At 43.3% G+C, this 243,793-nt stretch overlaps 4 protein-coding genes across 8 annotated transcripts; all 4 read left to right on the top strand.

Annotated features, from left to right (window-relative positions):
* The first annotated feature begins 489 nt into the window (after nucleotides 1-489).
* filip1b (filamin A interacting protein 1b) lies at nucleotides 490-31,936 on the top strand. 4 transcript variants are annotated; one of them, XM_076756089.1, is made up of 7 exons: nucleotides 490-817; nucleotides 16,383-16,656; nucleotides 18,967-19,143; nucleotides 19,572-19,750; nucleotides 26,183-28,961; nucleotides 29,830-29,887; nucleotides 31,384-31,936. In XM_076756089.1, exons 2-7 carry the CDS (start codon nucleotides 16,390-16,392, stop codon nucleotides 31,422-31,424), a joined length of 3,501 nt encoding a protein of 1,166 aa, XP_076612204.1. In that variant the 5' UTR covers nucleotides 490-817; nucleotides 16,383-16,389; the 3' UTR covers nucleotides 31,425-31,936. The 4 variants fall into 4 exon arrangements, with proteins under 4 accessions (XP_076612204.1, XP_076612202.1, XP_076612203.1 ...); XM_076756087.1 differs by lacking the exon at nucleotides 31,384-31,936 and having other exon boundaries at nucleotides 29,830-30,523; XM_076756088.1 differs by lacking the exons at nucleotides 490-817; nucleotides 31,384-31,936 and having other exon boundaries at nucleotides 16,269-16,656; nucleotides 29,830-30,523.
* Nucleotides 31,937-32,521: 585 nt separating this feature from the next.
* LOC143336149 (cell cycle control protein 50A-like) lies at nucleotides 32,522-38,283 on the top strand. Its single transcript, XM_076756092.1, has 7 exons — nucleotides 32,522-33,026; nucleotides 33,567-33,686; nucleotides 33,789-33,896; nucleotides 35,379-35,466; nucleotides 35,560-35,706; nucleotides 35,807-36,013; nucleotides 36,329-38,283. Exons 1-7 carry the CDS (start codon nucleotides 32,784-32,786, stop codon nucleotides 36,520-36,522), a joined length of 1,107 nt encoding a protein of 368 aa, XP_076612207.1. The 5' UTR covers nucleotides 32,522-32,783; the 3' UTR covers nucleotides 36,523-38,283.
* A 517-nt stretch (nucleotides 38,284-38,800) lies between these two features.
* On the top strand, nucleotides 38,801-41,339 carry cox7a2b (cytochrome c oxidase subunit 7A2b). Its single transcript, XM_076755570.1, has 4 exons — nucleotides 38,801-38,922; nucleotides 39,268-39,357; nucleotides 40,208-40,292; nucleotides 41,090-41,339. Exons 1-4 carry the CDS (start codon nucleotides 38,905-38,907, stop codon nucleotides 41,143-41,145), a joined length of 249 nt encoding a protein of 82 aa, XP_076611685.1. The 5' UTR covers nucleotides 38,801-38,904; the 3' UTR covers nucleotides 41,146-41,339.
* Nucleotides 41,340-43,324: 1,985 nt separating this feature from the next.
* On the top strand, nucleotides 43,325-162,830 carry col12a1b (collagen, type XII, alpha 1b). Of its 2 annotated transcripts, XM_076756291.1 has the most exons (78): nucleotides 43,325-43,399; nucleotides 44,286-44,397; nucleotides 47,894-48,010; nucleotides 50,383-50,526; nucleotides 51,956-52,015; nucleotides 52,852-53,115; nucleotides 54,049-54,213; nucleotides 55,412-55,585; nucleotides 56,133-56,423; nucleotides 56,648-57,250; nucleotides 59,698-59,976; nucleotides 60,065-60,340; nucleotides 63,399-63,671; nucleotides 72,100-72,369; nucleotides 74,898-75,164; nucleotides 76,549-76,741; nucleotides 77,501-77,625; nucleotides 80,300-80,449; nucleotides 81,100-81,219; nucleotides 81,632-81,796; nucleotides 82,231-82,377; nucleotides 83,479-83,621; nucleotides 85,403-85,532; nucleotides 87,437-87,582; nucleotides 89,528-89,657; nucleotides 91,246-91,382; nucleotides 94,051-94,180; nucleotides 96,234-96,373; nucleotides 97,978-98,110; nucleotides 98,236-98,253; nucleotides 99,741-99,880; nucleotides 103,956-104,085; nucleotides 104,336-104,475; nucleotides 104,946-105,075; nucleotides 105,175-105,314; nucleotides 105,429-105,558; nucleotides 105,653-105,792; nucleotides 107,509-107,638; nucleotides 108,365-108,504; nucleotides 110,047-110,176; nucleotides 110,958-111,097; nucleotides 111,268-111,397; nucleotides 113,142-113,281; nucleotides 113,899-114,028; nucleotides 114,572-114,711; nucleotides 115,380-115,509; nucleotides 118,750-118,892; nucleotides 122,560-122,689; nucleotides 123,776-123,918; nucleotides 125,062-125,191; nucleotides 126,458-126,577; nucleotides 126,701-126,853; nucleotides 127,497-127,613; nucleotides 129,973-130,125; nucleotides 130,916-130,990; nucleotides 132,105-132,244; nucleotides 132,908-133,031; nucleotides 133,114-133,257; nucleotides 133,383-133,547; nucleotides 133,632-133,670; nucleotides 133,763-133,901; nucleotides 135,949-136,091; nucleotides 137,099-137,208; nucleotides 143,706-143,864; nucleotides 145,312-145,389; nucleotides 148,881-148,967; nucleotides 150,258-150,311; nucleotides 150,694-150,789; nucleotides 151,880-151,933; nucleotides 153,944-153,997; nucleotides 154,100-154,153; nucleotides 154,580-154,651; nucleotides 154,735-154,770; nucleotides 155,499-155,565; nucleotides 155,708-155,893; nucleotides 156,558-156,626; nucleotides 158,768-158,938; nucleotides 161,906-162,830. In XM_076756291.1, exons 2-78 carry the CDS (start codon nucleotides 44,322-44,324, stop codon nucleotides 162,025-162,027), a joined length of 10,953 nt encoding a protein of 3,650 aa, XP_076612406.1. In that variant the 5' UTR covers nucleotides 43,325-43,399; nucleotides 44,286-44,321; the 3' UTR covers nucleotides 162,028-162,830. The 2 variants fall into 2 exon arrangements, with proteins under 2 accessions (XP_076612406.1, XP_076612407.1); XM_076756292.1 differs by lacking the exons at nucleotides 47,894-48,010; nucleotides 50,383-50,526; nucleotides 51,956-52,015; ... (10 more) ...; nucleotides 76,549-76,741; nucleotides 77,501-77,625 and having other exon boundaries at nucleotides 43,330-43,485.
* Nucleotides 162,831-243,793: the final 80,963 nt, after the last annotated feature.

Genomic DNA, 243,793 nt, shown 5'->3' with positions numbered 1-243,793 from the left:
TGTCTTGATCTCAAGTTCAGCGTTTCTAACCAGTGTCTGTTCGCAGAAACAACAGATTTAGAGGATCGTGCACTGTTGGATCAAACGGAAATTTGATTTCCAGTTTTCCATTTAAACAAATTTGATTCAATATTACAAATAAATTATCCTGAAATCCGAGCTGACGTGTCTGATGTGTTTGTCAACTTTGGAACCTCCATTCAGCCTTCAAGTGAAGCTTTAGAAAACAAAACAACCTGCTAAACCAAAGTAAACCTACAACACAGACCTCATCAAAGCCACACGAGGCGAGCCAAGCCGGGCCGAGCCAAGCCGGGCCGAGCCGAGCCCCTGGCTGTGAGCTGAGGGAGGAGTGGTCAGGCTGCTGGACTGGCTGATAGTTCAGCTGTTGGGGGTTTGTTAAAGCCTCAGTCAGTCAGTTCAGCTGCTAACACACACTGAGAGCACAGGTTAAATATAGAGCACACTCTCACTGCTGACCAGGAACAAACAGGCTGAAGACAGAGGCTGAACATCTCGTGGAGAAGACAAGAACCGGTTTTATCTGAGCTGAAAGAAAGAATCTGTGTCTCTCTCTCCTCAGTTCTAACTCTGTCGTCCTGAGAGCTCACAGACCAAACTTGGAGAGGACGAAGCTTCACGCACAGCTGCAGCAGAGAGGAGGAAGAAGAAGAAGAAGAAGAAGAGGAAACTAAAGAGGAGAAGAAGATTTTCAGAAATAATCTCTTGAACTCAGTGATGCTGTGAGTTCTGTCAACGAGGACCGGAGACGCTCTGGGACTGAACAGCTGGGACACCTTGGACGAGCTGACAGCAGGTAAGACAAAGTGTCGTCACCGACAGGTGTTTGTTAAACTGTGTCACATGTCTGATAATATGCAGCAAAAATTCTAAGAAATTCAATCAACAGAACATAGATGACAGTAAACACTCCTCACACTATTTATCATCTAAAAAATGAATGTTCTTTGACAAGAGTGGTACCGGTTATTTACTGGATTAAAAAGTAAAAATACTAAATATCGTCTGTTAGCAGCTTCTCAAATGTGAGGAATTAATTGTTTTTGTTTCAAAGTTTTGTTAATAAGACGTCAGTTTGCGCTTTGGTGACAAGTTTTGGTCATTATTCTCATTATGTAGGATTCACAGTATAAGTACTGATATGCCGAAAGATACTGTGTAATTATATGTTATAATACTGGATTATTACTGGTGTTTCATTCGCTGTGCAGCTAATGTTCACTGTGTTAAACACTGTTGGGCGGCCTGATTTGTGTTTTAAACGTCTTATTCTGCCGTATAAATGTGCTGGTATTTCTGTCTGGGATGCATAAAATCTAAGTACTTAATGATTCAGCTTGAGGTATATTTGTGTTAATGGTACTTCTTAAGATGCAGCTCCAGACCCTCAGGGGGCTCGAAGGCTTCAGGTTCAGCATGCGGCAATTAAGTAACCTGATTAATCACACATTTGTTTGGTTATACTCTCTGCAAAACTAGAATAAACACAATATTAAATAAAGCTGACACTGGCATTATTACATAAAGTCTAGTTTGAACTTTACTGTTTATTGACGGCTCGTCACAGCAAAAAAAATAAATCAATAAAACATCTTTATTCTTATTGTAGGGCTTTAAAATCTGCAATCAGCCCACGATACCCATTGACGCACTGAGACAGAAAAATGAGGAATAAAAGAGAGAAACTTGAGGGAGAGCAGCAGAGGACACAATAGATGCTTGATGGATAAACAGAGGAGACAGAAGCTGAAGTGTTTGGAGTGAAGACTGGGAGTTACTGGAACGAAGGTGCACCCAGTAAACCACGCCGAGTGTCTGCTCATTCTGACTCATGAATGGACACTCACACAGTCAGCCGGTGACTTATGACTCCCTTCATTCACAGCCCAGTAAACGCTCGTTACAGGAAGCCGTACATCAGGCATTAAGTTATTAGATCTTTTACCAGAGAGCTTCAGCCCGGCTGCTCTTAGCGATATGAAGACAGAGAGGAGATGACGCAGCAAGGTCACGCTGAAAAAAGACGAAAACAGCTCATTTAGGTTCAGGGAAACACTGAGGTTTGAGTTTAAATGACATCTTTGCTAACGGTTATGGGGCCGTCATCATCACGGTTGCAATTATAACCAGGTGGTTAAAGGACAAGTTCACAGTTTTGTCCAAAAACAATATTCCACAACATTAAAGGGTCCCTTCTTCATGTGTTTTCAGTGTCAGTGATGGAGGACAAAATCCAGGTTCAGTACGAAATCTCTTAGCACAGATTCTAAACGCTGATGTCTGCTGTGAGAGTCAAACCTGGGACATCTCAGCGTGAGGACAGTCCACTGTCCACACGCCGGGCTGATGTCCGTCTACCCTTTCAGCCGAATGTGGAAAATGTGTCCATTTGATCTACGTTAAATCCAAACAACAAACAGAGGGCTCTTTGGCTCGACCTCCTCCGTGTTATCATACCCAGCATGCTTTGCCCTGCCCAGATCTCGTGGGACCGTTCTCTCCATTAATAGCTTTTTTTTTCCACTGTTTTTCTTTGCGAGTTATTTTGAACCCTGTGTTTTTTTTTTCTGTGAGCAGCAGAAATCAGGACCTGAGGCAGAGACGTGGACTGGAGCATTTTTAATAGAATACTTTTTATTTGATAATGAAACATAAAAAAAAAACCGTCACCTGTGAGAGCCTCTTTGTTTGGCCGCTCTGTCTGTCAGCAAGATGCATCAAGCTGAAATTTATCAACAGGTTTCTGTAAAATATAGCGGACAGATGGGCTCCAGGCCAAAGGACCACTGATTAGGTTCTGGTGACGGTCCAGATCTGGGATTTGCACCAGTTGTTACAAATCCTTCAGGGACGTTGAGAGGGTCAGAATATCAGATTCACTTAAAATGTCGTGTGAACAGCGATGACGTGTTTGGGTGCACTGAATTGTTTGCATTTGCAATGCAGCACGGATGAATTATGAATCTCTAACCTTTAAATCAGCTTTACACCAACGTACTGTATCATGTCTGGATGGTGATGTTGGCTGTTTATCTGATCTGGACTGTAGTACTGCATGTAGAAAACCAAGATGAGTACAATCGGATATGTGAAAGTGTGTTAAATCTGAGTTTGATTTATATTTTGAGACACTTCATGCTCAGACCTGTACAGCACCTGTAGGCTGACGTTTAATAATGGCATCCATAATTAACCCAGAGAGTAAAGAGCTCGAACCAGGATGGAAAGGGCGAGTTGTTGGTCCATCGTGAGCCTCGAGCAGCTTCAGCGCTCCTTGACACAGATTCTGGAGTCTACTGGAGGAAGATATTCCCTCGTTATTGCTCAAAATCCCCCACTGGCTGAGATGTGGTGACTGTGAGGGCTGTAGCAAATGAACTTGGCCTCTCCTTCATCACCTCCTCCATCATTAAAACAGCTTTCTGTCAGCTGAAATCAGCTGCTTCAGTAACGAACAGTGTCGCTGTGTCTTCCTAAAGCCAGCTGATAAGACGGATACCATGAGCTCATTCTGCTAATTCAGCTCAGTGATGTGTGTGGGTGGTTTACGGGGGGGGGGGGGTCAACAGCGTCTGCGCTCTTGTTTGGTTTCATAACAGCGATTGCTGTTCCCATGACAGCATAACAGGGACCAGAGAGGAGCACGGCGCTTGTTTGGGTCCAGTTTAATGTTCCGCGGAGAGCTTATCAAACTGATAACATCATGATGGACGACGCTGGCAGGGATGTGACGTTGGGTTTAAAACTGCTCAGCTGCAGGTTCGCTCTGGCACGACCTCCCGCTAAGAGTGTAACAGGAGAGAACAGTGGGGGCTCAACATGCTTCTTTGATAAGTGCAACTATCATGTTTTCAAGTTAAAGGCCAGACATGCTGCACGCTCATCCAAGTTTTCAAGGCATCCACATTTAATGTTGCTCTTCCAGAGAAGCTCTGATCAAACTGCAGCAGTGTGACGTTTGCTAACTGCATCCTGTATCGAATACAAAGAGATTATTGATATTCTCACATAACTTCAGTGAATCAGCAAAGACAAGAGCAGGATAATCCATTCTATGTTTATTGAACTGGGCATTCATTCTTCGCACACTAGCTGTGAACATGCTCCACTAACATGCTGTGCCTGGACTGGTGTTTAACTCTTTCATGTACGACTCTGCCTTAATTCCTTAATTAGCACTGAAAAAGTGGGGATATGAAAAAAGTTTCTGCTATGTGAGTCAAGACACTTGTTTTAAGGCATAAGAGAGCCTGAATTTAGCAGATTCCTGTCAGGTTACAACTGATTTTTGTTCTAAATGTCAAATTTGTATAACCTGCTCAGTGATACGAGAGACTTCATGCATTATCTTGTGGGTTTCTCTGTCTTAATTGGCTACTGTGATGGTCTGTGGTGGTGATGGGAGCCTTCTCTGAGGTCACTTCTCGGATGGTCCGAGCTTATTCCTCTCTCATGAGTCATTTCTCAAGTCGGTGACAGGCTAAATCACTGGTGGGCTGACCACCAACCACTTGAGATTCATCAGCACTCGGGAGCTAAATGGCTTGTAAAAATGTGAAATGGCATGAAATGAGCAGTGGTCAAACCCTGCTTTTACTCTGGTGATATATCCTGCCCTCCCTCTCTCCCTCCTCACCCCCTCTCTTTACTCCCAGAGTTTATGAGGGAAGTGATTTCATGCTCATTCCATTTGAGAGGCATGTGAGACTTGGCTGCTGGTCGGCCGCATGCTGGGAGTGATGTCAGCTTTCTGGACTGGTCACTGCTGATTAGAGCTCTTGCACAAACCACTGGGAGGATAAAAACCTGCCGCGTCTCAGCCCACGAATTTCCCCCGATGACTGACGTGGTCCAGGAATGTATTGTAATTTGGATGGTTAAAGCAAGATGTTGCGTGGGACAATCCTTTCTGCTATAGATTTGCCTAAAGTAAGTGCCATGATGGGACAGGGTCTCTTAGCAAAGCAAATGGCTAACCATGAAATCACAACAGTTTCCCTAAAGAGAAACAAAGTTCTCCACTTAAGCAGAGCTCAACTCCATTAAAACCACTTACCAGTCCAGTGAAAATTAGCCTAAAATGCCCATCCAAGGCAGACTCAAAGTAAAGTGACAGCTATCCCCAGCAGAATCACTGAGTGCTGTTGGCACTGAGTAATAGAAGTTTGAACACACTTTTGTTTCCGCCTGGAAAAACATACATTTGTTTGCAAATAGATACTTACAGATGATCATATCTGGGACTTATTAGCTGGAAATCACAGCCTGAAGCCTTACCTAAGTCAAAGTTCAATAAAAACTGATAACACCACAGAAACTGAACATTTTCATGTTTTCTCTCGTGATATACTTATGAGTTCCCCAAAAAAGTTTTCACTGGATGATAAAAGTGATCACTCAGAATAACTCTGCATTGATCTGAAGGACCCTTCCCTCTGAGGGGATCCAAAAAATCACAGAATCGATTGCATTTGACTGGTCGGTGCTACAGATGTTTCCTGCCAACTGATTTACCCTTCACTGAAGTCTTTAGTAGCTTAATGAAGCAACCCTACTTAGGAAATCACTAAACTACTTAAACTAGCTAGTGAATTTAGGAAGGACTTTGCATTTAAACTTGGTAAAGGACTTAGGAGTAGCTGGAGCATCCCAATGCTGGACTGCCAACAAAAACTCCTTGGCAATGTTTAGCCATGAAAGAGCAGGTTTGAAAGTGACTTATTCTTCTCTCTTCAGCAGTTAAACCTTCACGCAGGATTTAGCACATGTATACAGCCCTCTGAAATAACCTGTCCGCATTAAGTCCGAACACCTGACCTGCTTTTCACGCTTGGTTTTACAGTAAACTGGGCTGCATGTATTTCTATTTCTGTCGCAGCCTTTTCACCATCCTGCTGCTCACTCATCTGTGGAGCCTTAAGACTCCCATATAAGGAGGCAGGTAATGAGGGCAGGGTCGCTGCAGTCACAGGCAGAGGTTATCTGCTGCATGAAACTGTAGGCTACAATAAACATACGGCTCATATAGTTTAAAAAAAGCTAGTTTATGCATATGCGCAAGAGAGGAAGTCGTTCTGAGCAGCTGCTGTGGTTTCACGTTGTGTCTCAGAGGAGTTGTTTGAATGTAGTGAGTGTAGAGACAATATGGGTGCATGCACGTTTGAGAAAGAGGATTTGACTGAACTCCTGAAGGATAGATGGGGAATAAGCAAAAAGAGCAGTTTGCAAAGATAAAGCTGTGTAAATGTTTGTTGCCAGAATTTAACCAAATCTGTCCAAAATAAGTCACAATCAATACACTCTGCAGCAATTTGGTCATTTTCTTGGCCATTGTTCACTTGTTGGCAAAAGTAGCTTCTGCATTTATAAGAACATTTTAGATGAGAGACGAAGCAACAAAATAATTTGTTAGTTTTGACCTCTAAAACATCACAAAGGCCTGATCTTCTGATCTGGTGCCACTGTTAAGAGGATGACATCATTAGTCTGTGCCTTCCAAAACCATTACAAATCACTGCTGAGACATAAATCTGTTTTATGATGTTAGATTTTGACAGGAACACAACTTGATTAGGTTTAGGCAAAGATCATGTTTTGGTTTTAAATGACTTCTTTGTTTAAGAGCCCGAACTTAGAAGTCAATGCCAAAGATACAATATGTGGCTCAGGAGCAGTGACATGTTTGTTTTTCATCTGCAAAATGTCCCGATCACAATCTGCTGCATGCCAAAATATCTGTTTTTTAACTCTAAATGTCAAATTTAGAATCAGCCTCAAATATCCATCATCGACTGGACTATAATGATTATTTTTGTGTGTTCTACACATGCAAAGTTCACGTTTTTAAATCGTTTTTGCAACTTCCAAGTGCCAGGTGCTAAAATAATGCTAAACAAATACAGCACAAACGCTAACAGAGGCAGTGTGTTCCAACCACTGGTTTCAAGTTTACATGTATGAGCTTTAAGAAGTGATTTCAAAGGTGGTTTTGATCATATCTGTGTGAGTATCTCTAAGGTCTGAGTCACCTTCACCTGTTTGTGGTGAACCTCTGATGAGCAATGCACCGCAGAAGCAAAACAAATCTTTCAAACAGGCATTCTCACGATGTTCCGTCTTAAATCTCAATATAGAAGCAGTTTGCATGACGTGGTCCCATCACGTGCCGTTCACTGACGAGCGCTGATAATAATTGTTCTATTTTGGATTTCGCTATGACGTGCTAAAGATGGTAATGTGAGCCTGTGGTGACATTCAAGCCCCAACTATGTCACTATTTCAAGCACGGGTGCTTGATAGACTGATATTAGTCGAGCACTGTACAGTACATTTCAGCCTGCAATGTCGAGTGGTTTTCCATGGATTCGTAACAGCCAGGACGACACGCCGGTGCGAGAGATTGGTCTGCACCCTGATTTACATGCAACCTGGTACAGAGTTTGCATTTTGTTGTCATATGATTTACCGTGCAGGTAAATGTGCGTATGGACTCGTGTCGTCTGAGGTATCAAAGTGCAGGAATGCCCTGTGATCAGTTTCACTGTGTTGTCTGAACTCGCCTCTAAACGGCTTGTGACCTCACCCTGACTCAAAGGCTGTCTTTGATTGGATAATTACTTGGATGGAGCAGGAGATGTAAGAAGGAGCCCTGTAATTTTTCTCTCTAAGTCAGTCTCTGCTGGCAGGTGAAACCCTTGTAAAGTCAAACCTGTCGACCCTTTAGCATTTTAGCCATGTTAGCAGTGGCAGGGTCAGTCCAACAACCATTGGTGGTACCCAGAGGATGAGTCCCTCTGACTTTGTTGACTGTAGATGTGTATGTAGTCTTGCTGCTTGATAGCCATGTAGCTTTGAAACTGCTAAAAAATGTAAAAGTCAAACAGTGTTTCTGAAGCCTTTAATCTTGTTAAAATATCAGATTTTTGTCATTAAGAACGAGATGAAATGACCTCCTTACTATGAGATAAGAACAATAATCATTAGTTGCTCTTTGTTCTAATCAGTTCTATCACAGTTTGGCTGCAGTTCCACCATCGGGTTCATTGAAGAGAACAGCGGCGGCACAAACGTTGAGAAACACAGGTGCAAACAATTACTCAGGTATGTACAGATGAGCACACTGACTGGACCGTGAGGACATTTCTTCCTTGTAAGGAAGAAGGACAAAAGCAGAGAAAAAACATTATGAAAAAAGACTTTTATCACCGGTTCTTGAGAGGAAGATGTAATCAGTAGGATTTCCTATGGCAGTGGCACCTTGAAGGCATCAGCGCTCATCTTGTAATACCTCAAAGTATGAGATTAGAAAGGAACGTATGTGTTTTGTCCATGTTGACCTGGACAAAACACGTACTTTTCTGAGTTTTCTTCTTAGTCAAACGTCAAGCAGACATCACAGATGACGAGATAATCAAGATGTCACCTTGAGATAACAGGAGTATAAAACAGCACAAAGCACGGGGCTGCTGAGGTCACATTTTCCAGTTAGGTATGAATGAGATCATCACAAAAGTTTTACACCCAGCTTGACTTGATTTATTTCATCATGTCAAGATGAAAAAGGGAGTGAACCTCACGAAGAACAATTGATCCAAATGTTTAACGTAGATCTGTCGGGAGGCCCTCAGCTTTGGAGCAATTCTTCACCTCTTAATGTTGGTGTTGATTTCTTCTGAATCCACTCAAACACCACAGCTGGTGATTTCACTGATTATTATAAATTAAACCAAAGAAAGTAACCGCAGAGTTAATGGCTCAAATACCCTTTTTTAAAAACTGACTTTGGAAACAGCAGTTAACAAAATAGTCTGAGCAACAAAAGTCAATTTAGCAGCTGTCCTGTGTGATGATTGGAGGGAAGCAGATTCTCCGTTTTGTCGCATTACTTCACTGTAAATGTAAAACGAGTTGAAGCTCGTCCTCCTGGTGTTTCTGTTGCTCTGGAAGCGAAGTGATGTTATCCTTGTTTCAGTCAAACTGGGAGCTTTTTCAGATTTTTGTTCGGGCTAATACCCATGCTGGTTTGGTCACACTGTGAACATTTCCCTCTTAGCTAATGAAATACCCCAAAAAATGAACGCAGTGACAGAATAACAGTGGAAGGAAAAGTAAAAATATCTTTCAGTTGTGGGCCTGGCCTTCCTCTGCCATTGTTGCTGCAGTCTGCTGTGTTGGCTGCAGTGGTCTGTGTGACTGTGGGGTCAGCAGGTCTATCCAGCTGGCTAACTACCCCCGCAGGCGCTCACGGAGCTTCTCACCTCCTAAACTGTTGGAGCACGTTTTTGATTCATCATCAATTTTTGTGAAACTTCGCCTCAGAAATTGTCACAAGTGAATTTAGTGATGAAGTACCATCTGAAAATTGTCCAAAAAATACATCAGTACTGAGCTTATACATCAGTACGTACTGCTAGAACAGGCGGTTTTGAATACAGCCCGTGTTTTATAGAAGTCCTGGCAGAGTGGCACTGGGTTTGTTTCCTGTCTTGCTCTGTGAATGTTGATTAAAGAAGATTTATTCAAGGGTAACTGCTTCACCCAAAGCCAAGAGTGACTGTAGAAGAATTCAGGATTACGTTTGCAACCCTCCAGTCTAAAACAAGAAAATCACTTCAGTCGAATTTCCCTTTTGTCAGTCCACTGAAAACTGTGACTGCTTCAATGGCGGTTTCACCCCTTCGTGAACCCAAACGGCTCAGCAGTCAAGCAGCTCTTCTTTTCAGAGAGACTGAGCATAACGTGCTGTAGCTAACAATCCCAGAGATGACTGCTGCCTGAAAGATTCATCAGAAAGCACCATTTTCATCCAGTGGCCGCAGTAGCTGTTACCTCCCAGATTCTCTCACCAGTCGCACTGTTTTACAAGCTCAGCTGGATAGAAATAAACCTCCAAACAGTCGGTGGCGTCCTGCCAGCAGAGCTCATACAGCAGACAAACCTCTGGCCGGCGGCTGGCGGAGGTTTCCCATTAAAACCATCTCTTGCTGTGTTTGAGTTGTGGTAGCTGTTCACATAACTGCTGCCCTGTTCAGCTGCACCTTTCAACAATACAGCAATGCCAAGTACTTCACATAAAAAAGGCAAAACATGGTTAAAAATCAATGGAATTTAAAAATAATAGATAAAATAGACAATCATGGATGAAAAGTGAGTTGCCATCAATGCAAAGAGGTTGAAACTGCAGTTTAAGTGTACAGAAAGTCTGACAATAAAACTGTAAGTGTTGAAATCTTACGAAAAGGATTTGAGGTGTGAGCGGCGAGGAGTGAGGCGTTTCGGTGTGGTTGCTATGTAACATGAGATTCGAGGGAATTTCCAGTGGTTGCTATGGTGATTCGGTGTGGTTGCAAAGTGGCTGGCGCTATTTAAGGTTTGTGAACGTATGCCGTGCGACCGACGTTCGGAGCATATCTGAGGCTTGGGTCAACATAAAACTGGTTGAAACATCAGGACAAAACAAAAACAGCTGCGTTCATCTGTTTGTAATTTTTCCAAGTCAAAGAAACAAGACTGTGAACATAAAAAACTTTCCAGGCCGGTTCAATCACTAAAATACCACCGAACAGTGTCCTCTTAACGGCCAAAGGCATAACGGCCGACTGCACTGTGCTCAAACAAATGCATAAATACAGTTAAGTACAAATACCCAGGCTATTATTGGAAATATTACGGGTATGACCAATGTAAAATTAGCTAACGGCTAAACTAGCTACATCTAAATATGGTTTTGGCTGGGGATACGTTATTCACCTGTTAAACACAGTCTTTTAACATCTTTAAACCTTTTTTTCTGCTGATGACTAGATCTTATCTTTGAACAAAACATATAAGAACGCACCGACCAGGCGCCGCATCAGGAGCACATATCCAAGAGGAAGCTACGAGCCGGGGAGGTTGGGTTGTGAAGTGCTTTGAGTGGTTGATAGATTAGAAAAGCACTATATACACGATATAAATGCAGTCCATTTATATCTGGACGTTGTGTTAGCAAACCACAGCCAACAAACCCGACACATTCGGCCTTTAAGGATGGAAATACACTGGAGTAGAGTGGGGAAAAACAGACTCAGGCGTTTCTCTGTGGATGCTGTGGTCTTCAAGATGGTTGCTAAGCTGACAGAATGTTTTATGTGAAATATACGAGGTTTTGTCATTAAGTTGTGTTTCGCCCTGCTGTCTCCTTTCATATTCTATAATGGGTAGCGTTTAGAAAATGCTTACAATGCTGTAAGCCACACTGTTAAAGAGGCATAAAATGCGTTTCATATAATTTTCTTCTCTTGCCTCTTCTAACTGTAAATCTAGCATATACAGTTTATCTGCTTTTGGGAGGTTAAGGATTTGTAAGGATTGCCCTTTGTTAATTTATCCTGGTGCAGTTTCATAAATGCATCATTATGCATCTCTTAAACTTGCAATTTTGTGGCAATAACAATGGTATGATTTTATTTAAGGGGGTCCACAAAAAGAAATGAATGCAGAGGTTTTTCTGGTGTGGTTCTCCTGCAGATCTGTTGTCTGAGGAAAAATAAGAACTCTGAACCAGTGAAGCATGAGGTCAGAGACATTTAGGAAATAATGAAATCTATGATTGAATCAATATAGTAGCTTCGAGACAGATCTAACAAACCATGATCCAAATCTGACAAATGTTTAACGGTGGATTAATGACAGGAGTGTGTTTGTTTTGGCGCTGCTGTAAAGTTATTCTCTGTCTGCTAATGGCCTCCTGCAGCACAGATGACTGACTGCATTACTTTCCCCCTCATGGTGAGTTACAATGACAGGCCAGACCTCTTTAAACCTCCTCGTGAGGCTGATTGCTCCCTTTTATAGTCATTTTTGAATCTACATGTCTAAATCATGTTGCACATGAAAAGCGCAAAGTTTGAAGAGCTGCATTGTTGAGAGGGTGAATGTGGACAGCTGCCAGCATCCGAGGCACAAAATTTAAAGCATAAAGTGCTATAATTTACTGTCCAGAGTTGTCTGGCGACATGAATGGTTAGAAGTCGTAAACATCTTACCATCTACCATCCATCTTATATGAAGTCCAATATGGTCGCGGCAGGGCGAGTTCACACCTGACAGCCAAAACATGTTTGATGGATTGTTGAGCCATGTAAAAAGGAATAGCCCTGTTTTCATCCAGCTAATTGTCACCAATGCTAACATGCTCTTGCAGTACAGTAAATTTGCTCTTAACCATCAGATTGTGAACAGAGCTGATGTGTAATGGTGCAGCTTGTGTTGTCATGAGGGGAGTAAAAAAGGAGAAAACAATAACTGACCACAGAGGCCAAACATGATCCACACCCTGCAGGACACGGGTCACGTATCGTCACAACAAGCTGAAACAAATACAAAGAAACATGACCCAGTGGATGCTTAGTTACTGTTGTTTTTGTCGCATGGATTGACCCAATGCGACCTCGGTTTAGCGCCTCTAGCATGATTAACAGTCAGCTCTTTATTTACAAGTGGTGTTGTGGAGGAGTGAGAGAGCTGCAGCTGTGAGGTAAAATGGAGGTTCAGGCATCCATGGGATTGCTGATGGATCATAAATTGATAGCTCCAGAGATTCCCCTTGTTGGACTCTGGACACAAGTGGGGAGACCCTAAAAATACCCCTTTTAAAATTTCCCCAAACAAACAGCTGCGTCTGCTGCACACGGTCCAGCTCATGGAGGCGAAGGACAGTGATACTTTAGTGGACAGTCAAATGGATGATTGACAGTTCTGTCTTTCACCGGCATTGACCTTTCCAAAACCAGATTAGCACGGACCACTCCTTGGGCCAATGTTGGTCTTATTGCGTCCAATGTTAAACTGGAAAAACTGAGCAGGTGCACACTAATGTACTTTAGCAAAGCTGTGCAGTTTAGTCACGCTAATGACACACAACTGTGTATGTTAGTTTGTTATGTTAGTGCTAGCAAAACATTGAACATACATTGCTGTTTGTTAGCATTATTGTTAGCATATTAGTATTATGCTGCATTCACATCATATCGGAGACCTACAGGCTGTAATTATGAGCTCTGAGGCTGCACATGGCAGTGCTTTGAGCGACCTGCTAGCGTCAGCATGCTAACATGTCACAATGTTAACATAATGATGATTAAAATGCAGGCCTAATGTTAGCATGCTAGTGTTCGCTAATTAGCACTGCACACAGAATACAGTCGAAGCTGGTGCAAGTGTCATTAGCTCTGCAGGTATTGGACAAATTGAATGTCCATGCCAAATTTAAGGACAATCAAACCAAAAGCTCTTCTCTTTAACTAGAAAATCAGTGGTTATTTCAGTCTGGACTTCAGTGGCATTTTCATTAAGAACTAGAGCGACTATTGCATAGCTCTTAGTGTTTCATATGAGCATGTTAGTACTGTAGCATATCTAAGTTTGTAAGCATGTTAAACAAAATACTAACAGTAATATGTTGACATAAGTGTGAATGTTACCACTCATATTAAAATGCTAACATGATGTCATTAATGGCAATAAGGCGTACATTTTGACATGTTGGTGGCGTTCATATCCATCCATGAAGTGTTGGACTGATAAAATGACAAACTTGCTGTTTCCACAGCCACTCTGCTGGTGGCTGAAAACTCATTAAGCGATGTTTCCTGAAGTTGATTAGAGAACATCGTATCTGAGTTTCCTGTAAGAACGAAATAACAAACAGAGCTATAATCCATTCAGTTCTAGTGTGAATTTAATATCATATTTAATGACTTTTCCTCCAGACGTGTGCTGCACAAAGACTTTTCATCAGGATGCATGTCCGATTTGGAGACACTTGTCAGTTGTGGGGTCAAATCTGTGACCTTCTCATTACTGGACAAGCTTTCTAACCAGTGAGAGCCTGCTGCCAACATACCTTCTCTACCACTTATCCACTGTAGGTCTCGTGTGTCGACCACAGCTGTCTGAGGTTTTATCCGGGCTGAAGCGTAGCCGAAATCAGAGAGACCAGTTTAGCCTCATCACGTCTCCATAAATATCTCCCCTTCGGGAGGACGAAAGATGCAATCTACAATTTATTTGGCGGGTTGTATTTTTGGGCTTTTTTTTACATTTGTTCCATAGGAGTTTGACATGTAGATGGAAAGCACTTTTTTTGAAGCCATCCTCCGCAAGATGCAGTGGTTACCAGCATCACAATGTAAACAAATCTTTTAAAGCCTCAAACTATATGTACGACTGCAGTGGGTCATTGCATGTTTACAGATCTTTTATCAAAGGCTTAGATAGTAAACTACATTATAATCATGAGTTGGTTGTGTCCGTGACCAAAAGTACAGTATACAGATATGGAAGCATTACACTCATGTGATTGTTTAACATCTTTTTCCGAAACCATGGACATTAAACTGCTGCAGCTTCCAATCTTCTGGTTTCAGATGTTGGAACCATTAGTGAGGTCCAATGCTGATGTTGGGTGATCAGGTCTGGCTCATGGTCGGCGTTCCAGTTCATCCCAAAGGTATTGGATGGGTTGAGGTCAGGGTCATGCCAGTCAAGCTCTCTTCAGTTCAGTGCACAGCATTGTCTAAAATATCATTGTATATTGTAACTTTAAGCAGCTCCAGATGAAAAGCACAACATACCCACACGCTTACAAGTAGGCAGATGTTTGAAATAACAAAAAGCTCCAAATTTAAGGAACTTTTTCTCAAGTACTTCCAAGACGTTATGCAAGTCTTTGCGTGTGAGGGCTGTTTTAACGACGGTCAAAGTCAAAGCGGAATCTATCATCAGTGCTTGACTGTTCTTCTTCATCACGGTGTAACGTTGATAAGGTCACTCTGTGAAATACTCTATGACTCAGAGTTCCTCTCTTGTGAAGGTAAACTGTTTACACAGATCAGTTTGCTTGTCTGGGACTTGACACAACACCGTGCTGCCATGTGGAGACTCGGTTCAATTGAGAGCTGCAAAACACTTTGGTGTAACACTTGGCAACCGGCAGGAAAACTTCGACACAAGCTGTAAACAAACCGTTTCTATTTACAGACCATATACTTACTGTTTAGTCACTTTTTCAGGTGCAGAATGAAGGTCCCCTTTTACAGATCACTTAACTCTTAGTAAGGTCATCTCTAAAACTTGTCATTAAGCTTGAATTGAATCTTCTGAACAGAAGATTTTCCTTAAGTAAAGGATCCAAACACATCCTGCACCACTGCTGTAATGTGTATCTGAGCGTATGTACAGTAAATTAGGTAATGTAGAGCCTCTCCTGCCGCTCACTTCATATAACATAGCTGTGATAGACTCCAGACACTCATCCAGATCTCCTCAAAAGGTTCTTCCTCTGATGCCCAAACCTCCAGCTGCTGCTTCAGGCTCGTCTTGGCTTTAGTTTGGCCCACCAGTTCAAGGTTACCAGTGACTCTTCCAGTTAACTGATCTGATCATCAAAAAGAAGAAGGCCTGTGTTTTCAACACGCAGGAGATTTTGGCATCTCCCCTGAAACAACTATTAATAACAAGCATCGGTAATGTGGTTGCTACCACTTCACTGCCAGGATTCTCTCTGGCTGAGTCACGGCCTGCTTTCATCCAGACCTGAAGCCTCGGTGAACTTTGGCCCCGTTCAGATTCGATAGCCTATAACCTGTTTCTTTACCAGGTCCCCAAAGCCAATATTAGCCTGCCCAGCTGTCAATTTCGTCATCATTTGTTTGTGTTCAAAAGGCATCTACAACTTAAATCTAGTGAAGTACTGCCAACCATCTGACTGACTGTGTTTATGGTTACTTCCACGGTGACTGACAGCAGATGACCTTAAAACAGACCATTTGGATATTTGATTTTTGTTTTATAACCATGGTGTGACATGAACACAAGAAACACAGAACTTTGATGTGTTCCAACTTTGCTGGTGAATTTTGTCTGTATGAAGGATGAAACCCGCTTTGCAGAAATCGAAACTCTGATAGCTGAGGTAATCCATCATAGTGAGCATTTCAACACCTTTATTTTCTAGTCAAAGCCATGCTATCATCACTTGCTAATGTGCTCTCATGATGGATTTAAGTACAAATTTGAGACTGGTCTGCCAAAAAAGCTTTGTATTAATGGGCAATGTTGCTGGAAAATCAGGCAGAAAAGAGAAAAGATAAACAGATATGGACGTTGTGGAAAGGATAATGAAGAATTTGGTTATAAATGTCAGGAGTGTTCAAAAACACACCACCAGTGAGTTTTCTGAAATGAGCTAACATCAGCGACTGCCTGGAAGGAAGATAAATAATCTAAATATGATCGTATGGAGGACATCTGCACTTCAAAACATCTGGTTTTCTAGGATCACTGTCATTTATTGGCAACCGTTTTGTTCCTCCTCACAGGTAAAAAATGCGATCCAGGAGCTGCACTATGGAGGGGCCAGATGACGGACACATCCAGCCCACTACAGGTTTCATCAAGCAGGAAGAGGAGAACACACCAGAGCTCACAAAGAGGAAGATGAAAGTCCAGCGAGAGGAGAAGGATGGGAAGACGGCGGTGTCTGGATCAGCTAAGAAACCTCAGAAACCTGCAGGGAGCAGGAAGGCAGCGCTGCCAGATCTGTCAAAGAAGGACCTGCTTCACCTGCTGGGAGTCATGGAAGGAGAAGTTCAGGTACAATTCAGATCCACTTCACAGGCATATTAATCACACCAAACCCATAATTCAAAACACGATTTGATGCAAAGCCACCTCTGCTCTACCAGATCTGCTGTTGTGTCAAATGATGGCATTGATGAATGAGGAGTATAAAGTATGGGTTGGTGGGAATCTTAACTCTCCAAAGCGAAGAAATTTCAGAAGCCGGTGAAGCAAATGTTGAGTCACTGAACTCGATCAATAACTCTGTCGATAAGCAGCTTCTTGCCGCTGGTCGTTCTTACTAATGACCAGCTTGCTCAGTTGCAGTTTCATTGCAGTGGGAGCAGGAGAATCGACGAGTTTTGCTCATGATTGACGTGATGAAGGATTACCCATTCAGCGGCTTGCCGACTGAAGATGAAGGAAGACTGAAAATGGTGGATTTACTGTAGTCAGTTATTGTCTTTTCCAGAAACATCCAGATAATCTTATTCCTGTTTTCCCCTAAAGCAGCGTGAAGCTGTTGTCAGCACCTGCAGCTTATAAAACCATGAATAAAGCTGAGTTTGTCATGAGTGCAGAGACGTTTATCAGAGTGTGATGAGTTACATTTTCAAAATAAGCTTTGCCGGTTTGGAAACAGCCCACCGGCTGCTGCCGGGTTCCAGTCTGATAATGATTTTCTAATGGAGGCACATTTATAAACTCCTCTCCAGAGAGGCAGGATGCTGCTGCCTCACCCTCTGTTTCCATCTGTTTGGGTGTGTTAAATATTTTCCATTAGCGATGAGACAGATGATTACTCAGCACGGAGCGACGTTTCACACAGGAAGAGCTGCTTTTGTTCTGCTTTATTTCAAATGACCACTTTCAAATACAAGAATTTTAAAAACTGTCTGTCATAATAAGGTCAATTTCATTTTTGTCCCTCAGCATGTGAAAACACTAAGAGCTTTTTTAAGGAAGACAAATAAATAAAACGTAAATTTAGCAACAGTTTAGCAATTTTTGAAAGAAGAAGAAAACCTTTGCTGCCACCAAGAGATGTTAAAGACCAAAACCAACAACCAAAAACCTTCCTCTGTGCCGTAGAGCTCCATACTGTAGTTTATTTTGACTCAGTCCCACCCACACCGTCCTGCTGCCACTCAAACTCACTGGAGCACCAAACGTGGATTAATCCACCGCTAAAAATAGTCCCCAAGAAATGCTTGATTTTGTTCCATTTGAGAAACATTTGATCAAAAACTATCGGCGACAAGAAATTAAACTATATAAAGTACTTGTGAGATGTTTTTAAGGATTTACAGGAGGTGCAGCTTTATGAGTAAAATGGTACCACTGCTGCTTCAGTCACATCGTCTCAGAGAACTGATGTCTCTCAGATAAGGTTTGTTGATGTTTGCTGTCTGTGTGCAGGTATGTGTGTCATGGCCTTGTTGTTTGAAAGCAGGCGGTGTGCAGAGCAGAATGAAGGAAACACCTCCCTCTGCTGGTGTAAAGCTGCCTTTTCGGGATCTGTCACAATTTGTCATGTGATGTCAGTGATGAGGTCATATTTTTGGTCCATGTTGGTGCAGAATCACATCCAGATGATGTTAGCAAAGCTGCCGCTGATGTTATTGTTGGTCAGCTGAAGTCTGAGCAGCACTGTGCCAATTTTCACAGTCAAACTCACATTTAGGATTAAAAAGAAACTGTAAATCATTTTAAATGCTCTTTGACTGTTTGTCTCTGGGAATTCAGAGTGATCCAGTGTACTGTGAGGGTGAAACGCTAATCTGCATCTTTGATATGGATGTTAAAATGTGTATATTTTAGATTGAAGCTGATGATTTTCTAAACTTCACTGTGTAAATGCTTTTCCAAAACAGTTAATATTTGCTTTTCAAGCCGGTTCTATTTTTTAAAATGATAACTGTTATTGCTTGTTAATTTCTTGGTTTGTGTTTTTGAAGATTTCCAAAACCCTTCATTCTTCTTATTATTATTAGTCAGCCTCCTTATCAGATCTGAAGTGGCCTCTTCATATAACTGAATATAATTTCAACCCTTTTAATACATGAATGTTGATAAATTATTTATAATATATCAAATAATTAATAATTAGACGAGAAACTAAACTTTATTTGAAAGTTGAAATAGTACCACCTCCAATGTTCAAAGGTTCAAATATTCAGATTATTCATCCATACAAACATTCTGATTAACCAACTCTGATCACCAAACTACAGGAAACAAATTCCCACAAAATAACCAAAGATGACAAAACAGTGAAATATGTGACATTGATTTTCCCCAATTAGTGTGTAAATGCAGCATTACTCCGCCGTGTCTCCTCAGGCCAGAGAGGACATCATCGGCATGCTGAAGTCGGACAAAACCAGACCGGAGACTCTGGAGGCTCACTACGGCTCCTCCGTCCCCACCAAACCCCTGCAGGCCCTGCAGAGAGACGGACTGCTGACGACCCTCAGCGGCGGCAGCCCTGAGGACGTGTACGAGAAACCCATGGCTGAGGTGAGAGAGGACAGGCTGAAGGGTTCCAGCTGGGATTAGACTGACTGAAAAAAAAAACTGATTTCAAAGGGTCTGGAGAGCAGGTACCAATACTGTCCAAACTTTTATTTTGGCGGTGCATTCACACCAGGGTTCATGCAAGTGAGGAGGGAAATCAGAGCCTAAAATCATGCTCTTTTGTGTGTTCAATGGCCGCAGATTCTACGTGAAAATACAATTTGCCATGCTCAGTGGAGTCTGCAGGGTGTGAACAGTGTGAACACATTTGAATAAAGCTCATAATGGTGTGGAGAGAGTCTCTCTGCTCATTGTTACACAAACACAATATCTGCATCACCGTAGCTAATACATGGTGATATTGTGCTGGCAGATGTGGTGTCAGAGTGTGAGTTGTTGTTAATAATGAGTTTTGACGTGTTTCCCCTCAGTTGGACCGTCTGGAGGACAAACAGAGGGAGACGTACAGACGCATGTTAGAGCAGCTGCTGCTGGCTGAGAAATGTCACCGCCGGACCGTCATGGAGCTGGACAACGAGAAACGCAAACACACCGACTTCATGAACAAGAGCGACGACTTCACCAACCTGCTGGAGCAGGAGAGGGAGAGGTGAGGCCCCGAGCGTGTGTGTGAGTGTGTGTTAGAGTGTGTTTACATGCACGCTGGGATCCCAGTTGTGATTCTTATTCTGGGTTTGATGATCAGGATTAGGACTGGATAGCATCTGAAACTGTTCAGTTATAGCATCAAAACTACACTGACTGGATTTTGATCTCTTAAAACGTGTTTTTCTACAAAACAAGGAGCAGAGAAGAAGAAAAAAGAAGCCAAGGTTCTCAAATTTTAAAGAATAAGGCTGGCCTTGTTCCATATTTTTTCTTTTTTGTCAGCAAATCTCATGAAAAGACGAAAACCAACAATGTTTCGGTCCATTTTTTCTGTACCTTCTGACTTCCTGTCTGTGGCTCTCAGCTCCCACTGGTTCCTACTAAAGATGTAAATGTTAAAAAACAGTTGACAAATGTATAAATTTTGTTTTTTTTAAAGGCTCAACAATTTGGTTGCTGTAGTTTTTATCAAACAACACTTTAAGTGCCAGATATCTTTCTCAGGAGTTGATGGAGACCAAAGCAGAACTAAAAAAGAGTGAATACTGGACCTGAAGTTGCTCTGTATCTGCTGAGCTGTTGGCTAACAAGTTAGCCATACCAACTGTACGAGGTGATAATGTGTCAGTGTTTCCAGCTTGTTTCTGCTGAGCAGGTTTAAGTATGAATGATACCTGGTTGAGGAGAGTTTAACTTTCTGACCACAGCACAGAGAGAGTGAACGTGATAAACAGACATTAAAAACCTCAAAACCAGCTGGAGGCGTCCACAGCGAAGGTGTACACCAGATGTTAATCTGAGTGAGGCTTAGACCAATCTGCCTGGTGGAAGAAAGTTCGGGCATCCTTTGCTGTATGTGATGAGGAAGAGGAAAATGAATTCCCGTTGAAAATCATTTTCAGATGCATGTTTATTTTCTGTGGTGGAAGGTATCAGATAAGACCCTCAGCATCAAGCTTGGATGATGGCTCTGATACGAAGCGTGACGATGCATCGTGCCTTATCAGACCGTCGAGTCCACGCAGCACAATGCACAGCCACCACTCACCTGAACCATTTGGTTTCATTTATTTTTTAATTTTATTTTTATATTTCCATCTATGGACAACTCATTGGCTCTTATTTATGTCAGTGTCCGTATCGTTCTGGGCCTGTGATCTTGTGTAAAACTAAAAAATGTGCTATTTAACTGAACCTTGGTTTACAAATACTTGGAATTCTTGGCCGTTCGGTCCTGCTTTTCTACGGGGGCTGTGAACGTGCTGTATGAAACCCCTCTCATGCTGTAATCAGAGCCGGTTTAAACAGTCCGGCCATCAGTCAGAGAATCTCTCACATCTGCTCTTCATGATTCATAAAACTTCAAATACCGGTGTGAACACCGCCTCACTGCACCTCATTCACCTTCACTGGATCTCATATCTCTGCACGGCTCCAACCGACATCCTTCTAATCTGCTTCTGTTATAGTCAGTGGAGGTTTGTTGACTGTGTTTGTCGACAGTCAGCCTGCTCTCTGCACCGATTCACAGTGCTCGAACGCAATTAAATACATTTACTCAGGTACTGTACTTAAGTACAAATTCAAAGTACTTGTACTTTACTTGAATATTTCCATTCTGTTTACATCTACTCCACTTAGAGGCAAATATTACCTAGAGGATCTACTTCTTTCACCAATGCTGATTGGTGGTTTGCATCTGAAAAGAAGTTTGTCCACTAATGTTTTGACCTCTCTGCAAGAAAATTGGAGTTTTGGAATCAGCTTGTCGCTGATCAGATGTACTTTGCATTTTAAATATCCGCGTACAGCTTGCCCTGGCTTCAGTGTGAGTCCAGCCCGGCTCTCGGCTCTTACCTCCCTCTGATAACACATTCCTCTTGGCTGCAGTCAGCGAGCAGATTCGCTGCAGGTGATATCACGAGTGAGTGAGTCGACCCCGAGCGCAGAGAGGGTGACGTCACTCCCAGCAGAGATCCTGCTGGACGATTAGATGTTCTGTTTGCATAACAGCCAGATACAACTCCACTTTTCATTCAGAAACCTGCTGCACAAAGTACCATCAGTATGTCACTCGAGTAATACCACTGCAATAAAATGTCACTTAAAGTGCTGAGCAGGTGGTTTTTAGATGCCTCAACGCTGACATGACGTGAACTGAAATGATAGCAGGCCATAAAACAAAACCTATACGCTGAAAGACCCTAAAATGCTCCAGAAAGGTGAGAGAAGCTGCCTTTTACAGTTAACTTTTTAACTTCTGTCTAATGTTTCTCTCTAATATATTTGCTGCTGAAAATTAGGAGCTATGAACTTAACTTTTAGGACACATGGTTGCAATGGAACACACAACAGTGTCATTGACTCAAATTTGTGAGCTTTTTCTTATGGGATGGTGACTTCTGAGTGCTGGGCCACCCTGAGGCCCCTGATCCCAGTCTGGCAGGGGTTTGTGTGGTTTGAGAAGTTACGATTTTAACCAGTAAACCATGTCTGTCCTCAGAAAAATGTAGGTTTGATTCTCTGTAATTTCACAGTGGTGGACAATTCTGATTCATGTCAAAAATGCAGCCTGAAACAAAAATCCCATTTTAACAGTCAACAACAAATGTTCCTCCGCGGTGTCAAAGCCTTCTTGTTGACTCGTCTCTTCTGAATGTTAATAAGGATGCTAATTATTGCGACTATAATTAGCTGCAGATCAGCATCTCCTGATGTCTGATGTGTTTACTGTGGGCTCAGCTCGGCTCAGTTTTATGAGCGTTTGGGGCTCTCTTCTCCCTCTCTGACAGCACTGAGGCTATGAATAGACCTGAGCAGAGAGAGGCTTTCTGCAGAGCCATCATCTGCCAGCGAGGGTATAATGACAAATACTCTGCATCCTGAGAGTGAGGGGGAGCCATGTGAGCTACATGTAAGAGGAATGAGGGAGGATTATCATGCATTTACCAGTTAAGGCTGCACTTTGCAAGGGTTTTTTATCAGAATCCACTCGTTGGTGTTCATCTAAAATGGAGTCTAAACCACAGAGGAGTTCGAAACACCTGCTAACTGACACATTATAATATCGTCCACTTTGTTTAAATTCTGGTCTTATCTCATGTAGCAGGACACCTTATTTGTTAAGATCGTTGTTGGAAGGATAAAACAACTAGAGGTTTTCATCATAGATGATCAAGTGCTAAATGAGATTTTCTCTGAAGGCTTGATGAGACAGAGCTGTGGCTGCATGATATCGAGACGCACACTTCCTTCTGCGTAGTGATACGGTTGGCAGGTGGAGTTCAGAGTTCAGTAGAAAGAAAATAGTTCCTTCATGAAACTGCTCACAACGAGGTCTGTGGATTTCAGCTCACAATTTCTGGAAAGAGACCTAGAGACGGCTTGTTTTCAAGTCTTGCGACTGGAAATTAATTAAAGATATCTTGTCGTAGGCTTTCATCCAGTTAAAGTTGAAATGTGTGTCGCAGAAGATCTCCAAAATTATAGGCAGCCAACGAAAGTGCAAGTATCGAAGCCACAAAACATATCCAATTAATGTAAAAGTGGTGTGACGCCGTGGTGATATGTATGTGTAACATGTTGTTGGAATAATGGAGAGCGTAGAAAGCCTCTGCATCTGTAAGCTCTTTGCACTGCTCATATTTGGCTCATTTAGGAGCCTCTGCAATGCAAACCACAGGCCTCCTCTGCAGTCTGAAGCTATGATCTCACACACATACAATTTAGCCGCTATGGAGAATTTATATCCATGCCTTTTCCCTTTGCACGAAACAGGGGGATTATAATGAGAAAGACTGTGCAAGTCTGGCATTGTCCTCTCCAAAACAAAACCTCTCGCCTTGCATTGTTGCCTTGTTTCTATGGAAACACTGCTGGCTGCAAGACGGACAGGAGACAATGAGGTCAAACTGGAGCAACGTCTTTGGAAAAGGATAAAAAAAGAAATGTTTGAACTTAGAAGTGGCTTCATGTGTTATGTCATACCTGGTGCCCAGCCGTCCCTGCTCCCCGGGGAGAAAGGGAGAGAAAAGGGGACCTTGCTGAAAGCCCCCCCCCCCCTCCCCGGTTTGAACCCCTCCTCCTCAGTGTCCAAACAAGGGCAGGGCCTCTTTGCCCATATATGGAGGGGTGGATGACATCACCGGCCAGTGGAGCGCTGCTGTTTAGCACAACATTCACCTTTTTCATTGTCCACTGATGACATGTTTGGAATGTGATGGCTAATTCCCCGCGGAGTCGGACCCCTCCTTCCTTCCCTCTCTTGACCCTGTGAGAGACTCAGCAGCAGCAGCTTTAAAAACACGCTCAGATATGGATCAACCTGCCCTGCATCCCAACTCGTTGGTAAGTTTAACAGAGTTTCAGGGGAGGATTTTTTTGACATCGGAAGAGCAGACTGAATTTTTTGGGTTTGTTCCTTCATTCAAACTTGCGGAACACTTGTTGTGCAGTGCCGGGACCTGTTTATGTATTCAAGTGTCTGATGGGACTCTGCATGGCCCACATGAAAGGGGGACTGCAGCAGACTGTCTCTCAGCCACACTCAGACTCCCGCTGAGATTAGTTAAACATCCACCAACAGGACTTTCACTCTGGCAGGTTGAATTTTCAGGACTTGGTTGGCAGCTCTGCAGAGCTTCTTACTATTGCTTCTTGTCAGTGGCTTGGTGTGTTGATGCAAGTTTAAGGCACAGTGGTAAGTTATCAGCAGCTGTATTTGCCTTTTGGAGGTGGCACAATTGCATACAAAGTCATAGGACAGACACGAGTGGATGCGATTAGAAGCAAACTCACCCAGGCTGATGCAAAGCGAAGCAAAGACGCATCTGCGTAAGGTGAAAATGTTCCAGCTCGAGCCAAAAGTTTGTGCTTCCTGAATGTACTTTATAACTTACAGAGATGGGAGGAAAAAGAAGAGATACAGGAGGGAAGTGAGAGTCCTGCTGCACCCAGGCACACTCCACACACATGGTTTGTTGCTAGCTAGCTTACAGCCAGGCTGTACAGTCAGTTCACCAGATGTTTGGCAAGTCAACATGTGGCGAAATTTGCTTGCACCTTAAAGGGTAACTAAGCACTCCCTGAAAATCTTGTTTTTGCTGACCTCTGGTGGTTTAACTTCTCACTGTGCTGCATTTTGTACAAGTGCACTCCAGGATCTCATGACATAAGTGTTGGGCATGGTTACAGGTGTTACAGAGCACAGTACAGTTCTGACCACACTGAACCACATAGGTGATGGTGGGTTTGGTCAGAGGTGAAACAGACTTATATTTTTAACCAGAGAGGGCAGCAAAATACTGCTTTTCAGCCTGGTGTTAAATTACTCTTTAAGAATAGAAGACAAAATGGCAAATCCAGTCCCCCATTCCTGTCTGATGTTTGCGTTGGTGTATGTTTTGTAACTTTTGTAACAAAACTGACAATCCAGTTGTTGACAGGGATTAGGCAAGCAAGGTGTTCGTAGGTGAGAAAGTGAAAGTTTCAACTTCTCTCTCAGGCTCTGTTTTTTCATTCCTTACACAACTACTGACATCACTTTTTTTTTTTGGAGAGACTGTGGCACTATCTAATCTTCATTTGTTCAGTTGAATAGGTTTTGTCCTTCTCTATGACTGCAACCTTTTTCCTTAAGACCTGGCTGGAGGAGACTTTGTACAAACTATTTTGTCTCCAGCATGCCCATTTGCAAACGGTGATATTGGTGGGCCAAAAGCCAGGATAGATATAGCAGTTTCAGTCCAATAAATGTATTTCTTACAAGCTGGAATAAACTCTGAAAAAACGTTGTGACCGTCATGGAACTCATGGATATCCATATAAATTAGATTCTATTAGGAGTATTATCAGCCCTTCAGGTGGTTGACTGTGACCAACTGGGTAGCAGATATGACTAAAGCCCACAAGCTCCCAACTCAACACACCTACATATTAATGGAGTTTCTGACCTGCGGCCATAATTCCTCCCTTTACTGAACTCTAGACAGGACAGGATAAGCTCTGTCAGAGAGAATTAGCAGTGATCAAGCCCTTATCTACCACTTTTTTTTATGTTCTTTGTTCCCTCGTTTATCCTGCTGCTGCCTTTTATTCTGCTTGCCTGCCTCCCAAACCAGGATCAGGCGGTTAATGCTCTCATTCTGAGTCTGCTGGGGCTTTTTCAGGGATGTGTATCGTGTTTTAATTTGGCTACAGCACACTGCATGTCATCAGCTTTGTCAGAAACAAAGCTTTGTCACATGAGGTTACAGGGGTGCTTGATAATAATTGCCTTTTCATTTTTGCATCCAATTATTCATGTTTGTTACCATATTTCTAAACATTTTGGTAAAAAATTAATTCATGATTTGTCATCTGTATTGAAACAATGTTCTTCTGAAAACATGGTTGTATTAATATCCACTCATTTGTATTTCCTGTTGTTTCTTAGACTCAAAAGGCTGCTGGAGCAGGAAAAGGCCTACCAGGCTCGTAAGGATAAGGACCACAGCAGGAGGTTGGAGAAGGTCAGAGCGGAGCTGGTTAAGCTCAAGTCTTTTGCCCTGATGTTGGTAGATGAGCGGCAGCTTCATATTGAGCAGATTGACCAACAAAGCCAGAAGGTCCAGGACCTGACCCAGAAACTGCAGGAGAAAGAGCAGCGTTTGGCGGCAGTCACAGACGCTGCCAAGCAGGACAACCAGAAGGTCCTCAAGCTGGAGGCTAAACTAGAGCATAGCATAGCCAAGTTTGCACAGGAACACGAGGAGATGACTGCCAAGCTGGCCAACGAAGAGTCCCAGAGCCGACAGCTTAGGCTAAAGATGGCCGGATTGGCACACAAGATTGAAGAGCTGGAGGAGAGCAACAAGTTGCTGCATAAATCAGAGGAGGACCTGCAGGAGCTAAGGGAGAAGATCAGCAAAGGGGAGTGCGGGGATTCGTCTCTCATGGCCGAGCTAGAGAACCTGCGGAAAAGAGTGCTGGAGATGGAGGGCAAAGATGAGGAGATAACCAAAACAGAGACTCAGTGCAGGGAGCTAAGGAAAAAGTTGCAGGGTGAGGAGAACCACAGCAAGGAGCTGAGGTTGGAGGTGGACAAACTACAGAAGAGAATGGTTGAACTAGAAAAACTGGAGGGAGCTTTCAATAGAAGCAAAACAGAGTGCTCTCAGCTTCATACAAACCTGGAAAAAGAGAAACGTGTTGTGAAGGATCTTGCCGGCGAGCTGGAGATCGTAAAAACACGGATGAAAGAACTCGAGTGCTCAGAGTCAAAGTTTGAAAAGGTAGAAAAGGTCCTCAAAGACGATCTTATGAAGCTGAAGTCCTTTACTGTTATACTGGTAGATGAACGGAAAAACATGGCGGAGAGACTTAAACAGGAAGAACAGAAAAGTGATGATTTAAGTAAGATGTTCAAAGCAGAGCAGGGCAAGGTTACGGAGGTCACGGAGAAGCTGATTGAGGAAAGCAAAAAACTTCTCAAATTCAAATCAGAAATGGAGGTCAAAGTGACGACCCTCATTCAAGAGAAAGATGAGTTAAAAACTAAACTTGCAAGTGAAGAGGAAAAGTGTAAGGATCTGAATACTAAGATAAGTGGTATGAAAATAAGATTCGATGGACTCGAGGAGAGAGAGAAGGAAATGCAGAGAAAGTGGGCCAACAAGGACAATGATAGAAATCCAGATGAAGACAACAAAGTGAAAGAGCTCACACTAGAAATTGAAAGACTTAAGAGCAGGCTCAAACAACTTGAGGTGGTAGAAGGGGACTTAATGAAAACAGAGGATGAGTATGATCTACTGGAGAAGAAATTCAGAACAGAGCAGGACAAAGCAAATACCCTTTCTACGATGCTGGAAGAAATGAAAAGTCAGATCGCAAGAAACAAAGCCATAGAGAAAGGCGAGGTCATGAGTCCAGAAGCTGAGCTTAGAATTCGCTGCAAGATGGAGGAGGCTAAAACCAGAGAGCTGCAGGTGGACGTCCAAGCCCTGAAGGAGAAAATCCATGAACTGATGAATAAGGAGGACCAGCTCTCCCAACTACAGGTGGATTATTCTGTCCTCCAACAGAGGTTCATGGAAGAGGAAGAGAAGAAGAAGAGCATGAGCCACGAAGTCACCAATCTTATCAAGGAGCTGGAAGCCACCAAGCGCTACAGTCGCGCCTTGAGGCCCAGTATGAATGGTAGGAGGATGGTCAACGTCCCAGTTACCTCCACAGCAGTGCAGACAGATGTGATGGGTAGCGAGCCTGCTGAGGATGAGACGACGGCAGGCTTTATCCGGAAATCAGTCCTTGAGGAAAACCATTTAATGAGCAACCTCAGACAACGTGGTCTTAAAAAACCAACAGTTCTTGAACGATACCCTCCAGCATCGGCAGAACTTGTGGCAGGAAAATCCAGTATACCCTGGATGAAAAAGAAGGAGGCCATCACACTCACTCAGACCACTCCCGAGAAGACCAATGGGGCATCCTTTCTCCATCCACCTGAGATGACCATGTCCCAAAAGCCAGGACAACCACTGCGCATCCGAGTGACCCCAGATCATGAGAACAGCACTGCCACCTTGGAGATCACCAGTCCTCGAGCTGAGGATTTCTTCTCCAGCACCACCATCATCCCCACTCTTGGCCTTCAGAAACCTCGCATCACAATCGTCCCTAAGCCCACAACTGTGACCTCAAAGAGCAAAGCCTGTGAACTGATGGGAGGTCTTGATCGAGCCAAATCTCCGGTCACGATAACCACCATCTCCAGGGCCAAGAGTCCAGACAAGTCCAATGGCTGCAACTCTGACAGCCTTAAGTCGCCGGTGTCCATCATCACAGTCAGCACCACTCCTGTAGCTGAAGCATGTGCTTCACCTGAACCTCACAACATTACAGCAGCCCGAACTGTGATCAAGGTGACCCCAGAGAAGCAACCTGGTCCATCACCTTACAGGACATACAATGGGAAAAGCAATATCATCACAACTGAGGACAACAAGATCCACATCCACCTGGGTCCACAGTTAAAGAAGCCCTCTGAGGGCTGCAGCAGTCCAGTGTTGACGCTTGGTCTGGGCTCAGAAAGCAGCAAGGAAATGCTAACAGGAACGGTGCTCCGCTCCCCACGGCAACCTTCAGTGGGGAAGACAACTCCGAGCAAAATGACAAGCAGCATAACAATCACACCCATCACCTCGGCATCCTCCAGGCCTACGCAGTCCGTGGTGAGAGCTTTGGATATCATTATGTTTAATGTCCTCCATCTATTGTTATTTCTAAATATGTTGAGACTCCACATGCAGGCATAGATGACATTTTGCCTGTTATCCACCAACAAAAATATCTGAACCGTGTCTGATCTTTTACGTTGCAGTTGCTTCTGAAATGTTTCAAAATGAAATCAGGTGGTGTGTGCTCCCTAGATAGCACTCTGTCCAGGTATAAATCAGTGAATTTACAAACATATGATCTCACCGGTATGAACTAACACTGGAATGATCTGACATGCATTAGATCCCACATCCCAGAGAGGCCCGTCTAAGGTTCTTGCATAGATGAACACAAATTTACCAACTGACAAATTCACTCCTTTTAACCAAACACAGACACCAAGTCACCAATTTGGATGTTTCACTTTTGCACTGTGAAAGTTAAATTTCCATGTAAGAAGCTTTCTAAACTCTCATAGTATTACCCAACCTGTTAGCAATTACTATCCAAGAGGGATATGTTACATGTTTCTCAATAACTTTAATCACAATGATGTTTCTTGGAATAAGTCATGCTTTGCCGACCAACATGTTCATATTTTCAACACTCTTCCTGTAACATATTTTATGAGAAGCTCATTGAAGTGTCTGAGTTAGGGGAGATGGACAGTGATCTGTAGCACCGTGATCCTGGAACAGGGCTAACCAAAAACCATGCTAACTGCAGAGCTCACCTCTTCTTTATTTGTAGTCCCTGCTTAAACATAACAGTGATATCTTCGAGACAGTTACATAAGAACAGTTAACAACAGATCAGCTCTGTGTGTTTGTGTTTCTGTGATCCGAATCCCTTCCTCATGGTGTTTTGTTGTTTATGTTCCAGCCCAGTTCGGATGTGCAGTCAGCTCGGAGCGCAGCCACACGGATCCCTGTGTCAAAAGGTATGAAACCGAGCAGCAAGGCGGTTCTGGGGGTGTCCACAGTGACGAGATTAGAGTCGCGGGCCGAGAGCCAGTCGATGAAAATTGAGCTGAGGAAATCCACAGTTTGCGGCTCTGCTTCCACAGCAGGAGGCAAGAGTTGAGGGTTAAATACGCCGCCACGGCAAAGACTCAGTGTGGACGTCTCATGATCGAGTTTCTCGCCGAATCTGCTGCCAAATATTAGTTACACATCAGTATACATGCACAAATGATGTGTGTGTGATGACCCCTCTTAAAGCAGCTTAGCTTCCCAAACATTGTTTTATTTTAATCAAACCTCCAGTTTGCATTTCTGTATGTTTTATGTTATTTCAGGGGCAGGTTTTAAAAGTTTCATGTGTTTTCTTAATTTCCACCGGTTTGTTTTTCATGAAGCATCTCTGCATGTCTCACAAAGCATTTTAGTGCATTTTGATTAACTTCATCTTGGTGATATTTGGCAGTAGCTCTAGACTACATTTTTCATAGCATGTGTTCATTTCACCACCGCTTTTGGAGGTTTCCAGTCACTGAAGCACTGTGAATTGTTTGTGACAGTATGAATTGTCATCATTTGTGACAGGCACCAAAATAAAAGCTATTTATCTCTGAACCAAGTATGGCATTGCTTTGTAGCTTTCATTTGTTCATGGTGAGTGTGAGCTTTGTGTGACTTACAAACGGGTAAGAATCAAGCAGGAAACCTCCATGTTATTAACCCATGAAAGAAGTCTTTTTACCTCTTACATGAAGATCTAACTTCTACCAATGACATGGAAATAAAGGAACATTGCTGTGTTCAAAACACTGCATGATCATGTCAAATCTTTGTGTTTGCAGTGCACATTTCCGTATCTCATAATCTGATCTTTTCAGCATTACACCGTGCGCTCAGTAAGCATCTAGCTCCCTCTTGTGGACAAGTACAAAAATACAAAATGACTCAGGGATCTCTTACTGTCAGGCAGAAACCGATACCACTTAGAAATCTGACAGCTCTGAACTTATAAATCAGATTAATACCACAGCGGTGGCCAAACACATCCTCTGATATTTGCCTCACTGCAATCTCTGATTTTACACAAATCAATAGAACACAATTATCTGCAGGCTATAGCGTTTTCTGAGAGGAAACTGGGGACAGAAACAAAAGGTTTCATCTCAACAAAATGCTGCCTTCATTAGCTTCTAATTATCTAAGAGCTGGGAGGATGGGACGCTGCGAAATACTGCTGATGTAAGGAAACAAGGGGTGACGGAGGGATATTAAACAATGCAGCGAGGACTGAGCGATGGTGTGGTAACAGAGTGTAGAGGAAGCATCCAGTAAACATGAAGAGAGTGTTTTTGTTTCAGCTGCAGCATGTTGGCCATCACCTGAGGCTGCTGCAGAGAGCTCTTGGGCTCTTGAGCTAAAATCAGACTGCAATGTGGCCTTCACGGACACACACATTAGTTGTAATCTTCCGCCACAGGTCTGCTGCTGAACACCACCTCAGTAAACAACCGATGCTGAGCTGAGATCTCTGATGAGAAGAAACCTGAAGGTGTCTGATGGCAGACTTCCCTCCCTCCAAAGACTCCTGGTTGAAACAGTGAAGTGCCTTTTCACCACTTCCCTTCACAGCTATGACAGCGTTCCTCTTACATCTTGTTGAACAAACAAGGCTGCAGGTTGAAATGAAGAGCTATATGCAGACAGTGTTATCTATGTGCTATGCAGTTTGGAGCACAGTCATAACCTGAAATGTTGTACGTTCACAGCAAAAGCTGTGGTTAGTTAGGGTGACCAGTGGGAGGAAATCAGTGGCATGTTGGTTTAAAGTGTATTTCATGGTATGATAAACATAAGGAGTTTTCAGGGGGGGTTTTTTGGTTAAAAAAGCCCAGGATGAAAACAGTTTTCTGACCACTGAGACTCTTTAATCACACAGATGTGATAATGCATAATGAATGACCTGTTGTTGTGGATGGAGGCAGGCACAGAATAGATGACTACATGTACTTTGAACGGTTCAACAGTGGATTATCTGATAAAAAATAAAATTCTATCAACATCGAAATTAAAGACTACTTCAGCAGTTTTTGTGTCTCATTATTTCATCCTGTTCATCTCATTGGAGACGTACAGTAAGATACTATGCACATTCTTCATCCCTCTAATTTCCAGTGTTCTTTGTGTAAATAAATTGTTGCCAAAGTTTTTTCTCTGCTTTGAAATTAATGCCTATCATGCTTATATAGTATGTAAAGTATAAAAAGTTTGCCCAAGATCTTAAATCTAATATACTCGTTACGCATCATTCCATGAAAAAAAACACATCAGATGTGTGACAATATATTTAGTTTAGTTACATGTGACCTATTTTATAAAATATCAGAAAGGTGTAGGTGTCCTCTAAATGCCCCACAAGTTACCTTTGATGATTTATTACATAATTCCGATGTTCTTGACAGCATTTTAAGGCAGCAGCAACCGCCACTGCGAACAAAACTTTTCCAGTTACCACCCGCCCTACTCTGATTGTGATTGGACTGATTGCTGTAGGAGTGTCAGGACCAGCCAATCCCACTGTAGTAAATTGTTGACGTCACCGCGCGTTACGTTCATATACGTTCTCCTTGTTTGTAAACTTCCTGGGGGAGCAGTTGTAGCTAGCTCTTCAGCTAGCCGCTTAGTCATTAAAATAATGGATTAATTCACAAAGCAACCAAAAACAAATGACAACATAATTGGGCAGTTTAAGACAAAAGTCGTCATATGTCAGCGCACCAGTGTGGCTTCAAGTCTGGTGTCTTTCCAAGTTCGTGACAGCGGGGAGCTAACAGTGTTTGGTGGCTAACGCTAATAATTTAGGAATTTCAAGCAGCAGTCATGATGGCCTCTAGCTACAACGCCAAAGATGAGGATGGACATATCACCGTGTCCGGGCCTGGTGGCGGGACTCTGCGGAGCAAGAAGCCCGAAAACACCGCGTTCAAACAGCAGAGACTGCCCGCCTGGCAGCCCATCCTCACCGCGGGCACTGTGCTCCCTGCCTTCTTCATCATCGGACTCATATTCATCCCCATCGGTATCGGCCTGTATGTAACGTCCAACAACATCAAGGAGTTTGAGGTAACGTAACTCTTCATGACATGCCAGAAGAGGGGCAGTATGACACCTGGATTAACCGTGTAATGATATTTTACATAAAGACATAGTGATACAACATAATGTAGTTACTGCCTGTGCAGCTGGCTTGAACACTCAGACCACCGAATTCCACCCAAAAAACGTTCAATTTAGTCTGACGTTTCATACCGGCAAATTTCCACAAAAATCAGCTTGCTTTTTCCATAATCTTCTTCCACGTACGTTACCAATATGTGAGGCATGTTGAGCTTTAATAGACGTCCACTGTGCATAAGAATCTATGGTTGGTCGACATTTCTGATTTTAATGAAAACGCTAAAATGGGCGATTTTTGAATGGAGTCTGGCGTGATGGTCTTTCACAGGACAGAACAGTTCGTGGGGATTTAAGGATATGATGAATAACTTGTTGTTTGCCGCACTGCCCGTTTATATTCTTATATATTGGCGTACTGGCTTAAAGCACATGTAGCTGCTGTTCTGACAAGTTCTGTATTGATAAAGGTTGCTTTCCTGCTTCCAGGTTGATTACACAGGTGTTGACATGTCCAGTCCCTGCTTCAACTGCTCCCAGAACTTCAGCTGGAACAGCACAAGGCCTTGCACCTGCACAATACCCTTCTACCTGGAGCAGCCATACGAAGTGAGAGAAATGTGTTACGTGCTTAAAACTTCAGGTGACTGTCCATAAATATTCCTGCAGCCAGTTTGAACAGTTTGTCTTTTATACATTTATCTTACACAGAGCAGCGTCTTCATGTATTACGGCCTCTCCAACTTCTACCAAAACCACCGCCGCTACGTCAAATCAAGAGATGACAGCCAGCTGAATGGAGACATGGAATCCCTCATGGTATGACTTACATCAACAAGACGTCTCCAGTAACACATGACAAAAGGCATTTTCACACTGCTGAAGCTGCACGGGGCAATGCTGCACGAGAACACGACATTTCAACTTCCAAAGCCATAAATCCAGAGATGGCTTATTAGTGACACTTCAGTGCACATAGAACCAGACTGTCAGTCTGATACTCCTCATTCAAAGGATGCCAAAGATCCAAAATTGGCCAAAGATCTGCTGTCAGTGAACTCTCTCTCTCTCTGGAGGAAACATTCACTCAGCACCATAGCCGCGGGAACGTCTTCTGAAACAAAACAAAACAAAAAAATCATCTTACCTGCATCACAGGGCTCCACACGCGGCCTTTCGCTCCATGTTGGCACTAATGAAGACTTTGATGAGGGCAGCAATATCCAGCCTGTCCAAAATATCTCCATGGTCTTTCATGAGAGGAAGGTTGGTGAGTCTTTTTTGGGTGATTGTGGTGTAACCACGCCTTAAGACGGTGCAGGGGAATCTCCTCTGACGTCTCCAGTCGTCTCCAGCTGGGCTCTGTCAAAGTGCAAGGGAAGTTTGAGGCAGTCTGCATTCCCTGTTTGTTCTTTGGTGGCTGCTTTGATAACCACGTTCTCCCTGAGAGCTGCTGTTTTCATTCCTCCTTGTTCGATTCTCCTCTTCAGCTCCTCTGTAACTAAATCTACGGCGTCGCTGCGAGTGCTGCGCTTCTAGCTCTGGCTCTGTTGTGTGCCTATAGTGGACTGCCGTTTTTGTCGCTCTTTGCTCAGCTGGTGTTTTCAGTCCCACTGTGGATACCCTGTTCAGCATTTCCTCCACCACTGTGTCATCATGAAGTGCTTCCATGTGCTTTCTTGCTTCTTGCTTATACAGACCTCCAGTCTTGGCTCCAGTCTCTCCCCTTACACTTTTGTCGTCTTTGAGCTGCTCCACAGTTTCAGTGATCACTTTGTGTGCATTACACACGCGCTTAATAGCTACTGTGCGTACGCACCATCTTGTTGGACATATGGCCAGTATATTAACCGCCTTGGCGCAGCCAAACGTCAACTCGAAAAGCTGATGTCAACAACATTAACGTTAGCATCAGCTGGGTCCTGGCTCCGGCGATCAAGGTGCTCAGTCCGCTCCCGATCCTCCTGGCGGAGGATGGCGGATTGTGCTGGTTGCAGTGGTTTTGCACTGGTTTATTAAGAATGCTGTCGTTTGTTCAGTTTCAATCTTCATCTGTTGGAAAGTTGCCGTCTTCTGTTGTAAGCACAAACCAAATTAGTGTAAAAGCTCAGTTTTTTCAGAGAGACTGATTTGAGAGTTTGTTGCAGCAGGAAAGAAAGTTGACTTCACTTCGACTCTCCCGTTCGTAGTGTGACCGTACACCTAAAGAAACAAGCCAACATACCATTACTTATTTGTGCAGAAACACGTCTGCCAGCATGCGGTGTCATTAGTCATTAGTCACCTTCTCCTCACTCACAGAGACCCAGTAAGGAGTGTGAGCCGTACGCGACTCATGACAACAAGCCAATCGCACCGTGTGGAGCCATCGCCAACAGCATGTTCAATGGTGAGCCTCTCTCCTGCTCTGTTGTCCAGACACAGACTATCAATATGATTTATATGATGAGTTCTAATCAACCGTCTTTTCCTTTTATGGCAGACACGTTGGAGCTGTTTTACAACGATCCCAATGGCACAAAGATCCAGATTCCTCTGACAACTACAGGCATCGCCTGGTGGACCGACAAGCATGTGAAGTTCAGGAACCCTGGAGGCAACAACCCAAACCTCACCGCTGTTTTCCAAGGTACCAGCAGCAGCTCTTCTTCTTCACTTATTTGTAAGTTTTCATTCAGTTAGGTTGCAGAAACGTCAGACTTTCACTTCATCGTGGCTCTCTGTTCCAGGTACAACGAAGCCGGTGAACTGGCGCCGGCCCGTCTACGAGCTGGACACCGTCGCAGAGAACAACGGCTTCGTCAACGAGGACTTCATCGTGTGGATGAGAACTGCCGCCCTGCCGACCTTCCGCAAACTCTACCGCATCATCAATAAGACAAGCAACATGGTTCCAACTCTGCCGCGAGGAAACTACACTCTGGAGGTGGTCTACAGTATCCTTACAGTGAAAGTACGAGCACCAATAAAACTGTAAAAATAATCCATTAAAAAATAAAAGTGTTGCATTCAAATTCCTGCCAAAGTCAAAGGACATAAGTACTGGTCTACAGATTGAGTGCTGGTTAAAAACCCTTTTCCGTAAACAGTATCCCGTCTTATCGTTCCGGTCAGCCATTAGCTGCTGCATACCAGCCGTGAACAAGTACAGACAGTCACGTGATCAGGTGCCTTTGTCCAAAACGCTTTCACACAGTGTTCAATTATTGGAATACCAGCTTGTCTACTGGTCTTTAACCAGTTGAACCCAGATTATCCTGTTCGCAGCTTCGAGGGCAGGAAGCGGATGATCCTGAGCACCATCTCCTGGATGGGAGGCAAGAACCCGTTCCTGGGCATCGCCTACATCACCGTGGGCTCGGTCTGCTTCTTCCTGGGCGTCGTCCTGCTCATCATCCACCACAAATGTGGGAACCGCAACAACAGCGCCGACATTTCCAACTGAAACGGCAGCTGCCCTCCAGCTCACCTCTGCTGCCGCGGACGCTGATCCTGTGACACATCTGCCAACCTGACGCCAAACATGTAATATCCACACCGACTTCTTCAGCTGTGTTTAAAATCGTTCGACGGTGGCTGATTATTTGCCAAACTGAATGGAAAAGTAGCCAAAAATTTACAGCCAGCGCCAACGTCTAACAGCTTCTAACAGATTTGGTAGCATTAGCATAGCATCAGACTGATGTGTCATGTGATCAGCGGCCTTTAGAGCCCAAAATGTCCTCAGAGCTCCTACACAGGTCTGGAAACGTAATGGAGATTTAAAAAGATAAGATCCATGTCGGGACAAGTTTGGGAAAATGTGGAAAACGACTGCAGCGCTTTGCTGGGACCAAGACGGCGAGGACGCCGCCGACTCCTCCAGCGGGAGTTTACATTCCACAGTTAGTTTTTTTTTTTTTTTTTTTTTTTTAAGATCATTGGTCTATGAAACACCATGATGCCATGTCCTCATTCAGAGAGTAATCAGTGGTTTTAATCATCAGCTGTGATGCCATGCCTTCATACACACACTGCTGTACACTGTAAAAGATGGGGGTAAAAATCTCTTGTTGTGGGAAAGATGCTCGTCGCCATTCATCTAAAAGGTGTCTGAAGACATGAATTTGGGAATTTCTTACGGAAGCCAAGAACGGTCATACTAATGCTGTTATTGATCTCGTGGCAGCTTTCTTGCGGTAGCAGCCTCATGTATCTTGCCCTCCAGAAAGCAAACGGCAGATTTCTTGAGATAATGAGACTATTTATCAAGAGAAAACAGCTTTTCTCAGCCAGCAGCTGCTCAGATAAAGCTTTCAGAGTGACAGAGGTAAAGATGCTGTGCTGTGAGACACACCGTGACCACAGCGTCTCCACATACCTGCTGTCAGCTTCATCAAGTTAAGACTCCAGCCAGAAAAGAAAAAGCAGCCTGGAATGGGTTTGAAAAGTTTGGCCCTGACTTTCCAGGCCCCTGTAGGACCTCTAAGACGGTGCAGTGAAGGGGAGCTGGAGCGTTGTTAGGTGAAGTCCTGAGTTGCATGCTGGGTAGCAGAGATGTTCGCCACAGCGGCTTGTCTTTGTGCCTCGTCTCAAACGTCAGCCCACTTTCAAACGAAAATCACGCTTTTACCGAGTCGTCATGAGAGGGAAGGCAAACGTCTGGAGCTGGGCGCCATAGAATTTAACGTTTCATTTTTATGTAGTGAACATGAAGAAATGTTGGAAAGCCAGTATTTGCACGCGGAGCTCAGGGGTTTCGAGCTTAAGGTTTAAAGGCTGCTGTCTTGGTTTGAGGAGCTGTAAGATGTGAGTGTGTAAATCTAATCCAGAAGAATAAACATGGTGTCGTAGCTTCATTCAGTGCCATTTACATGCAATAATAATAGAATATCAATAGAGCATGACAGAGGAGTAACTGATTCAGTACATGTGATTAAATGTTAATGTGTTTGTCATCCAGTATTTACATTGCTAAGAGTGAATCTAATGCACACAAGTAGTTTACACCCAAGTCCTGCCTTTTTTAGCTCTTTATGAGCTCAGATTATACATTAACATACACGCTGCATGTTGAAATGTGCTGTGTACAAGTTTATTTATTTGAATACATCTCATCAGGAGAAATTGTTACCTGCATTTAACAGAAGCACTAGATTTGACTTTTTTTATACTTCATCTGTGTTGTGTTGTTGCTTTAAAGAATAAATTTATCATTTAAAGTGAAGCAGGTTTCTCTGACTGCCATGTTTGATTGTTCCTGGCTTTGCCTTATCAGCTTTGTTTTTTATTTCTAAGCATAAAGCTCAGTAATCAGCGGATAAATAAATGAGCAATAATATCTATTATTCAGTACATTAGACTCAGTGACAGTCTTGCAGAGCTCAGTTAATGTAATGCAGTTTTCCCATGATCTCACAGGGTTTGTGGAGGTTACCTGTGTTCACATCAGCAGCCACTCTGCTATAATATTTCTCTGCGCCTTTGGCCCAGCAGTGGTTTTGGGGCTATTTCTTTGGCTTTTGGTCAGTCTACAGAGGGGGGAGTTGTGCTTATGAATTAATACCAAGGATAAAGTATTTGTAAAAGGCATAACGTATTACAGGAATCTTGTCAATATTGTGATATCCGAGTGAAATAAACGTTAACCCACCCTATCTTCGAGAAAATGTACTGGACAATGCAAATTGCAAGTCAGAGATAAGTTCCTGTGAAACACTGCGGGGGGCAGCAGAGCGCACAAAGTAAATACAACCTGCCGTCAATATCGGGAAGAAGAAGCTGAAACCGGAAGTGCAGAGTTCCGGTGTCCTTGTGCGACAGAGGCAACTGAAGACGGATTGTGAAGATGAACAGACACATATTTGTAAGTCTGTTTTGCACTCAAAGTTTGCGTTTGTCTTGTTGTACTATTATTTAACCAAGCAGGTAAATACACGGTCTGGAAGTCGGCGACGAAAAGACAACAGCGGCTGCATTAGCTACAAACTGTTAGCTAGGGGTCATAGCTAGGTAACTTAACGTTACGATGTCGCCGGAAGAGTTAGCATTAGCTTAGCTTCCGTGCTAGTCCTACGAGCATTTTTACCACCTCTAGCCACTTATACTTTATTCAGATGTGGTCGGACATTAAACTTGTTAAAAGTGAGTTCAGTGTGTCGTTCGTGTCCTCTTGTGTGTGATGACTTTGCCTCTTTCTTGTTACTCCCAGGCGCTCCAGCAGGTGGCGCGGCGGACCATCGCCAGCTCTGCCCGCCGGCAGGCTGACAACAAAGTCCCACGGAATCAGAAGGTGTTTCAGGTAAAACGACAATAAACTGCTTAAATAAAACTGTAATTCATTCTGCCAAATGTTAAAACTGCATTTTGCGGTCAAAACATGTGCAGTCACATTTATCACAGTGTCAGTGGTTCAACAGTACTGTGTGATCCCTGTGCCAATAGTAATGACATCAGTGTAAATAAACATTAGTAATGACTCAGGTACTTGCAACTCTTTGAAGCCTCTGCCCCCATTTGTGCCCTCACTGTGATATGAAGTTGTGTTATTGTTCGAGTTTGTTGTCTAAGTGAATTATTATTTTGCTACACTCTGTAATATCTTTACAAATAGTGCAGTCACATAGTATTAATGATGCCTATACATGTGTGTGTGTGTGTGTGTGAGTGAGTGAGTGAGTGAGTGAGTGAGTGAGTGAGTGAGTGAGTGAGTGAGTGAGTGAATCTTGACCTGTTACCCAGCAGCAGGCTACATCTCCAAAGATGTTTTGTGATCTCACAGTTGTCTGTGAGTCCTGAATGTTTGCCCAGAATGAAACCAGTGTTGGATCCAACGTTTCCAACAACTGTACCAGTAACAGTTGGATCTGGCAGAGGTTAGCAAACATTATTAAAGCACATTCATGGCGTCAGAAGAGAAAAGCAAACATTTCTGTATCGTTCTGGTCGGAGAGTCTGCGAGATCCCCAGAATTTTTGGAGATCCAAACTGCTGCTGGACAACAGGTAAAATTAATATCTTGATTTTGATGCTCTCGTGTGTTTTTGGGGCAACAGGATGGTGTCTGTGGTGTTGAGTCAAAGTAAACTACAGTGTCTGTGTGTATTCAGTGCCATTCGAGTCCAGTTTTCCATCATGTTTCTCGCCTGCAGGAGGATAATGGGATGCCAGTTCATTTAAAAGGAGGCACAGCTGATGCTCTGTTGTACAGAACAACGATGGTCCTCACTGTCCTGGGTGAGAAATTCCCTCTCTGCTTGAAACTCACTAGCTTCTTTCCTGCAGAGTTCTTTACTTATAATTTCTCTTAAATGCTAGATTCTTAACTAGAAAATGTTCTGAGACCTCTGCCAAGGAGGCAGTCAGTGCTCAATACAAAACCCACAGTTCAGCTACCAGTGAGGGAGTCCTTATCTCATCAAAGTCACTAATGGAGACAACAGTATTTGAAATTGGTTCAGTACTGAGCGAGAAGACAGAGACAAGACAGTAATGTTTGCACAGCTTCCATGTCTGTCTGCTTTAAGTGTTTGCTTTTGCCACTGACAGGCTCAGATTGTTATTCTGTTGGTTGGGCTACGTTATGGAAAGGATCCATACAGAGATAGACCTTTTAGTTAAAGAGTAAGATCCCTTTATTTAACCAGAATCAGCCATTATATTGTTCTCCCATAAACCACCAGACTCCATTTACAGAAACAGTAATTTTATCCACAGAAAACACTCAGACTGCACTGACATCAGAGAAGAGGTGGTTAAAACAGCGCTTAGAGCCGGAATATTTTCACATCTAACTTGGGAATTATTATCACCAGACATCATGAACAGAAGGATTTATATGTGTCTGCTTCAAAAAAAACAAAGTAGACCTAAGCGCTCCAGTCAGCAATAATTTCCCACCCTGAAGATCATGTTTTTTATACTTTAATGAAAGTCGTACAGAAATGATTGTATCTGTGTAACTTGTTTAATCTGCAGTCCTAATCCAAGTGTTCAATATCATGTCCAGCTAAGCAGACTTATTTTCCTTTCAGGAACTGGGTATGTTCTGTATGAAGTGGTGAAGGCCGCGTTCCCTCAGAAGAAATAACTCAGCCTCTGCAGCTCTTTCCTTTAAAAATCCGACCAGCAGCCCTTATTGTATAAAAAGATGATAGTCTGCCATGAGTCCCGGGCTGCGCGTTTCCTCTCATGGTGGGGTGCTGTTTGATGTTCATGGGATCAATATTTATTTCTTGTACTGTCTCTGATGACTTGAGGATCAATAAAACATTCTTCTCATGACCTATGGGTCTGATCACTTTGTTTACATACTGTGTTTAAAAGACTGATTAAGACAATATGAAAGCAAAAACCCTTTAGTACTATTATCTGGATTATTTGTTGGAGTATTTCTTCCAATCAACACACTTGCAAATACATGTTAAAGTACATGCAATGTAAATACTCCAGTGCAAATGCCTCACATTTGTCCTGAAGTATAATACTTGAGGTTAAGGGAGGGAATAATGAAGTAAAACAGTAAATACTACTAATGTAATGTGGCTGAGGTGACCCTTTAAACATCACCAGCCAGACTTCAGTAAAAACGTCACTTTAATAAATTGAGATTTTAGAGATAAATTTAGGAATCAGAGCAATATTTTCAGTCTTTTTACAAAGTATACAATCTGTGCCAAACATGAGTGAACTACTTTGAAATATTGCTTCAAGTAAATGTGTCGTAATCTTTGTACAAAAGCAGGAAACTCTGTATTTCCACAAAGCAGCAGGTTAACATGTCCTGAGTGGGTGTTCAGTTTTCCGCCACTAGAGGGCGACGTTTGCTAAGAAATCAACAGACTGTGGGCCTGTCAGAATGAAATCAAGCGTTAAAGGATTTTTAACAAAATACTCCGTCTGCATGTAAATAATGACATTCTGTTGGAGGTTTGCTGCTTCTGTACACACAAATCACTAAAACTTCCAGAGGAGGGATATTTAATTTGGTAGGTACCTTTCATTCAAGTCTTGGGTGGATTCTTCTCTGTTGTCTGTTTTAATTTAAGTCAGCCTGAAGAAGGAGACAGCCCCGGGCCCGTTCTGCTATCTGTCCACACCCACCACAGATCGTTTGACAGTTTAACCAGATGAGCTGCAGCTCTTCCACCAGAAATAAAGCCCAACGCTGATCAGCACTCAGGAATCTGCTGAGTAAGCTGACACACTTCTGATTGGATGCTGCTGAAAACCACAAAGAGAAGGTCCCTGTGACCTGCCAGCCTAAAAAAAACCCCCCAAAAAACGAATCTGATGGTTTGTCAAACCTTGTGTGAAGTTTTATTGATAACCACAGAGTTTTCTGGTTTTATCAAAGATCCAAATGGTATTACGGATTGTAAGACTTCGACAGCAGTGTTGAGGTGACGCTCTAACAAATGAGATGATGGGGCTGCTCAATCACTGCAGTACCACATATGGGACATTGGGGGGCGTTATAACACATTTTCAGGGCCCTATAAGTTTGGACAGTGACTAACATCAGATTTGGGGGGCGCTATACCGAATCTGGCAATTTTCATGCGCTGTGATCAAATTTTGAGGTTCAGGCCTTCAACACATTTGGGGATGCAGACAGTTTGTAGGGTTGAGATAACTGATCACTGGAAGCCACATGTCACATTTGGGGGATTTATTACAAATTTGGACGTAGACCTCGGACAATGTTGGGATTTTGTTGCAATATGCTTTACCTTTATATCTCTATGACTCAGTTCAGAAAGGGTATTGTCAAGGTTTTGCACAGGACCTCTTTTAACCGTCATAATTTGTAGTTCGGGCAGCTGTTGCTGCTTCATCAGACCCTGCTGAGGAACCCAGAAACTTCTGCTCCGTCCCTGAAATCAGGAATGAAAGACTGACTTTAGTTTACTAGACTGTGTAATATTTTCCCATTGATTCACGAAATGAAAGAGGGGGTGAAAGCCTGTCAGTTCCCCTCCGCTGATCCCCCTCTTCCCGAAAAGCAGGTCTGCGCTGCTGTCTCCTTGCGGCCGAGACGCACAGAAGCCCTCCATCACCGGAAAGGAATGCAGAAAACTATGTAAAAGTTTCCGATTGTGTGAGTGTGTTTGTGTGTGTGTCTCCCAGCACTTTGAGAGGTTACACATCATTTTTTGGCCCGGTTGGATGTCGTAAGAGCTCGCGGCGGGGCAGGCAGAGCTGGGAGCAGCCCCCCTGTTAAGTAGCAGATTGTGTGGGGAGTCTTCCCACTTGGAAAGAGGCTCGCCGACGCGTCTGGGAACCAAAAACCCGCGGAGCTCTCTGACTTCAGCACCGGACCACCACACGCTCCCTTTTCTCAGGTTTGGGGTCTACAACAGAGACTTAAACCTTTTTTGTTTTTAATTTCTTGAACCAAACCAAAGAAATTCCACAGTCTTCTCTGTAGGTCAGTCCTGCATGATTTTTTTTTTTTTCCCAGTTCCAGGTGAATCATTTGTGTTCCAGGTGATAATATGGCACGCAGATTAAATAATGTCTTGCAGTTTTAAAGGTTGTGTTATTTCCAGATTTTATTATCTCTAATCTTCCAATTTTAAAGGGGATATTTCGAGAGACCCGTGGACTAGTTCTTGGCAATGTGGTGCGTAATTGCGCACGGCGCCAGGATTTGATGTTCGGTTATTCTGAACGGTGGAAAGACTTTCTCTTCGTTACAATGAGGATATCTCATCAGCAGACATATTAGATACTAAATTGGACATTTTGCAGTGTAGTTTCACCTGAATTTAAGATGCTTTAGGAAGAAAAACGCATCTAACAGGACAGGAGACAGATTTGCCTTTGAGCGCCTTTTATTCTAACCGTTCTAACGTTTTCCATCATATTAAACCGGCTTTATTGGTTGCTTGAAGCTGCTCCGTTGTAGCTTTTCGGACTTAAGCCATTCATGCACTTTTTTTTTTTTATTATTGTATTTGTTTTTTGGTATCTTGGGAGCAGTTTTTACGAGCGCAAGGATCGTGGAAATATCATTTTGTTAAACATTCCTGCTGTGAAAGCTGCGCTTTGGGGTGGCCTTTAAGCAGCTTATTCAATCTAGTGTAGATTTAGATGATAATAGGTTTGGACTGGGCAGGTGATGGAGACCTGACCGCCACATTTTTCGCTTGAAGGTCTTGTGAAACCCTGAGGCTGCTGCGGGGCTGCTGCTCAAAGGTCTAACCGCCTCCTTCGTTCCTCTCGCAGCTTCATTCATGCGCTGCTGAGCCAGAGGAGCTGAAGATGAAGAGTAGGCTGTCTCTGGCGGCGGCTGCCCTCCTGGCACTGCTGCTGTCCTCCTCTCAGGCCCAGGGTCAAGGTAAAGCTTCTTCTCCTCCTCCTCCTCCTCCTCCTCTCTGTGATCCAACACATCTGACTTCACCTCCTCTCACCTCTGTCTTTCCTCTGCCTGCAACGTGTAGCTGCATATTTAGCCTGAATAAAAAAAAAAAATCTGACAGAGAAAGAAAATGTGTGCGTTTGTGAATTGATTTGCTGAACTGATTTGCCTTTTTCAGCCTTGGGTTAACCTTTGATTGTTGGTTTTTCTTTTCATTCGAATAATTCCAGTTTCCTCCAGGAATGTGCAAGATTTCCTCTTCAAGAGAAAAACAGTCGCAGCTTCAGATATCTGGTTTGAATTTATGAATAGGAGCTTTTTTCCTCAACCAAACCAGTAGCACTTCTGAAGTGGCTTTAGTCATGGATATAACTTGCTTAGAGCACTGACGTAGCTGAGAAAGCACAATGAATATGCGCTCTAGTTGGTTATAAGGCAGCCACTGTGAAAAAAGTCTTACATTGTTCAAAAAGCTTAATTATTTTGCTTTCCCAGCAATCTGCTGCTTTTTTAGCCCATGGAAAGAAATGTATTAGCCTTGAGAGTGAATAATATATATTAAAAAAAAAAAAGGAAGGAAGAAAGACATGTATTTCAGCGTCTACTGCATTGAATGTGAGGCTGTACAGCTGGAATAAATGTCCATCTGTAGGTTAACGTTTCCTCTCAGACAGATGTAGTTTGATCTTTTTTACACCAGGAGGGGCCCTTGCTCAAAATCTACTACCTATTACTGTACATTTCTCCAGTTTCAAAAAAGAAAAAGGAAAAAACCCCAGGTGGCTTGTAGCCAAGTTTCCTTCTTTCTCCTGATGGAACGGAAAGACAAAATATGAGTTTCACATTATTTTCCAGTGGTTTTAGAGGTTAGGAAAGGAGAAAATCTGCTCCTCCGTGCCTCTGGATTTTCTCTCAGAATAAAAAAGTGCAGTAAAAACTCATCAAATCAGCAGGAGGAGGAGAATCTTTCTTTTGTCTCCTTCCAGGAGAGATTCTGACCTCCCGTGAACCCCTTTAATGTGCCGGCGGAGGCCCTCGCTGCCTCTCCAGAAGTCACGGCATTGTATTATGGTTGTATCATGTGGAATGGTTTGACACGCTGGGGCCGGAGCTAAAGGTTCAAACAGGAAGGCCTCTGCTCTAAACTGTCACATTTAAGGTGAAAAATGACAAAAGCAGTTTAGAGCAGAGCCCCAGATGCCGAAAGCCTCAAAGAAAACCTGCATATGAGTGTGTGTGTTTGTGTGAGAGTGTGTGTGTGCCTCTGCTTTAAGAGTTTTTTGGGTAGTTTTTGGCCATTTGGAAACAGAAGCAGCATCCCGCGGCCCTTGAATTGACTCACCAGGTTGGTGGATCCTCCATTTTTGACGTCCTGTCACCCTCCCGGTCAAGCCCTGACCGGGTCAGCCGACCCTGAGTCTTGGCTTTACGACAATATTTTCCAATGATATTCTTCACTCCCACACTAACAGATTCACTGGTTGGCGGTCTAGATCCGTAATCTTTTAATTCTAGCTAGATTAGATGTTGTACAAATGATTTCCTACTTATGTTTTGTTCCTTTAATGTGTTTCAGCAGTTGTGCATCTTCAGGAGAATCTGTGCTGCTGCAAAGGTTCATAAAAAGAGCCCAAACTCCAGAGCTCAGATTATTGCAGATTAATGTTCCTCCAGCATGAGATTAACTAGACGCACCTTTTCCACCAGCTGTGACATGAAGTCAGATCAAGTTCAGGTACTTACAGCCTTACACCATGGTCGTTGGGTGCCCCCACCCTCTGAACTGCTTTAATGACACAGGATTGCGTTGCCTTCATGTCCACAACCAGACTGATTAGATGAGTTGTGAGATAATCTTGTCATTAAGCCACTTTAACTTGTTTAATTGCAGATTTTTGAGTTATTTTAGAATTATTTTAAGCTCTTATCCAGATGAAAACCTCCAATTAAAGTGAGGGATAACCTGTAATGCAGCATGTAAAAAGGGTGCATTATAGCAAGCTAGATTTTATGACAGGCGACCTTTTATTTGTATGAGTTTATGGTCTCATTCTGCACCCCAACCTGAAGAATATCATTTTAAAATATTTACAACAAAATAACCTGTGGTCCCTCGTGTACATGGAAACTTTTTGTTCCTTGCTCCAAGTTGTTGTAAACAACTTTTCATGTACACGTGCATGATTCCCCATGTCAGTGATCACCAGTTAAACTTTAATGTGTGTGCACTTTTATCCTGTTTGTTGGTTAATGTCACAAAGACCAGCGGTTCTTAAATTACAGTCCACATCCTAAAAGGATTCTTGGAGTTTTAACTGGAGGGTAAGTTTGTGACAAAAACAAAAGATTCTGTGATTCAATTTCTCTTTTAAATTTGGGTCTGGAGCTGAAGTAGTTTAAGAACCTCTGGTGCAGATTTTTGGGAAACGAAGGAGTAGAGAAAAGATGTACACGTGTCTTCACCGACCTCGTGTATTCTTTTATGAGGTTTGCAATGGAGATGACGAAAGTGATCTATCAGATCTTAATCCATTGTATAATCAATACCGGAGAGTTTCATCAGATTTCTGTGTTTTTGTTGTTTGTCAATTCAACATCGTGAGTTGGATTGAGGTCATGGACAGTCTGCTGGATGTCAGCCGGTCCATGTTGTAGTTTGTTGACAGGAGGGAAACTTCATTTTTATTTAAAGTTGCTGGTGATTTTCCAGAATTTAAAAAAAAAAAAGAAGACATTTTTGGATACAAACCAAAAAAAAAACAAAAACAAAAAAACAAAACAGATAATCAGTTGGTTATCTGTTAAAGTGACGTATATGGAAGCAAAGAACCATTGAAATTTTATCAGCAACTACATACCTATTTGTAAAATATAACCACAACTGAATACTTAATGTGTACTTCATGAAATCATTTACTTTGAGGAACCATCTGTCTGATTTTAATTTTGATTGCTCAAAACCTGAAATTCCTTCTTGGAAGTTTCAAAGCACATCAGTTCAGATGGTTTTCACAGTAAAATATTTCAGAGCTTTTAGATAAGGTGGTGTTAAGTTGTAGGTATTTTTTACGACTAGGTATGGAGTTCTTTATTCATTTTTGCCTAATTTGCTTCCGTACGCTCGCTCACAGCCCAAATTTCTCGACCTGTGTGTGTTTCCTTCCTGAATGTTCTAAACTGTAGGACGATAATGTCGTGTTGTTTCGTTGTGTTTCTTGTCTCACTGTGTTTTTGCTTGAGTTGTTGACTGTGGCTGTTCGCCACTCGAGCTCAAACGGAGGTCATTTTTTCGCCAAAATGGCCTCCCTCACATTTGTGGTTTGGTTTGTCTTGTGTCGTTTGCTTCCAACAGTGAACTTGCCAAACTTCACCCTGAAAGTGTTGACTGTTGGGAAAAGCCTTTCAAATTTCACATAACAATACATTCACCTCCCCAAGCTGCAGGATTAACTGTGTCTCCTTCTTCTCTTCACAGTCGACCCTCCATCAGATTTGAGGTTTAAGATTTTAAATGAGAACACAGTGCAAATGCTCTGGAGCAGGCCACAGTCGAGGATACAGGGCTACAGAATACAAGTGACCTCAGACGCAGGTGGGTGCTCATTAAACCTGCGAGTTATGTCCTGCCGAGCTCCAAACATTACAAGTGTCATAAACTCTCTTAGACACCAATCTGCCCGACAAGACTCAACACTCCCCGCAATTATCCAGAGATTTCTGCAGACATGTTTGGCTCCGGGAACTCTAATGATAAAAGAGGAGAAAAAAGAAAAACATTATCACTGCCATGGAAAATTGTCAGCCTTCATTTAACTCAGGAGTGTAGATGTCACGTCCATCAGAGCTCATTTAACACTTGAGGTGGATTTGAAAAAATAGCTAAGAGTCATATCAGATACCTCTACTAACTCAAAATGAACACTGAATTTGATGAAAGGAGGAAAATCCGCTGTCATGCTACCAGTGATGACCTTTCTGCACCTACACTACAAGGCAATTGTGTGCTTTTTGTTTGGGGCTATTTTTCCAGGGTTTTCCCCTTTGTTAAAGTGAAGACAAATATCAATGCTGCACTATAAAATTACATTTTTGAGATTAGTGTGCATCAAACTTTGTGGCACTGCTTTGGGAAAGGCCATGTCCTGTTTCAACATGCTGATGCTCCCATGCAAATAAGCCAGGAGTTTTATTGCACCAGCTTCTGTGCCAGTTCAAACTTTGCCTTGTTGTAACTAGCTAAAAGTAAGTGGAGAATTATTTCTAATTAAGTGGATATTTACACATCACTAGTACCACACAGACTAGTTGTTATGTAGAGATTAGTTCCAACTAAATATTTACACCCTGTAACTATTAGGTGTAACTGTTGAGTACATACTAACTTAGCTAACTGAACCAGGAAACTGACGGCTAATGCTAGCTTGCATTTTTACATTCAATAACTACTAACTTAGGTGTAACTGTTACATACTGTTGGCTAACCGGACCAGCTAAGTGCAAAACTAACATTAGCTGGCATATTAACAACCAGTAACTGTTACATGCTGTTAGCTAACTCAACTACTGTGAGTAACTGAAAGAGCTAATGTTAGCTTGCATTTTTACAGTCAGTAACTGCCAGGTGCGATTGTGCTAATGGCTAACTGAACAAGCTAACTGAGAGAACTAATGTTAGCTTGCATATTTATGTTCATGAACTGCCAGGTTTAAATGCTACCTACTGTTAACTGAACTAGCTTGGTGACAGAGCTAATGTTAGCTACCATATTTACATACAGGTATAACCTTTAAGCACGGTTAGCTAACTTAACTGGTTCACTAACAGTTAGTTTGTCAGTGTCTGAGGTGGGTTTTCACTTTGGAGAAAGCCAGGCTAGCTTTTTCCGCTTTCAAATCCTACTATGCTAAGCAATGCTAACCACCTCATTCCAGTTCTGTATTTAAAATTCCCATGAAACAGCTCACTGGGTGTGATTTGATTTCACATATTAACGTGTTTCATGTAAAAACAGGAAGCTAGGGAGGGACTTGTTGAGGATATTGACCTACTATATGGCAGGAAATACAGTATCGAGGTGGTTTTCCTGCCAGGTTTGGCTCCTAGCACCCCTGTTGGTGAGTCAGCAAATAGGACTGCTAGCTGCACAGCTAACAACGCTAACTAGCTAACGTCAGCTACAGTTAGCAGCAGTTAACAGTTACTTTAGCAACAGGTGCAGCTATCTGTCCATCAGGAAACTCCATAGGTCACATAGAGTTGTGGCAGAGCAGTCGGAGTACGTAAAGGGGGGAACCAGAGGGTATTTTCACCATTAAAAATGTTCCAGTTTCACCCAAATCAGTAAGTAAAGTTTTGTTTTTGTACTGTAATCAGTTAAAACATTTTCAATAATTTTTCAGGAGATGACTAGCTCTAAAATAGCATGAAGAATAACTACAAAATGACTGTCAGTGTTGAGCCAGATAACTATAGGTGACAATTAGCTAACTACTGTGATGTGTCTGTGATGATAAACACCCATTTTGATTTCAAGGGAGCTTTAACACGGACATGAGACTGATATCGAGCTTCTCATTCACTCTTGGAATGAAACAAAGTGTATTTGGTCAAATGTTGAACTATTATTTCAATGTTTGACTGCTAACTTAGTGATAAAATGAAAACTTGAGGAGGACAATTAAATTCTTTCTAAGAAATCAAGTTACTTTAAAAAAAACCTGTCGACTTTTTCAAGCAAATGCATTTCGGGAGAATTGGATTTAATTGCATTTAATGATTAAAATAATGTGTTTAATTCCCAGCAATGCAGAAAGTTTGAATCAGATTGAATCACACTTTTGTGCGTCTACGCGGCTCTTCCAGTCCTCGGGTCAACAGTCGGACTCGGGTTTTTCTGAAGCCCTGTTTTGACTCTTGCAGAAAGTTTCCTAATGTCTTCCCTCTGACTCTGTGCATTCTTGTAGAGGAACCAACAAAAGAATTTACTCTGCCTGCATCTGCGACTAAGACCTCCATCTCAGACCTGAGTCCAGATGTGGATTATGTTGTAACGATATCTGCGTACGCTGGATCAGAGGAGAGTCTGCCCATCTCCGGCCAGATCACACGTGAGTCACCGTGTCCCCGACTGTGTGTGTGTGTGTAAATTAGCACCAGACATCCAACCAGATGCTAATAAAAGTTTGTCTGCAGCTGGTCTACTTTGGCAAGAGGTCACCATGATGACAATCTGCTTCAGTCTAAGCACCAAAGTGGCTGGTAAAATAACTAAAGGCCCCATGTACTGAGTGGACAAAATAACAGGAACACCTCACAATAGTCAAGACCAGAGTGTATTTCTATTATTTTGTCCGCCCTCTGGTTGTCATCATCTCAGTTTTACAAGACGTTACAGCTCTGGATGAGAATGACATTCTTCAACACGTTTACAAACAGAAGCAGTCTCACCACTGACTGAAAGCCTGTTTGGACGGATTACAGGCGTCCTGCAGCACAGGGAGCCAATCAGGACAAAGTCCAGTGTGACGCATTTGCTCCTGCAACTGTGTTCACAAAAAAACCCATTAATTTATATTTTACCAGTTATCGAGTTCAGTTTTTATTATATGTTTCCCCAAAACATTCTCATTCTCTGCTGCTGTTTCTAAGGACAAGATTGAACTTTGCAGCTCAATATTTGGGTGAATTTTTGGGATGCACTGAGTAGGTTTAGAGCTTTATTTTTCCACAATGTGGAAAAAGTCTTTGGCTTCATGACTTTCTTCATAAATTACAAAACAAGACAAGTGAAAAAAGACAGAAGGAACAAAAAATAAGCAACACCATTTCACAGTATGTTCTTGAAATGAAAATAAGAAATAAAATATAGAAGGGATTGGGTGCAACCAAGATGAGCATGCTCTCTTCCTGTTTTTGCTTTCTTGAGGACATTGTGGGGCCTCTAAAAATCCTTCAAATTCAGAAAAATCATGCTTTCGCTGAATTGTTTATAATTCATATCCTGGATGTGATAAGAAGAGCAGTTTCAGGAGGTTAAAAGTCAATAAACGTTAAAGTCTCATTTGACGTTACATACAGATCAGTAACTGAGTCGTGACCCAGATTTCCAGCAGTGAGTGAGGTCTTCACTAATGTCATGGCAGCAGTTTGGTGGGGACGCCTGCTTGGCACCACCGCAAACACTGATGATCTGAGCTGTGGAGATTCCCTGGAAATCTGTCGGAAACAATGACATCAACTCATTAGTTTCGCCATTTGGGAGCTCCTTTTGTTCATTGTATATATGAGAAGGAAATGTTGCACCAGAAACCCTCAGATGAGAGAATAAATCTCATGTATGGAAACAAAAGGCGAGTTTGGATCCAGTTCGAGTGGTCTGCCATTTGTTGAAGAAAAACAGGGACAGTTACTGGACAGAACATAGTTCACAAGATGGCGTTAGAATGAAGATTTGGGTTTTCTGTGTATGCTTTTAACAACAGTACAGATGATCTGAATCGCCTCTTCTAATTACATGACTGTGTTGTTGTCTTTCAGTTGAGTCGAGCGGCAGCACGAGAGGAACTTCAAGGAAACCGGACACTTCAGACTCACTCAGTAAGTACTTTTGTTCATTCATTTTCAACCTGAATTTGAGGAGAGGCTTCACTCATTGCTGAGATAATGAGTGGCAAACATTCCAGTCCTCGCTGTGCCTCCTCCACTTTTCCACTTTTTGCTCTTGGACCTTCCTCCTCACTGCTGGGCGGCGTCCATCAGCGTGAGCTCAGCAGCGATGGGAGGCTCTTACCACACAACACCCCATTGTATCGCAATAATCAAAATTAGGCCCCTGTAAATCTCTGAAGTATTTGGTCATCGGTTTGGTCCCCTGACGGCCAGTTATGCCAATGTGGAGGAAGCTGCACATGCTCAGTGTGGGGGTCGTAGGTGGGGCGGGAGGCTGCCGCCGGAGCCGGGGGAGCAGAGTGAGAGGAGCCCAGCCCTGAAGTGCTGAGAGAAGTGGAAACCATTACAGATGCTGATTTACAAGAGCGCTGCTGCTGCTGCCCTGGCCCACTTCTGCACAAGATGACGAGCTTGTGCTGATTTTTCCTTCGTTTCATGAGAGGAAAGTCAAAAGGAAACTCCCAGAAAGAAGAGCGAAGCAGAGTCCTGTGACCGAAAACACTGCAGTCTGGTTGAACATCCAGTGTGAGCGAACAGCTGTTTAAGGATTTTAAAAACAACCAGAAAATAATGAATGACGAGCTTTAAACACACCGAGAACACTGAGAATCCCACATTTCTGTTAAAATTCTTTCAAATCTTTGACTGTTCTTTTATGCTTTAGAGGAGGGTATCTAAACTCCAGAAGTGCCCCCGTGTATGATGTTCATTTTACCTTTCCTTTTTCTTCTTCTGCTCCCTCTCCCTCCTCACTTTTCTCCCAGAATGCTCCTTCAGCACCATCGCCGACGTGGTGTTCTTGGTGGACGGCTCCTGGAGCGTGGGCAGGCCCAACTTCAAATACATCCGCAACTTCATCTCAGCGGCGGCCGGCGCCTTTCAGATCGGAGAGGACAAAACCCGGGTGGCGGTGGTCCAGTACAGCAGTGACGCACGAACAGAGTTCAACATGAACACACACTTGACCCGGCCGGCGCTGCTCCGAGCCATCGGCTCGATGCCGTACAAAGGAGGAGACACCTTGACAGGTACAAGGCTACTCTCCTTTCATGTTAGATTTGTACACTCTTTCTGCAGGTTTTGTATAATTATTGGTATCTTTTAGTTCCCTATAGCTTAATTTGAAATAAAAAAATATACAGCTTTTTAAAAATTTACTTTATATATAAGTTTTAGTACTTTTTTCTTCCTGTGTGTGCAACAAGCAATGAATCATGACTTTTCCAGAATATTTTGCTTTATTAAATTCTTTCATTCATGTTTCATGTGACAAATGAAATGAAGTTAGCTTTTTTCTTTACTCATTAATTGTATTTACATGAAGAAGTACTCCAAAAAAAACCCTCAGGACCAACTGGAACAATTCTGTATTTCTTTAATCCTTCACTTTTTGACCCATTAAATGTCATAATTGACATTTTAGATCATTACAGAAACAAATAGTGTACATGTAAATACTTCAAATACTTTTTCTTTGCATTAACAGCAAACAACATGTTTCACATCCGTTTCATCAGGCATTGTCTGTCAATTGGGGAAGAAATCGTAGGGCATTCAAATCAGGAATGAAAAATAACTGAAACCATAGGAATTACACAGTTTGATTTTGTCCCAGAGTTGAGTATTTTGGTGTCCCAAAAGCCCCTCAGCCCCTAATTTCCTGCACTGGACTCAGCACCTGACTAAATTATACCTCTGTGTGGTGGATGTCTGATCTACTCATTTTTTACATTCCAATTATAGCAGAATGACTTTGTTTGCATGTAAACTTGTGAGACTAAACTGATAGTTTCAGTCTACTCAGCAGCAGCATTGAATGCAGTCATTTTTCTCTATTATTATTATTATTATTACTATTATTTTTCGTGACTGTAATCAGGACATGTTAAATCTACGCTTTGTAAGCAGACACTCCCTGGCTGTGCATCATTTAAACCCTCATCCCTGTCTCTGTGCACCAGGCAATGCCCTCGACCACCTCCTGAAAAACACTTTCAGCGAGGCAGCTGGCGCCAGGAAGAGTTTTCCCAAAGTGCTGGTGATCATCACAGATGGCAAATCTGAGGATCCAGTGGAGAGTTACGCCAGGCAGCTCAGGAGCAGGGGGGTGGAGATCTTTGTCCTCGGTACGTGGCCAGAACAAGTTTATTACATTCCACATCTTACATTTTCCATTCGCATTTAATGCTTTTAGCCGTCGTTCGTAACAAAGGCAGCTTGTGATGACGTGAAAACAGAAGGTGAAATTCCTACATCATTAACATTACAAGCGAGTGATAGCAAGTTTTATGTATGTTTATGCTCGAGCTTCACTGTCAGACTTTCCACAATCTGAGGATGGAGAAAGTGAAGTGGGCTGTTGCTATGGTGTTAAAGAGGGCTGGTGGTTCAATAATAACAAGCTCGTCGTCTGCGCCTCTGAAATCTGCTCATTGATTGAAAATTACTCAAACATAAAACATGCTTTCAGCTTTTGAAGAACAAGATGGTTTCTCAAGTTTTCTCAAATCACAAAAATGAGGTTGGCTTCCTGTCGGCTGAAGTCAAAGATACATTTTGACGTGTCTGACATTTAGATATATTAGAAAACTAGTGTAAGAAAACTGATTTCATGAGCACTAAGGAGCAGAATATTGATCCTTAAAGTGCTTAAAGCACAGTGTAAAAATGGGCAGTTACAAGTAAAAATCCTGCGGTCAGACGTATCCACAGTAGAGTACAGTTTAGTTTCTCAATCATCACATAAAGATGTTTTTATACTGTCAGAAGAACCAAGGAAAGAGGGAAAAAAAGAAAGAATCAAGGGGAAAAGAATGTAGTGGAGTAAAAAGAAGAGTATTTCCCTCTGAAGTGTAGTGAGTAAAAGAAAGGCTCCAATAATCAAGTGCAGAACTGCACTCAAGTACAGTATTAGAGTGAAAATCCTTTGTTATTTTCTCCTTCAGATCAGTAAGTTCATATAGGATTGTAAAATTCACCAGTCTTAGAATGGAGTCCAACCAGTTTCATATTTACTGCCCACGCTGTCAGACTTTCCAGCCGGAGTAGAATAAAAAAGTTGCGGCTTGGCGTTTTTTTTGTTGTCGATTGGTGGCGAATCCAGCTGGAGAGCTTTTAATATGCTAACGAGGAAAACAAATGTTTGACTTCACGTCTTTACAGATTGCTCTTTTCATCCAGTCCTTACAGATGCGGAGCCTCTGATACGTTGATCCTCTCATGATGTGATAATCACAGTGGCTGCAATGGCACAATTTCCCTGTTTTAATAGAATATCGCTATGAACTCACCACAGCTTTTTTTGTTTTTCTTTGTCCGTTTCAGGTGTCCAACAGGCCGATGAAGAGGAGATGAAGCTAATGGCCTCCACTCCACACAGAAGTCACATCTATAATGTCGCCAGCTTTAACGCGATCAAGAACGTGCAGAGAGAGCTCATCACTCAGGTGTGCGCTGGCGTCGACGATCAGCTCAACTCACTCGTCAGTGGAGAAGAAGGTGAGATGTGGTGAAAAGTACTTTTATACCAGGTTTAAATGTCACATCCATCCAAAGTTATCCATTTTCAGACTCCTATTGTCCCTTTGGACGTTTCCTTAAAGCAGCGCTTTAGAGAGATGAGAAGGTCAAAACCACTCTCGTGTCTGTAGGCCAAATATAAAGCTACAGGCAGCTGCTGGCTATCTTAGCTTTGCATAAGGACCGGAAAGACGGGGAAACAGTTAGCCTGGCTCTGTCCAAAGGTAACAAAACCTACCTACCCACATCACTGACGCTCCCTTATTAACATGTTCTGTGTGGGTAGCTTAATCCATAAATCTTGATCCAGAGCCAGGCTAGCTGTCTCTACCCTTTTACAGCTAAGCTAACAATGTGCTACTTCCAGTTTCATATTTAACTGACAGTTACACGAGTGGTATCAATCTTCTCATCTAATTCTGAGTGGGATTTTCTATTTTTAGTCATTTTTATTACTCCTCCTCTGCACCAACATCATCGTGACATATTTATTGCACAGATAATCATATAATTCTGATATTTGCAGTCGTTGAGCCAGCCTCTAACCTCCAAGTCCTGGAAGTGGCCTCAAAGTCCATACGGGTGACCTGGGAGGCCTCTATTGGAGAGGTTTCAGGATACAAGGTGCAGATGATCCCCATGCTGGCCGGTGCAAAGCGGCAGGAGCTGTACGTGGGCCCGGGCCAGACCTCGGTGGTGGTCAAGGACCTTTCTCCAGACACAGAGTATCAGATCAGTCTGTTCGCCCTGAAGGGCCTGACACCCAGCGAGCCCGTCATAATCATGCAGAAGACACAGCCACTTAAAGTGTCCCTGGGTGGGTACAACACAATGATACAAGACTGATATACAAATACACTAATGCAATACTACCAATAATAACATAATTATCAGTTTTGAACTTGTAAATGCCAATCGCATCAAGTCTTAATCATGGCTTGGAAAGTCACGCACTAAGGATGAAAAGTCTCACAATACAAGAGTAACATGCTATCATTGAAGTTACAACTCTGTATTCTTCTTTTTGTTTTTCCGATCTAGAGTGTTCTCTTGGCGTGGATGTTCAAGCTGATGTGGTCCTCCTGGTTGACGGTTCCTACAGCATCGGCCTGGCTAACTTTGCGAAAGTAAGAGCCTTCCTGGAGGTGCTGGTGAACACCTTCGACATCGGGCCAGATAAGGTCCAGATCAGCTTGGTCCAGTACAGCAGGGACCCCCACACCGAGTTCTCCCTGAACACTCACCATGACCTGAACGCCGTGGTTAAGGCTGTGAGGACTTTCCCGTACCGTGGCGGCTCCACCAACACCGGCAGGGCCATGACTTACGTGAGGGAGAAGATCTTTCAGGCCATCAGAGGGGCGCGCGCCAACGTTCCCCGCGTCACCATCCTCATCACTGACGGGAAGTCATCCGACGCCTTCCAGGAGCCAGCCACCAGGCTGAGGAACTCTGATGTGGAGATCTTCGCAGTGGGTGTTAAGGACGCTGTACGATCTGAGCTGGAGGCCATCGCCAACAAGCCTGCAGAGACCCACGTGTACACCGTAGAGGACTTTGATGCCTTCCAGAGAATTTCCAAAGAGCTCACGCAGTCCATCTGCCTGAGGATCGAGCAAGAGCTTCGCAACATCCAGCAGAGACGTAAGTGATATTGCTTCAGTCCTCTATGCTGATGACGGTATGCTTTATTCAACTTCATCTGATCAATCTACTGTAGTTTCAGCATTGGGGACATCTCGATTTGATCAGTTCTGTTCTGGTTTGTATCAAATTCTGGGCAGATTTTTGTCATATGAGTCAGAAAAGAAACTAAATCATGTTTAAACAAGAACCACCTTCATTATCACTACAGTTAATCTGTAATGGTCACTTGCTGTAATCAGAAAGGTATTTTTAGTTGTTTTGCATAAAAAAGTGGAAAGTTGGCTCTTATCTACTGGTTTTAACTGAAGTTTGATCCAATCTTTGCTTGTAGAGGTGAAAAATATGAATTACTTGTGTTAATTTCTTGGGAGAAATTAAGCAGCCACCTCTCTCCAACAGATTTACTGTATCATGATTGTTTAGATATCAATAAGCCCTTAACCAGGACATAACAAGCTGTATATCATTACTGTGCTGATAGTCAGAAGATCTCTCCAAAGCAAAGATTCACTCAGTGACACTGATGATTCTGCGTGCTCAGTTCAGTTTGAGGATGTGCTTTTAAAGATTTAGATACAGGAAATTCCTTCGTCGTCTGTGATTTTGGGCAGAAATGAGAAGAATTCTGTCAAATGTGTAAATCATAGAGATCTCAAAGTTGATATAAAAAACAGAAATATGATAAAAACTTTCAAATTTTTAATAATACTTTTGGAATATGTATATTATATTTTTTTGATATATGATAGACTCTGAGCAGTGATAAATCTGATGATCACTCTGTGGGCAAATTAATTTGCGCTATTATAGCATTCTTTTCATTTGATTACACGTTTAATGAGAGCTAACAGTCAAGAACTCTGATTGAAACTTAAACGTAGTTATTAAACCAACACTTTGACAGGTAAATGCTGCAGCAGTCAGATGCATCTGTACCACCCTCACTGTGGGGGAGGACACAGAGGAGTACCAGCAGTCGTCCATATGCACACAATTACTTTCATGTCACTTTTCCAAGCGTGTCTCTTTCAACCGAACCCTCCTTTTTGCCTCAATGTGTTTAACACATGGCCACCTTTTGATCTCTCAAGGGCAGAGAGAGTTCCTGCATGTGGAAATATTAGAACTAGGTCAAGTAGTGGTTGCAGAGATTTCTTAGGATTTGTTTAAACCGAGTTGAAGCACGGGATGACTCAGTCATTACCACCTCAGGACAGTTCAGACTGTCGAGTGTGTTGTCAGTCATGTGACTGTAAACAAACTTGACTTTGAAAAGCATTCTTTGCACTGAAATCATTAGCCAACCCCCAACATCTGGTAGTCAAGTTTTAACAAGCAGGAAGAGTTACTTGGAAATGCTGTTTCACCCACTTAAAGCCAAATATTAATCACTCTGTTACTTTGCCAAAAGCAGCTTCCTGGTCTGCCAGCGTAGAATGTGACTCACACCAGCTTTGATTGACGATTATATAATTCTTATATAATAATGACTTTATGTCAACAAAGAGAAGTGTTCAGGAGCCCGAATGAGCCGCACAGGCGCAGCTTCCATGCAACATACTGGCTCAAAGAGCTCCCTCAGTGGGGAGTTTGGCAGCAGCCGCCCTCCTGATGTTTGTGTGACTGATGGAGCTGTTAGATGGGTTGTACATCGTACATCTTTATTAAATGACATGCAGACCCGCCCGTCTGCCCTCTGGATTCCTTCGCTTCTTACTGTCGTCTTTGTTTTTAAAAGGAGTCTTTGTGGTTTTTCCTAGTGTACAAACCAACTTTTAACCAACATGAAGGCTTAGCTCAGTTAGCGTCATCCTTGGTGTTCTGACTTTTTATTTAATGTGATTTTTTATGTAATTTGTTCAGTGCTTGATGGTAAAAGAATAATAACTGAATGAAAGATAGGATGCAAACTTTAGTGATAAAATTGGTCAGGGTTAATCTCAAATGATCATGTTGGACCAACACATCTGTGACGACAGGACTCCTGAAGGGACACCCATAGATTTCACATATGTAAAAATCAGCACAGGAAAACACTTAGAGTATTAGAGTTGTGAAAATTAACTGTAGCTACGTCTGACGCTTTTTAAAGGTCAAAATATGGCTTTTGGACAATTTCTGATAAAAGTGACTTTGAGATGTTGAATATTTTCCCTGAGCTGACGTAGGTCTCATCCTGTTGATTCTTGCTCAATCATCTGAACCTCTGTCATCACTGATGCTAAAAATCACACACTGAGATTTGATGTTTAAACATCAAAACATCTCCATAAATTAAGATGAGTTGTCTGGCCAGCTAATATATACATATATACATCTGAAAGTCAATGGTAGTCTATAAGTTTGTCTGTATCTGTGCATAATTAGATTCAGTATGAAGATTTTGCATCTGCTTGTGTTTGATGAAAATTGCCTCTAACTTTGTTACCTTTCACTCGCTCCAGAACTGGTCTCACCGAGGGACCTGTCCTTCTCAGAGATCGGCCCCAGAAGCTTCCTGGCCTCCTGGGAGATCGACGCCACCAATGTCGAGTCCTATTTGGTTCAGTTCAAGCCAGCAGATGACATGACTGGGCATTATGTGTCCATGTCCTTGCCCGGGCACACACTTACCACCACCATCCCCCACCTCAACCCAATCACCCGCTATGAAGTCAACATCTATGCTCAGTATGAAAAAGGGGACAGCTTGCCTACGACCGGCTATGAGACCACTTCTGAAGGTATTCATGTTCACTCAGGACACTGACCTTTATTTTCTGTGCTTGTGAATGAGACAGTTGCACTACAACTCATTCACATTTGTTGCAGAACTAGGCTCCGTGCAGAACCTGAGAGTATCCGAAGAGACCACAGACAGCTTCAGAGTATCATGGCAGCCAGCCCCGGGAGCCGTCACTCGCTACCGGTTGAAGTACGAACCTGCTGGGGACGAGAGGTGGAAGCTAGAGACGACCACTGTCGGCACAGAGACAACAATTGTGCTGGAGGAGCTTCAGCCCAAAACCACCTACCGCGTCACCGTCATTCCTGAATACCAGTCCGGCTCCGGAGTGCCGCTGCAGACCGATGGCACCACCAAAGAAGGTGACTGTGGCTTCATAATATGCTGTTAGAGACTAAAAGAAAGCACTATTTGGCACCGCAAATGCTGTTTCTAATGATAGCAGTTTCTCAAATGTCCCTCAAACATAAATGTCAATAAGTATGTTTAGAGTTTATTTAAAAGGTATGCTTCATGTAAATGAAGATCTGGGCTTTAATCTTCAGATTTAAACCTTTCCTGCAGTGTCAAAAGTGATCCAGGTGATTGTTGTTTGGACGTCCATGGTTACAGGGAAAATAGCTGACAGCTAGTACAGCATGTCTTTACATGGTGTAGATTCAGACTGCACGGAAACATGACACCACCTGTTTGTATCTGCCCGAGCATGATGGGAAATGTAGTGCCAACATGCAAAATTTATTCATGCTTAATGAAATGAAAGCAAAAGAAACACACTATGTGACCAAATCAATGAAAATTTACACTCAGTACATTTTCAGATTGTACTATAGGTCAGAATGCCCCATCAACAAGGTTCCTGTATCACTGGACCAATCACACGTCTCTTTGGACTCATTTACATTATTTGCCGTGTGATGAAAATCTGACGTTGCCCATTGTGACTTGTGACATTGTGACACAAGAGTGGTTTTGACGTGTGTGAAGTTTTGCCATAAGTCTCTGCAAAGTGTAAAAACTGAGAAAACACAGCCAAGAGTTCGAAGGGTTAACAGATAATGATCAACAGATCATGAATATTTGAAGCTCCAAAAGGTATTTTTGTTCCAAAACACATTCTGGGCCAGAACTTAAGCTCCGAAGTCCAGAAATCTGAGTAGCTGGTTAAGTAATCGTTCTGATCCACAACAGGTGCCTGCAGATGTCTTATGATCATTTTGTTTGTGCCGTGGGACAGTAAAATCTATAAAAATCTAATAGTACCTTTAAATCACCAAGATGTTGGACGCAGAAAGCGTTCTTGGTCCAAGCTGTCTTTCCGTGTATTTGGGTCATTTAAAGATCGAAATGGAAATAAGTGAAAGTGAAAATAACAAGTGGAAATGGAAATGAGTGACATCCACAGTGACTATTCCTTCACTGAGTGTTTTTTTAAAGTCATCGTCTGCCATTTTGCATTGCCTGGGAGTGCCAGGAGTTCACACATTTCTGACCCCAGTGGAAAGTGAACTCTGCAGTGTTAGTACAACCTGCCACCCATCGCGTCCTGCGTCAGATCTGTCCTGCCTTACAGGGAAAGGAATGAAAAACAGACGGAAACACAGAAAGCTGGGAGATACAAGTGGGTCAAGATGTACTCAAAGGTGATAAACAATGAAGGAGGAGAGTGGAGCAGATTTTAAGAAACATTTGGGATCTTTCGAAGCTTCTTGACGGGAGATTATCTCATGGAGAAACTTCCAGCGGGGGCTGTTATCTTTAGCACTTTTAGGAATAAATTACGTATCTTCCGAAGATTACCGCCCTTGAGCCAAAACGTTGTAGACACAGCTGGAAACAAAGTATATTCCTGTCCACCATGGCAACAGCATGTCTCTCTGTGTCTCAGTGCGCTGTTCCCCTCCTGGTTCCTTCAGCTCCTTCAGACGGTGCAGCTGCTTGTTGTCTGAGGCAAATTTTTTTGGATTTCTGATGGTTCACAAAAAGAGGCTGGATTAATCCCAGCTTGCACCTCTTTGACGTGAAACACCCAGCTGGCTCTCAGATGGATTTATGTTTTTCTTCCCCCCTGCATGGCTTACAATATTGTTCCCATTACAATGTTTACCGTGCCATGACTTTATCTCAAAAGTATGAATTGATGCAGCGCCTGGAGGGTTTGCATGAGCTGCCCTTTTGCTTGCAGTCTTTTCCACCAAGTCCTGTGTTTGGGCAAAAGTGCATAATACTTGGCCACAGAAGCCTCTGAGAAATACTTTACTCTGCCCTCATGCTCGTATTTCACTTAAAATCCACCACATTTTCATCAATCAGTAGGAAAAAAACACTGTCAGACAGATGCAACGATAAAACATTTCACAGTAACACTCAGCGGTAGGCGTTAACACCAGGGCACATGAGTCACCACTTTATTTTAACTATTATTTTTCAAAGGGGAATTGTGTCAACATGGTGTACTTACAGTAATTCACATCCTGGTAGCTGCCAGGACAAACATAGTTTTCTACTGTGCAGCTCCACTGGGAGGACAGTGTCTTGGTCAAGGACAGCTCACACAGAGTGTTTCTCATCCAGCCAAGGACATAATGCACAATTATCAGGCCACCGGTGTGCTTATACACTGTTTCTCAACAACTGCTCCGTGGAGCACTAGTGGTGCATGCTAGTACTGCAGGAGATTTATTTATTTATTTATTTTTAAAAGATGATGATGAAGTTAGAATGATTAAAGGATCTGAATGCAGCTCTGTCCAGTGGAGTCACGAGTGTAGATCTGGGATGTCAGTGGCTTCCTGCACACATAAAAAGTTGTGAACCACTGCTACATGAAACTTTTTTTTCTTTGAAATACTTCAGCAACATAGATCTTCATCAGTGTGTAACCTGGAAATGATTAGTTGATTCACATTCAATTATTTCACAACAATTTTAAGAGTCAGTTGTATTAAAAAAGTGAAATATCAAGTAAAAATACCAAATATTTACTGGTTCCAGCCTCTCATTTGATCATTTATCACTTTGCTAACATCATCTAAGCTCTGCTGAGAAATAATTGTTGGATTAATCAATAATGATTACAAAATCCTTTTAATTATTGACATAAAGCAAGATGGAGAGTGAAGTCCAGGAAAACAGTCTGCGGGCTTCAAGACTAATAAGTTTGTCTAATAGCACATGTGCTCACTGAAAACTGAGTCTCATGTTTATTTTCTTTGAAGTCCTGAAATAATTGTTCTTTAAACAGGAAAAAGTATATAAATAATTTAGAAAGTAAGACAACAAGTTTTTCATAAAGCCGTATTATCGACATTTCTCAAGAAAGACAGTTTTCATGTTGAGAAAAACAGAAATGTTCAATTAGATGCAGATTCTTGTTTGATGACTGGCTTCGTTTTCTAACTTTCCTTCCCGCCTTCTCAGCCAGGGGATCCCCTCGCGACCTGAGGGTTTTCGACGAGACCGTGTCCTCCATGAAGGTCTCCTGGGAGCCGGCACCAGGGAATGTGCTCCAGTACCGTGTGGCCTACAGACCCTCCGCCGGCGGCCCCAAGAAGGAAATATCAGTGAAGGGTGACAACACGGCGGCCCTCCTGAAGAACCTGCAGCCGGGTACCCAGTACGACATCTTCGTCAGCGCAAGATACCCGTCCGGCCTGGGTGACGCCCTGGAGGGACGAGGAGCCACACTGGAAGGTAAACCAGTTACATTTTTGTGCAAGTTATCGCATTTATTGACTCGTCTTTTAGCTCTCCGTTGGTCTCCATCAACTCCTGAGGGAACTACCTGTTGTTTGCTGTGTGCTGCTGAGCAGGTAGCATCCTGCAGCTTCATCAGAACTCGTTTGAGGTTTTGCTAGAAACACTCAGTCACAAGTCAGGAAATGTGCTGCAAAACAAAAATTACAAATTGAAAGAGTAGAGAAAGTTGAGCGATGATCCTTTGTTATTTTTGGATATTTTCTGTATTTAATTCAGAATTAATAGCAACACTTTCACTGACCTCATCTGTATTGTCAGACAGATTAACCTTTAGGAATGTACAGTGAATAAATAAACATGCCAAGATATCTTAATGGCTGTCTTTACAGCTAATAAAGAGACACAATATAAACAGTCTGGTAGCCTAAAGATAGACATTATTTCTATGTCAGTTCTGGCTCGCAGCTGTGACCCGCTGATCCTCCCAGATTAAGTGATTAATCTATTTTTATTATGACTGTGTTGCTCTACAACCACAGCAAGCGTTTGAGGTTTTACTGCAATTACTGTGACTAAACCCGAGAGAGCGAGCAAGTCATCAGAAGGGCTCTTTAAACAAATACAGCAAACATTTAATACCAGTCCGCCTTTAAACTTTCAGTATCAAGACGGGCTGCAAAGGTCGTGCTTATTGATACAGGGGAGTAATAATAAACAGGGCAAGAGCAGAGGGAGGTGGTGAGAAGGAAAAGAGTGGACGGAGAGCAAGAGAGCATCCAGCTTTCATGTCGGCTCACTATTAGTGTTGAAGTGAGGCTAAAGAAAGTTAATTTCTTTACCGCCTGGGCTGTATTTTCATAGCTTTTGTCCATCATTCCTTTCAGCTCTGACAACAGTTAATTGCTGGGATTTAGATGCTGTTCTCCAAACGGTATAGGGACCTGGACAGTGCACATGTTTGCGGCTCTGTTTGTACTATACTGAGTGTCAGCATTCAGAGATGTGTTCACACGTTGGTCGACTGGGCGCGCTGGGTGCAGGTGACCCGTGCAGACCCCTGCAGATGTGAGCAGTCACAATTTATGTCACACTGACTCTTGCAGCAAATGATGCTTGAAGTGAAAAGCAGTAATGTGGCATCCTGGTGGCCTAGCAGTTAAGACCCAGACCATGTACTGCAACGACCCGGCCTCGACTCCGTCCGGGGACCTTTGCCGCACGTCATCTTCCAGTGCATTTCCAATGATGGATGTCGTTTAGTCGTGCTTGCTCACCGGTGCGTCTGGGATGGTGGAGCTGTAGCTTTGCGAGCCACATATGGTAACAGTAACAGTGGACACAGCAGCCAGCCACACAGGCTGAGAGGTAAAGAGATACAGCAAGACCGGACAGGAATGCAACCCAGCTAAGAGCAGGGCAAGAAGGTTAGGAGGAGCAGGGAAGACTGACTCATTCCTGTCTCTGTCTCCTTCTCTGTTTATGTCTCTGTCTCCATGTGTTTCATGCTGTCTGTCTCTCTCACCTTCTGTCTCTTATCTCATTTCTCTTTCATGCTGTTTTCTTTACATCTTTATGTTTTGTGGCGCTCTCTTTGCCCTTCCCTCTATGTCTCTCTCTGTCTGTCTTTCTGCGTCTCTTCGTGTCATTCTCCCTCGCTCTCCTCGTCTCTCTCCTTGATGCTGTCAGCCTTTCTTTCCACCTTGTGAGGGCTTGCCTGGAATTTAATAGCGTTGTCCACAGTGTCTGTGTTTTGGCGTGCACAGCCTCCAGATGCCGTCGTCGCAATGCCATGCAATCAATACAAACTCCACGTTTTGTTTTTTTCTCTTTCTGCTGCTTCAGGTGGCCTTTACTGGCACAGTGCGGTGCATTTGTTTCGCTTTGTTGCATTCAGGGCTTTTGGTTTGCATTGGTAAAGCCCTCAGACATCCCTGGTGTTGGCCCACATCTGAGGCAGCTGGCAGGAGGTTCCTCATTACCTTTGTTTGCCTCACATGTAGGGCTAAACCCACTCAGCTCTGCGGTGGAAAACTCAGCTGCACTGATACTGTACCCACAGTAAAACCAGTGAGCTCACTCTTTCTTATTGTAAAAACTCTTATTGTACAGTAAGCGCTCATGTTAAGCTTCATGGGGGCCTCATTTGTGCACAAGACTTTTCTCTTTACGACCAAATGGGAGCTAAAATGGAAAACTCTGCTTTGTGCCAAAATCAACGACTTGCGCTGTTTTCTGTAATATATCAAATCGAATTCAGGTCGTTGCCAAAACTACTGTTTAAATGCTACGGAGAGACTTTGCTTTCAATCTCTCCTAATTTGTTCAAACAATGGCACAGTTGATCCCAGGATTAAGTCCAATGACATTTGTATAAATGTGGTCCATCTCGCTCAGTTGTTTGTTGTAAACCTGTCCACAGCTGATATATAAAGGCGCTGCAGCTGCTTTTGGCTGTTTTTCACCAAACTGCTTCACTTTTAGCACTCATTTGGAAAGACCCCAAAAAGTCGACATTAACCAGGACTTTCTGATAGCAAGACCAGTAAAACATGATGCTGCTGTGGGATGGAAAACCTGTCAACACTGCAGAGAAAAGGGAACATTTCAGGAATGACTAAAGGAAAACTTATTCTCAGAGTGATGAAAGTGCATTTTTGAAATTATGCAGTTAATTTCTAATGGCTTCCACAAGGCGCTGATCCAAAAAAAAAACCCAAACACAAGCGTGAATGAAATGAAAAGTTGTAAAATTGGGGCGATGAGGTGTCTTTCAGGGGGTTTTCAAGACAGTTTTTCATGTTCATGAGCTGTATGTCGTCCTTTCATGACCCAAGTGTCCATTAAACTTAAACCTCATAACAGTCTAAAAATACATGGCTGTCAACCTTTAAGCCAAAAGTTGACTTTTTGCTTGCATTACGTTCTTATTCCTTAATTGTAGTCGTCGCTGTAATTGGCCCATGACCACAGCTTGTTACACCCTGTCACAATGACAGGCAGCTAGCTTTTTGCAGTTTTCACCTCTGTTAGCTCTTCAGGCGCACTTCAGGGAGCGCAGGTGAGGTCGAGGTTGGAGTTAAATCAAGGTTTGCACTTATTTTCCAAACACATGACGAGGTCTTACTCTCCAGTTTGGCCAGAAAGCCGCAGATTTTGGCCAGAACTGGGCTTCGCTTAATATTCCTGTGGCGATTCTGGCCGACAACACACTCCGTCCCTCTTTAGTTCCCAGTTTAATGTCGCGATGAAAGAGCGAACATAAATTTTAGGCCAAAAATTGACATCTCTTCAATTGTCACATGAAGGTGATAAAAATTACACAGGGAAAAGAACATGAGTGCTGTGGGGTGTTATTCAGACTGGCTGTGAGCAGACATTTCTCTAAGGTGCTATGGATTACTTAAAGAAAATGAGTCACAGACGTCAGATTTATTCCCTTATTTTGGCCAGTCTGTTAAAGAAAGTCTGTTAAGGAAAGTGCCATGAAGGGGACACATTTATCCAAAGCACCAGTAAGTAGAACGAGTGTGTTTATTTTGAAGCAGTGGCTGCCCTCATTGCTGGCTGGGTATCACTTACAGCTGCAGTTAACCATTATTTTGTTTCTGCTCATCAATTTGACTCTAATTCAATCTGAAGGTTGTGATAAACAATCTTTGCTCACAAATTCTCAGCTATTTCTGATACTCTTTGGTAAAAAGATATAAAGAAAACAGATATTCTTTGCCTTAAGTTAAATCTTTTGCTTGGCCTTATGTAAGATGATTCTGGGGTACTTTGATGAGGACTGGGGATACCTGATAAACCATAAAAGTCTGATAAATGTCCCCAAGTGATGTCGCTTGAGTCAGTATCAGTTGAAGACAAAGAGTTTGAAAATTAAACAGATCTGTTTGTGTGGAGTCAGAACGAATTGATCTTACCAGGCCTCTGTAGCTGCTCCTCATCTCAGCTGCAGGCAGCATTAGCCGTTACTGGCATCACGCACCTGAATCTCCTGGCTGAACTATCAGCACCATCATGGCCTCCTCCTGGCAGCATCCCACTGAACTGTGCGTCTTTTGATGTTTTCTCACCTCCACGCATCTGGCCAATTGCGTAAAGTGGACGTGATTGTTGGATTGTCTGTTGCAGAAAGTTACGAAAATTGTTGGGTTATGCCCTGAGTCATGAAAGAGGTTTCAGACGCTGTTAAGGCATCGCTAGGGGCGACTTTAGCTTGAATGTGTTGTTTCAGGTACTGATGAGGATCCAGGAAGGCTGGTCTGAGGAATAGATCCATGAGTTTGAAGGCACACTGAATGACTAAAGACTTCACACTGGTTCATAATATTATCAGACAGGCTTTTACAGCTCTGAAAAGTTATGTCGGCTTTTAGCATGTTCACCTTTTTACTGAATGACCTTGCATTTTTTGAGCTTTCTGTGTCTGCAGCCTTGCTGATCTGTTGTTCTGTTTTAGACAGGATTTATCTTTTGATGTAGCATAGCACCAGCAGCACTACCAGAGTGTCTTTTCTCTCCCCCATCTGGGCCACACGTACGAAAACTGCAGTCACTCTCTGCAATTCAAGGTGCTTTAAATGGCTGATGGTAGATGGAACATGTCGAGCAGCCAAGTTTATTCAAAGTAATAAGCCAGGAGACTTTCCACTGTGACTGTAAGGCTTCAACAGCAGGGAGTCCCAGACTGAGTCGCCCACCTCCAGCATTGTGTCAGAGCACAAGAGACGTCGCTGCTTAGAGACCAGCAGAGGAGATCTTTAAGAAAGCATACAGAAGGCAGACCCGACCTGTGCTTCCATCATGTGCCCTGCAGGTGCTGGAGAAGTCAGTGGGTTTGAGTGGTAGCTGGAGAGGTGTTTCTCAGAGGCGGAGCTGCATTTAGGACCTAATCTACCGTTTCTGGTTCCTTGGATTTGCCAAATAAGGTTGAATTGAACCAATCAGATCATTTCTGTTTCTGCACATTTGTCGGTGGAACTACAAGTCAGCTGTTTTGGAATATGAGCAATGTGTTTTAAATTAGATTTAAAGTTAATTTTAATGGCATTGTAGTATGATAATGGAGAAATGTTATTAAAATGGAACCTATAAAACTTTACACAATTTGTTGACGGAACAGATCCATCAGGTCCAGTTAGTCAGCGTCAGAAGCCGTTTCAAGCAATGAAAACAGCGATAACTACACTTTTAGACACAGACACAAAGGAAAAGATCAAAACAAGATCAGACTTTAAACCTAAGGCCATATTCTTCTCCCAAAATGGAGAACGTTTTGAAAAGCCCTCTGATTCTGAGTAGCATAGATGATAGATAGATAGACAGATGGATAGGTAGGTGGATGAGGGATACATGCAGTGGAAATATCCTCAGAAGGGCTTTAAATTTCCTGCGGTTTTGTTCAGATTTGCCTCGTGATGGGTTGTGGAAAAATAAGGCTGTGTGTGTTTGAGGTGGCGTCTGCAGAGTGCCAGATATTCCATACTCCATCTGATGCCTGTCTGTGGCTGTTATTTTCAAAAGCCTCCAGATTTGGCTTCCAGCTTTGAGAGACAGCGCTCCTTGAAGCAGATAGAAAGTGGCAGCGGCGGCCATGGAGCGCTCCCAGCTCCCCGCTAATGGTGGCTGCAGTGGCGTCTGTGCGGTGAGGATGACTGATGGCAACCGAGCAGCACATGGGAAATAAAAGACAGAAATAAACTAATATATCTGAATGAATGAATCAAAGTACAGTCCGTCCAGGACTTGCATTAACATAAAGTCAGATGTGTTTTTTCAGAAACTCTTCAAATTAGATGCAGCAGTCAAATGAAAAGCCTGGTTAGAGTTAACCTGCAGCAGCAGTTCAGTTCCTCTGTCACGATGTGTTCGACAACCTGTTTTGACAGAGTTTGCTATAACAAACTGCACAACCTCCAGACGAACGTCTTTTCAGTTCTTTTGTTTTCTAGGTTGACGTTTTCAGTGTGGAGAATTCTGCACACACACATTTTGACTTCCTGGCCCTCATCAGAGTGCGTGGAGAAATTTTTTAAATGAGGTGTCCTGAGTTTTGTTGTCTTGAGTGGAGACCAGAAACAGTTTCGGAGAGCCTGGTGTTTTTTTCCCCTCTCTCTGAAGATCTGTATCAGTTGGCCAAAGCTGGAACGTGATTTATTTCGTGCTCGCTCTCTTGATTATATAGCTGGATTTGATATTTTGTGATAATTATCACGTTGTGGAAACTTGGCTTCTCAGTCTTTCCAGCGCCTCCTTCGTGCGCACTGTCACCTACTCTGAACTGAAGATGGATTATATTTTGATATTGACGCTCCCTCCTCCTCCACCTCCTCCTCCTCCATCATTCCACAAGCATGCCCATTGTGCTGCTCTGTCTGTGTAGGAAAGTGACCGTATGTCTGCTTGTAGCAACATGAGCCGCTGAATGGGAATTAGATTTGGTTTCACTCGGTTAAACAAATCTATAAGGGCCGTAGCTTCTGTGTGCTGCTGCCCTCAGAAAGTTGAGGTCATAAAAACCTCAGAAAACACTCTAATACTGCGTGTGTGTGTGTTAGTGTGTGCTCTTGATTTACCGTCTGTGTAGAAACCAGGTTCAGAGTGAGCACATTTTCATAAGGTGATGTCATTCGGTCCATCACTTCAACAAGGGTTGAATTTGGGGTTTATGGTTTAAGTTAACAGTTACTCTCTCCATGAGAAATGCACAAACAACTGAAACTGGATGTTTTAAACAAGCCACAGTAGGATTGCAGTAGTGTTCCCTTTTTGTTTTACCTGCTTCACTGCACAAAGAGGGAGCATTTTCTTTTAAATGGTCACCGTGTCTTCAGATTAGGGAATTAAAAACGAGATAAGGGTCTAAAGCCCTGCTAGCAGTTTCTACAGGCTGCAGTGTTCATTACAGCGTGGGATCGTACAAACTGCACACTGAGAGCCTTAACGCAGCGGCCACTGGAGCTAGTGGGTGGCATGAGAAGAAAGGTCAATAAAATAAAAAGCCTTCTTCCTCTGGGAAGCATATATTTTCTTTGTAATGTTTACATTTTCACATGAGGGTGCTTCAAAAGGAAGCTGTGGAGTGTCCAGAATCTAAAGAGCTCGTCCTCTCAGGAGCATACTGCAATGTGCCATCAGTGACTTTCATGTGCCCATTAGACGCCGATATTTCTGCCCGATGGTTACACTATGGGAAACATCAGTGAGTCACCAAAAATGTTAGGAATCATCCTCTGGGGACTGTGAATGTACACAGCCAGGCACATGTGAAGCCGGTCTGTAGTTACTGAGAGTCAGCCAACGTCAACATCCTCAGACCACAAGGCTCACAGGGAAAAACCAGCGAATGCAATTAATATGAGTAAAAATGTAGTTTTCTTTGGACTGAATGGAGATTAGTTTCAGAAACAGCACTTACAAATGAGAACTTCAGGTTAGGGATATAACCCCGGTTCTCTGATTGCTGTGAAAGAAGGTTTAAAGATGCTTTCACTTTATTAAAATTTGGTTTTCGTTGTCATAGTTTCATCATTGTTACATTTTACACGAGAGGAACAAAAAGGTAGTTAATGAAAGAGGTTCTAAACAAGCCCCAAGTTAGATGAACTTATTGAGAAGAGAAACCAGAGGTGAATGGTAGAAATATTACCAAAGCCGTCCGTTTTCAACATCCATCCACTTGAAATAGCTGTCATAGCCACAACAATAAGACCCAAGTCATAAACTGAAAAGTCAGAGGGCCATTAGGATACCGAAGGATCCTTAAACCCACACGAAAGCAGCTTCATTGAAGGCTAGCTGGTTAAAAGGTAAAAGGGTCAATTTAAATGTGTCTGCAAAATACTGAATATCAAAGTTTGCAACTGGCACTCTTTCAACAGAGGGAGGCAAGATGTTCAATCGACAACAAAGAAGAGTTATCCTCCTCTTGTTGTTATCCCTCTGCCTCAGCGGGGACGGTTCCTGACATGTTTCATGTCCCGTCTCCCAAAGCTCTGTGAACTAATGAAGCAGAAACGTCTTAAAAAAGTCACGTGGTTCTCCAGTCGCCCTTTATAGCTGTGGTGAGTTGTTCAAATCTTCTGTCCACTTGATGGCCTTTTAATAGTTTCCATTTTAGAAAATAATCTGATCTGCCAGCACATCCAAATGGTTCCTTTGTTTTACAGGGAAGATGGATTAAAAAAAAAAAAATCTGTCAAATACTGGAAAGAACATTTGAGCAACCGAGCCAGTATGACTTTAAATAATATAAAACTTTCACACAGTTGAGTTTCAAAACATCTGTTGTGATCAGGGAGGCAATTTGAGGATTTGGGGGCACTATTATGCTTGAAAACCCATTTTATCTGAACTACATAAGTAGTGAATCACAGATTAGAAACCCGTACTAATCTGTACCTTTGCTTGTTGTTTTCAGATGTGGGCCCACCTAAAAACCTGGTCACCAGCGACGTGACCGACACCAGCTTTGCAGTGTCCTGGACGGCAGCGCCTGGTAACGTGAAGATGTACCAGGTTCGATGGAAGTCGCTGTTCTCTGAGGAGGCTGGAGAGAAAACGGTGCCGGGAGACGTAACCAACACCATGCTGGAAGGTCTGAGTCCGGAGACGCTCTACCAAGTTTCTGTGGTCGCCGCCTACGATCACAAGGACAGCGACGCTCTCACTGGACAGGAAACCACTGACGGTAAGACTTAACCTCCAACAGACTACAGATACTTTAAAAAAAACCCTGTTGATTTAATTCAACACTGGTTAAATTAACCTTAGTAAGACTTTATAGCACTTTTCAAAACCTGGAATATAATTGCAAACAAAGAAAGATATGTATATACATCTCAAAGACAAGCAAGATAAACCCCAAAGATCTGCAAGCACAAAACACCTGCAGCTAATACTTAGCTAATGTACATTTTCAAATCATGAAGCAGCACGCCCAGGGGCTAACTGTGAGCTCAGAGGCACAGAGCAGCAGGAGCTCTGCCCTTGAGACGGGTCTGTATCTGTTGTAATTCAATCCCTCTTGTGTATTTTGTTGTTTATGTTTGCCCAATATGCAGGAAAGAACAACTCTCCTGAAGCTTCTCAGAGGTTAAAGCTGCAAACACTATTTGCTTTCAGATCACCTCTGCAGCCCAGACAGGGTCTGTTTCAAAGTCAGAGGTTAGGTCGTGAACCCATTTCTCAGCCCGTCAGAGGAAGTTTATGACATTTTTATTGTATTCTCAGAGTAGACAATTGGCAGAAAATGCTATGTTTTGATTACCAGGCAGCGTGCCACATGAATAGTCAAAACAGATTAAACGCTTCCTTTTATCACAAAAGTGAAATGGATTTCAGAGCTTGCATAATCGTAAAGTTGGCGTTCTCCAAAAGGCTTCAGCTCTCTGCTCTGCTCTGCTCTGTGTAAATAGTCCAATTTTGAATTGAGCTATTCATTTTCGATGCCTTTCAAACTGTAATCTGCAGTGAAACACCAACATGTCACAGTTTCGCTGTGTAACATTCACGACCGAGGGGAATATTGGTACAACGTGTGTGTCCTGTGGATGTGAACTGCATACCGACTTACTGTATCAGAGACAGAGCACCCTCTAAAAATGTCAGCACATTCCTCATTCCATATGCACACATGGGAAATCAAATGGTCCAAACTCACACACACGGGCCACCTAAAACAAAGCAACATGTAGATAAACGAACACGTTTCACTACATATTGTTCCTCAATGCATCTTTCCAGCAGAACTATTACATCTCCAGCTTTGCACATTTGTTCAGATCTATCAACACATTGAAAAGTTGGATGCCATGTTTTTTCCACCAATAAAAATCCTCCCGAGTGAAATTAAGTAGTCTGAAAAACTTTCCTTGGGATCATTAAATATACATATTATTCCCTTGCAAAGTTGTTTTAATCACTTGCAGAATCATCGGAATAAGTTCATTTCATTTTATGGGGCTTCGGTTGTTTCGAGGGAAAAGGAAAATGTGGTTAGCATTTCCTCCAAACTGATCACTTCTGGGTAAATGCCTAATTCATAAGCAATTAGTTTTGGCATGAAGCGGATGGTATTACTCAACATTTAAGCCTGCAGTTATGAATACATAACGCTTATGAAAGGAATATAAAGGAAACCACTCTTGGCCTTTGAATTGAAAAGGAAAGACGATTGGTTTTCGAGTTGAGATGAAACATAACTACATTTTTATTGTTACGTAGCCACCAGAAGAAGACGAGCGACTGCGTGAAGCTTAGTCCTCACATACAGAACATAAAAACTGACAAAGGATGATCTGTTAAACCAGAAATCTCGAGTCTGGACTCATCAGACCAAAGGACAGATTTCCACTGCTCTAATGTCCGTTCCTTGTGTTTCTTGGCCCAAGCGCCTCTCTTCCTCTTGTTGGCCTTTCTCAGTAGTGGTTTCTTTGCAGCAGTTCAACCATGAAGGCCGGATTCACACAGCCTCCTCTAACAGTTGCTGTTGAGATGTGTCTGCTACTTGAACTCTGTGGGCTCTAATCTGAGGTGCCATTAATTGTTCATTTCTGTAATGAGCTTATCCTCTGCAGCAGAGGGAACTCTTGGTCTTGCTCCTTTCCTGTCGCGGTCCTCATGAGAGCCAGTTTCATCAGAGCGTTTGATGGTTTTTACGACTGCACTTTAAGATACATTCAAAGTTTGCGGATTGACTGACCTTCATGTCTTAAAGTAATGATGGATGATCATTTCTCTTTACTTAATTAAGTGGTTCTTGCCATAATATGAATTTGTACAGTACCTGAATAAGGCTGTTTACTGTATGCCCACACTACCTCAAAGCTGTCATCAAGGCAAAAGGTGGCTACCTTTGAAGAATATAAAGCATATTTTGCTTTGTTTACAGTGTTTTTGTTTACTACATCAATCCGTATGTTCTTTCATGGTCTCCAGTTTTAATCTACAATGTAGACAATGATAAAAATAACGAAAAAACATTAAATGAGAAGGTGTGTCCAAACCTTTGACAGGCACAGTTGAACAGAGGTTCTGTTGATGCAAAAATAATTGCTGAAATATTCATTGTAGATAGTATCTGACAATAACAATGTTAACAGATACAGAACAGACACCATCTTAAATCTTAGGTTCATGTTGGTCATTCCAGGGTTACTGCACACGTCGTTTAGGCTGAATCTGACTTTGAGCTTTTTTTTTTGTTGTTGTTTTTAGCATCTGCTGCTGGTAAAAAGTTAAACGTGACGGATATGACCGAGCGAACCATGAAAGTCACGTGGATGCCGGCGCCGGGCAAAGTGGCCCACTACCGGCTGAAGTATGTTCCCAGAGGTGGAGGGAAAGAAGTGACCCTCAAGATCCCTGGGACGGTCACCTCCACCGTCATGAAGCGCCTGCAGCCCGTAACCACTTACAACATCACCGTTCACCCCATCTACAAGCGCGGGGAAGGAAAAGCAAGGCAAGGAGTAGGAACGACACGTACGTTGGTCCATAATTCAACCCTACGACAGACAGTACACTGCAGAAACATGTCCATCTTAACCAAGACGTTTAAACCAGGATTAAGTCTTAAAACATTATCATTGGTGGAATGAAATTTAAGAATCTGCTGCTCAGGATCCCGTTTAGGGATCCCACCCCAGAGTCCATAGGATGTCCTGTGATTGGCTTGCCAACCAGGATGTTAGATATAAAAGTAAAATGTTTAAGTGTTAGCTTTGGCCTCTGGGCAAGGATACTATTAGTCCTACTTACCCAGAGTCAAACAAACTCATGGATGTGCTTCTTTGGTCCCTGCTTGCATTTTGAAGCTGCGGTGAATGGTGAAATTAGCCTATTTTAACTCAATTGCTGAAAGTCAGTGGGATCAAGTTGCTGTCACATTAGGGAAACTCCGTGTAGCTTTGTCTGTAGAGCCACCTGTGAAAACAGTCTTTTTCCATTGTTGACCCTTTCTTCACTATCACAGAATTGGATGCGTGACAGATTCACTGAGTTTGGAAAGAAGCCATACTATAACATTGTCTTGCAAAGATCCCCAGATTTGGCCTGAACCGTCAGTATAAATGTGACTTTAAACTTCTGTTTCCCTTCCATGCTCCCACAGTGTACGAATCTGCATTTTTCTGATAGGAAAACCTTTAATACCAAGTCAATATGTAGCTACAAAATGAAGGTATTTTTCTCTAATTTTGAAAGGAGCTGCTGCTTGGTGCCATAAATGTGCATTAATTTAGCTGACCAAGGCTAATCTCACAGCTCAACAAGACATGTTTGACTTCATCTGACTCTGGGTTATGGAGGAAAAATTGATCCCTTGATGTTCTGGATAAGGACTTCCATCTCAAATGGCTTCTAGTAAATGTCAGTACTGCAAAAGAAATGCATGAAAAACTGGCCTGTTTGACAACTTTGTCACTTGTTTCAAGAGAAACATTAACACAAATCATGCTGTCTTAGCAACAAGTGGGAGTCTGTCATCCAAGTTGCGGATTTTTTTTCCATTGTTCCACCAAAAATAAGATTTTAGGACTGACTTCAAGTTGAAACGACTTGTTAAGATGAATGTTTTTCACACCACAGGTGCTGCTGCGCTGCAGAGGAGCAGCGTCTGTTCACTAGAACACTAAAATCACAGTTAAACATATGCTCAATCACACGCTACCATTACTAACACACAGCATGACACTGGGCTTTTTAACAAGTGACACCGGGTTCAAGGTATTGTATTATGGACTAATGAGAAACTGGCTTGAATGTGGTGTGGCTGATCTTCAAACCTTCGCCCAATAGTTGGAGTTGCGTTAAACTGACATCCTGCTTGTGTTTGTCCTGAAGTTCTGGCGGGGTTCTTCTTTTTCAGTGTCGCCTTACAAGTCTCCAAGAAACCTCCAGACCTCAGAGCCCACCAAGAACAGTTTCAGAGTCTCCTGGGATCCAGCACCTGGAGATGTTAAGGGCTACAAAGTGACCTTTCACCCCACTGGGAATGACATTGACCTGGGGGAGCTCCTGGTTGGTCCCTATGACAGCACAGTCGTTCTGGAGGAACTCAGGTAATCTTTCTGAACTATTAAGTATTTAAATGTTCTGAGGAAACACTAAATATTAGAGGGTAAAACAAAGAAATCACCTGAGCAAACAGAACCATCTGCAGTAGTAGTGCCCTAGTTAAAGCTGGTACAACCCTTATGAGTCATCATGAGAATATTAATTCAAACTTTGAAAGAAAACCTTCCGTGTTGCACTTTTTGAGCAATAACAGCTTCAGTTTTCAGCCAATGATTGAATGTACTAAAAGATTTTTTACATTTGGAGGTGCTGTGTAATCAGCTGTCATGGTGCTGCCTCCTCCACGTCTTGCTAAAGCAGCTATTACGTGTACATTTTCTTCAAAACACTTTCAAGTTATCAGTAACATCATTTGTTTTGCAACTTGCTGAATGGTGTTGGCAGTATAATATCCAGTTAATTCTAACTTATGACAATTATAATTGGCGGGAGGATAGCATGGAGCTATTTTACCAGCTGTTATACATAAAACAAACACATTTTACTCTTTTTCCTAATGCAGATTCGTGCTGTCTGCTGTGAGTCATTTTGTAGGAATTTTTTTCAAACCTTGGATGTCTAATTTTGGAATTAAGGTCAAGGAAAAATCATTATCTGCAGTTCAGATCCAGCAAAGTTTTTTTTCTTTTGCCAGTTAAGTCATTTGACAGACCAGGAGCTACTTTTTTCAGATCTCATTTTGGTCTTCTAATTGAGATTTTGAAAGGCTGACGTGGGTTTTTGTCATTTCCTGTCCCCCTCAGGGCAGGAACAAAGTACTCTGTTGCCGTGTTTGGGATGTTTGAAGGAGGGCAGAGTTTGCCTCTGGCAGGAGAGGAGAAGACGACGCTCATTGACGGTCCTGAGCCGCCTCCTCTCGATTCTTCTGGTAAAGGCTGATAACTCCACCACACTACAACCGCACTCCATTAGCAGCCCTAAAGAGCAGGCCTGCAGACCAGACGCTGTCTGATCCAAGTCATCTCAGAACGAGAGTGTCTGACTTCGAAGCGCCGCGCAGATTAGGGCTTGAACGTTGAATTATTTGTTGTCAAAGGGAATTAAAATCGCTGTCTGTTTGGAATCGCTGAGTGAAATTCCGGCGCAGATGATTATGATTACAACAAATTATTCAGAGCTGCTTGGCTCACGCTTCCTCACCTCCCTCATATCTCATTTGGAGCATAATCTGGAGCAAAATGACATGCCATTTAACATGCGCTGAAGCGTTGACACTAACGTTTATGAATTGCCCAATGGACGTGTTCCCTGACCGCCTCACGTGCTGAACATGTGCCAGTGTCTGAGCTGCTGCCCAAATGATGCGCTGGCCTTTGATGGTGTCACCACGAACATACTGTATCTTCATCAGCTCAGTATCTGCTGGCCAAATGTTTTTTTAGTCATTCAAAAGCAGATATTTCCCATTGTTATGTTGTTCAGAGTGTGGAAAGGGGCTCTGCTTGCAATTACAGGCTTTTTTTTTTTTTTTTTTATGATTCAGAGCTTAATCTGCCGCCGGGATGTATGCAGTTAGGAAAATGTTACTCTTCTTCATAAGACCCTGAGGGGGTGCTGACCCTGGGCAGAAATTCCCTCTGTAATGAGGACCAGACACGGTGACCGACTGCCCGCCGAGCGGGGAACCGGCCAGGACGTTCCACCGCTGCTCCACTCAGAGATCCTCATATATTACGCAGCAGCTCTCACATGGCAGGCTGCTTAGCAGAGGCTTTAATCCAGACTTTCTGATAGGTCCATATGGTCTGGCAGAGCTGCTTGAGGTGTCCTCTGTATGCTACTTACACGTCGTTAAATGCGTTATTCCTTTTTAAGTTTTTTCTTTAAAAAAGTGTGAAAAACTTCAGTCAAGAGAGAAAATTTGACTCGTTTCCATCAACTTTTTATTATATCGCTGGATATCATCTGGAATAATGTCGTGTTTTTAAGATTTTTGGACAAGTTAACCACATTTTTGAACAAGTGAATGTGTGAACATTGGAAATGATCAAATTCAACATGACATGAGCTTGCTTGCCATCACTTTTTTGAAATTGATATGTTTTTAGACAGAAAAAGATGCCAAATGCATTAAAGGATAGCTTGTTAAAATGTATGTATGTATCATTGGATGTAAAGAGGTTTCAGTAAAGGCGACTTCCATATCACGGAATCAAAACAGTCCCAACCCAGTAGCTTTTAGCTGAATGCTGTGACCTTCACCAACAGGTGGAATTTGCTGTAATGTGTATTGGCTTAAAATGGCTGCTCATCGTGCCGACTGTTCAGAGCTCTGGAAGTGCTTTGGGATTGGTTCACCAAACTACTGTTTTCAAGATCAAGAATGAAAATGAGCATTCAGTTTGGCTCAAAATGCCACTGATGCCGTTCGTGCGCTCCAACTTCTTTGAGTTTTGTCAGATAATAAAAAGATCATCAATAAAACGGACGATACCCATAATGCGAAGTCGTATCAACGGCCCTGAAACATGCAAAAGGGGTTCCCTCCAAAATCACATAACTCGAGTTTTGGAAAAGAAAAACCTCATGCTGACACTGCCATTGACTTTGGATCCAGACTTCATTTCATTTCGGGGTTTAAGGCGGCCTTCAGCCTCAGAGCAAAAACAACAAAAGTCCGAGCTGCTGCAGGTTTCTGCACCAGTGGCTTCTCTCCCACAGTCAGACTGAGCTGGATATTTATCTGCTGAGGCTCAGAGACACTGGATCCAGCAGTTGTCTGCAGCATATTAGATGCCTCTTAAAGCTGCCTCTGTTTATGACATCTGTTTTTATTAATGAATGTCGGAGGGACATGTGAGCATGTTGTTTACCGGCGGTGGTATAACTCAAACAGACTGCGGTCAAGCATCCGACTCGGTTCCTCTTAGCATCAAGCATCTGTTTCTGCAGCCTGCTGACAAAGAACAAAAAAATGAAATCGATTGTCTCCTAACCTGTTTTCAATTGCACACACAGGGGCCTGGTTTTTAAGGGCTCGCCATCGGCCAGGCACGCCGTCCTAGAAAAGAGAATGGGCGGCCATTTTTCACCCCAACAGGTGCCTGAAGCAGGAATGCGCAGTAACTTTTGGCAGCAGGAGGACTCGTATATCACAGAGTCTGCTGCTGGAGGTGTCGGCCTCAGTGTCAGCCAGAAAAGACCACAGGGCTCATTCATCGATGGATGTAAAAACCCAAACGACTGGCTGTGCTGGAAGACGGAGGGAAAAAAAGTCTCTGAAGAGAGAGCAGTTAATCCAGAAATGACAGCTGTTACACAATGTGTTACAAGTGTGAATTATTTGTGTTACATAACGCTGTGCAAAAACATTCTGCTGTGTAAACATCTTGTGATTGTGAGAGTTTTATGACTCCTGCTCCTCAGCGCTGTCTCCTCTGATGCATCCCACAAAGTTTCCCCTCACTTTCTCTCACTTTCCACACGCATTCGTCTCACAGTTCATTTAAAAATATAAAACTGAACGGACACTTTTGGTGGGTGTCTGTGGTACACCGGGTGTTTCGCTCACTGCCCCCCCCTCCCTTGCCGTCTCTCTGCAGACACTCAGTGTAAGACCGCAGCCAAGGCCGACATCGTGCTGCTGGTCGACGGCTCTTGGAGCATCGGCCGCATCAACTTCAAAACCATCCGCAACTTCATCGCTCGCATGGTCAGCGTGTTCGACATCAGCCCTGACAGAGTCCAGATTGGTAATGACTATTTGGATTTACATTGCTGTACACCACCACCACTGCTTTAACCACTACATGTAGTATTGATTAAACTTTAAAGTTTAAGCAGTTTATCATATTTTATACGTTTGTCACATGTTGTCTTGATTTGTAAACTTTATGCTGCTTACAGCCGTTGAATAAAAGTACAGTGGTGGAATAAAAAGAAATACTCAAAGTAGTACAAATGTCCCACCTACTACTTCTGCAACTATTAATTTTATTAATACTAATCCTGTGAGGACATGGCTTAGTACAACTACTGAAACTAACAATTTAACTTGTTTAGTACTGCGACTACTACTATTACTGATTACATCATTCTGCCACTGCCTCTGTGGTTACAGCTACTACTAATACTGCTGCTGCTGTTCCACTACTATTACTACAACTGTTGTTACTTTAAATACTTCTAATGCTGCTACTAGTACTCCAGCTACTTCTATTCTAATAATGTAACCTGTACATCTGTTACTGCTAGGACTACTGCTGCTACTGTGCCAGATTTTCCGTTAAAAACTGTAGTTTTTTGCTGGTAAACCTGTGTTATCTGCACCATTTTATGATTTTTTTTTTTGTTGTTGGTTGGTGTGTCCTTTATATTTACACATTGCTTGTGTTTTCCGCAGGTCTGGCTCAGTACAGTGGAGACCCAAAGACCGAGTGGCACCTGAACGCCCACCCGACCAAGGAGTCCCTGCTGGATGCCGTCGCCAACCTGCCGTACAAAGGAGGCAACACCATGACAGGTGATTCAGCAGCGCTTTGTCCAAACCGAACCAGGTTTAAACTGATTTAAACGTATTTTCTTCCTTATTTGGATCCATTAGCCGAGAGCTGAAGTGGTTATTTTTCAACAAGTGCAACAAGAAAGTAGATTTTGATCAAAGATTTTCACCCACGTTTGCCAAAGTATGGCTAAACACACAACTTCTGTTTGTTACCAGCTCGGTTAAATTTACCTTTGTACTGTTCCAGCTGTTACTGTACTGAGAAAATGAATGTACGTACTGTGACCTGCAGTCATTATTGTAATGAATGGAGCGTGTTTAGTATTTGTAGCTCCAGATGGGTTTGGTGTTGTCCCAGAACTGTTCGACGACAGAAAAGCTGAGATTCACAGTCTGAAAGCTTTGTTAAAGCTTCGCTCCCGTCACACAGGAATGGCTCTAAACTACATCCTTCAGAACAACTTCAAGCCCAACGTGGGGCTGCGAGAAAACTCCCGCAAAATCGGTGTCCTGATCACTGACGGAAAGTCCCAGGACGAAATTGTCTTCAACTCGCAGAACCTGAGAGACAGCGGCATCGAGCTCTACGCAATCGGTGAGTGATTTTGTTACGCTTTCGTAGAAAAGATTTAAGTGATATTAACATTACTAGAAAACACTTATTTATTGTGTTTGTCGCTTGAAAATATTAGCTAACAGTTGGAGGACCACACCACTGATTTTCCATGATTTGGCTCTGTAAGCTTCACATTCCAAACTTTTTAAAACTTGAGATCCAGCTGTTTCATCCGGTCGTAAATTTCAATTAATTTCTGAGAATAAAAATCAGATTTGTTTGAAGTCTCTGGAGGTTCAAAGCACACTCAAATGAAACCAGTGGCTTTGTAAAATGATCAGCGGTGATGTGCAGTATGTATTTGTATGTCAAGTATTCACAGTTTGCAGTTTACAAATTGGATGTAAATGTGTCAGTCTCGTCTTTAGGTCTCATTTTTCAAGCACAGTTATGACGACACATTTTCCTCTCAGGTGTGAAGAACGCAGACGAGAATGAGTTGAGGTCCATCGCCAGCGACCCCGACGAAATTCACATGTACAACGTCAACGACTTCCAGTTCCTGCTGGACATCGTGGACGACCTCACCGTCAACCTGTGTAACAGCGTCAAGGGTCCAGGTAGGAAAAGAGTCATCAAACTTCTGTCGCTGGTATCAGAATCCACTGAAAGGAAAATAGACCAAGGCCATCAACGCATCAAAAAGTGGCCAAACTTTGGATTCTGATATTAAGACCAAGATGGAAAAAGTACCCACACGCTGCTATCCTTTTTCCAGTTTTTCTTTAGTTCTCAACATTTTTCTGTCCCAAACTTGGTGAAATGACGCAGCCTCATCTAAAGCGGTTGCAGACGTATTTTCCTGATGGCGGCGCTATAACCCCTCGTACCTTTTTATAAGTGCATTGCTCAAACGGAGTTTGGCCGCTGCTGGAATTCCAGCTTTTTCTTTGATTACTGCGGAGTCAGATTTACAGCTTTTTGTAGTTATCAGTGGTGAAGGTCAGATGGAAACTTCAGAGCGTTCAGCTTTTCCGGAATTTACAGAGCGATAGTGTTTAACTGACAACCACATATTTCTGAGATTTTACTACAGCCTCTTATTTGGTTTTACAGGTGCTCGAGGGCATGAAAGTTGCTCTACGTATGATGGACGACATTAACCTTTAGTCCAAGTGAAGACATGAGTATCAGTTGAAGTACACTTCCTTGGTACACAGCTGCCTGTTTGAATGATGAAACTAATGACTGCTGACAAGAAGAAAGTCCAAATTATGCAGTCACTGAAATCCCTCGATGAGAACAAAGTGTTCTATTAGTCACAAATCAATTCTACTTTTTAAGATAGAAAACAGGAGATCACATCCAAAGAATTCAGATAAATAAATTTGCCTCAATTCTGCCCGACAACCTCGATCATTTCAGGCCGTCATAAGATGTTGCGACACAGATCCAAGCGTCTGATGGAAACTTTCACATTGGAAGTGCTTTTTGTCTGTAAATCAGTTCTGAGAGGAAATACAGAAGTGATTTACAGCACAGCTGGAGAAAAACATTTTTTTAAAGAAAGCCTTTGTCAGATGAGCCGAAATATACAGCGACCCAACAGCTTCACTGTCAGAGGCGCGACCGCGACCAGGGCAGATTTGTGGCGTCGGGTTCACAGTGTGAAATACTTGACGTGTCAGATCATATTCCAGCTCCTGTCCATTACTTTTCAGGCAGTGAACTGGAGGCGCCCACCAACCTGGTGACCTCAGAGGTTACCCACCGCTCCTTCCGTGCCACCTGGACGGCCCCTGGCAGCCCCGTTGACAAGTACCGGGTCACTTACATGACAGTGGCTGGAGGACCCACCCAGGAGGTGAGATAAGGCTTCTCCTCTTCCTGCCACCGGCCACCTCACATCAGGGAGGAACCACAACAATAATACCATCTCACTATGTTTCTTTGGTGCCTCTCAAAGTGTTCGCAGAGTTAAAATCAACCAAAAAAAGTTGTTGTTCTTAATGTTTTACCCCTCACATCTTGAACCTGGTTGTGGTAGAAAGAACTGGTTCAGTAATTGTTGTTTGGAGTCACATTTACTCCATTATTCCGGGTCTAAATGGTCAAAAGACTGTGATAATTGGTCTGTTTAACAGAACTTCGTTAAAGGAATCCACCCAGTGTGCTTCCCTGCTCAGAAACTTTATGTTTACCATCTGTGAGTGCTGGATAAGAACCTGAATATCAAATAGCATCTCGTTTGCTTATAAATTCCCCGGCTTAAACTGTAGCAGATACCTGTTTAGATTGTTTGTATCTGTACACCACACCAGTCAGGTGAGATTTACTACTTCCTGTGAATTTAGATAATGACAGGTTGTCAGTCAGACAAAAACAGACTAATTGACACTTAAATCCTCCCCTGTTGTTTAATATTCTGGTATGTGTTGCACTCTGTGGCTAACCTCACAAGACAGGTTAAAAAGCACCTCTTGAAGGTTTCCAAATACGCAGGTCTGGCTTCTTTTCAAAGCCTCGTGCGCTGGGCCCTCAGGGACTGAAGTCTGCGTGCCAGTCGCTTTGGTGAACCTACGTTTAGTTTGCACTTAACCTCCTGTCACTCCTGTCTTTGAAAACAGAGCACTGGGGTCTTTTCCATCCTTTGTGCTTTTATTGGCCCCTGTCAGATGGAGCCTGGGTGATTATAATCGGACTCATCTGAAATCGAGCAGAGTTTCCACTGGATCCACTTAGTTTAACGTTATAGACCTCACACTGGGCCGAGACGCCTCGTCGTACAGCCCCTCGCTCTTCTTTCATCTCTTTACATTTGACTGTAAAGCACATATGAACAGCATGAGATATATGATGTTTACATGCTGGGTGTTTGGTGAAGGTGTTGTTGGCAGTGATTTACAGTGAGACTGAACTGATAAATTACCAGCCGCCAGTAACGGGGAGGGTCAGTGTCGAGGTCATGTCACTCTTCTGAGAGATGAAACGTGTTTCTGTGAACCTGGAATATTTCGGCTTAAGGCTGAAGAGGGTGTTTTGGGTCACTGTAAGTGTTTCAGAGTTTAAGGAACTGTCTGATAACTTACCTCTTAACGGACCGCTCAGGTGGCTTTGCATGTTTTAGTTCATTAAATACAACCAGATTTCCAAAATGATCAGCAGTTTCACTTTCATGAAATATGAGTCCTGAAACTTAACACAACTAATGCGTCGCCACACAACAAACATGTTTTGTTTTTGTGCTGAAGTGGAGGTCTGACAGCATTTACTCCAACCGAACCGCTCCAACACGAAACCACACAAAAGGAATGTCTCCGCCACCAAAACCAAAAGATGGTTTAGTGAGAGAAATTAGAACTCCTGTGACTTTGTGATGCACTACATTTTAACATGGTTGGTCGATGCTGATAGCTGAATAACTGAAGCTCATACCACATAAACGCAGTGTCTCCAGTCTTCTCCGTGTCCCCTTGTTTGTCTTTATACTGTCTGCAATCAAATAAAGGCAAAAAATGCCCCCCAAAATATTAGAATCTTAAAAGAGTGTACAGATTCTGCTGAAACATGCAAAAAAAAAACAAAACACACACAGATTGTAAAAATACTGGCCACAGTACGATAACCAGTCCTTTATCCTTTCAGCTGATGGTCGATGGGTCGATGACCACCATAGTACTGGAGGGCCTGACGCCGCTGACCGAGTACCTCGTCAACGTCTACTCCGTGGTTGGTGAGGAGAGCAGCGATCCTCTGAAGGGCACCGAGACCACCTGTAAGTGTATTTCTTTGTTTTCCTCTTTGTTTTCCCCCTCACCACTGAACTTCAAAAGCCACTTCCTCTTTGCCTTATGAGAGAAGCGCTCAGTCTCCATGTTGGTTGGCCTTTTCACAAGACACTGGTTTCCCTTTGGGGCGACAGATGTGATTAAAGAGGAGCTTGAGAAGCAGACGGCGTCATCGCTCTGTGGTGTTTCACTGTTGTGGATAAGCGCTCTGTTTCTTGCTTAGGGTTTGTCAGACAAACAGCTCGATTTCTCTGCTCATTATCGTGTTTCACACACATCGACGGAACTTGTTTACTCGCTTTTTCACCGATGCAAATCTGCTCCAACATCTCTGTTTATACAACCTATATTTAGCATCTGATCTGAGGCGGAAAACTGCTGAACACAAACAGCGTCCCATGATGCAATGCTGTGAGCTGATGCTAGTCTGTGGCGGGTGAAGCGGGAATCACTTTGAGCCATAAAGACAATGTTTAAAAGTGATTTATCGCGGCTGCGGTCTTTGCTTATATCTTAAACAAACGGATAGAATTTAATAACATCTTAAGTGCTTGGCTTTAAGTGCTTTTATTTGCTCGTTTGTCCTTTAATGTTTGCTTTACTTGTTCTTTAATGTGCAGCTGATTTTTACAATGAGCCCTTTCCCGTTGTCATGAAACAATAACTGATCGCTCTGCTGTCGTCCGCTTGGATGGCACCAGCAGCCATTAGATCACCGCGGCCTCATTCTTTAAACTAACATTAACAGGACACATAATGTCCTTCTGAAAACACTGTCCACAGTCTGTCACTGTGACTCAAACATACAGTCAAGTGTGTAAAGGCTGGAGGCTGCGGGTTTGGGTGGGGGTGTCCTCTATTGATCTGGCATTGTGCTGAAATAGTCAGGAGATTGGATTTATTGTGCAAACCACACTCTTAAACACCACAAATCACACATTTTCTGTTGATTAGCGCTCAAAATGGTACATCCTGTTTCACAGTAAAAGCCTATTAATTATTTCAGTGGCCAGCCTGGCATTATCCCATTTACTGTTTATTGGGAGAACTCATTTTTTCTCTTAGGTCCAGCTTTATTTATGAACTTAGTCTGACTTTTTTGTGTATTATAATCATGCAGTGTATAGATGATTTTTTTCTTTTAAGCTCTGTGATGAAGGAGCATAACATTTTTCCTGTGTGTTAATTAATGTGTAGAAATCACTTTGTTATTTATTTCAGTTTGCAATGGTGCTCCATGACACAGAGGAATAAATCAGGCTTTAGATACACACACAGTACTCGAGTCTTTTCATGGGGTCAGTTGAGCTAAAATAAGTATTAGCCATATCCTTTAATCCCATCGGGGAAAACATTTTTCTTATTTACATTATGCTAAAGCAATCAGTTTATTGCAGAAAGCAGGAAAGTACAATCAGGTTATTCAAGTGCATGCAAAACTACAGTGTGTACTGTCAAGTAAAGGCAGAACTCCACAGGAAATATTCTTTAAAAATCCAGAAGCTCTTACCAGACATGTGACACCAAATATTCAGCGAAAAAGTCAAAAGTACTAAACTTTATGATCTCTTTGGAGCACCCTGGGATTTTCTAAAATATGACCTCATGTTGCTCACCTGTTTGTGTCATTATCCTTTTTCTGTGCCAAAACTTCCCCCAAATATTGAATATCAAAAAAGATCATTCCCGAGCCACTCAGTCAGTCATTTGCTCCAAAGAATCTACAGTTTTCGCTCTTAGTCCTCTTCAGCTAAATCAAATTAAAGCTTTGAATCAATATTATTAAAACAGCACATTTGGAGGATTGACACTCTTGGTGTCATACTTGGTGTCATGTTAATCTACTAAAAGATATTAAACTGTATGTTCCTGCCATTTTTTGTCCTCTCAGTGCCTCTGTCATCTGCGAAGAACATGAATGTTTATGATGAGACCTCAAGCACCATGAGGGTGAGGTGGGAGGAGGCGGACGGCGCCACAGGCTACATGCTTCTGTACAAATCCATCAATGCCACTGAGCCCCAGGTGGAGAAGGAGGTAAAGTAATGCTGCCTTCAAATACAACTTGTGAAGATGTGTTTTCAACTGGGAAATAGTTTGAAGTTTTTTGACTGACACCAATAAGTCCTTTGTACCACATGGTAGAAAGGAGGTGGTCTGCTAACTGCTTGGCCTTTCTAGCTGATGATAGGCCTTTTCTGCATTGTATTAGCTCTACTAATGTTACCATGTTAGCCTCATGCCCTGTTAGCCGAGGTTGGAATACTTGTAGCCGAGGTGAAAAGGCTGCAGCATTGTGTCCCCAAATGTTAGTAAGTCCCCATAACGCGACTGAGTGAACAGACGTCCCCACAATGTGAGCAACACTACAACACCGAGCACAGCAACACTTTCAAACATGAGAAAGACACACGTGAACACACACAAACTCACAGACTTCTTAATTTGTGTGTTCAGCATTTCCACATTGATTTTATAAGAGTGGGCTTCTGCTCGCACCGCCTTACAGCTTCCAGATGGCGACACGATGAGTGCTTTGCAGAACGGGAAGTGGACTGTAACAGCGCGGTTCAGGCCAGGCCTGCAAAAAGCAGAGCCCACAGACACGCTGGGTAATGGGAAGGATTAGCTCACGGCGTGAAGTCATCTGAATGATATAAACAGAACAGATGCTATGCGGGTGGAACTGAATGCCTCTGCGGTGTTAACTTTCATTTGCAGCTATACAGCAAAGGAAAATGTAAGGGCTGATTTAATGTACAGCAAGATGGTCTTTACTGGAAAATATGCAAGTGTGAATCAGGGCCTCAGAATGAAGTACAGCATTGAATTAAACATAAACATGAATCATTTGACATGAAAGGCTGATTCAAATGATTTTACAGTCGGGCTGAACAATTGATCAAGATGTTAAATCACCATATGGCCAAGAGCAGTGTCCAAACTGCATGAGCTGCAATGTTTTTATTAAAGTTTGACACGTGTCACTACATATCATTAGAAATGAAGCACTGTGGTGCTACAGAGATGCTCTGGCATTGTCATTTTCATATGTTTTCTGTCAAATAATCACAATATATATTTTTTTTGCCACATTGTTCAGCCCTGTTTTGTCGTGTATTTTTGCTCATTTTATGTGTGCCTGGAAAGTATTAATAGTAATATGAGTAAGTAATAAGTAATATGAAACCATCATGAGTTATGCTATACTTGGAAAATAGTAGCCAACCATGTAAATTACACACTACATGGCCAAAAGTATATGGACACCCAAAAAATGCCTGAAATCCTGGGTGTTAATCTGCTGCTGTAACAGCCAACATTCTTATGGTTTTAGGCTTTCCACCAGATTTGGAACCTTGCTGCAGAGATTTGCTCCAATTCAGCCACAAGAGCATTAGTGACCTGGTGTTGAGTGATCAGGTCTGGCTCACCGTCAGGGTTCCAGCTCAGCCTAAAGGTGCTGGACGGGATTGAGGTCAGAGCTCTTTGCTGGCCAGTCAAGTTTTTAGAAACCAAATTGAGGAAAGCGGTTCCCTTACGGAGTTTTTCTGGCTTTGCGCACTGGTGCATTGTCATGTTGAAGCAGAGAAGGGACAAACTGCTTTGCCTTCACTGGAATTAAGTGGCCAAACTAGGAAAAACATCCCAAGACCACCATTTGGCCAAAACGTGCAGAGACAGAGGCATGGAGCTGGGAGCAACGTTACATATTTAGCATTATTGTGTCATTGTCAGTTTGTGTGGAAGCACTTTAAGTCATAATCGTCACATCAGCAGTTTTCGTGCAGTTTGTTATAAGACCAGAATGTGTTTGGAGGTCAGTGAGGGTGAGAGTCAGGCCTGTTCACCAGGTGTTCAGTTAAAAGTACAACAACAACAACAACAACAAAACAGCTTCTTACAAGTCTCCTCTGCTGTCCGACCCCCACCTGCATTCCTCTTTCCCCATCTACCCCTCACCCCCCCTCTCCTCCTGTAGGTACGCGTTGGAGGAGATGTGACTGACGTCCAGCTGGTGCAGCTGATACCCAACACTGCATACACCATCTCACTTTTTGCCCTGCACGGAGAAGCTGCCAGCGACCCTCTGGAGGGGACAGGGGTCACCTGTATGTAACGCTCAACTGATTCTGTACTGGACATTACATGATGTTTAGCTCTACAGACATTTGGTAGAGGCAGAGTTCCTCTTGAGACAGCAACAGTCTCAACTAACGAGGCAACGAACCTCAGTTTTACTTGGCAAGTAAGGTCTGAAGTTCAGTTTGAAGTGGGGGTAACTAGTTTGCATGGTGGCAGACAAAAGTTCATGGTCAAAACGTCCATAGAAACTCCACTGCTGCAGCATAATCCTCGCTTCACTGTCCAGATAAGCGATAAATTAAAGGAAGAACCAGTAAAAATGTCACCTTTAGACCAGCTTCCGTGGTTGTTGTCATAGATGCTCCAAGTGCCTGAACTCTACAGGAGAGATGAGTGCCATTCTTTCAAACATATTCCCTCATTTGGTGTTTTAACACATTGCGCAATGCATGGATCTGTTGGATTTAGGTCTGGTGACTGCAGCATTAATGTATGTCTTCAATCAAACTAATGAGTAACAGGACAACAGTCCCAGATCAAAAGCACACTTGCATATGAATGCCATAGCGCAGTTATTTGTCCTTTAGCCTGGTTCCAGACCTCTGAATGCCAGCCGCAACTCGACTAAACAGTGCTTTGAAAGCAGGATTAAGAAGAGGGTGCATCTTCCTACCTAGCTAGCTAGATAGGATTTCAAGCTGAATGAATGAAGTGAAATGAAATTCCAGTTCACTCTGACTATGAGGCTAACACAGTCAGGATTTAAGAGTTCAGTTCAGGTATATGGAGGAAGACCTTGCGTCCAGATTCCTGCAGGCTTGAGGGCTCCATGGTCCCACCTGAAGGAACTGACAGTTTGTTCATGTTCGTGACCCCCACATAAACCCGATAAACGACTCAATCAACCGGTTCTAAAACATGCCGTCATTGTAAGAGCTCAGTTTCCTCAGGATACAGCGGCTTTGCATTACTTTCTTAAATATAGACTCAACATTGGCTTTAAAGCTTCCAAGTATTAAACCCCTCAACTGTCACGCATACAGTGATCATGTGTGTCTCATTAATTCTGTCTTCAGAGGACGTTTGCCTCAGGGACCTGTCTGTCAAGCAAGTGATTATCAAGAAGTGTTTTTGAGCACATAATTTCACATGTGTGTTTATATTTGGAAAGGTTTCACGCTATGTTCGCTGCATTATGTTTACAAGAACCCACAGCTTTCATCCTTTAGGATAGAACTTTTGTTTTTGATTAGAGGGTTTTTAGTAAAGGTAAGAACTTGACCAGAGTTTAGTTGGATTTTATTTTCATGTCAGCAGTCTTTTTTTTATTTTTTTTCATGTCTCCCACATGTTGGAGTTTATATTTTGGATTGAGAACTTATAGATAGAAAACAGATGCACTGAAAAAACTGAAAATCCAAAGCGGCAGCACTTAAAAACTGAGCTGCTGTCTGTTTTTCAGCTCTTCAGTGAGTTTTGGCCTCACCGCGTCTGTCAGCATCTTTTTATGTCTTCACAATAATATTGATAGTGATGCTGGGCTGGTAAATGCTTTTATGCTTCAGTCAAGAGGGTTAAAGTTTTAATGGATGTTCATTCCCTGTCCTCCCTCAGTGCCCAGGCCTCCTGCTGGAGTCCTGAGAATCACTGATGTTACTCACAGCACCATGAGGCTCATCTGGGACGCTGCTCCTGGACCCGTCCGCAAGTACATCATCACATACAAACCGGAGGAAGGAGACCTGAAAGAGGTAAAACTGAGCTTTTGTTTTTCACCTTTTGTGCTGTATAACATGATGACTTAAAATCACTGCATGGGTAGTGGCTCCCATAGACTGGAAATGCACCAAATCCCCTTGATTAAAGGTTGAAAAACAGTCTGACAAGTGGTCACGTAGTGTAACTTTTGGACTGAAGAAGAGTTGTGAGCGAACCACAGATGTTAGAAATGAAATATTGATCATATCAGTGGTTAATTACATATTTTACCTGTCAGTTTAGCTTTGCCCAACTCCCCACAAAGAACAATTCTATAATGATAGCAATAGCAATCCTCTTCTACAGCTAGTTTTTTTCACCAGGAAAGCGGCAATATTTTCTGGAGCAAAAGAAGCAATACTTTATCTAATAAAGGTAACGTAAGCAATACCAGCAGGTAGGAATGCAATACCAGAAAAAGAAAATTAGCATCTTTTATCTATGCTAGCCCCCCCCGATTCTGAGCTAGTAGCTGCACAAGCTATTGAACGCACAGGCCTGCTGGCGTCTGTAGCCCACTAGCTGACCATGGCTACAGCTAACAAGCCCAGTGAAGTTGGGAAAAGCCCAAGCTCCTGTTGTCAGACGATGAAGAGAAATCCGTCTCCCTTGCTGACACTCGCGGAGCTACAAGCCCCTGGCTGCTGAGGAATGTTACCAGTCTTCGCCGTCATCTGCCCTGGATCTTGACATGCAGGACATGTGCAAGTGTGCAGCTGCCAGGCTCAGCATCCCGTGGCCTGCTGTCCAAAGCGGATGTTGTAAAATTTCAGTTTGATGGCAAGAGGCTGCCGAAAGCAGAAACAACAGGGAAGAAGGTTCCTGTCCTCCCGGAGCTACTCGACAAGACAGCGGTGACGATGAAGGAAAGGCCATACAACATCCCATCATGGGAAGCTCCATGTGTGATTGGGGATGGATGCCCAGGGCGTCCACCAGATACCAAACATAGAGCTACTGGTAGTGACCCTCCATCACCCTCTTCTTCATGTCTTTGCCTGCCAAGGAAGGCTCAATGGCAGCCATACGTGCAGGCTGTCCATCTCTGCACAGCAGATACAATTGCTCTGGCTCACACTCAAAAGGACCTCCAACCTCCCGCTGGCTTGCTCGCACATTACACCAGGGGTCTAGTGACCTTGCCAGCGCTCTTTAAGGGAGCTTCTTTTCAGGATATGTGTGCAGCGGCATGCTGGGCCTCTCCTCACATGTTTGCTAGATTTTATGGGGTGGATGTCACGGCATTGACTCTGGCACATTCAGTTGACAGTGGGGGCTCTTCTCAGAACAGACCTCCATCCTTGTTAAGTACAACGGGGGACAGTTGTCTTCTTTACGGGCGTGTCTGGAAACCCAGGAATTAGTATTTTCCCAAAGTGAGACACCAAACGAATGCTATGAAAGAGAACTTGAGGGTATGCACATAAACCTGGTTTTCCTATTAGCGTGAGTGAGTGTCTCACCAGCCCACCCTCCTTACGATGGAAGCGAGGAAGAGTTGGGCTCGCTCGTACTGTTTAATTGGTCTAAATGAGTTTCATGTGTATAGCAGGAGTCTACAGCTGTGACCTTTTCTGTTGGCAGGTGTCAGTTGTTCCTGTTCGTATTGTTTGTAAGGTCATTCAGAGGTGGCTTTAGATAATAAAACCTCACCAAGAGCTTCATAACGGTTCAGAAGTTTTAGTCAGCGCAGAGATTTGATATTTTGGTGAAAGTGAGGAAGTCAGGACCAAGTCAAGAGCTAGAGCTGAACTCTGAACAGAGCAGCGGCTCCACTTTGCTGGCTGATCTTTATGAGAAAAGCAGTCTGCTGGCAGAGGAGTGCTGGCTCAGGCCATCAGCCCAGCCTGACTGGATCATCCCAGCCCAACTTCGTCCTCATAATTTCTCACTTGGATGTCAACGGAGGACAAACAGTCTGTGTTGAATCGGCAGCTGAAGGTGCCGTCGGTGGACACCTGCGAGACGTTTCCAGAAAGTTTTGATGGATGATCCGCACCAGCTCAGCTCCTCTTAAGGATTAAAGCTGAGGGCTTCTTGTGTCTATAGAAGAAGCGCACACGGTGGATTAGTGCCCCCTGAATGCTGACTTTCTTTAGTCTCTGCTGCTTCTTACTTCACTTAGCTCCCCCCTGAAATGGAAAACTTCTTAACGCGTGAAGGAATCCTCATCCAAGAAGAAGTACATTTCAAAAAGTTTAGCTCAGAGTTTGAAAATCCTGACCAATGTTAAAATCAAGTTGCATCATATCCATGAAGGGAAATTTCACGGAGTCATTTTTAGATTCATGCAAATATCAAACACGTTAGAAACAGCAGACAAACACCTGCATCTGAGGTGTCCCGTTATACTGTGCTCTTTCTAGAAATGACTGGACGCCTGATTCTTTGAAGTGTGACCTATTGGAGAAACATTTGTGCAAGAGCAGCCAAATTTATGTTTAAGCTTTGTGTGATCCTGTAAAATCTGATGGCATTTCATCGATATGTGGCACTATTAAGACATGGTGCATTTAAAATGAGCTTGGTGGTCATGAATCTGAGAAATTATGAGTAATTATTACTTGTATGGATTTTAACCTTTGGCAGAAATTAGAGGATTGTGCAGCCTCAGTGAGTGTTTTTTGTCTTGTTGCTGATGATTAAATTTGTCACCGGCAGGTTGAAGTCAACGGCGACATCACCACCCTGGACCTGTCCAGCCTCATCTCCCAGACTGAGTACGACGTGGCTGTGACCCCGGTCTATGACGAGGGACCTGGAACACCGATGCTTGGAAACGCTATCACAGGTCTGCATCTGCTTTTCACGTTTGTCTTTTGTTCGCCCTTTAATGTTATGCAACTTCCTCTTACACCTCAGAGATGTTCTCCTACACATCTCTGTGTCTGAATCTTATTTCCTATTATTCCATCCTCATGACAAGTAGATGAAAGGAAGTGGTCCAACTCTAGATGTAGACATTTGATTTAAATCACTCAAGTGCTCAGTTCATCTAAAACACTCAAAAACATATTTTCACTTTTTTTTTTTTTTTTTTTTTGGATACAGTGAGCTCAGTGGATTCTTAAGTCTACTTGATCTCCACTGCATTGAAGTGGCAGCAGAAGTTTAAGTTTCTATAGCAAAACCTGGACAAAGAAGTACCTGTATGGCTCAATACCGCCAGTGAGGAAATGCTGTAAACTGACCCTTTAACGACATCAGACACGACCAATCTGACAAACCCTCTCAGTGCCTGAACAGTACATATGGTTCAGAGATGTGAACAATGTCTGCGATGGCGATGAGTTCTGTGTTAGCTTCACTTTTCTCTTCACTTCCCCTCCTGGACTAAAACCAGCCTCCAGAGGGGCTGGACTCGCTGGACTCTGTGCACCATTAAATCTGTGTGTGTGATCATTTACTGCATTGGCTCTGTTTATCATTAATCCCAGAGGAACTGTGGAAAAATGTGTTTTCAGTACACACACACACACACACACACACACACACACACACACACACACACAGAGTTCTATACTTGTGAGGACCTCCCATGGACATCGTGGATTCTGTGGTTCCTGACACTAACCAAACCTGGCTCTAGACCTCTGACTGAATGCCCACATCTCAGATTTGTTCAGTGATTCAAATACTTCTGGTGTTATGCTTACTGGCAGCTCCTGGCTGGAGAAACAATCAGCCAATCACAGCTCTGTAGGCAGGACATTATCTTCCAACAACCCTGAGTCCGGAAAAGTTGAGACGCTGTATAAAACGTAAATGAAAGCAAAATTCAATCATTTCCAATCAAACTGTGTTTACAAAGTGTTCCTGAGCTCATGCAGTAATCTCCTTTGTACAATCATGTGTTCACAAAGTGGTGAACCTCCCTCCATCCTCGCTCGTGAATGACTGAGCCTTTCCAGGATGCCCCTTTCATCCCCAATCATGATCCTCTCACCTGTTACCAATCAACCTGTTTACCTGTGGAATGTTCCAAACAGGTGTTTTTGGAGCGTTCCACATCTTTCACAGTCTGTGAAACGTGTTGCTGCATCAGATTCACAATAAGCAGATATTTACAAAAATCAATGAAGCTGATGAGGAAAACATTAAATACATTTCCTTTGTGCCGTTTTCAGTTGAGCATATGGAAAAAAAGATAAGCAAATGATCACATTCTGTTTTATTTATGTGTCACACAGCATCCCAGCTTGTCAGGAATCAGGGCTGTCTATGCACAGTTAGCGAACCAGCTACATCCATGAGTCAAATGATAGAAATAATAACCATTTAATTTAACATTTTTCTTCAGTTAATTGCTCCTTGAAACAGCTTCCAAAGCTTCTGTGTTTAGAAAAAAAAAGAAAAGCAGACATTGGCGGGACAGATATATGACTTGGTACTGACTGGTTGGGACAAAATAAAACAGAATGGCTCCCATCTGAAGAAGAAACTGGCTGACATCAACACAATGTCTGAACGAATGAAGTGGATGGATCAAACCTGTACCCTAAAACAACCATTTGAAGAAGTGAGGGCCAAATAATGTCCTCACATTTCCAAAATGTGCTCACTGCCATGGTCTAAAATCTGGTCCTCCTAAAGGTAGCAGTACAAGAGCACACATACACCCTCACATGCACACATTAACACATGTAAATGAACTTGTACACAAGCACAAACACAAATCCAAACACAACACTGACAAACCGTATCAGCACACACACACAAAGTGCAGTCAGCTACACACTCGTAGCTACAGCAAATAGTCTTCGCGTGATGTTGCCTCACCTCTCAGACCTCCCTGTAATCACCAACACATCCTTCCTCCCTCTTGTTTCTGTCTGTGTGAACAGATGTTGTTCCTGCCCCCAAGAACCTGCAGTTCTCTGAGGTGACCATGACCTCGTTCAGAGCCACCTGGGAGCACGGAGCCCCGGACGTGGCCCTCTACCGCATCGGGTGGACCAAAAAGGGGGAGACCAATTACCAGTTTGTAAGTTAGCCAGAATGGGACGGGTCCTCTACCACAGAGTCCACCATATTGCACCACCATGTTTCTATAGTAGCCCAGAAAGTACAAACCAAACACTTTTCGTGTTTCTAGCGGCCGCCGTAGGTGAGGGTGAGGCGATGGATGGTCGGTTGGTTACAGACTGCAACCTCACCGCTAGATGTCACTAAATCGATACTCAAGTCAGCATTTTGTCACATTTGATTGTTTTATCACAGCATGGCAATAAAATCAGATTTTTGGGAAACTCTTACTTGTTGGTTTTGGCACATTCAAGCATTTTTGGGAAGCTCCAACAAGGCTCGGGGCAGCTGCATATGGTCCATAAACCCAGAGGAGCATGATTAACCCTCAACTAGTCAACTCATCAGTGGATGGATGTTTAACTAATTAACGTCTTTAAAGGATGTAAATCATTGTTCATTGTTTACAGGTGGATCCTGTTAAAATGTTTTCTAATTTGGGGGAAAGACAAAGACACACCGCTGAACAGAGTTTGAAAACTCCAAGTCAACATCTACTACTGGCTTAGAGTGAGACATCTGGCACGTTGACTTGTGTCCAGATTGTGTCTTGATTTTTTGTCCACTTTATATTTCTATGTGTTATCAAAAATGCATCTTCTGCAGCTGTATTAATGACACTTAACATCTGGTTTGAGTCGCTTCACCCATACAGAATCCAGGCAATGCTGAAGGTCTTCCCCCATAGCCTCACAGTATTTCCTCTGGTTAAAACTGGAGCCTGAACTCAAACAGCTCTGAGTTCAGATTAAGAGCTTTCAAGCCGACCTGCTTGATACTGCTCAGACTTTCTGACCTAGTCCAGATTCAAGACGTCTACCTTCGTCTGTAACGTGTGTGCTGCTCTCCAAGGAGGGTCCACTCAGTTACCATTAAATCTGAAACAGTCATTTTGCTGAACTGTCATTTAGGTTTTTCTTATTACTCAACTAAAAAAGAGAATCGCAGGAATGAGCTATTGTGGTTTTACAGATCCTTTCAACAGGCATGGCTCACAAAACCTAGTTACTGTGTTTGCCAAGACTTAAGTTAAAACATCCAGTTTATCTGAAGCAATAATGCGGTCTTTGTTTTCTTCTTGTTATGCTTTGGTCCTCCGAGGTTGTGTTTGGGCCCACTTTTGCAACGCCGGCCAACGTACACTGTGGATGTGGATGAAATCCATGCCTGCTTGTTAATTACAGTCTCACTCTTAGGTCTGACGTGAACGCTTCGACATCCAAGTATTTGAATGCTGCGGCGTCAGCTGCGCCGAGTAAGACGCAAAAGATTGTTAAAGCGCCGCGAGGCTGTGACGAGCGCTCGCCATACGTGGTTACAACTGCTCAACAAGTTTTCATTGACAATTGGAAAAACTATGAACTGCTTCTTGTTCCAATCCCAATGCAAATATGCTGGCTAACTTCAATTCCGCCTCACACTTGGAGGATTTCTTACTCGCTGATATAACCAAACATAGTCTGTGATGTCCTGCTGCCTGTGGTCACCGTGATGGCTTTCCTTGCTCTTGCAGCAGAGCTGTTGACACACTTCTTCTTGTCCTCCTTCGTTGTCCGTCTCCAGGCCATCCTGAACAGCGATGAGACCTCCCACGTCCTGCAGAACTTGGACCCCGACACTGAGTACTCCGTCACGGTCACGGCGATCTACCCCGACGAGTCGGAGAGTGAGGACCTGATGGGGAGCGAGCGCACACGTAAGCAAGCCGCTGCGGCCACGTCGTCCGAGCAGCTCCCGACAAACAGCCATCATGTTTTACACTCACACATGTAACTCACGTTGAAATAATAACGTTATTGTTTTCTCAACGTCTCTTTCTAGTGTTAAAGGCTCCGGATGGTATGTCATATGAGAAGGACAGGTTCCCCTTCACTGTAATGTTGATGATTTTGTGTAGAACGGTTGTGTGCAGACCACAAAGGACAGTGTTGATGGAACACTTTTTCCTGTCTTAACTGCATGTATGTGCTTCTCAGAGCTTCTCTGTGTTCACACCACAAGCAACTCCAGCCAGTGGATGTTGGTCAGGGCTGCCTGTCGTATCTGTAGGTTCAAACTGTACATCTGGACCCTCGGACATAGTTTTACTCGGCGGTCTCAACATCGCCACAAGTGTCCTGATGTGGAAAAGATCTCTTGGTCTGTTATTCTTTTTATCAGGACACCTTGTTGGGCAACGTCTGCGTTTTGCTCTGACAGGGTGATGCAGTATTAAGCATGAGCCTATATACATGATTTTGTAACAGCTTCTCGCTAGCTAGCTACTGCAGCTATATTATTGATATATTTATCTGTATGTTATAACATTGAAAGTTTAAAAATTACTGCAGTTATCAAGACTCTTTCACTACATATATTATGTGTTTTGGGGCCCAAACATGGATTTCCAGATGAATAAAGCTCAGTCTTACCTGAACACTGAACATTAGGATTCTCTGTTATCATCATGTAGCATAAACAAACATGTCACGTATAGCTAGCCCTCAAAGTTTGCGCTGGCCTTTGAGATTTGCTCCGCAGTAGATGCAGGATGTGTAGCAGATTGTGGTGTGAACGTAGATTCAGAGCTTCAAGTGCAAAAAGCGTGTAAGTTGACCTGTAACATGTCATCCTCCACAGACCTCCATCCATGTGAATGACTGTTTTAATTCCACATTTGGTTTTGCCCCCCATCTCTCACCATGTTGTCATTATAACCTTTGTTTCATCACAGTTTCATTCATCTCACACTGTAACGTCACCCATCACGTCATCCTTCATCAACGTTCACCTCAGTCATCAAATTAATGTTGTTGCATGTTGTTGCTTTGTTGTACAGAGTTTCTGCTGTGGGGTTGGAGGTCAGCAAGCTCCTGATTCAGCTCAATTACTCTTCCACCTAAAATGGTAGAAACCCTAAAATTTGTCACAGTGACAACCTAAATTTATTTGTTACGATACCCACATTAGTTATGCCACCAACATTGCTACAATTTCAAGTTTCCTAAAAGTTGCCTGAAAATTTCTTGGTATAATCTTGTTATTTGTGGCCTGCGTGTCTCAAATACTGACAGAGTTAAATATAAGTAGGAAGAATCATGATGAAGGTGAATGAACTGAACTCCAGCCCTGCTCTGAACAGCTTCATTGACCAAACTGCCGCTCCTGTTTTGATCCTCGTAACCTCGCTGCTTTCATCCTAAAATTGACCCTTTTGAGACCTACGGGATTGTGGGAGCATCACCGCCATCATCACCCTCACCATCACCATCATCATCATCGCTAATCAAACGCAGGATGTCCTCACTCTCCTGTTTGTCTCACTGGAGTTATCTGTGTGCTCCCAGTGCTCCCTGAGCCTCCTCGAAACTTGAGGGTGTTCAACGCCACCACCTCTGCGCTGACGCTGAAGTGGGACGCCGCCCCCGGCCCCGTCCAGAACTACAAGATCACCTACAGGCCTGCCACTGGAGGCGAGCCTCTCTCGGTGAGTTCACTGCTCATTTCACAGTATTTAGATAACATTTCTGACCAAAGTCCAGTACAGTTATTGGTTCATGTACTGTGTTAGCCAAGATGACAGCTATAGGTTGTTTGCAGACGACGTCTCCTCGCTCTTTTGTTGTGGTGCGAACTGCAGATGGAGGGCGGGAAGTGATTTTCTGCATAGGAAGCACTAAAACACACACTCAAAATGCAGATGTTTTGCGTTGTTTACGGTTGCTCAGATCAATCAAATCAAAAAACCACGAGGAGCTTTTATTGTGTACCAAAAGTTGTTGTTCATGAGGGTGAAAAATGCAAGAAATTGACTGAAACGCGCCAGAAAAAATGGCTTGTTAACGGTCTGCAGTCGGGAGGAGCCGAGTCGGCTGATGCTGGAAACATTAGTTGTTGTTTTAAATCTGCGTAATCGTCATTGTAAAGGCAAAATATTTCATCTTAACACAACAGTTTGTTGTACATCTTAGCTACAAGTCTTAGCTAAATGTGACCAAGCTGCAGAATTCACATAAAACACTGCCTGACACACACACACACAAACACACACACACTTGGCTGTTCGTTTTATCAAGAGGCAAAAACTGGAGCTGCTCCACTGACAACGAACAATAGAGCGACTGAAGAGATTTCAAAAATGTTTATCTAAGTTTTTACACCCAAACTGGCTTTAGTTCACGGACTTATTTGAGGTTTACCAGAAGAGAAATCCCTCTCCCCCGTCACCACAGGACTGTGAATGCACTGGCTGTCATCTGTTCGTCCACCATTAGAGAAACAGCGTGAGTGAATTCCTTTTTCGGGTGGATTTTCCTGATATGGGCTCTCAGTGGTTTTGTTCTGCTGATTTTGGGGCGCGGTGATGTGCTGCTCTTTGACCGCTGGGAACACGTTCAGTGTGCTTCAGCCGCTCGATGACAAATCACTGAATGTCTCAATATGATGGAGAGCTTTAAATCTGCCGTTTGAGTCCCAGTGCACATTGACAAACAAATCAATTACGAACTGCTTAACATGATGGGAAGTTTCTCTCTCACTGGACCTCTGCTTTCAGGAAGTCTAAAACGATCAGTACATCAGGGCCTAACGCTGTCGAAGGAAGCTGTTGATGATTGTTGTGTTCATGAGCACGAGTCCTTTACTGAAGTACCAAAAAAACTAAATAACAAAACTCCATTGCAGCAAAAGTACACACATGACCTTTTTGTTAAGACAATTACAGTTTAGTTTTTACATCATAAGAAAACCATCTATCTCCAGTTTTGAAACCTGTTTCAAATTGAACCTTTTCCGCCCACTAAAACTCACAAAATTTTACTTCTGCATCAGATTTTTGCTGAATTTCTTCCACATAATGTCGAGAAGTCAAAGAAATTTGGAGTGTGTGTTTGCTTTATAGGTAAAAACAAGTTTTAAAAGTCGGACAGAACAAATTAAAGCACTCTTTGGTGTAACAACAACAAAGGCACACAAGAAAGACCCTTCCAACATCGACCTGTCTGAGCTCTGACTACAATAAATCAGCTGTGATATCACAGTTTACACCTGCACATTCTGCAAAAGACTTCTTCAAGGTGTTCAGGTGAAACAGGTGGTTGACTGAGGACAGCAGGAGCAGGAGTGACTTCCTGAAACACCGAGGTGTTCAGAGTTAAAGATCGATGAATAATCTGAAAAAATATGACTAACAGATACATAAAATGTACAATATTCACTCTGCAATACAAAAGGTGAAATACAGTAGCAGAAGCTCAAAACTGCACCGATGTAGAGCTGGAAGAACTGGACTCTGTTACGTTATACGAAAGGCAGACCACATTTTTTCTCCAAAATGATGGACCGCAAAATGAAATTGAGTCACAGTCGAGATGTTCGACCACAGAAGAATTCAATAAAGAAGGGACTTCCAAAAGCGCTGCAGCTACAGTACAGGTTGGCTTCTGTTGGAAAACCTCGGTGACCTCTCGAGATGCACACAAAGCTGAACCGCGCTCTGCGAGATACATTTCTGAGCCCCTTCATCACATTCTGACGGCTGGTTTATGACAACGTCCCGCAGCTCGGTTGTATAGTCAGACGAGTCCTGCTTTTGGCCGCCGAGCTCACATTCCTGCTCCATGATTCCACAGTGATTAGCCCTGGAAATAACTTGAAAGGGAACTGTGGGCTGCATGAAAGGAATCTCAGTGTGTTGCAAATTTTATTGTGTCTCTGAGATGTTATGACAGTGTTCCCCCAAACAACGTGTCAAGGTCGAATCATGATGTCAGCGCTACAGATCTGTCTAATGGATCTCTGATCCCCTCGCTACGTCAGATGTGTATACCAGCAGACTGAGAGCATCTGGTGTCGTGTTGTCATCTGCAGGCTTGTTGTTTTTAACATCAGTCATGTGAAAGCAGACAGGATGTTTGTTTGTGTAGGATGAGCTCAGGGTTTCCTCGCCACTCTGAAAAAGCAGAAACACAGTCGATGTTCACTTTGGGAATTGTGCAAATGTTGAGGAAAAGTTTGGAAAGCTAGCGCTTTTTTTTTTTTTTTTAGCTCCAGGTCTGTGCTGATGCTATCTGCTATATCGTTCAATGTAGAGAAACATGACAGTCAAGATGAGTGATAGCTGCAGACTGAGGTGGTCACGCTGTAAGTCACAGCGGAATGAATCCGTCTGGACACCCAGTGAGATGAAAATAGGAAGAATCTGTATGAAGGTCTGCAGGCTGAAGCTAGTTTTAGCTTTAACTCATCATTAAGTCACACTCTTCTTCACGACCACAAACACACAAACACACACACACACACACACACACACACACACACGCTGTTCTGCTGCCCCAAAAACTTACGAGCACCAAGTGTGGATTGATCCGCCGCTGAAAATAGTCCCCAGCAGAGGACGTGTCCTCCAGCTTGAGTAACGTTTGTTAAGATCCACAGTGAGCAGCTGTTTTAAGGGATTCTGGAGACTTTTTAAAAACGCAGACACACAGAGAGGGTTGGGAAATCAGACCGTACTGAGAGACGCACTGACGATTTCTGGTCTTTTCATGGGATTCGTTGGCAATAAGAGGAAAACAGAATACCGCCAGACACATAAAAATAACCTTAACCTATAAGGAAGCAGTAAAACATATTTAAATAGTCATTTTCCAAAGAAAACATACATCGTTCGTGGTAGAATAGACGTCCCAACACATTTAAAAGTGCGTCCTGCTGCAATGAAAAAGAAAAGGTCGCCACAGTTTACAGTAAAAATCATGTTTTAATATTTAGCATTAACAGATAAATTCCATTGCATGTTGTTAAAAAAATAATAATACTTCTATAAGGATGCGGCTGCTGTGATGAATTCAGTGTTATTAAAGCGCTGCTCAGTTACCTCATGATTAAAAGATCATCCCATAAACAAAATGTCACAAGTCTGATACACACAAGAGACACTCGAGCAGACTCTCCACGTTCCTCAGAGTCAACATTCAGCCAAATACCTAAAATACTGATGTAAATGTGATGTGATGCCCTTTGTCATTTATCTCTTAGCTACCATTCAAACTGTTTATATCCTCCATGAATGTGTTTATAGCGTTGTATCCATTTCATGATATACTGCAGAGTTGTTTGCTCAGGATTTCCCAAAGGCCTACTTGGATTCTTCCAGAGAAATGCTTAAGTCATTCACTTATGAATAATGTAAATACTTTGCTGACATTGTCTTCAGAAACAGTGGATCAGTCCCCAGAACATGTCACACTGTGGATTATTGTGCGATTATTGTGCTGTTGTGAGCTCCACTTTAGTTTTTGGGAGACAGCAGAGAGAAGTCACCACAGATTTAGAGACATTAAGTTGCTTCTTTTAGCAGTTTTTTCAGAGTTTTTTCTCCTCGTTTCACCTTAAATTCTAGTATGTTCTAATAATGAGGTGTCCACTGTGTGAAGCATGACCTCAACAAATCCTGAAGAAAGGATTTCTTGTCAGTATTTGCATTTTTAGAGCTTTTATTTGATCTTTTGTGTTCAAACCGAATGACGGGACACTGACAATGACATGTTTCCTGCAAACAGACGCAGGTTGGAGGGAAGAAGACCAGTGTCATCCTGCAGAAGCTGGACCCCGACACTCAGTACTCCGTCTCTGTGGCCGCCGTGTATCCCACCGGCGTCAGCAGAGACATCTCTGGCGAGGGACGAACCAGTAAGAGTCAAAAAATTTGGTGGTTTTGAAATTCCCAGATAAACCCTTGAAGAAATTACAGAAAAATATTGCATGGTAATATTTTATAAGCTTATCTGATGTTTGAATATAAAATCTTTATCTGCAAAGTAGCCAAAATGCAGCTTTAAGCAAAACACAGTGAAGTGAAAAGTGCAATATTGCCCTCTTAAATGTAGGGAAAAAGTCTAGTAAGTGCAGCAAATGTTTGTTAATGTTTGTGCTCCTGCAGAGCCTCTGGGTGGAGTGAAGAACCTGCAGGTGTTCAACCCCACCATGACCACCCTGAACGTGCGCTGGGAGCCCGCCGATGGCCGAGTGAAGGAGTACAAAGTCATTTATGTTCCTGCCTCCGGAGGAGCTGAGAGCATGGTAGGACTGGTAGGACAACCATCCGCTTCCTGTCCGCCGGCTCTGTGCAGCGTTAAAGCTGAAGCCAGAGTTCTCACCTGTGTGTCTGAACACGTCCGTCGCTTTGAAATCTTTACTCCACACACGTGTTCCACCTTAAAAAGACAGGACACTCTCACTGCACCTCAGCCTAATATTTCACACTTGCTAATAGCTTCTTGTGAAACTTAAGTTCATGCATGTCGATAACAGCTAATGATAAATGAAACTGAATGTTTCGCAGCAGCGTTCATTTGGCTAATGCTTGACTGGACTGGAGCGTCAGCTGGGCCTTAACTGCACTGCTCAAAGGCACATCGAGAGCTGATGATGCTGCCTTTGTAACCACTAATAGCACCACCACCAGAGCTATTTCCAGTTGCATGCTTGTTTCTCTGTCTTCTGTCTGGGTGTGGAAGCAGCTAATTTGTGTAATCTGTTGTTAAACTCAGGAAACAGTGTCTGCAGGCACAACCAGCACCCTCCTGCGGGGCCTGCAGCCCGACACCCTCTACACTGTCTCTCTGGTGCCGGTTTACGGTTCGGGAGACGGAAAGACCATGTCTGAAAACGGAAAGACGAGTAAGACTGAACACTAACCTGCCCAAACTCAGAATAGCCAATTCAGAATTTTGAGATTTTCTTCATCACTTTGAGTGACCTGACCTGTTGTTGTTAAAGGGCCTCTGGGAGGAGTGAAGAACCTGAGGGTGACGGACCCCACCATGACCTCTCTGACTGTGAACTGGGACCCGGCCGACGGAGCCGTTCGCCTGTACAAGGTCTTCTTTGTGCCCGTCGCTGGCGGCCTGGAGGAGATGGTGAGACTCTTTTACGCCTTTCTTTCCTCTGAGGACAAAAACGGGACAGGAAGCTGATTGAGAGGCAGCCGGTTAGGAGACTAAATGACTTTTATTATCAATCTTGGCAAACAGGAGCAGGTTCCTACAGGCACCACCTCCATCGTCCTCAGGAACTTGATGCCCGACACGCCATACACAGTGTCGGTGGTGCCGGTCTACCCCGCCAGGGAGGGAAAGCGCCAGTCAGAGAACGGAAAGACGTGTAAGTTACTGTGGGACTGGAATTTTTTTTATTTAATAAAAGTACTTTTGGACTGCAGCAAAGTTTGCCAACAGCAACTTTTTCCTGCTCCCAGTGCCTTTGAGCGGCGTGGGCAACATGAGGGTGACCAACCCGACCATCACCACTCTCACCGTGACCTGGAATCCCGCCGACGGCAACGTCCAGGGCTACAGAGTGATCTACGTCCCTGCCGATGGAGGACTGGAGATTGTGGTAAGTTCCTCTTTCTTGGTTTATTTTACAGATGAATCTCAAATAAAAGGCGAAATGAGCTGCACCTAAAAAAAGAAAAAAAAGTGATATTGCAGATGATTTGCACAGATCATATGGATGCTAGCAAATGTTGAACATTAAAAAACGCAGTGCTGCAAACAGTAGGTTTGTGATGTGAGTCTAGTCAAGTTAACTTGAATTGAGTGGAGTCTAAGTTAGGTCTAGCTTAGCTAAAATGAATCGAAATTTTAATGATCCATGTGGGCAACTTTAATCCTTACAGCCGAAGATAGAGCTGATTGAACATCATCATGTCTCCAGCTGATACTGTCTTTCCTGTCAGACTCCGTCCGGAGGAGTTTCAGATTGGGACCAGCTCTTGTATCTGACCCATCCATGAAATAACACAGTTATACAACACCGAGTTCAGGCCGGTGTCTCCTTCACTTGTTTCAAATGTGACGGGCTGTTGCCGTTTATTGCTGGATGACTTTGCAATCTGATCTGGAAGATGTTCAAGTATCACATGTTTTTGGCGCTCGGCGTTGTGTTGCTAACACCGCTGCTCTGTGACGAGGCCTCTCGGCTGTTTTACACTCGAAGAAATGAGACTGTGGAGGAACCTTTCAACGCTTGCAGTGAAAAATAAAAATCTGGTCAAATTTCCAGAAGCAACATTAAGAGAAATTATTAAAAAAAAGAGGCGTCTTTGTCGGAGTTGCTCAGTTCTGAAATGCCGCAGGTTTTGCAGCCTGTCAGGTTTTGTTTGAGTTCTTCAAAAGCAACAAAACGATCAAAGCTCTCAACAGGGATTTAGTGATGTCATGCTGTTTGACAGGATAATCCCATCGTGCAGTTGCCACACCATAGCTCCTAAACCCTTTTCCAAGAGAGCATCCCTCATCAGCGCATGGCGTGTTTGTGGGCTTTATGTTTCTGGAGCGCAGCGTGTACAGAAGAACTGTGAAAATCCTGTTAATCAGGCTGCAAAGAGCCGTGAAACAACAGCTCACATCGTTCGGCTGTTCGCGTTTGTCTGTTTGGAAATGGTTCGTTTGTCTCGACCGATGACACAACTTTTACCCCCAATTAGTGCGTCAGAGTTAATTTTACAGAGAAGCTTTAAACTCCTCTGGCAGACAAATGTGAGTGCTGTTCATGTGATTTCACGTGTTGCTTCTTCAGTCCACATCCTGGAGTCACTGCCATCATTTGAGTTACAGTTTGACTAAGTTTGAATATTCCAGTGAAACTTTTCTTAGAAATGAGCTTTGGTTTGAAAAGTTTCATTTTCTTTTATTATCATCTTTGATTGATCTTGTTTGTAAGTAATTTTTCACTTCAGGTAAAACTGAAGTTGAATATATCTTTGTTTGGTGGGTCAAACTGTTTGGAAACTTTCAACCTGGAAAACTGTATTATGCTGTTTTAAGAGGCTGCTCTGCCCAAAAAAAACATAAAACTCCTGTAATTTAAGAGCCCAAAACAGTCAAAAGTAAATCTTTGAATGTAATAAAATGAAAAATAATATTTTGAACTTGGGCTCAAAAATATTGTTCCAGTCTTGAGGAATTCACAGCCATTGAAACTTGAGCGCATTAAACTGAAGTTTTTGAGAAACTGTGCTGATCCTCCAGGGGATGTTTTGTCCTTTCACCTGCTGGAGGTCAAAGGTCACGGCTGAAGGGCCGAGCTCACCGTGTCGCGTCTTTGCAGGAGCAAGTGTCAGAGAGCACCACCAAAACCGTCCTGGAGAAGCTTCTGCCGGACACCCGCTACAGCGTCACCGTGGTCCCCGTCTACGCAGAGGGAGACGGACCCAGCCTGTCCGACTCCGGGAAGACCAGTGAGTACCTGTGGCTGCTGCAGTTTGTAAGGTTTTATATAAGTTCAAGTGCTTCCATGAACCTTGAAAAGCACCACCATTAAACTGGTACTTTCCTCTCTGTGTGTGACTGAGCAAGAGCTGCTTTCAGACTGTTCAAGGCCGTTTCAGCTCCATAAAGTTTGACTGCCAATTCAACTTAAACATCAGCTTCTCTCAGTGTTTCAATAACTTTATGGCAGCAAACACACACGCAGCCTCAGACCTCGATCCTACTGTGCAGAGAAGTCTTATCTCTCCACGGCTCTGACTTTTGTTTCCTCTTCCAGCATCTCTTATGAATGAGTTATTTGTCTAATTTATATTTAATTTTGTCTTTTAGTGACTGTTGTTTCTCTTTATCGGTCGTGCCGGTTGTTTTTCTTATTAACGTTGTTCTCCAAAGGGAAGCAGAACTGCTCCAGAGTGTGAAAATGTTATTTCACTGCTGAGGTACTGCAGATCCAGAGCCAGATAATACAGTCGTAACACAAGCGTACACATAGCATCAATCTCAGTGACTGCAGAGTGACTGCGTCTGAATCAGCAGGCCTACAGGAAAAGTCAACCAGAACACAACCGTCCTCATGCCGTCCAACATCTGAACAAACTGCCCCCCGGACACCAGTAACCTCTGACTAGACAGCAGCTGCGTGACGCTCAGATCCAAGCGCCGGATTTGACTTCCTGTTTCTCGTCTCTGTTCAGAGCCGCTGGGCTTTGTGAGGAACCTGCAGGTTACCGATCCCACCACCAGCACCCTGAACGTCCGCTGGGAGCCCGCCGAGGGGAACGTGCGCGAATACATCGTGATCTGGGTGCCCGCTGCAGGAGGAGATCAGGATGTGGTAAGACTGCATCTTCACCGCAAGCTGGTCTTTAGTTAAAACTAAGAAACACTTGATGGCAGAATAGTCGGCAGAACTCTGCCAGTCTTACGTAACTGTCCAGACTCGCCAGATCCATGTTGGATTTTTACCAGAGGCTGAGAACATCATCCATGCCCCATTAGAGTTCTGGTTTTTATGACACCCGAAATGTGAAATGAAATGTTTGTTTCAAGACATTTTAGCCACCGTGAAGTCAAAATGATTGTTCAGTGGCAGTTAGAAGAGACATATTAACCTTTATGTAACCGGGAAAATGTAGCTGTCCCTTACTCATTTTTCATTATTGAGGTCTGTTTTCCTTTGTGAATAACGTGTGGTTTAGCAAAAATAAATCAAACATAAGCAACTGAAGAAACACATTCACAAATTTCACAACGCAGAAATAAACCTGCTGCCAGTCCAACACAACAATGCAAGCAAGTTACATCACCACAGGTTTTTCTGGGGGACGTTAAATCAACCACAAAATAACATAAAATCCAAGAGCTGCTGGTCACATGAAGGTCAGATCCCAGCGTACGAAGAATAAAACTGAGGTTGACTGGAGGAACATCTGTAGGACTTCTTCTACTGTACTTCTGACTTCTGTCTCTTCTGTGAATCTGCAGTCAAATACCTTAAAGTGAGACATGCTCTTTTGCAGACCATGACTGCATCTCAAGCAAAGTGCAAATCTAGTTTTTAAGTAAGAGCAGGTCCTCTACTGTGACAGCAAATATCTTACTCTCAGTGCTGGCCTCAAACTCAAGTTTTGAGGTGGAGGAAAGCCAGTGACGTGAGCTGATTCCACTTGTTTCCAAGGCACTTTCATGCAAGAACTTTCTTTACTTGTTCTGGAAAAAGTGCAATATCAAGTTATCAGAAGATGAAACCTGCTGGAGAGTGTTGTTGCCTTTAAGATCTACTTTTTCTTACAACTAATGGAAAACATTTGACAGTGATGGGGGATAGTTTAACTCACGTCCAAGGCAGTTTCAAGTGTTTTCTATAAAGCAGTGACAATCTTGGGGGGGAGGGCGTCCATTTCATTATCTCAACATTATGTCACATGGTCTAAGAAATGTCGTGAAATAAGAAGATTTGGAAACAGCTGAAATTATCTCAGAGTATTGGCAGATTTTAGGACATTACTATTAGATTAAATGGACAAAGAAGACATTTATCTGTGCAGCAGAAGCCTGCAGGAGTACAAGTACATGCATGCGCTCCTTCTTGCTGCCAGTTTGGTGGTTCTGCTCGAAAGCCTGGACTGTCCCTGGACAGTTTTTAATGTGGACTCTTTCTGCTTAAAAGGTTGAGCTTCTGCAGCACAAAGACAGTTACTGACTGAAGCTGCATCCAAGAAAGCTGGGCTTACAACACATTAAACTGTAATATTGTTCGGTCTGAGAGTCCGTCTGCATCTGCCAAACTCCTCTTTTCTTGATAATGTCTTTTCTAAGAATCCTCCAAATCTTAGAGTTCACCCAGTTCAAAGTTGTTTCTTCTCTCCTCCACCAGGATCAGGTGTCTGGAACCACCACCTCCACCGTCCTGAAGAACCTGGAGCCGAACACCGAGTACACCGTCACCGTCGTGCCGGTCTACCATGAGATGGAGGGCAAACCGCAGTCCGAAAATGGGAAAACAAGTGAGTTCAGATGAGTCTGTTGACTGATTTGTAGCTGTGACCTAGACCTTGAGAGAAGAGCAATGGAAGCCAGAACTCGTTTCAGTCCATGTGGAAAAAGAAAAGAAAGAGTAAAATATGATTTTATTGCCCACATGGGCCGAAAACTAACTTTAATTCACCCAGACCAAATAAAGACACAAAGACACGCAACTTATCGAGTGACAGGGTGACATAAAACATTCAAACACCAATGAAACAGGAAAAAAAAAAATACAAAATTTATAGTTCTTATGTATGTTTGCATCACCAGTCGAACCAGGGTGACCAACTGAAACTGTCTCATCGCGGCAAAAAGTGATGAGACGCTTATTCTGATGAGAGACTCATAACATATCACAATCTTAAACATTTCAGCTGTAAAAAATTGGAATTGAAAAAATGTTGACTTATTTTTACCATTTTCAATGGAAGGATGGTTTCAGCACCAGTCGTCCTGCTTGGAGCACAGCTGACCCTGTTTTCCTCTGGAAGGTGGTCACAATATAGTACGTCCTGATATATAAAATACTGTGTATCCCTACACAGCATCATGTATTATTGGTTACCCAGCATTAGACCTGCTTACAGACACCAGTAACATCCCATTCAGCCTGAGAGAGTGACACAGCCCACACTGGTGGTCTGTCTGAATGACGCAGGTCGGATGGGGTCGTGTTTGAACAGACAATCATCAAAATGTTTGTGAATAAACTCTTCAATAAATCCTCTCAGCACTAACTGAGCTGCTCCTCCTTCTCAGATCCTCTGGGTGGAGTGAAGAACTTGAAGGTGGTCGACCCGACCATCAGCACCCTGACGGTCCGCTGGGATCCGGCGGTGGGCAACGTCCGCAGCTACAAGGTCTTCTACGCAGCTCAGCCAGGAGGAGAAGAACGAATGGTAGGAACTGCTTTGGTTAACCATGATGTACTCAGACTGTACTTACAGATCTGTTAGGTCCAGGCTCTTGAAACACAGCTCCACCTGTTAGCTTCAGCCTTGTGCACTCTCACCATTATTACATTAAGTGTTTGTCACGCTGACGGAGGTTTTAACGTTTTACTGAACAGGAGGAGGTGTCAGGAGGCACCACCAGCACCATCCTGAGGAACCTGGATGCCGACACCATGTACAATGTGGTTGTTGTTCCTGTCTACCCAGACGTGGAGGGCATACGGCAGGCTGAGAAGGGAAAGACAAGTGAGTGACTCACCACGAGGACATTTAGCTCTTGTCCATGTGGACGCACAATGAGTGCAACAGTGGACAGAGCTCACATTCCTGAAAGCGTGTGTGTGTTGTTTCAGAGTCATGTAATCAAATCTGACAATACCCATCATGCTTTGTGTTGGATTGCTTGTGTCAGATGGGATTTAGCAGATAGGACCGAGTCAGGAATTTATCCAAGAGTCAACAAAGTCGAATCTTCTTCACCCTGAGGCGTGTGAAACGGCCTGATGTGCAAAACGCCACCTGTCTGATGCAGCGTTTATGACACCTCACTTCACTTCACTGCTGCTGATTTAAAGTGTGATATGAGTCTACGCCTTTAACCACCTGACAATATGTCATCTTTACTTCATTAAGGTGTTTTTCTTGTCGATTCCTCGATTTTCCTCACATCTCTCCCTGGTGTTGTTTGTGGGAGAGACTAAGATGCAGAAAAGATGTGAATGAGGGAAACGTGGATGCAGTTAAGGGAATTGAAATGCAGCCATTGTTCACTGTCCTGGAGGACAAAGTCCTCATTCCACGGGGTCTTTACAACTGTGGGTATCTTCATTAGACGGCCAAACATTTTCAGATCAATGTCCAACCATCCAGGGGCGATCATGTTAGTTACTAGCTTGGACTGGTTCAGTAATCTCTCCCCGTTGGTGCATTCAAGGACAATCCAGCATCCAAAGCCAGTGTTTTATTGCCACTATAAAACTCCCATTATTCTTTTCATGCCATTGATGTTTGCATGATTTATTTATTTATTTATGTGATCGTTGTTTTCATTTGAACTTTATTTTTATTGCCACTCAACGCGGCTCACAGAGGGGATGATTTTTACAGAGAACTTGAAAAAAAAAAAACAGAAGATGAATTCAGGGCAAAACAAACCAGCAGAGGTGAGGCAAGCAGTGCCCATCGCTTCATAGATATAATGTATTTTAGGCCATTTTCTACTTTTATTAGAGTGATCAGTAGAAAGCTGACAGGGACATCAGCAGCAGAGATCCAGCTCCGCCATAAAAGCTTCCCCTTAAACCTGTGACCCACCTCTGTGCCCTGATCTAAACCATCTTAACGCTTCCACTCAGTTTCTCAACATTTAATCTATAATAATATGTGTAATCTTTTCAGTAGCTGACTCGTTGCTCCTAGAAGACAAAACAGCATTACCACACTACAATAACATACCTTTGAGAAAATCAACCTTTTTTATACCAGAGAACCGAATAAACTGAAACCACTCGCTGCCTGGAAGACAGGAAGTCCATCTGAGAACCTACCAGTGATGTATAGTGAACTCAGTTTGTGGTTAGTGGGCTAAAACATGCAAGAAAACTTAATTAATTATTTACTTTTGTTGCAAACAAAAGAAAATAATCAGTGCCAAAAAGATTCCGACACATCTGGACGCTCCTGATGTGGTAAAACCGCCACATCTGGTGCACCCTGCAGGACAGAACAAATGCTGAAGATTATTTGCAGCAGTTGAGCTTCTTTTTTTTTCTCGGAGAAACTCTTAATAGGGATGTTTTGCCTCACAGAATACCAGACGGTTTAGACAGGACAGAAAGAGACACTCCTCTGTGATTGACAGCCTCCCTGACACACATCTGGACCGTCCTGATGAGGTGAACCCCACCCATCCGGCGCTCCCCGCAGGATGAGGCGAGCAGCGAGGATCGTGTGCAGCAGCAGTTGTTTCAGACTGTGACGTCTCTTTCAGGGCCCCTGGGCGGAGTGAAGAACCTGCAGGTGACCGACCCCACCACCAACTCCCTCAGGGTTCGCTGGGAGCCGGCCGAGGGCGACGTCAGGCAGTACCAAATCATCTACGCCCCCGCCGCCGGAGGAGCCGAGAGCAGGGTCGGCTTTCTGTTCGTTGTAGTAATAATGGACTTCTACAAGGTCCATTTAGTAGCTGTTCAGGAGCTTTCGATTGTGCCTCACTGCACCTTCTCTTCAACAAATTTCAACATTTCCGTGACAACAGAGTAAACACCATTGGCTGATGGAGGTCATGTGATATGATCGAAAGCTACAGAACACCTTCTAAATAGACCTTGAGGTGAAATTATGTCAGTCTCAACTGAATCAAACTAAAGTTAAACTGGAAAAAAGTATCAGTTCCAGTTTGGCTGAAATGCTGTTTTCAGGGTTTATCTCTGGCTCAGTCTCAATACTCATATTCACAGCACTGAGTAAAGGCAGTGGTTCCTGACTGGTGCTCAGCTGCCTGTTTTGTGGGTTGGTTTGCATGAACATCATGTAGCTTCGATGAAGAGCTGCAATGTGACGATATGCAACATATGAGCGATGCTGTGGGTCAGTTTAGAGTAAGATGAGTTTTCCAACATTTAAGTTAAATTATGAGCAATAAAATGGGAAAACTGCATTTTAAGGGATTAAAGTGCTTATTGGCATGTGAATAAATACCAGCTCTGGACTAATGAACGTCATATCTGTTTATTTGTCCGACACAGGATCAGGTTTCTGGAATGTCCACCAACACGGTGCTGAGGGACCTGCGGCCGGACACCGAGTACAAAGTAACGCTGGTGCCTATTTACTCTGACGTGGAGGGGAAACGCGCGTCAGAGAACGGAAAGACAAGTGAGTTCGGCCAAAGCCGAGCAGCTGTCACCACATCTGGCTCGCACAGAGCTTCGCCAACACTTGTCACAGTTTGTTTGAACCTGGAGCTCACAGGCTGCAGATAATCCAGCAATCAAGTCCTCAAATCAAGACTCTGACAATCACTGTGTGACAGCTCTCGAGCTATGTCAGATGTTTTCACTTTTTTTTAAGATAATACAGCTTTGAGACCGAATATCGGCTACTGATTCCTTTGTATAGAGATTGTATTATTTGTGTTAGAAAGGTGAAATTAGTCTCAGGTTTGTCTTTATGTTATAAATGTGATGATTCAAGTGTGTTTGAAAGCATAACAAAGCACCAGTTTAGTGTGTTGGCAGTGACAGCAGCTTTAGATAATCACAGAAAAGTGTTTGAAAGCCAGCAGATGTCTCTTTGCTGTGATTGACACGCTTGTTGAACCTCGCCCATCTGTTGCTCCGACGAGGTCAAAAGGAGACTGATTTGCTGAGGCCGTAACTCAAACAGGACATTGACAATCGATGAATGTTGTTTTGACAGAGGCTCTGGGCGGAGTGAAGAATCTGCAGGTCACCGATCCCACCACCAGCTCGCTCAAGGTGCGCTGGGAGCCGGCGGAGGGCAACGTCCGCCAGTATCGCATCTTCTATGTCCCTTCAGCCGGAGGCGCCGAGGACATGGTGAGGCATCAGTGTGGCTTCCTGTGCTTCATCACAGTTGAAGAAGAGTCTCTGTGACTGTATTCAGTATTCAAGACAGAAGATAGTTCAGCCTTTTCTTCTGCTGACTGACATGCGGGAGAATCAATCCTACTGCATGTTGACTCAGAGCACCATCACTAGCTCTTAGCCGTGCTAGCAACATCTGTCAGTCTGCCAGACTGAAGCATGATCTCCTGACTTTTCACCAGGTCAAACTGTTCATTTGGCCCATAATTTGTCTTTTTAGTGTGTAGCTTAATACCTACAAGCTAATTCCCATCAGCCTCAGCTCTTTGTTGTTTAGTGCTGAGTAGCAAATGTTAGCATGTCAGCATGCTAAACTAGGTAGTTAATATGGTTAGCATTTTACCGGCTTAACTGCGAGCATGTTAGCATGTTAGCACTTTGCTCAAACCACTGCTGTGCTACAGCCTGACAGAGCTGTTAGCATGACTGTGGACTCCTGGTGTTGCTTTAAGACACAAATGGATTTTGTTTATTGATTGTTTATCTGTTGGTACGTAGCCTTGTCTGCAATATGAAAACGTCTTTATTTTCACTTCATCTCTGCAGCTTTCAGAGTTTACTTCATTCTGGGATGTGAAGCATTGTGTAATAATCCTTTTTTTGTGTGTATGTGTGAGCAGGAGCAGGTGTCAGGCGGCACCACCAACACCATCCTGAGGAACCTGCTGTCGGACACTCCCTACACTGTGACCGTGGTCCCCGTTTACCCAGAGGGGGAAGGTCTGCGCCAGTCCGACAACGGAAAGACACGTAAGTCCTCGGCCCCCCTCGCACCGCCTGATCGGACCTCGCTTTACATCTGACACACGAGTTATGATGAAGTTGCATTTCACACAAAATCACATCCTGCTGCTTTATGGACAGAAGCATAATGAGGGTTTGAAGCCCGAGCGCCTTTTTAATGAAAGATTTCTGCAGTAAAGATGTCAGGACAGGCTTTCTGCCTGTTAGGAATTTATTCCTCTGTGCTCACAAACACATTACACATGCATCATAAAACCTGTGGGGGTTGAACTGGGCTTACTGGACGCTTTCACAGTAACATCGAGCAGACACACATTAGACAGACATGAGGAAACCCGCCATCCTTCTATCATGAAGACTAGTACTTTCTCAGAGTAACAAGTCTGTAACAGATAGGTGGCCTGATGATAACACAAACCCTCTTGCCAACATATGTTTTTAGAAAGCAACTTTTTGAAAAGACTAAACATTTAATCAGACTCGTCCTGTGGGGGAAAGTTCTCTGAGATCCTTTCAGGTCAAGGATGAAATCGCCTTTGAAGCCTTTTCTCTCGTAAAAGTGAAACATGAAATACTTCCATTACTGCGGAAAATAAATCCCACATTTGTTTAGTTTGTCCAAATGTGTTTTTAAGTGCCGCTAATTCCTCATTCTGTCTATCAGTCACACACAGTCTGTCTGAGCTCCTCATCACGAAATTCTGTCACGCCGCTTCTTGGCCGTTGACAGATAGTTCGGTCGGTGGCCCATCCGTGCAGATGCTTCGTTTTCACTCATCAGGAATTTATTTCACAAGTTCTGAGAAAAACTTTTGGACTGATTTACTCTAAATATGCTCCACAAACAGACTTAAACACTCTGTTAATGCACGGAGGGACTCATACTTACCTCATTCAAAGAGAAGATCTGCTGTTCTACATTTCTCTCACTGTGTATTTGAGCCAGTACAGCGTTTGACTCATCAGAGGCAGTAAAGGACGAGTCGATGTACAAAACCAGGTTTGTGTATGTGCATTTTTGACATCGGTGTTAGCTCATACTGTATCGTATTCCTGAGGCGAACCTGAGTCTGATTCTCCTGTGAAGTCACTTTCAGCTTGCTTTGCTCTTTCTGCAGAGTTTGACATCAGAAACATTTTTATAGACAAACAGTATCTCCCAGGTGAGCCCTAACCTCCAGTGGAAAAACCTGATTTAGCCAAAACCCCTAATCCTCCTTTCAGGATGAGCCGATGGAACAAAAGAGAAGCTGAGGAGTTCTTTCAAAGTGATTGACGGCAGAAAATAAACCAAGAAAATGTGGGATTTTTAAACCGGTGTGGGCAACTGAAGAGTTTGGATTGAGAAACATTCTCTGTTTTGAGAACGGTTAAGTCGCTGGTCGCTCTGCGCCGGTGCGGTCTGACGTCCTGTTCTGTGTGTTGGTTTTGTTTCTGCCCAGGCAGCAGGCCATGCTCAGTCAGCAGAAATGCATCCTGGGGTTTTTAATTGGGAAGCTGTGAGTGAAGCACAACTGTGTCTCCTCAGATCACTCCAGCGGGTAAACACAAGCCGGAATGTTTTATTTCTTGTCGGGATAGTTTGGAAGCTTGACGAATCATCCAGATGTAAAGTGATGCACTGTGCAAGTCAGCTTTGAAGACATTTGTGGACAGTTTATGTCCAGCTTAAAGTGTTTTTATTGGGTGGTTATGAAGTATTAATTACACAGTATACCACACATAATGCACCAGTCAACCCAGCGTAGGATAACATCATCGCTGCCATGATAAATAACATGCGTTTGGTGTTTGTGCAACCTTCAAACTGGTGGATTTATTACTGTCAAAGCCGGTTTCACCTTCAAATAGTTTGCTGTTTTTGAATTGTTTCGCTCTCTGTGTTTGTGGCTGATCTGAGGGGAGAACAGACATTGAAACAAGACAGTTTTGAGCAATAAATCCACCAGTTTGAAGGTTTAACAGACACCAAAAACACACCACATTATCATATTATTTAAAGTTACTGTGCTGAAGTTCACGCTGGTCTGCACCTTCTGTGTTCGCTCTCAAAGCCACAGAGACGTTCACTGCCCACGAACAATATTCATATGTCATGTGTGAATATGAGTGAGTGAACATGTTTAGTGTCACACGGATCGGCCGCGGCGAGAAGATGTCTGCTGGCCGCGGTGACATGCTGGTGCTCTTTGTGAATCAGTGAATGTGAGCCTGTGTGTGACATTAATGATCTTTTATTACCAGTAACTCAATCCAGTTTTACTGTTTCTGTCCCAGGAGGAATTTGTCACATTTTGTCTGGATAAAAACAGCGTTTCAGTCCAAAATATGAAAGGAAAAAAGGTGCGTAGTGCTAGAAAATGATTATTAAAACAAAATTAGATCAAGATTACATAATCTCTCTGAAGGATAGAAGTTATTTTGTCCTTGGATGATAAAAGTAAAACATCCTGACAGACTGTGTCCTCTGTAGTTTAAAGGTATTAAATGATTATTTTTTTGATGAGGTTATACAACATTAAGGAAAAGGTTTTGAGGAGGAGAAGGCTACGTCTACCTACTGCATCCAGTTTTGTTTTACTGGGTAAAGCTCCAAATACCAGGGGGATATGCACATCTGGTTTGGTTTAAAAGGGAAGTTAAAGGCTTTTGCATAAACCCAAAACTGTGCTACTTCTCTGTACACGTTCTCCACATAGACACTATAAAATGATTTTCCTGCAGGAGACTTTTGCTGCACTCAGCATTCGAGTTCAGCCTCGAGCTCGACTGTGATGTAGTGTGTCCCGCTGCAAAGACAATTTATTCTTCCATTAGATGTTGATAAAAGCCAGAGTTTTGGGAAGTTGTCCCAACAGAAATCAGCTTGTTTTAACTCCAAGCTTGAACAGAACTCAACAAACAGCAACAGATTTATTCATTTATTTTTAAATCCACCAAAAAGGTCAGTGGGCTTCTGACCTTTTGTAAATTGTTTGATTTCAATACGCAAAAGAGAAAAATGCAAGGCTTAAAGTGACAATCTAATCCCTGGCTTGACATTTGCTCCTTTCTGTTTAGCTCTTAACAGGCACATTTTCAGGAATGTAATCACTTGTGTTTGTAGCTCCGTCAGCATTAGCCGTCATGTTCTGGGTCCTAAAATGGGACGTTCTTGGAACAAGCCCTTTGCTTGGATTTTCACTGCTGTGTGAAGACGGTCAGCATTCCCCTCTTCCTCATTTCACTTTCTCTTAACCTCTGCAGTCCCACGCACGCCACCCAGGAACATCCAGGTGTACAACCCCACCCCCAACAGCCTGAACGTGCGCTGGGAGCCCGCCTCAGGCCAGGTTCAGCAGTACCGGGTGTCTTATTCCTCGCTGACCGGAGTCAGACCCTCAGAGTCGGTGAGTAAGCCCCTCCGCGCTGTTAAAACACAGACTGTCATTAGCGGCAGAATTTGCCTGAAGGGCAGGAAGAGGTGTTTTCCCCTGAGATCACTCACAAAGGAGAGAGATTACAGCTACGAATGTAAATCCAGAAAAATGAGCTCTGGCAGGTTATTTTACTTGTAAACAGTTATAAAAATCCACTACAGGCATCAGATGATTGATCATTTTTCCACTGCAGATTAACTTTTTGCAAAGGCTGCAGGTCCGCTCTTGTTGGATTTTGGAATAAAGGGGAATTATCTCATCCCGCTGGCACTTTGTGTGATGCTTGTTTAAAGATAAAGAAGATATCGTGACAGACAAGGCTGCAACTAATGGTTGTTTTCATTATCCACTAATCTGTTGATTATTTTTTCATGTTTTTTCCCATTAATCGATTAAAAGGCCAGAAACTCGTGAAAATGTCCCAAAGCCTGAGGTGACATTTGTCTTGTTTTGTTTGAGTCACAGTTCAAAACCCAACGATGTGCAGTTTTCATTTTCAGATAAGACAGAGACAAGTAGGTTTTAAAAAGTTTTAAAATCTGCTTATGGGATGTATTTAAGCAGAGGTCACGTGACTCAGACCGAGGTCTGTCTCCTGGTTTGTGTCTGATGACTTGACTAAATCAAAAAGATTTGGACCTCAGCTTTGACTTTAACACCAATGACTTCACCTGGACTTTAACCATTTGACTTAATAACTTGGTATCTTCCCCAAATTACAGAGTGTGCAGCACATCAGTTTCTCATTTCCCAGACATGTCATTGCAGACCAGCAGACAGAAACTGATGATATCTCAGATCATCACCTCCAGATGTGTAAACTCTGTCTCTGATTTTGTGAAGGGTGCGTGAATTGTTTAGGATGTGAAACACAAAGTTTAGGACTTTAGACTTTTAGGTTTTGACTGGTGCCTTACATGAGGACTTGGTGGTCTTGATTCAAGGTCTTCTGTTCTTGTTCTTGACACTGGTTGGACTTGGCTCTTGATTTGGGATGTGACTTGGGATTTGTTGGTCCTGACTTGGGACTTTATGTGAGACTTGTAGCTCTTGACTTCATGTGGTAGAGGGACTTTTTGGTCTTGACTTGAGGATTGTTGTTTTGTACTTTGTTCTTGACTTACCATTTGCTGGTCTTGACTTGGGTCCTTTTCAAACCACATCAGGGTTTTCTATTAACACTGCATATCCAGTGTGAACTATAAAGTGTTACTAAACTCGTAGCACCAGGTTCCAAATCAGTTTCATCCTTCTCTCCTCTTCACATCTAATTAAAGTGGTGAAATCAGTGCAGGGTTGCAGCTTTCACCAGTTCAGTCTGCTTCATGGAAACAACAGGTGGTCCTTTTTGGCCGTTCCTCCAGCATTTGTTTCACTAAGTGTTCACGTTGATGTTGCGCAGATGTTTGAGCAGCAGTTATTATGGTGATGCTCTTAAATATGGAAATCATGACCTTTCAGCTTTTTACATTTCTCCTTCAGCATTGATTTCATGCACCAGTGCAAATGTCTGGATCGCAGGGAGAGAAAAGGGGGCTTTGTTTCCCCAGAAAGAGTTTGAACTCTGTGACTGAAGTTTGGAAATATTGCATGTCAGACACATCTGTGACTGACATCAGTGAGAGTTCCTATGGATGAAGTTTTTGGGGCCGTACGGCTGTAATCTAATTTAGCTGTTTAGTTGATTATGATCTGCTTTGATGATGCTGTGAAGCGAATCGTGCTTTTCAGTTTATTATCTCCCATGGTTACCACGCTGAGAGGTTTATTATCCCCTGTGGTCACTACTTCCTCCATCTATTTTCACTTCAGTTGCATTTCATTTTAATTAACTTTGTGTTTTGGTCTGAGAGGAAGTTGGTTTGGCAAAGACGTACTGCAGAGATACAGAGAAAACATGAAGATGAGCTCTGAAATACAAAGATTCATCAACTCCTGATGACTAATTCAGTGTAATTAAGCTCAAACTGGCCTCTTTTTCCATCGCAGATGTAGTTTCAGATCCTGAAGCTCCTGTAAGTGTGTTAATCAACAGAGAATCTCTCTGAAACAGAAAATTGTAGGCTGTAACTGAGTTAAGCTCAAGCAGGCAGAGCCAAAAAGGAGATTTTAGACTAGAAAGTCAAGAAAATAACACTTAATGGCCAAAAGTATGTGGAAACTGTAAGATTACACCCACACGTGACAGCTAAACATGTGAATCCAAAACTATGAGCATTAATGTGCTGCTATAAGAGCCTCCACTCAGCTGGTTTCAGTCCCTGGCTGCAGGGATTTGCCCCCATTCAGACACAGGGCATTAGGCAGCTCTGACACTGATGTTGGGTGACAAAGTAAAGTTGCAAACGCTGCAAAACAAACAGCTAAAGCCACTTTTCCATCGTCAGTGCCACATTCTACAACTTTTCTTCATTTACTAATCTACACAGGGAGAGTGCAACCGAAGGGATGATGGTGAGGGGTCAGCTAGGCTAACGTGCTAACCTTTGCATTATTAGATCGCATTTTTAGGTATTTGTTGATCCTCCAGAAGGGAGATTCGGGTGTTACAGCAGCACAAGGACAGAATAAGTTCAGATAAATGGAGAAACTTTAAGAGAATAAATAATTAAATGTATGCAAAACAAGAAAAGAACAAAATTGAAACTATACAAGAGCAGTTAGACTCAAAACACCATCAGACAGTGTTGTACTGAGCAGACATCCCAGCTGAGCTTCAGAAAGCTGATCAGCGGATCCTTCAAGTCGCAGTAATCACAGTCCCTCTTGAAAGCCCATTAACTACCCGGAAGAACTGGGATTCTTTGGCTCCGAGCCTCAACCAGTGAGTTACATCTCAGCCCTCGAGAGCAGCTCTGCCTCCAGGAAATGACTGCGTAACTACACCTCCAGTCTAACCTAATCCATTGTGTTTTAAGAGGACAACAGCCAATCCATTAGCTTTGCTGCTGTGTTGACTGGAGGGATTTGAACCCAGGCCAGCAGGCGTATGTATACGTGCTTCCAGTTGTGGGATCTCAACCACATCATCGCTGAGGAACCTGTTTCATGGTCCCATGTGCCAGAAGCTTCGGGTCCAAAGCCCTCTGAGATATTTACTTTAACCAAAACAAAAGCTCTGGATGGGGTGGACTCGAGTTCAAGCAGCAGATAGTTTTCTCATCGTGTAACGGCCTGGATTTTCATGGCCCACAATCGGTCAGAGGACAGATGCCGTGATAATCCCGCTGACAGGACGCGGTCTGCAGTCGGCCGTGTTGTCAGAAAACACGTCGAGCTACGTGTCTGAACCTGCTCTGAGCCGCTGACAGAGCCTGGACCCTCCAGCCGCCTCCTCGCAGAAACTGTTTATCCGTCAGTCCACTTAGTGAGTGAAGGATTTGTTTGCCGTCTAACCTCCCAGGACTTTGTTAGTGTTTCTGGGGAACTTTGGCAGCCGAACGCTCAGGGAGATAACTGGATGTGAGATGAGCAGTGAGGTCATTATGTACATTATCACTGCCAGATCTTCATGTAATGCCTGAAGAGGCTCATTTGAATAGGCAAAGCCTCCCTGCTGTGGCTGTCCTGACGATGATGATGATGATGATGATAATGTCTATATATTTTTTGACCTTTGGGTTTCTTCTCCAAAAAGGTCCTGGTTCCAGGAAATATTAACAATGCCTTCCTGGACAACCTCATCCCAGACACTCCCTATTCGGTCACTGTCTCGGCTCTGTACGCCGACGGAGAGGGATCACCAGTCAACAGCAACGGCAAAACACGTAAGTACAACAACAGTCTCACATGCTGACACTGTATACGCTCAGTGTATACAATCAGATGACTGACTCACGCTGACCATTGTTCACATCTGCATTGAGTCATATGCATGGATGTGGAACAGCTCGCTGGCTGCGCTGCAAGAAGTGATCAAGCAAGCGGGGTCATCAGGGTTAGCACTTAAACGCTACCCGGCTTCTTTAAACAAATTATGGTGTTTTATCATTTACTGGTACTTCGCATTTATGATTTACATTTGGCGGTTATCACAAAACAAACAGCTGCTACGCTGAACAAACAGAGCAGAAATGTCGACTTGAAAAACTGAAAAAGTGCCAACCTTCACCGGAATGAAGCCATTACTTCACATCAGCCAAATGAAGTGATATATTGCTTAGTGCTCTGTTTATGTACTGAAGTTACATCGAGGTAATGCTGATAGGCCTTTGCCCTGAATGCTCAGAGTCATTAAAACAGTTTGATGTGCTGACCATTGCACGTAGCTTTGACTAGCATTAGCACTGCTGCAGCAGATCTGTCTGAAAACAGATGAAAGAATCTAATCCTGTTTACTTAGCCAGAAAGTTGACTTCAACATCTGCCTGACAGATAGAAAATAATTTCAGCAGCTGTGCAGATGCAACAGAACATGAACACATCAAATATTAACAGATTTCTCAGAAAACAAATGGAGAGTTTTAGATTTTGTGTTCTGAAAATGAGTCATTTTAACGAAAATTAGAAAAACCTTCAAACTGTCTTCCAGCAGTCTGCTCCATCAGTTTGGTAAAGGCATTATCTCCCAGGATGTACGACCTCTGTGGTTCTACTTTAAAAACATTTGAATTTTTAGATTTTATTGTACCTACAGAGATCTTTTCTTGATCTACGTTCCAGCAGTACTTTGTCAAACTGAATGTAGATGTTTCAGTTGCTGTTTCATCTCTTAAATCCTCATGCATGGATTTGTAATTCTGTAAACTCAGCACCAGATTAAATGAGGTGTAACATACTGTAAATGCTGTTATGGTGTGCAGAAACTCATAGTGTGTTGTTGCACGAGCTAACCGGATGTGTTTCCGCTGCAGTGCCGCGTGCTGGTCCCAGGAACATGCGCGTGTTTGATGCCACCACCAGCACCCTCACCATTGGCTGGGACCACGCAGAGGGTCCTGTGAGGCAGTACAGGATCGCCTACGCCCCCATGACCGGAGACCCCATCACTGAGTTTGTAAGCACACTTCAAAAAATGAAGGTCTCAATGAACCAGAAGGCTCATTCGAGAGATGAAGAGCGCACATTAAAGACGGAAAAAACTCTTCACAGCTCATTTCAAACATCTGTTTGTCTACGAGAAAACCTGAGAGGCAGACAAAAATCAAAAATCTCAAACTCGTTTCATCCCCTTGACCCTCTTAGTTTGAGCAGTGATGACAGATTAATTTCAGATAATTACGTTTTTTGCTTTGGATAAATGTTGGAGATAAACTCTCGATACACTCTGGCTATTCACTGTGATGTTCCATGTAAACTATGCGGTGAAGTCACATCTCAGGATTCCCTTGGCTCGTTCAGGTTATAAATCACCGATTAGTGAGACTAATTACAGGCTTTGTTAAACAAACACCATAATAACGTTATTAATAGTCCTAAATAATGAGTTGGAGCGGAGGTGGAGGGCAGAGCCGGCCCAGCTGCGCTCCCCCTCTTGTTGTTAGCGAAGCACCTGTTCTGTATGAGTCAGCTAACGTCCGCGGAGGGATGGCCATGAAAGGATTTTTCCGGACTGGGACTGACGGAGGAACTTATAACCACTTATAAATGCATGCAGTTCTTACAATTTAGCATCTGTGGCTAATGACGAAGGTTTGTGCTTGTACACAGCTTCCATGAGCCAAGTGAGCTCTAATTTTCTGCTTCAGGACACTGGCACAATGGCCCCTTCCTGTTTATTAGACATCACTCTGTGGAGGAATGGAAAGCTACTTTTAAGGCCTCGTAGGTGAAACAGTGGAAATTCAGCATTTCAGCATTTCATAACACCAACAACTGAATGCATGTTCAGGGGCATTAATGCATCACAGTATGATCTGCACATATGTCTTCATGAATCTGGTAAAAACTCACAGAAATTCATCTGCGTTCACATCAAAGTGTGTGGAAACATCACTGGTGTGAATGCTGGTGGAAGAAGACAAAAACACAACACGTGAAGTGTCTCTTTAAGAGGGACGATGGGAGCACTGGGCCCAGGTGCTCCCAGTCAACCTAAACGAGCACCTCTGCCGGCCAATCACGTGAGCCTGCTGCAGAGGAGCAAACCCGAACAGTGTGTGTGTGACAGACTGTGACTGTGTGGTGTTTTGGTCCTCAGACTGTGGTCCCAGGCAACAGAAACAACGCCAGGCTGCAGAATCTGCTCCCTGACACCCCCTACAACATCACTGTGGAGGCCATCTACGCCGAGGGCCCCGGAGGGTCCCTCAATGGGAACGGACGTACAGGTGAGGCAGCCACAGATTAACACTGAGAACGCTCATGAGATAGTCCAGTATTTATTCTGCACAACATGTCTGTGATCTTTGACCTTTAATGAGCTTTCACTGCTGGGGAGGGTTTTCAGATTTCAGCCACGGCTGTAGCTGTGTTGTGGACACGGTCTGATATCTGAAAGACGTATTCTCAGTGGAGTTTTATCTTACATTAAGTCCAAACTGGAAAGGCTGCTCTCCTGTCTGCTTTAAAGATGCTGACAGCAGTAAGAAGAAAGGCCCCTCAGTCTGCGTCTGTATCGGTGTCAGTGCTGTGGCCAGTTTTTTGCAGGTTTGAACCTGTGAACTCCGTTATGAAGCCGCCTGCTGCTTAAACACAGCGACAGCTCGCAGCTCTACAGAGAGTCTGCAGAGTGAGAATAAATACAGTAGACATACATTAGTCAACAGCGCCAACACGTGTTAACACGAGACCACTGGAATCTCACAGGAGCTGAACTGGGAGAACTCTATACTGGTGAGACAGACGGCTGAGTGAAGACCCACATCTGAACATGTTTATGACAAATAATGAATTTCATAAACAGATGTAAGGGAAGTGAATCAGCAGTGAATCACGACTGAAGAGTTAGAAATGTTCATCCAGGACGTGCTTCAGTGTTCAGTTTTTATATTTGAGAAAGCAAAAGAATCAGGGAAAGACGACTTTCTAATTCAAGATATTCTCACTTATTGACAGAAAGACAGCAGATTTCATGTGCTGTGAGATGAATGCAGATTTATTTCTGACCTCCTTCAAAAACTCAATTACCTAAAATAAGAAAAATGATCTGCCAACAGAGCAGGAAAATTTCACTTCCCAAGATTTTTAAAACAAGCAGAAATATCTCGTCTCTAATAATCCACAGTTATCTGAAAAGTAGTGCAGCCAGACTGAAAACAAGAACATCTGTCTGGATGCAAAGAAATTCAGACCAGTTTCCATCAAACAGCTTTTAAATTCTGGAAATAGTTTCAAGGATCAAGATACCAGAACCAGTAATGAAATCACAGACCAAAGTCTAAATCTAAATTATAATATCTTGTTAAGATAATTTAGGACAAAAAAGGCTGGAAACGTAACATCAGAACTGCATCTCATCAAATAAAAAAGCAGCAGATGTTTCCTTGATTTAAGATATTTTATCTTCCTTTTTCACTTTTTGCAGTGCAGTCGGGTGGTTGATGTTGTTGTTGGTGCTGTTGTTGTTGATGAATCGTGTCTCCTCTCTGTCGCAGTCGGCCTGCTGAGTCCCAGGAACCTCCGTGTCTCAGATGAGTGGTACACCAGGTTCAGGGTGGCCTGGGACCCGGTGCCGGCTCCTGTTCAGGGATACAGACTCATCTACTCTCCTGCAGGTGAGACGTCACGTCCGCTCAGTTTACCAGCGCTGTGTTTGTCTAGTGACATTTTGGGGATTTGATGAGCAGATTGAGATTCAGCCTTTCACTTCTCTTCACTTTTGTGCTGTTGTCCTACAGGCTCGACCACAGACCAGCCCATTGACTTCTTTGTGGGTGACGTGACCTCTTACACTCTGCACAACCTGCTGCCTGGAACCACCTATGATCTTAAAGTGGTGGCTCAGTACACTGGCGGCATGAGCGCACCGCTCCCTGGACAGGGAACAACACGTATGTGCAGGAACCTAAATCACTGCACGTTCTTTCATTTACACTCAGTGGCATCTTGACAGTTTTCCTGTATTTATGCTCCAGTCATGCTTTGGCTCAGATTGTGAGGTTTCCACTGTTTCTGCCACACAAATTCAAAGTGAAGCTAAAGGGAGTTTAATTTGTGGCAGAGCTGTTGTGAGATTTGACTTCTTTAGACTGCAAAAAGAATCAGTTTGAGACTCGAGAGTCAGTCGGTGGTCTGCATTCAGAGACCCAACAGACTTCATGTTGTTTTGAAACATGACAAAAAAAGGTTGAAAAGCATCAAAAATGTACATTTGAAGGACTCAGTGTGACAGTTATACCTCCACTGCACTGGAGCAGCAGCAGTGCTTGGGCCACACAGGATAAGAGGAATTTTCTCTGATGTAACTTGGGTGTACCTGACCCTTTAAAAACTGTCCAGGTGTTCAAAATACTTGTCATGTTAAGTTCACATCCATCAGGGCGAAAGAAGTCTTTCTTCATCCTTTCAACTGAAACCATAAAAACATGAGGAGGTGATTTTGACCCGAATGTTGTTTCACAGGTTGTACAAACCCAGAAACTGCCTCTTTTGATGTGTGTGATTTGTTGAAACGTGAACTTCTGTCCTCTGCAGTTTACCTGAACGTGACCAACATCGAGACCTACAACGTCGACCACGACAAGTTCTGCATCAAGTGGTCTCCTCACCGGGCGGCCACGTCGTACCGCATCAAACTCAACCCTGTGGACCGTAAGTCTCATCCCGCTGACACATACGCCTTCTTTTCTGACCTGCCGCAACACAAGTGAATTCCTCATTAGAACTTCTTCTGAAGAACTTATGAAGAACAAGGTGACTTGTGTGAGGCGATGCAGGCGGTGATGTGTGTAATAAGACTCCCAGCAGATGTCTGAGGGCATATCTCCAGATGAGATCACCTCTGTGGCCGTGGACGCTGCTGTGACTGTCTCAGAGACTGTTTATCTTCAGGCCTCCTCCTTGTGATTATTATTCGAGACAGGATGCAAGTTTTGGCCGGGATTGAAAGCCTACGACCACCAAGCTTTAATTGTGTCTCTGTCTGCAAAGACTACATCCTTCTCGATTACTGGAGGGTCTTTGATTCCCATCTGCTTCGTGTTCACACATGGACACGAGTTAGCGGTTAAAGAGCAGGAAAAACCAGGAAGGGAGCATCCATATTTGAATATCTATATGGTAGTTATTAGCCATTTGGACCGCTGTGACAGGCAGCCAGAACAAATACGGGTCTGCTAGCATGAGACAGATGGTGGGCTAACCACTACCAGAGGATCAGAAATCCTCCCACTGCAGCAGACAAATCAGTCAATGTTTGTTCTCAAATGGAAATGCAAACAGCGGTCGGAGATGGTGGCAAGATGAGTAAGTGGAAAGACTCCGGGCGAGGTCTTCGCCGCTGATATTTCCTCCGTCCTTTAAAAGCTATGGAAACACTGGTTAGAAGAACAACATGTGGCTGCCAGTTTAAGACTCAGACTTATCTAATATCCAGCTGAAATGTCTGGGGGATTATATTTTGTCAACATCACTCTCTGAACAAATTTCTGTGTATCTTCTATCTTGATAAATGAGGGCCACTGTTCTGGAGTAGATCTGACCAGGAGGCGTGTGTCTTTTCCCAGAACAATTTATATGAAGTGACTTCGATCATAACTTGTTGATCTTACAGAATGCATTACTTCAGCGGAGCTGCCGGATTCTGTCATTCGACATCGAACCATTAAATACTTCAAACTTAAGAGTTGTTCGATCATCGTCTACGGTGGCTGTCTCTGCAATAAACATGCTTTGTTTAAATGGGAAACTTTATTTTTAATACATCACCACCCAGCCATGCGGAGACGTAAACATTTCACTCGAAGGCTGATGTTGACAAGGATGAGAGCTTCCGTGGATTTTAAGCAGCATTAGCTCGTCTTGTTTTGCTCCGTTAGCAACAAAACAGGAAAACAGTGACGGGACTACAAACAAAAGAAAGCCACAAAAAGCTGAAATCTGTGAGTGTGAGTTCACTGTTGGGCGCCAAGATGTCTTCTTCACTGAACAGTCCACTTTCTGCTTTTGTGGCCTGGACGGTTTGGTTTCGACACCACATTCAGTCACATAAGTTACACTGTGGACCACGACTGGCTCCGGCCGAGCTGTTAAAATCACGTTTCGGAGAACGACTGAAGATTTTAAAGCTAACTCTGAAGATCCAGGCGTACACTGCTGCAGCACAGAAACAACGAAATGCTGTAAAATGAATCTTTTTTGTCGTTTGCGACTCTGAATACAGGCTGAAGTTGCCAACATTTCGAGCCAGCAGGCCCAGTTGTTGGTTTTAAAAGCCAGATATGTAAGCACCTGGGGAAGCAATCTTTGAGTCATTGGTAATTATCATTAATGCTATCATACCCCTGGAGGTACATATAATGAATAAATATCTGTTTTCACCACTTATATTAATCTCTCACGATGATTCAGAGCTAAAACACATATTAAACCCACTGGGTGTGGTTTAACGAGGCCGGCCGTCCAGGACGAACTCTGGAGCTCGTCGGTCTCGCGGTGGCCTTCCCTCGTTCACATCGTGTCTCCAGTGACGGGACGTGAGTCAGTGTTTCCCTCTGAGCGCAATCAAGTCACATTAAATGAACAATAAGTGATCAGCTAAAGTGTCTTGTTTATATTTTGAATCCTCAAAGTGAACCATGAGCAAGCTGCGGTCTGTCTGGCCGTTTAGTTTGGTGCCAAAGCAACAGTTCTATGAAAATATACTGTTGAAGTGACTGAACTGGGCGAACCTTCTGTTTATCCCTCAAAACGAGTAACGTCACTTGTGCTCAGATGGCTTCTCTTGAAAGTTTGAGAGAGCACTTAACAGAAGAGAGCGGAGCGTCTTCCTGGTGGTGGTTGTGCACACTGAAAACAGTGTTTCCATGGCAGACATTCATTAACATGTACAATAGAGCAGCTTCATTCAGAATAATTAGTTAATCTGACTGAGATGTTTCAGGTTTCCTCAGTCTGATTAAACTCCTGATGATTGGTGAATTAAAAGTGTCCATGTTTCTGTCCTCTGCAGCCTCCAGCAAGGGACAACACGAGATCACCATCCCCGCCGGCCTGCCTCAGTACTGCTTTGATGGACTCTCTCCTGATGCTCTGTACACCGCCACCGTCTTCGTTCAGACCCCGAACCTGGAGGGTCCAGGAGTCAGCACCAAGGAGAGAACACGTGAGTGCTGGACACGGTGGTGCAGCGTGGCTCTTCAGGCTGGAGCTTTTAGCTGCTCCACAGACAGAGAATGAGGGAAATGTATATCGGGAAGCACAAGAATTGTTGAGTGAGTCATGACCCGAGAAAAGCTTCAACCAATGAGGTCACTATTTATGATTCCTCATTGACCATAGTTCATTCAGCCTGAGACGTATACACATGTGCTGTTTAATGCAGCGTAAACAACATCTGAAATGAATGAAAATCTGTGTTTCAGTGTAGAGTTGCGAAAACAAGTTGCAGATTCTTGTTCCTTCATTGTTGTTTCTTGAAGTAGAGCTGTGTACTCATCGATTCACTGGACAAATAAATCCAGCTGGCGCGTGTGATTATTAGAGGATGACTGGAAGATGTATGTTTTTCTTATCGGATGTTTAATCACAATCAAATTGGGCGTGTTTGAGATATTACACAACAGCTGAGAGACAGTTGTAAGTTTTCAGATGGCGTCAGATGTTTGTGTGTTTTGCTGAACGTCGGCCAGCAGCCTCCACGTCGCTGATGGAAACACAGACCTAAAAAGCCCTCCAGCGCCTGGCACCTCGGCCCCATCACACAAAACACCATCGCAGTAACGAGCTGCGTCTTTTCCGACGAGCCCAGTCAAAATGTGACCTGCGTGAACGTCTCTGAGACGATCCCGATCCAAAGCAATGACTTCATCACCTGACATGTTTACTGTTGATCTCTGTTTATTACTTTACATTAATTGTTGATGACAGCTTGGAACTGCTTTTGTTTATCACAGTGGTGAAGCCAACTCCAGTCCCAACACTCCCACCAACTCCAACCCCTCCACCCACCATCCCCCCAGCGTGGGCAGGTAAGTGTGGTTTTTTTTAATGGTACAGCATACAGATGTGTGTGTTTTTGGCTTCATGACGGCGCCCCCTGTCGGTCAGTATGTGATACAGCTGTTTTTGTGCCTCCATGCTGCAGACAGCTGTGGCCAAAGGCGTCATGTTTTCAGGTTGTCAGTCTCGTTCTCGAGAACACGATCTCTCAGGAACACCTTGAGGGAATTTCTTCACATTTCTCACAAACTCGAACCACTCGAACTGATAAAAAAAGGTCAAAGGTCAAGGTCACTGTGACCTTGACTGGATTAACCATGTGGGGGTAATTCCAGTTCTGTCTATGGAGACAGAGACTGTTAAAACATCCTCCCAGGAACCCATAATGCTGCACCACATCCAGAACCATCAAGTCCAATGTAGTCGCCATCCCAAGAGCTCAAACGGCTCTTTGAGGAAAACCTGGATCATCCCAGGACTGAAAGGATGGAGTCTTTCACTCAAGCTCAGCTCTGATTGGAAACTCCTCGATGCAGCGTTTTGGCCGAGGCGGAGGTTTGAATGTTGACTCCTTCTGGATCTGACTCGTGCCAGCAGTTGGATTAATGGCCGCCACATGTGCTGCTGGGCCTGCGGGCTGCATGAAGGGGGACAGGGAAGACCCGTTAAGAACCAGCAACTTAGGTGTTGAAAAAGGAGACGGAGCGGTCCAAAGAATCTGTTTGTGTTGTTTGGTATTGTGTTAAACTTGTTTATAAATCCCTGAGCGGGAGGAGCGGATAGAGGGGATGAGTGCTGCATCACATAAGGCAAAGATTATTCAAAGCTTTTTGCCCAATTCGTTTTCGTCTCAGAGAAACCCATTAACGAGAGCTCGCTTTCAACCCTTCTGGTGACCAAATGTTGCTCGTTTTGTTTTGCCAGTGTTTTTTTTTTAATCGGTGAAACCCATAATTACCATACATGGCCTCATCTCGCCATGTTTCTCTGCCGCGTTCGGCCGACTTCTTTTATGCGCTCCAGCTCACAAACAGTAATTATGCCGTGTGATGATGCCATTTTCTCTGCTGGTGTTTGTGATGCTGCCCTGACGCCTGGCCGCTGGACTTTAAAGCTCCGTGTCGACTTGTTTTCCCGCCTCAGTTTGCAAAGGTGCCAAAGCAGATGTGGTGTTCCTCATCGACGGCTCCTGGAGCATCGGCGAGGACAGCTTCACCAAAGTCGTGCACTTTGTCTCCGACATGATCGGCGCCTTCGACGTTGTTGGACCCTCAGGAATGCAGGTTTGTGTTGAAAATAGCGACACGACAGCGGTGGCGCGCTCTGACATCATTCTACAATTGTCTTGTTCTTATTTGCACAATTACAACATCATGGCAAAAGATATACAGTAATAAAGTTAATTGGATGAGTGCAGGGAGGAAGGAAGCCATGAGGCTCATTAATGTTCTTCCTGGGACGAATAAAAAGATTTAATCAAGTGTGATCATAAACATCGAACAGCAAGCCAGAGCAGGTAAAAGAAACAACCGAAAGAACGAAGGAACCACGTTCAGCTCTGCACACGAGAGAAAGTACAAGACTTGATATTTGACTTCAAACTGCTCCAGAGAGGGTGACCTCTGTATTTAACGCTGTATCAATACCAAAACTTCTAACATGAGAATATTAACCAGATTACACCTTAATGCGTTTCCTGAGGTTTCTCCATTGTTTTTTGGTAAAATTTTAAATGAAGCCTCTCATGTTGGAGGTTGGCGTTAAAGCCTTCTGGGATGGATTGTTTGTGTGTGTGTGTGTGTGTGTGTGTGTGTGTGTGTGTGTGTGTGTGTGTGTGTGTGTGTGTGTGTGTGTGTGTGTGTGTGTGTGTGTGTGTGTGTGTGTGTGTGTGTGTGTGAGACTGACCTGATCTCCTACTAACGTCATTGTTGTGACTTTCCAAACAGGTGTCATTCGTTCAGTACAGCGACGACGCAAAGACAGAGTTCAAACTGAACGCTTATCAAGACAAAGGTATCGCCATGGCTGCACTTCATCACATCCGCTACCGAGGAGGGAACACCAAGACAGGTTTGAACGCACGCCGCACGCCGCAGCGACAAAGGCGAGTCGGCCAGTTGTTTTTCTGATTCGGGTGTCCTCTGTTGAGCAGGAGTGGCGCTGAAGCACACATATGAGAAGGCCTTCTCCATCGACAATGGAATGAGGAGAAATGTGCCCAAGGTGGTCGTCGCCATCACTGACGGACGCTCTCAGGACGAGGTGAAGAAGAACGCCGCCAAGCTGCAGCACGCAGGTAACGAGCTGGAGTGCGCTGAAATGGTTTATGCTTCATCACCGGAACATCCCACAGAGTGACTGAACTGCAGCGTGTTGGCAGCCATGAAGTCGGGTGACTGTCTGTCTGCGTCCTCTCCTCAGGTTACAGTGTCTTTTCCATCGGTGTTGCCGATGTGGATTTCGTGGAGTTGCAGGGGATCGGCAGCAAACCCAGCGAGAGACACGTCTTTGTTGTGGACGACTTTGACGCTTTCAACACCATCAAAGAAAACCTGATCACTTTTATTTGTGAAACTGCAACATCATGTAAGTCTGCACAGTCATCTGCCGCTGAGCAGAAGATGGACAAATGTTCAGGCTTCATAAATTCATCTGTCTCTTGTTCCACAGCTTGTCCCTTGATCTTCCTCAATGGATTCACTTCACCTGGTAAGTGCAAACAAAGATGTGTGACGCTTTTCCTTTAAGTTTATCCTGAATTCTTGTCAGTTGCCCAAACCTCTTGATTTGTTGTGTTTCAGGCTTCAGGATGCTCGAGGCGTTCAACCTGACAGACAAGACTTACAGCTACGTTAAAGGCGTCTCTATGGAGACAGGCTCCTTCAACAGCCACACGGCATACAGACTCCACAAAAACGCCTTCCTGACTCAGCCCACAACGTGAGTCTCATCACATAACTTCGATCTGGTCTTGTTTTGTCTGTAGTTGGTTGACTAACCTCATGGCGATTAGCTGATCACATTTCTCTCTGGAACGTTGGCTGAACGAGGTTTTTCCAACACCACCCTGCTCTGCATCCACGCAGCTGTAGATCTGAGGAATCCTCAGAGGAAAAGATGCTGTGGAGGCTGAAATTAATTGCGACTGACAGCTCAGTTGGTGGTGAACAAGAACCGCCAATTTGTTATGCGAGGAAGACGCCGAGTACTCATACTTAAAGAAATGTGGTCAGAACAGTATTTCAGAGCAGTTACTCGCTTTCATTCATTTATTAAACACACAAGAATCAGCTGATACTCATCAAACAGTTATTTTCTTGTAATTCTGGTATGTGTCGTTGTGGTTCTTGATTGTAGACGTTGTAGAAAGTCAGTGTCCGACCTTCAGCTTAGCTTCTGTTTTCTTTCATCCACGTTTCAGCCATGACGCTGAGCTTTTCTGCTCATGTTCTGAGGTCAGCATGGATGTACTGCTGCACTGGATAGTGAAATTTAAGCACCAGCAAAAATAATACGACTATTTTTTGTTATCATTCAACAAACAACAGCTGTGATTTGCCAGCGGACCCAACACTCATCTTAGCTGTTGATGCTGAATGCTAAAGTGATCATTGTTTATCTGGTAGAAAATGGTGAAATGTTCAAATTGTGTTCCTGAACCTCTCATTTCTGCAGGGAGAAAAACTCTCTGCTGAGTTCAACCAGCTTTTTCTCCCGGTGACGCAGCAGACTTGTTGTCATGGTTTATCTTTTGAACACACACCAAGTTGGTCATGTGCTAACATGGAGCGGCCAGCCCAGCTGTGTCCGGGCTGTTTGAGCTCATGCTCTTTGCTAACTGGGTCAGTGGATTTATGATGCTCTGCGAGGTCAGGGAGGACCCACTGAGCTGCAGGCTGCCTTTAAACAGCATTCAGTCCACTCTGAAGCTGTTTGACACAACGAGCCTCCGTCAGGCCACTGAGTGCAAACCCAACCACAAACTAGACTGTTACTACTGGCCACCATCCAACACAGGCGTCCCATATCCAGAATATCACATGCAGCACCAAAGTGGTGGAAAACAGCTTGAGTTCTGACTGTTTACCAAGTTTGACTTTCCAAAATGTGTAGTGACATCAGAGGGACAAATGAGAAACATCCTGCTCTGATATAAAAGATGAGCCAGTGGTGGAAAAATTATTAAAATCCTTTTCTCATGCAGAAGCAGCAACACCACAATGAAAAAAGACTTCAGAGCAAGTTTTATCCAAGTAAAACAGTTTGTGAGAGTGTTGTCTGATTTGTGTTCGAACAATCCGGCATGACATGAACAGCAGCTACAGTCAAGCTAATTAAGCATGGAGATTCATTTAGGAGTTAAGTTCACCTCCGTTCATTGGCTGAATGTGTCCTGAAGAAGCTCGTATCTGCCCAGATATCAAGAAGGCAGCGCCCTTTGTTTCTCGTCCAGGTCAGACCTGGATTCATTCTCCGGCTGCACATCTCGCTCATTCATATCCGTAAAATCTGTTGAGCTCAGACGTGCAGAGAAGGACTCAGATTGAGGGCGCAGTCGAGTTCCCACCACAAACCAGTCATGACTGGACCAAGGCCGCTTGCTCGAGAAGGTCTTGGTGCGGTTGTTTTGGTCCACATCCGAGTACTGCTGTGTTCAGATCTGCCAAATTCACCGTACCAAGAGGGAAAACGAACCCGTGTCCAATTTGAAAACGCCCTGACCTCCTGGAGGGGTTCAGGTTGGAGTCCTGTGGTTCTGAAGGCCACAACATGGGAGCATCTGCATTGGTTAATGTTTCTACACTTTGTTTGTCCTCTATGTGTCACCTGAGTCTCACCTGGCGCCCCCTCCTCTCCTCTCCACTCACTGCCGCCTCTTACTTACGATTTCAGCTCTGACTCTTGCATTTTTGTTTGAAGTGATCCCTCAGGGAGCTCTGAGGCTGACCATGCATCCTCACGTCGTCTCTTTCTGTCTCATGAGCAGAGACGTTCACCCTGACGGCCTTCCCCACTCCTACACCATCATCCTGATGTTCCGCCTCCTGCCCGACTCGCCCAACGAGGCCTTTGACATCTGGCAGGTGTCAAGCAAAGAGCACAAGCCTGAGACGGGCGTCACTCTGGACCGTAAGTGTCATCCTCTGTTCTTCTGTTCTTCCTCTAAACATGGCGTGTTAACGTGTGAGCGGACGCAGAGCAGCGAGCCTCATAGTGTTCTATCTGTTCATGACGAGGTGTAACGAGCCGGCTGTGCCCTCCTGCTGCTTCGGTCTCGGTTGATAACCGAGCCAACTCCTTTCACCACGAGAATCATGTGTCATCGGGAGGTCGGCCGGCTCACATGAAGCCTCAGTTTCAGTCTGTCGGCAGGATTTTCTGCTGGGCTTCGACAGGAATCCTCCAGTGACGATTGTTTGTTCCGGTTCTTGAATAACAACCCAACGCTGAGGTTCAGATGCTCCACAGGGAGACTCAAACTCTGCACTGTTAAAGGAGCAGGTTCCTTTAACAAATCCTTAAAGCACACTTACTGTGACGAGCATCAGGACTCCATCAGCGTGTGGAAAGCGTGCTCTGCTGTTCTTAAAATGAAACTGCATCTGAAAGCTTGATGTAAATCTAAATATGCAGTTTTATTCAGCTGACTAATACTTTGAAGCTCTAACGAATCACAGCAGAGTATCGGTCGAGAGGCAGGAAAGACTTTGGCCTTTCACTGCGTCTGATTCAATTTCCTGCAAGTCGGAGATGCAGGCTGGATGTTTTTGATGTTGGCAAACTTCTGGAAGAATTTAAATAAACTTTAAAATGATCTTCAGCCTCATTCTCAGGACCAAGGCAGGAAAAACTCAACGCTGAAGGAAATGAGTCACAAAAAGCTCAGTAGCTACAGTTTGTTCCCTCATGTAAACATCATTTTAGACTTTTGCATGATTATGTTTGAGTCACAGATAAAAGCCAGGTTTTATTTTCAGGAGCTTGTTTGTGGTACAAAATGTTTCTGTGAACAAGCCAAAGAACTTTTAAAGACTGCACGTCACAAATGTTCTTTCAGGGCGGCTTCTCTGAATCTTGACCTCAGCATTCATGCGAGTGAGGAGAATGGTGTGTCACGTCTGTTTGTCTCTGCTCAGCCTCCAGCCAGACTGTGTCCTTCTACAACAAAGACGAGCGTGGTGACATGCAGAGGGTCACGTTCGACACCGATCAAGTGAAGAGGATCTTCCACGGAAGCTTCCACAAGGTAAAAAAGCTGTTTATCTGCGCTGGATTAATGACTAGAGAAGTGACAAACCTGCTGCTCGTTCATCATCCTGCACAAAAGACAGTAGACTAAACACACGACGGGGATGTTAAAAGCTGAAAATGTTTCAGTGTGGTGCCATTTTCCAGAGCAGCGTTTAAAGTCTGTGTGGACATTTTAGGTTTTGACATCTATAAGTTGAAGAGAACGAAGCGGAGAGTCGAATGTGTCTTTAATGGTTGAGTTATTGAAAGTTTTTCTGGTTCTAGGCGTGACCAGAGCATGACACATCAATCGAATCGCTCCGCTTTGTTCTCGCTCGACGTCCTGAGGTCATTCAGATACTGCGGATGCCTGAGATTCCAAATGTGTTGTACATTACAGTCCGAGCACCTCACATGCAACTACAGGCGTGTTCCTGAGACGTTAAGAGGGCTCAGACAAACAGATGGTCCTCTGCAGGTTGTAAAATGCAGGATGCAAAGTGGGGCTGGGTTTTATTTTTACTGATTACACACTTCTAATGGACCGATGGAGGCGGCCATCTGCATTTTCAGGATGTTATAAAGGCATCAGTAGACACTCTGACTGATGTTGAAGTGGTTTGGTTTAAATGTCCAGCCAGAGGTGGAGCAATGGACGATACCGCTGCGTGAAATCTCACTTTCCAAACTGCAAGCTCACCACAGGCTCCACTTTGTGCCCCTGATTTGCATCATTACATTCAAGTTACAGCCTGCAATGCTTTTTCTCAAAGCTAAAAACCAAGCTTGGGAAAACGAGACAGGTTATGTAACAACACTAACCCTGCTTTTGAAGTCATTTCAAGGCTCTTGCTGACAGGAAAAATATTTCATCCATTGCTCAGTGAAATAGATTTTCAGTCCATTGCAGATGATGAGGAATGGATGAAAGCGCCGTGAGCCGTCTGCAGCAGAAGACAAATGCACTCCCTCCTCTGGATGAAGCGAACGTGATGAGACTTTTTGTCTGAAAGAGTATTTCTCTGCCAGCAGCACAGACAGAAAAAAAGCATTTAACATACTGCCAAACCACCAAGTGTGGTTTTTATTTATCTGTAAGAACAACAGTGGCTCAGGCGGCGTTGGCGACTCGGATGTCGCTGTCACTGGATGTTTCACCGTGACGTGAGATTTAACTCCGTCTGTGCAGCCGTTATGAAACGAGCCGTCTGTCTTCCTCCGCTGACTCTGCAGTGAGGCTGCAGGGACGCTTTCCAGGCGCAGGGAGGGTGTTACATGCTGCGTGGAGGTCAGAGCTGCTGATAGCAATGCTCATTTATAAAAGGCGCTGCTGGGGGAAGCGGCGTGGACAGGCGTGCAACAGAATCGCGCTTCCACAAGGAGCTCTTCTGGGTGGGGGGAGACCATTAGAAATGCTCTGCAGTCTTTGCTGGGACGCTCGCCTGGAAAATATTGGGTCACTGCTATTAAACAATTACATCAGAGCGGCTGAGGAGCGCCAGCAGGAAGGCGGTGCTGCTCCTCCATCCATCTCTCTCTGCGCTTTCCTCCCGGCTCAGGAGGAGTTTAGGATGGCAGTCTTCCTCTGGTAGCTGACGACGGGAGCCGCTGCGCTGTAGTTTGACCTCCCAGCATGCCTCTGTGCAGGGCGACGCCTCAGTGCCAGCAGACAGGCTTTAAAGTCCGTTTCTCACTGAAGAGTTTGCGATAATAGCGGAGACGTCTGTGATGTAGATTTCCTGCTGCAGTGTGGTGATCCTGCTCCTCTGGGCACTTTGAGACTTCTGCAGAACGTCTTTGTCTTTTTCTGCTGCTCATGAATGAAATATGAAGGCAGTTGTGGAAGGCAGAGAGGGATGTTTGGGTAAACTTCTCTTTAACGCAAGACATGAAAATGAGCGTTTGTAAAATCCAGACAGGATTTTTGTCGCTCATGTTTGTTTCAGCTGTGATAAAACTCTTTGGACCTTCAGAGAGGAAGAGAAAGTGATGCAGACTTGATCCTCGGGGGTGAAATTCTTGAGGTCAAAGGTCAGAGTGGGTCATAAACCTGGAAGCTGCCAGGAGCTCAGTGTCAAGGACACTGCTGCAGGGTGGACACATGCACGTCATGAACCTTTGACGCTTTCACTCTGGAGCTTTGCCTCGTCTGTCGCTGAACCCTGCAGCCACAATAAAAGTTAACTGGAGTGAAGAATGGCTTTCTTAAACTTGAAGATTTAAGCGCCTGTCAGGTGCTGGGACTGGCAGACCTTCACCGCTGACTGGGACGTCTTGAACTTGCTGTCAGGTTGCAGAAACAGATATGATTTAGGCATTTTCCTGAAACCCGACTGCAGCCTCCCTGTGAGTTTGGCTCCGTCATTGTGCCAGATTCACATCACAACACGCTGTCAGTGAAAGACGCCGGGATCCACCACAGCACCAGGTCTGACTTCTCTAATCCCCGTCCCCTCACAGCATCCTACCAACCAGTTAACTCAGCCCTGGACGGATCTGTGAAATCCTCCTGCAGATGTGTTTCACAGCAGACATCAGTCACACACACAGATCTGCTGTGGATACCTGAAGGGTGACTGAGCGTCTCTGAGGTCCAATGGGACTGAACAGGGTTTAGAGTAAAGATCCTCCCTGCGTGCTCTGTGTTAACTATCAGTGCCGCTGATGATCTGCGCCAAGTGCAGAGAAATAGATTAACAGTCCTGCCAGTAACTGTGCTTTCAAACCGACTCCGAGAACAAAAAACACCAGAAGACAAAGCCGATGGACACCGAGGTGCTCTGACGACTGAGTCTGAAAACTAATTAAAGAGAAATGTAATGAGGAGATTGGGATGATTTCACAACTCACTTTAAATACGAGAGGGGAGAGAAAAGCAGTGTGAAGATGGACAGACTGAAGACAGATGTTTAGATCATAAACTGGGACAAAACCGCATTTTTACCAGAAATGTTAACGCAGGTCAGCTGATTTTCTCTGTATGTTTAATCACTTTTCTGTCCCATAAATCTCCATGTAAGAGCTTAATGGAACCAGAACCTCGTCACCTTCAAATAAAAGCTGTGGAGAGTTGAACTGTCACACAGCGTTCTGTCTGTTAGAGGCTTCTGACAGCAAGATTGGCAAAATGAGCTTCTACAATAACAAATGTGTTATTCCTCCTCTCAGATTTCAGTGTACAGATCAGTCAGACAGAAGCTTTGCCAGGTGGCAGATCTGATCGCGAATTAACGTGAATTCCACAAGCAACTTGAAGGCGGGTCAGAATGAAACTAGTCTGCAAGCAGGTGTTTGTACTCCTCAACTTTCATTCATATCAATAATTTAGGACGATCAGCTCCAGAGCTTTGACTCAAGACCTTCAGTGTTTGGATCAGTACGCTCATGAAGGATGAGGTGTGTCAGATTCAGTGTCCACAGCTGAGATTTCAATGTGTCAGACGCACATTTATCAACATTTAGGTCGATACGAGCATCAGATTGCACTCTGTGTAGGCGGTTGTTTAATATTAAAGGCCAACACTGATCCAGCTCTTTACTTTGACCTCTGACCTGTTGGCCTCTGCTGCCACTTTAGAAAACAAAGGGTCAGTCTGTGTAGTTCTAACAGTACTGAGTCCAGTTCGACAGATACAAGAAAAACACAACGGACAGAAAAAAGGAGACGGGAGCTTCAGGTCGACTGCAGATAAACATTCTGTGGAAAGAAAGTGTGAAAATTGTCCCACTAACCTGCTGACCTGAGGTCAAAGACAGCCTTAGCACAGACGACCGTTTTCTTCTTCACTTGCATAAACGTCCTCTCGTAAGCGCCTGTACCTCAAAGGCTGCCTCCAGACGTCAGTGTGAAGGGTTAAAGGTGCGTTCCAGATGTGCCCCAAGAGCCCGTAAAACACAAGTTGTTTTCAGGTTCATATTTTTATTGGAAACACGGATGCAGAAGAAAGTCGAGCCACTCTGTAATTTTCTCATTTTTCTCAGGTTTTACTGCTCTTACTGTCCTCTTCAAATAAAAGGCTGGCGGTATTCTACGTTTTCTTATTGTCAACAAATCACACGAAAAGATGAAAACCAACAACGCGTTCATCCATCTCTTTACCCTCTGACTTCCTGTCTGATGCTCTTCGCTCCAAGCCCATTGGTTCCTGCAGATGACCTAAATGATTAAAAGATCTCCAAAGAGCAGCATGAAAAATGAATGAGTTCTGTACTCAGCAGCTTTATTTGAACGGGTCTGATGCCAGTAATAGCTGATATTATTCACAGGAGACACACACTCACAGATCTGCAGGACGATACATCAGTGTGTGTTTTACAGGAACAGCGTATCAGAGTTTCCTCTAACCATCAGGGGACTTTCCAGCCTGAAGCGAAGCAGGGTTTTCTTCTTCTCTCGTGATCGTATTTAAATATTGGCAGATTGAGTTTGACCGTATCAGTGCTGTTATCTGACACTGGAAGTGTTGAGAGCAACGCGCTGAAGCTTCACCACCACCTGCTGGCTTCGTGAAAGCTGCTGAGCGTCCGATAGCCGCGGAGGTCTGAAGCGTACATGGAAACGGGGCTGTCCTTCCCGCCCTGAAGTCGTTCTTGGACGTGTTTCTGCGAGCTCTGCGCTCAGCTACACATTCCTCTGCGTCTCCGTGGATGCTGACTGACCACAGCGGCGGCTGCCACTGTGGCTTCGTAAAGCAGCGTTTTCCCTCCTCACAGCTGGACTGATTGAGGCCGGCCGCGGCCTCAGAGGGGCCGGCTTTGTGGGGAAGCTGTTGTAAAGGCAGCGCTCGTGGCTTACCGCAAAATGACATCATGAGATGTGGCGAGGGAGATCTGAGTAAGGAGGAATGCACTGTGGCAGTGTGTGTGTAACAGAGATAAATCCACTATTTCCTCCCTTATTTTACACTGAAGAACTGACGTGGTGTCAGATGCCCCAAAGCCCCGTCCAATGAGATGGAAGGAAAGAATTTTGGGAGATCTGGCTTCCAAAACATGATGCAAAAGGGAGGAATCTTTGAGATGTGGCTGAGCAGAATGGATGAGCAGAGGGTTTATTTAAAAGTGAGAGGAATGGTTTACATCAAGCTGCTGGTATGCAGGGATGCTCCAGTCTGCCGGATCACTATCAGCCCCCATACTGACCTTAGACAGCAGACTGGCCATGACGTGGCAGATCCACGGTAAACACTCGTCCTGTTGGCTGCTGTTTTATGCTACAACATCACTTCCTGCATGTGCTTCACAATAAGAGAACTCTAATGTAAAGACTGTGGGAGACCTTTACTGTGAAACTGGAACTCACAATAAGCTAAAAAAAAAACAAACAAAAACAAAGCATTTTCTCGATACTGAGTCCAAATCCTCAACTCAGACTGCCAAGTTACCAAGTTCTGATTCCATGTCGGTGCTGTTTTAACCAGTTTAAAATGTGGGAACTCGACTGTGTGGCCAGTCAGTTGTGTCACGGCACCAGAAGGATCTTTGACTTTCTGTAAAACTAAATGTTTTGCACGTTTTGTGCTCGATCTCACGTAATGAGATCTAAGTAACGTTAGATCTCATTACATGTTTAGCAAAGCTTGATTAGGGACACATCTCATTCCAGAAAACTCACATCTGTTTAGAAGCTTTTGTTTTATTTCATACATAGCAAAAAGAAACAAAGGCAGGATGCAGAAGCATGTATTTAAGCTAATTGAGTGTAATTAGGTGAAGCCTGTTGCCTCAGCTGGACTCTGATCCACCTCCCGTCATCTTATTGCTGTTTGTTCCACGTCTTAAGCTGAACCTGATGGTGTCTGTCCATGAGTGCATTAGAACGACATAATCTCATCTGTGTCCAACATCACTCCCTATTTACTGTACAGAGCACGAGATTCACTGTCTGCCAGTCAAAAGATGGTCTGTGAACATCTCCTCTAGCTAAAAAGTTCTGTCAACTTACACAAAAATGGTCAGAAGAAGAGCATTGATTGACTGGTCTCAGCAGATATCATGAGTTTAGAAAAATGGCACACTGAATCCCTGCCGGCACGCTAAGAAGCAGCCTCTTTAAATGCTGATTGAAGGGCATTGGGCATCTAGAAACAGGAGCACGCACCAACACAGAAGGTATAAAAGTGAAGTTTCGTCTTATTGTGACGTGAAACTTCCAGCTCAAAGAAACAGGAAGCGGTTCAAAGCCATGTGAACTTCCATACAGCGCTCCTCTCTGCAGCCGAGCGGTGGCTGTGATGGAGCACCTTTTCTTCTGAATGAAGAGAGAGGAGCGCCGCTTTCCCTCTCTTACATTCCAGCAGTGTTTTAGATAAACAGAACTACGGCCGAGACGATGGAGCTCATCCTCCCCGAGCTCGGGCTCCACCGACAGACTCAGCATAACCTAATAATTTGCAGGCCATCAGGATAAAAACCAGACGCAAGAGTTGGTCTCAGAACAAAGAATGTGCCAATAAAGTAAATTCTCCTCTCTTCCCCTCTCCTCCTCCTCCTCTTTCCCCTTTCTCTCTGAAGCTCCATATCCTGGTTTCATCCACCAGCGTCAAACTCAACATCGACTGCCAAGAAGTGGCTGAAAAGGAGATCAAGGCCGCTGGAAACACATCCAGCGACGGCTACCAGGTTCTGGGCAAGATGTCCAAGTCCATCGGCTCCAAAGGACAGTCAGCGACCGTAAGTCAGCTCTGATCCTGCAGCGTTCACGCAGACAGGAGAGGAGGAGGCACACATTCAACTGTGAATTCACAAGATTTGAAATGTGTTCAACTTAAACTTAGAATTTTAGATCTTGAGGATGTTCATGCCCGCAGGCAGATTATGTTTCAGCCTGCAAATATCACCCAAGCCCAAACAACGTTTCGATAAAATGAAATCAGATTTAAGGAGCTACAGAATCTAATCATGCACCACCCTTTTGATTAAATCCATCGCAGCCTCGAGGGAGCTGATTTTCTTTTCCAAATTCTTTTGATTTATTTTTGGGGAGTTTGGTAGCTTAATTTGTCACAGCATGTGCTGTCAAAAATCAAAGATTATCATGGAGTCTGCAGAGACGGCTGAGCAGTGCATGCTACAGTGTTAGCATGGAGCTCCTGACACTGGACACTGTGTCGGATAAAGTGGTAACAAGAACACTGGCAGCAGCGTCATGAGCATCATTTTCTCATTAAAACAAGTCCATGAAGCCTGTGCTCAACAGCGACCTCTGTGGCCACGAGTGGTGATGACAGAACAGAGCATTTCATGTTGCTGACTCGCGCTGTGGCATCGTGGAGGCTCGTATGGACAGCCTGTAGTGAAGCGGGTAACAGGATCGATAGAGATGTAGCTGATGACTTAACGCCTCCACAGACTCACGTCAGGCTGGGTTGTGTCATGAGCTGACTCAAGAAGAGGGAGAACACAGGAAAAAGATGAAAGCAATTTGCTAAAGTAAACTATTTACAAGTGTTTTATTTATTAAATGCAACAAAGTGTCAGATGTTCCAGACCTGCGTCAGAACGCGTCGTCGGGGTGAAATGCCCGTTAGCCTCGTGAGAGCTGTGCTTTTTCAGTGTTGTCAAGATATTTGTTTTAAGTTTGTGTTTAACGTTACTGTTCTGCGCAGATCGCAGAGACGGAGAACATGTTCTCTGCTTCTAAACATTATGCGACGCTGTTTCTTCTTCTGCTGATGAAACCATCGACTCCTCTTTGCTAACGTTATTAGCCGCTGGTTGGACTGAACTCAACATTTCACTTGTATGATTCTAGCGCCCTCGAGCTTCTTCCCAGCTCACATTAGTCCATGCTTGAATCTGACCACAGATCAGTTTCTTAACATCCGCAGTGAGCTGGGAGGCCGTCTGAGCAGCGCTCCGACAGAGTGGCGGTCTGAGCGGGATTAAAGCGCACGTTAAAATGAACATGTCCAGCGCGCTGTATGTTGAGCTGTCAATAAGGCTGCGATATGAGCCGTTTCCTGTCTCTGGCGGGTTGATGGGACTCAGCTGTGCTGCATTCTCTGCTGTCTTTCTCTGTGTCTTCTGGGAGCTGTGAAGGGCGTATCAGAGACACATGTACCACAACACTATTTCCATGTTTTCTCTCTCCTTTTTTTTTTTTTTCCCCTCTCCACAGTTCCAGCTCCAGATGTTCGATATCGTCTGCAGCTTGGGCTGGACCAGCAGGGACAGATGTTGTGACCTCCCGTCTATGGTAAGGGAACCCCCACCTCCATGAAGCAACGCACACAAAGCCTTTTAACTGAACGTGTGTAATGTGTTGATACTCCACCAGCACCTCCACTCGCTCCTTTAACCTCTGGCCAGCACTGCTGAATGATGGTAGATCTTTGGCTGCAGCTTCGACTTTAGTATCCAGATAATCAGCGGTTGTGAGGAACTTTTCCTCTGCTCCTTAAATCTGTTTGGATTATACTATATAGGAACGACTGATGGAGTTTTTGGCCTGTACACTTTTCTTCATATCATTTTAAATTTGGCTCTGGACGAAATGTCTAAATTAGCAAAATAAAGCAGACTCAGTGGCTTTTCAAGGCCTGATTAGACATATGCTTTCAATGTACATTTTGTTCTTTCGGTCTGGAAGTAAAGAAAATGTAGATACCTCAGCCTGCGGCCACAGTTACGTCATCTTGAGGCTCCAGTGAAAAGCAAGGTTATACTTTATACACAGTTCTCAGATTATTTCTGTGTGTAGAAAATCCAAAATAATGCCCAAAACCTGCTAAAAGTCACATCTGCTTGTGTGTAAATGCTTCTTTTCCTGTTTATTTTTACACTTGTGGAGCGTCCAGGCCGTGTTAACTGATCATCTTATAGAAAACTGTCAGGCCACCTGGGTTTTCTCAAACGCTGAATCCAGTTTCAGCCGATAGCAGAGGTGATTGCAGCCTCCTGACTGTGAAAAGCACATGTGTGTTTGTGCTGTAACACCCAGCTGCAGGTCCAAACACTCAGTGTGTCCTTGGTGGTGTTTTTTTCAGCAGCAGATCAAAGCTCAGAGCAGCGTAATCAGAATCAGAACCGGCTCGAATCAAAGAGAAAAATAAACAGGATGTGTACAGGACGACCTGCAGGAGACAGAGCCAGCTCGTCCGTCTGACGAGAGCAGACGGAACAGAAACCTTAACGTGAGCTTCAGGCCGTCGCTTCCATCCATACGATTCACTGAGCTGTGCATCCTCATATAGACTCTTCGGCCATAACTCCAGTCGCTGATGGCAGCGCTGCAGATCAGGGGCCTCATTTATGAAAGTGTTCTTTCATTTCTACTTGAACTCAGCCTTGAGATCATCTTTGACAGTGTGCTTGTGTCTGATTCATAAAAGATGCTTAAAAGGAGAAAGAAGTGCTTAAGCAGCTTCTAAGAATCCGGTTTGTAACTGAAACACCTGTGATCTATAAATCTCAAATCAACTTAAATTGACGGCACCTGCCTCGGATTTCCCCTGTAATGGCAGCACAAATGAGGGTCTCGTCAGGAATCACCGAGGACCGAAAGACAAAAGAGAAAAGCTCTTTTTTTTTTTTTTTGGAAGATGAGATCACAGCGATGGTCGAGGAGATTGAATCCAGGCAACACGTATTATTCATTGGACTAAACAGCAGGTCGACAAACGAAGCCTTGGAGTGTGTCAATGCAGCAGTGAACGAGGTGGAGCACAAAGACCCAACGAGGTGGAGCAGAAAGACCCAACGAGGTGGAGCAGAAAGACCGAACGAGGTGGAGCAGAAAGACCCAACGAGGTGGAGCACAAAGACCGAAGGAGGTGGAGCACAAAGACTGAATGAGGTGGAGCACAAAGACTGAACGAGGTGGAGCAGAAAGACTGAATGAGGTGGAGCAGAAAGACCCAACGAGGTGGAGCAGAAAGACTGAATGAGGTGGAGCAGAAAGACTGAATGAGGTGGAGCAGAAAGACCGAACTGTGACTGATTTGAAGGAAAAGATCTGACCTCAAACTACAAGCAAAGATCAGCCATAGAAAGCTGCAGGTCTGCTGATTCCTCACACCTTCGTTTGATCATTCCTGTCACGTTCCTCCATCAAGTCTTAATGCAGAGATGAGATCATTTCTGCGTTTAAAGTGAGGTTGTTGTTGACTTGTTTGGTCATTTGGAGCAAAACGACAAGCAACGACGAGCTGCAGGCTGAACAGACTTTGGTTATAATTTATGAAGCACAAACATGACCAACGTATTTACAGCAATGTTGAAAAGTCCCGGTCTTTCTTTGTCCTTCATCCCTCACACATCAACTCCCCTGAAAAACATTTCTGGTGTTTCTCAAGACCTCTGTGTGGCTAAAAAAGAGGAACGTTTGTTTGCAAGCAGTTAAAGGTTTGGCGGCCGGCAGCAGCTACAGTTTGAGACTTCTCGATGCAGCACAGTGCAGGCTGTTGTTTGGCGGGCGACTCTGGCCTTTCTCAACGTGAAGCTTTCTCACTTCGGTCCCAGCAGAGATCTCCGGAGACGCTGTAACAAATAAAGCTTTGTCTGAGCGCAGCACGTTTGCAGTGGGACGTCCAAAAGGTTTGGAAAAGGATTCAGCTCTGGTGGATTATTATCTGAATTGCTGCAGAGCGAGGACAGCTGCCTGATTGGGCTGTTTCACTGACAATTATTAAATGATCCAAACTGAGGCGATCGCTGTGGAAATATAGGTTGGAAACAGCAGAGTTTCACATCCGCAGGGAGTGAATATCCTGCATGACCTGACAGGTCTATCAAACAGGTCCAGAGTGTGTTTAAATTGCTTTTTGGACGTTTAGCTGGCGCTCTGAACCCCAGAAACATACAGCTCGTTCCAGCTTTTAGACAGCTGACGTTGCTTCTGCTTGTGCAGAGACATAAAGGATGAAAATATTCGACATGTACGACAGGAGTGCGTCTGCTAATGTGTTCGTTTTGAGCGGGAACTGCCGAAGCTGCTAAACCTCTGATGAAAACGGCTCAAATGTCAGAACACTGAACGACTCAATGGACAACAGTGACGCTCAACAGCCCCGCAGAGCAGAAGAGCTGCCGTGAAGATGGACATCCTGAAAATGTTCTGTGCTGTACAGCAACCAGCAGGCATAAACCCCAAAGGAAGTCCTCACCTTTAAGAGACTGGAAGCAGTAAATGTTTCACGCTTCCTCTGGATAAATGACTTTTATTGTTAATTGACTGTTAAAAGAAGAAGAAGAAACCGTCTCTGCGTCATTTCATCTGATTGGTTGCTTTACAGTGAGGATGATGAAGGATGCAGCAGCGGACACTTTGCGAGAACTGAAGCTGGTGACGCTCTAAACGTCACAGTGTGATCTAGTTTGACTGTGGAGCGACTCCAGAAAACATCCTGGCTCTGCTCTCCGTCTTGTGGAAGTTTCACCTACAGAATCGTTGTCTGAGCGGTTTAGACGCAGCATTGAGAAACATGTTTCCAAACAGAAGGCGTTGACGAAGGTTTCTGAAACCCTTCAGACCTGCTGACCTGCTCTCTTGCTCTCAGCACCTTTTTAAGACGCTCACTCACAGTTTATGTCAGCGATAGTTAATGTTTTGAACCGTGACAGGATGAACTATCTGCTGCTGATGACACGTTAGACGTTAACTCCACTCCAGAGTTCAGTCAGCTGACACTTGGAATCGATGCTGTGACTCTTTCTAACTGCTGATTTGTGTCTTTTCTTCTCCCTCAGAGAGATGAGCTGAAGTGTCCGTCTCTTCCAAACTCCTGCACCTGTACTTCAACGGGCAACGGGGTGCCGGGGCCTCAGGGCCCAGTGGTAAGAACCCCTGAATCCTCCTCATCAACCTGTGAACAGCCTGTGTTTTACGGGCTGGTGGGAACGCTGAGCTCAGAACAGTTCAGAGAATTTACTTTCCTTCCGCTCCAGTTCAGAGGAAAATCTTGTATTTTTTTTATTTGACAGCTCGACTCCGTCTCCTAGAAATGATGTTTATAAACTAAATGGTTTTTGCCAAATACTGTTTGGAGGAAACGTAATCGCTGCCCAGATTATGTTCATTGGAAACATTTTTTTTTTCCAATCCAGGAGGTGCTACATTCTTAAAGCACAGCGGGATGAACGCAGGACTTTGACACCAAAGACCAGAGTTCACCTCCTCTGGTCCATCTGTTAAGTTTAGGGAACAAAACCATCTAGTTAGCACTGCGTTAGCTTTGCAGTCCTAGAACATGGCTGGACTCGATGCAGCACAATCAGAGATTTCTCAGACGTCACACAGCTCCTCTGGAGACATTAAAGCCTTTAAACCTTATTTAAACGGCTGGAAACAAACTCTGCTGAACGACGCAGAGTTTAACGTGTTAAAGGTGTTTTCTGAACCCCTGAAGAAGCACGTGACCCTTTAACTCATCCCTGCGATGACTTTCATGTTTCCAGCATTTGGTTATCTCTTAAATGCTTTTATTCGTAGGGCAATATTTTTCCACGGTGGCATCGCTCCTTCTATGTGAGGAAAGCTCTCCCATGTCAGGTTATTTATGGTTCTTTATACGCTGTATGTTGTACAAGAGAGAATACTGCGCCCTGCAGCACATTAACCATAAAAACCTTCTTTGCAATCCTCATAAAACGTTTTAAGAGGGCGGAGAAGGTAAACTGTGGTGCAGCACGATGAAGACTAACCCGTCTGACAGTCAGTAGATAAACCTCCAGCCTCCCCTCTGACGCCACTAATGTAAGGATAGAAATAATCCAACAATTCCCACAAAAAGACCAAAACAAGGAAAATACAGAATATCACTTCAATCTTAAAATCTTGAACCCACAGACATAAACTCCACTCCTGAACTGAGACTTGAAGGTGGATGTTGTCCATGTCTCTGCTCTGTTCTGTCCTCTGAAGTTTTCTGCTGAACCGTTCAGGTTATTTAACTAGTTGGTGTTTTTTAGTCACTGTCGGATCAAACCAGACGTTTGAACTGTTGCACTCTTGGTAAATAATACCTAAAGATGTTTTTATGAGGGCTTCGGGGGCTCTAAGGTGGATTTTTCCTTCTGATATTTGCTGTTAAAGTTGACAGATTGTCTTGGTTCCCTCCTCTTCAGGGTGCCCCTGGCAGCAAAGGCCCCCGAGGTGAAAGAGGAGAGATTGGTTCTGCTGTAAGTATCTTCATTAATAATAACAAACCCCTCCTCTGTCTCACCTTTAAAACTTCACCTTCTCCATTCACGCTGACGACAGAGAGCTCTCCATGACAGTCTGAGCAGGATCAGACTCTTCGGCTATCAGCCCTCGATGAAAGCAAAAGATTGTTTAAAGTACAAAAGCTTTGAAGAGCGTAAGCACATCTGATTCCACTTATCGAACGCGTGTTTTTGCCTTTTCTCGTCGATATGAGGGGAAGGTCCGGTTCCTCATCTCCTGTTGGTCTTTTCCACAGATTACAGCAGTATTAAACTTCAACTGGGACGAGAAATATCAGCAACAAATTCCTCCTGTGTTTAAACATTTCTTATCTGACCTCCTCTCTTTATTTTACAGGGACCGATCGGCCCTCGTGGAGATAGCGGACCACCTGGGCCCATGGGTCTGCCCGGCCCTCAAGGGCCCATCGGGCTGTCGATTCCAGGAGAGGCTGTAAGTGTATAAACACACCTGACGCAAACACGCACACTCCCTGCACGGAGCCACACGGGCGAAATGTCTTCTCAGCATCTCGACATAAATCCCAGCATGCCTCGGCACACCAGAGAGGGATTATTTAGGCGATTTATTATGAAGGGAATTTACAAGCTGGGGAGTATCTGTGGCAGAGATTCACATTCCTTCATGTCTGAGGGAAAGACGTGGTACCAAAGAGATGTGAGCGCTCGATATCACTGAATGTTAATCACTCAGTTTGGACTTCTAACCCCGAGACGAGCTGTGCCCACACGCTGCCTCGGTCTGTGTCCAGGAGGTCACGCAGGACAGAAACCAAGTACAACCAAACAGCTGTCCACGGGGGAATACTCTCTGCTCTTTACTCCTTTTCATTTATGTAACAGTCGTAGTTGTTTTTCAGATTGAGATCGAGTCGAGACATTACGACTTCAGAAATGACAAAAAACACATTTAGAACCTGACTGGACGACAATGTGAGGAGCCCAGTTTGACCTGCTGCTAACACGTGCTAACAGACCCGTTTACACCTGGTTTACCCTCCTCATCCTGCGCTGTGATTGGACCTCAGTATGCAGAGTAGGTAGGAGGAGTTTTCAGACTTGACGATGAAGCAGCTCAGGTCAAGGGAAGCCAGGCGGGGGGGTCACGTGACAGACATTTTTCAGCATCATTGCTAATTAGGGTAACCTTACTGTTATAGCGCATTAGAGCCAATCGAGAAGCTTGTTTGCTCTCAACGACCTTTTTGGTCATGTGACCTTTGACTGAAGGGATGCTGCTGAATTCCGGGCCAGTGAAACATCGAGTGCTAGCAGAAGTTAGCAAGTCTTCCTCTCAGGTGATTAAGTCTGAAACCATCCGTGGCATTCAGATCCAGACCAGGTTAATGTTTCGTCTGTGCTGTTGCTCCTTTCACTCACAGGGTCTGAGCACTTCCTCCTCCACTGGATGTCTCCATTTGTATCTGAATCTGTTTATGTTGGATGAAGTCACACCAGTGTTTCTTCTGTCATGTTGCTGATGTGACTGATAAAGAAATGTTCTGCTGTTGTTTTGTGTTCAGGGCCGCGCCGGACCGAAGGGGGACCCTGGTGACTCCGGCTTACCTGGACAGAAAGTAAGTGCAGCTCTGGCTAAAGGAGGTTTTTGGGTTTCAAACAGGAAATGGGGATAATTCACAGTTTGACTACTAGTCTGGCTTCTGGCCGGACTCGGACGGTTTTCCAGCTGGGGAGGATTGAGAGCGAGGACGGGGAGTTTAGGAATATTACTTTCAAATTAAATTTCTGCAGAGAAAGAGCCAACAAGAAGTCGCCTTGATTAACAGTGCGGGTTAGACGCTGGCCTGTGCTCAGCCGCTGCATCCTGCTCTTCATGTAAGTTGTTTTATCGACGAACACTCGGGTAGCTGCGGTCCAGCCTTCGATTTTCAGTCTGGAAGAAAAAACACCTAAGCTTATAAAGCAGCAGCTGGCCTGGAAGTGAAGAGCATCACGGTCACTGCTGAAGCTTCAGGTCGTCTGGAGACTGAATACTGAATGCTGAGTATCAGCTCTCCTTTTGATTCCTTCTTGGACTGAATACGTACACTTTACGGGGTGGTAAGAGATGGAAGTCAAATTTTCCCCCATTTACTTCAAAGCTCTTCTCTCTCACTGATGCTTTACTCATGAAAGCTGCAGCGTCATTCAGAGATGTTACATGTGTGTTTACGACCAGAGATCCAAAGAGCTTCATGGAGCTCTAAATGATGAAAGTGTCATATTTTTAATGAAAAATGAAAAAAACAAGCAGAAAAGATCCAGAATTAGATTAAACTGAGCTCATAGGAGGGTACGTCAGGCCCAGTGGATCCCTGTGAGGATCCACCAGGCTCATTAAACCTGTTGATCACAGGCCCTCCTGCCCTCCTCTGACCTGTGGAGTGCTGACTGTTTACTTCTTTAGTTTCACTTCAGTGCATTTTAAAAGAACTCCTCTTTCATGCACCTTTTCGTCTTTGCATGGACGCAGGAGGGATCAGCTTTCTTGCTTTTAAACCTTTTACATCCAGCAGGTTGGACTTTTAATGAGTCTGGTCAGTGTGCAGGTTAGCTGCTGTAGCCATCAGAACCAAACAGACAGGGTTTGACCAGTTACAGTGGAGGCGCTTTCCTCGCCTGTCAGAAGGACACGTATAGTTAGAGGGAGTTCACAGAATGAAGAGCACTATAACACTATAACTGTGTGCTATAGTTTACTGTGCAGGTCAAGAGTTTGAATGTGAGATAAGTTGTTCTGTGTAGAGATGATAGAACGTGTGGAACAGTAATTCAGCAGAGCAGTCAGTGATGTTGGGGAAAACCTTTGGCTGGCTTTAATATTTGTTTGCATATTTGTGATGCAGTATTATTTTAGCTGAACTGACCTTTATGCAGATCCTCACGCCTGCTGGCTGACTGAGGAGCATGAAGGCTGCTCTCATTGGAACGAACTGTCAGCCATGCTGGACGAACACATCCATGCTATGAGTGGATTACATGTTTGTTAGTGCTTAGCCAAGAAGACGAAAGGTTGAACAGACTGGAGTAATTTTAGCCTCCTGCTCATCCAGAGGGACATTTAGTGTTGGAACAGAACACGTGAACAGGGATCAAACCTGCGAGCTGTCCGTTATCGGAGCCTTCATCGCAGCCTCCTCCCTCGATAAAGACTCGGTGCAGAGCTGCACGCCGTGGAGTCCGGAAAGAGACTCATTAATCAGCTCTTTGTCTCCATGTGGATGGTGTTGATGGAGCGGGCAGGCTGCAGGTGACCATGTTGGAGCAGATGCTATAGCAGCATGCATTTAATGACTAGCAGACCACGCAGGTCTTGGTTTATAAAGGCCAATAAAACAGATCTGGAATATATTACGTTCCCTGTAAATGTTATGCCGAGGCATCAAAGACCAGAGAGGATTGGCAATAAAAATAGTGAGCGAGGTTTCAGAGCAAATGAGTGCGAAGAAGGAGATTTACTGTTGGACAGGCAGAAATCCGGCGCTGAAGCAGTTTGAATGGTCGGCCGGAGCGAAGGTGACCTTTCCAGTTAATGCAGGGAAAAGAAGGAGAAGCGTTCTTTGAGTTGTTGTCTTGCGTGCTTGCAGGGTTCACCTGGTCCTCCTGGTGCCGTCGGCCCGATCGGAGCAGCTGGAGTGAGGGTGAGTACAGACGGGCTGGTTTTAATGGCAACCATGCTCTCTGAATACTTTCAACATGAACAGCATCGGTTCGCTTTCTCAGTCTTGATCTTGTGTTTCCAGGGCCCTCAAGGAAAGGAAGGACCGGCTGGACCCAGAGGCCCCGCGGGGCCCATGGTAAGACTTTTAATGGCTTGTTGGGAACCTTGACACATGTACACCTGGGAGCTGCTGGCCGCCCGGCGCAGCATGCGAGCGCAGCTGAACAAATGACGTACTTAAGTGCCTTGCTCAAAGACAAACTGGCGTCAGTTTTCAGAGAGAAGAAAACATGACTCAGTTATTTTCTCCACCCAGATTTAACAAGCTGATGGTGCTGATTGAGCTTGATTTGTCTGATCAACACAGATGATTATCAAGACCTACAAAGTTTTGTGCTCTGAGCGATGTTATTTAATCCTTTTGTTGTGATTCGTTTGGGGCATATTTCCAGAGAAGAAGTGTTTTTATTGGTTGATATGATAACGATGTGATCCAAACTTCGTCTTCGAACTCGGTGCTTCTCTCTTCAGACCTTTGATCGAGTTCTCTGTTTCCCTGCAGGGACCTCCAGGATCTCCTGGAATACCAGGTGTTGCAGGAAAACCAGGAAACTCCGGAAACTCCGGTCCTCCTGTAAGTGTCCTGACTGTGATGGACACCAGTCTGAGTTTAACTGGTTTTCTGAGAACTGAACGGGTCTGATTTTCTGTTTTTAGGGCTCTGTCGGTCCGAAGGGAGACAAGGGAGAGAGAGTGAGTAAATCTGAATGTTTTTTTTTACTCCTCTTAGACGCTCAAAGACTTCTGACAGGTTCTTATCCAAAGTGAGCTAACTTCTTTGAAGAAGATGCACAGCAAGGCAACATTCCTAACAACCCATGTGGGATATGAACGTGCTTCAAGCCTGCATTTCACAACATAACACAAGCACTGGTTTGGCAAGAAAAGGACGATTGTTCCCTGTGTTGAGGGATGTTTCTAGAAATAAGTTTTAATATCTTCAAACAGGAAAGATTTGGCAGATTGTTTGGACCTCATTTAAGGAAATCAGATTTCGGGACGCAGCACCTCAGTGCAGCTGTTTGTGACAGGATCAGTGCACTCGGCACAACGCTGAAGGTGCAAAGAAAGCCAAACACAGTTTTCATTCTTCAGACTTCATCACAGGGAAACCTCAGCTGGAAGAAGCACTTTTTGTGCAAGTACTCATGGGAAATGTAGTTCACAATTGTAGTTGTACTTTCAATCCAGAAAGCAATCAGGAAATCCAAATGATGGAAAAGCAGTGAAGTGATCAAAGTGAAGGAGAGCAGCACGAACACCAGCAACAACCCTGATACAGTCAACCCACTTAATGGCTTTTCCTTGAATCACCAAGAACAATGTTTTAAAGTAAAGGAAAGTATTTCTAATAAACCTCAGACCGCATTTAAAATGCTTCATATATCTTCATGTTAAATCCTCTCTCTCTTTGTACCCAGGGCGACTTCGCTCCTCAGAACATGATGCGATCTATTGCCAGACAAGTTTGCGAGCAGCTAGTAAACTGTAAGTAGTGCATTTTTTCCCCTGAACTCCATTTGGAAATGTTTCTGGCACCGTTAAGCAGCCAGACTCCAAACAGGCTCGTTCATGACACAGTGAGTCAGCCACTTACTGTTCTGTTCCTTTTCCTCCTCTCTTGTTGCAGCACAAATGACTCGTGTCAACACGTTACTGAACCAGATCCCTAACGGCATGTACCGCAGCAATAACCCGGGTCCTCCAGGGCCTCCCGGTACTACTGGCAGGCCGGGGCCCCGCGGAGAGCCGGGCGCCGCAGGAAGGAACGGTTTCCCCGGAAGTCCAGGTTTACCCGGCCAGCAGGGAGAGAGAGGTACGATCAATCTGCTGCAGAGGGAGAGACGACTTGAACACAGTTATCATCATTAGGAGTTAAAACAATAAACGGCACAGATTTGTGAGGGGAGCACAAAAGGTAGCAGAGAGATTATTTAGACGGCAGACGGTTTATTTAAAGAGCATAAAACCATCACGAGACTTGGCTTCATCAGTGGAGTAATCTCCGATTTTCACATGAAGTCCATCGGTTCAGAAGTAGGAGCTCTTATGCAACAGCAGGACGCTGGTTTAGAGAAGCTGAAGGTTGTTTGTTCTCCACTGGAGAACCATCGCTGTGCTTCCAGGCCGACGATAAGAATAATGACAGACAGAAATAATGGAAAGCATGTTTCTGTCGGAACGCTTCAGTCTTTCATCCAACGGCACAGAACGCTCGTTCATTTCAGGCTGGTTTCTTGTGGTTTAATGCAAAGCAGCTCAAAAAGTCTCAAGTTGAACTTTGATTACTGTAATTGCTGAGTGACTCATGTACAGTGAGGAAGGAGTCTTATCTTTGTTCTGCCTGTTGGCTAAAGATGAGAATGTGCTTTGACCACAGTGAGACTTACTCACAGCCATCATCATTATTAATGTAGAACTCCAGGATTATTGAGACGCCTCAGCTCCTGAGACAGATTCTGATCCTGTGTCTCCTTCAGGTCCTGCAGGAGAGAAAGGCGACCGAGGAGAGTCAGGAATCGGACAGAAAGGACCGAGAGGACCCGCTGGTATGTCTCACTTATCTTTGACCTGATATCAGATCTTCATCACTGTGCTGCATGCACACATGCAAAGCTAATGCTAGCTGAGCAAGCGCTGCAGCATAAAGACAAAAAAGGACCATGAAAAAAACAGTAACTGGCATCAAACCTACTCGTTATTTAGCTTCAGCTTCAAATGAGGCTTAACGTTCACAGTTTCTCATCGCTCTCCGTCTGAGGGAGGAGCCACATTAGCTGTGCAACACGCTAGCGCCAAATTAAACAAGCTAACCAACAAAATAAACAGTAGAACATAAAACATGGCAGAACTTAAAGCGTCAAAGTTTGAAGTTGGGTCACAGTCAGCTGGTATCGATCCAACTTTGAGCTCGTACTCGTTAACAACATTCCAGTGGAGTAACGTTAAAACACACAGTTTTCCTGTCATTGTGGGGACACTTTTGTCACAGTTCCATCAAAAATAAAGTTAACTCACTGGGTCTTGCCATCCTCAGACGGTGGGCGTCTCAGGCAGTTCAGGACAGCATGCCGTGCCTTCATACGTCTTTTAGTGTCTCGATGATATGCTGATTATCTGAAGAAAACAAGGAAAAAACAATCTGCTTCACAAGCTGAATGCATGGAGGTTCCTCTGGCAAAAACCCACAACGTGATGCAAACAGTCTGCACTGCTGTAATGACACAGCTTCATTCAGAGACATCACTGACGTGCAGCTCAGCACGTGGCAGATATCACATATTCCCTCAGCTGAGGCTCTGTATCGCTCAGAGAATACTGTCAGGAAAAGAATGAATGAAAGGGTGGAGCGGATTTAAATCAGACACTGTTTTTAAACCAGAGCCTCCTCTGGAGAAGGAGCTGCCATGGCCATCAAGACATGTTAAAACCTCGCTGATGTTGCTGACTGATAAAAACCAACATCCTCAGACTAACACAGGACGTCACTTCCCCACAAAACTCTGAAGCTGCAGCTCAGTCCTGAAAAATTCAGCTCCAACTACAACCAAAAAATGATGACGTCATCCTGCCCGGAGCCTTCGAGCAGCTCCACCAATCAGTCGCTGCACCCAGTCCCGCTGTAACCCAGCACCCGACTGCATCCTCACAACTCTGACGGAAGAGGGAAAAAAAAGTTCTCTAAAGCAAACAAGGTCAAGTTGTGGAAACTGGAGGAGAGGGAATGGTCTTGGAAAAGGAGGAAGTGGATGGCAGTGAGTCACGGTGGAAGAGGTTCATTCACAACACATGCTGAGGATGGCGAGCAAGAGACAGACCGTCAGGGAAACTTTCCAGGCCGGCTTTGTCCGTGTCTAGACAAAACACAGAGGGGGGAAAGGGATCAGCAGATCCTGCCTCTTCCCTTTTTTCCCTCTGATGGTTTGAGTTTTTTTATTTCTCGGTTCCAAGTGTTGTGCCCGAGACTGTCAGCAGCAGTTGCGAGAGTTTAAAAAAAAACTTTATTATCTTTCCAGCTGGAATTTGAGCACGATGACACTGAGCCTTAATTATCTGTTTGGTTGAGAGATCACAAAACACCTCCTGGGGTTTTTACTTTTGGAGGTTTTACAAGAATACAATAAAACTTGAATGTAATCATAAATAAAAAGAGTTCTAAACTGTTTTCTATTGGTGGAGTGGTCATAAAAACATGCAAACACATGGAGGAGAATCACTCTGAGCTGAGATGTTTCTGAGAATCAGCGACTTTCAAGGCAAAGCTCATTAATGCTTCACAAACCTAAAACGTTAACACAGCAGACTGAAAACATAATGGATCATTTCATCTTTTAATTACTCTTCATCAGTATTTAGCAAAATGCAGATCTTTGGATCCTGTAACAAGTTGGTAACAAGTTTCATTCTTGATTAATCGTTTGGTCTGTAAAATATCAGAAAATAGTGAAAAATGTCCAAACTCAAACTCAACTAAACTCAACATCATCATGACATCAAATGTCTTGTTTTGTCCGACCAACAGTTCAAAATCTAAATATTTTCAGTTTATTATGACAAGAATCTGAAACTCTGGAACAACATGAACGACCTCAAAACTCAGTCATCAAGTTTTCACTCATCGTTGATCTGATTTATTTCCTTCAGTACTTTCTTGTGATTACTGATCTGAGTCTCTGCTTTTTTGCACCAGGTCCACCAGGAGAGAGCAGGACAGGATCTACAGGCCCTCCAGGCTCTGCTGGACCTCGTGGTCCCCCCGGACGTCCAGGGTATGCCGGTGTCCGCGGGCCACCTGGACCTCCTGGATACTGTGACTCTTCTCAGTGTGTCGGTATTCCTTACAATGGGCAAGGATACGGAGGTACGTATCAAGACATGCATGCGATGCATTAGCCTGATGTTATGACATGAATAGAAAATAACATCTCAGAACTGCTGAACATCCCTAAGAATCAGCTGGAGAGTTTCAATGTGGGATGAGATGCTTCACACAGAAAGCTGTAAAGGAACACTCCAACATTTTGAGAGATCAACCCCGAGTCAGATGCGTATATGGATCGAGTACAGAGAACGTAGGTCCAGGGTGGTTTAGCCTAGCTTAGCACAAAGACTGGACATTTAAAGATGTTTGATATCTTGGTACATTTTATACAGTATAGATTAAGTTCTTGAACTATTAATATTTGACAAGTTTGGTATCAATATTGACACAAAAATCATTAAATCATAAGAACATTTCTATTTTGACGCCTGTTTAATAAACAAGGAAAAACTTACATTTTCCTCTGGATGGAGTTAGGCTAGCAGTTTCCACCTGCTTCCAGTCTTTGTGCTAAGCTAGGCTAAACATAGAATGAAGGTGTGCTGCACATCAGTCACTCTAAAGAGCTACTGATTTCTTTCCCTGGACCTCTCGCTGTACAGATGAGACTGATCCCATCTCTTCCTCTGACTCTGGTTAAAGGCTCTTCTACACTGTAGGATAACGATGATCTCCCAGGCTCAGTTCACGTCACTGTACTAATAAAACTTCGGTCACATCAGACTGTTGACAGTCTGGTAAACTGCAGTGCTATGATGTAAACAGAGGATATGATGAGCAGAAAACACTCATCTGCGTCACTCTTATGTTTTATTTTCTATAATTTATGCTGACTGTGTATAGTACAGTACACACAGGTGAATCTATGGGCGCTTACAGTCTCTGTATGAGACATTTCAGTGTAATTTTAATGATTAGCTGGTCGGGTACAACCTAAAATCACAGTGCTCAGGGGCCTGAAGATTCCCAAAATGTTGGAATGCCTTTAAATGAGGATTATAGCCTCGGTCACACATGCGCGAAAGCTGCTGAACTTTGGTACAAATTTCACCGAAGTTGAACTCCACATGAAGAGAAGAGGCAAAGTTGCTCCCACGCTTCTCTGATTTGGCCCATGTGTGACCCCGATGCTTGGGTACAGTCTTAGAGTCACTAATCATTGCAGACACTCAGAAGTTGTGTATTCGCTGTCTTCTGCTTTGACCTAACTGACACCTTCCATCCTCTTTGGCCTGTTTCAGGTTCACCATAGTAGACTTTCTATGCCGCCTGTGCTGCTTTCACTGACTTCCTGAAAAACAAAACTCAAAGTCCTGTAACTGAAACACTTGCTCACACACTCTAGAGCTGTTTAAAGGATAACCGCCAAAGGAAACCATTAACAAACTTTGCTGAAAAACAACGCAACAACAAAGAGGGAAACCAGTACTAACAACGACTCACAGCCAGTAGAACAAAACCCCACGAGCAGCAGCAGTGATGACACCCACCTGTTTAGTGGCCTGTTTGCATCTTGAAGCCAAAGACCAAACAAAGAAACGCTGTGTTCAGTGGAGGAGCATGCACCAAACAACAACAACAAACAGCCCAAACAAATACTAACAAAGGTGGACATGTAGCAGAGAAACAACTACCACAGCATCACCAGCAACAACAGCAGCAACAACTCTGTTAACAGCATTTCTCTCGAGGTGACATGTGTAAATAAACTAATTTGTGCCTTGTAAATGATGTTTGAATCAAGTCCACTAAATTTAGTTTTTAACATCTGTAGTTTTAAAGCTTGTGCCTTGCAAACAACAACCTGCTGCTTGATGAATGCCAACAAAAACGCCTCTTTTTTATTTTCCTGCCCATGTGTTTGTAGCTGTTTTGAACTGCTCAGGGCCACACTGAACCGCTCCGGAGGTTACATTTGCCACTTCAAGTACAAGAACAAATAATCTGGCTTTTCCTGTTTTTTTTTCTTTTTGTTTTGTTTTTTTTTAAACTTTTCTGAATGTTATGAATTACTAACAAAGCAATCTCAAAGAAGTTTCTCCAGACTGGTGGTGGGAGAACTTGATTGTCATGTAGATTTGTTTTTTGTGGTTTTTATTCTGTAAAGAATGAGTTGTGGAGAACTGACAGCGCTGATAACGGACTAAATTTGGACTAACACCTGAACTTCCAATATCACCAAAACAAGAAAAGCACTGAAATGTTTACCAGAGGCGTGTCCCCCCCCCCCCCCGGCTCGGTCCTTTCCAATCCCTAATTAGATCCAATTAGCTTTCAACATTTGCTGATAACTGAAGTCACAAATAAGTAAAACTCCAAAATGTGTCGCACAAAGCACATCAGAGACGTTTAATTTCACTTTCACTCCACATTGTAGCTTATATGTATTGTACAAACTGAACACTGCATGGGTGTTGCTTTAAACTGCATGGGAATGATTGTTCTCATTTAATCTGCTGATTTTTACAATTTATCGATTAATCATTTGGTCTTTAAAATGAGGACGAGAAGCAAATCCTTACATACAGCTGAAAAATGATTATCAAAATTTTCTGGCTATGGACTAATTGCTTCAGCTCTAGTTTGGACTTTACGCACAGCTGGTGCAACAGCAGGCTAGTTAACGGCAAAACGGGTTTAAAATACAGATTAATGAACAAACATCCACTAACTGAGTGCATGAAACAAGCTAACGTAGCCAAGCTATTGTTGTTAGCGCCGCAAATATCACATCTCCTGCTAGTCCTGCTTTAGCAAACGTTCACAGACTGACAAGGGGAAAATGGGAATATCAAACACCAGCTTTATCACAGGAGACAGTCCCTCAAACATGCCCAAAAACCCTGTGGACACGCCCCTGCAGTTGACTAACCATCCGTGTCAGTGCTGTAGCTAGCCGTCAGATAGAATAACTAAATTTTAACCCGTTCTTTTTGTGCATGCTGAGACAAACTGACAGAATTTGTCAACTTATGCTCAATGGGCCCAAACGCTATCTCCGAGCAGGCCAATTCCCTCCTGAACCCGACACCCGAGTAGTCCCAGTCCCTGAGGAGGATGATGTGTCGCAAAACCGGCGTCGAAAGAGATCACTATCAAGAAAGGCATCCAATTTGCTAACATCATAAGACAAGCCATGTTCTCTTTTTCTTTTTTTTTTTCCTTGTTCAACCTGTGTTTGTTGTTGGATTTCTGCACATACATAAACAAAACGGGGTTTGACACCTCGACTTCATTGGGAAAATACCTTTAAATGCCTTAAAACGTATGTGAATATTCATTTTTGTGGCAGGTGAAGGGTGTGGATGGATGGAGGGAGGGAGGGGCGACTGATTTTTAAAAAATGGAAGAAAAAGACTCCATGAAAAAAACCTGTGAGCTTTCTTTTTCCACTCGTGTCTTTTGCTTGTAACATATTTGCATCAGGTTTGTATTAACTGGCAGCGTTGAACCGTGCACTCATTGTAACAAAGGTAAAGAAAATGTTTGTTCGCAGTGTCGGGACATCGGCTCGGTCACACTTCATCCAGTATGTTAAATATAATCCTTCTCATTCAGTGTCGTCTTCTAAGGAGGTTCAGTTTCATTATGGCAGTTAAACACCGCTTTCATTTTGTATCTCTAGACTTGATATTTATCAGTTTTCCTTTATTCCGTCACAGCTAATTTTAACAAACGTGGAATTGCATGTCTGTGGTGTATATTTAGTATTGTTTTGTGTTACATTTCATTTTGTTTTAACCAGAATATAGTTGTTGTCATTCTTGTCATTTTTCTCAGTATCGAATGCAGTCAAAACCTGCGTGCAAGACTATGGAAATGGTGTTGCTGCTTCATGTTTGAACTGCAGATTGTGAATTCCACAGCCTTATTTTCTTATTTATTTCTGAAAACAGAAGAGGCATTTTTCAATAAAACTACTGAAAATTTACACCTGTGTGGTTTTTGTGGCTCACGTTCAGTTACCTCAGGGGTCTGCCTGGACTCTGTGAGGGACAGGGGTCAGACTAAACCTGAGGCATCTCTACTACAGGTCCCACCAGAGTGGGCTGACTGGGAGGGCACTGGGACTAACTCGACAGACACTGTCTATCAAACTAGAAGGGACTTGGGCCAAATAAGAAGGTACACCGGGGAGCACTTGCACTGATTAGAAGGGCATGTGAGTCAATTGTGAACAACTAAAGGGGCACCCAGTGAACTAGAGGGCACATGGACTGACTGGACCAGCACTTGGACTGAACAGAGGGTCACTATAGGGCTGACTAGAGCAGAACTTTGGATCTAGATCTGCAGTTGGACCAGACAATCTGGGAGTAGCTGAGCTGTCAGGGGCACTTGGGTTGACTAGACGGGTACCTGGACTGAATTAGTCCCTTAGATCGACACTCAGAGCAGAACGAGGAAGGTACAGGCTCATCAAGGGGAACTTGAGTTGATTGAGGGCACTCGCGCTGAGAAGAGCAGCACTTGAACTGACCAGTAGGGGACTTGGATCACACTTGAACAGACTGTCAAGTGCAAACTATCTAACAAGAGCCGCACTTTAGTGAAGCACTTGGGAGGATTTGGACTGACTAGAGGCACATTTGGAGTGACTGCTGGGGAAGAGCATGTGGATCATTTAGAGGCATTCTGGCCAAACACTGGGGCACCTGAACTGAATCAGAGGCACTTCGGTCAGCTTGGGGGGAGCACAGGGTGGCAACACTGAACTGCAGTTGAACCTGAGCAGCTCCTCTGCTCCTAAACAAGTGATAAAAACTACATTTGAACAGGCGCAGACAGATCGGTGTCAAGTTAAAGTTCAGTTTTCAGAGCAGGGCATGCCACTGCGTTATTCCTCCTCCTTCCTGCAGTGGAAACTTGGAAAGGCAGGCATAAATAGGGCAGTCAGGAAACTGCTGAAAGTGTCTTAAAGTGCTGTTCTCCTCAGCCTCTTCGAATGCTCGCTCCTTTTTTTTTTTTTTACGACCATGAACTCAGGAGCTGCTGAGAATTAGCTAACTCCTCTGGCCTGACTTGCTCACTGCTATTTTCTCTTCAGATATTTTCCCCCTGAATCACTGCCACAAACATAAAGCTTAATAGCTGGGCACATGAGTGAGACGCACTAATCATCTATAAGCTGTAAACATCCCATCTCCACCATGGAAACACCTCATCATCGGCGTTCGGCTGTTCAGATGAGTTCATCTCTACTCAAGTGTGACTCATCTGTAGCTACCAGTTCTAAGGCAATGATCCCTCAAAGACAGTTCAGATTATCAGAGAGGAAAAATCTAAAATACCTGCCAGCCTCGACATCACGTCTAATCCTCCTCGTACTGGTTTTCTCCACTCAGGTGCTTCAGACAAGCAATTTGAAGACGACTTCGGGAGGTTAATGGTGGTTTTCCACCTCTTGTTGCTGTTTCATAGACTGAACGATCCATCGATAATAAGGACGGTGGTGAGCTGCAGCCCTCCTCTGATGGTGTGTGAAGGCTCAGTGTTTTTCTGGACGACGATAGTCAACGAGAAGGTTTATTGATTCAAGACTAAACAACAGCTTTTACATATTTTCCTCACTCGTTGAGTCAGAAAACACAGAGCAGCGACCACGGCACGCTGCTGAAAAGAGGGCAACAAGCACTGCAGAAAATGTCATATCTGGTGTTTTTAATCAGGAACCTCCCGCGGTTTAATTGGAACGGGATGAGAAGTCCAGGACAGCCTCGCTTCCTCCGAGAGTCCAGCCTATCAGCAGCTTTGAACCTCTTCCCTGGACCTTGCAAAAGAACAGAGGCTAAGATGCGATCTGTGATGGTGGCAAAATTCAAAACATATCTGAGCATGATGAAATGTTTCGGGACATTGTTTTTGTTTAACTGCTGCCAACTGCATGTCATTAGGAACAAACTGTAAACTGCACGCACATTCCCCTCGTCCTGCTGGGTGGAAATCTGATTAGAGACACTGCGAGGACCAGAGGAAAGGACACTGGCAGCAGAAACAACACCGAGGACAATCAATATGAAGCAACAGGTAGCCACCAATGGCAGGGCTGCATTATACATTGTTTAAGCATCAACAGGGCACTGTGTGCAGGGGCAATCGCTCCAGGGCGGCGATGTTGAGTACAGAAAACTGACTCAAACACGTCCTGCTACAACATTTTTGCTGCTTGATACTAAACGAAAAAACTTGCAAGATTCTCATTTTCCATGACTAATCTACAAGAGAAGTCACATAAAATCTAGTCCGATTTAAGGGGTCTGCACGTGGAGTCTGATCAGTTCCCACCGTGCTCAGGTGAAGGTGCACTTCATCAGTTTATCACGCCAACAGACCCTCTGGTCGCCTCACCGAGTGCACTGCTGCACTTTTAAAAATCTTTTTTGCCATCTGCCATCAGCAGAAACTCTAAAAGCTTAAGTTAGACAGTGGTGGCCACTCATTTACAGTAAGTACTAGATCTCAAAATGTGTTTTGTCAGAATATCTCCAGCATCTCTCACAGCTGAAGGTTTGGTCCAATCACAGCTGGATGGAAGAGGGGCTTAAACTAACCTGGCTTTGTATGTATACTGTGTCTATTCCGTAACAATGATGTGAAACAAGATTCAGTCAGGTGATAATAAAATCATCCTATCAGAGGTTTGCAGGTGGATTAAGAGCGTATAACACCTTCCTGAAAACCACTATGGAGCAGACTGAGGCAGCTTCTGAAAGTGAACTCAGGCTGTAGCTAACCGTTATTACTGACAATTAATCACGAGATTATTTTCTCCATTAATTCTTTCCTCTATAAAACTTCAGAAAATTGAACCCATGAATGTCTGAGAGCCTGAGTCGAACATCTCTGCATCTGGGTGTCTGTGCGGCTCGGCGTCTGCAGGACAGACGTGTTTAGCTGCAGCTTTGAGCTTGCGTGCCTTCTTCTCACATTTGGCTAAAATAATCAAACTCTTTGGAGTGACGCCTCATTTATCAACAAGGAACCGCTTGATTGATGGAGCTCGGCCGCTTAACAAAAACACTGAAGCAGAGTTTCGTTGCGTTTTCAGCTGCACAGAAGGAGCCCAAATTATCTGGAACGCGTGAAGTTACATTTTTATACAATCAGTCCAGATTCGTTTAATGACACCTTACTGAGATCAGGGGGAGTTCATGTTGAGAGAAGCTTTCAGCGGAGCTTTCAGTGTTTATATGTCGCTGTTAAGTGCAATAAAAACTCATCCTCCCGCTTGCTTTTTGAGACTCTGAGCAGAACCATAAACCCAGAGAGGTTGGCTGGCCAGAGATGACCTCATGGAAAGTCTGGCAGCAGCGTTAGCTTGCTCAGTTTGAGGTGTCCCACCAGCCACCGCCGCTCAGAGACTAAACCAGTATCCCTCCAGTCCACAACTACAATATTTATGAAAGGAGTTCTTTCCAGTCACTGCTGACAAACATGATGAAGCGTCAGAGAAAGACATGGCAGGACAGCACAGGTTGGAGTGCGATACAATGATCTCATTGGCTGATTCAGCTTCAAGTGTATTAATGATTGTGAATCAAAGAATTCACCCACTGAGGCTTAAATCAGCAATAATTTCCACCTCCAGAGCAGCTCTGTGTCTAAGACCAGTTTGAGTGACACCAAGTCATGTTAGCCTACACTGATCTGTCCCTTTATACCGAGTCAAGCATCACCTTCAGATTTCTGGTTGTATTCGACTACTTACTGCAGGTAAGGTCCACAAATCAACATGCCAACTGTTAATATGTTAGCATGATCAGAAAACTACTTTTAACATGCTAAATGTCCACATGCAACAAACAGGAAGTTTTCACGTGCATGTCAGCATGCTACAGTCTTTGTGCTATCACTATATTTGGACGCTGCCAAGCTGCTCGCTTTAAGCTCGTCCATTCTCTCACAGTGGAGTCTCTCAAGTTGCAGGAGGCGTTTTGACGTCCTCCAATGAATCAAAGAGCAGCCCCAGACGACTGAAACCCTGCTCTGAACTGTCCACTGATGGTTTGTGCAGTGCTCTGCGTTACCCATGTTCAAAGAGACATCCAGCAGAGGAAGACACAGGACGAGTGTGTCGAGCCTGAGAGATGCTCGTCTCGCCATTAAGCGTGAGGGCAACTGGACTTGTCAGCTTGACTAGCTTGTTTGTTAGCAGTAACTTGTGCCGCATTTGTGTGTTTCTAACTATTTTCATGTTGATCAAATAATGGATGATTATTTGAAGAAACACATCTGCTTCGTCTGCCAGATGTGGACATTTCATCGCTCATCATTAGCCTCAAGCTGCGGCCAATCATGATGTGTATTGATTAACCAATGACAGTTGCTGCCTTTTTCATCTGTTGAGTTTTACGGTGGTTGGCATCCAAGAATGTTTCATTACTGCCACCTGTTGGATTGTGACACCACTGTGCGAACTACAGAGTCCGAAACAGACCCAATTCAGGCTCGTTTTTGAGACAACTGGAAGTTACGATTTCTGTTTTTCTGTCACGCACGTGTGTCTGCGGATCAGTTCCGTGCAGCCCTGTTTATTAGACAGTTTAATAGAATTCATTTACGATGGGAGAAACAAGCACTTGACTGCAGCATTTGTGCTGAAACAAAGATTTACTTTTTGGCTGAATAACAACAGCATCTCGTGGTGATTTATCACATGCGGAGTTGATGTTTTGAATAAGTAATCTGTGATGAAGTGTCCTGATGAAGACGAGGCACCCAGAGAAATATTACTGCTATGAACAGCACCAGTGCTTTTATCATAGCGCTGCACTTCTCTGGCTTTAAATGTAATAGTCTGGAGTTTTGTATCTTTCAGCATTCTGTTTAAAAACATCAAATAAAACCACATTTCCACCGTCACACACACACCAGCAGACCTTCACACCTGGTTTGGATTTCCAGATCTTCATGCAGATGGACTGTGTGAGGAGTTGGTCAGATAAAACTGCAGAGTGGACGTAATGTTTCCCTGGAAAGTGTCTGCGCTTGTTCGACCGAGTCGCCTTGTGTCTCCATGTTAATGTTACGTTCCGCTTACACGTCATTATCTCACTGACCCTGTGATTTAGAGTCAGCGAGGGTTTCTTGTTATGATGCCGGTCAGCGCCGTATCATTACCTAACGGGACTAAACGTCTCATGTGGCTGTAAAGTTCATCGCACAGCAGAACACAGAGCTGCTGAAAGACGGAGAGTCAACGTGAGTCTTTTTCATGTCACTGAATAAAACTTTCATTGCTCTGCTTGTGCACACGTTTTCTAAATTAGCTCAAACGCTGAGCCGAGGGGAGGTCGGCTGTGTTAGCCCGCGGCTTCTTGACCTCTTCTGCCACATCTGTTTCTACTATCTCCTTTCATATCAATGTATGTGTGTGCACATAAAATATGATGCACAGACAGATCAGCTGACACATATACTGATAAAGATATACTGTCAGTCAGCGTTTCATCCCCAGTGATTTATCCATCTACATCTAATTAAATCACTGCTGCCATCAACACAGAGAGTTACAGAGGCTGTTTGCAGTCACGTGATGTTAAATTCAGACGGAGGGCAGGAAGTGAAAACTGCAATGGATGAGACGGAGGAAAGTTCTTACTGGGCTAGTTTAGATTAAACTATGAGAGAAAGTTACAAACACAAAATGTTTGTTACGATGAGGAGCGATTTTTCACCTGAACTGAAAGTTTTGCTGCTACTGAGGCAGCAGATATAACAACTAACTGCTCATTCAGACGTCGTTCTGCTCTAGAAAACAAATGAAAGCAGACAAAAGTCTGGAGGAAACTACTTTCTTGTTAGCGTTGGGTCCACGACCTCGATACCAAAGTGCTCTGGGATGACTGTCGTTTGTTTTTTTTCACAGGTGCGCAGCTTTTATCGTCCTGAGGATTAAGCTTGATATTGGAGCAGATAAGCAGATATTCAGCGGCGCAGTGCTGAATGTTGATGTTTACATTACGGTTGTTTGCGAGGTTAACCACTCACAAAGGTCTCGAAACAAGACAGATTCATGAGCCGTCTTATATGAAACTGTTAACGCTGATTTAACAAGTGTTAGTCATGTTGCTTGCAGCCATTACTTCAGATCTGTCACCATAGATTTAAAACAATAGCTAATGCAGAGCGTTAACAAGCCATTTTTTTCCAGCATTTTTCTATCAATTTCTCACATTTTTCACCTTTATGAACAACAGCTTTTGGTCGTCAATAAAAGCTCCCTGTGGTTTCTCGGTTTGATCGAGCTGAGCAACTGCAAACGCCGCAAAACATCAGCATTTTGAGTGTGTGTTTCAGTGCTTCCTGTGCAGAAAATCACTTCCTGGCCTCCATCTGCAGTTAGAGCCAAAACAAAAGAGACGAGACGTCATCTGCAAACAACCTACAGGCCAGATATGCTCAACACAGGGTCCAAGGTCATAAACGCAGTAATGTTCTACCACAGCGGTCCTTCCACAGCAAATCCCTCCCAGAGGAAGACAGAGGAAGCCCTGTGCTCAACGCTAAAGAAGGCTCCAGCAGAAGTACCTCAAAAACTACAATACCTAAACACTATGAGCATCTGCTATATAAACAACACGAGGCACAAAGAAATGCGTGGGAAGATTTAACTCAAAAACAACAAAACAATCATCTGTAAAATGACTAACAACTTACTGTTGGTGAGAACCAGCATGGAGCGTCTGAGCTCAGTCCACAGAGTTTACAGGACTCCACCCCAAAACAAATGAATACATAAATATGGTAAAAAACAGCGATCCTGCAGAGGATCTGGATCTGGATCGCCTCTGGTGTGGCAGCAGCCCACAGCTCTCAGACAGATGCTGACTCTGCATTTAGTGGGAGATGTCGTCAGTGTCACTGGAATATCATGAAAACTCATCAAAAAGAAAAAAAACGTTTCCATAAACTGAACGATGGCTGCCGTCACCGTTTCCCTGGAAATGTCAGGCGACAACATCGGCTGCATCTTACAAGGACATCTCACTGTGGGTCCAGTGAGCAAGGCATCCAACCCCCAGACTAAATCTCTGTCAGTGAGACTGTTCAGAGCAAAAACATTAAATCATGTTCAGGTCCATCAGGTTCAAATCTGACTCCTCAGTTTCTCAAGTTCAATCTTAAGTTTAGTATTTGGAAAAATGTCAAACATTCACTGGAAGCTGCTCCTCATTTTGAAACCACCTTATACAAATTACATTTTTCACAATTACTGCAATTATCACTAAAATGATCTAAATAATCAATAGCTGTAAAATTTTGTTGAGAAATGAATTTCGAATCGAATGTTTTTATTTAATTCACTTATTGCTATTTAAATGCAAATTGAATTAATCCAGACAAGTAACAAATGATTTACAAATACTGCAACAGATGAAATAAAATAGAGAAAAATAATTTAAAAAAACTGAGAGTAGAGACTAAAGGTAGGACCAACACGTTAACTCTAATCTGTATTTTATACACACTGATACACAATCATAGTGTCCAGCAATGTACTGGACATTACACAGAACTGACTGTACGTTGAATATTTGTCTGTTCTGATTATGAAGACTTAAACATCATCCTGCTCTCTGACCTGCTGCTCGTCATCATCACCGACGTGCGTTCAGCTGAATCACCTCACACTTCATTCTTTATGTTCAGAAACACACAGTGAGGTCCAAAAATGGAGGTTTTGGCTCAAATCGGTGATTTTACACTTGACCTGTGAGATTCTGTGTTTGAGTTTAGGATTCGATCACAGTCGTTGAGGAAAAGAATAAGCTGAGGTAACGTTAAAAAAGGAGATTTCATGATTTAATCTTTCCAATAAATCAACGATTCTTCCAAAATCATGATGAGCTGCAGCTCTTATCAGATTAGTTTCCACAGCTCCTGAAAGCGCGTCTCTGCTCATCCATCAGTGCAGTAAAACTGCCTGAAAACTGACCCAAAGAAAATGTCTCCTGGCATCATTCTGCACTCCGACGACTGATAATCGTTAACGAACTTTAACTAAACGGGCTGAGTCAGCAGCTGCCGCTCGTCCAAGGAAAAGTCAGACGATCTGCAGAGGAAATTTAAAAGTTCAGTTCAACTTTGAGATTTATTTTTACGCAAAACCAAGAGCTCCTCCAAATCTGATAACAAGGCACGGTTTACGATCGCACAGTCTTCTTCAAGTGCAGTTTTTGTGCTCCGTTTCTGGCTGACATGTTTGGAGGTGGCTGACGTTCTCAGTGTTTTAGCCTCATTTGGCCGCGATGACGCCGAGGAGCTGAATTTGTGTGTTTGAAACAACACAGATGGTCGTCACAGGGAGGAAAAGTTCTGGACAAATTTAAGGCACTTCGTATCATTTTAGAGACACAATAAAAAGTATTCATACGTTTCATTTGCTTTCATGGCTGCTCTTTAAAAATTCCCTGTTATGCTTCATTATACTTTGACTTGATCATATTTCACATGAAAATATTAGATGTTACCCTTCATTTATCTGCAGTTACTAATGACTCTGCCGCTTTAAGTTTTACATTCAAAACATGACAAGCTTGATGCTTTGTAATAAACTAACCAACAGCATATAAAATAGTCCATAAATTGCAAGTATAATATAAATTAGTTCCTATTTCACAGCGTTACATGTTTAAGAATACATCTGGTGATATTCTAAATATTTCATCTAGTACTGCGTGTGTGTGTGTGTGTGTGTGTGTGTGTGTGTGTGTGTATCAGAGCCTGATCTTCTTCCTCCATTAGAGTCCAAAAACTACTAAAAACACATCAATGAGCCTGACATCTTCCTTCATCACCATGAACACACACTGTAGTTGCTACAGTTGCTTTATCAGTGAAACTGACATCACAACACAGTACACATAGTTACATAGTATTAATAATTCATAATACAGAAGTCCTGTATTCTTAAAAACATATTTTTCAAAAATCATCATCCTCAAACTGAAAAGTACGACATGGAAATTGACTATAACCATTAAATTCGATGTTCACCTCCTCATTTCCTCTCAGGATTGATTTTATGAGTCAAAGCTCTTCAAAGTAATAGATGTAATATATTGAATTATAGTTTAGAAATTCACTTTTGTTGTCGTTGGACTATCGAGTGGTCTGGAAGCAAAACCAGGTGTGAAGCAGCCCGAGCTAATATGTCTCTGACTTCATGCCCGTGGAAATGTGGCATCAGAGGTGAGTTTGTCTTCAGTCTGAGAGGAAGACGATGGACTTCATTAATCTGCGGCTTCATCGCAGACGCACAGTATTTATTTTCAACAGGCAGGCCAATGAATCAGTTTTCACTTAAATTAGTTAATAAGGTCTTTCAATTGACTTATTTTCAAGACGTTTCGTTGGTTCCACTGTTTGAAATGAACTGTGAGTCTGCAGCTGAGAGTCTGAGGGTGAAAAGCTGCTTTCACTCGTCCCTGTCAGATCAGGTCACGGGCTCTGGAGCCGCAAATATGGAAAGAAAATATCTGCTTTTACATTTGTGGAGGCATCACAGTCCAAATTGATAACTGAAGGCACAAAAATCGTGATGTAAAACCACAAGTTTGAAGCAATACTGGATGAGTGAAACTGCTGCCAGCATGTGCACGTGTCTTTGATACTGTTTTCACTGCTATTACATACGTTTGGGATACAAACTAAGGATAGACAAGAAGAAAATGAAAGACTGAGAGAAGACACTGAAAGAAACGTGAGACTACTGTGTCCAACACTGTCTCAAATCAGTTTACAGTCCTTCTAAACATGCAAGTGTATCATATCATACACGTGTGCAGACAACACAAGGCCAGCAACAAAAGCATTAGCAGACAGTGCTAACTACCTATGCTAACCATCTATCCATCCATTCATCCGTATGGTTCATGTAACAGATCATGACCTGTGTATTCAGATGAGCATCGAATCATCTGAAAGGGAGAGACTTTTCCAAATCACAAAAAGCGGTTTAGAGTTTCTGCTTTGAAGCTTGAACTCAGTTTATGGTTGAGATTTAAAACATGCAAAAATCACAACAACCAAAAGCAAAGACCACAGAAGTAATCCTTATCTCTATTGTACTGTGATGAAGTTCTGGGAACTTCTCGCTCTTTGGAGGAAACTCAAGATGAGCCTTGGACGTGGTCTGGACCAATCAAGACACGTTAGATTTGACTTTGGCCTCGGGCCTCTTTTGTCTCTCCTGCCTGGAAAAATGCCAAAATAAATGATCATCACCTTCATCTTTTCATATCTCTAAAGTGCAATAGTTCAAGTCCAGATTGAGCTTCTGTTGACCAGGAGAACCAAACTGGCACAGCGGTCTTAAACTGTCTCCATTCAGACTGATGAAATCATGAAGAACAACATGAACGTGCTGATAACATCAGTTATTGAACATCTAATTCCATTCTGAACAGAATGTTGCTGTCCAGTCCAGATTTTGACAAACAGGATTTTCATTCCCAGGAGTCAGTGAAGGAATCAAAGCTCCTCTGATGACTGCCACATGTTCGCTCCTCTCCTCTCTTTGGAGACGATGCTTGTGTCCTGAAGAATCCGGCTGTAGTGTCACTGCATTGAAAACCAACCTGACTCAGGCTCAGAGGTGTAGTGGTGCATATATAGGGTTGGATACTGAAATCTGATGCCAACATGGCACTGATTGGGCCTTCAGGACAATGAGGGAGAATGATTGGATGACTTTCATGTATTTTTCAGCCTCCATCACACAACAAGTCAGCCCTAGAGCAGCTGTTCAAGGATGAGGGCTGCAAGAGTCTTGAGACAATGACCACTAAAAGCATCGTTCAAAGAGTCCAGAAGGAGATCTACAGAAATCTGCCTTCGACCCCATCAGGACAAGACCCTGATGGTGGTGGTGGTGGTGGTGGTGGTGGGGGAAGAGGGACACAGAAATGCTCCATTACAAGCAAAAGCCCTGCATTGAAAATTAAAAGTATTAAAATACTCAGCGCCAGAATAACTTTTTCCATTAGTAGCACTGGTGTCACCAGCTGAAAACTCTAGGACCAGCAGCACAAACTGTAGGAGCTGTACTTAAATTGACAGACAACACATTCTTTGTATTACTGATAAATGCTTTGGTAATAAATAGAAAATTCACATAAATAAAGTCATAAAGTGAACTAGTTCTTTAAGAAAGTCATTTTCCATAACTTTTAAACAGGGGCTGAGGCATCTTCCAACATTATATAAACCATCAACAAAAAACATAAAATGTGTTCAAATTCTATCAAAATAGTAAGTTTTTCCTGTCTTACTGGGATTCAGGCTGTATGTGTACTACAAAGTACTTGTGGAGGGAAAGAGGATTTGCTTTGTGTATTATGGTTAAGTATTAGTCCATTATTAAATTCCTTGTGATGCTGACTATCACACACAAAAACACGGAGGTGTTTTTGAGGTTTGAGGTGTTTTCCTAAGTGTCCCACAGACATGAAGGTCAGACAGACCCCTGGAGAGAGCTCATGAGCTAACTGCTGTTACTGTCGGCGTGCAGTGACACCGTCTTTGTTGTTCACTGGAATGTGTGATTTGGTTCAAGTTCTTGGTTATAAAATCGATCTGGCAGCTAGAGCTTGCTCTGAAATGTGGAGGTTTTGGCAGAGCATTAATTTAATAACGTTCAAATGTACTGTCCTCCCCAGGGGGTGGGAGGGGGAGAGAGAGAGAAGGAGCAAGTGAACAGAAGTGTAGACATGATGCAAAGCTCTCTGAGGCCAGGGTTACTCTACTATTCTCTGGTTTAAAACCAATAAAAAAAGTTGCATGAAGTCACATCGTCCCAGTTTCAGAGCAGAGCGATGAGCAATGCACACATTACAGACCTGAGGTGCATTCAAGGACATCAGTACAAGGATTCTGCACAAATCTGACTACTGCTTTATGTGACAATCACGTTCATGTCACTAGGTGAGCTGGCTTCTTAACAAGTAAACAAACATAATCATACAGTGAGTTCTGCTTTGTAATGAAAGCCATGGTCTCTCCTGCAGCTCCACCGCTCCGCCCCGGAGCAGAGACCTCCTCCAGGTTTGGGGGTATTTGTGGTAAGCAGCTGGCTTCTCCTCCTGCAGTTGTTTATGAGTTTTAGTTTACAGCTCATATAGGATTATACGGCAACTCCAATAAATGCTGATATTAAACAAACAGGGAGTACTTAATGGCTGTGTATTTTGTCCATTATCATTTACGGCCCCCCGTCATAATCTGAGGAAGGCTGACAGACGCCTCACATTCCTGCCTGATCACAACACCGAGACTGCAAATGGACGTGACACACTGCAGGTAAACACTCTGGGTTTTACTTCCCAATAAAACGTTGTTAAAGCGATTACAGTCGTGCTTTTTCTCAGTCAAAAGTTTTACGTCTACTTTCCATAAAGAGCGACTGGCAGACTGAGTGCTGCTGCTGTAATGAAGTCGCATGGATGGGTGTTATTTCATCAGGACACGTTCACTGAGAGGAAAAGTGCTTCTAAGAAACCACAAACAACGGCAGCTCAGCCGCTACACGACGGTCAACATAAATGTATTCTTTAACAATGGACAGAAAGGTGTTTACAGTGGCATTAAAGCCAGGGGGAGGGATTCATGCTTGTTTTACCACCTGGAGGATGGCAATGATGACTGAATATCTGAAAAACTACTGAAGGGATGGACATGAACTTGGTATGCCCCCCAGACAGCAGAAAATCCAAAATGATGGAGGGGACACACATGAATGAATCAAGATCGGAAAAAAATCACAAGCAGAAGATGAAAGGCATGACAGGAAAGAAAAGGACTTCGCTGAACTTTGGCCGAAGCTTCAGCTGAACATTTAATGATCCCAGCATGTGGCAAATCCTTACATTTCTGGTGATTTCAGTAGTTTGGGTTCATAAGTACAAACAGTGAAAAGCAAAGTCACGTTAGTCATGCTGTTTCCCACAGTCACACACTATAAAACGTCTGGGTAGTACAAGTCATGTGTTCACACTGTGACAAGTGGGTCAGTGGTGGGAGGCCAGTTTGGGTCAAACACACATCACTGATGTGGTTCAGGTCTGAAATGTGAGGCTTGTTAGTGTGTGGCTGTGTGTGAAGGAGGCGTTACATCACTCTCGGCAGATGTTTTTGTTTTCTGTCCAGCCTGTTATCTCACCCTGCAGCCACAGAGGAGCTGTATTTCACTTCCATCAATCTGGAGCGCTCTGTAGACTTTGGTAAACAGAGAGAAGCATTTGTACCACAGGGGTTTTTAACTTCAGTGAAGTTGCTCATGCTTTTCTTGACTTTTGTGTATTTTGAAAATGAATACTTGTTATTCCCTGTAGTGATCGTCTCTCTCGTATCAGTGCTGGGATCTGAGTCAGTGATGAGACGTCTGCAGCTCTGTTTTCACTCACACCGCTGCCTGATCACCACCTTCCTCCTCTCGGTGTCACTACGCCCTTTCAGAGCAGTTATTAAGGTGATTAATGAGCCTCTTCTCCACTATTACTGTTACTGATGACTCATGCTCACTGGTGACAAACTTACAGCTCCATCCAGTGAGCTGGTTGACATTACGTCAAATGATGAGGATGTGCTGGCTCGTATCAGGTGGGATTTTAGAGTTACGGGGCGAAGTCTAACAGAATCTGAAGTTTCAATGCTGGAATACTAAAGGATTTTTATAGCGCTGTGTTTTGGGCTCCAGGGCCCACTCTCAGTGTCTTGTTTACACTCAGTTGCCGTGCATAGTGTGACAGAAAACAACAGTGTGGCTCTCTATCGCCCCGTTTCCTCTCCTGGACTCGCTGCCAAAGGCAAACAGCCGACCTCACAGGAGAAGCCGGCCGCCGAGTCCCCGCAGAGGGAGCTGACGGAGTCCAGAGCAGCAGTCTGACGGAGGGCAGCACCTCATGACCTCCTGATACTCCAGCTGCATCATGGACCTGCCTTGGCCTTTTGCTTTGCTTTACTGTCAAAGAACAATCCTCATCGGTGTTAATATTTGGTCCTCCTGGAGTTTTGGTGATATATGTACAACAAAACTGGTGCTGAAACAATTAGTCTTCTACAAAATTAATAAATCTCATTTCTGATAACTATCTAATTGTTTGAGTTCGAGCTTCTTAAGTACAAGGATTCTCATGATGAACCAAAACAAAATCAACAAATTGGGCAAACCTGCTGCAACATACTGTAAGCTAGAATTTCCACTCAAACATTAAACAGGTGTCCCATAATTCAAACTTCATGGCTTTAATTTAAAATCTGTTCAGCTTTTTGAGAAATTTGGTTTATATTTTGTGATTAGCAGTTTTGGTTGCAAGTACATGTAAATCTTTAGAAAACATGCAAATTATGTTGCAAGAGATTTAAAACTTTTATACTTGTATTTGTTTGATATATTTTTTTAATTACTAAGTGAATAAAATAGCTTTAATACATATCATTACTGCATTTGGATCACCGACCATGTTTTTGAAAAAGCACTATCAAGAACTGTGCCACAGTCAAATTCACATGAGCGGGTGAAGATCAAACCCAGGAGCTTCTAGCTGTGAGGCGACAGTGCTAACTGCTCAGCCCAGCCACCGTGCCGCCCTTTAGGATGGACAAAAAGGTTGAGAAACTCTGCTGCCAAAGGCCAAGACACAAGCCACGATCTAGCATTTAAAGCAGCAACAAGTACATAGAGCACATAAAGACTGATGCATGCAAGCTCCAGTAGTACAGACTACTTAATGCAAGGAAATACAAAAAGAGATGATGTAATCTGCAATCAGGGCTTTGAAACAGCATGCAAAAGTATATATATATATATGTTCTTTATGTATGTTCTTCATGAGACAGTTATTTCCTGTTCAATCTCCGATTTGCATCACTTAGTCTCGCAAACTATTTCCCCCATGAGTTGGACTGGAAAAGTTGGATAACATAATCTGCAATACTGTCATCTAAAAACAAGAGACAGATGTAAGCACCATGTAGAAGGACACGCTGTTACAAAAACGGGTGCTGGTAATCAACGCAGGATGTATAAGTCATATGAAGACAACTGACAGAGCTCCACAGAGGCCGAATCATCGACTGCATGTCCACACAGCAGGTGCATCAGTCAGGAAGGCTGCAAAACGAATATCGAGAGACCGACATTATGACAGCATCTGCCAAACCAAATATTCGTCATTTTTGGGATGAAAACCATTCAAAGACACAAAACTATTGGCAGAACATTTCAACACTAGCCCTGAAATATCCAGAGTTCAGCTACTCAACAACGACACCTCTCAAAGATTTTAATGATTCTGCTCATAGAGGGCACACCTGGGAATGAGTCTGCACTCTGTGTGTTATAAATAAAGGTCGAATGAAAGCATGACCCCCACCACGGTCTGATTAAAGAGTGGTTGCATGCAGATATCAAATCTCCTGGGGAAATTTGCTTTTTGGTCTGACAACCTTCATTTCTGCACAGCTCTCATACCAGTGGGGAAAAAAACAGCTGTTAGATCAGCACAGGATAGTAATTTGGAGCGTTGCAGGAGTCGCAGTAAATGCCAGATGTTGCACTTCTTTTCCCAGCATGCACTGATTTTTGCCTCAGTGATGATGGCTCATGTTCGGACGCCGCCTATTGTCCTTTCATTCCACCGAAAAACCGCAGCTGCAGCTGGGACAGTGTGAGACAAAGATTCACCCAACATCTCAGCCTGAATCAGAACAAGCAGGAGCATCAACATGTTACTTAGAGGGTAGATTCACCCTGTTGAAACGTTTGTACGACGTGTTGTTTGACCACATCTGAAGGAAAAACTGAAAAGATGGCCACCGTAGAGGAGGGTGCTATGAACCTTCAGGCTGTCCTCTTCTACTGTCAAACTTGATGTAAGTCGTTTCATCATATATATCATTGTATCGCCCACCCCATCTCTATTATCGGTGTGATGTTGTCACTCCTTCAGTATCCTGAAAACTTGACCATGTAGCCTGATAAGACTTAATGACACATCACAGTTCTTTGAAAGAAAGTAGTTTGTTTTCCTTAACTTATGAAGGGTTCAAATCTGAGAGAAAGTGCTCCAGTAGATACTTACTGGTCAAAGAAAAATAAAATAATAACCGGCCAGACTTCATCAACAATCTTTAGTTATGAGAAACTGGAGTACACATGTAAGTCATAAAAGAAATAAGCTGTAGTGGGTGTTTTTTCAGATAACTGCAGTTCGTTTCATTACCTTTTATTTCTTATTTGCCTTAATATCTACATATCTGTTCCCACTTATTTAACAGCATTTCACCTTAATAAATCATCACTGATTATGATTATATTAAAAGCACTGATGCTTTTACTACTGCTGCTGCACTCATTTGAAGTCTGGACTTGATTCTGCATCATTGTGCAAATTAGTCTTCTTATGTTAATTATCATCATATATCATTATATTACACCTTCAGAGGATTGAATTGCCTCCACGTGCTTACAGATTCTCATTGTTTCACAGTTCCTGTACCTGCTGGGACTTTCTGGACACACTTGGTCCGACTTATTAGTTCAGCATGTTCGCACGTTGAATTAAATTCCGCTTGCTGTTATTTACACAGCAGATAAACATGCTCACTCTGCACCGTGTGGGAGTTTTGGCTGTGAGCAGTCAACAGACAGGCAAAGTGCTGGCTCCCCCGTGATGATATGGACTCACTCAAACACCATGAACACCTGTGTGATACCACACACACACACACAGACACATAATAACATGTCAGGCTCAGACAAATAGAGATACGAGAACAAACTGCCAGCCACACACACGTTTGTGCTGCAGTGCTTGTAAATACATTCAATCAACCCGTCTTGGCTTCTTATGTTTAATTTAGTTAATTCCTACATTTCCCAGAAGACCCATGGCAAGCCACTGAGTCATATGTTGCCTTCAAGTGGTTTAGTGTTTACCAGAGGAGCCTGCTGCAGCGACGTACTGATGTGGTATGTATGAGAAAAGCTTCTGAGAGCACAAGTTGAAGCCTATGGGAATTACTTTCAAAAAGCAAAGACGTGAGCTTCCTTCTCATCTGTTACTGTCATGGCAGCCTCAGTCAAGTGGTTCAGCAGAGGTTGGGCCAAGGGGAACTTGACCCCAGAACAACATTAAATCAGGAATCGGATATAATTAAAGAAATGAAATTGTAGTCTTAACACATCTGCATTTTGTTAGCCCAGTATTGAGACTGAATTGGCATTCTGTTTGACTTCATTCAATCAGCCTGACGTTATGTTCATGTTAGCTGATTTCTGTTTGGTGGGGGCGGGTTCTTTTGTTTTGTTTCGCTCTTCCAGACCAGAAGTGACTGACATATCCATCCTTCCAACAGTGTCTGACGTCAACTCAAAGTCTGTATTGATCTCACTCACGCGTTGCCATTTTCTGTTGCCGTTCTTCTGGCTCCAGCACAGAAAGATGACGTCTCTGTTCTTAATCCCGCCTGGAAAGCTCTGACTGACCGACTGTTCCTCCAACCAGGGAAAACTGCTGTCAATGAGCACAACATCAGATCCATCTGAATCACTGAAATCAGAGAGCTCAAACCAGAGCTTAAATTCCAAATCCCTGAAGGACCCGCTCACACTGGCATTAGCTAGGCTAGCTAGGACTTTAGCAGTTAGCTCAACAGCCACGGTAGCTCACCACCTAGCTGTCATTATCAAGTTGCATCATTTTGAATCCTAATTCTAAAACTAAAAGTCAGACTGCTGACTTTGTTCAGTTCACTTTGTCATTAACATCTTTCTGAACCGACTGCTTTATAAGTAGGTGATGTGTGAACATCCTCTTGGCCTTTTTAGTCTCAGGGCGACGTCTGTGAGGATGCATGCCGTTTTACTAGCTACATGCTGCACTTGTGACTTTTATTACGGGAAGAAAAAAAAAAAAACTTTCACTCCACAGAACAAGGACCTCAGCCAAGTGTATGTGTATATATGTGGGCTTACAACGCATCTCAGTTATTTGCTTTAAGCTGCAGGGAGGCCCAGTCGGGTGGGGTTTACCACAACACAAAGGGTTAGGTGAAGTGACAATTGCAGAAAAGTGAGTTAAATTGAGCCTGAAATGCTTTGCTGTGGTTGGCTGAACCATTTCTGCTCGAGCTGTGATGTAGACATAAACTGATGTGTGGCTCCACCGCAGAAAAGCAGCAGCGAAAGAGAAATTTCACTCTGTTTAAAATGAACCAGCAAAGCTCTTTGTCAAGAACACAATGAGGCTGGTGGGACTAAAAAGAATAAAACTGAAATTTTGTGCCATCACTCACCATGTAAGCCTGAAAGTTATGTTCCAAGATCCGTCTCCTATTCAGGACGGACAGCCTTTCAAACAGCATTTAGACTTTAGACCGCCACGGAAAACTAAACTCTGTAAAACCAGACTGATGAAATCAGCTGGTTCCCGCAAAAGCAGCCATGATTACTGTGTCCAGGAGAGGAGTCTGAACAGTCAGAACAGTTCAGAGCAACAACTCAAAACACCTAATCAATTAATCCAGAAAATAATCGACAGATTTACAGACAACGAAAATAATCATTAGTTGCAGCCCTAAAAAAATAGCCTACTAGCACTCCAGTTACTTTTAAAACTATTTACTGGTACATATTTTCCAGCCCAGCTTCAAAACAAACCCAGGATGAACATATATCACAACCGACCACCACACCTGCTAACTACAACTACAAATCCAACAGTCAACAGGTGACTTGACACAGAAGAAACACAAAATTGACAAACACTGATTCGTTTGTGTACACAGCAGCAACACCACAACAGCTTCAAGTGTACAGGAGAATAAGACAGGGTGCGTCTAAGCAATTTAACCTCCATAACACCAAACCACAGAGCAGGGAAGCACCTCCGTAACGTCAACGACTAGCTAACCTACTGCGAAGTTAGCATTAGCCACGGCGGGCCGTTTAAACATCAGCAAAGCCACGCAGCTAATACACAGAGAGAGACAGATTGTATTTGACTCACGTTACTTCAGGAGGCTTTTCTGGTCCTTGTGAAACGGTCCATGTTCATTTATCCACCTTTAATGTCCCACTGCGCTTGTTTTCTGTAATGACAAGTGTATTTTCATTACAGCTTTCGTTGCTGCTAGCTAAACAAGGATTCCCTGATTGTCTACCCCAACGCGGGACTATCCCCGGTCGGCACTCTCCCGCTAGCCAGACTATCGAGCCCACCGACATATAACGGAGCTAGTTATCTTTTTTTATGTTAGTTTTTTGTTACGTACAAGTGTATTTGACATATAATTAGTGACATATTGTTTCAAATACACCTACAGTATGACCATTAGCCTATGAATTGACTTTGTCGTTACGTTTTAACAAGTGGTGGATAAATCCTCTTTCCGTTTCCGTTAACAACATTGCTAACTTGTACCGCAGAGCTAACGAAAACTCCGGACCATTCTATAACTCCCGACCATTTATGCGTGTAGATTCTATAACTCCCGACAATTTATGCGTGTAGAAAAGAGCGAACAACAACTCCGGACTAGCAAACCAGTCCTATTACTGGCCAAGAACGTCCTGTTACTGGCATTACTGCCGCTTCGACTGGCATACTCCGCCGTCGTTTTATCCAGTAGTGTTATTCTTACTGGAGTGGTGTTAAGAAATAATACGTGTGCCAATACATAATATATGCTATAAATGACACGAATACGTGAAATATAATCAGGGGGCAGTGTATATATATGATAATACGTGAAATATAATCCGGCGGGATAGATCGTCTAAACCACCTGGGGCTACGCGTCCGTGAGCGAACTCAGTTGGGAGTCTCCGTCTATCTACCCTAAACAAGCTATACCATAACGGTTACTAGCAACACTAGAAAACTAGCTAACGGTTATTTTATTTGAATATTCTTACTAACCTGCTGAAGTTTGTTGCGACTGCCTTAAATTCACAGTTGTTTTCCAGAGAAGTTAATAGTTTAATGAGACTTTACTGTGACCGCGTCTGACGTTAATTGTTTGACGCTGGTCTGTCATCAAGACGCCAGTTTCACCTGGCCTCCCTTTATAGACTCGTTTGGCGTCTGGTTTAGGGGTGCAATACCACGTCTCACCACTACGGCCACTACAAGCCAAACCAGAGGGGCGCTGTTTTACAAATTTGAACAGGAATAGTCAACACTGGGTTCATCCACCAGAGACGTGTTTCAGTGCTCAGTCCTGAAATTGATTGCGGCACTTTCCATAGTAATGCCAGCCTAATAAAGTAAACAAATAAGGTATATGTTGTTGTATCATTAATTCAACAACCCATGTAGTTTCGTTAATAGAGAAACAAATATTTGAGCATTTTAATCAAGTCAGAGCTTTTTCATCTTTATTATGAGGCTGGACAGTAAGAGGACACTGTTTGAAGATGTTTTGGTCCTTAAACTGAAACTAAAATATGGAACAAAAATATCTTTCCCAGTGGAAATGTTGTGCTGTTAAGATGATAAGATGACAGTGACAGGCAGTGTGAATAATGGAGTCCTGGGGTTACATCCACAAAGAGTGAATAGTGGACATAAATTCATCAGGTGAACAGAAACACAACTCTAAATGAAAGCAATGTTGCTCTGCATCCACTGGATGTATAAATAGACAAACCTTTCATCATATCAAATTCATAAGGCGATGATATACCAGTCTTCTTTTTACAGCTTGTTTTTTTTTTTTGCTCCTAAGTGGTCAATAATTTGTTACTGCAGTCTTTTAAAACCCAATGGGGCCTTAATATAATATACAGTACAGTTGAAATATTATCTGTTCATCCAGCCTGTATATCACACACTCCAGTCGCAGTGCTAATTCATGACCTCTGTGCATGCAGCAGGCATCTCAGCATGAGAAATGAGCTCATTATGCTTAAACCTGAGCCTGCACAAAGACTGCGGCCGAGTTGAAGGTGGAAGTACAGTAAAGGTAGCTTCAGCCAACAAGCCAACAGCTGCTTTAAATCGAGCCGCTAAGTGACGCTGATCAAACGAGACGGCCATGCCACAGAGCGGGAGCAGATCCTCTGACTTTACACTTCCAAAATGGACATGATGTCAGTGGAAACATTTACTTGTTTAATGAATGGGCCTTTCGGAGAGGGGGATCTCTCCTCCCTCAGCTGAAGTCTGGTGAAATGAAGTGATACGCCGCTGAGGGATTTATTAATGTGCAGCAGTGGTGAAAATGTCCCTAATCTTACTAAATTGCTCTGTTATTTGGAAAGAGGAGTTGATTGCTGGGTTGTTTTGTGTCTACAGTTCCTTTATTTACATTGAAAAATACAGTAGTGCAAAAACAGGGCAATCTTTTTATTTTCAAACGGAAATACTTCAAGGAAAACTGCAGGATATTACAGCTTGGGTTGTGTTTTTGAAGCTCTGGCCTTCAGCTCTGCCTGCTGCGATACATGACGAATACATCACTAAAAATACGTCCAATAGAGAAACACTCAAAAGCTGTCAAGACAATTAGACACGCAGTGTTTTTTTTGCATCCAGACTATTTTCCGCTTTGCGAAAAGCATAACAGGAAATGAGACAACTCGAGGACCTTTGTTGTGGTTCATGGTCAGCGCCTTAAACCGGGAGGCCACCATACATTCTGTCATTTAAGACACTTGGACAAGTGCTGCAGAACAAATGAGTCACATAATGTCCAAAATAAAATCATGATTTTGACACTTTTGTCTCTCTCGCTACCAGTTTTTCTGTCTATTTATATGTGCGTGTGTGTTTTTCTTGTTGTATTGTCCATTTTATGATTGACAGGTCGGGGTCAGCACTCTCACAGTACCAGCTTCAGCAGCTCTTTGTTAGTGCTCCTAGAGAGGTCAAAGGTCAGGTGTCTGCATTGTTTTAACCTAGCTTAAACTGGAGCGTGATGGCTGTACGTGCTCTCCGTCAGCACCACCTTGCTTCACCCTCATACAGTTCCAGCCATGAACTCCTTATGTGCTTTACTCACATGAGTGGAGTTGGCGCACGCACATACAGCGGAAACCGTCCAGTCACAAGGCAGCGTTTCTCTTACACGATGAGGTGATTTTTGTTCTGGAACCAGTAATATTTCAGCTGACGCTTCATATAAAAACAAAATTATTATTAGATAATTAGATAAATATGGATGGACATGTTTTAACTGAATGTGTATTGTTATATAAGACTGTAAACAAATGGTAGTAATTATGACTCCTTTTTATAAACTGATATTTTTCACATATTTAAACCATTTAGACAGAAATGGTACAAAGTCGTTTTTATTTATTTTATTAGATAATATGACATTAATTGGCCCATTTTTGAGGGTCAAAGTGGGAAAAAACAAAAGAAAACTGATGAATGAACCTGATTAGTTTCCTTATGGCAGCCATTAAAAAGAACAAAAGAAAAGCTGATATTTAAGATGAAAAAATAAAACCAAAGTCAAAACTTCACTTAACAAGTGAAAACCTCGTATCTCCAACATGTTAACCTTCAGGGAAGCGAATGAAATGTTCTTGTTTTAAATCGATAATATTAACACTGTTTTGAGGGTTTTCAGATGCTTTAATCAGCACCACTGATCTTTGACTTCAGTAAAAGTACCACGAAACATTTGAAAAATACTAACTACAATTAGAGGTCCTTAATTAAAAATCCTACTGAAGTTAAGATTGATACTGAAGCAGCATTTTACTGCTGGAGCTGCTTCGCGTGGAGCTACTTGCTTCATATACAGTTAGCTCGTTCAGTCCAGTGGTTCCCAACCTCCAAAGGGGTAAATCTGAGGGGACGTGGGATGATTAATGGGAGCGAAAAGAAGAAAAAACAAACCTCTGATACACAAATCTGTTCCATTTTTGGTCTTTTCTGTGAAAATTGTTTGTTTGTTGTGAAATATATAGCGATTAGCTCTTGAAGCCTCAAACAATCATTTAAATGAAACCATGTGAGACAAAACAGAGACATGTGAAACATGACAAGAGGCCCAAACCGGACATTTGTATTTGTAAGGGCTTGTTAAGATCCGTGTTTGAACGCCCTGGAGACCGGGCCTCTCCTGACAGGTCGGTTAAACAGCTGGACCAGAGATTGAATTAACACCAGAAACTCACCACTTTGTCATCTGTTCTTGAACATCAGACCAAAACCAGGAGGTCAAAGGTCACCAACAGCCGGAGGACGATCACGGAGAACATCCACATCCGACACCACAGGCTGCCTTTAAACAGCCACAGAGGCCACACAGCCACAAGTTCCACACCTGCGAACTTTGTCTGATGATGTGGCTGAAAGCTCCGATAAAAGCTCTTACACGGCCTTTGAGTTAATGTTATCTCGTCAAACCCTTCAAATTATTTGACAGCATGACCGTCCTCCAAATAAAAGCAACAAAACCTGAAGTTCATTTCTGTTTTCATCGTTGAGGTTTTCTGGTTTGGTGGCCCCTGGGGGCCTCCGTAGCTGCTTTATTCAGTTATGCATCTGTGCTTCATAAACTCCTTTCAGGACGACCTGTTCCTCCGAAATAGTTAAATCTGAATATATGTTGCATTTTGATATGACTCAGTTACATTTATGAGATGTGAGATGATGAAGCTGAACAACACTGACAGCAGTGTGAATGAGTGAGGACATTAGAACACCCAATAAACACACACACAGATCTGCCTCTGCAGGCCAAACAGCTTTAGACACACTTATAATTTCCTTGAAAGTCAATAAAGAACAATATTTAAATTGTGTGATTCTGCGTCTGTATTTGGCAGCCGGTTTTATCGGCCATCGTTGGATTCAGTGCTTTGACCTACAGTACAGTAAATGGTCCAATTAGAGCGCAGAGGCCAGGACTTCATTAGATGGAGATTAATCTGGCAGAAGAGATCCTGAAAGGGTTTAATGGATCTGTGCAAGTGTTGTGAGCACAGTGGAAAACAAAACCAAAAAAAAAGGTTTACAAGCTGCAAAATACACCATTGTGTATCGTCAGCGGAGGTTGGGGATAATAATAATAATAGAAACTGACTGCTGGTCGCTTCATATTTTCAACAGAACTCAACATGAAGGCTGGTGTAGATTTACGCATCATGGCCATGTTTTCAGGTTAGACAGAGAAAAGATGGTCGCCCACACACGAAATGTCAGTATTCAAGGGGCTCTTCTGGACCAAAGGTCTGGTTTTGATGTGTTTTAGCGAAAAGGAACACCTGAGGATCACGTAAAGCTCCATGTTTGGCTGGCTGAGATAAGACAGCCTAGTTCTACGGAGCCTTTGAGCAAGGCATTCACCCCTCTGCTCTGACTGTACTGTGCAGCATCCTCTGTGTAAATGTGTGTTCATGGAAAGCTCACATGCAGAGTCAGCAGTCGTCCCGTGGAAAACACATAAAACAACGCCACAGCACACATTAAAGGGTATTTATAGCCAATCACGGCTCAGTGTGTCAGTGTCAGCGTCTGGCCTGACCTGCTCTCACACTACAGAGATGTACATCAGCATGAGCTGTATTTTTAGGGATCGTTTGAGACTGATGTCACTTTAATTGTGTTTTATTTTATTAGATTCAGGAGTTGAAGAACGATCCTCAGATAAACTGCACTTAGGCAGAAAATTCCTGAAAAACAAATCTGGGCCACGGGATGACCTAGAATTAAGAAGCAGGACTGTCTTTGAACAAAGCACTTCTTTTATGTGTAAATTATCTTATATTCATGTTTCAGAAAACATTATAAACAACTGTTTCGGGTGTTTTCCACCTCTTTTTCCTCTGACATGAGATTAGTGAAATTCCACATTTAAAAGTCTAAAAACACAACAGTGAAGGAAAATCAGTGAACTTTTTATTTCGTGCACGCAGAGTCTTAACTGGATGTTTGACTCAAGGCTGGTACTTACTTTTAACTTTAATCTACTGTGAAAACAAAGTATTTATTGCAAATTCAGTGTTAAATTGTTGAGACAACACAACCACATGTGGACACGTGAATAACGTGATCGCTGAACATGTGATCCCAGAAAGCATGGGCATTAATCTGCTGCTATAACAGCTTCCACTCTTGTGGTGTCAGTCTTTCCACCAGATGTTGAACCTGCTGCAGGGATTTTCTCCCATTTAACCACAGGAGCATCAGCGAAGTCCAGCACTGATTTCGGGGGATCAGGTCTGACTCACAGTTGACGTCCCAGTTCATCTCAGAGGTGCTGGATGGGAAAACTGGGAAAATTCTAAGGATTATGGATCTGGTTTTGTGCAACAGCTAAACAGCTCCAGATCAATAGGACGTGTCCAGATACTTTTGGCCATATGCTGCATAATGTGTATATTTGCTGCTTTGCTACACTGGCAGTTAATTATAACATAAATATACTAAGTACAAACTATTTACTACAAACTGCTCAGCAGCTCTTTTTCAATGTGTTTTTAATTTGCTGTGAAGAAAACAAATAAATCAATTTCTTTGAAATAAAGAGAACGCAGCTGGTGAAAGAATTTCATCCATTAAACACGCTGCTGTGCCATCGATAAATAATCGTTTAATTACCAAAAATAAAAATGATACTGTTGAAAGGATAAAACTCTGCTTCCAGGAGTGAGCTGGTGTCTGAGTTCACTTCAAAAGCACGTTTTTATTTTAGTATTTATTTTGTAACCATCTTTCAAAACTGATACTTTGCATATATTTACATACACATATGAAAAGTACAAAACAAGAAATATACAAAGAAAGATTCAAAGAAACACTGCAATAAATAATAACAGGACATCTGACAGGACAGCACATATGAGCTTAAAAGAAGATTATTTTTCCAAAAACAAGTTCTGATTTCAAAATCCTACTTGAGTGAAAGTACAGCAGTATTATCAGCCAAATGTACTTCAAAGCCAGAAGTACTTGGAAAGGTGAAGGGAAGGCAGGATGTAGGGAAGGAGGGATGAAAGGATGAGGAGTGAAGGGAAGGCAGGATGTAGGGAAGGAGGGATGAAAGGATGAGGAGTGAAGGGAAGGCGGGATGAGGATAGAGGGATGGATGTGTGAGGGATGAGAGGATGAAGGGAGAGATCTGAGTCGTGGATGGATGTGTGACGATGGGCCAGTGTGAGCTGCTGGCGTGGAGGCAGGATGGAGGAGATGAGACTGTGGGTGGGGGGCAGCCTCTTCGGATGTTCTTGGATCTTCAGTTAAAGACAGAGGAGTTTGGGGGAGGGGTGCGAAGGCTGAGAGGAAGAGGAAATGAATGAATCAGGTGAGCTTACATACTTTGTGTGGAGATGGGATGTGTTCAGGTTGCGGTCTTTGTTCCTGAATCCAGACATGAAACTTCATTTAGCCAGTTTAGTCCAGCGGCTCCCAACAGAGGGGTCAGGCCCCTGCAGAGGGTCAGCAAATAAATCTGAGAGGCCGTGAGAGGATTAATGAGGGCGGAAAGAAGAAAAAACCAAGGTCTGATACACAGATCTGTTTTCATTTCTTGGAACTTTTTATGATATTTGTTTTTTTGTGAGTTTTATGACTTTGAGCATCAAACAGATACTTAAACGAAACCATGTGAGAAGCTAAGAGGGGAAATGTCTCTTTGGAGGAACTGATAACAATCTGAAACATGAGACAGAGCAAGACTCTCCTCATTTTAAAAGCCAAAAAGGTTGGAAACCACTGCTGTACTCTCGCACAAATTTTCTTTTTTTTTTTTTAAGCTTATCGTATGTTTTTTAATGCTAAATCATGATCTGCAGCTGCAGGAGTAAATACTTTCCTCTGATATGAAATGGAGGATAGAATGACATGTGGAAATACTCACGTAAAGTACAGTACTCCAGTAAATGTACTTGCTACTTTCAGCTTAACCGTACAATAAGACATTTCCACAGTTGGTTATTATTACGTTGGGGTCTCGTCCTCATGCGCTCACACTGAAGAGCCGAGTGGACCGGTCAGGTGAGTCCGGTCGGGTTTGAAACTGCGGGACACAAAGCGAGAGTCATTCCCTCCTCCTGCTCCTCGCTTTCAGTAAAAGCAAACTTTCCATGGAGACCAGACTCCACAACAAGCTCAGAAACACACTACCTGTTCAGAAACATGTGGTCCGACTGCTCTCTCAGTGACTCACACTTGACTTAGATGGAAGATTATTCACCATTTCACCACATTCTCACCACAAATGGATTATTGGACTTGGTCAAAGGTCAGTGTGGACAAATTGCTGTTCAAAGCCAGGAAAAGATTCTCAGAGCAAGAAACATCTTTAACTAAATGAGGTGAAGCGCAGCAGTGCCTGTTCACCAGCTTCTGTACGAGTGTGCGATGACTTCGAGAGCTCAGCTGCTAGTTTGTGTTTTCTGTCCACGCTTCTCTTAACTGTTTGTTGCAGTGAGCATTATCTCAGCTGCCCTTCGTTAGACGCAGACCTTCCTCGCTGTAATCTGTCGTGAACATTTATCTTCTTTACATACTCAAACTTTCAGATGCACGGGGACACAAAACTGGGTGGAAATCAGTTTAAACTGGTGTGCTTCATTTAAAAAAGCCAGTGAAATACGTCAAAATGAGGCTTAACTGTGACTAACGACACTTTGGATGCGACCCTCACTGTGTCATCTCTCTCTTTGGGTGTGTGTGTGTGTGGGTGGGTGGTGTGCAGCCTTTAACAAATGTTGCTCAAGCAGGAGTAAAAAGTGTGTTTGTCGGGGACTATTTTCAGTGGCAGATTAATCCACATTCAGTGCTCTTGTGAGCAGCAGTTGAAGTAAAGTACAGTGTGTGTGTTGATGGTAATGAGGGAACATGTCTGCCCTGCAGCACTGTGGTTCACTGATGTGTTTCAGCTTTTTTGGCAGGCGCTTCATCCCTCTCACAATTATCCACCTTCTTCTTTTTCTTGTTTTATTAGCGGGTGCCAATGGCCTCTCGTCTTTGCCAGCTGAAGTTCTACATACTGCCACCTGCTGTACTGGAGGCAAATGCAGAAAACATCAAATAGATGGTTGTGGGAGATTTACGGGACAAAACAATACAGTCGATATATGCATAGAAACAGCAGGTGGAGGTGGTAGCTGTGGCAACATGCTCGTGTTTTATTGGCCACGAAAAGTTAAAATTAAGGCTGAAAATGCTATTTCTGTGGAGAAATGTGCTTTTTCCCATTCAGCTCCTAAAAGGCACAAAGTCTGTCAAGCCAAATAATGAAGCACTTTGGTACCAACTTAAGAATTTTGTAAGTGAGCATCATCTGAACATAAATGGTTCTTTTTTCCGCCCTCGGCCAGTTAGTCTTTTAAAAATGTGCAGGATCAGATGTGGGTGTTTTCAGCCAGCTTCTCAAGGCTGCTTCGTGATGGTTCAGGAATTCTTCAGAGATTCTTCTTGCTGCTGGAAAATTCTGTGTTTTCAACGTGTGGGAATGTGTTTAAATGATAAGCTCGATGTTTAAAAGGCATCCATGAATGTCAAAAATTCTCCCATGATGAAAAGACGTTCAACAACAACACGACGACCACGTTTGCACTATTTCAACCCAGAATGTGACCGTCTGACACACCATCTACCCAGATGAAGAAAAGGCACAAAACTGATCAAAAACTGAGTCATTTCAAAGACGCTCACTGACGGCATAGTTGTGTTTTTGATGACAGAGGTACCAGTTTGTGGGGAATTCACTGGAAGGATTTTTCCAAATCAGATAAAATAAACAAATTGTCATCTTAACTTCTCATAAACTAACAAATCACAGATTCTCCTCTGAAAGCCGTCGTCGCTGGATGAGTAAACCTCCGTCTGGGATTTCCAGCTTGCTGAGTTTGTCCACATGTGACACAGGTGCTGCTCACAGCGACGACCAGGATCACATGTCGGTCCTGTCGGACGAGCTGGAACGTTTGTGTTTGACATCAGATTAGATAAGAGAACCGCGGGTGGGTGAAGGAGGATAAAGGAAGATTAAAAAGTGCTTTGCTTGTCGCTTCTCGTGTGTTGACTTAATGTGTCTGTTAGCGTCTGTGATGCCAGTCTGTCAACATGAAGAAACATTACCAGATGCCACATAACAATGGGATCAACCGCTGCCGCTACGTCCCTGCTAAAGTGGGGACGTGGAAGAATTATTTTAGAAGTCCAGTTTTCGGGAACTAGATGAAAAATGGCCGACGGTCAGAGGTCTTCAAGGCTCAGACAGACATGAAACTCAACAGGTTGAATCTTCATTACTTAATGAAAAAAAATGTGGTGATAATCAAAGCCAGAGGGATTTATCCTCTGAGGATTATGAATACCGGTGCCAAGTTTCAGAGGAATCCAGCGTTGGAGCAGCTGACCACCAGCGTCGTCACGTCAGCCGAGCGGCTCTGCTAGCGTGGCTAAAACAAAGATGTGAATTACGTTGCTGCTCACTGAAAAGACAGACAGTAGATCTGAACTGCGGCAGAATCCACAGTCATGGATATTCCAGCTTGCCGCCTCACCAACAGTAATCACGTCCACATGGAACAATAATTAATGTCTGACTGGAACATCCTGCCCTGGAGCTGATCGCTCTTTAAAAAGCTTCCTGGCATTAAGGTGGAATTTAGTGGAGACCTTTTGTTTGTGTCAGCAGTTAGACATCAGCCGGACTCTAAATATCACTCGACAAACTTATCTGCTGCTTGGTTTTACTGCATTATTGCACAATTATGAAAGATGTTTTTATGTCTGTGTTTATCGCTGTTCTCCATGTCATGTTTTAAAATTTGGCTGGAAGTTTCATGTGAAAGTGTTCTGACCTCATGTTTTATGTACTTATTATTATTATTATTGTGGTTATTATTAGCTATTTATGACCTGCCCTCTGTGACACTGCTGTATCCCAATATATCAACTTTATTCACCCTGTTGGAATATGTGTGCCAAATATGATCAAAATACACATTAAAATAAATTCTGTATATCATATATATGAACACACTACCTAAACATACTTTAATACACAAAGGCAGTTCAAAGCACTTAATACATTCAAACAAATGAATAATAAACAAGCAAAATGCCTTTAAATGAAAAGTATGCGTCTATGTAACAATATTACTATTGAAAAAACAGAGTCACTATGTTACAGATTACAGTGGTGAAGTATAATTCTGAAGTAGTTGCACTTTACTCGAGTATTTCCATTTTCTGCGTCTTTATACTTCCACTTCTTGCTGTAAACTTTTGATAAGTGCTGTATTTCTCTAACTTCTGTTGTTTTTGGTTATGTTTCCCACAAGCGGCCAAGCTGTGAGTGTGTCTCTAGTTTCCTCCTCCTCCTCCTCCTCCTCCTCCTGTCTTCCCGTCGTCCTGGGACCTCTGCCTGTCTCCCGGCTGTCGGTGGCTCATCCAGACGTTTGGATCTGGATCATCGTCCCCCAGGAGGTTCTCCTCTCCTCCCAGTTTGCACGCTGTCATGTCTCTCTCTCCCTCTGAGTGTTTGTCTCTCCTCCTCTGTGAGGTCTGTCCTCCCTCCAGGCCTCCACTCGTCTCGCTCAGGTTCTACCTTTCAAGCGAAGCTGCTCGGCATCCTCCTGGATCCAAACTCTTCACTTATGTTTTACAGTCTGTGTGCAGTTTTGTCATCAGAATTTGTGTATGTTGTGATTTTTCCATCTATTTCCTGTCTGTCCATCAAATAATGAGGTCAAACAATCATATTTCACAAAAAAGCAAACATTAATCAGAAACAGTCCCAAAAGATGAATATGAATCTGTTTATCAGACTCGTCTGATTTATTCTTTCCTCCTCCAATAATCATCTCACGACCCCTCAGATTTCTCTGCTGACCCTTTGGATGGTCCTGACTCCTCGGACGGGAACGACTGGAATGAACCAGCTAATTATATATAGAAAGTACTTCAAACCAGCTCCACCTCGAGCAGCTACAACAGTAAAATGCTGCTCTAACACCGATTGCTCAGTAACTAAAGATGTCAGATATAATGTAATTTTACTGCGTAATGAGTACTTTTACTATTTTAAAGTACATTTTGCTTATAATGTTTCTCTTCTTTTACTTAGACAGGCTTTTAATTTCTTAAACTTTTTCCTTGTACTGGAGTTGTAACAGTACTTTTACTTCACCAAAAGAATAATTGTTCTGCTGCAAATTACAGACACAGAAATCTGAAGTATGAGTGAAAGAAGTAGAAGAAAAGCATCTTTTCAGCTGTGTGTCCTCCTTGTTAACAGTATGAAACATGCTCCCCAGTCAATAATAAAATAAACTGACTTTATGGCTGCAAACGTAATTGACTCACTCAAGTTTTCTTTATGTTGTGTTTATGTTGTTTGTTTTAACGGTGTGATTAAGTTGTATTATGTAATATCCTCTATATTATGTACTAAACGCATTTACAGCACAACACCTTGTAACTCTGCTGTACATTTGTTCAATAAAAGGCACATTTGTTTGACAGTAGATTCAAAGAGTGTTTATTCAGGCAGTCTACGTGTGCTTTAAGCAACTTTGTTAAACTGCCAAGAAAGTGGCCATAAAAACCTGTTTTTAATCTGTTTTTTAACAGTTAAACCTGGAGTTTACTTGTACACAGTTTGTGTTCACTGTTAAAACATTATTAATTAATTAACTGAATTAATCAATTGAAGTGAGTTAACTGTAGAAATGTTAATCTGTCACCATTTCACTGATGTGTTAAAGGTTAAATTTAACCTTTATAAATCCAAATCATGCAACATTCATCTTCTTCATATGGCTGCTGCTTCATGTATATCTGCAAAATCCAGTTGAGCTTCTTCAGCTTCAGCATGTGGAAAAATCCTAAATAAGTGGCTTGACACACTTTTTTCCCAGAGGAGGTCTGAGGTTCGTCCTTTCCAAGACTCCAGATTTTATCAGCATCTGCATCACCAGTGAGGAGAGATAAGACTTCAGGATGTTCCTGTCACCCTGAGCTTTGGCTCAAGCTTCTAAATCCCTGTGCCTAAACGATTGATACCGTGAGCTGGGATCAGTGTCTGCACTGTGACGAGCCACAAAGAGAAAGCTGGGATTGGCCTGTGAGGTCGGAGCAGAAGGTGATGATCAGAGGAGCCAGCAAACTGTCGGTCAGAGGAGAAGTTTGGAGATATTCCATCACATGTGAATCAAAAATGCTGCAAACAGTCCGCCTCAAATGCAATATTTCCTCCTTGCTTGTCTGATAAAAACTACAGTTAGCAGGACTTTAAGGAGATCTTTTTTTAAAAATGAGACCATGTGACGGCTGTTTTTAAAGATTTACATCTTCAGCGGGAACCAATGGGCTTTGAGCTGAGAGCCAGACAGGAAGTCAGAAAGTATTGATTGACACAGACGAACATGTTGGTTTTGGTCTTTTTAATGTGATGTTTTGAGACCAGCTGTTAAAAATCAGAATGAATGAAACATTAAAAATAATGAAAGTTAACCACTAAAGAATCTGAGGAGGAAATTGTGTGATCCACCTTTCACAGCGTGCAGCGCTTTTACTGCGTCGAGTAGGATACTTACAAATTATGCATCGTTTTATGGTTTTTAACCCAAAGCCTGAAAACAAGTTGTAAAAGAAAATGCAATTTTATAGATTTCCCATCGCAAAACAACAGAACACTCTGCAAATAGGATTACTGAGGATTTGTCTAACATTTATTTTTTAGTTTTAATTAGGTACAAGATTTCATCATCGTCAGTTAGAGCTAACAGGCTGCAGCAGTTTTCTCTGCAGCGAAGGAAAGGTCTGACCCAGAGGACAGGAACAGCGCTCACACTGCCGAGACGCACAGATGGATGACAAATGAAAGGAAAAGCCACAAACTGTCTGAGTAAGGTGTTGCATCATCGTCACCATGGTTTCCATCCAATCACATTAAGAAAAAAAACCTGAGAGGAAACTTTAAAAAATGTTGAAATGTCACAAAAAGTTTCACGCTTGGCTGAGGTGGAAAAACGAAATACAACAGAGTGCAATGGAAACAGCCTCGGTGGATAAACGGTGACTGGAGCTTCAGGTGAAGAGCTGAAAACATCAGGTCTGAGTGGAGCGATGAGGAGGCTGCAGCCTTCGTCAGAGTAAGACGTGAAATGGACAGAAAGGCCCGATTTCCGTCTCATCTCTTCTTCTATGGTAATTTAACAGCACCTGATTGGAGCGTTAGAGCCACCTTCTGTTTATCTCAGTAACACTTGGATGGAAATTTACGGCAGATTTCATCGAAATTCAGCCAAAACTGAAGACTTTTGTGAAGACTTATTTATATATGAGTTATTCTAATTGCTCCTCAACCAATTGCATTTTTTGCGTAATTCGAACATACTGGCTTCCAGTTCGGATCGGGCTGTGATAGACGTATAACCTGAAGCCTGGCGAGGTGGATTCTTGGCCCGTGTGATCTCGTCTGCAGGTAAACTGACCTCAGACATTATCAGACTTATTCAGTCCCTCTATTCTCTGCTGCACGAAGCGTTTGTTCTGCTGTGTGAGGTGCAGAGATGTTCCTGCACCTCCACACACACATACAGTGAACGTAAAACCAGGATTCTTACATGCAGTGATTACACACCAATCAAGTCGTATGTCACATAGTAGTGTGAACTTCAGGAACAAATAAGTTGAATCAGAGGGAAGCAGCAGCATGCGGTTTCACTTCCCGATCTGAAAAGAAGTCCTGCTTTCAAAGGAAACTCTAATGAGGTTGTAAATCCCTGCATCTGGTATCAAAATGTCCCGTTCTTCAAAGTCGGACAAGAGCGGCCGAAACCAAACATGGATCCAACCGAGAGCAAAGCTCAGCCTGAGACTGCGAAACATAACATTAGTTCAACCTTTGACTGCCTCCAGTGAAAACATGTTGAAGGAATTCTTCTATTAGATATTCTTGCAGTGTGTTTGGTGACTGAGAACATTTTCCTCTTATTCTCGTGCCAAATGGCTCCCGATCTGTTACATGTTAACCCGATCAGAAAACAACAAACAACGTGAGACATCTGATTCTTCACGAGTGATGGACACGTGATTTCCTCCTGTCGCCACAAATCAGAGACATGATCCCATCAGTAACAAGGCAGCCACGCCGAACCTCTGGGGAGAACAAAATACAGAACTCGGCTGAAGTTTTGTACCGCTGGGACACTTTATGGAGAAACCACGATGAGAGAAGGATCCTTAACTGACACCACACTGTGAAAATACTCCATGCAAGCAAAAGTCCTGCACTCAAAACCTTAAAAGGTAAAAGTATGTATGTATTAGCAGCAAAATATGTAATGGATATACCGCCCTGAGTATGAAGTTTGGTTTGAGTACACATGGTTAACTCTTACACTTGGTGTGTTTCCCTTCTGTTGGGGCCACCTGAGCCAGACTAATAATACAGGCATACAGGTTGTGATCAGTTCGCAGCTGAATGAAAGATGTGTCTGCTGTACTCCATGTGTGACTTGATAATAAGCTTAAATTGGGACATTAATATTTATGACATAATACACGTGTTATTTTTAATCAGTAAATCTGAGGCACATGAAAATAATCACTGATTGTGTCTTCAACTCCAAAGAAAATATCTGGTTCCTTCCGGACTCACAGTGAGATCAGACGAGATCGGCGCTGACAGACAGGGGGAGGCGAAGGGTCGGCGAAAGGGGGGCTTAACGAGGATTAGACCCCTCATCATCAAACATCAACCATCAGCTGAGTCTGTGGCTGAAGGTGTGACGGTGAAAGTGTTTCCGTCTCTGCCCTCGTGGACTCACACTGGTGGGTTTCAGTGAGTGATCATCCTCCATCGTCTCCCCTCAGCACACTTACGTAGCATCTTAGCTCAGGTGAGCGGACGCACAATGAGCAAAGAGGCAGGTGTCAAAGTGAGCTCAACCTCAACCAATGACAGGAAAATCCTGCTTTTACATCGATGCATGAGACAATAATCTAATCTAATAATCTGATTTAATACAGAGCTGTCACAGGGGACATTTTGCTGCATTGTAACTTGTTGAATGCAGAGTATTTTTTGCAGTGCAGCATTTGTACTTTTACTTAACCAAATTAAATTAATACTTCCTCGCCACAGTTTGTTAACAGCACAAACACGTGGCCGCAATTCATATTAAAAATATCCACAACACACAACACGTGTTGCAAATCTGCAGACTTTTGGAGGGAGAAATTACCCACAATTCCCTAATAAAAGCGCTCTCTTTAGAACTGTTGCTACATCATGCACTCGAGCTATTTATTATATTTAGACATTATGATCAAAACCATTGAGCAACAGGCCTTTTTCACAGCAGATGTTTGTGTAATTAACAACATTAATGATGGCTCCAGTCAAGTGTCCCATGTCATGACCCTGAAAGTGGAGCAGCTAAATGGAATCCAGCCATCGTTCGTTTTATTATTTACACCTGTGCTTTTCCAGCTGTGACATGTCAGAAACGTCTTTTGAAGAATTCATACAGGTTTTAGGGTTTTTCTGACCCTGAAAAAGTGAACTGTGGTGGCTCTGGATTAACGGTTTTATGCAACCCTCACGGCTGGTTTAAACATCATCCTTAACGTGATGTGTTTTAATGCGTGCTCTGTCATTAAATGGGGTAATTAGTTGAAAACAGTAAATGAGGTAGCAAACAAACAAACAAACAAACAAACCCGTGTTAACCAGGAATGAGGGAATCAAGGTGTTTGATGTGTTTTGGTGCTGGCGCGGAATGAAAGAGCTGCGGCGAGCTGTTGAAACGAGAATTCTTCCTTTTATAGGATGCAAAGAACTAATTCAGTTTGTCAGATTCAAGCTGTGTAATCTCACGTGGAAGCAATCCATACTGAATGTGAGAACAGCCGATTGGAAGAGAGAAGCGAAGGCAGGGCGCCTTAGAATGAGCCACACAGCTCTTTGTTGACCGGTAAACATGCGTGTAGATTATATCAGTCTGAGGTCATACGTTGGCACCACTGCATAAATAAAAAGCTGTTTTTATGGTCTGAACGTGAGGAGAAAGAGGAGATTCGACGCGCACACAGAAACACAAGATGGACTCAGTTCCCATCACACAGGTGAGGAGCATCAGGCCAAACAACCAATCACAGCGCCATCCTCATCAACAGCAACCAGGTGGAGACTATAAGAATCACAGCAGTACACGTTATCTCACTAAGACGTACACGTTGTTCTGAGACTTTAAAAATGTTCTGAATGAATGTTTTAGACATACACTCTTTATTAGGTACACCTGCACAATCTAATGCTGTCTACTTTTATGATGCTTGTAATGTAACTCATTTATTGAATTATATGTGTGTGCTCTATGCTGAGGTCATAGTCAGTGATGGTGATGTCCTGGACTGCATTATATCCTGAGCTGTTTCTAATATTTCCACATTTCTGACAGCGTCACTAAAAACTGGACATTAAGAGCTTCTGAAGACAGATGTTATGAGCAGGACTGATAGATTAGACCTGATCAGATTGCACAGGTGTACCTAATAAAGTGGCCACTGAGTGCATTTCAGATGAGGAGACATGTATTTGATGTGATTTTCAGATGCGATTACATGTTGAAGATTTGAATCTAATAAAAATTCCACTTACTTGGTTTTTCAGAAGCTCTCATCTGGTGTCCTTTTTATCATGGAGATGGTTTAATTTCTCATCACGCCGCAAAAGTTTGGAAGATTTTTGGTGACTGTCGTAGAGATCTGGAGAGAAATGGATCACAGACAGCTCTTTATGCAAAACATACAAACCTTGATGCGTGATGTCAGTTATGCAGGTTTGCTTTGTCAACAGTTTCTAATACTTTTCTTCCAGTCTGTCAAAAAGGTTTGATCATTACTTACTGGAGGAGGAGCTCAATGAATTGATGTGCAGAAAAATGACTGTTGAGATTTGTTGGAGGAGACGAGTCAGCACTGAATCATAATCTGTCTCTTTATATCTGCTCTCCTCTCTGAGGACCCACATGTCATAAAAATGGACGTGGATGAAGATCCATCCAGACGACAGGCATGCGAACATCAGCTGATCATCAACCAATCATGGCTTCACACCGATGATCAGTGCTGCACATCACCATCAGCTCCAGTTGTGCAATAACAGTAAGAGTGTTGGTGTGTGCAGCTGTGAGAACATGGCAGTCCTCCGTGTTGATAATGACATCACGGACGAAAAAGGATAAATACGTACAAGCACATGAACACGACGCAAGGTGCATGAGTCAGAATAAAGGAGACCTGAGGTTTCCAGGTGCTGTTGAAGCTTTCTTTTATTTGTTTCCTTTTGAAATTATATAAACACAAAACACATAAAGTTTAATGGTTCCCTCGTGCCTTCGTCTTTTTTCCCAGTGAGGATATCTGCCTTGTTTCCATTACATCCGCAGCCCACGAGGCAGCACGGCGGACCCATCATACCCACCAAATCCCACTGCGAGTCTGTGCGAGCACATCTGACCAAAACCATGTGCACATCCAAAACTTCAACAACAGCTCAACCCTGAGCTGAAAACCCGAATAATTCCTCAAAGACACTGTGGTGAATCAAAGAAGCTTCTGACCTCAGAGGAACACGAAGTGGAAGTTCTGGAGTTATTTTATGTTCTAGGAAGTGCACTTATTACTGCTATTTCCTCTGTTTTACTACCAAAAAAGGCTGCATTTGGAATCAGGTGCAGCCACAGGCGTAGATGTGCACATGGTAGGTTTAGTAAGTCCACCAATAAAACAATGTAAAAATAAACAGAAGCATTATCAGTAAAACGTGCCTGAAGTATCAGCAGTAAAAGTACTTGTTCTGCAGTAAAATGTCTGATGTATGATTCTATGTGAGATTACCAGATTATTAATACTGATGCATCAGTGTTTTTTTTAGCATTTTACTGTTGGAGCTGCTCGAGGTGGAGCTACTTTCTTTATATAGAGTGGGTTCCAAGCTAGGGGTCAGGTCCCTCCAGAGGGTCAGCAGATAAATCTGAGGGGTCGTGAGATGATTAATGGGAGAGAAAAGGAATAAAAACAAAGTTCTGACACACAATCTGTTTTCATTCCTCCAACTTTTCTCTCATTTTTTATTTTATTTTTTATAAAATATTCGACCTCTCTGGGCCTCAAACATTTCTTTAAATGAAGCCCTGTGAGAAGTTTGGAAGTGAACTCATGGACTTCTGAAACATGACGAGACACAATTTCACACTGCTTTTATATATGAGAGGTCAGAAGGCAAATCATCTGGAAACCCCTGATTTCACCTTCAACGATATGTTGTGTTCTGTAGATAACTGCAGTGGAGTAGAAGTCGCATAAAATAAAAATACCTCAAACTACATCAAACTTAAGCAAATGCACTTTCCACCGCTGTACAGGAGTGACCTACGAGTTGGACTTGTTGGCTGAAGGTGAGGTCTGGATCCTGGATTCGAGTTAGATCAGGTTTGCATCTGTCTTCAGACCAAACGGTCTGTAGGTTTTCAGCGTTACATCTGTGTGACAGCTGCTTCAGAGACGTGATTCTCTTCAGACTGGCAGGACGGCTGTTTGTCAGAGACGACAGGTCTGTTCAAACAAATTTATAACAGTCAGTCCTGTCAGTCCGACCGTCAGCCACCAAACCACAGCTCTCAGACATCAGACAAATAAAATGCACAATTTAAACACCCAATGACAGATTCTCCGTTTATCCGGTGAGTTTTATTTCTGCAGACGGCTCAAAGCTCATCAATCATTTCTAGAAAACTAAAGGCTTCCAGGAGCTCCTCTGAGTAAAGATGGAAATATCATCAATAGTTTGAAGGCACATGGACATAAATCAACCATTATTGTACAAAAAACAACCAATATTACTCATGAGCTTTTCTTACCACCACATTCCTCTGGGTGCGTAAAGACCAAACAGGAAACCACTCAGCTATGAAGTCTGATTACCCACAATAGAAGCACAAAACCACAGAAAAATCAGCTAAATGTGAGCGAGTTAGCAAAATCAGGCGGGCAAGACGCTCTGCTTCTGAAACCCACCCGTGGGGTTTGAAGCCGCGTGGAGGACGGAACAAAAACCCGACGTCATGGAGATGCACCTCGTGGAATCTCGGGGTAACACGAAACACATGAAATGGACATAAAAGAAGGTCATTTCAATAAAAAGGTATATTTTTATGAAAGACAATAGTCTCTAAACCCACATACAGATTTTAATGGGACACCGTAATAATATCTGACACCTCAAGCTTTCTGATTAAAATCTTTCTCCGTCCTCCATCTTTGAAGAAGACCGACAGTCTTATGCAACATTGTCGGACATCTGCTTACAACATAGCCAAATTTTAAGAGTCCATATTGCCCTTTGTTGCATCCTCTTTAAAACCTAAAGTGATCGATTTCATGGAGCAAGTCTTATTAATCTTTTTAAAAACAGATTTATAGTGTTTTGGAATAAAGTCTGTCAGTGAACACCTGCTTCATTTGTTCTCCTTCAGCTGAGGCGAGTGTTAACAGACCATCATTAGATGCATCGCTGCGATGGTCTGCGCCGCGTGTGAACTCTTTTCTCTTTTATCTCGATTGTTGTTGACCAGAGACACCTTTCCCGAAGCTGCAGGTGCTCTCTGATGTAAAAGCTGCAGAGCTGATAATGCGTCCTCTGGTTTACCTCCACTGAACCTGTTCCTCACACATCTGTGCACGCAGCAGATGGCAGGAGAGCAGGGCGACGCAGCCTGCTGGGGAGCAGCGTTATGGAGGTCACCAGTCCTCACTTTACCCTCGTTTAGCCATTTGTGTGGCTAATAGTTTATGTGATGAAAGCTGACGTCTAAACAGCTCTTTCATGGCGATGCCCTCCGGGGAGCAGCTGCCTGGTGCACAGCTGCAGACGCCCCGAGAGCGAGGACGAAAGGAGGGGGCGGGCCGGCCGTCCAGCCTCCTACATAAAGGAATATATCACAAGTCACAAGTATCCGTATATCTGGTTTTAGTCAACATCACACACACACTCGACATGTTTGCCCATATCTCTTCACAGGACCTTAGCTGACCTCAAGGAGCTCAGAAGCATCAGGTTTAGCGTTTGCGGTCATAAACTGTTGGCTGTGATTATGACCTAGTGTCGATGCTCTGTGTTGTTGAGGTGTTAAAATATGGTTTCAAGCCTGCTGTGTGGACCTGGACTCACTCTTCTTCATTTTGCAAGCAAAACTGACACCATGAATCAGTGCAAGCACCTGAAATGTCACAAAAACAAAACCAAGAAGTCGACAAATCTGCACAAAGCAAATTGTTATAGAGAATCCGGAACATTTTCAAAATAAAACAATCGTTCATCAACAATCAATTCAAACAAAACAGAAAAATAACAATAATAATAATAATAATAATGATGATGATGTAACCCACTCACAAATGGTAGAAGTAACAAATATTAAGGGTTTATGGTCAAGCTGATCTGTGGATTCATACAAGAGGCATTTTTATCAATAATGACACACTTGTTTTTACGTATTCATATTGTATGTATCTTGTATGTTTTAATGGCTGTTGTCCACTAAAGTGAAGAAATTTAACTTTCTACCTCCCCAAAGGACCTGCATCAAAGGAATGATTTACGACACAATATCAGCTCAATAACAGCTCGATGAGACAGATGTAGGCCGTCAGAAACTGGACATTTGGTGCGACAATTAGTGGTTTGATGCAGTGTGTTGAGTCATAGTGGACGACAACTGACGCTGCATCTGGGAGACTTCACGACATCCAGACAGACAAAGAATTAACCCTATTTATTCTGCTTCCTTGCCATAACGTCTTGCTGTAAGTGTGATAGTTTTGTGCTTAGTTTGGTTGGCGTTGAACCTCTCAACCTTCCGCACGTCACCATCCATCATCAGCTAAATGACAGTTATGGTCACGGCTCAGTCCAGGACCAGAATAATCAGGACAGGGAGTTTTGCTGGAAACAGATAGGAGATGACGACGCAGCCATCCAGCCGCGGTGGAAACTTGACCTGGAGCGTTTGTTGAGCTGTCCATCAAACAGACAGACCTGAATAAACACAGATTGTAAAATTAATCTCCGAAAACATTTTATCTGATAGACTGTCAGTCATGTGTCCAGGTTGTCTCTACCAGGGATGATCTCATCAAGTTACAGCGTGTGGCGGCAGCACGTCAGCAGGGCGGCAACACAATGTTCCCTCTCTGACGGCGGAGGCCGAGCTGGTCCACAAACCCTCATAAAGACACTCAGTACAGAATAAATACCTTGAAACCTTGAAATACTTGAAGTTCATTCCTTGAACACATTAAAGATCTTTTGACCGGTCTCACCTGACGAGGCGAGGCCTGCGAGCGGAGCCTCTGCTGATGTCATTTCATAAATCTACACTATTTACTCTGCAGCTCTGGACTTGTGGTCTGTTGAAATATGACTTGTTGAGTTTCGTTTCACTTACAATCAAAACCTTCGCCTGTGGACTTACAACAGAGGTTTTCCGTCCAAAGGAATCTCCCTCAGCCCTGACAGATCTGTGCGGTATATTGGGAAACAACATGTTACAGATCAAATCTGACAAGCTGAACCAAATGGCTGCGTGAGTGAAGGACTTATTGTACTAACAAGCATGTAAATGTCAGATCCGGAGGAATGTAACTCCACTGATAGCTTAGAAGTGCAGTAAATAAATGGCCTAACATTTCTGATGAGAGGCTTTTGCACTTGATTTGATCGTTTGTTTAGATTACTGCTGTGATGGATCTGATTCCTGCAAGGGTTGCGAAAGGCTGTTCCATTTTGGACGTGCTTATACCCTGATTTGTTACGCTCCAACACAAATGAATCTCTTATTGAACTTTTAATCTCTCCTCCTTTTCTTCTATTAAGCAAGGGTCAGTGCTGAAGATATTCCAGAACTCTCTTTGTTTCTAGACGCTGCTTAGTGTTAATTTTGTTGTTTAAAATGATCATAACGTCTCCAGCTAGGTGAGGTTCATTTGTGTGGGCCAAAATAAATCTTGTCTTATATCTGGTGATCACATATGTAAAATTAATGTTTGACTTTTGTTGTTTCCAAGTTTGGTTATTTGCAAATTCAAAGCAAAACCCGCTTGGATTCGATAAAGGATTCAGATTTGCTAAGCAGACTCAATAATAACAAGCATAAAAATATGATAATAATAATTAAATGCTTCCCCAACCCTAACAAAGACACACAAAAACATCTCAGGGGATCCACACTAATAATAAATGATATGTATTAGATACTCGACGATCAGGACACCTGTCAAACCTCACAAAGTGGAAACTAAACTTAAAGATAAAATCAGCGAAATCAGCTTAAACGTCTCTGAACAACACCTGTGCACATTCACGTGCAGTCAGAGAACCAGGCCTGTTTTGGTCTAACAGTGAAGAATCTGTAGGAGCAGTTTTTGAAGGAACAGGCCTGAGTCTGGATGTGGGTCTGAACCCTGGTTAGAGGAAACTGCACGGTCCTCCGCTCTTCACCACGGTGCAGATGCCCTTGTGAAAGGTTTTAAGCACTGGACCGCTTCCAGGTGATGATGTGAATATGGTGCATTCTTGAAAAAGAAAGCATTCTTCTCAGTCGCCTGTGATTCATGGGAACTGGAAAACAGGCTAGTTAGGAACAGCCAACCACAAGCGCATGTTGTCCCAGAAAAGACCCGCAGATGAGACGGAAAACAAACAGTGCCGCCTGTCTGTGCCCATGTGTCACTTTCCCTCTTTTGACGGATGGCTTTTGTCACGCCAACAGTGAGCAACGCACATGTGCAGAAATATGCAAATTGGTTTCACTTTGCAGAGAAAACAGGAACATGTGGTCGCCTGGTTTTCTTTGATGCTGAGGAGAAGAAAAATAAAACAGTCTCCGCTTCAAGGTGGTAACAATTCCCACTATCTGCACTCCTTTCTTGGAAAACAGTCGTGTGGTTTATTGAGCAATCAGCGACAGAGACAAAACGATCTCTCTCTCTCGAGAGCCTTTAATGCAGGATAATGCAGTTTGTGCAGGTCGAGGAGAGATCATTAAAGCATGTTAATGTGTGCAGCTCAAGGCTTCTGCGGGGTAGCTGCTGTATTGCTTCAGGTGTAATCATTTCCTCATCACGCTGAAATAAATGAAGCATGTCTCATCACAGTCTGTCACCGAAAAGGTTAATTGGCTTAATAGCTACATCATGGCTCAGGAAATGTCCGTTTACTGTAACTTCCTGCACTGAGGTTGTTGATCATTTATCTGTGAGACGCTGCTGAACACCTGCAGCCGCCGTATCTCCTGCCGACTGAACGTGTCTCAGGTAGAGTCATGAACACTGACCCAGAAAGCAGTTCGTGTGTGAGTCCCATGACCTTTAAAATGCTCTTTCCTACTCTGGAAACTGGATTTTAGCTGCCATCATCCCAGCAGAGACATTTTTCTGGAAAAACAAAGACAAAGACTTATGTTTAAAAAGATGGAAAACTGAGACTGTCAAAAAAAGAAAGAAGAAAAAAAAACATGCAAGCGGCATCCAGAGCACATCATAGTGTGACAACTACCCTCCCCGAGTTGACTCTAAGTTTTAAAAAAGAATAAATGTCTTTGTCGGAATGTAGGACAGCAGGGGGTGAGCGTGCATGGAAATAATGGTGCAAATAAAGAGCTGTACAGACAGTTATTCAGAGCTGATGGCCCACACGGGTCCAGTCAGAGCTCTGAAGAAACACCAGCTGCGAAACAAACAATCCAAAACGTGCACAAATAATTACATCCATGCATATTTACTGCTGTGGCCTTAATTATGGAAGCACAGTTGAAGAATTCTTTAAACTGGGTGTCCTTTTACTATTTTGGATGTTAGCATTTTTCATCTGAAAGTGTCACAACAGGCTAGACTGACCTCTGACATCCATAGAGGTCCTTGTGTGGTTTAAATGTAAAATTAGCTAAATCAGCCAGTTCCATTAATTCAGTTTCTATTATTCATTAATGCATACCAATGTCATTTAATAGATAACGTCAAGCTAACCATAATAACAGGTCAGCTAACCACGGTTGTCGTGTGAACACCTGGATTGACCCATTAGCAGCTGTTAGCAGTGGTTAGCAGTCACATTAGCATTACTGCTGAATGGTTAGCTCGCTATCAGTTAGCTCAGCTTATGCCAAACCGTGAAAAGGTTCGTTAGTTTGTTTTCCAGGCAGGTAACCTCAAACTTAGTTCCTGTCAACGCTGCTAACTCAGAATGTGGGGTTTGTTAAACTACACGTCCACGTTTTCCATTGACCTGCATTTGGAAACAAATCCATCCAAACATGCGGCGCTCTCAGAGTGTTTAGCACCGTGGACCATTTTGATTTTGACATTCATCTTAAGGAACCATTTGCATTGAGGATTTAACTTCCCCTCTGCGCTGTAGGAAAACCTCGCTCAGACTGGCTGTTAGCCGTCTGGTTGCGACCGTACTGGACCACAGGCTGACTTGGGCATACTGATGCCATTTGTGTGGTGATGCTGCACAAGTTTTTGCTATTATTTAGCTTTCTGATGGACAAATCATAGTTTCCTTGAGGAGCAGTTGCAAATGATCTCTGGCCCAGTTATGGTTCCACGGCCAAGTGGTTTGGAGAAACTGGATTTTTGGTTGTTATTTGCCGTTTTTACCTCCGCGATGGTGCCTGCTATGACTGCAGAATGTCACAGTTTACTATCTGTCATCATACCCTGTCCCTTTGTCCCTGTGTCTTAAATCCTGTTTGTATCATATGTCTGTAAAGACATTGTCCAGGTCTCAGCAGTGTAAATGCCACCGTGACAAATTCTGGAAAATGTTCTGCTTTTTAAAGCAATTCTGTTTGTGATCCTTCTGAGATGTGTGACACGTTACATGTGTAGTCACAGCTTAACTGGACCTCACGTATTTTTCCAGATAGAGATATCAGATCAAAGGTCTGCTCACTTTAATGGAAAGAGCCACTCCAGAGGCCACACGAAGCTGTAATGTTCTTTAGCCTACAGCTGAAAAAACAAACTGCCTTAGTGAAAAATGGAAATTGTTATTCGTTGATCCTTGTGGGGGCAAAAAAGCTTATTTGAAATTGACAGTGTAAAAGCCTCATAGATACAAATGCCATGTCGATGTCACATTAGCGTTAATGTACTTACCAGTTTCCAGCTTTTTTGCATCTGTGGGTGATTCTCTTAAAACCAATCTAAACTATGTGTGTGCAGATTTTAGGAACACACTCATGAAAACTTAAAATAACAAACTTTTATTTGAAAGTACACTTTGTCTGTTCTGTGGCACAGCTCAGCTTTTGGTACCCAAGTACCATTTTATGTTTTTTAACAGATTTTTGAGCCAGCAATGTCTAAAACATATTTAAGGGAAATTGTGTCCCAGTGTGCACCTTTCATCACTGTCGCACTGTGGTCATGGTCGTAGGACCACAGGATTAAAGAAGGGATCCCTGAACGTGTGGTGCCACAGATCTGAGCTCAGTATAGAAAGAACTGTGTTGTCACTCGGGAACGGAGGGCAGATCTAGACTACAGTACAGCTGTATGCAAAGGTCTGGACCCCTGGTCAGCTTGTGTGTTTGTCTGAATGTCTAAGTGAAAAGAGAAGAAGAACGCAACCTCTGCAGGGTGAATTTAACACACTGGAAACAATGAATGTGGCATGTGCAGAAATTCTGGCACCCTTTCGGCTCTTGGCAGCATCTCAGATTCCAAACATGGAGTCAGTGAGAGTCTTTCAGTTGTTGCTTCAGGAATTTTTTCCCACTTTACTTTGCAGGAAAACTCTTGGGTCATCTTGAATGCACCGCATTGTTCATTATTTATGAATTGCATTGTTCATTATTGTGTAGTTGTTGAGGCTGAAACATGTTAAATCTGTTTAATCTCTTCATAAAGCCTGTCATACCCTTCAGACATTTCTATCTAATGCTTCTAATCTAATTCCAATCTTACTGGACATGGGAAGATTTGTGCTTAGTAATAAATAGCACCTGAAGGCCACACGAACATGGACACCTAACGCTGGCCAAAGTCTGCACAAGCACAAGTTTTAGCTCATAAATTAAATGCATGTAGCCGTCTTAAACAGTAACAACAGTCACTGATAAAAGAGTCACAGGATGATAAATAACTGCTCTGCAAGTGATTGCACGCTTCCCACCAAAATTCAAACAGACAAGATGCAACATATGACAATATTTATCCAGCCGCATGTTGACACAAGCTAAGAAAATGAAATAAAACTTAATGTTTGAGCTGCTCTGCTGATTGTATTTGCAGCGCTGTGTGGCAATACTGTCAAACAGTAAAGGCAAGCTTCATAAATTTCTCTCTGTGGCAAAGTTTCATGTTCAACTGGACAAATGGCTGCTTGGAAAACAGGAAATTTAGCTAAAAATGGTAGGAGGCTTTAGAAAACAGTAATAGGTGATTTAAATGATAGATGTATCTTTCAGTCTGCTTAAATCAAACAAAACCACCAGCGTGCCGAGGAAAATATTTGGCTGACAGACGATTTGTGGATAATACATCAGATTGCAAACTGTTTGTGCTGGAACTCAAAGACAATAAGTTACCAAAATCTTCCTGGATACGCAAAGAAATTAGATCTGAGCTACTGTCTGAACCTTTAAGCTGCTGCAGAAAATGGATGAGGAGGCAGCAGCGTCCATGTTGTCCACGTGTAGAGCACATGTTTCATAGGAAAATCGTAGTTTTTCACCACCGCACCTCAAATGTTACCTTACACTGGATCTACTTTGGGATTCCTGCCATCAGCATACAGTCGACTCAATGTGTGTCTGGGTGTGCTTGTACCTGTACATGTGTTCGCACGGTGCGAATGAACACCTGCCAACAGATCAACCAAACGTGAGCAGAAATTAGCTGTGGCAGGTAACACTGTCAGGTTCCTGGCCAGCTTGGCAGGAGATGAGTCAGGCCCTCAGTCTGATGTGCTGTTTTAAGGGCTGCATCCATCTGCTGTCTAACACTCTGCACCTTTGTATCCTCGTACTTGTTGCATCTGTGCTGCAGCACAATGCCTTTAAAGTGCTCCACAGCAGGTCCAGAGACCAAACACATGTGCAGACCCACAACAGGACAAAACAAAACATCTGAGAGGTTTTACAGCCACACAAAGATGAGATGTTATCAGTTTTCATCCTGGTTATCGTCAGTCTCTTTAGGTAGTTCAGGGCGTATGGAGGAGCAGATTGAAAGGTCAGTGCTGATTCGTTATTCGCACTAATTCAACGCACCAATATTAAATCACTCTCCTTTTGGCTCCGGTGTGGTCTCCACCTACTCCTGATGAAAATATCTTAAGCTGTTAATCGGGGGTTGCTGACAGTCACAATATTTGCTGGCCAAATGGCTGCAAAGCCTCCTCTCGACTGCTGGCAGTTGCATGTAAACAAAACCATAAATTGACATGAATGCTATCAGTTCAGCTAAACAGATTTAAAAGGAGCATGTTAGCAAATACATAACTCCAATACACTAAAGCTAATTTAAGCTATTTATATCATGTGATTGCACAACACATTTTTACTGCCAGCTCGTCAGATACGGACGCCCGGTCAGGACCCCTTGGTGTTTTTTTGTCTTTTTATGTCACGTATATGTTTGCTATTTGTTTGCTTTATGACGTTTGAACACAGCCCTCACTGTTGTTGCTCTGTTATGTAAATGGCTGCTTTATTTTACAGCTGACTGCTTTATTAACACGAACAAATCAAACCTGACGGGCCCAAACTTCTGACATACCTGCGATGAATTTCTCCATAAGAGATAATAACTTTAGATTTAAGGTGAGATTAAGTTGTTTTTATTGCCTGACAAAGAGATTTAGCTGCATTTGACAAAGGGATGGATCTCAGCTGCACCCTCAGATGAAACTCACATCGTGACTCAACAGTTTTTGATCAATCGAGCCATCTACAGTCTATCAACTGTTAGACAAAGAACGGTAATTGATGAGGAATGTTAAATGTAAAGAGGGAAGCTAATGTCCCCATTTATTCTCTGCTTCATGTCAAAAAGGGGAGATAAGATTACAGAGTATGTTTGGTACTTAACTGCCAATCATTAGCCTTTACCGAAATAATGCAGTTACTCAGAAAACAAATTGAATGTGTAGTTTTAAAAGCAAAAGATCAAAGCAGAGATATAGATTTCATCTTGGCAAACATCTCCGAATATGCAGAGTCAAACTGGAGAGGAACGATGTCGCCGTCAGGATAATCGCCTCCATTAAGTTTAGATTCGACTTGGTCTGGCTTCCTCTGGGGCCAAAGTAAAAGCCTTCCCGCTACAATAATATACAGCTACGCTAAACTCAGGAACCGAAATTCATCTGAGCGAACTTTTCCCCTCATCTGCTATCAGGAGTTCATTTGCCAAAGTGAAGGAATTTGCATTTTGATAACAGTTTGGCTCTCTTGGCACAGTCGAGATGTATTATTTTAACATAACTCATACACGCTCAGTCCTAATCACATCCATTAGTCTGTAAGATCATGTTCAATCATTTCAGTCAGCTTCAGTATTCTGGAACAAACCTGCATGTTCCCTCTTTTTTTCAGAACACTTTCTGTCATTGACATCCATTAAAAAAACAAACTGTACACAGAATATGGCTCAGGCCCATGAACTCGGCTTTGGATCGATATGGCCAGAAAAACAGTCATGAGAGCATCATCACATTATCCATCTGCACCACTCTTATGTTTTAACAACGAACTGAGGCCAAAGTGCTCCTTCTACATCCCTAAAATTTATCCTCTGCCTCCATTTGTTTAGTTTTTTTGTGCACACATTTCTGCAAACCACAGATATGTTGAAACTTAATATTTCTGTATGTTCAAACTTTGTTTCTTTTCATTTAAACTTTCTATTTCATGTTGTGATAAAGTCTGATTATGTTGCTGCACAATAACCACTCAGATAGGATTCGGAAAAGATCTTATTTTGGCTTAAAATATCTGGTTTAATCACCACAAACACAGCTGGGAAATGTCCCGATGTCTCCTTAATACTGAGACTCAGCTCATTCACATGTACCAGAAACCTGAACTGCATCACGTTGATACCTTTTGTAGAAATGTTAATATGATGCGTATGAAATGTATGAATTTAATGAATGTGCTGTTTGCAGAAAAATACAATGTCATATTATTATTATTATTGTCATTTATTCTGGTGATGGAGATGCATAAAAAGAGCATCAAAGCTAATTTTTGTACATGACACGAATGTCAGTTTTCACCTCCTCACCTTATTTTCCATTTCCACCTGTAGGCCCGGCCTGACGTCAGCATGAGGTGTTCACATCCTGACCACATGTTAAAAAGACACAAGAGTTATTCTCCATTATCCTGTACTGAAACGTTCGGTCCTGACCTGAGATCTGCACGTTTCACAGCACGTGGATTCGGCTGGGAACGTCGTGGTCGATGCATTTAGCACAAAAAACGTCAAAGGAAAATGTTCCGAAAAAAATATTTTACAGTTTCATTTCACCCAATTATCTCCCCCTGGTTTGGGAAGGAGTGAAATCATGTGCAATTTTGTTTATTTAAGGCTAAAATGGCTCTTGTGAAAGTTTATTACAGCAGTATTACTTTGATTGAGTCTGTATAAGAGTCTGTGTGAGAAATAAACACGTTCAAAAGCAACAATAAAAATATTATCGGTTCAATGAGGCTCTTCAATGGAGAGAAATGCTTCAAATGTTAGATTTTGATCTGTTCAGTGCTGTTTCTGTTTCATCTGCTGCTTTAGGCACGTTGTGATGAACCAGCTGTGTTAAATGTGCCTCATGAATAATGCAGAATTCATCTTCTTCTCAGAACAATAATCCGTTGTGCTCAGTCTGGGAAGAATAAGGTCAAAACTGAAAACAAAATTTTGTAATTCAAATTTTTATATTGAAGTTCAAAGAAGAGAAAACAACAGGATGAATTTCTTATTGAAGGAAAAAGAAATGACACCAAAGAACAGCAGACTGTTAAAGTAGCTCTGCAGTGAGCAGCGGTGGAGGAAATACTGACATCCTTGCTGAAGTAAAAGTACAACAGTGTAAAAATACTTCAAAAAATCCCACTTGCAGCAGTGCAGCAATGATCAGCGCATCATGCCGGCAGAACGATACCGAACAGCGTGCGATTTATTCAGTTTAAATTAATGAATGATAACGAAGGATTGATATTTTTGACTTAAGCTTGAACAGGCTCTGCAGCTGAAGCACAACTGATTCCAAAGATTCAGATCTGATAAAATCCTCTCGAGCTCCGTCGCTCATCGTTCGACTGTCGCACGATCCATCGCGGTTGGTAACAGCCCTGATCCATGATATTAGTGCTACGGTTCAGGGGTCACTAAAAGTTCTCCCTGAAGGATTTTACAGTAGAATAAACATCGGAAACACAGCTGTGACCTGCGGGTGTTTCTGCACCTGTCGGGGTGTGAGGTTGCAGTACCCTCGTACAGTAGCGGGGAAGCTATCCGGGGAGCTAATGTGATGAAATTGCTGATATTCTGGAGATCAACTGTCGGTATTTCTCTGGCTTATTCCCCAGTGTTATTAGTACGAGTACTCTTAATTCATGCTACACAGAACACACATGCAGTCTTTGTGGAAGCCTGTTAGCCAGCTCTAACCCAACCTAATTCCTCTGGCTCACAAAGCCGTCGAGGCTGAGAAACAGGAAGCGACGATAAGAAGTTGTTGAAAGGTCTGGAGAGGAGTTCGACTGGGTGAAGAGGAGAAAAACAGCCTGCAGGAGCACTTTGGGAACAGAAAGGTGGAGGATAAGAAGCCTCAGCTGTTTCAGAGAACACAGCCCTGGTGGTGAATTCACAGCGGAGGTCTGCAGCAGACGCTCACACCACAAACCTTTCGTAATGCGGCTGACACCACATGGCGCTGCCTCCAGGCCCGTTCAGGAGAAAAAACCTAATCAGACTTCCAATGCTTGGGTTGGTTTAAACAAAACCAAAGGACGGCAGCTGACACTTCAGCTTAGTCTCTGCTCAATGTGACCCATGGCCACATGTTTTCATTGTCACCTGCTGTCTCTACCAACTCATTCGTTGTGCTCTGCTGAAACGCTGTCTGATAACGCTGTCTCTGATTTGATGAGCTGCCTCACAGCTCTGCACCTGAGGCTGCGGGGATGACGTGCCTCGTGTTGACGGAGACGAGAGAGGAGATTTCACGGCGATCAGGCAGACAGTTGGCTGTGCTGAATGATGACAGGAGGACTAATCGATGGCCGTGACCCCGCTGCGTCATGTAGTACGAACAGCAGAAACACAGAAATGACTGAATCTTTTTCTTTTCTTTTGCAAATTATGAATTCCTTTCTTTTGTCAACACTAGCTTACTGTAACCAAAACAAAAGGCGTTGGGGAAATATAAGCCAATGACCTTGTATTTCTTGTTAGACTCTCTCATGTCTTGGCTGCCTGCTCCCTGTCGGCCTCCCCTGCAGTCCCTTTGTCGCTGCCATTTTCCTGCTCGCACTGTGAGACAGCTCAATGTTATGCCTGTCAGCTGTGCGTTGAAAACATTGTATACTACAGACAAAAGTAGCAGCGTAACAACCAAGACGTCCTTTTCAATCAGCTTGAAATCCAGTAATAAGATGAAATAAATGAAAACTCACTTCCAGGCCAGTTCGGGCGTGTTGTGCTTCCCTCATCGCTGCTCCTCAGCTTTATGAGGAGCTCCGCCTCAGATCTGGAACAAAAAGAAAACAATCAGCTGTTAAAATGCTTCATGCATCAATATGCAAATGAGTGGCTGCAAACACGTTTATGGGCAGAGTGAATAAAGAGGCCACACAGAGCAATAAAGGCTTTACTTTATGACTAATTAGCTGAATTTGTGAAACTGTGAAATGTACTTACACTTGTATACAGACGACATGTTGACTCTGTAACAAGTGTTATGCTCATTGCTGCCAGCTATGGATGTATTTCCTTGCAACAAATGCATAACTGCAAAGCTGTGTGGGGGGTGGCGTTACCATCACTGCTGGCCCCCTGCCTCAGCCCTCCAGGGGTCAAAGTTCACTTCAGTTTTTCAGAGTAAGTGAATGACACTTATGACGTTGGCGGGGATTCCCTCGAGGGTTAAGTGCAGACGGGAGTAGAGCGAGGGCACGTTGAAGGACTAATGAACCGCAGCCCCGGCTCTCTGGGAGACCCTCTCCACCAGCGGTGAGTTTCACCCCACCTCTGCGCTCTGTGGCCCACAGCTGTGACGAATGAACATAACGAGTTTCATTCGTCAGCGTGGGTTTAAACAGCAGCGGCGGCGGCACTGATGGAGGAAGCCACGGTGCAGAGCGAACAAGCTGAATCAGTCTGAGGTCAGAGCAGACTGCACTGTGACACACGACACGAGCAAAGTGTCAGAGAAACACACCGCAGAGAGGTTCCTCTCAGGGGTTTCATTCTTACTCATTCACAGTGTCGTCAGCCATTTTCCAAAGGATGCTGAGTTTGTACAGCGCCCACTGGAGCCGTCTGAGCAGGTCTCCATGCTGCACTTCACAACCGGTTCTGAAGCAAAACTAAATCCAGATTTACACGGCTCGGGGATTTGTTAAGGAACTTGTTTTTGAAGAAATCAGGTGAACGTAAACACCCAAACCAGCTTTTAATGCATATAACAAGTGTTTGGTGTGTTAAAAACAGTGTGTGAACCTTCCTTCATTCTTTCCAGGACGCCCCTTTCATACCTAATCATGATACCCTCACCTGTTACCAATCAACCTGTTTACCTGTGGAATGTTCCAAACAGGTGTTTTTGGAGCGTTCCACATCTTTCCCAGTCTTTAGTTGCTCCTGTTCCAACTTCTTTGAAACGTGTTGCTGCATCAAAGGTCGAAGTCAGAGGGGATCAGCAGATGATCACATTCTGTTTTATTTATGTGGAATCGGGGGTTGAACATATTTGTAGGTGTTTTTAAAGATTTTTAGCAGGAACCAATGAGCTTGGAGCTGAGAGCCACAGACAGGAAGTCATAAAGTATTGAGACATGGACCAACACATTGTTGGACTGTAGAATAAGGCCATCCTCATCATTTGAACAGTAGATGGTCATGTCATCAGCAGAGAGCCCTCGATGTAACTTCTGTGGTAGCTGGTGTGTAGAGCTAAGTGAACTGAGCTGACCTGCACCGATGGATGTTAACCTAAAGCCTCGCAGGCCTGCATGAAGCACCTGTCAGTTACATCACATCTGTCAGTCTGTCTGATGGGAGGCAGTCTGAACTGGTTTGAGGAAAGCAGCAGCTCGGTGATGCTGTGAGCTTGTGTCAGAGCGTCTGGGACGTCTGTTTGGCAGCTTCGCTCTCGGAGCCGCAGACCAGTGACGCATTTAAATTTTCATCCTGACAACCGGCAGAAACATTTATCCATTAAGGGAAAGGGAGAGTGGTTTTTTTTTTTGTAAGATGTTTGGACGTCACTGACAATTTCGTCACTGATCAACAATTTCTTCTTACGCAATGAGCCGCCGATCCAAGATGCAGAATGGTGAGTTTATGTGTAGAAAGGAAGATTCATGGGAGTGATTTGACTGAAATGGAGCTTTAGATAAAGACTTTTCTCTTCCCGTCTGTGCAGACACTCACTTCACTTCCCTCCCGCCGGCTGAAACGAGCATGTTTTAACCTCCTCTGCTCTCCAGACAATCACTGCCGCTCTGTCGTTGGGTTAAATGCTGTTTGCTCTGACTGATGACCTCTAGCTTGGAGATATTGTCTTTCCAGACGCGGTCGCCTGGAGGTGAAATGTGGTAGTGGAAAAAATCTCCTCCTCCTCCTCCTCATCCACCTCACCTCATCTGTTCTGCTGCTGCTGCTGCCTGTCGGAGCAGCGAGGAGGTAGAGGGACTGATGGAAAATTATATCACCGTGGACCACTACCCATCAGCCCCTCCACCACACCGGCACACTGACAACCCCGCTCCCTCTCTGAGGCCCTGCAGAGCTCTGCTGACCCCTAATGGCAGCTGGAGAGGCAAGAAATGTGAAATAATGCTGAAAGTCATCTTTAGAAAAACTTTTTTTTTTGCCTGGATTAAAAGTTGTCACACTATGTCTGACGTCTCATGGCGCAAATACTGTGTCATTTCCTGCAATTTTCTGCATAAAGTGTGTCTGTACACTAACTGCAACAGTAGACTGTGACAATTAGCATGAAGTCCGTATTGCACAGAATTAGCATGTGATGGGAGTTTCTCTCTAAAAAAGTCAAAAGTGGAAAAAGAAGCTAAAAACTTGATAGGAATCACACAAATTATTCATGCAAGATATTTGAAAATATAATAAGCTAGCTTAAGAAGAAAGGAACATGAATAAAAAATAGCATCTCATTTTAACAAAAAAAAAACAAAAAAAAAAAACATCCCAAATCTCGGCTTAATAATTGATCCAAAAACTTACTGCTGCTCTACTTCAGATTAACTTCAGGTAACTTTCAATACTCATTCACTGTATTTTCTAAATCCTGACTTAACGCTTAAAAAAGCAGACAGTTTGGCTCCGTAGATGCCTTGAAATACTTGAGTATTTCTTGATCCGATGGCATGTGTGGCAGGGACGGCATGGTCCGTCTCCACTTGTTGGGTTTTAAAATAGTGAGTCAGTAGAAGTGGCTGTGTGGGCTTGTTTCTTTCCTCCCCCACCCATCGGATGTCACTAGGCTGGGTGCAATTTCACCTTGATGATGGGGCGGGGCTGTGCTCAGCTTTATCTGCTGAAGGGCCATGCGCCTCAGATGTGCGTCATTCTCTGTCGCTGGAGCTGGGTTGCACGCGGGAGCGTTGTTTGGCGTGGCTGGGTGGATCCACGTGGCTGTCTTGGAACGCTGGTCGCTGAGCTTCCTCCTTCCTATTCATTCATCAGTGGAGTCGGCCGTATTCTTGCCGGAGGTGAGGGGCTGGGAGTGCGCTTGTGGCGCGGAACGGCGCGTAGTAATTCACGCACTGCGTTGGATTCCTGAGTGTTAAGCTGGGTCTCTTCACGGCTACCTGGGAGGCTGCACCTGTTCTGTCAAAGTGCCTCCACCTCTGGAGCGGCCGCCGCGCTACTGCTGTTCTGTCGCTGCTCTTTTGCTACTGCTCGTTTGCAGTTGTTTTAATCTTTTTATCGTTGTTATCGTTAGCGTTAGTTCTTTCTTTTTTTTCCTTTTGTTTGGGTTTCTTTTTATTTATTATTTTTAAGCTTTATTAATTTAGTTGTCCTTATTTGTACATTTTCTGATTTCTGTATGATGCTGACGGTTTGCAGTTCGTTTTATTATTAGTTATTGTTAAGTAGGTTTTGGGGATTTGGGTTTAATTATTTCTCAATATATGTTCTTTGTTAATTGTTTCTTTTCTCTCTGTTTGCTGGGCAGGCGCTGTTGGGACGGTGTGGCGAGGGACTGACTGAGCCCCCCATGGTGGTGGTCCCTTCACTCCTTGTAGCTGTGCACTTGGGTGTGCATTGATAGTGTGTGTTTCTTTTTGTTCACGTGTGGTGTGCAGTGTCAGGACCCTTCCCTTTCCCCCTCAGCTAGTCATCTCTGCCTGGTGAGCCCTCAGCCCTGTGCCCTTCTTTTTTTCTGTTTCTATTAAAGAGCTGTTATTAATAAATTTTCAGTTGCATATTTTCATTTGGAATCACGTCAGTCTCTAGTGTCTGTTGGACCTGTGTGACCTGTGGTCAGTATTAGTATCTTTCCTGGGGGTGAAATGCCCCTAGGTGGCGTTGTCGGGCATCTATACTTAACTAATATAAAATATAACCCTCGTCGCATTGCCACACATGCAGTTAAAAACATTTCTGCAAAAGCCTGCAGGGTAAATATCAAGGCAGCAGCAGCAGCAGCAGCAGCAGCAGCAGCAGGAGGATTTCAGATGTTGCACAATTCCTTCCAAGGTTTTATAGCTGATAGGATCAAACTGTGTCACGCCAGCTGAACTGGTTGTAAGTGGATGAGAGACAGACCCTGAACCTGATATGGAGAATCTGACAGTTTGTCTGATTTCATCTGTTTTTGTCAGGACAGACGGAGGTAAGTTCATTGCATGACTTAGTGGAAAGTCTGTCTGTATAGCTGTCATAATGAGCCTGGAGATTTGTTTTTCACCACCCACGTTCATCTTTTTGACATTTTCTGATGAGCTCTGAACATTTGTGTGCACTGAGAGAGTCATCGCAAAGAAACACGGTTATCAGACATTAACGGAAAAAAGTCTGAATACAACACAGTTCTGTCGTGCTGCTGGGGCTCAACACGACTGCAAAGTCTGCACGGATGAGAGGCAGCAGGTCAGGAACAATATTTATGTGTTTAATAATGCAGCTCGACATGAGGAATTCAGCCCAAGAGCGACACATTCAAAAGAGGCTAATTTCCTATAAGACATCTGCTGGCGTTGAAGTTGACTCAGGACTGCTGCACTGTCGTCTTCGTCTGCGTTTTCAGTTAGAGAACATAAAAACACAAACCAAGAGGGAGATATTTTATAAAACTATCCATGTTTCACGATCGCCTCAGGTGGCTCTGATGAAAGAGCAGATCCAGTGAATGTTGACTGTGATGAGTCTACAGGTCGATGGAGCCCAACAGCTGCCTGAAGGGAAGGAAATCGATGTCAGATCTGATGAGATGTCGGAGTGAAGACGTGTCCGTCATGCTGAGCTTAAATTAAGTCAAAGCCGTTTTGTCGTCATTAAAATCTCTGGATTACAGGCTCCCAAACACTTTTTTAGATTAACGGTCTGTTTCCCACAGCTGCACAGCTGGGTGCATGGGTGTCACTGGGAGCTTCACCTTTGCTTACCTGACGGACCTCAAGGTCAAATTCTCACCTACAGACACCTTTTCAGGAGTCGGTGTGACCTCAGGTGACCTTAACGACAAGTTGAGACGTCAGTGAGGAAAGGAGCCGGACCAGGTAAGGTCAGCAGGTAACAGGTCTGTCCCTCCCTCAGCCACATTCCCACTTCAGGCCACGTTTAGCTAACAGCTAACTGAGCTATTTCTATTAGCATTTTCACTGTTCAGTGATATTGATTATCATGAGTTGCTCTCTGTAATGTGCCCTTTGGGCCACGACAGGTGTGCGCAGTCATCAGGGATAAATCAAACCAGGTTCGTCTAATCAGTCCTGTATTGATTAGTTTAGTTTGCAAAAATGAATTTACTCACAAATGTACTTGCAGGGATAAAACAAATAGAAGCAAATGAAAACCAGACAATGAAAAAATCAAAGAAAAGATTTTTAAAAAAAAGGAAATAAAAAGTGAATCGATAGCAAAAAGTCGATGGATTCACTCTGACTTCACGTCATCGGGCGAAGAAATGTTTGTTTTTCTTCAAGTCGTTGGAAGAAAAACCACAAAAGTCTGCGTCACATGCTTTTATTTTGAGACCATGGGAAAATGTACACAAGGGAAAAATGATGTTCCATCACATCAAAACTCCCCAAAAAGGAGCAAAGTGATAAACAGTGAGGTGGATGTGTTATCACACCTCCAGGTTTCCCTCCACCCTGCTGCTCTCTGCACTGACGACACCGGTTCACTTAAAGGTTTTGTTTTCCAGCATTCCCCACATTCCTCAGGCTGAGTGTGTGTGTGTGTGTGTGTGTGTGTGAGTGTGAGTGTGTGTGTGTGTGTGTGTGTGTGTGTGTGTGTGTGTGAGAGAATTCTCCTCCTCTGCCACGTTGCTGAATCAGACTCAGCTGAGTTCATCACGGTTCCCATCGGCCTCAAGTGAAAACACTGGAGATCCTGTTTTTTTCCTCTTATTTTTATTAATTTTCCCAGAGTTTTAACGTTCTTACAGTCGCTTCATGCAATCCTCTTTGTAGTCAGAGCGGCTCTGACCTTTGACCTCTGCATTGCTGTAATGTGAGGCTGAATCATCACTTTAAGGGCCGTGAATGTTTGGATCAGGTGCTTTCTCCAGAGCACAGTCAGGTAACCATGACAAAGAGGAGGAGGAGGAGGAGGAGGAGGGATGCTGAGGTTGCTGCTGTCAGGTGGAAGTTTGTTGAGCTGCGGCAACAGCACCTCTGCCTATTTAACATTTCCTCAAGGGAGGAAGACCAAGTCAAAAAGACAAATAATGGAGAGAAAGAGCGGAAGCTCTTCATCAGCTCGGCGAGTTGCTGCTGTGTCTGTCATAACATTATCATTGGTCCTTACTGTGGGAGCATGCCTATCATTACTGATTCCAGATCAGCAAACAGCACGCAGCAAACAGGCTAATGCAGCCTCAGTGTTACAGAGTGCTGATACATAATGTCAGAATCGACTCTAATCAACAAAATCCACTAATTCTGCATGAGTTGATCAGGATTCACAGATATCGAGGTCGCCATCTATCCACTGAGTTTGTCACGGTGAGGATGCTGGTGTTTTATCACCTCTGCTGAACAGACCACCAACAGTCTCAGATAAATACTGCACATGTTTTGTGAACTTTAAAATACATAACAGCACTTAAACCTGATTAAATTAACAAGCTTCAGAGCAAACTTCGATTAACAGCTGTATCACCGCAGGATGTTTTGAAGCGAGTGTCACAATAACTGCTGCGGTTTTCTCAATAAAAAACAAAGTCGCGATCATGTTAATTAAGACTTCTAAGCGCGAATCTTCTGGGAGTCTTTTCTGGTTTGAATGTCGCTGCTCGCAGACCACACATATTTCAACATGAAGCATTACAGCTCATAAATGACAAAGCGTTCCTGTGGGAGCCTTCAGCCGTCTCAGACTCTGCTGGTTGATATACTGTGAATGACTGGAAGGCAGAATTCCTTCGGAGTGAAGACTCTTTCACCTGCCCTCCTCTGTCACATCCATTTACTGCTGAGTTCAACAGCGTTTCTGATGTAATTAATAGAACATGGGTGAAATCTGAATCTCTGCGGTGGAGCATTGCCATCAGTGTCCACCTGATGCTGCTGCGCTGTGCTGCCCTCACACCTTTCATCAGGACTGGCAGCTGCATCTGACAGTCATGGAAGTTTGTGAATACTTCATACATACACTCTTGGATGTGTGTATATTGAATGACAGTTACATGAAGTGATTATCTAAGGATGCATTTCATTAGCCTTTATGTGCAAAATGTTTTTTGTTGCTCGTTTCAGTCGCTTCTCTGATGAAGTCTGTGAGGCGGCAGAGGGAAATCTATTGTTTATTGCTAACCCAAGTCGTGCAGCAGAATCAGAGACATCGTCTTATGTCACCTGGCGCCTACATTACCCACAAGGCACCTCACCTGACAGCTATGCTAGCAGCGCCTATGCAGCCTGCAGCAGAGATGAGGAGCAGCTACAGAGGTCTGGTGAGCTCATTTCTGTCTAACACACCAACAGATTTTTGGCTGTCTTTCAGCCCATCCAATGCTGACTCGAGTGACATCACTTGAGGACATTTATCAGACTTCACACAGCTCCCCCTGGAGACACTAAAGGTTTTACACTACTTTACAGTCGCACTCCCCAACACCTGGAAACCCTCTGATGTGTAAATCCAGTGCAGTTCCTCTTACAGTGTTTGTTATAGGTGCTTTTAACTTTGCTTGTGTGCATCTGTAAGAAGCACTTAAACACAGGAACCGCAGAGGCAAGAACACTGACAGAGATCTGAAGTTTGGTCGGTCGATATCGAGCCTGAGCTGAGAAATACTCATGTTTGTACCTGTAACTGGTGGCCAGGCCTACTAAAACAAAAGAAGGATTTGTTGTTGTCTCTGCTGCATTTCGGACGGTAACTCAAGGCCAAATACTAATAGGAAGATGTTAACACTTGATTTTAATTTCTCAATAATTTCCTGGGAACGTTCCTGGAAAGAACTGTGTAATAGGGACATGAAGACAAAGCTCTGAAGGTATTTCAGTTCAGTTAACTTCCAGAGGAAAAACTTTTAAAATCTTAACAGCTGGAAAAACTGATAGAGATCCATATAAACAGAGGAAAATATTAATTCATTACTGGAAACATTAGTCTCCCAATATGCTGAATTGAACACTTGCCTAAATTTCATATGTTTGCATTTTCAGGTGGCCTGATGTGCACTGAAGAAAAGACGCTTGAGGTTACAATTGTTTGAACTTATGAATAGAAAGTCTCCATTTCTGCAGTAATTGGAAGTAAACTACATTGTTCTTTCCAGGAATCTTCCACTATGAGCTCCTTTCTAGGAACTTTTAATGGAAACTCTGCAGCTGTGAGATATTATCAATAATTTGCCGTTGATAGATAAGAGACTGAACGCATTAATCACATCATCCTGGTTGTGTCACTTCTCAGCGACTTTCAGAAAAAAGCTTTGTTGGCAAACTGATGGCTGCATTTTCTAAAGTGAAGTTTGAAGTGAACTTTGGAGCCCTGGAGTCACAAATCCATAAAAATCAGCAAAACCATGACAAATATTTTCAAGCATCAATATATTTTTCTCCCCTGACGTTTGGTGCTCGTCCAAATGGCGTCCGTCCCAGAGTCCAGCTGAAGGACACAAATCACATTTGTTTCATGGCAGGTTAAGACAAATGTTTGTACTTGTTTATCTTTTTTTTTTTTTTATTCCAAAGTGATATTACAGGTACACATCCTGTAGAAAATCTAATGTCTATATACAAAGGCAGAGGCTGAATGTGTGTGTTCGTATGTGTGTGATTTACACACTGGAAAGTCATTACTGCAGCTCTCGGATACTGAGCTATGGATAAATCCACTGCTGAGAACTCACGGGGGAAAATAAAAAAAGCCCTAAATCCAACCCAGCTACCAGAAATTTACGAGTCTTTTTTTCCGAGGAGGAGAAATCTGAGTCTGCAGATACAGAGGAGGCCTCGGACCTCCTGCAGGTTCAGACATTCCTGCTCCCATTTCTGTCTCTGACGCTGCCGTCGAGAGACTCGACCGGACAGCCGGTCTAAGGCCGGATGACGAGCGATCGTTTCCTGCGCGGATTAATCCGTATTACAGTGACAGTGACATCATCAAATCTGTGGGCCAATTTTTGCTTCCTCCTGAAGCTTCAGATGTTTAATGGACCACTACAACATTTTGTGAAAGCCACAAGTCCCAGTAGCTGTTAGACGACACCTCCACTTGTTAAACATCTTGGGTACGACACATGTTTTAAAGCTTTGTTGTATTTAAAAGCACATCTCCATATCCTTCTTTCCTTGAAGCATTAGCAGCATTTCAACCTGCTTGGATGAACAGGGCAGACAGCATCAGGATGTGAAGGACAGCAGCTAAACAAACAAGAACATTTGGAAAAAGCTTTAATTAAAGTGACTGTGCTGGTGTACTGAGCAGTGCTGGAGACGACTTGCAGGGCTAGTTGGTGAACTGAAGTTTTCAAGCTTCTGCTCATAAAGCTTTTGTCAGAGTCGATTGTGGGTCCACATTTGATGTTAGTTCTTCATCACAGCCACATCTTTGAAAAAGACAAATGAGTTCACGGTTGAAGATGTGGCTAAATGTCGTGCAAGATTGGGCCTATAACACTATCGAAATTGAGCTGGGCAAAGAAACTTTCTGCAGATTGACTTGAAATGAATGCACAGATTGAGATGATTAATTGATTTTGACATGAAATTAGCTGTTTAAATGCCTGTGAGACCAAACCTTTAGACTTCGTACCAGGGCTCAGAGACGGATAACTGTCTTAATACACAGTGTTAGCTCATCCTTTTAAATTTCCCATTTTCAAGCTACATATTGAAAGTATGAATTGTTTTTCCTCCAGAATTTATGTCTTAGTGGAGAAAAACATTTTTTGCCATCATAGGACATTAAAATTCTTACTGGAAAACAGGGATTAGCAGCTCTTATAAAGCAATGACGGGAAAATCTGGAATATATTACTCTGAATGAAACGGTCTTTCGTTTGGATAAACAGTGGGTTTACAAAACAAACATAACTAATCAATTAAATGCATAAAATCTGTAATAAAAATATGCACTGCATGAACCCTGTAACCTCCATATTTAAAGGAAACGACACTGGCAGGTAGATATTCTTCGACAAACACCGTCTCACCCGCAGGTGGGTCCAACATCACAGATGCACAAAATAAAAATGGCATTTTTGTTCAAACACATTGTTGAAAATAGATCTAAAATTTCAAATTCTGGTGTCCGACGTCATGAATGTGGCAGCCAAGCGACATGGCATCTCGGGTTTGTGTTACCATAAGCAAGAGTAAGTCCACAAGGAGCATTGTAAGTACTCACAAGCTAGCATGTTAGCATTGGGACATTTTGGCTGCTTTCTCTCCATTCTTATGCGACTAGTTAACTACAGCTTCAGTAACATCTCTGCCTCGCCTCATGGAGGACTCTGGATGTGCAATGAGCTCAAGCGCATGTTCCTCAGTTGAAACCTGTTAGCTCCAGTTAGCCGTTAGAGCCTGGACCCGTCTCAACTCAGATCTGCCTCGTCTGGACTCGTCTCTTGCATATTCCCTTGATATTCATTAAATTGTTGAATTTTCACACTCCTAAAAGCTCTGCTAAAACGTGACCCATACAAAGGTAGACAGGCAGGTGGCCATCCAATGGCTCGCAGGCCTGTAGGAGCCACATTATTACACTTCTTTAATTGTACCATGGTCCATGTGGTTGATTTTTAATGACATATCTGAAGTTCAGCAAGAAATTATTAACTTCAATGTGTTAATTATTTAATCCTGATATAAAAACTATATTTCTTGATATTTGTTGACTGTGGTATAAAGGTACTGAAATATCATTTTGTGGTTAATTAACGCCTATGCAAATGACAGCTGTAGGCAGCTATTCAGGCACAATTCTTCCCATGTGTGGATTCTTTGGATCAATTTGCTATAAATGAAGGGTGGTGCTCTAAAGTATCCCATGAAAATGTTTGGAAGGAAACACTTTCACATGTTTGAGAAATAAAGAATTCACCATATGATATGTTACCATATGATTTCATCATGCACATACCCCAGTGTCTGAATTAAATCCCATCCTCTCACAACAGAAATAAATCTCGTGATGAAATATGACCATACGGTCTGCATCTTATCCCAAAGGGCACATGTGACATGTCTTCAAGCAAAACTGAGTCCTTCATATGTGAAACTCAAACCCAGGATGCTTCCTCTTTTGCTGAACAATATAAAAACAACAGCAACCAAGGGAAAAACAATGACACCAGAAATGTATGATCGCTGCAGCAATGGATTTCTGGAAATCTGGCTCTCCGAGAGGTTGGCTGTTATTTGGGTAATTTAAAAATAATGTACTTTTTCACTAGTTTTAGGACAGAAAATTTCAAATTAAGCAATACTGTACAGTGATTATTTCCAAGAACTTGTTAAAAGCCTGAGAGGCAGAGCTGTTCCTGCCACTTCTCTGCTAAACAATAGAACACTCTTATCAATTGCGGATAAAAGGATGACAGTAAACTTAATGTGTGCATGGATTTATAAAGGACTTGGAAAGAATAACAGAGCAGAATTTATGTGGCTGTGCCGGAAAGTATTCCAACACCTCCGGCGATTGGAAAACTCCCGTGTTAATAAAAATAGCTGGCATCAAACTCGACATTGTTGCGGTGAGGAAAATGCTCTCTCGTCCATATGTGTGAACATGCATGATGTAGTGCTGATCACAGAGGAGTGAGTGTCGGACATGGTTCTAACAGTGATGGAGACGTACAACAACAACTAATTTCAGTGCTAGAACCTAAATTTCCCAGTCAAGAGTGTAAGCACACAAAAACACCTCGCAAGTTCTTCAGGAAACACTTCAGTAAACTGAACGTCTGAAGAAAGAACCATGACACCAACGACCAACTGCATTTGTTTAAATGTCTGACTTAATTCTGCTAATGAAGTGCACTCTGAATGATTGTTTACATCATCAAAAACGTTCTATGTAGAACTGCATGAGCATGCCTGGACAGCAAACCTTTTCACAAGAATTCTTTGCAGCAGCAAAAAGGCAACTCCACAGCACTGGAACATTCTACTAAGAATAACTGTGGCATGGTATAAAATCTTATTTCTCTACAGAACCATTAAAGTACCAATAAATCTCTATTTGGACTCGCCTGAGCCAGAGAGAACCGTTATTGTTTGATATGGATTCTTTACAGCACATGAAGGTGCTGTGTAGAACCACCATGGACTCAATGAAACATGGACATAGTCTCCATGACGTCACCCACATGGTTCTGAAGAGTCCACCTGTCGCCATCTTGGTGGTACCTGACTCCACCGAACACCCAACTAATCCACAAGTGGACAAAAGAGGTGAAGCATGGGTGGAGCTGAGGTGGCCGAACGAAGCCTGGTCGCTGAAACCTAGAAGCTAGGTGTCACTCAAAGCGGCCATGCCCATGATTACGCAGAACTTTAAGCCTGAATGTAAATTAAACAAGTGAGTTGTGATGAACGGGGAAATTAGCTATTGAGACCAAAACTGGTTTTTGTACCTGGCTGTTTGTTTTGGCTGTAAAGTTGAGCATTTTATGAGGTCTATGGGAACTGACTTGTTTCTTTTGGCACCTCCACATTGGCTTCATTTTTCAGCCCCAGAGGTTGTGCTTGAGAACTATCTGAGCTTAGCAGCACAGATATCCTTCAGATAAGTGATCCTCAGACCAAAAAGTTTGCCTTAAGAAACATTTGAGAACCTTTTTTGTAGAGAACCTTCCTCGGGGTCTTTGTTTTTGGGTTTTCTGGTGGATACTTGCAGCATGATACCGCAGAGAGCCTGTCTTTTGGCAAAGCTTTCATCATAGTAACAAAAATCTTCGGAATCTGAGCTCGGGTCCGAGAACCTTCTACAAGGTTTTTTAACAGCACTAACAGGTTTTCCGGTGGCTCGTTTGAGAATTGTACTGAAGAGAATCGTTTTATTGGCTGAAGGTTCTTGAGCGCCAGAGAGGTTCTATGTGGAAACATGTTGGCTCGGTGCTGCAGAGGGTTTAACAGGGTTAAATAACAGGCTTTGAAGAGGGAGGAGCCGAGTGGATTTTTCTCTGAAAAGCTTTGTCATTCTGCTCTCACACATATTTCCAAGTTGACGCACCATAAAGTGAAGAATTTATGTGAAGAAGTTTCAGAGAACAGATTTCTGAGGATGACTACATCAGTCACATCCGTTTACGAAATAAATTACCTCATGTCAGTTTTGTTCTCAGCACTCTGGTAAAAGTCACTGTTTATGAACCAACATATTACATCGAGATCTGTAATAAGTTTGATCTAAAGGGACAAGTATGACACTAAAATGGTGATTGGTTTTACATGTGCAGCAGGTAGGCTGTGGTCAAATGGCTGCATAACTACATGACCACATTTAATCCCTTTAACAGGCAGATGCATGAGGTCACCTTTGTTGCGTGGTTGGAAATAGAGGATTATCTCACTACTCTATCAAACTTTGAAACCTAGAGTTCTACAATGACCAAAAGAACCACTGAACATGTGTGTACTTAAACCTGTAAGCTCCCATGTTAAATCAAACCAGGTCTGCTGCACAACTTAAACCCATCACATTTATCCCGATATGCATAAAACCAACAAAGGGAGAAATCCAGGACTTTCATGAATGAATATCAGAGCAAACCCAAACATTTCAGTCACTCATTATATTTTCAACATTTTTCCTCTTGCAGATTTGACCAAATTCCCCAGATGGAGGGCAATCTTCTGCTGGATATGTACAATCAATGTCAGGTGAATGTAAAGTAAGAACAGCCTGATTTACTCCAACAAGCATGGCACTGGGGAGAGCCAAACATTTTGAACGTTTTCCCTCAGATTCCCTCAGACTTCCTCTCCTCTCCACGTCACCTGGCCACCCCACCCATCTACACACCTGTTCCCACTTCCCTCATCTGCTCTGCAGTTGACTGCCCGTCCCTCCACCTCGTCACCTGCATCTTGTTTCCTCGTCGGCCCTGCAGATACTCAAGCAGCCCATTCCCTCAGACTCAGGCCTTGATCACACATATATGGATATTTTTTAAACTAATGTTTCCCCTCCTAGCTAAAAATTATAATAACATTAAAACTTTTTAAGAATCACTCCCACCTACCTGCTTGTCTGCATTTTTCTCCGATCGTGCATTTCCGCAGCCGTGACACAGGTCATTGAATTGTGACACAGTATTGAATATTAAGGTTTTTTCCGCACGCTTGATCAGTAAAGATAATAAAAACCAGAAGCACAAGCATAGACTGTGATATAGCTTCACCCTTTTCCATATTATGACTTAGCATTTGACCTTACTCGCTCTTACTCAAACCCACCTGACACTGATCTTTTCCACCTGACATTGCTGAAAATAAATAAAGTTAATGGATACCTCAGTGACTGATAACCAACCATGCTTTTTAAGAGGCATTAGTTCAGAGGCATTACTCACCATCTCCTAGCTGCTGCAGACAGACTCAAATTAGCTGCCGTTAGCCGCCAATGGCACGAAGGCCTGCTGATGACAGGAGAGACGTTACAGAAAGCAGCTGAAAACTCAGGCCTGTGATTTTTCATCCTGCGACATTTATGTGAGGAAAGTTTACCATGTCAGAGTCACAGAGTTAAACTATTTGTGGTTTATACGTATGTTTCTTTTTCTCTCAAAACCTTTTGTCTTGAATACAATCGGATTGCGAGATCAGTGAGTCATCTGGCCCAAAAGAAAAGGTTAAAACATCACAGACGTAATTTGCACACCGGCAAGTGTTTATATCAAAGTAAGGAAAACTACGGAGCCTCATCCATCACCTCAAAACCTCTCCAGACTTTTAAAAGTGCCCATTTCAAATTTTCTTCACCCTCCTTCTATTGTAATATACTGTTTTTTTTATTTAACGTTTCTCATTCTTAGTTAATGCAATAGCGTCTGTCTCAACTTAAAGGATAGCATGTGTTTTTTAATTCTATCATCACCAAACGTTACAGGCCAACAGGACAGTTTGAGTAGAACTGTGAGCTGGAGAACTGGCTGCTGTTATTATGTTTACACGTGCTGAAGCCTTCCAGAGACCGGCATCTCTGCGGATGCCTGATGCATGCGTAGTTCATTCACGGTCATGTGCTGCGTGTAAACAGCAGAATCTACACTATACACATGCAACCACCAACAAAGGCAGAGAATGAGGATTTATCCGTCAGTGTGGAACAAAAGAGTCTACGTTTGTTTCCAGAAGATGGAGCAAGTCGGAAATGACTGTTGAGTTCCTTTGTGAGGAGATATAATAATTACAGTTTTCCCATTACACAAATAATCCATGTTGATTTGCAGCAGGCAGCATGCGAACACTTGAACACACCATTGACAGCATCCCATGAAGAGGGACAGTGAGAAAACAGGCCTTTAAGAGAAACTTGGTCTGACTCAGTAGAAAAATGGCATGAGATCATTTGTTAAAAGTTAGACTCCTCACAGTGACCCCAGTACAAAGATACAATTGCAATTCAACGTACCTGAATGCTCACAGCACTGAAATTTTTTTTTTTTTAACTACACAGCGACATGTCTCGCAGGAGAAATGTCCCGTATGAGCTGTGAACAGTATTCAGTGCATCAGTGAGCTGAAGCCCCTTCTGTCCCTATGAAATGTGTTCAAGTTACAGTTTTCTGACAGCTTCCAATTTTGCTTTTAACAGTCAGCATACTGTGATCCCAGCGTCTTCCTCTGCAGACAGCAGCTTTCACGTGGAGCTCAGATGTTTCAAGCGAGCCATCAAATGGAAATTCTTCCGAGAACATAATTCTATCGAGTCTGGCATCCTGCTGCACGGGCACCTCATGTAACGTCGCAGAGCTCCTCGGAAAATAAATGGGTCCAATTTTCTGTCTTCGCTCTGTCTCACATGAGATAATCTCACCCCGACTCAGAGTGGGCAGCTGATGGATGTCTGCGGAGCCATCCAGACGTCACAAATCACCCTAAACCCCTCATAAATACAAAGTCAGCCTGCTCATCTTTGTGCACGTTTGAATGTAACCTCAGCACAGATCTGTGTGCAGGGCTGAGCAACTTGTTCATGTTGGCCGTTTGAAAGAGTTTGTGTCTAAAGGAAAAACTGTGTCTAAAGGAAAAAGTGAAAATACTGCCTCGGTGTAGGAAGTAGCAACACAACTATTGCTTCTTTCTCTGGTTAAAAAGAGAGGGGTTTTTTTTGGAGTTTTGGAATATTTTTCCTTTTATGATGACTAAAATGTGCAAAATAATATATTTAGTGGCAGTCCTGCAAAGCCGTCGTCCAGACCATAAGTAAGCTTGAACCTGCTCACCCCGATCATGCTAACTGTGAGCTAAAACATTTTAACATGCTGATGTTATTACATTAGCATGCCACCATTAGCTGTGCTTTGAGATGGATGTTAGTTGGATTGGATGGATCTTAGTTTATTTTGTGATGCCAAAAACAACAAATAGGCCAGAGTTAGCCTTGAAGGCTAATTTCCATCTTTCATCTGTGACCAGATGTTAAAGGACAAGACTGCTGCTAATCTACGTGTTTCTCTGAGTCAATACGTCCATTGAAAAGACCAAAACGCTTCTTAAATGATTGCTCCACAGATTTATCATTGCACTCTCATTTATGACCAAATATTTCAAAATAAATTCCCATAAGCCTTAGCTGTACTTTGTTTTTAGTGCTAATTAGCAAATGTTAGCACACTAACATGCTAAAATTATTGATAACAAGCTAAAGTAAGATGATGAACTTGGTAACCATTAAATCTGTTAACATCAGCGTGTTAGCATGCTGATATTAGCATTTAGCTCCAATTTAGCTAGGGTTGTTCAGTTGGTTGCAATCTGCAGCCTCGCCACTAGATGCCGGTAAATCCTACACACTGGACCTTTAATCCTCATTTGCTGCTCCAGTGGGTATTTGTGGCAGCAGGACAGAATGTGTGTGAGATCAAGTGACAATAAACTACAGCGTGTGTGTTCATGGTGATGAACGAACACGTCACCCAGGGCAGCAGCTCGGCTCATAGCGCAGAGGAAGAAGATCTCTCAGGCTTTGACACAAACAAGGCACACATTCACTGCTGGTTTGCTTGTTTTCATGTTTGCATCACTCACAGTCAATCCACTCAACAAGCGTCACTCTAATCTGCTTTTCTTTCATGTCGAGACATCATCTAAATGAGGTTTACCTGATCTGAAGTTGGCCGGAGGGTTCACCATGTGGATTCAGCTAAGCCCTGCAGTGTTTCTCAGATCGCTGCTGATGGACAAAAACCATATTCAGAGGGCAAGTTTTTCAGGGAGGAGGAAAATTCTCCTTCCACAGAGCCCGCATGTGTTTTTGAAATTAGTTTCGTGGCTCCAGCGGTCATGAAGCTCACTCAGCACATCGATGACCTGATCGTTTTTCAGTTTAAGGAAAAGAAAAACACTGCAGTCAAGTAGTTTTCTACTTTGCCTTCAACAACAACTCCCAGATTAACAGATCAGGAGAACCGTTGAGTGTGTGGCTGCCTTTAAAAAGGAGGAGATGTGCCGGCCAGATGAAAATGAACAGCTGAATGCAGGTTTGACATGGTCAGCGCACGTCAACATGGCTGCATTATCGTGTTTCACTTTCTGTTTTTCTCTTTCAGTGATGGGCTGCCTGCCAAAGTAAGTGCAGTACATTTCCTCCACCACTGCACCTCAGCACAGTTTGAGCTTTCACTGTTTCCATGACTGGAATAATTTTTTTTTCTATTTTCCTCTTTCAAAGAGAAACATTGAACATTTTAGCCACGCTGGCACCACGCAGGGATGGGAAACGTCGGTCTGTTGTCGGTTCAGACTGAAGTACAGACATGCAGGATGAATCCCTCCGACTTCAGCGATCTTTCCATTTGCATGGCCAGCAGGTCAGTGCTTTTCAGTGAACTATCTCACCATCTACCCGATGGATTCTGGTACATTTGGTACAGACATTCATGTTCTCCACTGCACCTTAGCTTCAGTGCTAATGCTGTAGATCGCTGTATTTCAGTGAGTCAGGGTTGGTTTCTGCATCTGCATGCTCATATTTAGCAAATTTGATATTTTAGCTAATGTGAAACAGTTCAGAAACTTTGCCGATTCAGATTTTACATTCAGGACCTCGGCTCACAACGGCTGCCATCCTCCTTCCTGCTTTGCTTTCCTGTCCAGCCTTCCTGATCTGATGACATGCAAATGACCAAAACTCTTGCTGTACTAGTGATGGGTTATCGTAGCGCTGCATCGTGTTGATACTTAAAGAGTTTCGAGGTCTTCTTCCTCCTCTGTTCAGCCTCTTAAAAACATAAACAACAACAGAACACGTGTCCTCTTATTGATACCATTTGCGGAAGGCGCTGTTTCAATTAGGGCTTTTAAAAGGTCACACATTCCCAATGAAAGCTAATTGGTCTTACAGCATGTTTGTTCAAACGAGGAACACATTTCCACGATTGCGTGTATTTATCTTGGAGAACAGTCGTTGCCTGAGGTTCATCATTCATCCACATTTATTTCACGTTTAACCACTGAAGTCTACAGTGAGCGCACTCCCTGATTGAGATATGTTTCTGGCAGCAGCCAACAGTCAGGAGGTCAAGTTATCCTTAACTGAAAGAATATAATTAAAACTACTTGAAAGCAGTATCTCATGCCGATCTAACTAATCGTTTAATTTGATGCATGTCATGTGACCACAGCACTGATTATGCTCCTTGTAAAGAACTGATTTGTGTTATTTTGTGAAAGATTCATTTGGAGATAATTGGGCTAAATTGATGTAATTAACATAAAAGCTGCGTCATTTTCTGTGCTGAGTGTCACGTCATGAAAACATGTGACCTCTAATGCACCATGAAAGTTAGAGCAGTGCAGCATTTAGGCTACTTTAACACTTTGCTTCAGGTTAGCATAAAATGTGAACAGGTGAGTTTGGTTAACACGTACCGTCTCAGCGGAAAGTAACTACGTACATTCACTCAGGTACTGTGCCTATGTACAATTTTGAAGTACTCGCTCTTGAGTATTTTCATTTTCTGCCCACTTACTTTATTACAAAATTAATATTCTTTTCTGAGTCTGTCTCAGCGTGAAAATGCTCTCAGGCCTCTCATCTCAACCAAGACTCCTCTTCAAGATCCCAGGAAGCAAACAAAAATAAATAAAAATAAAAAGTGGAGAAACAACACAACAGTTGGCCAACAAAAATAAACCCAAGTGACACCTCTTGCATGTAATAGACAAGCTTTGTGAGTAATATTTTCGGCTGGTGGCCGGGGGTCTGCAGGGCGACTGACAGTCACTCTCAGGACGGACTGGACCTCTTCTGCTGGTGAGTGATGTTCAATCTGCACATTCTCTGAATTCATCAGTGCTCTGCAGGCCGGATGGGAGTGTGGTGGGCTGGATGTGCCAGGTGACGACATGGGCTGGACTGACTCGCCCGTCAGTCCGGATGCAGGCCGGAGTCCAGAGTTCAGACATTTTTCCGACGTGATGACACTACGGTCGAGTGTGATTTCCTGCTTCAGGTCTGGTGGTTATCACTACCTGGAGAACCAAACCACTTCACTTTGACGTCTTGGACTTTAAGTGACTCTCTGAGCAAACACCTGTGAGGTAATCATGATAAATGGAAGCATTTATCTTTTAATACTGGTTCTTGGAAACCAGTAGCTAATATTGTGTCACCTTGGCAAAATCCTGCATTGGTTTTTAATGTGTCCTCTGACTCAGGCCGGTCTGCAGCCGTTCAGCTTTACTACGCTTCTATGCTTTCTCTAGATTTCCTCATTAGTTGACACTGAACTCGGCGAAATGGGCTTAATTCAACAGAATTCGTGCGATTCACTTTTTCCATGTTTGTCCATTTGTTTTCACACTCACATGTATTCTGGTGACACGTGACTGAAAATAAACATCTCTGCCTGCTTCTCATTACTCTAATTGGTGATTTAGTAAGTCTGTGGCAGCTGCCTACATATAAAACCTTGCTGGGCTCAGGCTGAATATAAACGCCAGCTCTTCCGCTAATAGGAATCTGGCTTTAACTGGGACTCTCCTGCAGTTTCCGTTGTCTGGCAGCGATCAAGCTTTTGACAAATAGGAGAGATAATCTGTCCTGAAGTAATGTCATAAACACAGTTCTGCCTTTTACCGATGCACAGGATCTGATGTAACTGTCCTTTGTCCTGTTTAAAAAGCCTGAAGGGGAGTTTGGAAATTGCTGCAGTAGTAATTTTTACAATTTTGCTTTTAAAAAATGATCAACAAATGCTCCGACACACGGGTACGGGGAACCTTGGCGGTGCAATATCACAATATTTACTTAGTCTTTCATTTCCTATATTTAAGCGATTTAAAGTCTCAGACTAAACAATCATCGGGAGGCATGCACACATTCTTAGATTTCTTGCAGGTGCTGCATAACAATAAGTTGCACAAGTAAAACAAAACTAGTTACTCCTGTCTTCTTCCCATTTCCTCTTGACTTCTGCATTAGGACGATGTTTAAACCACAAATGGTCTCCCTCAGGACCTTCATTTAGATTAAAACCTTTGGTTCAGAAGGCAGCATAAAAACTCATCTCTGTATATATTTAGAAGCCTTTTCCATTAAAATATGGTTTCATGCCTCAAAATGCCTTCGATGTATCTTAACACCTTTGCCTTCATGTAGTACATTTAGTATTAGTGTTTTCTGTTTCAATAGCTGCTGTGGAAAATCGTAATAAAGCAGTAATTCAGCCCCATGCGCTCAAACTGGAAACCGAAGAAGACCAACCTCTGTCAGAGTGATGAATGTAGCCATCATCTAACTCAGCGGCGGCGAACTGACAAACTCTTCTTAGTAACATTTGCTGTAACTTTCTTTGTCAGCACCCTCAAGCCATGTAAAGTGTCAGCGTTTAACATGAATCATCATGTAACTTGACAGGCCGACGTCATCTTGGCTCGCTCCAGTTGTGTCCCCGGGTTAAATGTATGGAACAGCATCAACCTTCAGTCTAAGATTTGTGGTGAAAAAAGCTGCTGCAGGCTTCAGTTTGACTGAAGATGGATTTTCAGTTGATGCATCTGCAAACTGAACGCCATCGCTTTGAAAATAGTGAAACTCGGGTTGCAAAATACTGATATGAAGCTACACCCGGCTTCCCCTCATGATGGGATTACTTCCTGCCGTGTGTGACGTATGAAACGCTGGCGGTCTGAATACGAACGCATCGTCGGTTCACTGCAGTTCCAACTGCTCAGTTATATTGACTGCTTATGTCACTTGTGATATGTCTTTGTAGTATTTATAAAAACACCTTATTGACGTGTGACCAAGGCTTATTAGATATCCACTGATTCTGTATTTTTATATTTACCTGTGTATGGATTACATATGTATCTGACAGGTGACATAACTCACTGACGCTAAATCTGACACTATTTTTATCAGCTGCTTGATCCAAACACCGAAGGTCCTGCCTGAAATCTATGGAGGGCTGATCATCTTAAATTAGTGACAGGACACAAATGAAAGGTTAAGTGGAGCTCAGGACTGATCCTGATCCTCCACACAGAAGATGCGTCACTCTGTTGGATTTGTTGCAGCTACAAAAACAATCAGATTCAGCAGTGCTGTTACAGGGTGAACCTTCTTCCCCCATAAAGGATCTTTGGCTGAGCACAAACACGCAGACAACAGTTTAATTTTGATCTGTCATCACGACTCAGAGAATTAGAATTAATTGGCAACAGCTGATCGATAACAGATTTGTTATCGTTGAAGATTCACGTTCGCAGCACAGAACCTGGCTCTCATACGGGAGAGCAGCAGCTGAGGTGGAGAAAATACAGAAGAGTTCAATAAAGACAAGGCTGGCGTTCGATCAGGTGCTTTAGCTGATATTGATCCATTAAAATATGACCGCACTGGCCCCCGAGCAAGCCTAGGCAGACAACATAAACAGGCCGTGGAAGATATCCAGTTCAGGTTCAGAACTAATTTCCAAGTCCTTTTTTAAGCAGCTTGAGGAAAATAACCTCTGACAATTTAAAAATATTTTTTTGTGCTTTTGCAGGGAAAAGAACAAAAGTTAATTATCAAAGATCGCCAAGTTTAAAGAAAACTAAAATCTTTGCATGTCAAATATAGCCCCGAGTGCTGTTGTACGTGCAAACGTCTGGGGAAACTCTGATAAACACACTTCATCCCTCCAGTAACACAAATGCACAATCACGGCACTGTATTCTTTTGATTTACTGCAGGCTGCCTGCACAGTCATCGGTCTTAAGCCAAGTCCTACACTTCACCATGCTCCATAAATGGCCAGAGAGGCTGCATGTAGCCCACTGCTGCCTGCAGGTACTCACGTATTAACAGCATTTTGGTTAACGCAGGTTTTTTCTCTTGCAATAGACTGTAAAATTGTAAATTTGCAAACTGCAAACATGTGTTAATCATTACATCTCTCAATAGTCGACATGTGTGTGAATTCCCTCCAGCAGAAAGTGTGTGTTGATTAAGACGCAGCTACAGTTTACTGTAATGTTGACTCATGTTTTCTGATTGATCCATATTTGTATCAGCTGGGTTCATCTGATGACTCCTCTGATAAAACTTCCATAATTAATAATTAATAATTTAATATTATACATGTAAACTGACGGCAGAACTTAACTCGCCAATTCCACTCTTCAACACCGAGAACGAGTGTGTTACAGATGATGCCTTACTCCACAGTATGTTCGACCATCCCATAGTATATGAAGTGACCAGAAACACCTCGGCTTACTATCAAATCCTATAACACATGACAATAAAACAGCCACTTCGCTGTACGTTAAGAATATTTTGCTCAGTGCTCGTCTGCAGGTATTTGTCCGATGCTAACAGGAACCACACGGCCTGACCTTTCACCCTCACTGCCAAAGCTTCTTTCTTCACTCCCTCCACCTATCGAGGCTCCTCTCCATCTTTTATGGCTCCATTCAAAAATCGCTGCTCAGCTTTCTGCCCACATCATGGTTAACTGCAATCAACGCACATTCTTGGGGGAGATGACGTCTCCCATTTAAAAATGTTTATGAAGTTCAGGCCAGAGCAGCCTTTATTGTCTCCTGTGGGAGAAATTTGTCTTGGGCATCGAGGAAACACATTTACAATCAAACTGCAGTATCACAGCCAGATAAACACACATCAGGAATACACCAGAACACTCTGCCCCGCGGTCGCTGCAGAGCCGTCTGCAGGCTGGTATCCATCTCCTGGTGGACTGATGGATACCAGCCTCTTCCCTCCGATCGCCGTGAGCTCGCCCGTCTGTCGGCGAGTTCGCTGCAGCTCCGCCAGCAGCTGCTCCAACTCTTCCACTGAACTGGGGTCATGCTGGGAGAGGCTTTAAACTCTGATGGGGGAGGTTTGCTCCAGAAACAGTTACAGTTTACATTCAAGGTGATGTAAACTCATGAAATGTTGCTGTTTTAGGTGTCAAGTTTTAGGTAGAACTGAAAATCGGAGGTAACTTTTTACTTACTTAACCATGCATGACCTTGAAGGCAACATGAATATATTTCATGGAAATGCATCTTATAGTTGTCAAGTTAATTCAGGCAACACCACAAGTGTTACCCTGCGGGTGGCGCTAGAGGAAAAGTCAGAGGCTCACCGAATTTGTCCTGATTCATCCTCTGAAGTCTGTCGAAAGGCTGGTGCCAATCCACAATTTATTCACTCAGTTGCCAGTTTATTAGGTACACCTAGGTGAGACGAACAGTCTAATACAATAGTCCTGTATCACGTTATACTGGCAGGTGTTTCTATTATTTTGTCCATCCCATTTATATCAACGAGGGCAGGCTGAACGACAAACAGCTCCTCAGACAGTTTCTACAAAAACTTCAAATTCGCATCAGTGCACCTTCCTGCTCGTACTCACATGAACGCAGGATTTTTACTTGTATTTTTTCTCTGTGACGTTCATTTTTTAACCTCTTCTTCCAGCAGACTGTGGATACTACGCCACAGTGGGGGAGTGCAGTCGAAACAAAGCGTAGTGACGTGTTGGGGCTCATTTGAATCATTACTCCCAGACTGTGTCGGTCTGAGTAAGCCAGTGAGCTGCGGGACGACGACCAAGCAGACTTTCCATGACTGTACACGCTGAGACGAGCGCTTCCTGCGGATCAGAGCAGCATCCAGACGGGTCGGCCTGGTTGTAACTGGTCACCGGCCAAAGCAAAGATCTTTCCGTGTGAGGTTTAGTGGATGTTATCACTTAAATGTCTCCTCACACAACAATGGAAACTGGGCTGTTTTGAAGTAAAGACGTGTTAATGTGGAGGAATCGTGGCCCACATGGAAAGAAATGTTTCGATTTTGGCCACAAGTCAAAGCTTTACAAACACACATTAAGCTCCTCTGCACTGTGTTCTGGTCCAGAGAATTCATTTAAAGAAATATGCAGTGCTGGAGGAAGTATTCAGATCCTTTACTTTAGTAAAAGTACTAATATCACACTGTAAATACACTCCACTACAAGTAAGAGTCGTGCATTGATAATATTACTTAAATGAAAGTGTGTAAGTAGGAAAATGTACTTCAAAGTATTAAATGTAAAAGTACTCCCTGTGACTGTTATTAGATATTATTAGATTATTACTCATGCATGAACATAAAAGCAGCCAAAGCTCCTCAGATGTTCACATCGTCTCCATCTTAAACCTCTTTTCTTTACGAACATCAACATGCTGCCACAAGTCAGATCCACGAAAAAAAAAAGACCTTCTGTGTGGTTTTATTTATACATAACGTACGAAGAGCCGCTCCAAAATCATAAACGTTTCATGTTCTGTCAATGAAAAGAGCAACTGAGGCTGACTTTACATCACTGTGACATGAGGAGGAAAGTAATAAGAGCCTTCGCTGCGGTTACGAGTCCACGCTGATGCAATGAACGTACGAGTCGGCCAAGTTTTCACTTTGACAAACGCTTTTCAATGCGTGCACTCGGGCTGAAACAGCTAATGCAAAGTGGGTTACATGCAGCAAACACTGATAGTTGATAATCAGCTCTTAAGTGACTGGAGAGATGCCAAAGCAGCCGATAAAGGCTGGTTCACAAGGCTTTAACAGGAGTTACCAGCACGGCCGGATCAGATTGACATGTCGTCTTAGAGCACGCAGAACAGACAGAAGCCACAGAACTGACCACAGAGCGTCTGCGAATACCTCTGAGGACGCTGCTGTTACCTCAGGTGTCAGACGAGTGGAGCTTAACTCACAGATCACTGCAGCTTCTGACGCTCGTGTTCTGGACGAACCACCTCTGAGCTGATTCTCACGCTTTACAAATGTGTGATGGTTTACAACAACCTGCAGACTCTGGTCCGTTAAAGGTGCCCAGCAGAGGGTTTGAGCTTTTGGCTAATTTGACTCCTCACTTCCATCATTCGACTCTCTTCTGTTCCCGTCTGGGATGGATGTGAGAGGAAGAGGAAGAGAGGTGAGGAGGGAGGCGTAGCTCTGCTGGTAAATATGATGTCGTTTTCCTTTTTAATTCTTCCTTTAATGCAGCTTCTTTAATTTAACTTAACATCCACTGATCGTCTGCCTGAAACAGAACTCCTACTTCTGTTTTCTAGAAAATGCATCGTCACATATCGTTTTCACAGCATTTTTTTTCTTTGACAGAAACGTTTTGCAAACCGCCGACTCCTCCTCAAGCGTCCTGAATTGAAAAGCTCCTTAAACTTGCTTCCATTGCTCATTAAATGTGGGAGTGCTGCACTCAGCCACCCAGATCCTACAAAACAATCGCCCTGCGGGTCTTACGGGCGCGACCCATCGTGCCAAAGCCAAGCAGACCAAAAGCCTTCAGCTGTTCCTTCGGCCCGTCACCCGAGCTTAACTGACAGGAATCACGTTTGTTTTGGCTTCAAAAAACCACCAAAAGCTCCAAGCAGACATGATGATGTATGACCAAAACTCTGTCCAATAAATAAAATATAACTTTGGTTTACAAGCCCGGGTCCTCTTCTAATTGGTCAGCGTGAAGCTGAACGAGCCAAACGAGAAATCTAACTTTCCACTCTGGTTCTGACCAAAGAAAACAAACTGAAGGGTCGATCGCATCCCGAGAATCCTCACGGCGTCGGTGGGATCCAGCTCTCACTCGAGCCGCTGACACCAGACAGCGGAGCAGCGCTGATCTGCTGGCCGTCCCTCGGAGATGACGTCACGGCCGGCTGATTGGAGTTTCTGTTGGCTGCTGGAGTTCAGCGCCGAAACTCAGGCCTGAAGAATGAGGAGCCACTCGGGGGTGTCGGGTTGCAGATTTACCCCAAAGCGCGAAGCCAACACTTACAAACAGCAAACTGTCAGCCGGACTGATCGTTCTGCTCGAGAAATGATGAACGAGGTCACTTTCGGAGAGCAGATGCGTCAGGTTGAACTTTAAGGAGTGAAAAGACTCACATCGAGAACGTTCTCCATTTGTCCTGCGTTTGATCACAAAGCTCCAACGACGTGCTTTAACGAGCAGAAAGTTTGATTTTTTAACTACCTAAAGCAGCGTCAGAGCACCAGAAGCAGCCAGGCACCGAAATATTTGTCCCACTTCTCAGTAACTGAACTCCAGACTGAATTTCAGCCACAGCTGAATAACAGAGGACGGTTTGTAGTCCAACGTTACAACAGGGAATCACAAAAAAGCTGAGATACACTCAAAAGAAGCTGCAATCGATTCGATTCTTAAACACTTTATGAAATGATGAAGAACAGTGAGGAAATGCGAACGTGCCTACAGATAATTAATTACCACCTAAATCTGAAGCTCCTCGCAGCTTCAGCTCATCATTAAGCAACTTTTACTGCTTGTGCTCGCTCTCGCTGCTCTCACGGCGTCGTTTTTGGCTCCAGTCAAAGGAAAACAGGCTCGTTCCTCAAGCTCAGAATGTTCTTCTTTGGTATTTTGACGCGTCGCCACCTTCTGTCGTGTGGACCCATTTTTTCTGTTTTTCTAACAGAGGCTGAAAACATCTGTATACACACGGTCAAGGCCACAGAGGAGCATTTTGCAGAAAGAGCCACATATTCCCTTCAGCAGGTGGTAGAGACCACAAACAGCTTGAAGAGAGCGAATATTGATTAGACTCATCACGTGGACACAAACACGACTCGAAATAAGGAACTGTTTGCCAGAAGGTTCAATGAATGCTGCCCCCAAGTGGCCAGAAAAAAAACCCCAAAATCAGGTACTGTAGCTTTAAAAAATTCTCATCAACACGACAAATAAAATGTTCCTTCACTGCCAGTTTGATGGTGTCACGCTGTGTGAATGAGAAGCAGGACTGAGTTTGAATCCTGGTGTGTGTGTGTGTGTGTGTGTGTGTGTGTGTGTGTGTGTGTGTGTGTGTGTGTGTGGTTTACCTGCACACTCTGAGGAGGAAACGCTCGTCTGCGTCGCCTCCCTTTGTCTCAGCCTGAAGCTTCCCGGTCTGGAACGTGTCTGAGCCTTGACCTCATCCTCTCGGGGGGCCGCTTCACGGACCTCTGCCGTTTGAGCGCGGCTCGGTTTAATCCACGCAGGATTAAGAAGGCTGTAAAAAGGCAGCTCGGTTTACAGACAACATCATCTTGTTTCCATATTATTGTGGACTGCGTGAAGGCTGGTTTTCTTGGAAATCCATTTATTAAAAACACTGTCATAAAATCGGGGCTTATAATGCGCTTGTGGTGCTCAAAGCTAAGATTATCACGTTTTAATGTGCTGGAATATGACTTTGGATTTTGTGACATTTTAAATTGCCTTCATTCAACGTGAATCCTCCTTTCTCACAGCCTCTGAATGCCGGGCTGCATTATCCTGAGCAGAAAAAGTGGATCAAGCCCTCCTCCCTGGTTGACGGCGACAGAGCAAAATATACAATCAGCATCTCGTCTGCCTGCTTGTGTGAAACCTCCACTGATTCCATATTTCCCTCATTAGTGTGCAGCGCGCGGGCCAGGTCCATCTGCCTCCCATTAACAGTGGCAGCCAGAGAGGCTCGACTCTCACACAGCCCATGTGAAAGCCTCTATAAAAAGTTTCCCGTTGTTACCTTTGTGTCATGGAAAGTTGTCGTGTGGAGGGGCTCGTAACAGGATGTTTTTCCCCCTGAGCAAGCCTGACACCTACTGGTGGAGCTGGGAACAGCCGAGGGGTCGGTGTCAGGGTTCACCAGAGGGGAAAAATGTGAATTAACAGTCTGTTTTAAAAAGAAAACAGTGACTGCAGGATGTAAAGATGCTATTAGCGATTAGACAGTGACCTTAAGAAAAGCCAAACGTCTCATTTCAGGTATAATTTATTCAAAAACATTAAAATAAAACTACACTCCCGTCCATACGGTCTCCTGACATACAGATGGAAGATGTTAGAAGACACAAATTAGTCTCAATGAAGCCAGGACTTTTGAAATTAAGTATTTATATATTCATGTATTATAAAAAGTCTTCCAACTCGTCTGTTTGCACTATATCTTGGATATTACACTAATATTACACATATACATACATGTACCTGTTCCTTTAGTGCTACTTCACTTTGTTACATTTTAACACCAATTTTAGTGTTTTATTCTAATTTAAATATTTGAATACCTGATTTTATATTTGATGAGTGTGTGGCGTTGAGAGGGCAGCAACAATTTTATCATGTAATCCTGTTTTTATAATGACAATAAAGATGAACCTTGAACCATGAAGGGGTAGAGTTAGGAGTGACTTCACTGTAATAAAAGGTCAGAAGAAACACAACTCACTTTCTCCAGGATCATTTTACATGTAAACACAGCAGAGAAGTTTCCATTAATCTGGTTTCATGTTGATTATTATTCAT

Source organism: Chaetodon auriga, chromosome 18, assembly GCF_051107435.1.
Source record: "Chaetodon auriga isolate fChaAug3 chromosome 18, fChaAug3.hap1, whole genome shotgun sequence".
NCBI classification, from domain to species: domain Eukaryota; kingdom Metazoa; phylum Chordata; class Actinopteri; order Chaetodontiformes; family Chaetodontidae; genus Chaetodon; species Chaetodon auriga.
Note: the sequence above shows the minus strand (reverse complement) of the source record. Positions and strands in the feature narration are given on the sequence as shown.

Coding starts and splice junctions, on each gene's coding strand:
- filip1b (XM_076756087.1), top strand. CDS start 16,390: ATGCGATCCAGGAGCTGCACTATGGAGGGGCCAGATGACGGACACATC. Junction 19,144..19,571: donor ACGAGAAACCCATGGCTGAG/GTGAGAGAGGAC, acceptor GTTTCCCCTCAG/TTGGACCGTCTGGAGGACAA. Junction 19,751..26,182: donor CTGGAGCAGGAGAGGGAGAG/GTGAGGCCCCGA, acceptor GTTGTTTCTTAG/ACTCAAAAGGCTGCTGGAGC.
- LOC143336149 (XM_076756092.1), top strand. CDS start 32,784: ATGATGGCCTCTAGCTACAACGCCAAAGATGAGGATGGACATATCACC. Junction 33,687..33,788: donor ACCTGGAGCAGCCATACGAA/GTGAGAGAAATG, acceptor TATCTTACACAG/AGCAGCGTCTTCATGTATTA. Junction 33,897..35,378: donor GAGACATGGAATCCCTCATG/GTATGACTTACA, acceptor CCTCACTCACAG/AGACCCAGTAAGGAGTGTGA.
- col12a1b (XM_076756291.1), top strand. CDS start 44,322: ATGAAGAGTAGGCTGTCTCTGGCGGCGGCTGCCCTCCTGGCACTGCTG. Junction 104,476..104,945: donor CCGGAGGAGCTGAGAGCATG/GTAGGACTGGTA, acceptor TGTTAAACTCAG/GAAACAGTGTCTGCAGGCAC. Junction 154,652..154,734: donor CCGGAAACTCCGGTCCTCCT/GTAAGTGTCCTG, acceptor TTCTGTTTTTAG/GGCTCTGTCGGTCCGAAGGG.
- cox7a2b (XM_076755570.1), top strand. Junction 39,358..40,207: donor GGAATCAGAAGGTGTTTCAG/GTAAAACGACAA, acceptor TCTCGCCTGCAG/GAGGATAATGGGATGCCAGT. Junction 40,293..41,089: donor GATGGTCCTCACTGTCCTGG/GTGAGAAATTCC, acceptor TTTTCCTTTCAG/GAACTGGGTATGTTCTGTAT.